Source organism: Gambusia affinis, linkage group LG03, assembly GCF_019740435.1.
Source record: "Gambusia affinis linkage group LG03, SWU_Gaff_1.0, whole genome shotgun sequence".
Taxonomy (NCBI): domain Eukaryota; kingdom Metazoa; phylum Chordata; class Actinopteri; order Cyprinodontiformes; family Poeciliidae; genus Gambusia; species Gambusia affinis.
The window spans coordinates 10,473,179-10,761,536 of NC_057870.1; the positions used below are offsets into that span (position 1 = coordinate 10,473,179).

At 36.6% G+C, this 288,358-nt stretch overlaps 1 protein-coding gene across 1 annotated transcript; it reads right to left on the bottom strand.

Moving 5' to 3' along the window:
• Window positions 1–51,526: 51,526 nt before the first annotated feature.
• On the bottom strand, window positions 51,527–170,882 carry LOC122827892 (EGF-like repeat and discoidin I-like domain-containing protein 3; the record flags this gene model as incomplete). The annotated part of the gene is given in 12 exon segments (XM_044110986.1): window positions 51,527–54,873; window positions 62,108–62,263; window positions 87,322–87,506; window positions 87,871–88,015; window positions 88,728–88,883; window positions 100,495–100,676; window positions 113,347–113,460; window positions 137,166–137,294; window positions 143,924–143,953; window positions 170,402–170,488; window positions 170,629–170,668; window positions 170,670–170,882. Coding segments are annotated over 12 exon segments (1,587 nt in total), but the record flags the coding sequence as incomplete, so codon positions are not given.
• Window positions 170,883–288,358: the final 117,476 nt, after the last annotated feature.

Genomic DNA, 288,358 nt, shown 5'->3' on the forward strand with positions numbered 1-288,358 from the left:
GTTTTCATCTATCTTTTATGGAACAAAATTACTTTGACAACTGTGCAACCACAGGAAGTGTATTATATCATAGCTCTACCCTAGCAATGACTACAATTCTACATGAAAGTAAAAGTGAATCACGTAAATTTATAGTCATCTTAAATGTTGAGTGAAGATCTTTAAATATTTTCATGAGATAACCAAAACTATGAATTGTGCCGTCAGACATGTGTTTCTGGGTCACACTTTGTTCCTTCTGTGTCCATTTGGCTCTGATCTGGCCGCTTGCTGCCAAGCTTTCACCAAGGGGTACGTGGCCATACCACTCCCATGTCTGCAACAGCTGCAAGGGGCTGAGAAAGACTTGCCACCATAACACAATTGTAACAATTGCACAATTCATAAAACTTTCATAATCAATTTTTGCTTTAAATGTGGCGGTTCACTGTAGGGGTGACTGAAGGATTCCTTGGAAAAAGTATTGTCATGAAAACATTACAATAAGGTCACATCTGCTTGTCATGTCATATGAAATGTTTATGAACTCTCACCAAAGAACTATTTGGGTTACATGTAGAAGGTTGGAAGTTGTTTTCTGCAGCTGCGTCAGAACCAGACTATCTCTCCCCTTGTTGTTAATTCTTTATCTTTGGTATAAAACTCATGTGTTGTCTCTGCATGCAGAGCTTATCGAGCTTTTCATCCAGACCTGCTTCATTACTGATTGTCCTACAAGCTCTCTGTATTGTGCAAAATATATGAATAAACCTGATTGAGTGATTTCATCTGAACAGTGCTTGGAAATAGATTTTTTTCCACAACAGTATTTATACACGTTTTTCTTTATCGGATTTTGACACATATAATCACAAACCTCACAACATCTTCTTGACATTTTATGGCTTATGCAAAAGCCACACTATTTTGAAGTGAAATAGCATGGGGTTGAGGAAAACAAACAGTGAAAAAACTTACAAAAAACTTACAAATAAAAATGTGAAAACTGCAATAATGTACAAGCTTTGAGGTCATTATCTTGATGGAAGTGAATCGTCCCTGTTTCAAGTCTTTTGCAACTTCCAACATGTTTTCTTCCAGAATTTCTCCCCCATTAGCTGCACTGATTTTCCATTTTTAAGACTATGTTTGCCTCTATTGGCACTTATTCAAAAGTAATCTGACCAGAAAGAGGCAGATTACTTTCTGCCTCATGCGGAAAGACATGAGACAAAGAAACTGAGGGCAGGACTCAAACTCGAGACAGACACTTTGAGGTCTGTAGCCTCTGTCCATGGGCTACTCATTGTGCCACAGGGTGCCCCAGTCGCCCCAAGCCAGTTATTTTCTCATCAAATTTTATTACTTCTCCTACCGTACTCAAGGAAACTTTCCTCACACCATAATAATGTGTAATCTATGTTTCAGTGGTAATAGTGAGTTCAAAGTGATGTGCATAAAGTAAACCTGTCTTCTTTGACTCTTGGATTTTGTTCACTCTAAGAACAAAAAAAACCTCAAAGAAATATAATACACAAAAGTGACTCCTTGTACTTATTAGATGACTTCTACAAGTAATATTTGGTGCTCGGTTTCAACTATTACTAGGAGTAGAACCAATGGAACTGAATACCTATGCATGTCATTTTTATTTGTACAATTACTAAATAAATGAAATAATAACATTTTCTGTTTTTCTGCCCACATTTGGGTTGGTTTATCACAAACAATCCATTCAAAAATATAAAATCATAAAGAAATATGGATACTTTTTGCAAGACTCTATACATGTAGGTAAACAAAAGGGATCCATGGAAACTGAATTAAATTACTGTATGTTTTCAAAGCCCACAAATTTCCCTTTGGGTTGCTTTTATAGCCCACATTGGCCCAGAAAGAGAAATTTACAATTGCACTGAGAAATGAGTGTGCTCAGTGGAGATCATTTATGGGAATCCAACCTGCAACGAGTTTTCTTCTGGTAAAAGTGCAAAAACTGTTAAGTTTAATAGAGTGACTTGAAATGAGTCAATACAGCCGCTCTTAATAAGTGCAAAATGTTTAAAAATAATGTAAGATATTGTACTTAACAATAGTTACATAGAGTTGAGGAAAAACACATGGTCTACAAACAAATGCTATTGGATGGGTTGTGGTTTAAGACTAGGCAACAAGAAAATACAATATCCAATTGCAATTGAGATATTAAAGGATTGAGCCCAAAGAAATGGAGAAGACTGCTATATTGAAGGTGAATTATTGTACCCTCAACAATTTAACGATTAACCCAGAAGCAAGTATAAAAGTCTTGAGTTTCCTTTGTATTTGACTGATTTAAGATTCTGTTAGAAAGTCTTGCAGTTTGGAGAGGTTTCAGGCTCCCAACTGGGGTTTCATCCAAGGACATGGGTGGAGTCCTTCAGCCACCTGGCATTGTGAGTAACAGAAATCAAATTAGGTTTCTGCTATGATGTCTGTATTTGGCACACAACGAAGAAACACCATTATGCTCCTTTGTGAGAGTGAATAAACTAAAACATCATGGTCTTAAGAAACCATATCTGTTTCTAGTTCAGAAAGAAAGCAGGCTTTTTCTTTTTTACAATTGTTTCCAGATTTGAAGCAGATGGTGTCCTTACTGAAAGTGCAGCAATTGTTTTTTTTTAATAAAAGGGAAAATTAGAAGTTTTTGTTCCGTAAGCAGGAAGTCTTGTGATTTAGAAAGATGAAGCATAACCTGCATTACAAAGGGGGCTGTGGAGGAAAGGCAAATGAATCTTCAAGTAAAATACTGCAGCTATTTTCCAAGTCACTCATAAAGAAAAATTATAAAAACTGTATTTTATTAATGTGAAGACCTGTGGGACATAAATGAGAGTTTAAATTTCCCCAAGTGAAAAGCTGCTGGATTAATCACATGCAGAATGATAAAAAGCTTCAAAATAAACTGTGAAACATTTTTCAAGACTTGTATTTGCTAAAGATCAGTAATTACTCAACACCAGTTCCTTCATCTTCATTTGATTAGGAATAAACCCCCTTTAGTCAGCCAAGAAGAGTGGAAAACTGATGCTAACCTTCCACGTACTACAGAGTTTTAGTGAGGACACTTTTAGTAAATATTTAGATTTGGCAGAACTTCTCACACAGCAGAACAAAATCAAATCTAAGATATGAGTATCACAGGGAGTTTTAGCATTGCATTTAACTGACTCCTTTTTTTAACAGCTTTATGAACTGAAGGTTCTTAAATTAACAAATGAAAATGGAAAATAGGGAATATTTCCAGTAAAACTCAGTTCATTTAAATAGTGCCAATTCACAACAAATGTCATCTTAAGGCACTTTGCAGAAAAGTCCTTTCACTTCAATTGCAACTCACATACAATAAATCTTGGTTATCAAACTGTGGACTACGCTCAGTGAAATGTTCAAATTGGTTTAAAAAGCATCTAGTGACAGTAGAGAGGAAAACAGGAAGAAACCTCCAGCAGAACCTGCACAGTACGGGCAGCCAACAGAGCAGATACACTGAAAGAAACAGATTAATTTATACAGAAGTACTTTCTATTTTCATGAACGTAAGAATGCTAAGAGCAGGAGAGGGAGAATGTTTAGTTGTTGGCAGCGTTATCTCAGCCAATGCTCTCCTCCAGGAAGGTATCACAGCCAAGCAGAATGCCAGACCAGGTGTAGTATGGAGAGAGAGAAAAAAAACATACAGTTAGCAGCTGAAATAACAGAAAATAATATAAATTGGACAGTAGTTGAAGAAGAAAGTCAGTAAGGGTTTTAACTGAAGCTACTAGCTGTATTTTTTTTTTTCAAACCCCCTAATTCTTAGATGTGGGTACAACAGATGTTTTATGATGAATTTTAATTCAATCAGACCACAGTATGTGTATCAAACATCAAATGATTTGTTCCTTAGTTCAGTTGCAAATGTAATGAACTTTTTTCGTTGCTTTTGAAATAATTGCTTTTTGTGGTTATCCCGTGACTGTGGGTCAGTAGGTACAGGAGTCATCCTACATTAGGAAAGTTGTCAATTTGATTAATCCGCCAATCTCCATATTGGTGTTATTGTATTTGTACAATGTGGCACTGGTGTGCAACATCTGACTAGAAAAGTGCTATTTAAACACAGGTGTCTTACCAGTCCTCTGTGAGTGACTTTTCAGTGCTGGCATAGCTGAAAACACATGTGAGCAAGAACTAATGACAACTTGTACATTGTAGTCAGTTAATTAAATTTTAAGTCTGTAAGGCTTATTGTCAACTAATGGAATATTGAAAAACTGTCTAAGAGGTTATTTGACATGGAGAAGCAGGTGTGTGTTACTGGTAAATAATTTGCTTAGCAGAGCAATCCCATCCAAAACAGACCCATCTATGACCAATTCCCTGCCCAACCCCCTACCTCTACCGCACACCATCTTCTCCCACAGAGGATCCTTTGTGTGGATGGTAAGCAGTGTGGAAAGGGAGAAGAAGTGGGAGAAGAATGAATTTGTTCCATCCTCCTCTCAACAGACCCCTGTTTGACAGGGAATAATCCTTGGATGGAGTAAGGGTTGTAAACCCTATTAATCCCCCTGCATTGCCTGAGTAATCATCCACACTTGTCTCTTTCTCCAGGCCACAAGTTGATTTAAATTCCCACGCAAGGCATGCTATTTTATATATTGAGCACTCTTTATTGGACAGAATTTAAGAACTTTGCAATACAAAGTAAAATAAATGGAATTAAGTGACAACAACATAAGCAGCAAGAAATGTAAAATAATTTAACATTACATTGAAAACCCCATACTGCACAAAACAAAGTCTCTATCTTTAAGTTTTAAAAATATACTTCACAAGCACATTTCCTACAGTGCATATGTTATGATGCTGTGGTCACTCCGAGGTTAAGCATAATGGTTGAAGGTCACTGTTTCAGAAACTATGGTGTCCTTTACAGAAGACAACACCCTAAGTGTTCATAAACTATTTTGACTTGTTAATGTTCAAAGACAGAATAATGAAACAAAGTTCAGCAGGACATCCTAAATACATCCTCCTAAATGAATGACTAAGCACTGTTTGGAAGGATTTGTTTTTGTGGGTATCACCACATAAATTGTCTTAATGTCTCTGTAGATTATGTATAAACCTCCTGTCTGTCAACATGCCGAGTGTAAACATCGTTTGAACAGCATTTAGCTTGTCCCAGTGCTGAGAACAGTGCAGAGCTATGGGGGTCGAGGTTTCAGGATCGGGACCACCCCACATTTCTAAGGAAAGAAACAAGCCAGACAGGAAGGCAACCCCCCGACCAGCCCTCTGTTCCCTAACTCTTAAATGGACTTGGTGATTGTGTCAGAGGACAGTGCCCAGCTGCTTCCGTTTTTCTACTGAGGTCCCCTTGGAGTCAAGCACAAGAAACATATGGGTTTAATGGAAGCCTTTAAATTGGTTACAGTTATTTCCTTTCCCATGTTCAGCAGCAGTGATAGACCTTTACTGCACAATGGGCTTTTGTCTCCTTTGAACACACAAATGAAAATGATGTCCTTTCTCTAACATTTATGGCCAACTTAAAGCAAACAAATGGTTGCTTCTGTCAGAGTTTTTGAATTTATATTTTCTGACAGCAAAGGACATCGTCCCAAAGTGTAACAATTGACAGCACAAAATTCTGATCCAAGATTTATTCAGCAATGGCATCCAAAATAGTTCAGCATGGAGCATTTCAGAGTCCAGCTGATCTGTGATTTAAGAAAAATGATCATGTGTTGCATCTAGATGCTATTCATGCCCATTCCCTCAAACTTTCCTCAGTCTGTGCCCCTTCCCCAATGACCATTTTCCTTGCCATCAAGTACAACAATCTCCCAGACCCTGGAGTGGTGACTGACATTTGCAGTTTGGCCCAAATCTTGTACTACATCATGGTTTACCAAAGAGAACTTTATGATCAATTAGTGGCAAATAAAAGTGATACTATTCAACTCAATTCAAACAGTAAGAACTCTAAAATTCAGCACAAACCTTACCATTCAATAGTTTCATCATTGTGAAACCATTATCCAACTTTCAGCTTTCCATGCAGCTTGAAAGCAGAAGTGGGGGGTTAATTGAGTAAAATAAAGTTTTTTGAGCTTTACTTCATGTTACATTGTTATACCCTCATCAAAATCCCTTAAAGACAAGTCCAACCATATGAGTTTTTAATTTAAATTAAGGTAACTCAGTGTTTCTGTATTTTTCTATAAATCTATTCCAGATTAGATTAGAATAGATTAAATTTTCAAAACTAATAAATTATTGCATAAACTGTCTTTAGGACTTGCTATAACATATAGTCATCTGACAGAATTCATTTATATTTCCTTCCAGAGCTATGATGGTTACTGTCAAAAAGAGTCAAATTCTCAATGTCAGTAGTTACTCTCTCCTTTGAGGTCTTTGCTTAAAAAGAACAACTCCCAAAGATTAAAACAAAAGTCCCAAAGGTTGGACATCATGCAAAGTTTCTACCCAGCCAGAAACAAAACTCATTGGCTACTGAACATCCATCTGTTTCCAGTCTGTTCCTCAGCTTTTCCCACCAACTTTCGGTACCGTGACCAAAACCCACTGTCATGACAAATTTGTCTTAGTTTAATGCCAAGCACATTATTGGAGCCCTTAAGGTGAAAAAAAAAAATGTTTGAGAAGAGCAGAGAAATTCAAAATACCCAAGTCTGTTTTTTGCATTACTGGGACTTGTAAAAACAACTTTAGGGAAGATTTTTCTTCACTAAAGATTAAAATCATTTCATTTAATTTCTTAGACTGTACTTTGTCCAAGCAGAAATTTTAATCCCCACTTCTTACCATTTCAAGCTATTTCCTGTGCAATGCAGTTTCCCAGCACTGTAGTGTTGCATACATTGTTTAAGGTAAAATGTTTAAAGATTAAACATTTTCCATATAAAAATTTTACATTTAGCCACACATTTGAATATGTGGAGGTTATTATTATAATACCTAATAATAATTAAATGGATATACCCATATTATTCTGTTCCTGACTGTGAGGAATCTGAGTATAATCCCAGCTGTAAGTAAGAGAGGATTATTCTGTGAGTATATTCATTAGCTATATGCACTTCTACAACATCAATCTCTGATGTGCAACACTCTTTCAACTACGTAATACTTTCAAGCTATTTTCTTCAACATCGGATTGACTTGTCACCTTTTTATGTTTTGGTCCCAATCCAGCCCTGAGTTCACAAGAATGTCATTTTGTAGTCTTTATAAAATACTTTTGAAATCAAATACAGTTGTGACCATTTCGTTTAAACTGGCAGATAATTGATTCTATGCAAACTTTATTGCTTCACTGTTGTTACCATGAAGCAGAAAATTATTCATACCCATTGCAGATTTCAATTTTTATGGATGTCTATTGCTGTCACTGAGGAAAAATACATCTATGAACAGTATCATATTAAACAATAACTATATATTGTACAAACGTGATAAATATATTGCATAAGCATGATGTCATTGTTTAAACATAATAATAATATTATACAAACTTAATAATATTGCAAAAATCTGATGTTATATTGCTTAAATTATATTGCGCAAACACAATTCTTACATTGCACAAATGCAAATACTATATTGACTAAATGTGATAATTTCACCCAGTAGGTGGCGGTAGTATGTTTTTAGTGCGTCTATGACGAAGGGTATTACGGTACATTGACAGGAGGTGGTCACGTTTTACTTTATGCTTGGTCAAAATACGAAGAGATACTGATGCCACTGCGCATTGTGGACAAAATAAAATCATATTCTGAAACATCTTGCTGAAGGACAGTCTTTAATAGTGTCCTTGAATCTAAATGCATTGTAAAATGTCAGCCTGACTAAACTAGTGGCAGCCCATTGTCTCAGTTAAATCCATTTTACAAGGTATTGCTGCCACTTTTGTTTTTTTTTTGGGGTACTTTATGGGTGCAATCTTACTGGCTAAATAAAATCTGGACCTGCAAAGCACTATTCTTCTGTAAAGCTCTTTCTCTCTTGTAATTCATCCAGAATCTCCTTGCTAACATTTTCCAAGTAGCTAAGATCATTAAAATACTGCTAACATGGATTTTGGAAGTGTAAATTAGTTTCTTGCAATCAAGTACATCTACCCTGACTGTTGGAAATATTTTAGTTGATAGCATTTATCCTTTCTCTCACTGCTGTGGCAGCAGAAAAAAAAAAGAGCTTGTGGGGTTTTGCCAGGTTGACGTTAATACTGTCATTAGTGTACTTTACAAAACATAAATTAGTAGCAGAAGATGAACTTCTTGGGAGAGTTGCGTTGGTTCTGTAGTAGGGAATCCTCATTGGTGTTGGCCTGTATGTACGTTGCTGAACTGGCAGGCAATGAGCACAAGCTTAAGAGTCTGTCAGAACGGGCAGGAGGGGGCTGAGTGGGAGATGGACAGAGAGCTATCAACTAAAATATTTTAGTTGATAGCATTTAATCTATTCAGAAAATCAATAACAGACACCATAAAAACCAAAGCATTAGGGTTTATGTAACAGTTTCTTTCCATCTCATAGTTTTGTCTATGGTTAATTGATTTTCACTAGTTTTTCCACTGCTTCATCAAAACAAACGTACTCAAACAGGTTTTAACATGTTGGGCATAAATTGTCCACATAATCAACAGATGTTTTTATATATTTCACAACCACAGCAGTGAGAGAAAGGATACTTGTTCTCCCAGCAGCTGGGGGGAGAGTCTGGGTCACATTGACTCCTGTACTGTCGAGCATTGACATGATTCAGCATACACAGAGCCAACACTTGTGTCAGTCTCTTCTAGATCTCTTAGAATTTGTTGAATAACAAATTTTATTTTGTTATTCTATTTTCCTTTGCACAAAATTTTACTTTGTGTAAAATAGATCTCAGCAAACCTCAGTTGAATTGTAATGTCTAGTAGTCTTTTTATAATCATCTGCCCTTTCAGTTGTGATATTTGTACCTTTTTTCAGGTAAGAGATGATGTGAAACAAGGATCTTTTATAATTTCTTATATGAACATGCTGGTAAATAAAAAAAAAAACAACCATCTGAATCATAAATATTATTTATGTTAGAAAATGTCATAAAAGTTAAGGACTTATCGCTTGAAGCTATTAGTTTGATATTTTATAAAGATTTGGGAGGGATTGCAGCAAAAAGAAAAGCATCCTGTTTTGCAACTAATCATACATTTTCTTCACGATACTTTAGAAATTAAAGTGTTGGCATTGAAAGAAACGGCTCAGCTGCAATTCTGCGAGTGACTCACCTCAACACTGTTCCATTGTTACAAAAGTTAGAGGACTAAAACATTTGTTACCACTTATCTTCGAGGAGTCCCACATGTTTCGTAAATCACCAAGCTGCTAACGGCAACATGAAATACTGATTCAAATGTTCCTCCTTGGGGATGTAGGTCTGATAAGCTCTTGACAATATCAGCATGAGGGTTACAAATAAATCCTTTATAGCAATTAACTCTCATGTCTGTATTAGCAGTCTCCAGTGGTTCTAGAATTTCTTTGCAAGTTGATTTTGACAATCCACTAGCAGCTCTCACAAGCTCATTGCTCTCCTTTGATTCCATTATGTAACTGCATACAATGCAAGTTAATAAAAATCTCTATGTATAAAATCTTTATCTCTCACCATGAATACAATGAATTTTCCTTAATAATGTGTTTCCTATTTGAAGCTATTGGAAAATATAACTAAAGTGCAAGTGTTTTTTGCAATTTAAACTTCATCTGTGTACAATAACTTAAAGAATAATCCTATATAAGATTGGTTTGTTGCACCAAAAAGAAAATTTCCAGTTTCAACATAATCATTATTTTAGATTCAAAATCATAAAAATCTTAAAGGCATGAAATATAAATGAATCTTGATCTACTCTTTAACATTTTCTAACGCAGTAATGTGAAAACTTTATTTAGATTTCTGAAATAAAAAGAACCTTTCAAGTCCCAAACATTTCAATACATAAATACTGACTTAATGTCTACTTCTGTCATCTGGAAATCTCATATGAACATATCGGTTTTATAACATAAATTACTTTTTTTTGAAGAACGTGTCAAATTCTTTGACACAGATTTGTGGCCACTTTTAGCTGCACAGATACTAGATATAGTGATTACTTGGTGGATTATAAAGAAGAATAAACTTAAAGCAGAGGAAAGAGTTCACAGCACAGTTCAAACAGTAACTTCTCACATAACTAGAGCAGAGTAAACAGTGCGACCCCCATTGTGGCAGAATCCAGACAGCTATCAACAGGATCATTTAAGTAAACAGGGAAATGCTAAACACCGGATATGCTACTAGACATTTCTCATTTAGGCCACTATTGTGATGCAGATTTAGAAATGTTAATGTTTTCCTCTATAACAACAAAAATATTTAAAAATGCATTGCATCAAAAACTCGAGAAGAATTGAAACTTCCCAAAATTCAATTCAATCTCATTTGTTGACAATTTAAGTTTGATGCTTCATTTCAACAAACAGACTGTCTAACATTAAGCTTATAAAGTTGGAACGTACTCCAAACTTTAATTTGTTGAAAATCTTAATAGCAGAAGACTTAAAAATGTTGTAGCCATGTAAATGTGATTTGCATTGATAAGTATTATTTCGGTCAAATGTTAGTAACATGTAAATGTCCCACAGTTTTTCCAGTAAATCATCTCTGAGAGTGCAAGTATGGCATCCACCAAAATGACACATATTAAAATGTGTCATAAATCTTTCCTTCGCCTCTCTTGGGGGATTTCTCATACATATTGCAAACCGATGGCTGTCATTTCCTTTGGAATATTTTATCATGCATCAGTAATGTATATACTGCAGCTATCTGACTGTTGAACAACACCCCAAGCAGCCAGGTCAACTTGAATATAATGGTCCAAAACATTATACCTCTGCAGCCAACACTAGATCAACATTGTTATCAAAATGTGGCAACTTTAACAATCTGTCCCATAAAAAGAATAAGACTTTTATCTTGACAGTAATCTTTGAGTTTTGCTTTGAAGGTGCTTTTTGCGACCCATAACCCATTATGTCTAAAATTCGTTCAGGGCTACTGGGACTTATTTTGTCTTTTCGCTGTCACTTCCCATCACTAATAAACAGAGTACAATCAGTAAACTCTTCCATCCTGTGAAGGTTCAGCTAAATAATGTACAATAAAGCAAAAATGCTTAATGTGTTGTTTCTGGTCAGTGGTCCTTCCACTCGTGCTGGAATGAAAGTTGCATTACACTTCCAAGCAGATTATTAGTCTCGTGAACTATTTATTATGTAGCTGAATACCCAAAGATTTGTTTGGAATTCTGGACATTTCTTCTTTAATATATTTTGTAAAATGCTAAAAATGCTAAATCTATTCACTGCAGCTGAGCCTTTCTATAAAGTATCCACAAGTAATGTATAACAAAAAACAAACAAACAAACAAATAAACAGATGCTTTTGTTCCCCTTTGTATGGTAATAAAATGCACTACTGACACATTTAAAGGTTTTGAGGTGCAAAATAGGTGATGCATTATCCTCCCTCCAGTTTTGACACGGACAGCCATGTTCCTTATAATATATGTTGTAATCTTTACGGACCTATAACTCTAACGTATGGTAGTGGAAAGAATATTACGCTTTATTAGTCAAACAACCAATCTTTTGTTTTGATTTGGTAATTCCCTGTATGCTCTTGTGCATTGGATTTATGTCTTTATGAAACAATGTCATGGAAATCTACGCTGTATTATTGGTAGGATAAATATGAGTGACTTTTCTTTTTTTTATTGAACAGGCTTGATTTTTTTCTCCATCCCTTCAAAACAATCTGTTTCCTTTTAGTCGTCCTTCTGTGTCTGTTTAAATGACAAAGTCACATGATGCATTTATGCAAATAGTAGTAATTACTTACAATTCACAAGATGTTAAAAATCATAAATAAACTTTTTTTTTAACTTCATAAAATATTCTGTTCTCAACAGAAAAAAAATTGGATGCATCTTTCACAGCTGACATGTGGCATTTTTTTATTTTTTTTTTTGTTAAGTATTCCGGCCTAAACGCCCCTGTAATTCCTTGAGCAAATTCCCAGTGTAACTTGTGGCCTATCAGCATCTGGGTGAGGAGAGAAGATGGATTGCAGAAGTGTCAGCCAACAAAACACCCACAGAAAGCTTGACTAGGCTTAAAGACTGCACATGCATGACTGACACATACCCCAATTCACAAACATGGGGCTAGTTTTTAGGGGGGCAGACAGATTTCTGCATGCCTTTAACATTTGTTTGTCAATGCAAATATATGTATTGCGCATACCAATGTTAGTGATTGTTAAGAAAAATGAGTGTAATGTGTGTTGAGTGCATTGAACATTTCTTTTTTTTCCCTGCAAAATCCACTGAAATGGTATTGTAATAACAAGAAAATAACAAAACAAATGGACAAGAATTCCCAACACAATTCCATCAAAAATAAAACATTTCAATAAGCAGAAAAAAAAGGTTTATGATATATAGTAACATCTGGATTGTTCTCCAGGATCCAGTGAGATGTTCTTTCCTGAATTCTTCGTTTGAAAATCCTCGTACAAATTTTGTCTATCATTTTGTTTGTCACATCAAACACAACCATCCCGTGTTTTAATAATCGCCTTTTGTAGGCTTGTTGAAAGTTGCTGGCTAGTGATAGTCAGAGTTTATTAACTCAAATATTGGAATGGTAACATTGGGATATTCCATCCATGGATTAACCGAACACTTTGATCCTTGCAGGCTCATGATGGGGGGGCTGGTGCTCACCTCTAGTTATCCAGCGAGAGGTGGACAGGTCCCATGAACAGGTCACCAATCCTGCACAGGTCAACACAGAAACAGACAGGACAAACAACCATACAAACACACACCCACACCCAAAAACAAGGACATGCGGAGCTCCAAGTAGAGGCCCCTGGCCAGGATTCAAACCCAGGACCTTTTTGCTTCAAGGCAACACTGTGCTACTGTATGGCCCACATTGGGGTATTATGTTAGCAAATTTGTGAGGCTATGGATTTTTGTATCTGTTGAGTCTCTGTGTTGTCACATCTTTCCCTTGATTGTCCCCAGGTGTCTCCTGTTTTCCTGCATTTAACCCCACCTGTGTCCTTGTTGTGTCATTTATTGTATGTCGTATTTCAGTCGTTGTTTCCAGTGCTGCTAGTGTCTGAGTTCCCAGCCTCATTGCTCAACTGTGATGCCTGGACTTCTGTAATCTTCTTGATCTACATTATACCAACATTTTGCTCTTGTGCCTGGGTCCTACCGTTTCCATCTTCTCCACAAACTAGACAATTTATGACAAAATTCTGGCGTAATTTACAGAAATGTTGTTTAAACTATTCTTTATATTTGTGCAGTTCTCTTTGATTGATTGAGAACACTGACAATCAATTCTTCATTTGTCACTCTAAAATCACCAAATTGGTACTTACACAACATCAACTTACGTAGACTGAAAGTGTTTGGCTCTTGATTCCTCAAAATCAAGCGATGTCCCAACTTGGCCATTTCAAACCCAAATTTCTGAGTTGACTAATAGTACGTATTAATCAAACTGTCAGCCGCAAAGTAAATTTTTATTTTCTCATCATTAAAACCTTAAATGACTGAATTTAGATTTTGTTATTTTTCCCTGAAAGAAAATGGCAAAAATATGCACACTCTATACTTCATGGTTGGGCCACAGAGAGAACAAACCCCAAGTAGCCTGTGTTATTTCATAGTTAATTCAAGCAATTGAGCAAAGACCGGGTCTTACAAACTCTTAAGTTCTGAGCAATGAAAGAGAATAATTGAAAAGCAACCCTGAAGGGTACAAGATTGTTCCTCAGCATGACACGAAAAAAGGAAAAAAAAAACATGGCATCAGCAACAAGAGTTTATGGTTCACCACAAAAAATGAAATGACATTTCTGAAGGCTTGTGCCTGGCTCCTGCAGCAGAGTCTTGACAAATGAGGGAACACTGAGAGGAATCCAGGTGACATTCTTTGGCTGACTGCCTTTTCTCTGCCCACCCAGGGGAGTAATTTCACACTGTTGAGAGGCTCCTGTGCACATTTTTCAAACTGAGGAAGGAAGCAGCAGAGACTGGAGGGTAGCATTTGATTTCCCATGTGTGTGCCTGATGATATGCTCAAGTTTTGAGAATTTACATGAACTGTGGAGCTCCAGAGTTTTCTGAAACCATGGAAACAACTTCATAAGATGAGCAAAAAAAAAAGAAAAAGAAAAGCAGATAGAAACTGCATCTACTCTGCTGATTTGAGCAGAAAAAGCCTTTTCTCATCCTTCTGTGCCCTTTTGGATTGCACACTTTCTTTACTCTGTAGAGAGTTTGGAAGAAAAGTGGAAAACGACGAGTTCTATACACAGCGGGAGTCTCAGACAGTGGGGATGATAGCGGTGCTACCTTTATTTTGAGTGAATTCTCACATGGATTATCTTTGGTTATGCTTCAGGTCTTTGACAGGTCAGCTTTGCAGAACTGCTTTGTTTTTCTTTCCAAAGATTGGAGCTATGAAAACTCTTATCATCAAAGACAACAATAGTCCCTGACACTTAAACTTGCAATGCAATTATAACTTTATATCAACAATCTAAAAGCACTTCAGAGTAACTCACTAACTCTCTCACAAAAATTGTAATCATGAGATTTTTAGACTGTACTTCACCACATATGGACAAAACAGACAAATTACTAGAATTACCACATGACCAGGAATGAAGAAATATACTCAAACGAATTGGTTGTTGATTAGATAAATGACTCCCTCACAGCTTACTTGCCCAATTCAAGAAGAAAATAAACAAGAGTGAGAAAACTTCAAACTCAAAATTCAATTACAACTGTAGGCTTGGCTTTCACTCTAATATTTGCTCTTGCAAGCATTTTCATCTGCCAGATCAGAGTTCAACTACCAGGGGGAACTCTGGTGGTTTAAAGAAAGGCCTCATTATATTGTTGACGCTTAGGGTCAAAAGTCACACACAGAAAGATGTTTAACTTTGGTGCTCCGTCTTGACAATGGAGATGTGCAGCAATTACAAATAGATAACTTGACCCAACTGTGCTTAGTAAACAACCATTTTTGTTGATGTGGAATCTGAATGAAATCAAAGACTTCTGCTGGAGAAATATTGCATCACAAGAATACAAATATGTTTCTCAGCTGTGTTTTCAGATTTTAATTAAAGAAAAGTCCTTTTCAAGATATGCTCTATGTAAAATATACATTAATCAGTAACTCTACAATCTTTATCATCTTTTAGTTATACATCTTGCCAATCAGAAACAGGGGCATAGTCTCCACCCAAAAGAGTTAAATTCCACATTTATTGGAGTTTGTGGCCATTCAGACAAAATGGACGTCGAGTCAAAGCTCACAGATAATTAGACATTGAGTGAAGATGACTGAGCAGCAGACTTCAGTCAATATCTAGATTCTCTCTGCGCATAAATTCTTCCTGCTGGGAAACCTCAGCTGATTTTTCTGAATCTTTTTTTTCTCTCTCTTTGTTTGAGTAAATCAGCTGTAACACACAAGACTTGATTTGTTTTCTGTGGAAACAAATTATTACCATGTGCTTTTGAAAACGTCACAAATAAAGACAATAACTGACATCTGGTGGGTTCAAAGCTACATAACAGCAGGAATCAACCACCATTTTTTATTTTTTTATATTTTTTTTTGACTTGCTTGTCCACTGCGGATTTAAGATTGTAGCAGATATGATTATTCAGGGTTATTTGTCAACAAGCAGAAATTACACACAGACACACACATGCCCACACACACATATTATTTCTTTCTGGCTACACAAAGACTTTACATTGACTTCCATTAATTTTTCATTCTTTTCTGTAGCCTAACCCTGACCTTTACTCTAAACCTAATGAGCACCAGTACATGCCTAATCCTAAGCCTGACATAAACCCAATTCATGTCTTATTCCTAGACCTTACCCCTATCTCAAAAACAACACTTCTTCCTATGATATCTGGGCTTTGGGCCCCATAAGGAGCAACACCATAACATAATGTTTGTTAGGATAATTGTCAAACTGTTATACCTGGACATCCTCCTTTTCTTACCCACACGGAAAGATGCTTTAGGCACTTATTGCAAGCCTTATAGTAAGATTTGAAGTCACATTAAAACTCTGACTGCCATCCTTCATTCTCTCCTGTTAACGAGTCTTTATTTCATTTTGTTTCCTTTTATTGTCCAGATTTCATTTGTATCTGAAAGGTTAGATCTGGTACAGGTGTTGCCACAGGGATAATTTCTCCTTGTGTCTTGGTGCAACGGTTGACTATTGTCACATATACTATAATGTAAGTTAAGTCGTAAACACATATACCAAACAAAAAAAACAAAAAAAAATAGAAGGCAAAAAACAGGAATGTGAAGTTTTCTGTGTATGTTGTGTAAAGAGAAAATATCCTCGGCAGAGGGGGATGCTTGTCAATCCTCTCAAAGAATTCACTTTTCTTTGTTAATGATAAAAGTATGCAGCTACTCTATAGCACTTTTCAAAGAGATAACACATTAAAAGTTTTAGATTGAGTTTTACTCTACAGATTTTGCATCTAACTTCTAACTTCTGAATAAAGTCTAAACAGCAGGTGGAGCTGTCTGTACAGTTCGTGTGCTCAGAAATAGTTACTTCAACATTAACAAATACTTAAAATATCAACTTGTCAAAACATACAGGTGGATCCTAATGAATCAGATTAGTTTTATGAAACGTATATCTTATATAAATTAAATAAAAACTGATTTAGATATTTAATAAGTTGTTATTGCCGATTTTGTTGACTAGGACTTAATAAAAAACTCAAAAATCTGTTTTTTGGAAAATCAGAAACTGCTAATAAAAAGATTTTAATTTTGAATTCTTTTGTCATAACCTATAATTTTAGACTGTTGACCTGATAGGTGATGGATTAAATCCAAAAATAGCATTGCTAAATAAGGTGGCTGTTTAAATAGTTCTGTTTCCAACTATATATTTTTGGAAAGTGATGCTGAAGGAAAAATATTCTAAAGTAACTCAACCAACAGGAAAACTAATGCCATAAAAGGATTTTGAAACAAAGTTAATTTGTAAAAGTTTAAAGCAAACTCAAACCCCACAGACTGCACTGGACAGCTGTGCTTCAAAAGCAACCACACCACACTCAAAAAAAAGAAAAAACACACAGACTAGTCCACAAGATGGTGTGGCATTTATTGAGGGAAGCCGCATCTGAACCAGAGGCAACATCAAAAGTGTCTCACCTGGGCCAATGTGAACATGCACTGGAAAACATTGCGTAACCCAAATTGCTTCAGTTCCAGCATAAAGTTTTCTCAAGCATTTTAAGATCCAGGCCATCTGGACTTGGTCCCCTGTTTTAAATCAAGTCTAAAGTCAGCAGTGCTGTCTACCAAGAAATTTCAGAGCACATCATGCTTCCCTCTACAAAGAAGCTTTGTGGAAAGGCTGATTTAATTTTCCAGCAGGACTTGGAACATACTCACTCTTCCAAAACTATCCACAACATTAAAAGCATCGTATAACTTTACTTAATCAGTCAGTAAACTGGTCTGACCTTCACATAGTTCTTGAGTGACAGACTAAAGACACCAGACTCAATAAAAGATGAGAGTAAGATAGCTACTGTAGCAATCTATGATTTTTTAACATCTCAGAGCTAGAAGTTGATCCTGTCCTTGTCACGGTACATTATGCAGTAATTTATGCAAAAGAGCTCTGACTGTATATGATTACATATACAGCACCTGAACACACTTATGATGAGGCTAGCTACTTTGTAATATCATTCCTTCTTTATTGGTCCTATGTTACTTATTGTTTGAGAAGCTAAATTTGAGGGGGGTTTTATCTCTATGCCATAATCATCAACATTAAAACATAAAGAAAATTGTTAAAAAATACCCTTTTACCTGAGATAAATCTATGTAATTTCTTGTTTGAACTTTACTACTAAAACAAATAGCTTGTCACTTATGTCTAATTTACTGACATGAAACTGTACAGTAGCTTTCTTTCTATTTTTGCAAAACCCAATGAAAGTTGAGTGTGATAAATTGATGTCATATTTTCAGAACTTTTACATGTACAAACAGTGTTCCAAGATAAGTTATGACAAAACTGTATGATTTTCTGTGCAGAGTGATATTGATATACCACCACTTGTATTTATGACCCTTGCTGTAGTGATGAAACATGTTTATTTAGATATATCACCTATGAATTAATTCCAAAGTAAACATAGTTGTGCTTTGTGATGGATATAGTCGTACCCTAACCATGACCCTACACAGGATTCAGCCTGTCTCCCACCCAATGACTACTGAAGAGAAGCACCAGAACCCTTCACCACCCTGCAAGGACAAAGGTGTTTAGACAATGAAAGATTGGATGGTAGACAATTGCAGTGGGATGTAGTGAACAGCAGATGGCGCCATTGCACATATCATGTCTCTTGTTTTCCTCTCTCTCCATGCAAAAATGGGCTTGAGTGCAGAGGTGGATTGGAAGGTGTAGGTGGATGCCATCAGTGCTCTCTGGATGTTCATTATGTGTATATACCGGTGCCTCTCTCCTGGCCTGCATGCATTTTCCTTTCTTAACCTAAAGAAGAGCAGGAACACTGTGTACCACACTCTTAACACTCCCTTTGACACCTGCAGCTCATGTCTGTTTTTATAGGAATCTAAGTTGGAGTACATCAAAGAGGCAGATAAACAAAAGAGAGGCTGGTAAGGACGGGCTTTGGGTGGGGGTGTATACGTATCAAGCGCACCAAAGACATCCAGTATGTGGTGCATTGCATAATGTTATACTTGGGTGTATCATTATACAGATGCATGCATGCTGTAACAATGCTGCAAGAAAGCCTGAGTATGATGGCATACACTGAAGAATCAACCCTCAGATGTTTTTTTTTTATTGGTTGGTTCAACCGAGGCTCAGTGTTTTAGAATACTGCAGCACAGAAATGTAGATTAGTGTTTTCATATTTTTTATCTCCAGAGGCAGTGATGAAAATTACCCTAGCGGTACTCTGCTCAAGTACTGTGCTTAAATGTTATTTTAGTGTACCTATTGAATATCAGGGGTGAACAGTGGAGTAGTTGTTGGTACTGTCACCTTGCAAAAAGAGGTTCCTGGGTTTATGCAGTTGAAACTAGAGGTCTAAATACAAATAAATTAAAAAAAACATGTAGACCTTTTTTTCCTCACCGTCTCAAGTTAAATCTGACCAAACTTCACTCGTTTTAGGTCAGTCAGTATTACCAAAATTATTTAAATTTGCTAAATGTTAGAAAACTTATTGAGAACAAATTTTAGTTTAGCTTCTTCAAGCTTCTCACAATCATTTATTGGAGTTCTGGTTCAGTCCTCCAAGCAAAATTGGGATTGTAGGCCTTTTCAGGTCTTCCCACAACTTCTCTACAGGACTGACATCAGAGCTTTGTGATGGCCACACCAAACCATTATCTTTGTTGTCATTAAGCCACTTTATGACCACTTTGGCTGCAGCCTTATGTTCATTGTACATTTGTAAGACCAATCTGCACCCAAGCTTGAACTTCTTGACTGATGTCTTTCTGCACAATGTTGTTTATGAAGTGGACCAGTTTCCCCTGCAGGAAAACATCCCCACAACATAATACTGCATCCCCATTTTCCCTCCAAACCTAATTATGGTTATTATGAACAAATAGTGTTACATTATTTTCAACAGACCACATATCTCCAAAAGTGGAGGTCATTGTCACTGTGTGCATTTGCAAACAGCAACTTGGATTTTTATGTTTCTTATGAAGCAAAGGTGTCTTCGTTGCTGAGTAGCCTATTAGCCCATGTTGGTACAAGACATGTTTCACTGTGGATAAGGACTCTTTCTTACCAGCTACAGACATTAGGCAAGATATAAGTTGAGTAGCAGATGAGGGCTTTAAAAACTGTTAATTTATCCTGTTTAACACATTACACTTTACAGTAGTTGTCTTCGTCTAAGTGATGGATAGTAATGTGAAAAAGTGTTGAAGTTATTTATCACTAGTGGAAAAAAAGGAAGCAATGTTTATAAAGGAAAGATAATGTAAAACATTGATATTGTACACTGTAAATGGTTCGTTGGTTAACAAATAACCAATAAATCTCAAAAGATATTGTGTAAGAATATTTTTTACCTGAATCCATTTTATCGCTTGGAAGACAACAGAGAAGGTGACCTTAGTACCAAACACATATCTGGATCTCTGCTTTTGGGAGCAAAATCCTATTTTAACTGTTCACTTATGATGGAAGATGACTTTTCATTCTTTCATTAGAAAAACTTTTAAATATAGTGTGGCACGTGCTGAGACTGCATTTCATTGTTGTTCTATTTAAAGAGACTACTCAACAACAGATCCGGTTAATGAGTTTATTTGAAATGAGCAATAATAAGTTGAATGAAAATTGACTTACAGTAAATTAATAGAGGAGGAATAAAGAGCATGAATAAATGATTTGGATATTAGTAATATGTGCTTGAAGAGTGAATGGAGGTATAAGATGAATACAGGAGAGACCGAATTTAGATATTTATAGCAATATAAATTATTTCAAGATGGATCCAGTGGCTGCAGCCATTCAGTGATTAAATGGAGCTGAGATCTCATAAATGAGCTATTTTACTCCTATGAAAATCAATCACAACTACTAAATCCACATAAAGTTGATTAAACCTTTTATTCAGAGCTTGCAAACCAGTCCGATTCAAATGTATCTAAAAGTGCACATGTCTCCTACCACAGCGTTAAAACATGGTGATTACAAATTCCATTAGTCAGTCTGCTGCTGTGAAATTCCTGCATAATGGTAGTTATTAAGGCCTTGCGGGTCTTTGGTCAGTCTGAAAAAGCATCAGGCGATGTTCAGCATTCTTTATCCAAAAGTCTCCCTGCTGCTCAACCCAGCTGTGAGGTCAGTGAGCTCCAGCTAAAGCCTCCTCTCTCACCTCAGTAAGAGGAAATTACTTGTTTTTGGCCATGATATTAAATGTACATGGTTGATTTGATTTTAAAAGCCCCCACACAAACTCCCTCCAACGGACTGGACGACACATAAGAAAAAGTAGTGTTGTTATTGTTGTTGTTTTTTTGTTACTTAAAATCATATTTTCAGCTTTCGCTTTGTTAATTTTTCTGGACATCTTGGTTTCAGATTTAATTTTTCCTCAGTCCTATTCAGCAACCTCATCCTCATCCTTTTGCCAAAGCAGGAGTCAAATGATGTTCAGGAACATTATGAATTCATCCTTGTCATTCCTTCACCAGCTCTCCAGCCCCAGCACTGCTGCTTCCTCCTAGTCCTGCATTATTGAACACGCTGCACCAAAGACCAGAGGTCCAGACAGTGGGTTAGAGTCACAGAATCAGGATCAGTTATAAGGGATAGGAAAAAGTTAAAGCGGGGTCAGGACAAGCAGGCAGAAAATTTGTTAATCAGCTGCAAAGAGATCCTTTTAACAACAGCCATGCTGAGTTCAAGGACCCCAATCCATTTCAGCTATGATAATGAAAAAACTGAGTTACATATTAGGGAGCAAATTAAACTTGTTTATTCCTCTCTTGATTTTTTTTAGGTCTTGTGACAATTTTTTGTTTTCATCAATGTAGGAAACACATTGGTCCATTAGTCCTGCAGCAACCCTAAACTATAAACATAAATAACGCAGATCATCAAACATTTCCTTCTAAAGACCTAAGAGCTTCTCCGTGCCTCCACACATCAATAAGCACACCATCCAATATCCTGCTTAGACCAAGGAGTCACTATCTGCAATGTGCAGGTCAGGTAATGTCACACTGTTGCTTTCTCAATGTCAGATTTCTCCCTCACCACTTTGTTCCATCAGGGTGGTTTTATTCAGAGGGTTTCACTCTTGCCAGACCATGTCTCTTAAGTCTGGTGTTTGATGTCAATGCTTAAAGAACTTTACATTGGAAGAACAATCACACTGAATGTCAGTTCAATTAAACCTTGTAACCTTTGCCAGGTCAGAGGGAGTGTTCATGGACAGAACTTTACTGAATTAAATGAAACTGGACAATGTCTAAAAGGAAAGAAAAAAAAAACTAAACTAAAAGGTACAGCTTTTAAAGATTTCCTGTCTTTCACACTGCCTTGCAAACATATTTATAGCAGAAAAATTGACATTTTATCATGCTATAACCATTGTAGTGGGATTTTATGTAACAGAACGATGCAAAAATCATGCATGGCTGTGAAGTGAACGGACACGGTTACATTGTTTTAACTTTAATTTTTGATTTTTCAAATGAAAATCTGAAAATTGTGACACATTTTGCTGTTAATACAGCTGCATGTATAGCTACAACTGTTTTGATGTATGTCTTTATCAGATTTGAACAGTCAGAGACATAGACATTTTCAGAGGGACAGACAGTTTTGATTCTATTTTGCAAAATGACTTACTAAGCTTGCCATAGATTCTTGTTTCCATTCAGATTTGGTCTTTGACTGGATCATTCTAATAAATTCATTTGTTTGGCTCTGAATCATACAGCAGTAGCTCATGCATGTTTGGGGTTGTTGTCCTAAAGTTGAACCTCTGCTCTAGTCTCAGATCTTTTGCAATTTTTAAGTTTTGTTTTCTTTTAGAATTGCCATGTTTTTTTTCTGTTTTCGTGAAAGTTTTTCCCTGTCAATTTTGGTCTCTACGTCTTCATGGCTTTATTTAAACAAAACCTTTCTTCAAGCAGCTCTTCCTTTAAGGCCATATTGGTGGAGTCCACAGCCAACGGATGGCCTATGGACAGGTTTTGCCAAATGAGACGAGGATCTTTGCAGCTCCTGATGGTGTTGGTGTTTGTTCCAAATACAACACATTGCAGTTGATGCCTAAAAATAAGGAAACATTCAGAAAGACTGAGGTGTGTGAGCAGTTTTGCAAAGCACTCTATGGAGCTATCTATGTACATATTATTAAATCTAATTTTAGATTTAAGCTGGTGCAGAATTACACTTTCTGTATAAGGAAACATCCTTTTGAATTGTGCAGGCTTTATGAAATGCATATAAATGTGCCATCTGTGGAGGCTGGATTGCTGTTTAGCACTGACAAAGACACACCAATTTGGCAACTCCAGCTTCAAGAAGGCGGTGTGCTAACTTGTACAGCACCCACCACCGTGTGAGAGAGAAACTTCAACCTAAATATGCAAGTATTTACAGATGAGTCATTATTCAGATGCTGCCACACACCAGTGCACTAGATGATGAGAGGTTTAGCTTGGCACATGAGGAGACACTGAGCTGGAAAGTAAGGGTGATAATTGAACGGCCGTGTTTGTATGTGCGGCGATACCACTGGTGGTGACTGAGCTGCTCAGTATGAGTGAAGGACCAGATGGAGTAACAGATAAGATCAGGTGTTTGATTTCCCCTGCCTTCTCATCCTGCATTTGTTTCAATTGCACACACTTTGCAACTTCATTTTTAACTGCCAACATTTTTGGCTGCAATTACATTTTTTTTTTTGACAGTTTCAGAACTAATAGGCCAAATTTAGAAGTATTTCAATGACAAATTGTGGGGGTGATTCAAATATCCACTGGCAAAGTGAAGGTATGATAATAATGATGTTAAATACTTTGCAGTATTTATTCTTCATGACTTTTTACTGACAGCAAAACAAAAATATTAGGATGTAAAAAACAAAAACCTGAAGAAAAAAAAAACAGGGTTAAAAATGTAACACCAAACTTGATGTCTTCCCATCACAAGAAATGGAGAGTGCTGATAATGCAGTGTCTTTGGCATCTCATTTCGTGACATACAGAATTCATGCCTGCAGGCTGTGAGAATTTACCAATTATGTGTGGGACATGAAGCAACTCTTTTTGACTTGGATGCAGCGCATATGTTTGGCTCCACAGTCCAAACTGAAAAGGAACTCAGACTGTGCAGTCAGCTCCAGCCATATAAAAGCACCACACGTCCAATGAACTGGCAGTACTTCCCAGCTTCACTATGAGCAGAATATTAATGATTGTCTTACAGTGTATATCATTTTTATTGGTGTGAACATTGTATGAAGCGTCTACATCCAAAGTAGACTGACACTCAGAATTTAATGTTGGTTGTTAAACAGAAGAATTTTACGAAGACAATATTACTTTTTCTGATGGGATACAGAAAAAGAAATACCAAGCTTTTGTAAGTGGGGGAAGAAGTGGCACAAATACATAACTTATGTAAGTTATTTTATGGAATTTCAACAGGGTTTCTGAAGCTGAATTAATCCACGAATCTACCCCATAAAATCATGTGTTCTGTTGTGGAATAGAGAGTATTCATGTGCATGTAGGACTGTTGAGAGGAAAATGAAGCAAATTTGCTGTAATAGGTACAGTAAGAAAAAAAAATCCAAATTTAGGGAACAAAAGCTCGTTGTGCTTTGAAAAGTGACCACCGTTAAAGTGCGTTCTTCACAAGCTGTTTTTAATTTTGAATTTTATAGTTTTATCCCATCTGCCAAGCAGAAATCATTGTGTAAATTTGGGCAAATTGAAATTTATGACATTTGAGCACAAATGGCATGTAGAATGAAAGAGAAAATTGTTCAAATTGGCAAGAATTTAATTCAGAATAGACATTTGAAGAGCATAGCTATGCACGAAACATTAAAGTCTCCTTTGAATTTAGAATTAATTCAGATATAAACTAAAATGAGTTCTCGTGAGAGCTTACGTGCTTATGGGCATGCAAAACAGAATATATTTGTTTTAAATTAATTGTTATGTGTAATGTCATGACTTTTGATTTAGTGAATCTCTAATGAGACCAAAAATGTGCATGCATGGAAAAACTATGAACTGAGAGTTGAGAGTGGTACATTTGGAGTACGCTTAGAGGGCTTACCCTCTGCAGTGAGGCAGGATGATAACCAAACCCTACGAAAGACATCAAAACAAGAAAAATATGTAAGATAATATATATAGAAGCTCCACAGCCAGCCTAGATATACAGGAAAAGTTATCTAAAGCAGGAGAAAAGTCCTTTGTAGGTCAGAAAATTCTTTGATATAAAGAGTTAGTCACTCAGTCAGAGCACAGGTGACAGAAATGTATTATGCATGAGAGAGGAAGAAACGGCTGGATATAAAAAGAACTGTAAGATATTCACAATTACAAATACAGTTTTACAAAGCAATTCTTTATGGTAGCTTGTGCCACTTTAATAAATAGACACAGACATACACAAAACTTAGTCTGTGGCATTTGAAACACATTTGCATAAGAAAATAAACTGTTATGTATGCAGCATGCACTGGCTCACTATACATGTTTGTGTGACTTTTCTGCATGCATAAACAGAGAAGCTTCTCTCAACACATTGACCTCCCTCAGGCCTCACAGGCAGACCGAGGGCTGCACTTTAGTGCCCAATGACTGTAAAGAGCAAAGTCTCTGATCTCTCCATCTGTTGTTCTGTTCTGTTCCAGCCAGCAAACGCTTTCGGAAAACCTTTTCAGTGATTAAAAATCACAACATGGATGTGAGCAGCTGCATGGAACATTTTCAGTCCTGGGAAATTTCTTAGTTTTTTTGTTTTTGTTTCTTTTATTCTTTTAATTACAGTACTGACAGTTAATTAGCTTACTGTTACTGATTGTATGAGTGGATGATGTCTCTAATTAGCAACAGAAGATTAATCTTTTTAAAATAAATGTAATTTACCATTTTTCTTGAACACCAATTTGTTCATGAGTTTTCTTAAGGTTTCCATTCAAAAGTCCCATATTCATTGACAAGTCTCACTCTGGCTGGTCCAAGTTTAGCCAAGTTGGATTTGTCTCGATTAGCATTTTGTCTCTTACTATGGGCAGTGATGTGGGCGTGGAATGTGGGAATTACCTTGTCTAGTTGACACTGTATGCGCTGTTCCTCCACAACTGATTAAAACATTTAGGCCTCAAGGTTTGACAATGGAATTATTGATTTTCAGCCCGCAGGATCTCTGAATAAAGATGAATTTAACAGAGGCTTAACTGGGGAAGACCCAGTTAAAAACCGTGCCCATGGAGAAGTGCTTTAACTTCCTCCTGGAATGGATTTTTCTGGTGTGAAAATAAATATTACCAGAATGATGTTTTATATCTACCTTCTTATTGTTTCATATTTTCTCTTTTAATGTTATGTATTACTTGTTCAGTGAACTTTCAAATAAAATTTGTTATTATTATTATTATTATTATTATTATTATTATTATTATTATTATTATTATTATTAGTAGTAGTAGTAGTAGTAGTAGTAGTAGTAGTAGTTGTGTATAATGCCCCTATGTTGATACAGTAATAAATAAGTGACCTGTGAACTATAAGGATGATTCTCATCCTATAACTCATCAGCAAGCCTAAACATAAACTTCATACGTGGGCAGCAGGGTGGATGTAGCCGACATGAGAAACCAATGAATCTCTGCAAAAATTCAGACATTAAACAGATGATCAAAGAGCAAACAGAAGGTTGCTTGGATATTTTTACTCTAAGCTGCCTTTGTGAGGTTGTACTCAAAGAACTGTGTGGAGCCCCTAATAATTAGCCTTTTAACCAGCTGGACACTGTGAATCTTTCATCTGTCTCTTATCTCTAGTGCCAGACAGAGAAAAAATTGCGGCCTTCACCCCAGTACTTGGTTTCTTTCTTTACTCTGACCATTTCTCCTTATTAAACTTCCATATTACCATGTGGCCCAATGTGATACCAAACAAGAGCAAGTCTTTTTTTTTTGTCAGCCTAATTCTAATTTCGCCTGATGACTTTGCCCTCACTGTGGTATTTATGGACCAGCAACTTGAAAGGTTCTTTAATCATATTAGAATTGTGATAAAGTGGTCATTGTGCTCCTCAAGTGGGGATGATTAAGAATGCATTGCAAGGTTCACACAGGGAAGAGTAAATGATGCAGTTACTCAAGACTGAAACACTCTCAGTGGCAGCATATCATAACATAAACTAAGTAAATATAGAAACCTGCATATATTTTGCTGTTTGCAATATCCTTGTTGATGCAATTTGTTAATAGAAAAATACTTGTGATATTGTAGCAATAACTTAACATTCAGAAATAAAGAATGCAAGCTTCCAGAGTTCAGTAAGTACTGCAACATTACCATTTTATTGCAAATTTTTTACATAATTATAATTTTAGAAAATCCCCGAAATTACTAAATCATTACATGATTTACTGTTTTTATTGGAGTAAGTTATTACTCCACTCTTTCCATTTTAACACCAAGTAGTATGAAGAAGTAATTTCACATTATTATGAGGTGTGTAAAACATATGTAAAAGGAAATAGTTAAACAAAACTAAAACAAGAAGAGACAGTTTCACATATATAGTCTAAATGTTTTATTTAGATTAATACTGTTTCTTAGTCAACCAGACAAAAGACAACATTGTAGACAGATATATTTATCCTACTGACAACCATTTTCTGTCTGACATGATTCCTATTTAGATTTGCTTTTGGCAAACTAGTCCCAATGTTTCTGTGCATTAGAACGTTTCATAGTTATTCCGTTCACAGCACAGAAATCCCAGAACACACTACGCCAAAAACTAGAGATAAATAAGTAATGAAATAGTGAGTATAGGGAAAAAAACCAACAAAAATTGAAGACAATATGAGAACACTGAGAGCACACAGAAAAAAAAAGAAAAATTAAAATGACTGCACATCTTATCTTTGAAAGGTTTTGGCGTCTCTCTCTCTCTCTCCTTTCAAAGATATAGTCTTGGTTTTCACTCAGGAGAATTACACTTTAACCGTGATCCAGCCTGCGTCACCTGATTGCAATTTCACAAATGTTATTTTTATGAAAATGATTGTTTTTAACCTCAACGTCTTTTTCACGTTCTAATAAAATCTATGGTAAACTGGTATACCAGGAAAATGCTAAGTTGGTGCAGGAGTGAAGTTGTTATCGCACTGAGAGTATAAGGTATTTCTATCAGCCACTTCATAGTTATTTACAATGTGAATTGCAATATTAGAGCAATGTCTATAAGCATCAAAAATATTTTTGACACAAAAAGTCTGCAGTCATTTAAAATTTCAGCCAGATTTGTTGATCATAACTTATATAGAACCATTACAACAGCAGGATGAAAAATGAGTATTTGAGTTTGGCTCTCAGCTTGTATTTGGTTAGAAGGTCTCTGTGCAAAAATTGTTTTTTTCTCTTGTTTGGTCTCTTATTCCGAAATGTTTCCTTATTGAATGTTTAATATATGACACCACAATTCCGAATTCTTTCAAGGTGTTGATGCTCATGAATTTCTGTTGGCAACAAATATACATATTTGAATTTTTTTTTTTTCATCTACTTTAACTAGTGGCATTAGCAAAGAAAATTGAGTGAATTTCCTCTTAGATTGTGACGTGTCCCTGTCACCTTTTGTGAATGAGTCCCTGTTTAATTGTTGTGTTTTCTCCTTGCAGTCGATTGGCTGGAAGGGGTTTAAAATGATCAAGCCCCACCCACCAGGTGAGCGAGGAAGTTTGGATGAGCACCTTTGTGTTCGTGTGATTCTGAGCTTCGCTTCCGCTCCTGTTTTAATCGATGCCACTTTCTTTTATTTTTTTTTTATTTTTTTTTTTTATTGATTTTCATAACTTTATGTAAACACCAACAAAATTAAACAAAAACAACCCACCCCAAAACAACAAGGAGCACTGCAAAGTCCACATAAAAACATACATACATACAGCCCACATACACAAAATACAGTAGTCATGATTCAAAATAGTCACAACTGTCAGACAGCCAAATGAGTGATACATTGAATGTAAGAGAAAGAAGAGAAAATATATATATATATATATAAAAATAAAAAAAATTACAGCCTCTGTAAAAAGGATTGCAGTGGGGCCCAGATCCTCCAAAATTTGTCCGACTTTTGATGAAGGTCATGAGTGAGTTTTTCAACTGAGACAATGGCAGAAATCTGTGATATCCACATATCAACTGTAGGGGCCTGTGGTGCTGACCATCTCAATAGTATACATTTCTTGGCCAGAAATAAAAGGATTGCAAGCAGATGTTTAGTGTCTGCATTAAGTAGAATGTCTGAAGGATGGTTAAAGAGACAGAAGGAGGGAGTTAGTGAGAACTGTTTACCAATGATCTCTTGTATCATGAGATGAACTCTTTTCCAGAAAGATTGAATACAGTTGCAAGACCAAAATAAGTGAATAAATGTGCCCCTATGTATTTTGCATTTATGACACAGATCTGAAGCATCAGGAAACATCCTCCGAAGGCGAACAGGTGTATAATAAGTTCGGTAGAAGAATTTAAAGTTCTGCTCATGTAAAGAAACTGAGGTGGAGTTGGGGAAAACCCCATCACAGATTTCCTCCCAATCTGCCAGATCAAACGTCAGTCCTAGGTCACGCTCCCACACCAGCTTCATAGCATCATAACCTGAGGAGTCAGAGCCAGACAGTAAATGATATATCTTAGAGATAAGCCCTTTGGGAGATTTGGTCATGATAATCATATTCTCTAACTCTGACAATTTTGTACGTAATTTTCCTGTCCTCCAAAGAGAGCTCACAAAATGACGGATCTGTAGGTATTTATAGAAATCTCTATTAGAAATATTGAAATTGGCTGTAATTTGTTCAAAGGGTTTAACAGAGTCAGAGTCCAGCATGTCCATAATATTTGACAGTCCCTTAGATGACCATTCAGACAAGCCAATGCTTCTAATCTCTGCTGGTAAATCTGGGTTCAAAGTTAACGATGACCAGGAAGAGAGGGTGGGAGAGATATTTAGATATTTCCTCACATCTCGCCAGGCCAGCAAAGTATTATAAACAATGAAGCTACTTCTTAGATGAGCCATTTGGTCTATGCCACTTATAAAAAAAAGAGAATTAAGTTTGCTGGGGAGACAAGATTGTGACTCCAGATCTAACCATAAAGCGTTCTTTCTATTCATAAACCAATTTGATATGATTTTAAGTTGTGCTGACCAATAATAAAGTTGCAGGGATGGTAACGACAAACCTCCAAGATGTTTTGGCTTAGTTAATATAGAAAACTTGACTCTTGGGTGTTTGTTGTTCCAGACAAAGCGAGATAAATGAGAATTTAGTAATTTGAAGTGTGCAGGGGATAAATAGCAGGGAAGATTTTGATATAAATAGTTCAGTCGCGGAAGAATGTTCATTTTTATAATATTGATTCTCCCTAAGAAGGAGGTTGGCAGGGGGGCCCATTTTATTAAATCATTTTTTATCTGCTGAATTAAAGGTGAGTAATTAGTTTCAAAAAGATTATTCAGATCAGGTGTAACAAAAATACCCAGATACTTGAAGCCTCTGATAGACATTTGAAAAGGAGATTGCATAAACCTTTCGGAGGGGATGCTGAAAGGAAATCAGATTTTCCTAAATTGATTTTATATCCTGATAAAGCACTGAATGTAGCCATAGATTCCAGGACAGCTGGAACTGATTTCTCAGGATCACACATATACAAAAGAACGTCATCTGCGAATAATGAAATTATATGGTTTCTACCGCCTATATTGATTCCAGATACATCCGGATTAGTCCTGATAATCTCAGCCAGGGGTTCAATAAACAAAGTGAACAATAAGGGTGAAAGGGGGCACCCCTGCCTACAACCCCTATGAATCTTGAAGGGCTCAGACATCAAACCATTTGTGTTAACTGAAGCTGTTGGGTCTGAATAAAAGCTTTTAACCAGATTGATAAAATTTGGCCCCAGACCGAATTTATGTAACACCTGAAAAAGAAACTGCCATTCAACTCGGTCAAAAGCCTTCTCGGCATCGAGGGAAACAATTACTGCTGGCTCTTTGTGGACATTAAGGTACTGAACAACATTAAGAACGCGTCGTATATTGTCTGTGCCATATCTCATTTTTATAAACCCTGCCTGATCTGGATTTATAATTTTAGGAAGGATGTTTTCCAATCTCCGGGCCAATACTTTTGCCACAATTTTATAATCAACGTTAAGCAAACTAATAGGCCTAAAGGAGGAACAATCCAGGGGACTTTTACCTTCTTTTAAAAGAAGACTGATGGAGGCATGTCTCCATGAGGGGGGGATGCCATTTCTCAAAATGTCATTAACAGCAGGCATGAACATTGGTTGAATCTCTGGCCAAAATAGCTTAAAAAATTCCAATGGAAATCCATCGGGTCCAGGACATTTTCTGTTTGGCATAGATTTAATTGCAGCCCAAACTTCCTCCGGAGTGATATCAGCATCTAAAAAGGCACGATCTTCTTCCGTGACGGAAGGTAGAGATATGCTGCTCAGATAGGAGGAGATATCTTCCGGGTCAGCCATGTCCGTATTATATAAAGATATATAAAAATCCCGGAAAGTGCTGTTAATAAGTAATGGGTCGTATGTGACGTCTTTGTTCTGCCTTCTGATCATGTTAATTGAGCGACAATTACCTTGATTTTTCAATAAATGGGAAAGCATGCGACTGGACTTATTTCCAAATTCATAGTATTTCTGTTTAGTATAAAGTAATAATTTCTGAACTTGACGGGTGTAGTCTATATTAAGCTCAGATTTAATAGCCGTTAGTGCCTTCAAATTTGACAATGTTGGTGATTGTTTGTGTATTTGCTCCAGTCGGATCACCTCTTTTTCCAGGTTGTTTCTCCTCTCTGCGAGAACTGCTTTTTGGTGAGAGCAATAAGATATAAGATGACCGCGTAAAGTGGCTTTTGCTGCATCCCAGATTATACCTGAAGATACGGGAGAATTTTTGTTTTCGAGCCAGAACTGCAATAGGTTACACCGAACAAAGTTGCAAAAGGAATTATTATTTAACAAGGATGTATTGAATTTCCAAGTGAATGTTCTAGGGATACGAAATAATAGATCAACACCTAAAAATACTGGTGCATGGTCTGACAAAAGTATGGGGTCTATGTTACAGCTTCGAACAGAATGTAAAAATGACTTCGGGATAAAAAAATAATCCAATCTGGAGTAAGTGTTATGGGGATGTGAATAAAATGTATAGTCCCTTGCTTTAGGATTTAAATGTCGCCAAATATCTATCAAACCAGTATCAGTGCATAGGTTTCTTAAGACAGCTGAAGCTTTCGGGTTTGGCAATTTTGCAGCAGAGGATCTATCCAAAGATGCATTCATTGTACAATTAAAGTCACCAGCTAAAAAACCGATTTCCTTACGATGATGGTTAAACAATAAGATCATTTGTGACATAAATTGAGGCGAATCATCATTAGGAGCATATACATTGAGAATAGTTATATGTTGTCCATGGATTGAGCCCTTAATTAAAATAAATCTGCCCTCTGAATCCTTCTCCTCATGCTCCAGAATAAAAGGAAGATTCTTATGTATAAGAATGGCTGTACCCCTCTTATTTTGTGAATGGGAGGAAAAATATACACTACCCAGTCCCTTTTAAGTTTCAAATGTTCTGTAACAGATAACCTAGTTTCCTGTAATAGTTCTATATCAAGTTTTTTTTTTAACAAAAGAGTCAAAACCTTCTTCCTCTTGATCACATGACCCAGTCCCTGTACATTCCAGGTAACGATCTTAAGAGACCCAGACATACAAACTGTAAGGGCAAAAAACAGCTCTTAAACACCCAATGACATATTTGAATAGATTAATATGTACATAGACATTTATGTATGTATAAAAAAGAGAAAAGACATATTTAGGCTCCTGACATTTAACACCAAAAAAAATAAAATAAATAAAATACTGAATCTGCAAACAGCAGCATTCACCCTCCCCCATCCTGTCCCCAAATGACAGAAAAAAAGAACCCCAAAAGATGTCACTGTTATTTCCAAACGGCATAGAACTCTCGATTTTTACAGTTCGATCACAGCAACAACCGGACGCTCAAAACACCATCCGTGGTCCAGGCAAAAGTAATGAACCACACTGAGAACCGCTCCAAAATAGTACATTTAAAAGGAAGGAAAAAATAATGTTATATGGGTCCCAGCGTGGATGTAAAGTCTATCCTCCTCCATCTTTTATAAACAAATCAGGAAAAAATAAATAATACCTCATTTAAGAGTGTCCAGAAATGCAGCGGCAGCCTCAGGCGTATCGAAAAAACGGATTCGCCCCTCGTGAAGGCATCGGAGGCGAGCCGGGTAGGCAAATCCACGGTACTTGTCGCAGCTGATCAGAGCCTTCACCACAGCACCAAATTCTCGCCTCCTCCTCAGGACCTCCGCGGACAGATCAGGGTAGAATCTCAGTTGAGAGCCGCCATGGTGGATGTCGCGCTTCTTCTTGGCTGCATTAAGCACAGCCTCTCTGTGCGAATAACGCAGAAAACGAACCAGGATACTGCGTGGTGGCTTATCTGGGGCCGGAGCGGGAGCTAAAGCCCTGTGGGCCCGTTCGATCTCCAATGCTGGATGATCAGCCGGTAAACCGACCAAGGTCGGTAACATTTTTTGGAGAAAGTCCACAAGCGGGGTGTCGCCCTCTACTTTCTCTGGTAAGTTGATAATTTTTAAATTTTTACGCCGACCACGGTTCTCCAAGTCATCTATTTTTAGCTGCAGGTGTTTCACCAACTTCTCCATGGCGGCTATGCTTGTCCCGTGGGCACCGAGGCCGTCCTCGGTCCCGGAGATTCTCCCCTCGGCCTCCTCCATGCGTTTTTCCAAGTCTGCCGCTCTACTAGAGAGCAGCGATAAGGAACTCTCCACCGAGCCGACAGAGGCTTTTAAATCGCCCAGTGCGACATCAATAGTATCGAGTCGAGTACCGATTGATGCATCCATATCTTTCATCCGGGAGGCCAACGACTTCACCTCAGATAAGATCAGCTCCATAGTTGTTTCGTTGGTTAGCTCTGAGACGCTAGCGTTAGCTTCAGCTTGACTTGGCTCCTTCTGAACGGATTTCTTCTTGGCGGAAGAGCCCGGCGGGGAAAAAATGGGAAAATCTTTTTCACGATGCGGTCTAGGCATCCCCAAAGTGTTTCACAGTCGACAAGGACGTATTTAACTGAAGGAAGTTAAAGGAATATTTTAAGCCTGGAGCGGAGAAGAGTCTCAAACCTCCATCTTGGACCGGACCACGTGACCTCCCGTCGATGCCACTTTCTGTTCTTTAACCACCGGCTTGTGTTGTTTGGTCTGGGAATCGTAGGCTAAGCTGGGTTTTCCGGTTTTTGGTTGTAGGGTGAGAGATCCTGTGAGGCAGGGTGAGGGGAGCGGCCCGAATCCGACGGCCACCTGCTGGCTGGTTCGTGAATTCTCCCACACTTTTGTTTATTTTGCCACGATTCCCAGTAGCTCTGTGTCCAGACTTGGGTTGAATAAAACCTCTTCGTTATGTGTAAATTGGTCTGGACTTCTTATGTTTGTCCTGGACCGTAACGAAGGCATTTTCACCGCATTTATGGCCAGTATTTATAAAGATTTGTAAAATCCCTTGTGATAAATTTTGTTAGTTATTGTAGTAGAATTTCACACCTAAAGTTTGATCAAAATTTTACTTTTAATTTGTGTATATTTATTCAGTGTTGTGAAATATACCATTTAAGAAGTGATTGGTTCTATAGAAAATTACTTAAGGCATTCATAGCCTTAATAATTTGTAATTTGTATGCAGGGCATTAATGCATGCCACTTAAAATGTAATAGACTACTAAATATTGCATCCAAGGTGTCCCTCGAGAGTGATATTACACACATGGATATTGTGTGGAGTGGATAACCTGAACATAATGTTTGCAGATATTATCTATCTACAATTTCACAAAGCTATTGATTTTACATTTGACGTTTGCTAAAGTTGAACAACATCCATGTTTCTATGTTGAGTTACTTTGGCTGAGATCACAAGGTCAGATGAGACAATTTCCAACTAAGATGAATATATTCTAATAAAGGTGGCCTATATTATTTATGCATTTTGTTTTTTTTCTTCAGCGTCAAACTATTCATAATCACAATCCTTTTTCGGTTGTGTACTTGGTATACATTCCACAGGAAAACAAATCTCTTTAAAGCTGTTCTATACTTAAATGTTTTTCAGCTACATTGAGGTATGCTTTTAGGAAGTGATATAGTCACGCTTTTCATCTCATAAGCCACACAAATGGTTCAATTGAGCAAACATTGCTTCAGGAAACAGCAACACCAAGGTAGGAATGTAAAACTGAACCAAAGACATCTGATAAAAGCAAATATGCTTTCAGCTTTAAAACACCAACTATCATATATTCCTTTCTGTCTGGAGAAGAGTAAAAATCCACTCTGACTGTGACATATCAAGAAACATCCTGCTGTTCGTCTTTGTGAAGAACTGCTGTGATATAACACTAATGAAGAGTGTAAGTCTGAACTGCTAGAATAAATTTAAATAGTCCTTGACAGATACATTGAAACGCTCAGTAAGGTGTGAACTCCAGAGCACAAAAATGAAGCATTAATTAGATAACAAGTGTCCTTAAGTAACTCTGTTCTCTTTCTCACTGCTGATGTTTTCTCTTTTGCTAACAGTACTGTACCACATTATCGCTAACGTTGCTACATTGTTGTCATTTTTAAAATAGAGGAACCATAAAGACTGAGTGCATCCTAAAGGTTGTAGAAGTGCCCTTGTTATAAAACAAAAGCAGAGACTCCAAATGACTCAGTAATTAAAATGTCATTAATTTGTGTTGCCTTATCAGACCTCCCAGACAGCTCCTAATACGGGTCTGCAGTGGAGATACGGTTTTGTTGTTTCTAGAAAGCGTCACATGCTCCTTCCGATTCACACATCAGCTATCTCAATAATAGGATATGTGGCTGAAGCAGACTGCACGGCAGTTTGACAATTAACCAATTACATTTCTTTTATGCAGCAGCAGGATAGGTTTGTAGGAATAGTTTCCTCATGCAGATATCTCATTAAAGAAGGAAATTAGGTTTCATGATTAGTTGGTTTGATGATTCATGGCCCTTTCACTTCACGCCTTAGACAAACGCTCACACATAGACAAAGGTGTGTATTGTTCACACATATATCACAGATATTGTGAAAACAAACATTTAAAATGTGCACACACACATTTCTCGTATCAGGCACATAGTAAGAGGGAATGGCTGGCACATTTTCAGTCTGATATTTCTATTCAGTGTTATAAGTGGAAATGCAAGCTGATATTTTTCCTACTTTTTTCGCCATGAAATTGCACTTCTGTAGCATGGGAATATGTGTGGATGTCTGTCTCTATATTCTTGGTTTTTGCTTTTACTTCTTTGTAATAAAATACATCAAAAGTCAGGCAATATGAAGAAATCCACCAGAATGTAATACATTAATAAAAAATTATATCAGTGCACTGTCAGAACATTTCAATTGTCTGTGTTTCATGCTGCTTTTATTGCCTTTGTGTAAATGTCCTTTTATTGCCCAGTGCCTCAAGCAGGTGTTTTGTATTCACATCTGTACAAAAGGACCAATGGAGGAAACAAACTCTGGTCCGTTCAAAATGGACCAAATGAAGGTAATGTCATAAAATCTAAAAAGCATTTTAAAAGAAACTTTTCTTCGAAAATGAACTTTGGTGGTACCACCAGATATTTTCATGAAAATATAACAAGCAGTGGGAAAGTTGGATTAGGCTCCTGAGTGATTGCAGGCTAGCTATTCCAGCTATTTAAGGTCTAATTTATTTCTCTGTGTCCACTCTAATGTCCACTTCTCAGTGAACCCTGTAAATCTTTCTTTTATAGTGCTTCCATTTATAGAGTAGTGCCTAACACATTAGGAGATAAAGGAAAAAATAGATCTGGTCATGAGCAGAAGAAGGAAAGCCACAGTGGCACTTGTTTTCATGAATTACAGTGAGGAGAGGTTTTCTCTTTGTCAGATAAGTTTTCTCTGAGGCACAAGAAGGACATATTCAGGAGAAAAATCACCTTAGTCATTTTTCCCCCCTGTGACCAGTCTGAATATAAACTATAAAGTTTTATTCAAGCCTGAAGGCTGAAGTGAACATTTCACATCTCTGAGTGGAATGCTGTGGTTCAACTGAGATAATAACATGATCTATTTTATGACTTGTAAGTCTAAAGATCTGTAAAAATAAAAAAAATAAAAAAATAAGTGGTGAAAAATAAACCCTCATTTGCAAGAGCAAAATTTAGATTCTGGTCATGTTTTAGTTAAAATTGAACAGGGAAGGAAACTTTGCCTGTAGTGCATATTTTCATTGTTAATTATATAAATGCACCTTTAAAATACAGTTATTTGGAGTTAATCGTAGGTTTTGTGTTTCTGAATGCATGTTCTTTTGGTTTTTGAGAGTACAAAGAGATTTTGTGTTATTGCTTTTTATTTTACTTAAAGCTTTAAGTTTTTTTTTTGTTTTTTTTTTTTAAACAAACTAATGTTTTGCATGAAATTTTTGTTCAAGAGTTGCTATGAACCAGTGCAAGCAATGATTACTCAGATCTGAAAAGCTAAAAATCCTGGTCCAAAACAAGATGAAAATGCAAAACACAAAAAACTGTACAAAAGTTTCAGAGAAAAAAAATGAAAAGTACCATAACACACTGTGTCACACATTGTGTGAGGCATTTTTTATAGTATGAGAATGCTGACAAGTGCCCATCTCTGAAAAGACTTGCAAGAGCATCCAAAGCAAACCATTATGTAAATGAAGAAAGTGATCTGATTTCACGATTCACATTTCTTTTCTATAATCTGGTTTGGGAGTTCCACACATTACATTAAGCTTAGAAAGCCATTGTAATATAAAAGTTGCAGAGTTCTGCTGGGAAATTTTGGGACTTACTATTACCGTGGAAGTTACCAGCTCCTTCTAGTTTGAGACCATTCTTCTCAATCAGAAAAAAAGGCAGGCTGCACTCTCTGGGTTGCGGGTCAGTCTCCACTTCAAGCAGAGGAGTTTATGTATCTTGATGTCTTGGTCCACAAGTGAGAATAGGATAGAGAAGGAAATAGAAAGACGGATTGGGGCTTTGTCAGCAGTAATGAGGGCACTGCTCTGATCTGCTGTGGAGAAGAAAGAGGTGACCAAAAAAGCAAAGCTCTCGATTTACCAGCTCATCTAAATTCTGACATCACCTATGGTCATGTCATGTGGATCATGGCCAAAAGAGCAAGATCCTGAAAACAAGTGGCAAAAATGAGACTCCTTCAGAGGGCAGCTGGATTGACCCTTGACAGGATGAGAAGTTCCATCATCAAGGTGAGCTCACAGTAGAGGCACTGCTTCTTCAAACAATATTTTATTGTTCTTGAAAACCTTTTTAGGCATCGCACAGCAGCAGTAATGTGACCTTCAAGGAAGAAGGGTGGCCTCATGACGAATGTGACAAATACTATTTGAACCCCACATTGTCACCACTGCTATGAAATATATTGAAACACACAGCAAAATTATAGCACCGGTTGCTTCCATGTCACTGTATGCAGATGTTCTGTCTGCACTAATGAAAATTAAAACATTTCATTACGGCAAATGTTTAAGTGGCTACCACTGACAGCAGTGTCCATTCTGATTAATTCAGGTAACAACCATTTGACCACCTAGGAGGAATTGTGCAAATTTAGTTCATATTTTAGTAGACTGTTTTGCTCACATCTGATCTTTCATATCCCAGTCAGTGATTTCAAGCACAGACAACACACACAAAGTTTTATTAAAACACTACCTCTGCACATTTTACCAGCACATTTTATGCAGTTATTGTTAGGGTTTTCTCTTTCTTCTGTGATCCATATAGTGGAGTCAAATTGTTTTCACCAGATATACATAGATGCAGATTCGAACAAATGGCCCGAATACACACTTGGACATATTATAGCCATGGCTCCAGCTACTGGTGTTTAGTTTGTTTATTGTTAGTAGAGATTTCACAATTTTTAAACACAAAGTCAAAGTGTATGACACTTTATTTAAAATGATAATCTACACAATATCAGACAAAACAAAACCATGAATTAAAATCTTGACAAGACATTGCAACTTCTATATTATTTTATAAAATTTGGAATATTATGAAAAAAGCACCCAAAAGGCATGTAAAATATGTGATAAATATTGTTTGCCTGCTACTCTCCTCTGATTCACATGGCATTGTACCTGCAGGGATACAATATTGTCTTTTCCTCAAATGACCCTCCAAATCAGAGTGACTCTGCAGCTCATTTCCCAAGAGCACCACGTAGGCCAATTCCTGTACGATTTAACTGTCATACTGCATCTGCATCCATAGCAGTGCTGCTGAATCCTGAGTAGAAAAACCTCTCATTAGTGTTCCAGCAAACTCTGATTGCTGATTGACCAGACAGAGATTGCAGGCATCAAAGCTATTTTCTCTTCCCGTTGTATCCGTACTACACATTTGCTTCTTCATCATCCTCCAGTGGCTCTCAAGATTGATTTTGGGCACAGATTCATGCCAAATTTCACTTTTTTGGATGATAATTTGGTCACTCCAGTCTGTGAATTCAAACAACCAGTGAAAGAAAAGATATGAATTCCCTTTTTTAATAAGAAAAGGACGGAATGAAACAGATTGAAAGCAGCAGCCTGAGTATGATGTTTTAATTTAAAGTACTCTGTTATGAAGTTACAATGATATTTTCACCTCTGGTAAAATTACAGCTCCATTTTTCCTTAGAAACATCAATGAAAAGAGAGACTTTTCTTACTAAATGTAAATGTTTATTAGTTTAGCTGGTATTATTTTTTTAGTAGTTACTGCAATTTATTTCAGCGTGTGTTTTTTTTTTTTTTTACAGGTTTCAAGTTTGATGTTGGATCCAAATTTTAATTGGTATAAATGAAGGTGCACCATTCTATACCCAGATGATTCAGTACACCTTTTCACCAATGAGATATATTTTCTGTAAACTTTTAAACATTAAGAGAGACATTCACAAGTTTTCATTCATTGAGTGAGTTTTCGGTGGTCTCTTAATGTTTTTTTAGAGCTGTATAGCTGCTTCTCCATGAAAGCGACTTTAACTTGTACTTCCTCCGTTCACCCGGGCCGGATTCATCGCTGCAAGACTCTTCTCCGTTTTTCAGACTCACTTCAGGTGTGGTACAAGCCGTGGATCACATACAAGGGATTTGACTGACAGCAGACTAGTTGGCCCGCGATTTACATCACTGCAAACTCCAAACAACAATTCAACCACCACATGACTTGCCATCTGCTACCAGGAATGAAATTATGGGATTAATCTTGAGCAATGCCAGGGACACATGCGTCAACTTTGGATTTCATCACCTTGCAAGCAGCACGTCTCTCAGAAGAATGGGGATGCCATGAGGAAGCGAGAAGTTGCACAGGTCTAGTCGGTGTTCTGTTGGCGTTACTATTTTGTGATACACTAGAAACACATCACATTTGTTTGGTGTAATGTTCAATTTTTTTTAATGCTTTTATACCATCAACATATAATGGATTACCTTAATGCTTTTTGAACTGCTGTTAAAATTACAAAGTAGTCAACACACATTAAAAACAATCTTCCAAAACCATCATATAATACTTTGAAAAGTACATGCCCATTTAAATATTAACTTCTAAAGTACAAGAAGTTTTACATGGAACAAAAACAATCTATGCAGAAAAAAAGCCTGTGATTACATGTGCCCAAATACCACATGGGATGTGTTTACAAGTCAAAGTTGATGTTTTTAATAAAGAAAACTCAAAATCCTCCAAATCAAGAGGCAAATGTATTGCTTCAAAACAAATCTTCTGATAATGGCTTTCAGTACACCCTATCAGTGCAGATAAAAATGTCCAATCCACACCAACACTACTGAGAGGGGATTTGTTTGCATTGTTTGATTCTAATTGGGTCCACAGGGGGCTCCAGAGTGGGCAGGCCTATTTGAACCACCAACTGAAAAGCTTTTTATAAGAACATTCATAAGCCTATGGGCCACAATAGACAAACACAGTTGTACAATGTTCAAAAGCTTCTGCATTTATTTATAGGTCCAGAACACCACTCAACATTCACTGATAACACGGGGTTGGATCAGAGCAAACGACCTTGTAAGTATTTGTTTTCCTGCAGCTACAGATAATAGGCTGGGGTTTTTTAAAACATATAGTATGAAAAGTAGGAAAACTTTTTTTAGTCCACAGAAACATGGACAAAGTGGGAAGCAAGTATCATGTTAACCTTTGTTATACATAGAGGCCTGGTTATAAGTGGTTCGTTTGATTATGGTGTGTAAGAGAAGGGAGCCATCTAAAAATAATGTAAAGTATCTCTTAAGGACTCTCAAGGATTCTCAAGGACTGCAGTTGGACACTCATGATTGAAACTACATTTCTGGTTCATCCTGCAAAAACATGAACTTCCATTTATGAATCAAATCTTCTTTGGCCTCCAACAAATGCTCTGACTGAGTTATCCTGTATTTACTGCCGACTACTTGGCCTCAAACAATGTCTTTCTTCTATTGAAGAACTAACTGGAATTTTCTCCTTTGGGGAGACCCGATTTTTGAACATTTCAATAAGGGCAGACACATTTTTTATTTTTTTATTTGTTAGTAATTGGTGTTACCTGAAGTATTATTTTTTTGTGGGAGAGGAAATGGGGGATAAATGTGACTTGTTAAAACTTCTATGTCACCCTAGAGCATAAGTAACTTTACTACTGAATTAATTGCTAATTCGATTAAGTAGTGATTACACACATATTCAGGCATACTAGCAAGATAAAAAGTAAATTCTGCTAAGTCTGTAATTGTAGTTATTTTGAAGAAGCTGTGAATCATTTGAAGAGGTACCGTTGCCTCTACAGCACAGTGTATTAAGTAAATGAGAAATAAAATGGCTAATTCTCATCATTGTGATTTGTCAAATTTAAGTTTATCTCCAAGTCTTATACCACTTCCAATTAATAACTTTGGAAAATGTAATTTGTAGTTTCGCCAGGAAGTCTCAAATGCATACATCTAGACATATTCAGGTCTCTGAGGACCATTTTCTCTCTTTCTGAAACTTTCCGCCAGGCTGCAGGTATTGCCTGCAGTTCTGAATATTTTTGGACAGATTTCTGTTCAGGCATTATAAGGGTTTGAAACAGGTGTCTCTCAGAGGCTCATGACTATTAGTTGACAAGAAGTGGAAGCTCACTGGAGGTTCACTCATGCATGTTTCATACAAGGCAGCAAAGTTCTTGTCACCTCCTTCTCCCAGAGTGGTCATCACCCATTTATCACTCATTCAGTCTGGAAATAAGGATGTCATCTCCAGATGGCATGACATTTTAGTTGTTTTTCTTTCCCTCACCTTCCTATTCTGTTGTGTTTTCTATCCGTGTAAATCTATTGTTTTTAACATTCACTTCCCTTCCAATGTTAAAAATTTAGCAGAAAACATGAGAGACTGACACGTTTACAATGTGAGGCTGCCAGTATCTTAAACCAGTTCCCAGGCTAAGAGTCAGCGCTGTCAGATCCACAAGTCTTCTCTTTTGGCAGAAAACTGGAGCTGTATTTCTGTTCCCTATCTGGTACCTATGAAGAGTTAAAGCAAGAAATAAACAATACCTCCATAAAGTTCAGTGAAGAGATTCTAAGCAGCTGCTCTCCACATTTGGATTTAATTTATTTTCCTGCGTTCATCAGCCGCTCTCTTAAATGTACCTCATCATTAACACCGTCTGTATTCAGACCTCGTAAGTGCCTTTGGTGATTTAGATGTAAATAGATCAGCCTAACAACAACAATTCACACCCGCCGTGAAGGTCTGTCCTCACTGATCAGATTAAGTTAGTGCATTAACACGCAACTAAACAGGTAAACACATCCCATCAGGGTCTGTCAGCTAAGCAATAGATTCAGATAATCTATGTCTATAATCACAGATAATTCAGTCACTTCCACTTTACCATTAAAACATAGCTATCACCTAATAAGAATAAAAATTTGAATACTTTTTATGTCCAGAAGTAGTCATTCAACAACAGCTGTACCATGTCAGCTCTATATGCCTCAGGGGTTTTCCTCAGTCTTAATCATTACGGTTGCAGCTTGTCCAAAATAACTAAAACAAAAGCTCTTACTGGCATTGAAAAACACAATTGCAACATTTCACTCCCAATGTTTTTGGATTTGTTTCCTTTCTGTCCCACAGTTTATTGCAAGGTTCTGCTGATTGTGGTTAATCCCCTAAATGGATCTTCAAAAGATACAGAGCCTTTAGAATTGCTACTTTGTGTCTGTATAAAATACAAAGAACCACAGCTGTCTAGTGTTCCTTCAATCCGTATCTTTATGTTTTTGCTGTAATTTTACCTTTTTATTTTGGTTTTTTAAACCAACACATTTTTCAAATCGTCTCAAGGTTTCATGTCTATTTATGTCACTCAACTTTTTATTTTACATAAATTATCCATCCATCCATCCATCATCTTCCGCTTATCTGGGGTCGGGTTGCGGAGGTAGCAGCTTCAGAAGGGAGGCCCAGACTTCCCTCTCCCCAGCCACTTCTTCCAGCTCCTCCGGAGGAACCCCAAGGCGTCCCAGGCCAGCCAAGAGACATAGTCCCTTCAGCGTGTCCTGGGTCCTGGGTCTCCAGCGTCCCTCCTCCCGGTGGGACGTGCCCAGAAAACCTCACCAGGGAGGCGTCCAGGAGGCATCCTGACCAGATGCCCGGGCCACCCTCTCGACGTGAAGGAGCAGCGGCTCTACTCTGAGTCCCTCCCGGATGACTGGGCTTCTCACCCTATCTCTAAGGGAGAGCCCAGCCACCCTACGGAGAAAACCCATTTCGGCCGCTTGTATCCACGATCTCGTTCTTTCCGTCATGACCCAACAATATAAATTATAGGCAACAAAATGGGAATGAAGTAAAAATTACTTTTATTCACAGATATCTTTCAGAGTGTTGTTTTATTAAGTTAGATTTTCTCTTTTTAGCTCACATTAGCTTTGGTTCTTGTTCTTAAATGATGTCCAATATGAAACAGTAAAAATGTTTTTCCCTTTTAGCTGTAGAACAAGAAGCTTTTTTTTAATTATTTTTTGCTAAGCCTCTTTGAAGGAATCAATTTACTGTATTTTTGAAAAATCAGTAAATCCATTGGTCATATATTCTTAAAAGACTGATGCGATTTCAGTGTTGAATAACAAAAAATACAGGAAGAAGTCAGAGTAAAGGTGGAGAAAACATATGTGGAAACATGTTTCTATCTGTTCTCCCTGGCATCCACTTATGGAGGCCTGCAGAGCCAAGATTCAAACCAGAGAACTACTTGCTGTGAGGTAACAGTGGCATCCAACATACCTAACAACCCCCTATAAGTCACAATCTGTTGAATTTTTTTTTATTTTTAACACAGACACTCCTCCAGACACAGTTATACCTGAAACATATGTTCTACATCTAAGGATCTACTTGAGAGAACAGTAGAGACTGGAGCGAATAAAAGTGATTGCTCTTGTTTCAAAGTGTTGAAGGAATAAAATTTACATTTTTAGAAAGGTTTTATAAAATAATTTTTATCTTGAGCTTGTTTTTTTTTTCCAAAACAAAAACACTTGTCTAAATTAAAGGGGTTATCTTTTAAAATTCAGGTCATTCAGAGGTTAAAACTACATCTATGTAGCTTCTTCTTACTAGGGAATGCTGAGGTTTTTGGAGGATGAGCATCAAACAGATGTCATCTGGAAACCTTCGTTCAGCTGTGGTAGTTTGCTATGTGATTGTGTTGTACTTGCTCTCAGTCACCCTTATTTTGCATTTTCCAATGTGGAGAAAAAATTTTGCTCAGTTGCTGATAAAGAATGCTTGTATGCCAGAATACAAGAATAACTGCTAAAATGCTAGTGTTAGTTCAGAAAGTCACTTTACCGTCACCTTCTTTCTGTCCTTCAAAACTAAAACAGTATTTGTACAAAAATAATAACTCCATTGATGGATTAAGATGGCTTTAGGTTCTCAAAAAGTTGAATAGATATATTTAGTTCAGTTATAATTATTTCAGAAGTTTTTCTATTTGTGTCCCCTGCACCTTACTTTAATACTGCGATTTCCAAAGCGTTGGTAACATCTGCACATTCTGACAGACAGAGGTTGAAAGCTCCAAATAATAAAACATACTGTGGCTATATATGTTCAGACTTCCTGTTATCAGCTGATAGTCTTGCTCTTTCTGTCTCTTGCACCCGAAATTTACAACCAAAATTTTCTTAACATGTCATAGAAAATACAGTTTATATTTTAAAACCCCTCACTGATAGTGTGCAACATTTCAATCATTCATTACCAAATTAAACACTCGTAAGTCTTGTCAAAAACCCCACTCAAAAAAATAATACATTTTTCAGAGGATGCTATTACTATTATAAAGTTTTTGCAGCATTTCCTCTTCACTTGAGATCACAAATTGCTTTCTACTAATTCATTTTAGCTGCTAATGATAGGAGTAGTTGCTCTGATCTCATGCTTTTTGAGGTGCCATACAGCTGGGTGTTTAAGTGGAAGCCTCTTATGATGAACCCTGAATAGTTTCACGCTTTCATGCTCTTTCTTAGCAATTATCATCTATTTTAAATGCTCTTAGGTACAACTGGAGCAAAAATAACATGTATCATTTTCGCTAGGGGAAAAATTGTCCACACAAGACTGGCCCGGCTCTGCTAAAAACACCCCCCAAAGACTACGCAAACAAGATAACAACATCATTATCGCAGGACATGTGAAACCGGTTGGCCCTCAATGCTCAATCGAAGAAATAGACAAATGCAAATAAATTTATCCCATAAATTGAGGCGCATGTTTTACAGATTGAAGAGTAGCAATGCTGTACTGTTCCAAATATAAACTGCCAGGGGCCACCAAAGATTTCCCAGATGGTTCAGAACAATGACTAAGGATGTCTCAGGTAGTTGTTCCATGGAGAAATGATTATTACAAGTATGAGCGTCAATATTTGGCTGATGGTTGATCACAGTGAAGCAGTGTCTGTAGTTATTTTCTTCTGTCAAACAGTCACTGACGGCTCTATAATAAGCCAGTTTGTTTTCAGTCACTTGAAAGTAAAATGTACAAATAATGCTTTTATCCCACTTAGGATTGTTAAATGCATGTCTTCAGTAGTATGTGAGAAAATGGATGGTCTTAAAAGAAATGGGAATGGAGAGAAAATTCAAATGCCTCAGAAAGGTATTCTAATATTTTATTCCCACACTATTCCACAAAGCAGTAGTGAGTGCACAGTCCCCTCCGGTGTTGCTGACCACCTGTTTAGACAGGTGGTCGCAGTCTTACAAACTGTGGTCTTTCGGTCAGGTAGTCATTGATCCAGCCAGTTGTTGAGGCAGACTATCTCTTCTGGAGTTTCTGACAAAGCAGCCAATTGGCTGATTGAGTTAAATGCACTAGAAAAAACAATTAACATGATCCTCATAGTGCTGCCTGCTTTATCCAGATGACAGTGGGTTTGCTGAAGAAGTTGAATGATTAGCATCCTCAAAGCAAACTCCATGGCGATAAGCAAACTACAAGGGGTCCTGATATGAGCGTTTCCTCACTCATGTGGGCCAAAGAGCTGCTCTGCACAGGTATTCAGGACTCTGGCCCTGACACTATCTGATACCATCTGCAGCATCTCCTGATTAGAAGAAAAAGAAATCCATGACTGAGGTTGAAGATGAAACGTCTGGGGTGACAGGAAAGTTGTGGCTCAAAGGAAGGTGGGATGTTGGTTTGGCTGAGAACAGGAGAGAAGGAATCTGAGCTTGTTCCTGAACAGAACCTGTTGGAGAATGTGTTCACCTCATTTGCTGTGTTCAGATTCCCATCTGTCTGATCCTATTTTTGCTTGAAGCCTGTAATTTTCTTCACCCTGACCAAGTACCTCTGATATCGTTCCCTTGTAGTTTGTTCTTTTGCTTCTTCCCATAATTGTCTTTGCTGTCTCCAGTCTTTGAGCTGTTTCTGTATTCTCCTCAATAATTCTCTCTAACCCTCCTTGAAGACTTTTTTTCTTGTTTAACAGTTCCTTCAGAACTCAGGTGATCCAGGATTTAGCTTTTCTTGTGGGGATTGTGTCCACAAGAAGTTTATATAGATGGTGTAATGACCGTCTCAATTTCACAATGAAAATGGGAGACCATCCCACGAAGGAATATTTACTAAAGGTCAATTATAAGGTAAATAAAAACTACAATGGAGTGGGAATGCTAGAATAGACGGTGTAATGCAAATACATGTTTTCGAGTGTTGGGATGCAAAAATAAAAATAAACTCAAATTTGCCTGAGGAGGAGATGAGGCCCAGCAACAGAGCAGGATGCATGGCATTCTGCTCTGGCAGAGCGGAGAGAGAGCCTAGAGAGAGACCGGAAGGAGGAAATGGAATGAGGTTCCGATCCATAGCTCAATAACCCAAACAAGGAGGAAATAAAAAGGGTAGGCACACAACCCAGCCCACAAGGCTTAGGACTGTAGGAGTTACACACTCAGTCATGGTATTGACGTCCTCTTCATATGGCTGGCAAAGAGAAATCCAGTCTGCAGCCTCAAAACTACTCTGCAGGGCTCCTTCAGCTTCTTCTGACCACTTTCTCACTGTCCTTTTCTTCACAGGTTATTTCTGAATATTTGTTCACATTGCAAGCATAGAAAAACAAGACTGTGATCTGATTTTCCCAGAGGAGCTCTTCCATTGGAGATATATGAATCCTTGACATTTGCTTAAAACTAATCCAATATCTTGTTTTCTCTGGTGGAGCAGCTGACAAATTGTTGAAACATTGGTAGCAAAATTAAATTAATTAATTAAAATCACCAGCTAATGCCATGTACGCATTGGGATTTTGGATATGTTACAACAACTGAACAGATGATGCATAATCGGCAACAGCAGAGGGTGAAATGAATGTGATCGCCCAAATAACACTGGTGAATGCTCTTGGTAAATAATATGGATGAAAACTTACTGCAAAGAATTCATTGTTTCGGACTCCACAGACGACACTTCACAGTAGCATGTCCTGGATGACACCAACTGTTATTGACGAGCACTGCTAGTCTACTTCAGTAAAACACTTACTACTGCATTCCTGATATTTTGTCAGAGCTTGGAGTTCATCCAACTTGACAGTCAACAATCTTATGTTGCCCATTATAATTGATGGGAGAGGCGATTTGCACTTCCTCCCTCTTGTTCTCCTCTTTGCTCCTGCTGTGCATCCACAGTGCCTCCTTTTCAACTCATCTGGGTCTTCTGGTTTCAACTTCATTTCAGCTTTTGCAATGTCAGTTAGCTGATCCTTGTAAACCATTTTGTTGTTATGATTACATATCATCCTAACAAATGAGCAGAGTAAAAAAAAAATATAAAAAAATTGCAAAAGTCCACCCAGCTGAACAGCATCTAAACACAGAGGGAATAATTGTCAAAAAAAATAAAATAAAATTCTTGCTAGAAACACAGAAATCAAAGCTTTAAAGAAGAAAGAAAATTGGAATCTAGGTAACAGATTAATGCTAACATGCAGCCACCCTGAGAGATGCGATTCTAGAATTGAATAAGAAAAAAATCATGGCCTTTAACCGGGTTGTGGAGCTGTGGACTCAATTTTTTATTTATGTGGAGTTTCAGTAGAGGTCACAAGAGCTTGATTGTTCAGTCCACATGTGTTTTGTGGGTTTGTTAAAAGCTTATGAACATGTCCTTGCTGCAGGATTCTTGGTGCTGGATCGGTTTTATGAGCTACCTAGTCTCTGGATCATCACGTTGTGTTGCATTCTGCGCTGAAATAAAGTTAGTTTGCAGATCAGAATCTTTGTGCTAATTAAACGGATCTCCTTTCTACAGAAATGCACTTCAGGTGTTCTATTCTTCGCTTGAACTTACTGCCTTTCTGTCACAGCTCTGTCTCCTAATTAGATTGAATTTCAGCACAACTCTTTCACAGATTTTCATGTTTTAATAATGCCACAGTGTAAATGGAGTGAGCTGATAAGTGGCAGTGAAGAATTAGCAAAGTTATCATTTTAATGTGATAATGGTTTTGCAACTGCAATAAACGCCTGATAGCCACTTACAAAATTGAGATAATCCGTAAAGTAAGATTGTTTGTTAAGTTCGAGACAAAAGAACAGTCTATTGATTATAAAAGTACCTAAAATCATCTACAGAAGGCAACGTTATTAAAATCACCCCCGTTCTTTGTCAAACAGAAATTTGACAAAGAGTTAGTTGTCAAACTTCTGTAAAAACCAGAAGTTTGACAACTAACTTCTGTTTTGAATGATTTTTTTTTTTAACACTCCCCATGATTATTATCTGTATCTTATTGGAATTCAGGTTTGCACACATTGATAATTTAGTCTCTCAGTTCATTCCATGTGTGTACAAAGATAAATTTAATTACAGGACTATATAAGACCATAGTGATTGACTGATGCTACTTGCATAGGAAGTTATAAAAACAAGACCTGATCAGAAACTGAAAAAGAAATATCTTTGGTGTTGAGTAAAGAATTAGAAAGCATATTTTCTGTTGATTTAAATCAGATGAATAAAGCTTTAATTTGAATTTTTTTTTTTTTTTGCAAAACCACCACTAAATTTTGCATTAACCTTTCAACTAATTTCACTTCAATTAAAAGAAAACAACTTATTTCTCAAACTGAGTTTTTCACATATCTTTCCTCAGCAGCCCTTCGCTGATGTATAAAATGTAAAAAAGATTTTTAGGAAATAATAACTGTGACCAATGTTTGTATTACCTGCTATGCAACAGTGAAATCTGCCCTTATGTGTATAAATAGGGATAGACATATTTTTTGTCAGTCTATTATGAGTGCATGGTAGGGAAAATAGCCAGAAGCAGGTTTTGGTTACAGTCAATCAATCAAAAGCAACTTCTGTATTTCGTTAACAGCAGCAAATAAACCAAAAAAAACATTACATTTGAAGTCAAGTTTTATGTTTTAGTTTTATTTTTCTATTGATGTTCTCTTGCACCTCAAGTAGCTGCATTGATACGTAGGTTTAGATGCAAATTGACAACGGGGAAGGAAAAAAAGAAGATAATTTTTTAAAAATTATTCAGCTTTTTATATACAAACTGGTTTTCAAACAGTTAGAAAACCAAGCATCCTCTCCAGCTTTATTGCGTTCCAGTAAGAATGGTCTGGGTTCAGTACAATGCAAGTACTAGACCTATATTCATAACTTTACCACATACAACAGCAGCATAGCCACAAACGTCAGTGTTTTTATTAGCATTTATTTTGAGAGATCAACACAAAGTATTTATTATTAATTCAATAGGAAGGGAACCTTACTTTCTCTAATTGAAAACACAACATTGTATATTTGGCTGAATGTTTCATTGCATTGTACTGTGCCAGTAACAAGTTTGTGTATTCAGGGTAGTGTACAGTTTTAGTGTACGTAGCACTAAACAAACACCCTGAAAAATTACATTTTTAAATCATAATCAGAGATTTCTTCCATGTTTGTGGTACCTCCACTCTTTCCCCGCACCCATGACGCCACACATTGCTCAAGGCAATCTGTAAATTTGACTTCTTAAGGCTCTCTTTGTGCCACTTCTTCATAAAGCCGAGGTTTGTTGAGTGAACAGATAATAGTTGTATAGTTGACAGTCTCTCCCCTAAGCTTTTCTGTCCTTGCCTGGCCTGTCAGTTTAGGTGGACAGCCTTGTCTTGGGACGTGTGCAGCTGTGCAGTTCTCTATTTTAAGATGATGGATTGAAAGGAGCACTATGAGACATCTTAAACCTGGGATATTGTTTTATAACCAAACCGTTCTTTAAACATGTCCCTACCCCTTTTGTCTACCCTGTCTGCTGGGCATCTTGGTCTTCATGATGCTGTTTATCAACTCATGTTTTCAGTAACTTCTGAGGCCTTCAAAGACCTGCAGTATTTACAGTTTACAAAGATTAAATTTCACACAGCTGGACTCTACTTACCCTTCTGGTAATGTCTGGAGACATTTGATTTCACAAAAGCTGAAGGGGGAATATTCTGATTTTTATTTAGTTTGAAAACCGAGCATCATCTCCAGCTTCATTGCGTTCCAGCAAGAATGCTATGGGTTCAAATCGGGGTCTTTCTGCGCTGTGCATGTGTGAGTTGCCTCTGGGTTCTCTGGTTTCCTTCCACAGTCCAAAACCATGACCACTGTGTTAAGTGGTCTCTGTAAATAAAATACATGAAAGCTTGTGTTTTGCACAAAATTAGAAGAAAAAAGCATGAATACATTTTCAATTAACTTTGCTAAAGGTATGACAAGGTATGTTATCAAGTTAAAACAAGAGCCAACACTATTTTCACACATATGTTTTTATTTGTCAAACTGAGTTTGTTTGAAGCAACATTTTTTAATTTTTTTTACTGTACAGTCTCTCCCCCCTATATGCAGGCTTAAACCTAACCAGTGTTCAAACTGCTTACTTTTCTAGATGTAGACATAGGAGGTAAGAAACAATTTGTGAACAGATGACACAGAAATGCAAAGACAGCATGGCTTCTCACTTTGCTTCCATTTTGAACAAGTTAAATGAAGTTTTACAATGTGCAAGACAAACTGACAGGAGGGGTAAAGTAAAAAGGACTTACACTGCAGATATATATGAAGAACGATTGTGTGGTGTGGACATCTTTGTTATACTGCACTGTTTTCATTTGTATATCATGCAAACGTCCTGAAAACTTTGTAGCAGCCCTGCTCCATCATACATGCTGAAAGTAAAAGCCGGTTACAAAGATTGATCAGTGCAGATTTTGGCCACGACAGTTATTTGGCAATAAAGCATTTACGGACCACAATTTAAATAGCCAAAAAAAATTGTGAGACACAGTTAATGCATTTATTCTCTGCCCACAGACCTACAGAGCGGCCGTCACTGATTCACACTAAGAACAGTTTTCACACAATGACAATCTACAGCAAAGGCGTTCAGTGTAACTTACACAAGTGAGTTGTTCAAAGTCATTCCTTTTATATCAGCGACATTACAGAGTAGAAGTGTATCACACAAGTGTGTTATATACTGCGTATGCTCGGATCAGCTCCACTTTTCCAACTTACTACAAACATTACTGGTAGATTTTTCTACTTAAAAAGAAATTTCCCGGTACAAAACCACACTACGTAAATCTTATTGAAATTTTGCACTTGTGCTCTTGACTATTATAGAACAGACTTAAGTAGGAAAATGTTTAGAGTCAATTTTAACTTGCAGGTTTTCCGATGAAGTAATGTAAACAACTGTGGTCATTAGAGAAAAACATGCAGACAAATTATTTGGCTGTTGAGAGAACTTTTGAGAGCCGACGGGCCATAAATCAAATCGTATGTGGCACATATCTGAATTTAGCACATATCTGAATGTAGCACTCAATAATTTTGGCAGACCCACTTTTTACCAGAGAGTAGCCTACAAAGCTTAGTTTATTTACCCAAACAGAAAAAGCGACTTCATGCAGAAAAAACTGTATAAATGTAAAAGAAACAGTCAGACTGTAAATAAAAAAATGGTATCTTTGCCTGTCAAAAAGTAGAGAAATGAAAACCATTTTCCGAAACATCAAGCTCTGTCCAATTTCTGAAGTACATTATACGTTTTCCATATACCGAGTCTCCATTTTGTACAGTGTATCTGTATTGGGATAAAGGATGTAAAATTTCAGTTCTGATGGTGCAGAGTAATTTAATTTTGCTGCGATGTACCATCACAATTCTTTAAGTTATTCTACCCATTTTTGAATGAAATTTCTATTACTTTATACAAAAGCTACGAGTACCTCCAATTGGTCAAACAATTGTTAGCTTAACTAATGAAAACAGGTCCGACCCAATACGGAGAGAGCCTTTGGATCTCCGTCAGTGCAGACTGAATTTCTTCACAACGTATGTATTATGTGTGCTGCCTGGTCCTTTGTGAAAACCATGACAGCCTTTCTTCGTTGGAGATCTCGTCGCCTATTCAACAGTATGTATATGTGGAAAACTGATGCTGTAATAATGCTGTTTAACCCAAAGAAGAAGTGCATCTCTTGTGAAATGCAACTCAAATACAAAATAGTGCAACAAAGTTATACGGTTTTGATGTGACTGGCGTTATCGCACATCTGTAATGCCTATGCAATTATTTTATGTACTTTTGTGTCCTGCAAGCATCACTTTACATAAAAGTACAGTTTTTAACACAAAACCTTAATCCTTAGGTACCCTGCAATAAACACTAGAGTTCTCTATTGTTGGTATAGCCCATCGTCAATGTTCGAGCAAATTACACACTTTTATTAACACAGTCTGCATTTGTTTTCTTTTGAAAATCAGCAAATTAATATTTGTTTTCATTATAAGACATAAAAAACTTTACTATTTGATGTATGTACATTAATGCTGATGACTTCGGTAATTTCCTTCCCTCATCTGCTATTTTCTGTGTACAATAAATTTATAGTATGCTTATCTGGCCAAACATTATTCAAGTGGTTATATATGTGGGAGTATTGTGAATGACATCTATCCTGAGCTTTTGAATCAATTCATCTTAGATCTCCAAGACAACGTGAGGACGTTACAACACATGTCATAAATCTGACAATAGAGTAGAAAAAAGGAATGAGCACAGAGGATAACGTTTTAGAAAAAGACCAGCTATAATCAGAAATAGGGAGCAACAAATCAGATAAATAAATAAAGCCCATAAGCTTCAGTGTCAGTGCTGCAGTACAACTCTTTACCCGAAGTGTTTGCTTGTTGTCTCACAAAGCACTAATCTTTATAAGTGTAAAGTAATGAGTCAGAACTATTTAAAAATGCACATAAAAATAGGTCCCTAAATCAAAGCTATTTGCTCTCAGGACTGGAGGTTTTTCATGATTTGTCGTAATATACATTTATAATTCACGTACCATGCAGTTTCTTAATCTTTTACATATAATACAAGTGTGTTAATAATATTGTGATGAATGTTTTCCTTTGAGGGTATTCATGACTTGAAGGGGGTCCAATTATGAAATTAAAATCAATGTTTTATTATATTTTCTTCCTTGGACAGTTTAGTCATGATACAAAGTCGGTTAATAATGTCCCATGAAGCACGACAGACAGTTTTAACATCTTTGTTAAAAAGTGACACTGTACAATAGCTTCCACAGTAAAACCACAGTGAGACCCCACTCTGACCCCTGACCCTGATCCAAATATCTTACAGAAGTTCATTCCAAACAGGATGGCAATTCTCGAGAGGAATAAAAAGACAAAGATCACGCTTTTAAGTAGGAAACTGAAACAGTGAAACAGGAGGCAGGTTTGAAATCATTGTACAAAAGAACTAACAAGACCCCACCACAACCTATATGCTTATTCCTTGAAAAAAAAAAAAAAATATTGGAAATTAATTTCTTTTTACATGTTGAACAGTTTATTTTTGAGCAACTGCTTGATAGATTCCAGTATTCCAAAGAAGAGGGGGATGACGGACAGAAAGATGGAGAGGGGAGAGACATCACTCTTGTTCTGTGCATCCCAGTATTTCTACACGCAAAGTGATCCTGCCGTACCACGACCAGGGAAGGATCCGCACAAACCGAGCGTAGACCGGGGGATCTATCACATTCTTTCTGTGTGTGTCGTTGTCAAAGTTCCCCTGGAATACCTGAAAGAAAAGGCAACATGGGGTCAGATGTACTAACTGTACTGTTCAGTACGTGCACTTAATATATATATATATATATATATATATATATATATATATATATATATATATATATATATATATATGTATGTATGTATACAGCTTTTAAAAATGACCACAAATCACTCTGGTGAATCTGTTAGTTTTTCAACTGAATTACAAAAGTTCAGCTGAATTTTATTCCTCATCCATGTCGTGCAAACTGTCTCTTTATAATCCCTTTCTAAATTTAGGAATGTTCTCTTTAATAAATCTTTTAAAAAATAGTTTAACGTTTAACCATCCTAATACATATTCACCACACAGGGACACAAGCTCTCTGGTTTATCATTAAAAGGTTCAATGTGTGCTTAATGACAGCAGGATGAAGTACATTAGAAATAAGTGCATCTGCAGGGGGTGCTTCATTCAAGAATCTGATAATGTCAATTTAACACTTATTATTATGCTTGTGTAATTGGGATGTAATAGGATTCAGTCTGGTGTGGAATAGAAAAGCAGTGGGATAAATCCAAACAGGTGCCGAAAACTGGGATTTACATATTTTGACTTCATTTTAGGCTAATTCCCTTTCAAATATTCATGACAGCAGGAGAAATTTGGCAAAACGGTGATTCAGATATTGTGTGGTTGAGCAAATAATCGTAACGTGTGGAGCATTTTTTGGCACTTTAACAGTTAAAATAATAATAAAAAAAAGACAAATAAGACAGAAATAAAATACAATTTAACCTGTCAAAAGATTTGTGGATGAGTTCTAGTGGATTATAGCCTGGGAGAAAATATCTAAATTCCCTCAGGCTCACCATAAACAACACTTGTAAAGATTAAAAGATGGGATAAAGTGTTTTGGGAACTGAGGAAAACTTAAAGTACACATTTCTTCAAAGATTTGTCAACACAGCTGGTTCAACAGTTACCAAAAGTTTGCATTTTGTATTACTTAAAATACTTATCTGAAATTATTGTGTAAAAAGCTTTCTGCCGATCTAAAATGCTGTAAAAATGCTAATGAAAGTTCAATGGAGAGGTTGTACTTCTCCGATTTTAAACTCTCTTCTCCAGCTTGCTATTAAATCCAAACTCTATTTTGTAATTACTCTTTATCTGAATATATTTGCTATTTTGCTCACAGATCAGATTCACTGGAGGCTGTGAACTCAGGGGCCAGTGCCTGCGTAGGACTGGCCCTGGCTCCTGTTATGACCCTGGACTGAAGAGATTATTCTACATCAGCTTTTTATGATGATATTTGCTGGCACAGAAACTGTAATTATTTGCTGCCATGGAACCATTAACCTTTCTACCATCAAAAAGTTTTCCTTCAACAATAAATACAAATCTAAGGTGCTGCACTTTTAGGTTTAGCCGTATCGAGATAGGTTCACAATTTTTATCTGCTAGATCAGAGCTCTTCAACATTCAGCTCTGGAGCTGCAAGTGGAAAGATGAAACATTTAAACATGGCAATGTGTTTTTGTTTCATTCTTTTGTGCGGCACCCCCATGAAAAAACACTGGTGCTACCCTGAGACTGCCTCCCGAATAAATTTGGTCTAGAACTGCCACTGCTGGCGGCTTGTCTAAAAGCCAGAACAAGCTCTCAATTTTTATCTTTGATGCAAAAAAACCCATCAGGTTTTTGGGTTTTTGTGGGTCCAGAACCCAAAAATTTTAGGGCCAATGTAGCAGCTTAAACCACTGCTACAGAGGTTTAGGCTTTCTTGAAATATTTTCATAAATCGGCTGTGATATGAAAGATAGTTTAGCTGTGAAACACTTTTATTGACTCTTTAGATGTGGATTCCTTGGAAGTGGGTGACATGAGACAGCTGTCAAGATTTTAAAGGTTTTTACTTTCAAATGAGTGGTGCACGTTTCTTTTGTTTTTGTCTGAGAAACATTGTAAACAACATAGAGCTTCATAAATGTTGTTGTTTTTATGTTTTCAACAACTTTAGGTCACACTTTTCTCATATGCTTTTCATCGTAATCTTTCTGTCGTGTCAAATTCAGCTTGTCAGATTATTTATATCTAAGCAAGAACACATCATCACAATCTGCTCTCTTGTTTCTTCCTCTTTATTCCTTATGCAGGTGCTCTTATGCTTTGCTGTTTTTATTTAGATGCTAAGCATGCAGATAATTATGCATTGTGACATTCTGCGCAAATATAGCTACAGACATTTTAATTTCCCTTGTATCTTACCAATGTTTTTTTCAAATGTAACTGAAAAGGTATTCTCCATATAAACGACATAATTTCCACTGAGTTTCAACTTTAAAAGTGTAACTTCTTCAATAGTTCACTACCCAAATTGACTTAATACTATCTGCATTAAGTATATTTCCCCCCAAAAAAAAATTGGGATTAGATTTTAGGTAAAAATACAGCAAACTTTTTCCCAAATACAAGGTAAACTTTTAGACTGCTGTTTTCTGAACAACTACATAAATTTACTGCATTGATTTCCACTCAAAACAACCAAGTAAGAGTCATTACAGGCCTAGGAAAGGTCTCCAATGCCTAGAAGCCTATATGACAGCACCCTGACCTAATTGGTGTCGACTGAACTGGACCTGGTCCATTTTGAAAAGAAGCAGGGCTTAAAAGAGCTCTCAATATCCCATAGAGCGTGACATTTACTACGATAGTCTTTGATTAATCATCAAATCTAATGAAAAGTCATACTCTCGCTATAAGAAATAGAACATATTTAACATAGTTATACAGGGCAGGGCATTGATGTAGCATACTTGCATTAAGTCTTATTTAATACTATGAAAACATATGCACAATATTTGCACTGATAATTCATATTATGAAGAGCAAAAGAACAAAGTCTTTGGTGGTGTAAGGTGTAAAATGAGTCACACGGAGCATCGGCATGACTGTAAGGTGACATCTCTGGGATATCAAAGCACAGAATGAATGGCCTGACAGCAATAAAACCTGCAGATCCTTGAAATATGACAAGGTCCTTTCCCAGACTGTCTGGAGACGTGCACAGTTTCAGAAGCAATGCCTTTAAAATAGATTCTCTCCAGACAGATACGTGAAAAATGACAACACAAAGATAATGAGAACGGGAGCGAGTGAGATAAAGACAGTAATAAACAATGTCAAATTAGAAAGTATTTTGTCAACATATTTATGGAAAATATTTCATAGAATAAGTCTTGTTTTCTGAAAAGCAGAACCAATGTTTAGATTACTGGAATAAGTCTAACATGAACCATGTCCCAGTGTATTCTGACATTTTTAGAGGACAGCACTACAGTGAGGGAGTTTATCAATATATGGACATGGTTTCCATGTTAATCATCATAATCATTGCAATCAGCAGTCAGGTCTAATGACGCTGTAATCAGTGTATGAATAAGTATTTTGGTATTTCAAAAGTGCCAAGCAAAGATTGCAATAATGACCATGTCTGCAGGAAGGCAACACAAGAAAATTAGGCGACACAAAGAAATTGATAATGTAAAAAAATTACATATAATCTATAACTATGTATAATAAACATAGTTACACATTTGGAGTTTGGAAACACATGACACTTAGCACACTTAAAAACTAAATAAAATACGTTATGTGGAATGGAGCCAGAAAGTAAAAAAAAAAAAAAAAAAAAGTCTAATCTTTTTTCATTGTTTGGAGCTGAAATTGATATTGAAATATACATATGAATAATTCAACCCATACACAACTGCTTTTGTGGAAAATGAATGTTTTAGTACATCCACAATACTTTGAGTATTTTTCATGAATAAATCCAAAATAGCAAGTTATCTTACGAACATTTAGGCATTTCTTATTACATTTTGACAACATATAATTAACCGCACATAAAATCAAATTAAGATAACAGTTTACAGTATGGGGAATACCTAACCAAATTACTCCTACTAGTTAAAACGTTATTGCTATACATGTCTATCTAATGCTTTATGTAAAAAAAAAAATGTTTAATGAAAACTGAAGATCAGAATTTGGCTAAAGAATTCAGATTGGTGCTGCGTTTCATATAAGGTTTACTATTTATCTTAACATCTTCGGAGCACTTCAATAACTCAAGATTTGAACTCCCAGAATACACCTCAGGTTTTCTTGAAGCATAAGACGCTATGCTTATCAGCATGAACACATTTACATAAATTGTAACTGAACCATCACAAAAGTGGCACTGACTTTAGACCACAATAACCATATTTTTGTGAATTAAAATGGGGGGTTTCATGCATTGTGTGTCCCCAAACTAAACCAGGAATAACACAGCTCCCAGCTATTGACATTCCTGGCTGTCAGAGTCAAAGTCACAGATTCAAGGACAGACCCTCTGCACTTCTGGGACAACAACTGTAGTACCCACTCTCCATTATTTAAACCCGGTGGTGAGGTTAAGGGATCAGATTCCTCCAATCTTCCCTGCCCCTCTGCTCTGTTTCTGTCTGACATGGCTACATTGAAACAGACAAACTCAACTTTATCAACAGTGGTCTGCCATCTTAGTGTCCTGCAGTGTTTCTGTCTGCAAACACTCTATGTTTGTTGCCTGGTATGTGTTCTAAATGGACATATACTTAGGCCTCGGGTCATCAAAACCCAAAAATGACCATCAGAGTGAAATTTTTCGATGATTGTATTCATAATTAGCCTCTAACCTGAAGGAAACTGAGGGTTCTAATGGATAATTAACCTCATGCCACTTTTAAACACAAATCAATTACTGTTGTGCCTGGTTGGCTACCTGTTATCAGGCTGTGTAAATACTGACAGTCATGAAAAAGCAATACTGCAGGTTTAGTCAACACAGTGATGTAGGCTTGAGAAGTTTGTGTGCTGAAGAAAAGGAGAAATTTTGCAATGTTTAAATTGTGGGCAGTGCTGTAACTTGTCTCGGCTACCAGTGTGGCTTTATTGGATTTGTGTGCAAAGAGAAGGCAAACAAGCTACTCTATAGATTTTGTAGAGGGATGTTGTGTGTGTGCTGCTGAGGCTTGCTTTGACAGCATCTGTATTCCAACAGAGCCTCCTCTCTCAATCTAGATCTAACTGCCTGCAGCCTCTGCCACACAGGAGCCGGAGGGGGAAGCTGAGAAGAATACTTACAAGCCTCCACCACTGTGTTCGAGCCAGACACTCAGCCGCACACACAGGCACGCGTGCCTTCCCAGTATATCCCTGCCAAGTCAAGCATTGTGAAGCGCCAGGAGGAGCCTCAAGAGGCCAACCGCAAAATGTGTCCTCTAGCATCAATGGCTGCTTTAGCTGACTGACAGAAGAAAACATCTTCAGGAATCATAGAGTTAAACAGCCACTTGGCTCTCAGATGTCTTGCTAAACATGCCGCCCCACTCAAAGAATGATACTCTAAGTATCATAGGTTCTGCTCGAAATGGTGTAATAACGAAAGGTCAGATTATTAATCTTCACAAAGAGGGATTTGCAAAATAAATTAAAATGTGCCTTGATCAAAATGGAAAAGAAATTATTGCTTTTTTTGGGACGTCACCGGTATTTTAGCCTCGTCTGCCAAGTGAAAATCATGCTGAGTATGCACTGGCAGCCATAGATTCTCACAAGAGTCATCAAATCATCAAGCAACCTATTTGAACTTGAGAGGCCAAGAAATGCTTCCTGGCATGAGACGTAGCACTGTGCACACAAATAGGATAAGTGCATAAACTGACTGGAACAATTTTCTCCATTAAGGACTGCATTATGTTTATTAAGTTGACCCAAATAACAACGAGGAAACCTTGAAAAAGGAAATTTTACATTCACAGATCAGTAAAAGCTACTTTACATTAAAAAGTAAATTGGCATGACAAAAGCAGACTCCATGGTAAAAAATAACCCCATAAATGAATAAATAAAAAACATTCATCCATCTTTTATAATAAATAAAAGGATTGTTGTACCTTAATTTCTACAAAAAAATTTAAAATATTTGAAAGATTTGATGGTTTAAGGCAGCAAAGGACTTTCACATTTTATTATAGCTTTATGCAATCATATTTTACTGAATTTTCATTCATGCAAAAAGACATTCTTGATGCATCAAATTGCCCTATCAATCTATTTACGTCTAGCTCTGCTTATTTGAGATTTGTTTATAGGGGTAACATGTCCAGGGCAAACATTGTAGACATTGTGTGGCATTTCATTCCATTATCATATCATATCCAATTTGAAGTATTTCATTTCCGAACTGTGGAGAAACAGGAAAATTTAAATTTTTTTTAAATAAAAAAATCTTTAAATAGGACTGATACCTAAAAAAATGTGATGAAGATTATAATTTAAAATATTGTGCAGCACTGCTCTTAAATTTTTTTCTTTGTTGTTTCCAAACTTTACGAAGTAAATATTACTATTGAATTTTAACGTTTCACAGTGTGAATGCCTGAGACAGAACCTACAAACACAGTGTGCATGACTGCAACCAAAAGAAGTCTGCATTACATGTAAGTGTATGTGCATTTTGCGCTTTCCTGTAGGAAACACATAAGAATTGAATCAAGATTAAGAAGGTTTATCTTTTAATAACACTGATAGCAAGAAAAGCTAGCACATATCCTGCCAACTGCATGTATGAAAGACAAGAGGCTTCAGGTTCAGCAGAAATTCTGTGCCTGCACCTCTCATGATATCAGTAGAAAGGCTGCAGCAGCTCCACGTTGTCTCTGTGGTTATGGATGATTGCGAGAGACATGTGAACTCCGCTGAAGGGCCGTAAACAGGTCTGTCAGCATAGTACCGTCTGAGCCAGGCTGACAGTGGGGTCTTATCTAATCCCAAACCCATCAGAGGCAAGAGCACAGACCAGGCAGGTTGTGTTCAAGCCCAAGATAAGGAGATGCAAATGAGTGGTGAAGAGCAGAAGACAGCTTCCATAATGGACATCCTCACAGCTAATGGCTGTCTTTTTTGATGTTTGTTGTTTTTTCTGCCTAGGGTTCCCCTTCATTCTATGCTTTTAGGCTTCTGACATCTACTGAAGATGCCCTTGTCTGTGCTTGAGTTATAAATATTTTAAACCTACTGTTCTCAGAGTACCTAGATCCATATTATGCCATGAGTCTTTTTCTATGTTCTGTTTTTAAAAATTATTATTATTTCACACTGACAATGAATATCTGTTCATGAAGAAACACTGCGGTTATTATGCAGATGCAAAACAACAACTTACCTTGTCTTTTCCTTGTTTCTGATCTTGATATACACTCCATCGCTCTCCATCGTTACTGTAAGCGAGTTTGTACGAGCCAACAAACTGGACGTGGCCAAAGTCTTTTGCTCCTTGTGTGATGATCCCTGTGACCTTGGTTGGCACAAGCAGGTCCACCTAAGAGAAGCAGAGACCACAGTGTGAGCGAAACAGAGAAAAAAGGGATTAAAACCAAACAGAATGATGGCTTTCATAGCTGGAGAAAATGAATCAAGTAAAGAAGTGAACTGACATGCCCAGTTCTCACAATACACTCAGTATTTTTTATTTCCCTTCAATGTCATCTCAGATTTACTGAGAAAAGACACTGGGTGTAATTCAAGTCAGTTTCAATTATTCACAGAATATTGAACAACAAGGCTAAGTCCACAGTCTGGCCTCAGCAAAACAGGAGCTGCACGCAGCAGCAACTTCTCAGATGCACACTCAACCATTTAGGTTAATTCTTAATAGGATCTCCTTTGTTGTCTTGAACACTTAGAGTGCTTTGCAGTCTAAAATTTCATTATTTATGTTTGTTTGTTTTTTTTTTTACCTGAAGAGTTCATCACTACTTGTCTGAGGCTAAAATGTATATTGAACCGTAAAGTGCAAACAAGGATAATATCTGCCATTGTTAGAAGTAAGGACAAAGTATTCTGCATTTATATTCCCACTGTTTTCCTTAACTTATACACTTTCACTGTGGTTGTCGTGACACAAATGAAACAAAACTGAAGTAAAATTGGCAACATCACATGAATGTGTAAGAAAGAACTTAAGTTCACGCCATTTAGCAAGTGACTCTCCATCAAACCTGATTTAGTTCGAGCTGTTTAGCAACAAGACAATAGGTATATAAATACATATATTAATGTCAATATAATTAACAAATATCAAATATTTATTTATGTGGCACAGCAAAAAATAAGCATCAGCTTCTGAAAAAATACAAGGACTACTGGGTTCTACACAACAAATTATAAAATACAAATAAAAGGAAAGACAAGTGAAATGCACCAAAGGGTTAAATCACATATTGAGTATACTGTTTATAATGCTCAATGAGCAATTTTAACTTTTCCTGGGCTACACTCTGCTTGGTGTGAAAAATTTCACATTAAAATGTGAAAGACATTTTAAAATCTTTCACATTAAAATGTGTTCATAATTTCCTTTTAAGCATAAATACCCAGCATGTTGTCCAGTTCTCACAACAATACTGCGCCAAAAAGCATGTTGCTTGTTTAGACCGAGAAATGGGCTGAACTCGCTCTAAAGGCTGAGTTGGGTTTTTGAAAGTTTGCGTTAACCGTGTGAGTCACAAACAACGTGGCGTTTTAGGGGGTCCTCGCATCTTTAAACATGCCTGAAGTTTCGCCCTCCCCCTCTCATGCGGTGACGCCCCTCCCCTCCCGCTCAGCAGTTCTCTCACCCCTATGATGCCACACATCCTTGTGCAGCTGATATAAAAACGGGGGGAAAAAAAGGCTCTCAGTTCGGAGGTAACCCCTGTCGTTTGCTTGAAAGAGCCAGCTTTTAAAGCCGATATGTTCACGACCGATCCATCACTAGTGTGAAAAAAGTACAGGCTCACTGTTCAGAAATTACGGTATATTTCTTACTAGGTTGGCTTGGCAAAAACTCTTATGTAAAACGCTTATTTGTCCGAACACATTTGTAGACAGTCAACGCTGGGAGGTGGTGATTTTGCAAAGTTATGTAAACAAAAAGATTTTGTGAACAACCCACGTAGCTCATTAACCCTGGTTATAGTTCTTCTGAAACTTTGAGGTCTGTTTTCTCACTAATGTTTTCAGAGAGACATTAGCATATCTTCATTTATTTTATTTATTTAATTTATTTCCCTGATATGTTCAGAAAGCCTAGAATCAAATACTTTCAAATTCAGTATATAACTCAAAATATCCCCACGGAGACTTTGTTCCTGACTTTGTTGTGGCCCAAAATGTATCATGCTAGCAAAGACAACGCCTAAGAGATCTGTAGCTCTACCTGCCATAAAATGTTTTTCCTACGTCTTATTGACCCAGGGTTGCAAAAATACATATTGAACGATTATTAGATTTTTATTTCTAAAACAACTGCGAGAACAATGTAGCCCTTCTTTTTGTGTTAATCTGTCACTTGAAATACTTGAGTAGCTGCAACAGAAATTGCAAAAAAATAAAAAATAAAAAAAATTCAGGAGGTATAGATATTTTGCAAGTTACTGCACTCCTTCAGCTTTTTGCAGCACGTTACACCAAATGTTTATTGTTTTAAAGTACATTATGTCATATGAGTATGGGGAAACATAAACTGTTTCAATGTGTGACACCTAGTATGGCTTCCCATGCAGTAATGATGTCGTTTTCACCCTGTCTCTGGTGACGGGCTTTGTTTTTCTATTAACGTCAGAGGACAGATTTTAAATTTTTAATAGCACGCTTTGTGATGTTGACAGTTTAAATGCCAGTGGATAACTGTCTAACCTATCAGACAAATCAGAGCAGCACCAATTTGCCACCAACAAAAGATGAAAAATATGTCTTCATTAAAACAGGGGGAAAATGTAGATCCACAGAAAAAGGTGCGAGACAAACACACGGTTTTATTTATTTTTTTTAGCAGAATATGCTACCTAAAATACTGGGACAACAAGACATCAAACTAATAGGCCTGGTCATGCGGCAACAAATCCTGTGTCATGCTCAAAAACAACAGCAAAAAAGAAATGCATTTGTTAGAAAAATACTACTGCAGAATGAATTCATGGATCCTTTTAGGTCTTGGCATATTGCAGAGCACAACGGCACCCCACACAAAATTGGTGGTAGGTACTCAAAATGGCAATGTGAATATAAGATCAAGAGTTCTCAAAGTTTCAGCAATGCTTCAGAGGACCTTTCCCACTTATTTGAAGATTTAGGTTCACTCCTGGGGCACAGTGGATTCTTTCTTAAACACGGACCTCCTGCTGAGTATATACGAAGGCGTAAGAAAAAATAAAAGTTTGATTCTTTGAAAGGCACCTGAGTGATTTAGCACCTAACTCTGCATTTCTGAGAGGCAAAGCTAAGAAAAGTAGGACGGCAGCTTGCGTGTGCACACCTAATAATGCTGCTGTTACAGCCATGCATTTATGCAGATGCTGCACTGCATATATACATGCTTCATTTGATGTGAATTCACTATTAATGGAGTTTTTCCCATCAAATAAATTCTGCATTCGCCTCCGTTTGCATATAAACGAAAAGCTCATTTCTGTTTCAGCTGTGGCAGCAGGGAGAGAGAAAATTTCCTGTGATATATATGAATAAATTAAAGCAACAGCTCTGTTGTAATGACAACGATGTCAATACAAACCCCTGGAATAAAGGGACCAGGAGGAAATGGCAGCAGATGCTCTGAGGTGGATTCTAAGGGGCGTGACACCTCGCATCAGGAGGCTTTGATTATGCTCCAGTTGCAGAGCAGAGAGGTAATCTTGTTCAACCCAAGCAGTCAAGTCTGCCACAAAAACAAAGGCACGCTTGAAGTGAAACCTGTAATTGCTGTCACAGGTAGCGGTCAAAAAATACGACCGCCCCTAGCGACGCCAGCTCTCAGCACTTTGATGGCCCAAACTGAATTACGGAGCGAGATAAGCTTGTTAAAGCAAGGTCTTTCCTCCGGTCCCCTCCCTTCGTCTGTTCTTTCTTCCATCACGCTCTCAATCCAAGTCGCTCCTCTGTGAGCTTTTAACCCAGACAAACTGGAATAGCAAAAAGGCTCTGTAAGGACTTTTAAATGCTTGTGGCACAAACGTTCTGAAGAAATAAACAAGCTTTCAGATCAAGATTTTCATTTCTGTCCTTAAAATCCAAAAATGGACTCGATTTAGGTTCAGTTTGTAGTTGTAGGGTAAGCCAACCTTCTCCTTTGACTTTTCATCTCCAAACAATCTTTTTTGTTTTTCTCCTGACCACTTTATGCGCTCTGCTAAATCTTATTATGTGGTGGTAAATGGACCTTCATTTAAGCCAAAATAGTGTTTTCAAAATACTAAGTTAATCTGCTAAAACATTGTTTCGCTGCCATTGTCAGCAAAACAACGGAATGCTGCATCGTTCTTTTTCTATCAAAAGCAGCTGCAGCTACTGTTTCATTTTAATTTAGTCAAGTCAGCACCATTTCACAGCAAATGCCACAGTGAGGTACTTAACAAAATTGAATGAAAAACAAACAAACAAAAACTATTATATTTACTTATAATAAAAATAACCCAGTGTCAACACAAAGTTCAATGTTGGTTTATAGAAATGTTGGGATCTGGAGTTGTTTGAGTTTAGTTTTGGATTTTTGGTATTCCTTAGGTTTCTTTATTTAAAAGGGCAAACTAAAAAAAAAACGTTACGTTTGCCCTTCCTTAATGGTTCTAGAGATGTTTTTCTTGTTTCCAGTTATTTTCTGTTCTAGTGTATCGGGTTTCTTTAGTCTAAGTTATTCTTTAGTGCTATAATTATATCCTGTTCTCCTGTGCCACCTTCTTCTTCTTCTTCTTCTTCTTCTTCTTCTTCTTCTCAATTTCATGGCGGTTAGCAAACATTAGGTGCATTACCTTAGGTGCACCTTTTCAGTCCACTGCTTCCACACCCTACTTCCCAATATTTAAGCTCCTCTTTCTCTTTTACTAGTTGCCAGATTGTCTTGTTTCCTCACTTTGCCTTTCTCTTTGTACTCCCCTGTGATTCCCTCAAGTATTCAGTTTTGGGTTGTTTGAGTTCTCTCGGATATACCACTTTGTCTTTTGTTCCATTAAAAACTCACTTCAATCCTACGTTTGCACCTGCCGCTACCACAACATGCCATGACAAGAAGTATGTTTCATTGTATGATTTTTATTATTATTAATTTAGAATAAGAAGAATCTAGGTTGTTTAATCTTAGACTCCCTTTTAGGCTAAGATTCTGCTAGAAAAGAGCACCAGTTCTTATAAAGTAATTGTCTTATTCATAATATCAATAACAAGTTAGTCTATAGACTGAAGAAAACTTCCCATACTTAATTGAATAGAAATAAAATCAGAAGAAAACTTTTCTTTTTAAAGGGATATTTAAAACCTTGAGTTGTTGTTTAGATTACATTATCTTATTGATAAGATTAAATTGATTTATATACACAAAAAAAGTGATTGGATTGTCATTTGAAATTGCTGTTAAGCTGCTAGGTAGCCTCTGTAAAGACATTTCTGTCAAACACCTTTACAGCATCTGCCAGAGTTGATGTACAAATCGCGTTTCTCTAATAACAGTGCTGCTGCTATTACCAAAAGGGGGGGAAAAAGATGAATACAATATATGTGACCCTGAAAGATTCAAATTAGTCCAAGTTTTCTTTAACAATGAGCGCTATATATGCATTTATGAAAGTAGTGCTGATTTTACTTTACGTGGTGTAGCTCATTAAACCTTCACACTCTCAGGAGGAATCTCTCTGTGTGATACATATTTTCAGTACATCCTCATTGCTCGCAGGGAAAAATTCGGAAATGTGTGCGCAAAACTGGCAGTGAAATAAGGAGGACGACGCTATGGTTCATCAACCGCATATCAGTGTAGTGATCGTTACAGCTTGAAGCCACGGCAAGAGGATGATAATACTATCATTCAATGCATCTTTCACCATAGGAAGTTTTAATAACCTTTAGTGGGTCGATTTGCTTAATCATACATTGGAATCCCTTACATCTAACGCTTTTGCCAGGCTTTGTCTTTATGTTCAATATGAATCCTCTATGCCACCACCACAACAGTCGTTATCAGGAGTCATTATCATGCCAAAACTAGCAGAAGAGCTCATAAAGGCTTCTCAGATGAGTATGGCATCATTCTGACTGAATAAAGAAGTTCTGTGTCATGCATATATGCAGAAAGTAAAATATGCACGATCCATCATAAACACCCAGCAGTCAGCTGGCTGTAGAGAGTGAATACTTTCAGTCCATTAATTAAGTTCTCCCGCATGATGCAGTAAGCAGCTTTACAGTCCATGAAGTTCAAACTGCTGCAGGTTTGCATGTTATTGGTTTCACTAGGAACTTCATTAACATAGAGCTTGATATGTAGGTAAAAGTAAAGTCTAGCCAGAGTATGTTTCATTTATTTCTGCCTGTGTTTCAGATATCTGGTTAAGGTATGTTTAAAAACCAATTTCACAAACAAAAAGTGGAACATTAGCATATAGACCCAGCCATTGCTAATGCTGACAGTGTCACTGCCCAGATGCCTTTCATTTGTTTATTAAGATAGAGGGCAGGTTTGAGTCAGTTTCCAAATTCAGTGGTAAATTTCAGAGAATAAGAAACATTGCAGTAGTGGACATTTTGATTAAGTACATTACTAGAAAAAGACATGAAATGAGGTACATCGGTAAATGGAGGTGGTTTGTGCAGCCATTGAATACACTGTGACATTTATATGGAAAAGTTCCCTGATTTCTGTCCTCTTAATGATCATAGCTCAGATATACTGAGCAATACTGCCCAGATTACCAGTAGCATTGCTCAAATTGCTGCGTTTGCATAAGTAATGTCATGCACCATGGAATAACTTGGAACAATTAGCCAGATACGAAACAAAGAAAAACAATAAAACCACCAATTTCTGAGAAAATTGATTCTTTTTTTTTTTTTTGCAAACTATACTAGTTGAAGTCATGAAGAGATCACTCTGTGTAGCAGTTTCAGCAAAAATATCAGTGAAAAGAAAACTCACCAGCACTACTTACATAATCTGAGGCAATCAAGTCTGCAGAAATACTTTTCAGTTTCTCATGGGGTAAGTTTTAGTTTCATTATTTCTAGAACACAGTTAAGATACAAAGCATGCCACCGGTACACAGATGTGGACATGCGTGGTCCTGTTCTGCACGTACGGTTGTAATTAGTGCGCAATAACAGCAACCAGGTGGGTAAGATGTGGTGCATGCCATCCTGACTAACTGTAACTAGTTAGTCAGCAGCTAGTTAGTCAGGATGGCATGTTGACTAACTAGATACTGTTTCCGTTTCTGATCTGACTAACTGCATCTTGTGGCTGCAGCGCCTGAATTGAAATAATTATTTATGCTGGTCTTCCTCTGGGCTGAAAGAAAACATTATCACGATGGTGTACATTTATTATTATCTTCTTCTAATGCGGGCGTGGGTTATGGGTCAACAATTTAAGTAGAGAGGTACAAAATTTCCCTTTCCCCATTCATTTCTCAGAAGGAGAAGAATCCCGCAGCAGTGATTCAGCTGCATCAGGTGCACTCCAAAACCTCCTGTCATAACTCTTCAAAGTGGCCCCATCAGATCCCAGATAGCGAGATGCTTTGGGGTTAATGTCCAGAGATGGTACTCTGATGGAAATGTTTCATATATTGTTTGATTTATCTACCTCTGACACTGGCAACCAAAGCATTCTTCATAAATGTAGTCTGGAGTACAAACTATTATTAAATGAGTCTGGCATGTAAATGAGCCAGATGAAGTTAAAAATACATTTCCTTTTATCTAAAGTTTATTTCAGGTTGATAGAATAAAATATGAGACAATGAAGTAAGACACAAGCTAAGGAGATTAAAACAATCAGATAATAAAAAAGATTTATTAAAGTAACCCAAGCACATCAGACTTTAAATAGCCACATAAATGTTATATTCTTACTTTGAAAGCCTGAGATGATCTGTTTTACAGCTTTAGAAAGCTAAGATGCAATGCTACTAAGCTATTAGAGAATACTTTTAAGTACATATAAGTGGTGCATTCTGATAGTTTGCTGTTATTTCACAATGCCTGGCAGTAATACTGTGGTGTAAAATGTCCTAATTTTGATCCTTTATGCCATTTCAGTGAAAATACCAAATCTTCTCAATTAACTTCTGCCCATTAATGGACATTTGCTCAGGTTAAACAACTTCAATAACTAAGAACCTACAATGATTTAAGCTTTTTTTTTTGTCTATTGAAAGAACATAAAGTAGTTTATCATGTTTCTATTCTACTAGAATAAGTGATAACTTCAGCTAAATGGAAGTAGTACATTCCTGAGCCAGGAAGTCTGATCAACACAAACTAAATTGCCTTTCAAATCATCCTTTCAAACTGTAATCTAAACATGTCCAGCATACCTTCTGATTATGTTAATGCTATTGATAAATCATAAAGAGTTGAGGTTGACCCTTACTTTCACATTGCCAATCCACCTCCAGAGATAGTCACAGAGTCAAGCCAACCATGAGACACAGGACAACTCTGGATCATGGAATGAGTCTGGCATACTTAAAGACATAAAGCAAAGACAGCCACAACTGTGGCTCCAGCCTTCTTATGACAAGCAGAGCAATACCACCAAAAGTGTCCATGTGATGTATGGAATATAATGATCTGCACAATTTGATGCAGTTAGCAGCACATTGACAATGACACAAGAAATCTGAGAAAAAGAAAAAACGTCGACAGAGATGGTATGAGCAATCAACGTATAAATTTTAAATCGTCTGCAAGGCGAAGCTTAGACTCAAACTGAATCAACTAGGACTGATCTCTTTGCACACAGAATTATCTGTAGAAACATAGAGCACTCCAAGGTGTCTACAGAAAACAGAACGATTACAACTGTTACAATTCCTTCTGGTCATAGCTATACAGAAAAAAATAAAACACTGAAAATAAAAATGAATGACTTAATATAGCTAACAGATTGCACATAACCAAAAAAAAAACAACAGTAAATGTTTGAAGTAAATAACCCTCAGGCTGTCTCTAACATCAGGTACTACAAAATGTTCAGATGAAAGAACCTGTTGGACGACAAACCCACATGTTCAGCTTGAGAGGGAAATCAAACAAAAGAAATAAAATAAGAAGGAAAAACAATTCTTTCACAGCAAAAAAGCACCTATCTTTGCTTCAAACTGCATGTCGACCAGTAAACAAAAATAGTGTTTAAATGCAGCAGCAGTCAGAACTTTGCATACCTTCAACAAACCACACATTGGTGGATATGTAATATTGCTTTTTAATTGTCCTTTCTTTGTTCATGTAGAATGATGTGGTATAATCCAACAAGTTAATGAATTTCATGGGCAATAACTGGAGGCACCCGTTTTAATTTGTTATGGATTTCATCTACACATGGTCAAGTTCAATATAGACGTCACGACTAATAATTGAATATTTGACCATGGCTTCTTAACCAAATTGTCTGGCATTTCTAATAAACACTAATTGGTTACAACATTCAGGAACAATAGAGAATACGCATCCAAAACCTGTAGTGGATTTCAAATTTAGGAACACTGTCGCAAGTCTAGATCATGGTGGTGGCAGCAGCATGCTGACGATTTGTTTAGCCGGCAGCGGTTTAAAGAGAAACAGGAGTTTTAGGAATTGATAAGGAAGACTAACATTGAACTTTTGGTTTTATTTTGTATTCTTCAGGCACATAGTGTCATTTTATAACACAGTCAAGTAACTAAGTTGCCCTCAGTTACTATTAAAAAGTTGTATAGATCAAACATAACTTAAAACAAAGTTGATACCTTTAAATTTGCCTCTGCCTCTTTAAGATGCTCCTGCGCTTTCTAGCACTTCTTCAGCACGTTGTCACAATAATGACTTCCTTCCAGCCGTTAACAATCATTCTTAGGAGAGTTGGATTAAGAGATGAGTCCACCAAATGTTTACTAATTGTTGCTCCTGCTAGTCAAAGTGGGGGGAGTTTGGTTGAGGGCTGCTCTGTGAGGTGGAAGCCTGGCTGGAGACTACAGCTCCAAGGAGGAGATTTTGTGGAAGTAGGTGGTGCTTTGTGAGAGCAAGTGCTTAGGCACTCCCAAATGCCTCCAACAGGAGATCCAAGGAGTTCTCAAACATGCATGAAAGAATCAAAGCAATGTTGGATGAGGACACAATACCTTCTGGCATTCTGATCAGAATGCCAGAACTGTGTTGATTGATGCAAAACTGCATGATTTCTGTGCAACCGGAAAATAGACATTTATCCAAATATTATAGAATGTGTATGCAAATATTTGAGTCTTAATATATAGCTTGGACTTTGTTTGATCGAGGGAACACACACAATAAACTCAAACGTCAACCCAATTCTAGCTTTTATAAATCACTGATGTTGCATGAAAACTTTAGACTTTAAATATATTCTCTATGCAATAAATTTTGGATAAAAATAAAATCCATCTCTCACTGTTGCATAATCTACATGGATTGTAACACCGTATAACAACATCTGTTAGAAAATACAGTTGAATGCAACATGAAAGTTCTTGTTAAAGTTAAATGCTACACTTGCTTCAATGTATGAGAGGAAGTCTCATGTTCCACTGCTAATTTATAACTCGTTCTCTGTGTGTCTCTTCCTTGGGGCCTATCCACCCACACAAAATCAGTGAACTCCATTTTTCATTTTCTTGCTGTTTGCTCATTTGTTTGTCTGAGACTCTCTCTCACTTAGTAATTTCCCACACCATATAGTATTTGGAACCAATTTACAAATAAACAGTCCTCCCATATTTACATACTGTCCATGATCTGACTTTTGAAAAAAAAAAATCTTTGGTCCTTGCTTGAATTTCTCAGTAGACACAAACACGCTGAGACAGAGGCAGCAAGAGACGGAGACAATCTCCCCTCTAACGGTTCTTGTGATCAGTGTTTTTCCACACGGGGTGATGGGATGTCAGAAGGTATAAATGCCTGCAGAGCGCTCACACTGTGAAGGGAAGGTGTGCTGGCAGTCTGAAGTTGCCCCGGAGCAGGGAGCATAGAAAAGGCAATGTCACAGTGGTAAAGCATCTTAGGCAGGTCAGCTCTGACAACATTCCAGCGTGAACTTAAACATTTTCCTCTTTTTCAAATTTGACTTGTATACACTGTTCCTGAAAGAGCTGGCTGTGAAATGTAAGTCAAATGTAGATTCCTTAAAGCCAGATCTGCGTGTAGCATTTCCCGTCAAGTTATGAAGATAAATACCTCGGTCACAGATCAAGATGGATTGTTTGATGTATATAGAGAGAGTCACATCTCACAGCCAAAACTGCTGGGGATACAACTGCAGGGAAAACACTCTGCAGTAACTCACAGTAAACAGCAAACTGGTGGCAGCCACAAAAATTGAAAGCCAAACAGTTATACATGAACTGAATCATGCATTAAACATCCTCCCACTTCCTTCCTGCTTCCCTTCACTCTAATCTTCTTGCCAGCACATTTGCATGAAAAATTGCCAGTTAGCGTAGTTGATGTAACATTTTCACAAATGTTCATTGAAATATATTGAGTTTGTCCATCTAGATATGTGATATTGAGTTCTAAGCTTTGACATGTGATTTAAATTAATATAAAAGAAATAATACTAATAATAAACAGTTTGTGCGTATTTAAGTCCGTCTTTGTGGAGCTTGCGATAGCACAGGTAATTTGGGGCAGTTAGGTATATTTCATGTACAGTCAGTGAAAATTTAAAATTTAAGGGCATTGTCAAATAACAGGCTGACAAAAATTACACCTCCCCTACCTCGAAAAGAAAAAAACAGGATTCAAAGTTGCAAAAAAAACAACAACAAAAAAACGAGAAAAAAAACATTATACATATATGCAACTTTGAATCCTGTTTTTCAAAGTTATATATACATATACCTTTTTTTCTCCCCTCCAGGGGGTATTTTGTGGACTCTAGTGTCCTTTATTTGAAAATAGGCTGACAGGAAAGGGGGAAGACATGTGGCGAATGTCCCTGGGTCTGGGAATCGAACCAGCGATGGCCGCATCGAGGACTCAAAGCCTCCAAATGTGGGTTGCGCTAAACCCTACGCCACCACAGCACGCCCTATTTTCCATTTTTTAAAGAGATTTTCTAATGGTGTTTTTTACAGTCAAGGAACATATATCTTCCCTTGACCACAAACACAAAAAAAGCCATGCTATTTCAGATCATCCAGCTTTTAAGACATTTCAGCCTATACCACTGCTAATTACAAGGTTCTCTGGTGCATACCATATACTAATTGGTGCGTACCTGTTGATATGTGGTGCGCACAAGTTAGTTTATTTTTTTCTTCAGTGTCCTTTTAAGGGCTCCACACAATTTAGACCATAAGTGTCATGTGACAGAAAAATGAGGTACAGTTGAAACATTTTTAAAATAAAAATTTTAAAAGTGTGGCATGTATTTCTGCTTAGGTTCCTTATACACACTTACACCCTTAAATAAAAATAAAATCCAGTGCAGCTAATTGCCCAGTGAATGTATTAAATACCTCAGAACATTAGAGAACAAAAGGCTTTGTGCAGACAGCTGCATTTTCTTTTGATTTAAGCTACCAAAATAGTTTCTAAAAGAACAGGAACTCTCATCGTTAAAGGCACTGAGTTAGAGGTCTAAAGAAACATGAATGCCATCTTTTCAGGTTCTAGTTTTTGAAAAATAGTTAAAAAGAAATAAACTTCCACTTCATAGTAATGCACTCCTTTGTGTTGGTTCATCACAAGACAATCTAACAAAATTTGAAACTTTGACTTCAGGTGTTTGGGGATTTATGTTGCAATTGTTTTAGAGTAAGGAGAGTATCTGATGAATGTAAAAAAAAAAAAAATATCATCTCACATAACCAGTAAATAAAACATTTCTATTTCAAGGTCAGAACACACAAAAAAAATAGAAGGAAGAAAAGTGATGCAAATCCAAGGTGCTGTTGAAGTGCCTTATGTCTAGGTTAGTTAAGGGTGTTGTTGAAAACACAAGAGAGAAACAGTGCATTATATGATTTGTCAATGACTTTGCTGTCACACCATGGATAAATTGGTATTTACACCATTAAACTGACAAGCCACTCATAGCACGCAGCATTAAAACTAAGCTACACAAGTTCAGACTTCAGTTCATTGCAGAAACCAATGAAGGATATTACTTATGACAAAGGAAACATGAAGATAAATCAGACACAGTGGTTTCAATCACTTAACACAAGGGCTTAAAGTAGGAAAGCATCCCTGGAACTACTCAGGTGCTTCTGACTTTTAGTGGTTCTGAAGTGAAGTATTAGGATTCATATGCATAAAAAATGTTCCATGGCAGCACACCAGCTCATCCGCATGGGGAATTTCACACACTGTTTAATGCTCACTGTGACAAGACATCTGATAGACTTCAATTTGCAGAAGAAATCTAGACTGTCTCCATGTGTGATCTTTGAAATCAAATCTATCATTTACAAAGAAGGCAAGAAAATAATTTTCAATTAAATAGAATAAAAGAGGAAACAAAAATGCAAATGCTTAAAATGTGGCTTCCCCATTCTTATATTGACCCCATGTGGTTAAGGGGAAATGTAAAATTGACTTTTTTCAGCTTTATATCATGTTACAATGTTATTCTGTCATCAGAACATACCTGAAGTGTTACTTCTTTCATGCACGTATGAGAAATGCTTTGATCTCTTATGGCGGCCATTCGAGGATGCCTATATGCTTGCTCTAACCAAGCACCGCCTTTTTCATGCAGCTCCTCTATGGAGCTGCAGTTTTCAAGCTGAGCTTCTGCCTCACAGAGCAAGCGACGTTCTTTGGACTATAGCAAAGAACATCTGCAGCTGATCTTTGCTATACTCCAAAGAACATTGTAAGCAGATTGATGAAGGAACTTTGTGATAATGTGCTGAAGGTCGAGTGTCAAAAAGAGCAGGAGTCCCTTAAAGACACAAATGCATTAAATTGCAAAGTGAAATAGTTAGTTTATTGTGCTATAAAATGGGATATACATAATACTACTTCTTCAAAAAACTCAAATACCACTGTGCCCAAGTAGGAAATTGTGACATACTAACAAAAGTTAAATTCACAGCGTAAAAGGAGTTGGAAGTAGAGGCTGGTTTAAAGTACTTATATCTATAAACCTCCAAAACAAATAGAAAATGTAAGTGCTCTGGTACAAAAGAAATTTTCCGTGTAACGTTGGACTTCCCAGAATCAGGTTAAATTAGAAAGATGTTTTAAATCTGACAACATGATCAGCAGGAAATGCTGCTTGTTCAAAGATCCCTTCTGCACACTATCAAACCAAATATATGCATATGCACCCTGGACCTAATCTCTTCTGCACCAATTTAACATCTGGCACATTCACTTCTGACAGTTTCTGCAGATCCTCCTGATTACAACAGGAACTACTGCAGACTCATGGATCAATCATCCCATGATAAAGCAGATAAATGCAACCAGTGTCTGCTGATAGAGTGTGGTGTGAAAGCATAGCATGAAGATGAGGTTGTAGTGTTGAGGGAAAACATTTTTTATTGGCTAATGAATACAAAATACTTGCATTACACAGATTCCAGACTGATGCATGTAAGAGTGCAGAGGGAAGGAAGGAAAACTAAAGCAGATGGACTTACTATTCTTTTTGGAACTTCATTTGGATGCTAATTGAATCAGCATGCTAGCTGCAGGGAAATTGAATGAAATGAAGAAAAGAAATAGCCATATTGGGCAGGATTAAAATCAGGCCCTGTTGATAATTCCCTAATGAAATTTACATAACCCGTTATTTCTAATGAGTGCAGATTCCAAGATCCTTCCAAAATTGTTGGTTAATGTTCACAAGCTAATTGAATTAGCAGCCATAAGAGGGGAGGCATTTCAAACTTACATACCAACATTAGTTATGTCCAAATGGGTTGTGTCTTAGTTTCATATTAGTCCCATCTGAAAATATTTTCCAAAGAAGTCTTGTGTGACTCATAATGTCACAAAATACCTACCACTGGACACACACATACACTAACAGAACATTGACAAATCCTAAAGTTTTGCACTGATTAATCATGGCAACAAGCTGAAAATTTAATTGTGCCTCTGATAGAGAGTTGGCACATCTGCCAAGACGAAACTTGGCAGCCAGAATCCAAGTCCTGGTCATCTGTTAAGCTAGTTTCCAAGAGTTGCATCAGCAGATCTTGTCAAAGTTGACCTAAAACAAATATCATCACTGAATAATGCATTCATTAAAGTTACCTTGTCCACATGCTTGCATCTTAGTTTCAATAAATAAATTGTATAGAAAATCAAATCAACTAAATAATTAATATTGATCATTAATAAAATCTATGTTCAAACACTACTGCAGTTATATTAGAATATAATTAGATATATATATAATTAGAATTTGCCGTTTGAGTTAAGCTTGTCTGTCAGATTAAAGGTACCTTTTAAAGATAAAAGAAAGTATTAGACATGATTAAGCTGAAATTTTTGTGTTAAAACTGTACTTTTTTATTTTTTAAAACACTGAGAAGTGAGCTACAAACATGTTAAAGTACTTTTTGACATGAATTCAGAACAAAAAACAAAGCCTAAGGGCTTCTCCTAAAAGCCTTTTGTTTATATATTTACCACTATATTACGTTGTATTGAGTTGCTGTTTCAGTTTCAGTGCTCTGTGAAGCATTGGTGATACCAATTCTTTGTAGCTGTGATTAAGTTTATTGGCTCTTGTTGCTGCTTTCATCACTGTGAAATATTATGTTTGTTCAGGCTGAGCAAACCTCGACCTTGCAGGACAAAATATTATTATTTTTGCCTTAAAAAGCAAAATCTTTCTGCCTGTTCACATTTTCAAAGCTAAAGTGACTAATCTAACTAGACACTAGAAGATTGCAGACATCTGAAGGAATTCAATATTGGACATATAAACTGTAAAGTACACCAAAAAATATTGATACCCCTTGAACTTTTCACATTTGTTGCAGTATAAATGGTATACAAAAGTGAAATGGAAAATTTAAAATACACAGATTTACAAAATATTGAGGTTCATCATTGCAAGGCAATGGATAAATGTGAAAAGTATAAAAAATTGGCTATGAAAACTTTTGCTTAGTACTGTAATCTTGAACTGTGTGGTAATAACAGTTCACCAGATGTTTACCTGAACATCCGAGTCTATCAAGAGTCACAGAATGGTGAGAAATCCAGCCTGACAGACAGTGAACTGTGAAATATCCTGATTATCTGTGGTATATCTAGCATGTTGAGCGCTATTGAACATGTTAGTCTATTGCATTAGAGGGTGAAACAACTGTTAGAACTAGTACCTGAACGACCTAAAACCTAATAGCTTTTCATTGAAGCTGATAAATTGGTAAAGATGTTTTTAAAGTGTTAAAAGCTTATTTTTCTCACTTCTGCACAAAGCTAAGTGGTTATGTTTTTTTAATGACAATGTGAAGATGTCAACCCTGTGGGATACATTTTTTGTTCAGTAGCAAACACTCTTCAAATTGATTAGTTATTTTTGTTATTAATATTATTTCTTATGTGTACTTCAAGAAAAATAACCAAAACATGTAACCAGAATATTAAGTAGTCCAGTCGCTGAAAAACGACTTTCATATAATTTTGGCTAAATCAGTACAATGTGACAGTAATACCAAATGGTGAACTTAAGAGGATGCCTTCTGTATGCTGCGGACTCAAGGACAAAAACAATTACTCACCCTACTGAAGCTTTTACAAAATATTGTATTTTTTCACCTAAGGACATTTATAACTGTATTATACCGTAGTTCTTCAAATAAATCTAATAATCATGTTATCCAAGTTAATAGGAGTTAGACTTCCTTAAACTTTTCCTTAAAATTGTCCTTCCTTTTCAGACTTTGGAGATGAAAAATAATATCACAGAGAAAAAAAAGAACAACAACAAAGAAGCACGTTATTGCAGTATCTGTAGCTTTGACTAAATAATGATTCAGTGTCATCTTTCTATGCATCTGATGTAAAAGGATATAATCTCTTGCAAAGGAAGAAAACCCCATGCTTTTCGAACATGATGAAAAAATATACAGTGTGAGTCACAACTTAGAGACTTGATCTATACTCAGCATAAATGTAATTTCTACAAATTATATGTAAATGACCAAATAATACTGTTACTTAATCTCACGCTATGCACATGCTCATAACCCGAGCAGAAATCCATTGAGCATCACATATATCTATTATTTCTTCCAGCCTGTGATACACATGAGACAACAATCTATGTAAAGAATCAAAATGCACTGATGTTCAAGAGCTGGTGTACATCAGCAGCATAGTAATGTACAGATGTTGATCTGACAGGGATATTTTGAATTTAGCTCTTTAACACCAAATGCATTTAGATGCTTGAAAAGAGGATTTATCTTTTGCCAACCGATTCATGCAAATATCAAACGATAAAATAAAACCATTTGTCCTGCTCTCCTTGTTTCCATTCACAATTAGAGGCCATGCATGCCACGGTAAGTTTTTACTAACCCTGTAAGAGACTTGTGATTCACTCGGGAATGAACATTTTCTTCTCATAACAATTTGAGCAGAATCCATCCACCAAAGACCTTGAAGAGAATCAAACTGATACAGGAATCAATAGATCCATAATGATATGTATTTCAGATGGAGGGAGGATAAATGTTGCAGGATCCCTGTTGATTCCAGGTGTATTTTTTTTCTCAACTTTTTAATTTTCTAGCCACACTTTGTTAATGTTCTTTGCTAACTCAAACAGATATTTTTATATAAAGCAGAATTCAGCTTGCCTAGCAGCATTCTCCTCTGCCCTTACGCTCTTTAAATACCTCACTGGTTCAGGACTCGTTGCTGGGCCTGGTCTGGTTTCCAGTGATTCGTTAGCTAACTGAACCTCTGCCTTCTTGCAAGTAGGCTACGGGTCGTAAACCTTTGTTTAAAACATGAATGTTTTATGTGCAGCGAGCTAAAAGAAGCAAATGTTCCCCGCCAAAATAACCGTGTGTTTGCTGTCATGAATATTTATTAATGAGAATAAGAAGACAGAGAGGACTCTTAAAAAAAATGGATAAGCAAGGAGGAACAGATAAGGCACGGAGTAGAAGAAGTTTGATCGTGTTGGTTAATTTTGGATTCTTCTTCATCCATCTGACATTTTGTATTTACTGTCCACAGCTTGGAGATGACACGATTATTCTGTCACTGTCAGCCTGCTGACTAGCTCTGCCATGGTGATATCTGCCACAGAGGACCAACAGAAAGCTTGATGTTATCGAGCTTTGTCCCATGAATTAAACATATGCAGTTGTCCTTATTGAGCAATGCTTTATGACTTTTATTCCTGCCTCTTATATGTTCTTAGTTGTTCAAATGGATTAAAACTTAACAAATGCTTTTTTTTTTTTTTTATCAGGAAAGTATTTCCAATAAATAATATTTAAGGATCTATTTTCAAAGAATTAACCAAACCTGAAATTAAAGTGCAATCCTGCTTTCTATGATCAACATTAACGTCCATCTACTTCACCTATGTCTTACAGGAAGCCCCTCAACATGGAGTGAAGACATTAATGAATGAACAAATAGATGAGTGGATTATGTTTTTTTTATTCATTGCATTTGCAAAGCATCATCACAAGAATAACTAAGGATAATCACATTCAGTGACTATCAAGATCTCTGTGTACCATTTCCTGCTGACTACAAAGGTTGTAGTGAATGTGTTCAAGTAATGGTTGTTCACTAATAGTCATGAAATTAGTGCTACTGAGCTCAGACAGAACCTTTTTATGCAACCTATGCAGGATTACTTCCTGTTATGCAGTGTTTAATATGCTGAGCAGTATTTTCCTAAAAACAGTGTATTATCAATATATCCTCAACAAATTCAACAACTGAGAGAAGGGAAAAAAGATTGTTGAATCAGACTTCTTTGAATTTCAAACTACGTATTTCACAGTGAGACACACACCATATACTTATCAAGAGTGATGACAAAGCTAAGGGGAATCAATACTGCTAGTAGGAAACAGACTGTGAACACACAGCAAAATAACCTGGAGCTGTCTGAAAAACAGGCGAGGATGGTGGAAACACTAAAAGAGAAAACTCCACCAAGTCTAGTCATCTTTTAATGTATAACTAAGATACAACTGAGCAAAATACCAATTGCTGGTCACTGATGTGAGAATTTTAGACTCTTTCCCTTAAGAGCTTATCTGAGAAATGATTCAAACTTGCCTGGAATCAACAAAAGTAAAACAAAAAAAAAAAAATCCTTTAGTGATGAAAGTCCTTTTTTTTGTCAAATCCCAAAAGTGCTCTCAGTAGCTTAGCAGTCACTTCATTGGGGTTCATTGTCTCCAGAGACCACTCACTGCATAGACACTTTTGGCCTAAGGCAGCAAATAAATGGCTCCAACCCAATTCTGTCATCCAGCTGTAGCATGTTCTAAGGATTGCTAACTTCTGCCTGTAAAACTTGTTGTGGTGCTGCTTGTTGTGTTAGATCCACCTCATAAGTTTTATAGAAACTCTTAAAACTATTAGAGCGTTCTAGCAGGGAAAGGAAAAAGTTCATCACCACACAAAAATTTAAGATCTTGGTCATAAATCAGTAACATTAATTGTCTCCAGTTCAGGATTGGCAAACAACAGTAGTAGCCCATGTCCAGCATACGTGGCACTGCAAGCCCTAACAATCTCCCTTCTGCTTAAGGCCTTTTTCCTTCCTCACTTTTTCCTTCTACTCATCTTTTTATTCTCATGTTTGGACACAGCACTCTGTAAACAGCCAGCTTCTTTAGCAATGAGCTTTTTGAGGCATTTTTACATGACTGCTGAAAAAAAAAACGTCAAGTGATCAGTCCTCTACATAATTATGCAAAGCAATATCTATGTGTTTTGCCATCAAAATAGTTTCATAAGATCCAGTTTCAAATTTTCTGAGTTTCAGACCTGAACTGAAGGTCATAATCATCAAAATTAACAAATAAATGCTTCAAAAAATGAGTGCAATAAATCTGTCACACCTGAGTTAAATTGTTTTAAACTAAATATATTGAAATAAATGAACTGCTTGGTTTACTGCTGTCATACTGAGAAATTTCTGTGTATAGGATATTAAATAAATAAATAGATATCAGACTGTATTCCTTTTGAGTCTTTCTTGGGAAGAAATTAATTAACTACTACTCTGCATATTGTAAAATCTATGTAAAAAAATTAGTGTTTGGTGGTTCGACCAAGAGCCTGTGGAACAATTCCCTGAAATCGCAGAGATGGGTCACTTTAGTCATGTCTCTTCCCTTTGCTTCCCTGTCGCTGTTTTTAATCCACCGCTTTGTTTTCTTCTCGGTCCTCTGTGTGCCTGCAGAGAATCGCTTTGATCCCAATGTGCATTTTACCTGGTAAACCGCCTTTTTTTAAATTTTCTTCCAGCATCTTCCTGAGAAATCTTCCATGCTTGTAATTCTCTAATCATGTCTATTCTGCAAATATTGCTTGATGTTTACACACATTTTTGAGATCATCTCAATTTCTCGCAGATCTCACAGATTAACGGCACAACAATATTTGCAAATATCTTTCGATAAACATCAATCTTTACTCAGGTAATTAAAAAATACAAATTTATCAAAACAAAGGAAATTCAAAATTTACAAGGCACGTTGAAAATATATGGCCTCTGTGTTGAGAGATGTCTGTGACAGAAGCAAAACTGTCTGTAAATGTGATATGTGGTTAAAACAAATACCCTTTCAGGAACATTCTGCAAGTCCTTTATCAACAAACAAACAATATAATGCAGGAGTTTAGCTAAATTATAACAAATGGCTGTGTGCGACCTGATTTGCTTTAATGTTTACTTGGAAATTACTATTTTGTTATAAATCCACCGTCTGTATGCAGGCCATCCACAGCTACAGTCAACAATTTCACACAAACTCAGTTGTTGACATTGGAAGCACGAGGGGATTATCCGGGTGCCACAGACATGCAAAACACATATTTATCACTTTAGGGAGATAAGTGGCTGTGAAAACTTCTGAGGCAAGGGATAACAAATGGACCACCAGTAGGAAATTATGATCAAGTCTTATTTTGTAACCTTTGCAAGCTGTAAATAATTCTGACAGGTTGGAAATGATGTGATGCAGTTTGTTCTGGTCTTTCACAAGGCCATGCCTACAAAACGATTTACATTCCAGATAATATGCGACGCTGCAGTGTTGTGGGCTAAGGAGTCTGTGAAAGATGATCGTATTTTCTGGGATTTCTCAAATGAACAACTCTCTTTTTACCCTGACCCAACATGAGATGAGCAGACATCACTCAGAGGATTTATTTGTTTGCTTGTTTGTTTGTTTTATAGATACCGTTGCTGTGTGTTTGGATCAGCTGTCTGCTGTGTGCAAGTGAGTCATATGAAGCAGGTAGGTTCACTTGTTTAGAACTGCCACAAGTTTTACACACTTTTCTGTGTACTCATATCATTCTCATGACCTATTATTGGAAAATGCATCCCCCTCCATCCTGCTTTACAGGTAACCATTAAAACTGAAAGCTCATGCTGAGCTTTGCCTGCAGACAGGGATCTGCATGTAATCTGTGCAGAGTGGAGGAAAGGAAGAGGAGCAGCTGCAGCTGGCAGAGGGAAACTGCAAGACCTTCTGTAACTTTGAACTTTATCAAATCATTAGACAGGGACCCAAATCAGAGTCAAAACCTTGGACTACATATTTGTTGGGCTAAATCCACCAATCCATTCCCCATTTCAGACATCGCTGGTTGTTTTTATAGTGATGATAACTGAAGAGAAAACTCTAAAGCTTTTCAGCAGTCACTAGTTACTGGACATTGAAAACAATTAGTTTGTTTTCTTTCTTTCTTCTTCAAAAATGTTTTGAAGACTGTTAAGTTGAGTGGTCCATAAATGCCCTCACCTCCCCTCTCAACAACCCTTTGTTCATTCTGTGTTCATATCTGCAGATAAAAGAAACATGTTATATTATGATCAATCTGATGTGATGTAAATGTTAATCTTGCTAATATAACTGGACACAAAGGCACAAATTCCAGCAGAAAAGTGTTATTCATATGAACTTATACAATACCACGACTATCAGCAGCACTAAATGTTGAAGTAAACACTTTTTAGGAACAGAAAAAAGGAAGCTGCCAAATGTTCCAGCTGCCAGAAGCTGATTATCTAATTATGAGCCTTAAGATGTCCACACAGCGAAGAGAAATTTGCTGGAGATGCATCAGATTGTAACATGTTTCACATTTTCTTTTAGGAACAGAACAAAGGAACAGAACGCTTCACCTCAGCGTCTGACATCACAGCTTTTCTTTCTTTTGCTTTTATTGATTCATGTTTAGTTTTTAACATGAATAAAGTCACATACTGGAGTAAAATAAGAACCAAAACAAACTGGATCAGAGCATTTCCGCTAATGTAAAAATAGTTAATAAATAGCATAACATCCATGAGAAAACGTAAGAGGAAATATAGTAAGTGTTAAGTGGATATTTCAGAATTGCTTCCAAAATATTATAGTACGTGCCTGCATCAATTTAAAGCCTCTGTCTTTCAAAACCTTGGCTCTTTTAGAAAGATGTGAAAAATGGAAACACATCACTCTACTCCACCTGATGTTCTTGTTTATGTGAGGTCTGAGATTCAATACAAAACTTCGTAAGCAAAAACGCTGTATAGTTGTGTCAGCAGAGGGAAAATGTGAAACATGTTACAATCTGATGCATCTCCAGCAAATTTCTCTTTGCTGTGTGGACATCTTAAGGCTCATAATTAGGTAATCAGCTTCTGGCAGCTGGAACATTTGGCAGCTAAGTTTCACAGATTCAGTCGACTCTTGAAAACATCTTCAAAGATTCTGTTTTGAGTTTCCCCTCTGGGTAATTTCATCTCCAGCCATGACACAAAAATGGTAGTTTGGATAATAACCAAAACATCTGGGACTCAGTTTTTGTTTTGAGCTACACAGGCAAAGCAGTTCAGATGTATTATGTTTTCAGATGTAAGCTTCTCAATCAGACTGATCGCTGAAGACAAATAGCCTTCTTGGCAGAGGTTAAGATATACGACTTACTTTCCCTATTTGCCGGGACTTTCAACCAGTTTCATCCATCAATGAACTTAAATTATATCTTTTAGTGTTCGCAAAAACATTCCTCCTGTTTCCACTCCATAATGGAACAACTTTCCTGATTTATAGGAATACTTATTTCACCATTAAGGCTGATTAATTCCATTAGTCTGTGACACTTTAAGTCATTTAGTACTGGTGCTGAGTATTAATTATCTGCCATGGCAACCAGTTAAAAGTAGATATCCAACATTCAATGTAACAAATGCACATATGATGATATTTAAATGCACAAACCACTCAGCTGAAACTGTTGCATCACTATAAAAGTGAAACAGCACTCTGTGATATATGACTAGCTATGTTTGCTTTTGAGAGCCAAGACATCATATATGCCTGTGTGCAAAGACACAGTCTTTGAAAATGGAAGCCATTGATTTTCTCACAGCATCTGTGTAGCATCTCCTCTTTCCTGCCAGCACAGCATGTAATATGAGACCACAAGTTTTCCTTTTACCTACAGCAATCAATTTTGCTCAGCCAAGATCCATGGCATAGATTGGGCCTCTCTAAGAGCCTTTCTCCCTCAGCATACATCCCTGCATGTCATCATCCCCTGATAAGAGCTTTAAGCATGATAATAATTACAACAAAATGTCTGAATGAACCAAATCCAATTATATCTGGCAAATCATTATGACAGCAGAATGTGAAGAGTGGCACCGGTGTGGTGTGCATCACTAATTTTGGTTTCACTTGAACCTTTTCCACATTCTGTCATGTTACAGCCACAATCTTTGCTGTTTTAAATTGCAAGTTTATATTACAGAAAAATGCTAAGTAGTACTTATGCATGTAGTGAAATAAAAAATATGGATGCTTTGACTTGCAGTTCACTTCAGGCCCCGTGGGTCAATGCTGTGTAAAATCACTTTTAGTAAATCACTTTTATTCCATAGTAAAAAGTGATTTTATATTTTTACCTGGGGTATATCTCTTCCGCATTAGCACATGTAAAGACAGCAATGTTTTGCTCATTCTTCTTTATAAAATATCTCAAGCTAACTCACACTGGATGGAGGGCATTTGAAATAATCAGTTTCCAACACTTGCAGAAGATTATGAACTGGATTTATGCCTGGACCTTCGGCTTGACTATTCTAATACACAAATATCCTCCAAACTAAACTGCTAGGGTTGCCATGAAGTCTTTTGTAGTCTGTAACATGTTTTCATCCTCAACTGAAATGTATTTAGATCCTTTTTACATCTCCACCAACTCACACCTCTCTTTTCCACTGGAGGAAAGTGTTTTTCTCCAGTGGAAGTTTTCTGTTTATCCCAAACCTGTCTTATGTGTTTCTAAACTTACATTGGTCTTGTTTTTTTTCATCAATGTTATTGAACTAACATGTGAAACCTGCACCGAACAACTGGATTTATAGGGAGATGAAATTACCTACAACTGAACTCTATTTACTAATTTTGTGAAGCGAGAAATAGGGAACATTTTTAAGGTCTTGTATGCATATTGGCATGGCCACAAATAAGCTCAGTAAAGGCATGATCTCACTCTGATCTTTAATTCCCAACAAGACAACCTCTTCTATGCCATTAACTTTACAGCTTGGAGCGAGATGCGGTTTCTCTCCCTTAGAGAAAAGTGGATTAGCAACCTTTTATCAGGCAAAACTCCAACTCATGAGGCTATAAGTGAGGGGATTTTAGGAATGATGTACTCAAAGTTAATATATATCCTGAATTCTCTCAACCTCAAGTTCACATATTGTTGAAAAAAATCCAGAAGTAAGTAAGTCATTTAGGGTTGTGTGTTATCATTTTCAAAAAGCGTGTACTGAAATAACAACAAATAGGATTAAATGGTTGCAATCCAGACTGAAGACCTGGATTATGGCCAAAGGTAACCCTAGCTTTTTTCAGCCTAGGGTGTTAGGCTGAAAAACGTTTACATATAAATAAACAGATATGATGACTTATTTCTAGGTCTTTCCCCCTCCCCTCATCTATGCCCTTGACTTTGTATGTAAAAAATTGCCTACAAAGAAAGCATGTCTTTGGTCTAAGCTAAGAATGCATCCTTTAGCTACATATTTTTCTGAAAAAGTAGAGCTAAATTCATTTGCACAAGATATTATATCAGCTTTCTGCAGGGCGTTCATTTCCAAATCTGTATAAGGATTTTTCTATAGAGTACATGTAGAAATAGGAGATTAAAGTCAGATTAAATTTTTACCTGTAGCCACTGTGACTGGTCACTGTGTCCAGCAGTCCAGGCATTGACCTTGCCCTGTTTGTCCAAACGGGCTTTTCCAGGTTCCCAAGTGAACATGTCCATGTTGAGTGTTCGGAAAATGCTGGAAGCCGTGACCTGATAATCTTGGACATGGCCAGACTTCATCCCCAGTGGTTCAGAACAGCCTTAAAAGAACAAAAAGAGACAGGTTTGTTCCTAACTTTACATGATGTAAATTGAAGGGGTGTGAAAATAAACTAGGTTTTGACCAGAATGTCAACATTTTCAGAGTGTCAGCACTAAATCACCAGAGACTTGAAAAAAATCCTGTACTTTGTGATCACATGCAAATGTAACAAAGTTATTGTTAACAACATTTTACAGCAACTACTCTTTTACAAACACATTTTGATATGAATAATTAAAGAAAATATAGTTCTTTGAGTGAGATGAAAATGAGCATTAACAGGCCAATTTTACAAAAACAAGAGACTCTGATCAGTGCATCCACAACATAAAAAATGTATCTGGATAGTAAAGACCAAATACCTGTCAGCTCGCAGCCAAGCAGCTCCATGCGTAAGGTACAATGCCTCCTGCAAACTTGGGGGTAAACACGCACAAATTGGGCTTCAATGGGAGGTGTAAAAGAGTTGGCTGATGGAGCGTTGTTGTCAACATTTCCCCTGAAAATCTGTCGAACAGGATGAAACACCCACAGATGAGGGCAGAGAGAAGGGTGAAACAGATCACTTCGCTATAATGTGACAATCAATCTACTGCACTCTGTAGTGTTTACCACACAGTGGACAAATTGCTGTCAGCCCAGGTCAACGAGAGAGAATTACTGAAAAAAAATTAACAATTTCCTGCATCATTTGAACCTGATCATTCATAAAAACAGCAATGCGTTTTGAATTAGAGCCCCAGTAATTTTTCTAGTCTTTATTCAGAAGTTTATGATACCAATACGTTTTGTGGTAAAGAAAAAATAAGTACAGAATTGTATTTTCTTCTCAATTCTGGATAAATGCAAAAATAGATTTAATTACAAGAAACTCAAGGACAGTTTAACAAAGGTATGTCTTATAAATTAAATAAGATGACAGCAACCACATATTTCTGTCAAGAATGACAGAATGCTGCATAGACTATTTGCAGGGGCTGTTCATCCCCAAATAGTATATAAATTGAATCTTAAACTCCCGGAAGTGGATAGAGATAAAGGGGAGCAGGATGGACTCATTGTGCAAGCTAAATATAAATCCATCTCATCATGTCCTCCACCTTGCCCTTCAATAATATAGTCTCTGTTCTCTGGCTGGACATGTGTATGAGTATGTATCTTCATCAATGTGTCACAGAAATAGTGTCAATTGGCAAAGGTAGGCATACACGAGACTCACCATATCCTCATCTTTGCCCTTGACTTTGTATGTTCTCCAGGTCTTCCCATCATCGCTGTAGGCTACTTTGTATGACTTGACATACTCTGGGCTGCCGATACGTTTGGCACCTTGGGTAATCAGGCCTGTAACCCTCATTCTCCTCTGGAGGTTTATCTGCAAGAGTTCAAAGAGAGCATACAAAAACATCAAATTCCCTCCTAATTTAATGGCTCATACACACATCAGATGGGTCTCTGCAGTCACAAACAGGCAGAGCATGCTTGTCATGGAGATCAGTTTGCCCTATTCTTTTGTTTCTGTCAGGGTCATCTATCTTATTCAGAAACCCTGTGATCAAATGAAACATTTAATCAATTCTCAAGATCCATATCCAACTACACCCACAATCTGCAATCACACAATATGATGTGCAGAAGTTTGGTGAGCCAGAAGAAAGAGAGTGAAGCTACAGGAGAAGGTGGTGATTAATGGTTGCCACCGATGCTATCTGGCAACACCAAAGTGAATCTTTACTCTAAGTACATACAATTTTAGGGAGTTTTACAAACATTTCATTTTGACAAAGATGAAATGTTTCTTTTAAATGTGCAATTATCTAAAATTCAACAGACAGTTTCCATCTAGATGTTGACAGCTGCTTCTTCTCCATCAAGAACTGGAGAAGTCAGTGAGGAAACCTTTCCCCCATTCTTTTCATAATGTTTGTGACTGAAGTGTTTGCAGCAGACGGCCGTGTTTCATCTATAAGCCATGGCAACAGCCAAGAGACAACTGTTCACAACTGCTCCGCAACATATGCATCTTTGTGGTGGAACGGTATTTGTAATGATTTTATAAATGACAGACAGGAAAGGCAGATAGCGGACATAAGCCCAAGAAGTATCTCCTTCTAAAAGAGAGAAGAATGGTGACATAATGTCATGACAATTAAAAAAATAAAAAACAAAAAATCACCAGAATAAATTAATGAGGCATTGTTGAAAACTATCGAAAAATATATAACAGTGCTAGTCAGAGTTACAGTGTCACAGAATACCTGTGACAAACTGACAGGCAAACACTTCACTACTAATACAGGCATTGTCATCGAGTCTCAGTGACAGCTCAGTCTGCATGGAGAGTATAATAATGTTATAATTATAATCAATAATGCTAAGCTCAGAGATCGGCATTATCAAATGCTTGTCCTTTGGCACTAAACTGCATGATGAAAAGATGCTTAAATGCTGCTAAGTACCGTGATTAAATTCTAGATGGTGTTAGATAATTTAGTTACATTCAGATGGGATCCAGCTTGTTCAACAAGAGCATGGAAAAGAAGAGTCAGGCGGAGGTTTAGGTAGCATGAAAGCCTATTTTAGGAGAACAAAATATTAAGTGAGATTAGAAAGGCGCTACTAAAACTGTTTTGTGATTTAGTTTCTGCCCCGAATCCTGAAAAATCTACAGTGGTATTCCGAAAAGGAAAGAAAACAAAGTACAACCCCAATTTACAATAAATTTGTTGTTTGGTACAATTTTGTGACATGAATGACATACATTTTTATATTTTTCTTTGTTGCTTAGACAATGAGAATAATTATCTCAAAATTACGTTAAGTATTCAAAAGTAAAACATCTTGATCACAGTTTCAATGATTTTTCTACCTTGTAGCACATAAAAACGAACCGTTTTAGCACAAACAATGAAATTCTGTTCACATGTCAGGAGCCCATTACCAAACTGCATATTGAATTTGCAGCTGTCAACAAAAATCAAATCTAGCTCAAAAACAAAGTTGCTGTTTTGGTGGGGAATTTGCATGCTGTATTTATTTATTTATTTTTTCTAAAATAAAGTTTCTGCTTTCCAGAAAAAGTTCAAAAATAACATGTTATGTCAAAATGTAGTACATGGTGGTTTTGTCTCCGTATGACATAATGTGATAGACTGCCCGTCCAAGCTGTTTACCACATGTCTTCAAGGCATTCTTGAATAACTTGTAGAAGACTCAACTCATCACTTTTACAGTACTTAGTACTCAAGTTGACAGCATTATGTGAAACATCCATGTTTTTTTTATTTTACACAGTTTCATCACAATCTGTCATAGCTTGTTGAAAATAATGCCATGTAGTGTGCAATTGTGGCAAGCTTATGAAAATGTGAGAAAGCTGATGTCAGTTGATGACAACTCTCATCTTCTGATAAAAATGTGAAGGCCTGTGGGGATGAAGGAGTGGTCCCTTGTTGAAGTGCTCAGAAAATCTCCAATGGTTGGAGAAGGAGATAAAGGAAGTCCTCACCTTAATACAGAAAAGTCTACCTTTGAGCTATGGTTGCAATCCAGTATATTATTTATGAAACGCATCCAGCACTTGCAGAATTGACTGGCACTCCTGGTGAACATGTGTTAAAAACCATAAAAACAGAGGTACCTCGTGGCAATAGCAATTCTCTCACCGAACATCTTCCCTCTGACTTCATGGTAGGTATTAAATGGAGAAGATAAATATAAATAGAATATAAAATCAGTCTACTGTGAACAAGTTCTGTGTTGGTCACTGGGTGAGAGAGGCGAGTTACACATAGATATAAATATTCAACAGATCACTAGTCCATCACAGGATTACATATACATATATCCATCCACTGTTTTGGAACGACATTAGCCTTTGAAAGCTCAGGAAGAAAAACAAACTGTTTATGTTGACTTACTAATCAAAGCCTAACGGAAAACTTCTGCCTCTTCCGAAACTGTTTTCAATTTGATGGGACGTTTTTTGTTATGTTATTCATGCTTAAACAGAGCACTTGACTTACACATACAGTAGGAACCCCTTTAATAGCTTCAGAAGTCTGTTGACCCTTACTTTCACATTCATAGCATTTCCTTGCTCCTTTCCATTTTCTCCAGAGAGACAAGAACCTCTTGCGCTAATTAGAAGCCTTGTCACTAAAAGGCCACTGCTGTGCTAATTGTTGGTGATCCTTCACATGTTTAATGGCCACTCAGAAATGCACCTCTGTCACTTCAATGCTAATAGAGATTAATTTCCTAGTTTAAATTCAACATCAATAGAAGTATCACAGACATGCAGGTGCATGTGCCATTTTGGATGGGAAGAACTGAAGCACCTTAAATGTCTGTACAAAATTTTTTAAAAAATCACATATCTCAGAAACACATATAATCACAACAACTTCAACTTCTTTGTTCACACTCAAAAGGTTGTTGCTTGTTTTTGTTCAGATTAAAGTGTTGCTAATTTCTTTTCCTTACTGTGTACAGTAAGTCTCTAAATCAGCAGAATATGTTGAGACTGTTGATACTAAATAACTTCCTCCACAATACCAAATAACTAAAAATTGGGTTACACAACTTAAGATACAAATCTGAAAGCCGCTGGTGCAAGGGTAATGATTTTAGTTACTTTATATTCTTCCACATTTTCTGTTAGATGAATATTCAAACCGCATATAGGGAGTAAATCGACAAAAAAATCAATTTAGCTTCACAGAGATCAGAATGTGTGTTGCAACAGTAAGGCGTATACTTTCAATGCGGTGGATAATATCTTATTTTGAGTGAAAATATGCATAATATGCAACTTAGTAATTCACAGAAAAACATATCAAACATGTACAGACAGAGAAAACACATTCCAAAATTGAAAATGGACACTTTTCTACATTTCCTCTTCTCCCAGTATGCATGAAGAGTTTCAGTGTGTGTGGACGTTCTCAGAATAAAAATAAGCCTCTACATAAGAAATTCTCCATCAAATGATTTCTGATCTCACGGTAAAGAAAAACTCTTGTATTGACATTATAATCCACATGCTTTTGCCTTCACGGCTGTAACCAGCTCATATTTAGTATATTTCCAACATCCTGAGATGGACTGTATTTGACTGAATGTTTTATGCCTCCAAGAATGTGTTAATAAATTAACAGTCCTTTGTCAAAGACTGATTAAAAAACATATCACCCAATTATGAAAAATGACTGCTAAAGAGTAGAGATGGGCATTAATAAATGTGAAAATATTTTTGCGGAATTTATTGTGAGGATAATGAAACAGGCAAAAATTAAAGACTTTTTTCTTTATACATCTGTGCAAAACTGAGCAAGAGTTCAATCTGTATAAACAATGCACCTATTATCCAACTGCCTTTCTATCTACACTCAATATATGAATTAGCATAATTACAATGGTAAACATTATTAAATATATACTTCCAATTAGAAATTAGAATGTAAATGTGACAATTACTGATGCCACATTTGTTATATTCCACAACAGGTGGAAAAGAGGTTTGAACAGCAAATAATTTTCATCACACTATTGGTCTTAGAGATTTGTAATTTTCCGAGTCTACTGGAGTCTACTGCAAATGCATAAAGCAATTTATTTCTTCATGGCAAGTAACACACCGGTATTGCATCATGGTTTTCATGTAACACACTGCGGCATTATTGTTGACTTTTTTTTTAATGACACAATATTGTAGCTGAATATTTTTGATAATGATTGCAGCTGCAATATGTCAACATTTTCCTGACTTCAATCTGTCTAACTTGTCACGATAATTTGAACACTCTGTTTAACCTTTTAACATTTCTCTGACTGATTTCAGGTGGAATAGATTAATGGCATGAAAACTAGGACTTATTGTGATAAAAAAAAATAATTGAGTTTTGCTGTTGCATATATTGTATGTATGGAAAGCAAGCAAACATGGAAGTTCTGCGCGATGCATTTCAGTTGTGAAAACGCAATTTTAACTTTGGAACGGTGTCAACAAATGTGTGCTGCAAGCTAAACGAATAAACAGTGTAGGCATCAAGGACATTAAAAGACCATCAAACAACCTAAATATATTATTAACATGCAAAGTTTGCATGTATGAGTCTTGAAACATTATAACTTCCCAAATGGTGAATCAAAGAAGGGATTAATGAATTTACATCAAAAATAATGATTAAAAAACTAATAGGAAAAACTGTTTATATTTTTATGTTTTCCATTGGCTATTCATACTTTTTTAACAGGCTGAGGAATTAGTTTTTACAATAGCAGCCTCCTGGACAAAGGAGAGCTGACCTCCCGTTACCTGGCTCTCATCTATTTGGATTGTTATGGCCACAAATGATTTCCATATTCAGTATAATCACGCTGTCCAGCAAGACATACCCCACACACAGACACAAGCATAGAAAGGTCAAGGGTATAAGAGCACAGAAATCCACTATTTGTTAATTGCACATTGATATTACAACTGCAGAATTACTCAAATAATCAGATTGTCCTTGAAACTCTGTAAAACTTGTGGCACTAATGGTGTACAATCTAGTAAGATCTACTTTAGTAGCTTTTTGAAAAAAAAAAAACATTTTACTTTTACTTGAGTAAACCTTATCAAGAAATATCACTAATCTTACCTCTACAAACTGTGAGTAATTTCACTAAACAAAGAATAAACTTGTTTTCACCAAACATACCAGAAAAAGATAAACTCATAGTTTATGGTAAAGTGAGACTTCTTTGAACACAAGTTTTGGTATTTGTCTGCTGTGCAAGTAGGTGGTGAAGTGAACAATAGATTTTGTCTTTGGAAGTATTATCATATCATAACATACATATATGCATTACCTACTGTAAGTTCTGGTTTTATAAGTTATATATAATAAAAAAAGGATTCGGAAAAGTGCTCTATCTGCTTGGAGTTGTTCTTTTGTGATTACAGAGGAACTGGAGACAGTTGTGTAATCAAATTGACACTTGACAATGACTAAAATGAATAATCAATATAGTTAAATGTAGTTCAAAAGTCATTAATTAGAAGAAGTCCAGATGTAAAGATGACAAGAATGTTTAACCAGCAATGTCCCAAGCAGTTCCTGTGGTTGCATAGAAGCACACAGAAGAAGTATTTTCTATGTACTTGTTTACTAACACACCTATGCTCTCAGTAGTGAAAGCAACCTGACATCCATCAGGAGCAACTACAGTTTTACTATCTTCCCCAAGGACATTTTAGCATATAGAGATACAAAAACGTCATGGGACAGTTCGCTCCAACTGCAGTGCAAAGCATGATTTACACTATCAACCGCAGAACTGAATCATACTGATGAATACCACACAAAGCAAATCAGGTTACAGGTCTAAGTGTTTTCAGTGTTCAGCAAGATGTAGGGACATTTAAATCCTTGGACCAGCATGTTCAAAAGCGTTTAATCACTTACTGTCATGGTACATTTGTAAAATAAAGCGTAATGGAAATACTTTCTTCTAGGGTCACAATTCTGCCAAAAAACACTACTGAAGATTTTTCATTCTACGTTGGCGCCTGAAAGACCAGAAAGAAACTATTTTTTGTGACTTAATTCAATAAATTAGAATATGGGTTCCAATTAGGATATGTTGCCACATTGAGAGTACCTTTTGAATATAACAACCTTTAAGCAGGTATCAAGCATAGTTTTCATTAAGCTCACATTTCTGGTTTGGAAATGTTTTTGTTTTTTTTCTTAGTATGATGTATTGTAATCAAAATTAACATAATTAAAGGTTTAAAACATCAACCTCTGTATGAATATTATGAGTTTTACTTAGTAAATTTAGAGACCTAATTAAATGAACCATAAAAAATATTCTAATTTATTAAATATCACTGTGTATTTAAATGTTTTCCTTTCTAGGATAGTAAATCCTAGAATGCTAATTTTAGCAATGTGATGTAGAGTTAACATGACAGTTAAAAAAAAAAAAGTTTTTAGATTTTATTTTTTTAACCTTTATTTAAGTAAACTGATTGAAAACAAATTCTCAGTTACGACAACGACCTGTTATATCATGATGCCCCTCCAGAAGACCCACACTGTTGCATTTTGTTTGTTTGTTGTGGTAACATATTGTGCAGATACCAGCACTTTGCATTATCTACTGATTTGATTTGACTTTTGATGTGCAAAACAGTAAGAGACATACCACAGAGGTATGTTTACGGGTTTTATATTACGTTGGTTTATCTCATAAAACACCAATAAAATATACATTAAAAATTATATGTTGCCACACAAGTTTATTGGTTTGATTGAATAGCCTGAGAAGAAAACACATAAAAGAGGGTGTAATATTAAAGTATGACCTGGTCTGTTTTGTTTAGGACTTGTTTTCCCTGTGATTTGACCAAGATTGCAAAACTAATGAATAATCAACCAAATCTCTTTTTTTTTTATCAGATTCAAATAATTGCAACATCTTTTCTAATGAATGCAAACTAGTAGTAAGAAACAACCATTGAAACTTACACAAACTGCACAATAACAGTGGAAGAAACACAAAACTATTATTTTCTGATTTTGATCTCACACCAATCAACCCAACTACGTAAATCCAGTCATATGAATCTGAATTAACAACAAAACCCAGTGGAGATCTGCATCCCAACATTATGTCTTTAGCCATGTAACTTTCATCAAAATATGTGTACACCCGCTCAGCCGTCAGAGGTGATTTGTATTGTTTCATTTTTCCAACACAGCTGGTTGAAGCAATATCTTGCTGATATTGGTGAGACCGGCAGCATATTTCCCTTGAGTGTTCAAATGCAATTTTGCAAGCTGGATATGGCGAGGCTGTAAAAAAAAAAAAAACAACAAAAAAAACCTCACATTCCTTCACTACATAGGTGTGTAAACCTTTTGCAACTACACAAAAATGAAAAATAAACGCATATTTAGAGCACATTTTCTCTAAAGCTCCATAACATGTCAAATTATGTTGTTTTGCTTTGGTTTAAAACTGATGAAGCTCTAAGTGGTGGATCTTGAATTGGGTAATGTAAAAAGGCTTAAGGTGACGCATCAGAAAAAAACCTAAAAACAACAAGCAAGAAGCAAATCTAATAAGACCTGACGAGGTTGTGACCTGAAAGTATTAGCCTGTTTGCATTTCCCACATCACTTCACTCCTCAAAGGCACAACACTGACTGTTTAGCTTAATGTCAGTGCATTTTCATGCCTGGAAACCTCTGCACTCATGTCTCAATTACACACGCCTTTCACAGAAACACATAATGTCCGTACCGTTGTGTTTTATATGGGGCATTATTAGTGTCAATGTTTTGTTCTCCTTTCTTCTCACCTTCGTACAGTGCCGGATTTTCTTTCTTCCCGTCTTTATTTTGCATATTGATTTTTATTTTATTTTCCTAATTTCCTGTTGCTACATGTAGCTTACCTTTCCCCACCATTCTGCTGTATTGCATTGCTTTCCTAGCAATCTTGTCCTTCTTTTGCTGTTCACTGATTATCACATATCTGAAGAAAAGTGTTTTCTTGATTCAAAACCTGCTTTAATCGCAAGTTATTCAAGATTTTTTCAACCTAGACCTAAAACAATCTAAAACATGAAAACAAATTCAAACAAGGACACAAAAATAAATTTCAAGTGTTTTCAGGTTTTATTGTTCTTTATGGAGGACTGACCTGTCTGTGGGCTGAAAATGGTACAAATCTAAGGACAGCAAGTACATTCTGGACACCTTGATGTTCTGGTAAATTTCTCCTGAATATTAGGTAATAAAGCTTGACACAATAATTAATTTCTTATTGGAAAAATAAATAAATAAATTAAATTGCTATTCTTCAATGCATTGGTTTTGATCTTGAAATTGTGGTGGAAATTTTTATATTGTTTAAAGGAAGCATTATGTTTTTCTTATTTTTCTGTATTAATATGGAAGTTTGTTGACTGCTTACTAAGTCTGTTTTGATTTGCTTTCCTGCTGTCTGCTCAATGTTAAGTGCTGCCACCAGTGTGTCCTGTACAGCTGAGTCTCTCTCCCTTTTTTGTTGCTCTGTCATATTTGGACAGAACATTAAGTGCTCCCCTGTTTAAACTCTTCAACTTTATTTGCTTATGACAAATATTTAATTGGATTTTGCTCACGGGATTGTAACCAGATATGTAGCGGCTATTACAAATGAAATAATACATTTTGGATTAGTATAATACTCAATATTTTATTTTATTTTTTGGCATGATCAGACTTGCTAATGGTAATATCTGTATATGCCATCCCACACTCAACCATTTTACACTATATATAGTTTTAGTCATTCTTCCTTATCTTTGCTTCATTGTTAGAACAATGCTTTTATAAAATAAAACAAGATGCACAATTTTTTAAAATAGGAATTTCATTTGATTGATTGATTCAAAGAAATTTGCTTCTTATATTGTAATGAAGAGAAACCCTAAATTTGTTTTTCAAGCACAAATCACTCAGGGTAGCGCTGGTTAATCTGTCACTCTGGTGATGCTGTCAGAAACACCTGAGTCTGGATAATTGTGCAGCTGCTGTCAGAGTTTATTTATGAGTTCATGACTGTGACCGTAAGAAGATGGAGATCACAAAAAATGATCGGCAAATATACCTTGGTTTTAAACTTGTGAGTTTTAGCCGTTTGATAGTAAGTTAGTGATTTTTCACTGATTGTCAATTTCATGCTTTTGAAATCAAAAGATTAACATCAGTGGTATTTGCTTCAAAAGTTGTTGTTGTTTTTTTTTCTTTACATTTATCAAGTACAGAATGTACCTGTGATGCAATGGCTTTCTAGACATGCTGAGATTTTCAAACCATTTTTTTCAAAGAACTATTTTCTGTACTGAAAAAGACAAGTTAGAAAAACTGTCTGACTTTGAACAATAGAGACAGAGAGGTGTGAGAGCTTTCTAAATTCATCTGGTACTTTTCTAAAATATGTACTTGTGCCTCTTTTTACGGTACACCAAGAGCTACTTAGGATTTGATCATTTGTTTTAAACAGCTTCATGTCAAATTAGCAGTGAAAACATTACATTTGAATGTTTGTATTTTATGTAACATCTAAATGTTAGTGAAATGGGTTTTCTATCTTTGATTTAATTTTATTAATTTTGCTTTATTTTTTCATGAAGCACTTTGAAATTATGTAACATATTAATTGAGCAAATCAAATAAACCTGTTTTGCCCTGCACTCAATTAATCAATGTTACTATTTAATCTACTAAGAGTAAAACAAATAGTACAAATACCAATGGTAAAAATTAAGAACAAAAAAAAGAATATATCACTGTACTTTTGATATGTTGATTTTCCTATCAATTTCTCTTAAAATGTTTTCTAATACAAATAATCTAAACTATTAATGTGTAATGTGCAAAAGCAATAGAAGTTACTCACGACTCTTATTTTGTGCATGAAATCAAATGTCACATTTACCATTCTTCATCCGTAACACCCCCTTACAATTAGGGTGTAAGAATACACCCCAATTGTAATGTTGTGTACATCTCACAACATTTCACAACATTATTTTGGGACTACAACATGCAGACAAGGCGATATTTAGAAATGGTTTTGAGAAAACTAAGAATCCCCATTTTTTGATTTACACAAACTAACTAAAGGCTTCACCAACCAAAAAAGTTATGTATTGATGACTCTCTAGTTAGTCTGCAAAAATTGAGCCTCTATCTAAAAGGAAAAAAATATATATTACTGTACACTGTTTATGTAGACATAGACTCCATGGTCCCATCGATTTCTCTTAAACCACTGTCTCATACTGTGAACACAAACTTTCTTAGGGTTGGACTTGGAAAAGGGCACAAACAAGGGAGGCTATTTGCAACTCCTATTGATCTATTTTGTGCTTTGAAAATAAGCACTGCCTAATAGTGCGGCAAGAATGTTAACTTCAACACAGCAAGAGAAAAAGAAGAATTTTAAACATCAGCGCTTGTTTTGCAATAAATATGGATGTCTTTTAACATTTGTATGCTTGTTGTAGATAAAAGCCCTGTAGGAGGTTACTGAAACACTGCAGTACAAAAGGCAAAAAAGTTGTGATTTTAACATGAAAATTATACTGTTAGAACTTGGATCAAACATTAAATGTATCACCAATTGCCCAATAGTTTACAGAGCAAACTTCACGCATTTAAAAAAGAACTCATCATATCAGTGTAATGAATTTTTTCTATAGTGAGTGTCTTAATTTTAACCTTAAAAACCTGGCCAAGCTCTAATTATTATCCAGAATATCAAGTTATTGAGGTATAAATTATAAGTTAGATTTGTGAAATGTCACATTTAGGTGAGTTGTATAGGAGTGGGACAATACAACCACCTCACAAGAAAAGATACCACATGATTTTCGGGTTAAAACATAAAGGATACTGCAAGATGATTTCATAATTTTCAACAATAAGTCAATATTTAACCTTTTATTTTTTTCGCAAATCCTTTGCCGTTCAGATATTAGACAGTTCCCGTGGTTGGGTACTCTCGGTGAGTTACAGTACGTACTTCCTGTACTAACTGCAGAGAGCTAGGGCCTTCAGCGTTAAAACTGAACTTTTTCAAGAAAAATAAAAGTATTCACATAAATTGCAGTGGCTTTTTTGAGATTGGAGTAAAGAATTTATTTAGATTACCCTAAACTTAATTTTCTAATTAAAATTATTTGTACACGTTAAAGTGTTTGAGCAAGTCAATCACTTTCATAACTGACATCTGCATCTGCTCTGCACTCTACTCAGCCCTTTTTATGGATCTTTATAAGTGTGGAGTCAACTTTGGAATCCAAGTTAAACTTTACTATTTAAATACACAAGCAACTAGGGGCCTGTATTTAATTAAGACTGCACCTGTGCTCTAATTTAGTTTTCTCGAGCCCTAAGCTGGCTTTGCATGCTGGCCATCCTGTCACTGTGCTTTACCTGGATCCATGGCCATCTGTCATTCTCGGCAGCCGTCCAGGCGTTGACCAGGCCCTTCTTGTTGAGGCGTGCAAAGTATGGGTACCACTTCTGCAAGCCAAAGAGAGCACGGTGGGTGGAGGAGGCTGTTATCTGTTGGTTAGAGATTATACCACCCTCCATGCCCAGTGGTCCAGAGCATTCTGGGAAAAGAAAGGAGGAAAAACAGATGACGCTTTCAAAACTTGCAAATAGCGCAAGCAAACTACATTTGATTTTCCAAATACACCACAAGATTGCAGGTGTAAGATTACTGAGTTTCTCTGCCATATGATGTTTTATTCCACTCTTTTATCCCCAAGAGAAACTACAAATTGTTATTTTTTCTAAGCCTCTGCAACCCACAATTAAAAATTATTGCTTTTCTAATTTTTGTCCCTATGTCTCAATAACTTAGATAATTGTGAAAAAGGTAATTTCTTTCAGCATCTCCCTTTGAAAAGTGATGCTCACATATTAAATAGATTCATTACATTCAGGCGGATACGTTTCAAGAATTATGGGTATTTATTTCAAATGGCAAACAGCTAATGAAAACTCCCATTTTTCTTTTTCAGAAAATTTGAATTAGTAGTGGAAAATCTAAAAAAATATCACATCATAATTTTCTGCAGTAAAATCACAATCACAGTTTTATCATGGCTTTCCTACATAAAATCATAGCTCTTAAGGACAAAAAGAAACATAACACATCATCTCTTAGTGCAAGGAGAATTTCTAATCATATTCCTTTCTGCTACATATGTCAAGCAGAACATTAAAGAAATGTCACTTTCAACACAAAACGTAGTTTGCGTTTCAAACTGTACTCTGACTTTTAGCAACATATTACCTACTAATATGCAACAGCATAAATATATTTTATTATCTTTATTGTATTAATCATCAATGTTACCATTATCATGGGAGGCTCTTGTAGGCAGTAGCAATAATTTTAATAATTTCATGAAAATGATTACTTTATGAATTTCATTCATAATTTCATTATCTTTCACCAACATAATAAACTTACAATGTCTTCCATATGAAAACCTTCAAGTCAGGGAAAAATTACAGCAGATCACACATATATCTGCATTCAGACTGTTTTTGTTTCTTCTTTTTTTAGCAAGGAGGCTACTGTAAAATGTTTCAATTAGCTTTATGCTATTTGACGTTCAGAACGTTTCTGTGTGGATAAACGTTGGATTGCAAAGGTTTTGTCATATTGACTCTATAAATAATAAATTCTCGTGGTTTTTATTCTGGCTGCCCTGCAGAGAGCATTCACAACTTCAGACACAATAAATTTGACAGGCTTATAACCAATTAAACAGGCAAACCAGACAATTTTGAAGAGTGCAAACATCCAGACAGAAGCTTATTTATGCTTCAGACAGCACTTGGTGGTATCTGAGGGTTTGAGCACCCTTGTGTTTCTTTACTCTTTAGCTTTCTGCTTGAATATGCTGCAGCAATGCAGTTGATAGAAAAAAAAAATAAAAGTACTGAATATAATTAAATAATCATTTAATATAGTTTTAGTTATAATAGTATCATGGTATTTATTGAAATCAGTAGCAATTATCCCCCTTCCATTTTTTGTTTGTAGCTGAAGATGAACAAAACTCGCATCTGAGCAAGAACATGGAACTGTAATGCACATATGAAATGTTTCTTATTCATTATCTCACAATGTCTTTGCTTTGTCTTAACATTTTCTAATTCTTCACAAACTAAGATCATAACATCTACCACCCCTATTTTAAATATTTCACAAAAGATCAAGAATTCAGACAGAAAAGTCGATCGACTAAAGAATATGTCCATGTCATTTTGCATGAATTAGGTGGCTATAATTGTAAGTTAGCTCATTCACACTGTTGGTTTTGCTATTTCTCATTTTCATCTTCTTGATAAAATCCCATAGACTGGATTTAGATCAAAGTTGCCAGTCAAGGATCCACTGTGACATCATGGACACCTTGAACAGTTACAGAATAACCCACGTCCTATACGTCAGTGTTGACTCCAGCTGTGCTCCTGGCTATTTGAAGCTTCCCAAAAACTTGAATGGCCTTTGCTACACAGTCCTTTTAAGGCGGTGGTTGCCACTCTGGCTTCTACATATTTTTCTGCCACACTTTTTTCTTCCATTCAACTTCCCATAACACTATTTGAGCAGCCAGCTTCTTCAGCAGTTACCATTTGTGGCTTTCCCTTTAAGTGAAAAGTATACTCAGCAACTGTTAAGTCAGCAGTCTTCCCTTTACTTGTATAGAATGCCAGCTCTTCAAAACTGAACCGATAACTTCACTTAAACAGCACATATCTGAAAGCTGCAAGACTGAATTAGCGTCTATATGATGGGCTTTTGCCTTTGACATCCACAAGAGGAACTTTGTTTATTTATCTGTGATAATAAATGTAGGTTTACCTCAAAACAGGAAACTTCCCACTGTTTTAAATATAGCAAAGTCCTGAAAAGCCAAAATAGATGTCAATGAAAGTTGTCTGTTCACATTTTACAAAACTATTTGACTTTCCATATAGTTTTTCTATCTCGAACAAAGTCCTTACTGTTTTTCTCCACAGGAAATGTGGCTAAGGCTGCCCAACTCTTTCCTTCTTATTTGTACAATGTTAAGCATCTTACCATTCACAGCATTCAAGTGAGAAAGAAAAGAGACAAGAATCTTTAAGTAAGAGAACAGCCGATAGTATTTTCACTCTTAATCCTGGCTGTCCCAGCAAGTTATGCATTTCATTAAACTGGCCTGCAGTAAAATAAAAAAGGCAACTTGGTAAGGTTAATCTGAAGACATTTAGGTATGAGACAGTCAGGGAGGCACATTCTTTACACAATTAATAACAAAGAACATGAAAAGATTTAACAAATTATTCACTTGGAAAACAGGTTTTCTTTTCTTTTGCTGTCCTCATGAACATAGAAGATTTTCTAAACTTATACTAGCGAAACAGTTTTTTCCTCCAAAGTAAACCATTTTCAAACTATACAGTTTAATCTTAAAAGTTACAAAATAACTTTAAAGACATCAATACGACATCATACTGGAAGAGCTCTTAACATTGAAATACTTCAGCTTTGGTGGAAGCCTTGGTTCAGTTTAGCTCATTGTCATAAAAGTATATAAAGCATCACATTAGTTGTTAAGAATCGTCCAACCTGAAATAACTGCTGTAATAAAAATTGTTCCCTTCAGTGCCTCGTCATAAAAAGCTTTATTTAAGAAATTTTACTTTTTCATCCATAATTGGTAATAAACTGCATTTACATTCAACACATTCTAATTCAAAGTCTAAGGAAAAGCCTTGTATCTTTTTGCTTCTTCAAGCTGACAAAATAGCTCCCACCATAAACAGCATCCCAGCTTTACTGGGGCCTTAAGCACATTCTTTGTGTCAGATGCTTAAGTTTTAAATAGACCATAAGTCATGTAAATAGTTGTCATGAATGCAAAGCACTATAGCTGGGAAGAGATTTTTTGTTTTCAAATAAAAACATTATATGCTGCATTCTCAGCAATAATGTCAGTTCTCTTCTGAAATGTAGACTATGTTTAAGGTAAATCAAGTGTAAAAGACATCCACAACACATAAACGCTACTGGTGCTATCCATTGAAATAGCTCATTTACTTTGACTATCGTTGGTGGAATAATTCAGTTCAGTCAGACTGAAGAAGGGTACTGGTATTTACTGTTTTTTCCTAGATCCTGTTCTTTGGCAATACTCACATTGTTTCAGTATTTCCAACATTTAGTTCTCACTGACAGCTAAAAGTCATGGAAAGGAAACTGAAAATAAACCTAAAAAGACAAACTTAATTCAGTTCAATTTATACAGCTGAACTTTGTTCAAGAATGAATGCATGCATATCAATACATTGCAATATAAATCAAAAGTTTATATTGCAATATTGGAAACATTATGAGTTACAGCTGATCAAAACCCAAAGTTCACCACCAACAGACTCATTGGAAAATGAATTATATCTTCAATAAGGTTGGGGAAGCATTGGAGGCTAAATGGGATTCCTAGATGACTGTTCTGACTTAGGACTTAAGTAAACGGCCTGGGCCATGAGCAGTAGATGGCATGGCTCCCCAAATCATTGCTGACTTTGGAAATCTGAATAATGGGTCTCAAGCAATCAATAAAAAGTCATAAGAACATTGAGTTTTGGTAATAGATGTTTTTGTGAAGTGTGTTGTCTCTAAATATAGCAAAGCTTATTTGACTGCTGTCTGCTAGAATATTTCTGGCTACCAATACTTAAACAAATCTGCTCTAAGCTACAAAGAAGAAGACTTAATTAACTTCAAAGTTTCCTAAAAGAGTGTAGGCATGTCATAGTCAGACTTTAGTCAGAGCCCAGGTGGAACAAACAGACTGAAGAGAAAACTGCAAATGAACTGTGTCCATGCAAAGGAGCCTTAAGGGGATGCCTGAAGCGATGGCCACTGGAAAGCTATGATGGACCCTTCACTATTAAAACAAAACTCCTACGGAATTTCAAACTCTGTGCTCACACACAGGAAACGCGCGCACACACACACACACACACACGCATACACATGCCAGCAGACAATGAAACTGGCAGCACAGAGAGCAGTAAGGGAGCTTTAACCATGCAGGAAAGTCTAGGGTGAGGGAAGAATGGAACAATGAAAACAACCGCAGCACAACTTTAGCAGTTCCAGCTGCTAAAACTGGGTCTTAGTCAACAGGAAGTCTTGGGAGACACTGAGTAATGTCTGAAGAGAGTAAAGGGAGTATCCACTATAGACTGTAGGAGAGGTAAGAGAATATCCAAATGTATCTAGTGTGTGGCCCTGTATTTGATACTTTGTAAGACCATTTTTCCAACAAATACTGCCGCTTATGGGGCCCAAAGCTAAGACCCTAAAAGATGTACTGATTTTGTGTGATGGATGAGGTTCATGACTAAAGCATGAACTGAGCTTAGGTTAGGTTTAGGGTTTGATACGTAGTGATAATGGTTAGGTTTAGGGTAACAACCAGGGTTAGACTGTAAAAATAAATGGAAGTCAATGAAAATTCCCTGCAAAGATAGGGAAACATAACAAGAGAAGGCGTGCGAACGTGTATGCGTGTGTGTACACTGAGTTAAGAGATGTGTTCATGCATTCCAGCATGGCAAATCAATCTTGCTTCAGTGGTTCATTCTATGTGACTCACTGCTTCCAGACTGGTGTAGGTGGATACACAGGCTTCCTGCTGGAGCTCTGAGAGCCAGCTGATTTTTTTTAATAACAGATAGATCAACTTAATTTGAACCTCTTCAAAAGTCTCAGTATAAGCAGCTTTTATTTTTGTACATATGATCTCTATTGCAATTAAAGGCTTGAAAATATTAATATCTTTGTAGGATCTTTCAAAGCTCTTTTGTCATAAATAAGCCTGCACAATAATCATACTAATGATATGTCAGTGTGAATTCCCACAAATTCTGATTCATGATACATTACATTTCCTCAATTAAATGTCAAACATCTTTACTCTGACGAGCCAAAATAAAGCAGAAATTAGTTTACATTTATTTTTTCCCCAATTAAATATATATCTACCATTTTTCAACTATAATGAGCAAGCTAGCTGTCAGTTAAGAAGCCTAATGGTGTGTTTGAAGACTGAAGTGTTAATTCTAACAGTGGTTATATTTATTTGAGCATGAAATTATTTTACAGAAAATTGCATTTGTAATAACAATATATATATCAACACGTTTCCAGATCTACATGAGTGGCTTTGAAATGCAAGTCAACATAGGTTCAAGTCTGCTAGTAATTAGGAAAAGTGTACTGGAAAAACTGAGAAACATAATTCTATCCCATGACAATAAGAATGTATCACTTAAATACCTTATGCATAACTTTGCAGCATAAGAAACACATCCTAATGTCACAAATGTGAATGTATACTCTATCAAAAGGGCCTAGAACACATAGAAGAGGACGTGAATTGAGCCACCACTTGTGTGTAATTTGGATGTTCATCTAGAGGTGCTCTGTGCCACAAAGAAGACTGGATTTACAAACACCCTTTGGCCACAATTTTGAAATCAGGGAACCTGTCTCTAATTCAAATGATATTCAAGTCTGCAAGATTCTGGGTTTCCTGATCTGGTAATCCCTTGCTTCAGTGGGAGAAACCCACAGAAGTGGTTCAGCTGCACTAGTGCCAAGTCCAGCTTAGAAATGGTACTCTGACGAGAATTATTATTATTATTATTATTATTATTATTATTATTATTATTATTATTATTATTATTATTATTATTATTATTATTATTATTATTATTGATTTAGTCAAAGGGTAATGCTGAGGTAATGTTTTCCTCAGTATCCTTGCTGATGAGCAATTATAGGAGCTGGGCAGAACAATGAGGGTGCTTGACACTATTCATATTCACATGCTGATGGTGGCAAGCTCCTGGATTGCAGCCACAGCTACCTTGGGGCGGTCTGACAGAAGCCCGGTTACCATGAATTGGTGCGACTGGGTAGTCCGACCACCACCAGCAGGCATGACTGTTGAAGTGTCTTGCTCAAGGACACGACAACTGAGATATATGAAGCAGGGAACCCACCAGTTACAGGATGAACTCCTACCACTGTTGCACATTTTTTAAAATATGATGATCTCTGCTCGCTTTCCTCAATGCAAACACAATCAGAGCCGGAGTAAAATAGGGATGGGACAACCGCAACCACGCGCTGTAGTGGATAGAGGCCTTAATGAGCTGCCTAAGTAACGTTTCTTCCAATTTAATATTCTTGAAAACATTCAAAGTTTTCCAAAGTTATCAATTCAATAGAAAGAAAACTCAGAATTATTTGAACTAGCTATAATTTGTCTTTCAAAAACTGCCTGAAAATTATTTGCAAGCATTTGGTAATAGACTATTCTCAAACAGTTTTTATGAAACGTAAGTTAGTCCAAGTTGCAAAACAAAAAAAACCTAAACTTCTTCATATTTCAATGCACTTTTTAAGCATTACATGGTCAATGTGAGTTTCGTGATTGAGTTCTAACTCATACACCAATGATGACATTCAGGATACTTTTATTTATTTAATTTTCTGACAGTGATTCAATAGATTCAATTTGGAGGAATCAGACTGCTTATGTGATACACATGTTACTTGATCCTTTTATATATGCATGTACTATTTTACTTTGGTCCATCATAAAAAATTCTAAACAAATATGTTTGTGACCCTACGTGATAAAATGTGAAGAATTGTTTAGAGACATGAAGGATTTTAAAAGGTACTGCACAGTGGAATGTTTGGTAGCATGTGAAACAAGTTTAAGTAGGTATTTACAATTCGATTGACTTTAAGTGTATGCCTCCAATAGGCTTGCTGTCATTGGCTGTGGTAGTTCTTAATGTGCTAACAACCTAAATCACAAATTCTGCAGGTGAAAAACAAGGGTCTTTTTTTTCTGCGCAGGCTGACATATTGGACTTATGTTATGCTGTGTCACCGTAATATAATATTTGCCTAGATGCTTTACCTCTTTGGTAGCACTCTCATGAGATATAATATGTGTATGTTGTGACAAGACACCACTGAAAAGCGACATTTCCTTTCACCTTGTGGCAATGATGGGCCAGTCTTAACGAGCTGCCTGCCAGTCGTTCGTCAGTGCAGCAGAGGCAGCTGGCCCCCGGGCCTTGCCCTGCTGCCCTCTGAGCATATATCAGCCTCACGGTAGCTCACATCGCTAACACCAACACTGGCGTGCAGTGACAGCTGAATCCATCTCCCACAAGCTCTGCCTAGACCCTAGCAAATTACTACCCAACTGAAATTACTGCCAACATAACAATACTAATGAGCATGCAGCAGTAACAGTTGATAAGGGAAAGGATGATAAACAGATTAAACAGATGCCAGCCATATAGTGGGGCCTCAACAGGTGACATATGAGGTTGGGGAAAAGGAAAAATATCTATTTATGTGCTGTTAAGTTTTCAAATCTGAGAGGGAAGTGAGAGTCACTTAATTTTGTTTTGACAAAATAGCAAAAAAGGAAAATAAAAAGTTGCATGCCCTAAGATTATTAGTCAAAGGTGCCCTACCAAAAGATAGGGTATCTTCCTTTTACAAAGTAAACTCACAGATATATATATTAATATTCTTCAATCAGATGTTATTTCTGCAGAATAATATAGAAAAACAGTTTTCATGACATGCTAGATTGAGTCATGAGATCCAAGATAATGTAGGACAGTTGTAAGCGATTAACTTAGTAGTATTATATGATGATTACTTTGTTTCTTGCATATCTAACAGTGGTTTGTCTTGGCAACTAAAAAACCTGATACTATGTTTTACTTTCCATATTAATTAGCTCTGAGATCTTTACTAAAACAGCGATCACTGTCACAATATGGCAAGCAACAGTGACAACTTCACCAACAAAGAAGTATAGAGTGTAAAAATGCATTATTTGCATAAACCATTGCCCACACAGAGTGTGGGCCTCTGGAACAAATCAGAGAAGAAGACATGTGTTTGTATCAGATGCATATATCAGATATTCAATCAGTTAAAACAGTCTGCATCTTTTCCAGAAAGGATAATCCAAACAAACAACCCTCACAAGAAGGTTCCGCTTTTTTATAGGCAGTCCATTTTAATGACATTGTGTTGATCTTGGATGCAAAAAGGGAACATCTTAAGGTTGGAACACAACCAATCCTTGGCTCTCACATATCCGGGAAACATACTTTATCAGTTATATTAACAACATTTTTCTGGATATGCAGAAAGAAAAAACTGCTTTGTTACACAGTCACACCTGATCCCCTCCGCCTACATACATTTTCCTCACAAGTCTAATTTTATCTGACACCTCAACATTTCTATGAATGCGAGATGTGAATCTCAAAAGGTCAGTGTCATAAATCAAAGCACGGTAGATGCCATCTACATCTAGTCATCCAGGATTTGATTTACAGACAGTGTATTTGATATTTTATTATATTATTACTAAATGCACATTTTGATTTGATAAAATTGACAAAATTAAGTTTTTTTTACACCTTAATGCAATTTTACTTTAGTACTTTTTTGTAAAATAAATACATTAAATAAAAATAAATAAGAAAAAGAAGTAAAAAAAATATTGCACTGATTTTTGGTGGCAAAAGAACAAATTATGAACACCAGAAAAAGCAAAAGCTGCCCATACTGGTCAATGTATAAATAGATAACAATGTGTTACACAGATATAAACAGCCGTTTGACTCCACTCACATAAACATAATAAGCAAAAAGCATTGTGAAACACGACAACCCCTCACAATCATGTCCTCCTCAAGCTCAATTATGATAAATAATCACATTTTACTTCCCATCTTTGGGCGGGAAGAAAAAGAGACAAAGAAATCACTTTGCATAAACCAACTTTTGGTCTGATATGCTGACCACCAAGAAGATTTCCCGTTACTTATATATGGCTGGTAATGTCCAATCATGGTGAATCTGTGTGAATTGTAGCCTATTTCAAACTGTAAGGAGTTTCACTTGGCGTAGTACTGCAGCTGTAGCCAATTTGCTTCAAGGTTTGGCATGTTATACATTCAGATATGCTTGGTTGCAACAAGTGGTTATTAAAGCTACTGTTGCCACCTTATCATCTCCAGGCAATCTGGTTGTTTTCATTTGACTGCTGGAATCAAGAAGGCATTTAATACACACAACTGCTGCACACTGGATTTTTTTTTTTTTCACTTTGCACCATTCATAACCAGATATGCAATTTTCAGATTACTCAGACCAGGCCATCTGGCACCAGCAACTAAGACAAAGTAATTTAAGTCCCTATTCAGCTGCTCAGCTAGAACCTCAGTAAGTCGTCTTCACAACATCTAAATGGCTAAATACATTTTACTTGTCACATGTAATTGATTGATTTTCTATTTGTGTTGTGCAATTAAAGAGGAGTACCTAATAAAGTGACCAGTGTGCCTAAAAATGCACACATCAAATGGTGTGCAGTAGCAGAACTCTATCCAAGGCTTGTTTTAATAACCTTCTTTCTAGTGAATAAACACATTTCTATGAAGTGGCCATCCAGTAAATGGTATCCTGCACATGGCTGTAATAAATCATGAAACAAAGCTAATGTTATTTCCTCTCTGTGGACAGGGTCCTGAAGTGGTTTTTCAAAAATATTTCAGCTTAAAGCATGCAGCTGCACAATGAATAAACTTACTAATAAAAAAGCACAAGTACAACATTTTGTCTGCTTTGCTGATTACTGATTTCAGAAACTTCCTGCCATACAGATCATACCATATAGCACCAATCGCAGATTTATAATTTTATTGTTTTAATAGCCTGGATTTGAACCAGTTAATTCAGTTAGTGAAATGTGATTAAACTATGTAAAATAATGGTGATCAGTTTTTAACAGCTAGAAAAGGCATCTTTGGCTGCTGATGGCTGGTTCACAGGAAGTGAATTTAAAATTGATGCTCAGTCTTCAAAATCTATGAGACCACATACATAATGATAAAATAACTTAAGTATAGCAGATTTGGTCTTATAGGGTGTGGTGGATAAGCACACAGCACGAGCAACAAGCCACACAAACCAGATCCTTCACCAACATTCAAAAGTCAGACGGGAAATTTCACAAAAACTCTCGAGACCAAATATGTGTTCAGAGCTTCCTGGTGTTGTTGTGTCTTCTGCATTTTGGATCCCCCTCTGTGTTTCTGTCATCTTGCTTTCTGATTGACTAAACATCACATTCAACAAGCTACTTTCTTGTTTCTTCTTGGAGGAACACCATACACATGTCAAGCCAAGACAATCCAACATGTTGAAAATCCCACATTTTAGATTGGAGCAGTCTTGATGTCCATCCAAATGGACCAAATCACTCTTAGCTCACCACACATGACATGAATATCTCTTCAGAGCCATCCCGAAAACTGGGCCAGAAGGAAAAAACTGGGACAAAAATCTGCATAAAAATCTTGCCATGTGAACTAGCCATAACTGATAATGGCTACCAAACATTGGTAGCAAAATCCTATCAAGAAAACATATTTTGGACTTTTACACTTTCACACTTGCAGTTAGACAATGTTTTTTTTTTTTTTTTTAAAGAATAATATGTTTTAAAATGACTATGGCAGTTGAATACATACTTGTCTAAAACTGGTATATTTTGTATTGACTCTTTATTGTTGTTGACACCAGCATAAAGCAAAGCTTAAAAGGAAAAAAATTGCTTTGAGCTCAAAGCAATTGTTCATTTCACTTTTTCATGCTTCTGTCAAAAAGCGACCTCAAAGCAGATGTTTAAACAATTTTGGAAAAGACCATTTAAAAGAGGGTTTATCGACACGTACAGCTACTCCTTTTTAATATTATCGTTTAACAACATCAAGTAGCATTTGAATATTACAGAGAAAAAAACACGGACGAGTAACACAAATCTGGCTATCCTGCAGCACCAAATTTTAAATCAAAGAAGCCCAAAGAGAATACGTTTACACTACTGACTTCTAGCTTCAGGGTTATTAAGAGTTGTTGATATTTATATTAGCAAGAGAATGAAGGACTTTTGTACCCAGTTACATTAGGCCTCCGGGATACTTATAAATGAGATATCCTTCCTGTGCACTTCATCTTCTGAAGGTGTAAACCCCAACCAATTACAGCTGAGAGTCAGCATTTTCACCTTCTGGTCATTGTTTTATGTCAAATCTAATGTGTTTAAACACAAACCCCAAGTAAAACCATAATAATCCCACTCCACCTCTAATAAAATGATGAATCCTTCTGTGTACTGTAAACTTAAGTGGAACTTCATATGTAATTTTAATCACTAACACAATCTAGCTTCTCAAAGTATTTTTGATTCATTTCAGGTGAAAACTGGTTTTCTGCTACCTTCCTTCATTTTTTTAAAGTCAGCTCGAAAAGCAGTCATTTCCCTCAAACATTAGAGGAATGGATGTATTTATCAGCATAAACATTGTTATCCACCAATATTACTCATTTTTTTAACGTACTGGCATCAGTCCGATAAATACTGAAATTTATTTATATCTAGTTGCCATTTGTTTGTGGAGGGAGAGTGGAGGAGGTTAGTCACCTGGTTACGTGACAGTGATGCAGCACACGATTGTGCGAACAGACAAAACTGTGTCAACAAATACATTTTTTATTATATATCACCTGAGTTCTCAAAGTTTTGATTTGGTTTACTTGCAGAAGCAGAAATTGGACATGTATATATTTCATTCACATGTTTAGCACAGCATATTTTTGCTAACTACATTTTAAGATTGATTTATGAGACCTTAACTTTAGAAAACATTTTCAGTATATGCCCAAAACTGCTAATGAGTTCATATAATGGAATGTCTTTGACATGTGTTAGGTGCAAGAGAAAATCAAAAATCACAAGCTCCACATCCATATTTTTGCAGCCATAAAGTAATCTGTGTGAGAGCCACTGTGGTTGCTGTGTTCAGCACTTGTGCTCTTGCACACAAATCCTCTACAAGCAAGAGATGGATAAAATGAGAAGAGAAACCTGTACAAAAATAAATGGGGGAAAAAAGTGAAGATTAAGACAGTTAATTATGTTTTTCTGTCTCACAGCCTATACCTTTAATAGGAAGTTAAGCAGAAATGTATGAACTTAGCTTCATCTTGTAAAAGCACCATCAATTGAAGTGCAAAACAGATGGCAGAAAACTGATTTAATTAACAAACTTACAATTCTAAAGAAGTGCAAAGAAAACATCACTTACTGTATTGACAATTCCTTCCCATGTACTCCCCTGGGCATTCACAAGAGTAGTTAGCAACCTGATCAGTGCAAATTCCCCCATTCTTACAAGGATCCTTTTCACATTCATTGATATCTAGAGGAGAGGAAAGACAAGAAACACAAAAGCATATTCCTTTGATTTACTAGCACAGACAATCAGACATAATAGGCTTTACGCAGATTAAAATAAAATGCATAGAACCATCTGACTTCCCTTAGTGTTACTTGATTTGTGGAGACCTTCATACAAATACAGTGCTATCTTGGAACTAAATCACCAAATGATGCCTTGATGGAATTTTAATGCAACATGTTTAATCCAAGTTTTAACACCTGCATCTGTTCACCCATCTATCCTACTTCGAAAGGAAATCTCAGGGATTTGTCACTTCAATTTCTGTCCTGCCCATTTTCCTCAGTTCAGCTGATACAAACTTAAATTGACAAGCTGGCCAGGCAGATGCCCTTTATTTTACACAATCATCTGGGAGGTTTTTTTTTCTGGTGATATTCAAACCAAGAACCGTGACACCAACAGGGTTGGCAGAGCCCAAGCTCAACCTACTGTTGACCATCTTGTGTAAAAAAAAACAACAAAAAACAAAACAAAAAACAACAACAATAATAATAATAATAATAATAATAATAATAATAATAATAATAATAATAATAATAATAATAATAATAATAATAATAATAATAATAATAATAATAATAATAAACTGTGACAGAACAACAAACATATCAATCAGGCCATTATATCAGTTCATTCACCTATCAAAGTAGAAAAAATGTCATCTCAGAAATATGCAGTTGAAACTAGAACTTTACATACGCTGAATAAAAATACACAATTTTTTTCTCACTGTTTCAAGCTAAATCGGATCAAACTTATCTTGGCTTTGGTCATTTAGATTTACCAAAATAATTCCTATTTGCAAAATGCCACAATTTAGAGAGAAATAATATTTAAGAGACTTATTTATTAATGTTTTCAAGATCACAAGTTTACATACATTTCTTCAGTATTTGGCCTTTAAACTGTATGTATGACGTGGGTTAAAGGTTTTAGGTGTCCTTCCGCAAGCTTTTCACAATAGTTTGCTGGAAATTTGGACCATTCCTTCTGTCAGAATTGATGCAGCTGAGTCAGGTTCAAAGGCTGCCACTCTCACTTGCATACACATTTCAGATCTGCCTACAAATTTTCAGTAGGATCAACTTTGTGATGCTCATGCTAAAAAAAATGACTTTGCTGTCCTTAAAGCCACTTTGTTACCATTTTGGCTGTATGGATATGTTTACTGTCCATTTTGAGAGACCCATTTTATACTGAGCTTTAACTTCCTAGTTGATGTCTTAAGACATCTATATTTCCAATTAATGTTCTTTCTTCATGATGTCATCTACTTTTATGAAATAAACCAGTTCATTCTGGCAAAACAGCTCTAATTCTTGATGTTGCCACCTCCGTACTTCACAGGTGGGATGGTGTTCCCAGGTTTAAAAACACACAACCTTGACTCTGGCAGCCTTATACACAATAAGTCAACAAAGCAATTTATTTAGGTACAATTTTTAAATACAATTATGATACACATCATTAAAGTTATTATTTTTTTTCAATAGACTTACACTGGCTACTTCTCTTTTGTAAATCAAATCAAATAATAAAAAAACTTTGGTAGATAATATGTTTTTCTTTTTTTTTTTTTTAAATGAGTTTGGTTAAAGACTAAAAATCTGTCGAGAACAACTTGGTGTGGTCTGTCAGACTGAGTTTATATCAACAATATCTAAAGCAGATCCTGGAAGTTGCCATGTATTATTCATAAATGTTTTGCATTTGAAGTTAATGTTGTTGATGCAAAGTATAAACAGTTTGTTATGTGAGAAAAAACTTGAAACTGGTCCAGAATTTATATTAAAAAAACCCCACTGTGTTTTATGCTCTTCTCCAATGCAGAAAGAAGTAATCCTAGCAGCTTTTGTTTATGTCTGATTCACACCAGCTCATCTCATATACATCTGCAGTGATGTATATGAGAATACCAAGACTGAAATGAATAAGGGAATTTAGCATCTTTGACAGTTGTTCTTCATCAAGCCAACCAATTTCATTTAATTCAAGTATCACAGAGGTATATGAGAGCAGAACAGAGTGGCAAAGGTCAACTGTCCTCAATAATAGCCATGTGAAATAACTCTCATTCAAATAACCAAGGTGACAGAACTTGAACCCAACTCCATCACACATATTTTCACTGTGTTGTTATAAGCGTAGATAAGAGCATAAATTGACAGCAGCGATTTAAATGGGGAGGGATGGGAATGAAGTGAACTTTCAGTCACTTCTGAATAAATTTGCCTATGGCTGCAAAGGACTTTTAATCCTCTAAAACATACCTTGAGCAGTGTGGGACTCAAAGGTGCCGTTTGGACTCATGAATATGTAACTAGGTCATAGATTTAGAAAGCTTAAGGAAGTGAAAAATGATCTCATCTCTCTGAGATCCTAAATCAGTTGGGCACTTTTGTAGTGTTCTTTATTTATTTTTTTCAGAAATATCTTACAGTCTTATCTTTGAACATAACCATCTGTGACCAGAGAAACTAATGTGTTCAATTTGTAACCCAAGACAACATTAAAAAAGTAAATTGCTGAAAATCGCATTAAAACAAGAGACTGAAATGGAGTTGAAGGGATTTAAGCATATTCTCAAGTTATACTTAATTTTTAAAGTTTTTACAAAATAAGACAAAAAAAGCTCAATGTATTTCATTCCCAGTTTGTTGTTATATTTATAGGAGTCACTTCAGTCTCAGTTGTTTCCATTTTGTCTTGACAAATTGTTTGTTATTGTCTGCATTTTAACGTTTTTCACCATTTCCGAAAACATTTTCAGACCTCCAACCTATCTAAAGAAAGTTCTAATTTCCACACCGCTATATATGGGAGCATTTTTATTATCAATTGGGTAATGAAAGGAAACTGCATTTTACTCAGAAAAAGGCATTTTTCTCAGGTTTTGTTATACTGGACGTGCCAGATGTCAGAAGCTAATTTTTTTTATCTTTAAACTGTGTTATTTGATGCACTCATCCAGAACCACTGAGCTGCAGCACCAGATGAAACATGAACAATCTTTCAAAATAGAAGCTCCAGAAAGAAAAGCAAGTTCAGTCCTCCAGAGCTACCATCCTGCAACTTTCAGATGGATCCCTGCTCCAACACACCTCAATCAAATGAATCGCTCGTGACCAGAGCTGAACGGCTGCTGGTGAGGAAATTCAGCCATTTGATCCCATTCTGCTGGAGTAACAATACATCTAAACGTTGCAGGACGGTAGCTCTCAAGGTCTGGACTTGAGCACACCTGCTGTAGACTAATCTGGTTTAAAAGAAAATGTAGTTTTCAATATCATTGTTGCTTCCATTGATTTTTCTGACGTTAGATTAAACAACAAACCTTTTTTTATATGGGAAAATTACAAGGAAGATGATCAAGAGGCATGCAGTCTGACAGACATGAAGGCTTGCAATGATGTTCAACTGTGGAAAATAACGTATTTCCTAACTTAACTGCAGCACATCCAGAAAAACATTGGATAAACCTTTCTGAAGCTTTTCATTTATTTTACTGCCAGACCTAAATAAGCCCTTATTTAAGCAGTTATGGTGAAAATAATGAACATTAAAACAGTTATTAAGTAGAACTCTCGTGAGCATGCCTTTCTGACATATCACAATAATTTGTACAGAGATATTTGCTTTCTTTTAATTACCAGGTGGAGCAATAAAAACAAAATGTGATTTTATGGCCACTTAATATAACACTGAGGAAAACATATTCTTGGTACTGAGTGCCTGCAGAGCCATCTGTTACTTCGCACTGAGGAGTTTAAGGTTTTACAATAGACAAATGTTGTAAAACGCTTCCTAGGCAGATCAAAAATTCTTCAGTGCAAGTTGGAGAAAGTCAAAAAAATACAGCCACTTTAAAGACGGCTGATATAACAGCACAAGCCACTTTTATTTCATTTTAGCCATAATACCACTTTCTTATGTGATGTGCTTGTCAAATTTCAGTCCATATTCTTCTTTGCTCAGACCACCAGGATCAAATGCGGATGAAAGCCAAATGGAGAGGCCACTCAAACAGCCTGGAGCATCACGAACCACTGAAGGAGAGACAACAGAGCCAGCTCATCTCGTTGCACTTTCATGAGAAACCATCAGCCCCAGGAGATCAGTATGGGGAAGGTGAGACTTGCCACTAAATCAAGTGAAAGAAACGAAATTACTTCACTTGATGCAGTTAAATCAACCTGCTGCAAATTAGAAATGGGACTAAAAGCATGGAAGAGGAGAGATGGAAGAAGGAAGATGAAACATAGAGACAAATACACAGTTGTGTAGATTAGTATTGTGGGTAAATAAACTAAGGTTACTGTTCCTTTACACCCTCAATGTGACACAACCAGAGAGATCCTTAAAACATTAATTCTCTGCAACTCAGTTACTACTCCAAATGTAAGTGTTTTTAATCAAAGCATTAAAGATCATAAAATTAAGCTCTTGCAACTAAGAGCTTCAGTTTATCGACAGTTGTAACAATTTAACAACGTGGCTCTCCTAAAGATTTTCTACAATGGATGGACACACTAAACAGTAAAAAACCATGGCAGTTAAATAAAGTGGATTCCTTTACACATCCACTAACAATAGTGACAGTAAAAAAAGGTTTTTGTTGTTTTTATGCCATTATCAAATTTAATTAACATCCACAAGGTTTATTAGCTTTGCAGTGCATTGTATTTCTGTTTGCTATCAGTTAAATTAAAAGATTTTTTTTTAGTAGTTCTGAATTATATCAAATATCACAAAAACCTTCAAGACAACTATGTTCAATTAATACCAATGTATGTAGAATGGGAAGCAGTCCAAATTAATTTGAAATGTCAAATTCATGATAAAAATCCAACCATTCATATCAATTCTGTTTTTAAAAAAACATGCATTCCAGTGATGATATAATTATATTGAGGTAGAGATAAAGTCAGATAATCACAAATTGGTCAAAAAATTAAATTTAAAATTAATGTTACACTCATATCTTTCTTTAAATGGTGCCACATTAAAAAGTGCATGGTACATAGGTTTAAATGAAGAAGGTATGTGAAGTATTAAATCTTGTCATGTCTTTCAAGTATGTTGCTGTTCAATAGTGCGTGAGTACTGAGATTAAGGAGAAGGAGCTTAAAGTTTTAAACTATACGATGTGGTAACCTTTCCCATTATGTCACTTTTGCAATGTTTCTTTATATACATATATATATAAAAAAAATCAAGTGACCATCTGGAAATAAAATATCAATGCTCTATACATACTCCCAAATGTTCTGATAATCATTAACCAAGTTCAAGAAAACTTACTGGAGGTCAGCTTCACTGTTACTTTCAAGTATTGCACAGTATTGTATGTAAAGTTGATATTAGCACATTGCTTCAATATTTAGTCACAGTTGTGTAAATGGCATAATAGGGCAAACGTGTGGTACTCATGCAGTGTGACAGCTGTGGGACTCCTGCAGCAGAATTTCCCAAAAACTCCGTGGCTGCCTGGCTTAGCTGGTGATCAAATTATTTATGCTGCAGTGGTAATATGAAGAAGGCTGATGCTGTAGAGTTATTTTCCAAAGGCAGAATATTTCCTTGAACCATTGAAATGTTAGACAGATACACAATTCTGAGACGGGACTAAAACGTCTGCGTACACGTGGTTCAATGATGAACAAACTTCAAACGATAAAAATATTGATAGAAACATAAAAGATCTTGTTTTATCACCCCATATGTCTAACAATGGCATGTTGAACAAAGGTTTCAAAGAAAAAAAAAAACACAAGCATTTCAGTGCTTCATGGTAAGGCTCTCATCAATTCTCTGTACTGGCCTGTTACCTGGATTTACTCCTCTGCTGTACCTCAAATGTCTCAATTGAGCAATAATGAAAGCAATGAATTGTGCTGTATGTCAAGAAGTATCTTTTGCAGTGAGAGCTAAATTGACTGTGTTGTGTCCAGGGAGCAGCAGGAAAAAGGGCTGCAAAGGGAGGGGATCACCGGTGTGCTAACCTCCTCATCTCCTGCACCTGCCACTGGCACACAAACACAAAGGCCAACAAATTAGATTTCCACTTCATTCACCTGTAAAGGTATTGTGTTTAATGGTGGGAAGTGGAGGTGGTTGAAGGTTACTCTAAAACGCAGCAAGGACAATCTCCATCCATCTCCATCCACTGTGTCGACTGACAGTCAGAGACAAAGCAATTGTAATTTTCAAAGCTGGGTTTTATTTAGATCCGTTTTAATTGGAATATATGCAGATTCATGCAATTGCTTTGGAAAGCCTAAACAGCCCCAAACAATACCATAAATCACACAAGTGTTTGAAATAAATACCAGCTAATAGCTTGTAATCCTCTCACACTCATAAAGCCCCCAAACTTAATTAGCTAAATGAAAGGTAGCGTCCCTGCAGTATTGCTTCTACATCGCAGCCACTTCATTCATTAAATTACACTCAGAGGCCGGGTAAAGCTCAACAAAGACCGTTTTATTCTTTGGCAAAACATTCAGCCTTACAGTTTAGAGATAGCAGAGAGTATAAGTCAGAGAATTAGAGAAACTTATATTGATATTTCATGTACTGATCCATAATTATCTCCAGGGGAGCTTAATCATTTTTCCTTTTTCCATTAAAAAGCAGACTGATTTGTCTTTTGATCATTCTGATTCAACCCTATGTCATTAGGTATCAATAGATAGCCAGCAAGGTTTTTATGCCAATTGTGTAATTAATCCCAAAAGCTATACATTATTGGAAGTAATCACCTGTTGTTTTCAAATAATATTTAAAATTTTGCCAGTATAGACAGACTGCTAATTTTGATGGACAAGTGATTCAACCAGACAGAAACCTAGAAGACTGCATTGATGGGTTCACCAAATAAATGAATCAAGAGAACCAAATGGATGATTTGAAACACTAAACAGGATTTGTTAGTATTTTCTGTCACATATCCTAATGAAATAATATTTACCATTATATCTTCAACATTACTACAAATAGCAATGTTTGAAATATCACATTATTTCCATGTGTCCCTTACATGGTTTGAAAAAACACCAAAGAGGAGTTATTATGGCTTTCTTTTAACAATGCCATTTTTTGCCACTCTTCCATAAATGCCATATTGGTGGTATGTCTAACAGTTGTCCTGTCAACCAATTTTCAATCTGAACTGCAGGGTTTTTTTTGTAACTTTTCCAGAGCTGCCACGAGCTCCTTGGCCACTTGTGTGATTAATACGCTGCTTGCCCAGTCTGTCACTCTAAAAATGGATGGCCGTGTTTTCGCCGTTATCCAGCTGTCCTTTACACTTTACATTTTTAGATGTCGAGTTCAACAGTGCTACATCAGATGCTCAAATCTTGAAATATTGTTTCAGAACCCTCTATATTTCTCCAGAATTTTATTCATGATCTGTCTGGTTTGTCCACTGCTCATCGTAATGCTGTTTGTTCACTTTAGGCCTCAGAGGTTAAAAGACAGACACACTAAATTACATACAGTGAAAGTCTATTAAATGAATAAATACGTTTCTCAGGCAGATCAAGTTTGAATTTAGTTTGGAATATCAGCACAAGGGGGATTAAAAACAAATGTATGACACTCTCTTTAGATCTTCATTTGAACAATAACAAGAAATAGTGATAGAATACCTTACAGTTTGTGGTTGTGATAAAGATTTAAGGGTTATGAACAATTTTGCAAGGTACCATGTACTGTAAACTATCAATGCAATAAGGAACTGACTATATTGCTTATTTGCTCAAAAAACAATGCAGTAAGGAGCATTGAAATAAAAATAGACAAAGAGATTACTGTGTCATTGTAGAAGTGTTTGGTCTGGCCTGGGTATGTCTGCTTATATTGTTGACATTCCTCATTCTTCACACTTAGTTCTAAACACTGATAAACAAAAACGCATCAGTGTGTGCAAAGAAAACAGTTCTGACTTTACAGATAATAAAAACGTGTTTCCTACTGTATTTAATCACAGTATATTGAATGTGTTGCTCCTCTTAGTTTAAATTCCATAACTGGAAGCTCATAGTGGGTTTAGTCTGCAATTTAAAAGCCTTGAACATCCATTATTGTCAGCACACGTTGTCTAAGATGAATATAACTTTATGCTGAAAAGATCTGTAAAGCTACTGAACTCAGAGATGTTGACTTGTTCTCAAAAGTGCATCTTCTGGTCAACCAGGCTCAGATGTTTTGTTTGACAGGTCCTGGAGCAGAGAAATGTGTCTAGTTCTCCCAATCTGAGGTCGACACATGCCCCCTCTCGACAGGTTGAGTAAAATATAGAAGAAACAACAAGGAAGTGTCTGTCTTCACAGACAACCCACGCTTCTCAGTTCTCCCTTGCTATTTCCCGTGTCGCTGAAGCGGCTATCATCTCATCAGACAGGATTTGTTTCTGGCCTCTGATTCGGGAACTATGTTATTACACTGATATATGTGAGGTCCAACATAGTCATCTAGGCCAGTGGTCCCCTATCTTTTTAGTACAGCGGACCGGTCAGCCCCCCTTACATTTTCTGCGAACCAGGGTGGGTGTGGGGCGTTGGGTGGGGGGGTGCGAGTTGTGAGGATCGAGACCAACGCTGTTGTTTCTTACTCATTCTGCGGCAATTGGCGCGCAAGACATAACCGACAGCATCCGGTTTAGGATTTTCAAAATAAAAGCTCATCCAGACTCAATACATAGAACGGACATATTTAATTACTTCGTGCGCGGCCCGGTGGTTGGGGACCACTGATCTAGGCTGAGCATGAGCATTGATTCTAGTAATGTATCCAAAAATTATTCCATTAACCACAACATAACCTTTAAAGAGTCACACGCTGCATGACTCAAGAGAGGTGAGCATGCATGAGGTTGTGAATGTAGGATTAGGACTTGTGTATTGCAAGGACATGTTCTCTGAAGTGGGATTAGCTTAGCAAGAAGTTATTCACAGTGGCACTCCAGAAGCCCTTGAAAAGACATCTTAGGATGCATTGCAGAGAGGCTTGAGTATCAGAGGAGCAAAACACTCATCATGCAGACTGGGGGATCCGGCAGAGCTGGGATGTGCAGAATGTGAAGAGCCCTCAGCTTGGGAGCACAATGACATTCAGAGGAAAGCCTTAAGTGTCATTTTAAGCTCAGAGATGGAGGCTCAGTAGCAGGTGTGTGAGGGGAATTAGGATCTCAGACAACAAAGCCAAAGCCAAAAGCTCCTTAACGTCACCAAAACGGCCTAAATTTAATGCCTAAATGACATGCAGGTAAATTGTGTAAGGAGGTGACAGGCAAACAGGAAGATGGCTGCTCCTAGGAGGCTTTATCTGCTTTAATATCCGCCAATGAGGGAATAGTGTTTGACAATGAAATGAAATCAAAAAAATACAAAATGACAAACAATGACAGTATTTACCCTGACAACTAAATAAATCAGTGTGGCTTTATTAATCTCAATGTTTTGCAGATACGTTAGCAGAGGTTTATCCTTAGAAAGAGAGCATAAACCATTTGAAAACAGATTTTATAACTTGTAAGGAAGGTTTCCTCATGTTAAGGGAAATGTTCATGGACCAACACATTTGAAAGTGGCAACTACAGAGATGAGCATTTTGACAAAACAAAAAGGTAATATCAAAACCTCCAGCCTATCAAACTAAGCTATTCTGTGCAGGATATTCATGAATAAATATCTATGAATATTTGTTCATAGATAAATATGAATAAGTATTCATATTTATCTATCTCCTTAGTTCAACACTAAGGAGAAATCAAAAACCCTTCTTTAGTGGACTTGGGTGGTAATTTTGAACTTGAACATTTTTTGCAGTCAGTTTGCTAAATTGAACAATATTTTATTTTCCATTTTTTGTTTTGCAGTTTCTGTTTTTGTGCAAAGTACCACTAATCAGTAGAAGTAAGATGTAAAAGTGCAACTAATAAAATAGGGAATGCAAGTACTTTATACACATGCAGATACAGCTTTAACTACTGCCACTGAAACTCAGCATAGGTTTCTAACATTAGCAGTATGGGTGGGGAGTAAAATGCATTTGTAGACTGATCAAATTCTGAATCCATTCACAAATATCAAAGCTCAGTTTCCTTAAAATTAATTGCTTGACCAATGTTTAAGGGAAACAAACTGAAAAAAGTCCATAAGTCAAGTCATCAAGATAATCCATGGTGAGTTCATGGCAGAGTTACAAAATAACAATTTTGCAAAAAATATGACCAGTACCTTCTGCACAAAAAAAGAAAAAAAAAGAAAAGAACTGAGTTCGGGTAATATGAATTTGAATCTGTGATATACATTTCCATGCAGGAAAGAGAAAAATATTCGGTGGCACCAGTCATCAGTAATCACAAGACCACCGGGCCACTGTTGTTTTGAAAGGAACAGGTCTTTAACTTTATGGTGCACACTTTGAAGCCAAGATAAAGCATTCGATATCTGACATATGTCATTGACACAATTTAAGCATCCCTGAAGAATGTGGGCAGAAAACTCTGAAATGTGTACTACTGCCACAGAATCTTACGCCACCTTAACTGCTCATGTCATCACCACTGAGCTGCAGTTTAGCATCTTGTTCTTTCCAAGCAAGAGCAGTGAAAGAGAGTCAACAGGGTGCAAAGATGAACCAACGTTGGAGGACTGGCAAACTGACAACACATCTACCATGGTTGTTGATGGTAATTACACACTTGTGAGATGCAAGTTTTAAAATCTGGCTTTGCATTTCAGTTCAACTGCTGCAACAATAATATTTTTTTTATTTTCTATGAAAGATTCTGGTACGTTTTGTATCATTACTGTTCTGGCTAAAATGTGCAATGTGTGCAGAAACTGGTGACTCGTTTGCCCTCTAAGCTCACTGCAAGGCTCAAACATCTTTAACATCAAATAACAAATTAGAATTTCATTAATGTTCAAGGGCGAAATGTGGAATTAAGCTGCCACGAAGAGTTTAATAAGCAATTAAACATCTTAAGAAAACTTTACATTACATTTTATATCTATTAAAACAGAAAGAATGGGTAAGATTCTGAATCAATTCCGAAAGGTTTTCTACAGAATTGTGTTGTCCAATTACAATGGATGATTGGTTTCAACAAAGTAAATTACATATAGATTTTATTCATACATTTCCTTCCTGACCTTTCTTTTGTGGCTACTGAACAAAAGAGAGCGCTGCATGAATACTTGAGGAAAGGGGTTTTTTTTAAATCAAAAATTAGATTTTGTTCGCACACAGAGTCATATTTCAGTTAAATCTAAGACAACACATCAAGCCAAAATAATAATGGCACTTTACAAAATACAAGTATGATGTTAGACATTTAAAATGACCATCAACCCAGTAAGCGGCAGTAAAAGAACGTCATCATTAGTAAAATCAGAAAGTCACTAATTGATCCACACTGGTTCTACTGAATTAAAGCAGCTCTGTGTAGTCAGGCAGAACGTTTTCCAGCATTCTGCTTTGACTTTCAGTGACAGCCAAAAGCCCCGGGCAAGGCTGAGCCAGAGTTTTCTTTTCTCCCATCTGGGATTCGGAGTCGCATCTCTATTTATGCGTTGGCCATCTGCCAATAGGTCCATCCTTACTGCAGGGGCCAAGAAGTAACAATACAGCTAAAATGAAGACCTTACACAATTAGGCCATGGTAACAGCTCGTTCCCTACAACTCATACTGGTGGGCTCAAAATATAAAAAAAGGAAATAAATTTAACTTTAGCTAATCAATATATGTGTGACTTTTCATTTCCCATGTTTTCCAAACTTTCTGTTCAACACAAGAAACTTTAGTATCAACCATTTTTAAGCAATGAGCTAAATAGCTGTTATATTGAGCTAATAACCAGAAATAGAGCTGTTTAAGCTTTGGGGCAATTTGACTTGTGAAGTCTTGGGGATTCAGACAAAATAGTTGTTGTTGTTTTTTGGTTTGAAATCTAAAGTACATCTTGCCAAAGTCTTAACAACTCATTATACTGTCTTGTTTTTCATTATGCAAACAAATGATGTGGATTAAAACATCTTCATGAAGCATTTTAACATCCACTAGTAAAAGTAAACACTTTTACTAGAGTGCTCTGAAACACCTTCACTTTAGCTTGTTTTCATGGTTGGCCTCTGAGCAACAGAAGGCGTTTTACAACTCTAGGAATGGGGGATAAAGTGCAGCAGGATGAGAAAATTGATATTTTTCTTGGAACACCTTTTCAACAACAATATTTAACTGGGTCTTCCTTCCTTCTGTATGTCTTTTATAATAGAACCTGCCTGTATCCTGAAAGCACACAAAAACTCCACGTTACCAACAAAAAGCATTAATATCCAGTATATATAATTTTCATGTTATATTTTCATGGCTTACAAGCCTCTGAAGTTAAAGGGGAAGAATTTTCCCTGGACATTTTTTCTGTACATCCAGCTTGGAAAACAACATTTGAATCACAACAATAAGTAGCAGAAACCATACCAAATGGAACTTGTAAATCTGAGAACAATGAATTTTCTCTTTGTGCCTTATCTCTAAGATCACCACAGGAGTCAACACACTGGTGGTTTCTTGGGTAAACAGTAATGAAATCTATTTGCCCAACATCTGAGTATTGCTGCTCAGTTGTTCCAAGACTATGTTACCACCCACCTGCTTATTTCATTTGCACGGACGGCCTTTGAGACACTACAGCTATACAGAGGAGTTGTGTTCACTTTAAGCAAATCACTGAAAACACGAGAACTTACAGCACAAGACATTCAAACTGCATCTTTTACTCTAAAGACAAAAAAATGCATCTTTAGTGGGTTGCAGTCAATCCAATTAAGAAGCTTTGAATTGTACAGTGTATTTATGTCTACATTCTGCCAAGTACTGCCAGAAACAAGTGCTGCAACTACAAGCCAAACTACCCCGTGATACCACAATTATGCCAGATTACCAATATGTTAAAAATGAATCATGCTAACCCCACAAATGTGCTGAATTGAATTAGCCTGCCGTTACATTTTGAAACCACTACGTTGCTGAGGTCTGTTAAGAATTATCAAACCCTTCTGCTGATCAAAACCCCACTTGTCAGAGCAGTTGCATGCAAACCTAACTAAAGACAGCACAGCAGTATCGTGTAGTTCTTTTTGTCGCTGCTGCTCGCGTTCTCACTAAAACCAGGAAGATAGAGCACATAACACCAGTTTTAAAGTGCCTACACTGGCTCCACGTAGCTCAAAGAATAGACTTTAAAATACTGTTGCTAGTTTATAAATCACTGAACGGTTTAGCACCACAATACATTAAAGACCTGAAAAAAAAATCTTCAGGGCGGCTTTACAGAAAGTTATCAAATTTAGAAGATGCTATCTAAAATTATGGAAACAACATAAGACCACCACTCACTCAATATTTTAAAACAATATTTAAAACAAGTTCAAAAGACAGCAGTGAAAGAGCCCTAAAAGACAGTATTCACCAGAGACTATGGGCTAATATAAAACCTTTGTCCTTCATTATGAACTCTTTAGCGATTCTATGTGGATGTAGGAGTGACTAAACAATTTTTAAAGAACAGCAAAATAGCAAAGTAACACAAAGAAGTTGAAAAAGGCGTCTTTGTTCCAATTAAGACACCAATGCATTTTGTGTTTCGGGACGTAAACTAAGTATTTAGTTTTCCCACACGGTAGGACTCTGACATTAGTGTTACAAATATTGACCAAATAAGGACAGAATGGGTGGAGAGAGATTAAACCGGTGTCTTGATCCAGTCAAAGGGCTGATGTTCTGTTCTGCTGTGGAAGAAATTCATAACACAGCAACAACATTTAGGAGATATTAAACTGTTTGTGTATGATTCCACAATGTCTTTATTACACATGATTAAACATGAATTTCCCAAGGGGATTTTATTTCATAGAGGAATAAGTATTCAATTAAAACTTAAATTTTGTGAACATTAATTTGTTATCTCATAAGCCTGATTATTCTAACTTTAGCAAAGTTAGAATAATAATCAGGCTTATGATTCTAAGCTTAATGATTTTTGAGGATGTAGCTCACAAACATTTATCTTCTGCCGCAATTGGAGTCTAGTTTTGGTCATCAATGACAACAAACAATTACTTAGGGAAATTACTATTAAAACTTGTAATTTAGATCAAAATTACCAAATGGAGAGAGCACTTGATTATCAGGGAAATAATAGCCAAATAATTCAATATCAGTTGTTGTCCATAAATACCTTCCTGGTAAAGGCTTATGTTTTAAAATAATAGCTGACGGCATAAATCCAGCACTGATTTTTTTTTTTTAACAGCAAGAGAATGCTGGTCATTATTTTGCTGAAGATACTTATCTTTAAAATGCAAGAGCTTATTATAAAAAGAACTCAACCTTAAAGTTAAGCACTTTAGGCAACAAACTTGTTATGCTAGTTGTGCACTTACCTAACGACAGGAAAAGGTTAAAGAATGATGAAACAAGCAAAACAGTAAAAATACAAAAAATAGGTAAGATAGAAATCAGTAGAATGATGCAACGATGTCATAGTTCACTATAAATTAAAAATGTTGAGAAGCCAGGGTCCTTTACGAGACGCTTGCACCAACTGACGGTATGTATTTCAAATACCATTTCATAACGCAAAGACAAAACTTTGAGAAAGTAATATTAATTTTGACAGAATTAGAAATGAATAACCCTTTGGAGAACCGATTCTTAATCTATTCATCAGTTACCACAGTTATAAATAATTGTATCTTTTAAAATACCAGAATGGCAGCTTAAAGCACTGTAAAGAACATTAGATATATAACTCCCATCAGCTTTAAGAAAATTAGACATTTTAGAACGTTATTGAGGTTATGTTATGTAGAAAGAAAAATCTGCTCATTTGGGACAGCTCTAAGCATCAAATAATACTAAAATACCAAAAAAATACATAATTTAAAAAACGTGAGCTGATCTTCTTAAGCTATTGTTTCTGCCCAGAAACAAGAGCTTAAGGCATCATTTACTTCTTTAGTATAGAATGCGGATGGCCTCAGCTCTAGTCTTGAACAAGCTGAAGCCCTTGGTCAGGGGTTTGTTTCCTACTAGAGGCTGGTGGTAGAAGCAGCTGCTCCTAGAATCTCCTTCAAGAAACCAACAGAGCATTTAGCAGCAGCTATAGAAGGTCAGCTTGGAAAGTTGGGGCATCCTATTAGCTCTGGTTTGTGCAGCATCAGTGGCGTCTAGCTGGCAGGTGGCCAGCCTCGGTAAAACTGCATTTCTCAGCTCTCAAACAACGTCAGGCTGCTTTCTCTTATACATCGGAGGTTTTGCAGCCAATGTTGAGTTGCTGATAGCACCTAAGTTGGGGAACCTCTAATTTCAAGGTTCCTTCTGCAGAATTTTGAATAAAATAAGAATCAAAGTTTTTTCTTTTCTTTCAGAAGGAAGTAGATACCAGATACCCAAACAGTAACCTGTATCAATGGATCCTGAGCTCCTGAACAAGAATGAGGCATTCTCTACGCCAGTGAGGAAAAAGCGGGACTTGCACACTCAGTTCTCCCTGATGTAACCTTCACCAATAACCAGTGCAAGAGGAGATTCTCTCCTGATGCAGTGATGCTGTGAAAAGGGCATATTTGTCCTGGTCACGGGTTTATAAGGTCCCCATGACATCATAGTTTCCTTCCTGAAACTCCTCCTCTTCCTGTTGAAAACTGAAAGTAGGTTCATCCAGTTCACTGTGATATTAATAGTTTTTACAGCAGTGTAGTCAGTTTTTCATGGCTTGAGGCCCAACTGTTTATTTCTTGTGTAAGCTCAAAATATATTGTAAAAAGGACTCTTTGCTTCCAACAAATGACTTTAGTAAAACAACACTATCAAATGCTCCTGTCAGCCTAGGGGGCTCAGAAAACTGTCTATTACTCAGTCAAAGTGGATGAGAGCTCCCCTGTTAGCTTTTGTAAATGTTTGAATAAAACACAAAGTGCGCCCTCACAGCCTCAACAATACTGAAACAAATGCATCTCTCACTGACTTCTCTTTTTTTTCTACCACAAATGCACAAAAACAACTTAGATATGTTTTCCTAGGTGACAAACCATTTTTTTTTTTATATCGGTATCTCAAGCTGATTATTACTTGAATTCTTCTTCAGGACTGAAATGTGTCTTATTGGGATTTTACAGAAAAACACCAAGCAATGCCAAATAATAAGAAACAAAGCCATTGGGTTTTGATATGTTAAAAAAAAAAGAAAAAATAGAAAACGTGTGTACATCGTAAAACGTTAATGATAATTGCAGATAATTTTACCAACTTGTTTATTCGGACCCCAGCTTTCGCCTGCTGGAGGTGCACCAGTCCCCCTCGCGACCCGACAAAGATAAGCATATCAGATAATGGATGGACGCCTGGGTGGATACCTATTCTTACTGAAAGTAATGTTAACATATCTGGACTATAATCGACATCTTTGGAGAGATGCCTGACCCATCAGACAAACTTCTTGATTGAATTGAAAAATTCACTTTTGTGTGTTACTTTGTGTTGCTCTGTCACATAAGATTAGAAAAACTGCTTAATACTGACATTTTGGTTATTGCTTCCTCTTTTTTTTTGTTTCTTTTCTTACTTTCTTTCACACTATGCTTTACAAGGTAAAGTTATATTCTGCTCTGCATCTGAGTTTGTTTTTTTTTATTTGCACTCTGCAGTTTTAGAATCAGAAGGAAAACATAAAAGGGGATAATTAAGTTCCACTTACTGACTTCTCTCTGTGAGAAACATTGCATAAAGAGGAGCTACGCTGTTTCCAGAGTCATGAGTGGGCGATGCTTTGAAAAATCAGAGAACAAATGTACAGCAGCTCAAACAACATGACTGATAGCTCCCAACTATATTCATCTTTCTAGATTGATCCACAAACACACTCACTGTCTCTCGCAAAGACTGCTGATGTTTAACGTCTGTCAGTTCGGTTGTCCGTTTGTGGTCACCACTTTGGTTTGCTGGGTCTCAGACCCTTCCCACAGACATTCATTTCCTCCTGTAAATACAGCTTTGTGGCCACAAACTGCGAGCAGTGGGTGGGCCTTGGGCTTATGAATGCAAAGTGGAGACGGCCCTGAAAATGTCCTGCATTCACTACACAGCCTGGCATCACACCAATATAAAAGCAGGGAAAGCCCTGAGGCAAAGTGTTCGACCTCGATCTGAGTCAAACCCCATAGTGCTGGGACACTTTTTCATCTGTGAGCAAAATCTCAGGCTCTTTAGTGCATCTTCCAAACTGACACAGTGATATATTGGTTTTTTGTTAATGCTGTTACAACTTTTTTAATTAAAGTATGATAAAAAAAATAAAATATGTTAAGTATCTGACTACATTTGAGCATAGACCAATTTATACTAAGTGAACAGACTTCAGCTCAAAAGTTATGCCTGCTAATTTATGCACCAAAAACACGACTGCCATGGAGATTAGCATAATTGCTGCAAAACTTATCAACTCTTGTAACCCAGAGGCTGGTGAAATAAAACAAATTCATACCTGCAAGTGCAAACCTCAGGCACCATGAATAAACCAGTGCTTCTGTTTATTTAGAGAACAGTTTAGCTTTTCTCCATTAAAAAAAAAAAAAAAGGACTTCACAGAGTTTGTCCTTAATAAACTTTTCTGCCAACTTAACTTATACGTAAATCTATCATAATCCATTAAGCTAAGCTTGCTCCAGGACTATAATGTTTTTGAAAACTTGAAGAGAAAATCTCCGCTTAATCAGAATTTAGCATAACTGCTTGCATTATCCAGGCCATTTTGTGGATTTGAGCAAATGAGCAACTTTCCCTTGGGGGTATATACTAAATAGCGGCACCACTTTAAGAGGCTTCTCAGTGGAAATAAATAAGAACACCACAGTGTGGGCACAGCAACAATTTGGAAGATTCAGTACTGAAAATAGTAACTGTATAGGCCAAATGGTGAAAGTAACAAGTTTTCCACTTGCACGTCTTTAGTCTGTTAAACTTTCACAAAAAAAGTATAATTTTATCATTTCTTAGGTGCACCAATACAAACTTTATTGTGTGCCCAAATTTTCAATCTGATCACATTCGTCATCACAGATGTACAGGCTCAGCTTTTTTGTTGTTTTTTTTAAATCACTGTCCATAAAATTAATACTGACTTGTAAATTATGAACAATCAAATTGTAAACAAAAAGCTCACAATTTGCAGCAGAACTGAGACAAAATGGATAGAAAGACAAGGAACTGACTGAAAAAGTGCTTCAATAAGCTGAAAGTTACATTTAAATATCTCAAAATAAGAAGAATGAAAGGATGAAATAAAAAAAGTGGACATGCTTTAAGGGCTAAATATGCTATGAACATCTCATTTTATTATGTCCAAGCCATTTTTCTTATGAAAAATAATTTTGAACTAAGTGAAGGAAAGTTCTTATGCAGAATATTGGGCTCTTATGCAGTATTATACAAAATATGTATATATTTATTTACCTTTTATTTATTTATCCACAAATAAATATATCTATGGTTTGATGTGCTGAAACACCGATAAGGTTTATCAGTACTGACTCCTGGTTCATTTGAAATCCCTTATAGCTTTGCACACAACATTACAGTGCAACATGTCAGGATTTAAAGCTGATTTTAGAGCTCGCAGTAGAATTACTGTATCCAGAGTTCATAGGGGTTTTCATCAAATCTAATTAAAAAGGTTAACTATTTTGTTCAGAAGAATTTCAATAATGATTAGTTACAGCTGTAACTGCAGTCATATTGATACTACAAATTTGGAGGGCTGGCTACGAATTTGTATCCACATTTTTCAGTTTTCTTTTGTACAGAAATCTGATGACCACTTATCTTCATTGTTTCCTTTTATCACATGAAAGTCAAAGAAAATTCAAAGTTATGTGTTGCGGTAATGTGAAAATGTTAGAAGAATCTCAAGATTTGAATATTTTGGCAAGGTTTTTCAGGGCTGCATCAGATTTTTAAAGGCATGTGATATATACCATTAACATTGAAAAGCAACAGCAGTAGAAGAACAAGCACTTCATGCTTCATCGCGATCTTGGCTAGACTGACTTTAATGGCGCTGCTTCACAGTGCGAGAAAAACCCCAACCACCTCAATCATGGAGAGAGGAAGTATAATCAGCAAACCCAAAAACACCCCCCATCCTCTGAGACTAAATCGTCCTGTTGCCTGCTAACAAAGTCTCTCTCCCTTCCTTTGCAATCACAAAATACTGTATATATGCAGTTAGTGTGCAGCATCACCCCCTGTGATGCAGTGGCAGGTTTGAGAAGTGACTGTTTTTGGTGCTGGAAATCCCTTCGCTTTCTGTTGCAGGTGAAAGAAATGATAAGTCTTTCTGAAAGAGTTCCTACAAGCGGTGTTTTACTAACGTCAAATGTTTAAAGCTGTTGTTGGTAACTTTTAGATATATATATTTTTATATATTTTTATTTTTTTTTACATATTTGACATAATTGTCAAAACTGTCACTATATACTAACTACAAAGACTATATAAACCCCATACTGCAGCTTTAAGGATTAAACTATGCATAGGTTCCAACACCTGGGTTTCAGTACAGCCTTGGGTTGTAAGGTTGCGTGTTCTTGTTTTATTAAAAAACTGTTTACACAGAGAGACTTGGAGGGCAAAAGAGGGAATAAAATTTGCCAGAAAAGAAAATGGAGTCACCATTGGATTCCTTCTTTGGAGGAAGGTGCAATGGACACTAAGCAATTCAGTGACGCAGTGCTAAACAGGGCACAAAAAAATAAGCACACAGCAAGTCTTTATAGAGTCACTCTCTTTCTTCCAGCCTGATGAAAGTCATCCCATAGTCTGCCCCCACGTGGACTGAATATCAGTTATGATTTCTCAATGAGGTCAAAGCTGTAAAACTGGAGCTGATTTTCCATGTGACAAAAAACCCCCTGTCCAAGCAACAGGACTAATCATGCAGCATGATATCGACTGTCAATCCAGGATCAAATACTGGGGCAAAGCTTAGAAAAGAAAGCACTTCACCCGTCCTACATTTAGCCTTAATCAATCTTGCTCTGCTGGGGCGTTTCAAGACACATTGATCGACAGCCAAGATGGAATCTGTTCAAAGAACTTCCTGGAGAAGAAAGGTTGGAGAAATATTGAGGAAGAAGGTGAGTAATTGTCTTCCATGAGCAAATTTAACCAGACTACTTCTTCTTTCTTTTTCTGCTTTTAAGCTAAATGTTTTCAAAACAATCAAAACAAGTGTAACATTTATCCTATGATTTATAGCAGGGATCACAAATAAACCAAGGGGAATCAGGCAAACCACATCACGTCAATCCTGTTTATGTCCATCAAAACATCAAACCGTTTCTGTAGTAAGATGGCAGGAAAAAAATTTTTGCTGGAAAAACTACATCTCCAGCAGCTTACAAAGCATTTGCCCTTGACAGATTGAAAACGCGTCCCCGAAAAATGATCTGCAACCTCATGACGTCTGAGGCAATCAGTCCCAATCTTCACACTGTGACAGCTCATTATAGAGTTTGGCTACTCGCCCAATAACGGCACACTTGTTCTCTTGTCACCACGGGGACATGACGCCACACTATTCGAAAGATAAATGACTTGGTGATAATCATGGCTCAAGCAGTGACACTAACCCGTTAACCCCGGTTTTCACAAGCATGATTGTAACTTTGATGATAATTTATATCAAAAAGGTTTGAAACTCCAAACAATTCCAGATATTCCAGACTGTAGAATGACTGAAAACCATCATTATTGTTCTGCCTCGCAAGTGCCTGTTTTTTCTTTATCTCTCTATACAGGTGCCTTCCAAATGCATCAAACTTCATCAAACTTTCTGTCACATTACAACCAAATGCATTAACACAATTTTATTGAGCTGTTATGTAATGGACCAACTCAAAGCGGTGTATATTTATGAAATGGAAAAATCAATTTAGTTTTTTTGTTTTTTTTTACAAATGATACTCTGAAAAGTGTGCAGTAAATATGTATTCAGTCCCTTTTTACTTAGATACTTCAAAATAAAAGTCCAGCGCCACCAATGACCTTAAAACCAAATAACAAGAACAGTCATTCATCCATTCATTCTGTATGTTCTACCAATACCAGACCATGCAGAGACTGTCCACCTGTCTATGAGGACCATGATTCTTAATGCTGCACCCAATGCATATTTGGGGTGTTCCCCTGCTGCCACACACCTGATTTAAATGAATAGGGGATTAACAGGCTTCTGTAACACTTGATGTCATCCTGAGTAGACAATGGAATAATTCGAACCAGGTGAGCTGGAGCAAGGACACATCGGAAACATGAAGGGCAATGGATCTGAGGACAGGGACTGCGAACCACTGTTCCAGGAGAAACAATAATTCTAATGCCCTGATAATTTATTGGTAGGAATTACCCTGACACAGATTTTGGTTATTAATGTATTCAGGCACACTGGCTCTCATTTAACTGTAAAGACCATGAGGGAAATTGGCAGACATTAATGTGTGTTCAGCCCATATCAAATCAGTTTTTCACCACCATTAGGGCTTAATAGGAAACAATAAATTAATTATGATGCACTAGCCAATTTCCCACAGTTCGAGGTATAAATAAAGACAATGACATGCATCTTATACAGTGTCTCCAATTAAATGCTTTGCCTCCTGAAATTGAATACAAAAGATAACTGTGATGCGAAAATACGTAGTGACTAAGAATACTACTGTAAGAGACTGCTTCTCATTTTGCATTAACTATTAAAGCTGATGTTTTGAGAAACTCTTTCTCCTCTTATCGCTGTGCTTATTTCTCATATTCTATTAAACAAATAAGCACACATCTGAGCACAAGGTTTGCATCATGAAACCCTCAACCCACTGCACACTGTAGACGTGCACCTGCAGGCAACGACAACTGTGTTATTCAAACTTCTGTTGTGCTTATCGAAGCACGCAAGCAGATGGGGAAGCCAGAAAACCTGGTCTACTTATGAGACGGTGGACTGCATCGCAGATAGACACAGTCAAATACATAGCTTCAAAATTATACAATACCTTATTAATGTAGGTTCCATGTTATTATATTTTAAAGTAAGTTTGTTGATTATCCTTTGAGCTAAGGATTTTATTTGCTTTCATAATTTATATCTGCATTCCTATGTATGGTATGCTTGTTCTTCTACTGCATGTGGGAGTAAAGAATGGTTTGTCCTGTTTGTCATATGCGCTGGCCCTGTTACTGACACATTGGTTTCCCCTCCAGGGTGCATGTTGTCTCTCACCCACTGACTGCAGGAGATTAGCATTTCCCTTTTCCCATGACCCTGAGTCGGATTAAGCAAGTATACATAATGGATCAGTGGGTGGAGTTAACACATATTTCATTTGTTTTTTTTTTTTGTTTTTTTTTGCAGCCTTAATACAGAATTGAAGCTGTCAGAGTAAAAAAAAAAAAAAAAAAAAAACTTCTGCTTGTTATTTCTTGATCTCATTTAGAGAATAGTGAGGTTAAATTACACACAGTTGGAATCAAATATTTGTAAAAAAATATATATTGGAGCCCATGTTATTTTTTTTCTACTTCACAATTATTATTCATCCAAATAACAAACAACAAATGAAATTTTGCAATTCAAAATATTACAAAGGCTCTACATCCTAAATAGCTGAAAATGATCAATCTATACAAGCAGAGACGCTTTTTTGTCTATAAGTAATGTCATTTTAAGAATAAATTTTTGTCAAGCTTTCCAGCTGCCACCACCTCCATTGATTAGTGAATGTAAGCTAGCAGGCCATCAAGCTGCAGCTACCAAACCTAAACACACTCAGTAAAACAATCAGACTTCAGAAAAGAAGGGCAGCAGCATAATCGTGGACATTATGTACTGAGGAAACCATCTGCTTCCATCTGGAAAATGATTCAACACAGTAAAATAAAGCAACAACAGACTGACAAACAGCATTTATCCCACAGCGATGGCCTCCGTCACACCAACCATACCCAGTCTTTTACACACAAAAGAAGTAAAAAAAAAAAGCACAGATGTATACATTAAACTGGGAAAAACACAAAGTGAAATAACTGTGTGATTACATAACCCTGACTGACTTTAAGCAGTGTAGCTGCTATTGATAAGAATATCTTCCAAACTCAATTAATTTCACATCTGTTTGTTTTTTACATCAGAACATTTTGTTCTAGTAGTCAAAATATATTTTCAACAAGTTGAAATACTCTTTTTCCTCATAACTTGTTACGGAGGCACACATATTTCTATTATAGTCTCAGCACTACTTCAACACAGCCAATTGAGTCTGATTGTGAACAACAAACAAAACAGCGAGCTCAGCTTTCGATTTTCTTCTGCCAACCTCATGTTCTGCTAAGACTGACCTCTCAAAATTATCCACAGCGCAAGGTAATTCGCTGTGTAGAAAAACATGATCAAAAGGAAAACTTGCAATATATTTTCTGGTACGCCGATGCTGCAGAGAAAGCAGAAGTTATCTGAATCTCTACAAACAAGCTGCTTTTATTTATTAAATTATTGATCATGCCAAATTGAGTTTGGATGTTAAAGATAGAACACACTTACTGTGCTGGCAGTGAACTCCACTAAAGCCTTGTGGACACTGGCACACGTAACCAATGAACGTATCGCCTCTGTAAGTCTCACTGATCTCACAAGTTCCTCTGTTGTGGCAGGGGTTTGGATGACAAGGACCTGTGCAGGAGCGAAAACACATACACAGTTTCATTCATCACATTCTCATTTACTAAGTCTACAGACACATACTGCAACTAGGTAATGTATTTACTCTGTCAAAGTGCATTGTGTTTCATTACGAGCTCCCCGCGAGAATAAAACGAGTAAAAATGCAGACAACCTCATCCATACAGTAATTTAAGAGCCACATAAAAGAAAAGCATATAATATTTCATGAGCTTTGAAAACTCATTTAAGGTAAGTTTGTACACATAAATTTATTCAAAAATGCCCTGTAAGATTACATGCAAGTAGAAAAAGTGTTTGACAGGTTGGCTACAAAAGTAACTAAAAATTCTTGTTTTGTGTGAGAGTGGATTCTATGATGAATTGCTTTTTATGGATCATAAAGCAATCCCAATTTTAGCAGAGCATCACGGTTATAATTGTGAAAAAGAAGACAAACATTACAGACCGAAGACAATTTTGATCACTTAATTTGATGTTTCCTGCCTATATCATGTGCAACTGAAATGTAATATTTAATACCTGAGCTTTAGTCATCCTCGGAAACCCAAAAACTCTATTTTAAATGTATGCTACATGGAATTTACTTTTTGAAGTAAAACTAGAAAAAATAAATAATGAAAAAGAGCTTAGTCGGCAGCCTAGTAGATTTATATCGGCAGCCATTTGCAATACGGCATTTATTGCACTTATCTGCAAGACAGAAGCTATTCCCCTTCAATAAATAAAATCCACAAAGCCATTTAGGTGCCAAAAGGCTCTTCTGGGAACATCATAACACAAAAAGCAAAATCCTCTTGGAAAATGAAGAAAATGTGCCACTATGTGTACACACTTCCCAACCACTTGCGTTCAGAAAATAAGGCCCTTCTTAGCAACCCCTTAATATCATTGCATAATATTAAGCGATATTAGGTAAATTAATTTACCTACAAAATTACCTAATGAACAAAAAAGTACATTAGGTAATTTAACTGGGATGAAAGGGGAGAGGCAGAAATATATAGGGGAAACAAAGTTGATGGAAAACCTTTTGAGAGTTCCTTAAAACGCCTGGCAAAAGAACACAGGAGTGGTTTCAGGAAGAGTCTGTAAAAGTCCTGGAATGACCCAGTTAGGATCATAGTGCTGTAAAGCATCCCCAGAAGGACCTGAAAATGAAAATGTGCTGATGCTTCAGATCAAAAAAATTCTTTCTTCAATAAAGAAGAGAAGAAAACTTCAAAGACTGGCTGTGCCAAGCTTGTAGCATCATTCTGGAAGAAGCGTGCCGCTGCTGCCAAAATAGTTTTAGTCATTTAAGTTAAAACTTAATGACACATTTAAACATGAACATTTACAACTGAGATTAACCTTCCAAACATTTGAATGACTATGGGAATATCTTATGTCAGGATGCTTAGTCCTTGTCTTCACATTGAGCAGAAATACAAAAAAATAAGAAACTATACCATACAGTGTTTTGTAAAAGTATTCACATTCCTTGAACTCCTTCACATTACAACCCCAGACCTCCAATTTTAAGGAAGTGATGTAATGGACTAACTGAGCATAAACTGTAACCATGTAGTGGAAGGAAAGAAACCCATGATTTTCTGTTTTTTAACAATATGTGGAATGCATTCAGTTCCCAGTCAACACATTGTAAAAATCACCTTTTACTCCATTTACAACTACAGAGTGGTTAATGCACCAGTACCAGTTTTCCACACCTATGCCATGAATATTGTAAGTTTGAAGTTTGCAAAATTAACCGGGTGGGTGAGAGTGTCTGGGAACATCAATGTCCAAGTCTTGGCACAGATTCTCAATTGAATTTAGTTCTGGATTTTGACTGGATTCACATTGTAGCTCTAACTGCATGTTCAGGGTTGTTGTCCTGCTGAAAGTGAACAACTGCCCCCAGGGGTATCAACGGGCCATCCTTTGCTCTATCGGCACTTGTAACTAAAGTTACGAACAAACAACAAACGAAAAACAATAATAATACATTAAAGCTACAGAATCCCAGCCTGCCTGCAGAAAAGAAGTGGCTGTTTATGTGTTACCTGGCCAAGTCCCTGGTCAGTACAGCCTGGCATACAAAAAAGCTGTTGTGATCCCTAATTTGCATGGGAATTCATGTTCATGGTAATTAGGTATATGCATACTGGTTGTGTGCACACTGGCCCATTCATCACAACTATTGTTTTTGCTTTATTGTTCGGCTGCAGGGAACAATAGCAGGGCCACGAGTGCATAGCCAATCAGAAAAAAAGGAATATCTGAACACTTTTCCACTTGCAAGTTTTTTTATTCTCCTCTCCTAAAAAAGAATATTAAATGGATATTTAAATCAACAAATAACCAAATATACAATTAAGCACATTATGGTAACAAGGTCTGAGTTACTTGCTTCACAACTAAGGCTAGAAAAGCTTCTAAAGTCCATCTCTGAATGATAGCAATAAATATATCTAAATATAAAAACATTGATATAAAAGGAAATGTATATGGGTTCATTTGGTGTCCAATATTTAATTCAAAACTGCTAAAATATGTGTTGACATGAAAATCAAAACAAGCCAGTATTTCTTTTCTCCCCACTGCATGTTTCTTTCTGAAGTTTCCTTCTTTTTGTGCCTTTTCAACTCTGCTTTTGAAAAGGCACATGTCAGTGGTAAAAAAAAAAATAAAAAAAATGCTTTGACAAGGCTGTTATTTCATGCTAAGTGATAAACAACAAAATGTCCCAAGGGTGAGACTGTCGTGCTCTCTTAAGTTAGTGTGACAAATTAAAAGCCACAAGTGCAAAATTTGACAGTGTCACAAAAAAGGGGAGAAACTGTCATCTGTGGAGCCATAGAAGCTGTGCGACAACTTGAAAAAGTGTGCAGCGTTGGTTGAAGATGGGCTCAGCAGAAAAATGCATGAAAAAATAAGCATCAATGTCAGACATATTGATTTTTCTTTACTGCAGCTTTAACATAATAATTTACTTATACGAAGTTTTATCTAACTGGAGGCAATGTTTGGGAGCAGCCCAACCAAGGTGCTGACTTAAATTTGATTTAAGGATAAATAAAAAATAAAAACTTGGAGGGAGGTGAAAATGAGGATGGAGGTAAGGAGGCTTTCCAACCTCAAAGACTTAAATCTCAACACAAGGATAAATTGTCATCAAACATTTAGTGATTAAGCATTCCCTTAAACCATGCTTAAAGCTTGTAAAAATGGACATGCTTTCAGTCACACCGAGCGCAAACTGTTACGAAAGGCCAATGTGAACGAACAGGTGAAGAGATTGGTCATGGTGCCTTAAAACAACAAGTCGTGCGAGTGCACTTCCAGCGTGAATTAGCCAGAGAGCCACAGGATAATTTAAAGATTAATAGAATAAAGATGTGCAAGCCCCACACATGCATAGGGAAACATGCAAACTTGGAATATAAATGCTGCACGCCTGAATTTTGAACATGTGAAGAAGATCTCAGACGTCAATGCAACACACAATTATTTGCCTCCAGAAAATGTAAACACCTAAGTATGTGGAATATTTTGATATCAATCTTCAATATCAATGATCCACAAACACTAAAAGTCATTGTTGGCAAAACTGGAATGCCAGAAAGGTATATTGCATGTTGTCAGTGGATGCTCCCTCCACTTATGTATGTTGTAAGATGAATGAATGTGAGGTGCATGTCCAGAGGAACTATTAGAGGCTTTCTAGTGTGAATGTCAGCTGCTGCTGTGATATATACACCAGTGCTCGCTCCAAGATTGATGGGATCCTGTGTCTTTTCCAGCGCTGGCTTTGTGATTTCTTTTCTGGCTGCAAAACAAAGGCCAATCAATCAGCTGCAAAAACCTGACCAATGGTTAAACAGGGCAGAGCATTATCTGCTTCCTTTGGGGATCAATGAGGCGGACTTAACTTTTTCAAGGTTAAGGGTGCATATGTAGCTTTACATCGTAGCTGAAAGCTGTCAGAAACATTTTGCTGTAAATCTGACTGTACAAAAAACTGCTGGTGTTCTTAGGGAGAAAACAGAATTACAGTGTCTTCTGTGGCTACAAAGAAATATGACAGACAAGCAGGTGGCGTAGAAAGGCTCCAAAATTTATTGAAAAACAAATGAATACAGTAATGTTGAAAAGCATTTGTTTCCAGTACATTACTAAAGAAAAGTCACAATATATAAATTGATTACAGACAGTCTTGTATGGTATTTCAAGCCTCTAATTCTGTTTAGTTTGATGTTATGACTTTAATTTTTTTTAGTAATATTCTAATGTATTAATTGGCTAGTTTTATTCCCCAAAAAGGACACAAGGTCATATTGGATTTTACAGAAGAAAAGCATTTGAAAATAAGTCTTAATTCTAGCATAGAGGAGTAAATATTTTTCAGTACAGAGCTGCCCTGAATAATACTTTACTCCTCTAGATTGAAAATGTGTTATTTCAACAAGATTTAGAAACCAGAACTGAAGAGTCTCACTGAAAGCATAACTGAATATGAAACTCTGCTCCGGATTTAACTAGATTTTTTTCCCCATCTTACAAAGTGCTGAGTTAATAGTGGTAAGCCAGCCTATCAAAAAGCTTGTAAGCCTTTCATAAAATCTTTATTCAAAGGACACACACACAAAGGCAGACACACATGCCCACACGCGCACACGCACAGATTTCACCTGTCTCAGGAGAGTGAAATTTGCATGTAAGATCCTCTGATCTGACTGTGCACTCATCAACATCACTTAGAAATCTAACATGGCCTAATTGTGTCAAATCTATTTTAACCCAGCTCCTTTTTTCTATGATGGCTTCATTGATTCACAGGTTTCCTGGTGAATGCACCCATCCTGCACCTCCTCTGATGAAAGTTGGCACCGTACCACCAATATTACATCAAGGCTCCCAGCATGTGCCACCCCACGTTTATGCTTTTAGAGAGTTCCTGGCCTCCCATTCACAGGCCCCTTTCCCAATCTGCCATTTTAACCCATCAGCATTTCACGGCGACAAACAAAAAAAAACACTCAGAGGCGACGGTGTAAGAATTTCACAGAAACTAAATTGTTTGAAATATGTCAAAAAAATATCCAAAAGGAGGGGTCATGCTGGGGATCATCCGGCAGCTGAGGAGGATCGAGAGGAAAGCAGGAGTTGGAAAATGCCACGGAAATGTCAAAGCCATACCCAGCTAGCCCCCAAGGGTCCCTTTAATAATAAAAAAGTCCAATTTTGAGTTGGAGTTTTGGCTAACAGGAAATACAGAGAACACCCCTCATCTCCTACCCCCTGAAATAAGATTGATGTGTGCAATCAAAGGATCTGATTATGCAGATTACAAATATATTGGTCTTGGAAGAGGTCCTGATTTGCTTAATTCCTCAAAACCGTCAACAGTAATTTGGCCTTTCATGTCAATCTGCCCTATTTTCTCCTACAGTTGAGTTGAGTTCCAGGTCAGTGGGCACAAAATGAAAACCACCAACTGCTCCACAAACTCCTGAAGTATTTACAATCCTGATATTGTTTGCAGAGTTTTACAGATAATCAGATAATTTATTGTTTTTAAGATACATGTGGAGCTTTTGTCTGCTCAATGGCAAAACATAACTGCAATAATAATTTAACATTATAAATATATTCGGTGTTGAAAGAGTAAAGTTCCTCAATGGACTAATTTAGCACTGACAAGTTATATTTAATATAATTCTTGGTTTGTGACTGAGCTCACAACAGAGGTCTCTTGTTAATATCTATGTATGATAATGTTAAATAATCTGACATGACAAAACATCTAATATTTCCCACAATGCTTCAGTTGTTTAATTTTTGTTCTCTCACATCCTTTAAGTGATTAGAATCACAGATAACACATGTTTTTGCACTAGAAAAACAAGCTAGTGTGATTCCATGGGTATTATGTCCAATCCCTCTTGGTTTAACCAACCTAATCTCAAGTACGCAGCAGGGATTAAGATTAATGAAACTCGCAGCCAAAGACAAACAGATACTGAAGATGCAGTTAGTATGTTTGCTTTTTTCTTTCGTTTACATTTTAACTGTATCAGTGCTGAATTTAAAAACTTTTTGTTTTTCTTTTAATTTGCAATGTTCACACATGTATGTTATATTATTAAAATTAGAGCAGCATCTCTTATTTACATACTGTACTTGAACATTACTGGGGTGCACAGAGCTGACTTAAAACACAAAGCACACACTTTGTACCCAGACTGAAGTTAATGACATGCATTAATGGTCATAATGCTTTTATGTGCAAAGTGAACATTCAGACATGTCTATTTCCCATTGTTGCTCTGATAATAATGAAAAGAATCTGAGCACTCATTCAAAATAATAATCAGAGCACAAAGTTGAAATGTATGCATGATAATGCTAAATGTATGTATTTCTTTCGCACAGAACATACATTTCTGTGCGACATACAGAAATGTATGTTCTCCATCTCCCCGGCAATAGATTATGAGATGAGTTTTTTTGTTTCTTTTTTCCCGGTCAACCTTAACGTGGCATAAAAGCAAACATGCAAAGAAGCCGAAATAAATAAACAGAGAGTGAGCAAGTGACAGAGGTTATGTTACAAAGAATTAAAACTTTCCTACCTGGAGAAGTTGGTTCCTCACCATCTGCTGCTGTATAGAGAAAAAAGGAAAGGAGAGGAAGATGAAAAAAATATGTGTTAGCTTTATTGCGATTGTGTCACAGTATTCAGGACAGCAGTTTGTATGCAACACTGCTGATCTGGCTACACTATTAACCATATACTGCAATGCCATATGCACATTTAGCATGCAATTCCCGTGAGCATAACATATGCAAAACCAGACCTAGCTGCCATCTGTAGGGCGCTGCATCAGCAAAGCAGCACATTTACTAAAGCAACACAAAGTTACTCTAAATCATAACCTGGCACTGAGTCAGGCCCTACAAACCCCCACCCCCTCGTTTAGACTCCCAGTCCTGGTCATTTGCATTTGACTAATAAGCGTTCATCTCTGAGAACCGCTGTAGGAATAGCCTCTGTGGCATTCACACTTGTTTGCTCCACCTGAGATTTGAGGCTCTGGTCCAGTTCCACAGCAGAGATTTGGCCTGTCTACCATCATTAACAAAATCTTCAATCTCCATCATAACCCATGAACTTGCTCCAAAAACTGTGTCTGCAAGCTGATAGAAAGGAACTAAGCTAAGGGCATTAGATGCAGGGATAACAGAAAGATGGCATTTCCTATAGGAGATGACAAGAAATGTAAATCAATAGATGGATGAATGGATGAACAAACAGGGCTGAATGTACAGGATTTGCTGCTCTGTAGAGCAAAATATGCATGACTTTAGTTTTTTTTATAATGCACTGGCAATAACACAGCTTACCAATGTCTGCTTAATTAAACTGAGTACCAAACAGATATTAGCATATAGAGGGCTTAAGACTGCATAGGACATAAAGCAGACATTAGGCAGTTGGAGCGATTTCCAGCCATGAGGAAAGGCAGCATGGGGTGATTATTTATTCTCTCTTCTCTCTGCCTCTTTCCTATTTGTATTTATTGCATTTCTTTTGTTTGAAATTGATATTGTTTCTGAATTTAGCTTCTAAAAATAAAAATAAAAAACTAAACAAAGCCACAACAGGGACCTTTCAAGGAATCAGATTCAGCAGAAAGGCTCTGTAATGACATATCTGTCAAGACCTCTGCTTAGTCTAAATCTGCTTCTTCAAATCAAATCCAGCTCCTTCATACCAAAAGAGGAAAAGGTGTATGTATGTATTTAAAAAGACCAGATGTAATTGTGGACCAGTCAGTTACTCTGCTTTGAATGTGAGCGAAAGCCTAGGCCAAAGTCACACAAAGCCTGAGCACTTTGTCAGCCTCTCATCTGTCTGGCAGCAGAGGCTCCCCTCGGTGTTTCCTCATGCATTCGGGCCACAGTAATCCCCAACCAAGCCGTTCCATGTTTCGCTTCGTGAGGGGTTTTTTTTCTCCGGTTTTTCTCCCTCCTCACTTACCATGAGGTCAAGGCGAAAACTTGAAAATTCTTAGACACGTTTTGTATACACACATAATCACACACTAGCAAATGAACAAGTAAATAAAATAAATAAATAAGAGGAAAATAAAACATATGCCTCCGAGCACAGACAACGCTTCACACCCACACATAAATACACATGCAGAGAAGATAAAGAACATGAAGGTGTTTTTTCTTTCTCTCTCTCGCTCTCTCTCTCTCCAAGTGTTGATGTAGTGAATCGCATGATAGCAAAGAACAGTAGGCACACCAAACACTTGGCTCGTGTTCAACATAGATGTGTGAAATCACCCAGCATACGCTGCATCACAAGGTTTATCTCTTGTGGATAAGAGCACCACTCTTTATCTAATATTATCAGAAAAAAACAAAAAACAGTTATTTCATTTCATAACGAAACAAATTATAAGCAGAGTCATGATGATTGACTCAATTACCAAAGTTAAATGTCTAGTCTTGGGAGCATTCAATACAGTCCAGAAACAAAGTAAGGCTGTGCATCACACTCAAGGTGCACACTAGAGTGAATCAATCAACTGTGGCCAGCTTAGGGCCGCTCAAGCCACTGTGGCAGTTAAACTTTGCTACAAAGCAGTCGAAGCAAAGATGGAAATTGCCACATTTTCCACACACCAAACCCCAAATGTCTTCATAAGCAAAAGGAATAGGCTTCCCTATAACCACGTGGCTAAAAAGCAAATTGTGCGCATCACTGTCATGACCACCAGTAACCACTGTTGTCAAACAACAGACAAACTTTTTATCTGCTCGATGCAAATCTTCAAAATTGTTCAGAACTCTTCCAGGGAAAAGGCAAAGAATTGTAAAAATAAAAAATAAATGAATTAAAAACTCAGATGCATATAAACACAATCTGGGTAATGGATCTGTGACTCCTAGTTAGCAGAATAGCATCAGAACTGACAAAAAATACTCAACTGACATTCTGTTTACATGTGTCAAGTGTAAACATCTATTTTTTGTTTGTTTGTTTGTTTGTTTGTTTGTGGCAGCAAATACTGAATGAGTTGATCAGAATGGCAATAAAAATAAATAATTACAGAGACTAAATTTATGGAAATTCAGTCTGAACATCAAAGCAGAGAAGAAAGAGGATTTATGTTTGGTTGTAACAAATTACTGTCTCTGATCATAGAAAGCATAAAACCTCCAAACAGATGGGCTCCAGGAGCAAAAGACCATTTGGGATGAATTTCTTGGACAGAAAACTGAGGCAACAATTTGTACAGATTCACCAACATTTGACAATAACATTCTGAAACTTTGAAAAGTCTTTACTTCAAATGTAAAACTCAGATTGTAGGATCAGAATGTAGTCTAAGCAAAACAAAAGCATGGAAACATCCTGCCTGAATCAAAGATGTAGGTGGTACAATGCTACGCGGTTTCGTTTGTACATTTTGAGCTCCTTCGTACCATGTGAACATTAATTAAACACCACTGCCTACCTGAGTTTTGTAGCTGACCATGTATATTCCTTGATGACCACAGTGTATCCACGTTCTGATTGCTACCACCGGCAATGCAACGCCCCTTATCACAAAGCTTGATATATCTCAAGCGGATTTCTTGAACACGGCAGTCAGTTCATTGCACTCCAATGGCCTCCACCGGATTTAATTTAAATAGAGCACCTTTGTGATGTGGTGTAGCAGATGACTTATACTGTGGATCTGCAGAAGAAAAATCTTCGCAACTATTTCCAGCTATCGTGTCAATATGTACCAAAGTGTCTGGGTAACATTTCGACAATGTTATTGAATCTATGCCACAAAGTATTAAGGCTGTGCTGAAAGCCAAAAAGTCGCTCCAAACTGGCATTTAGCAAAATGAACCTCATAAAATGGCCAGTGAGTATACATTTGTGCATATTTAAACAAGTTTTTATAATTATTACAACTAATTTGCTATACAGCAGTAGAACTGAAATTGCAAAAGCTGAACAGAATAATTTGAACATTGCTTTTTTTTCTAAAAAAGAACAGTAAAAATAGTCTTAAAAGTTCAGAATGAAATTGTTCTCAGGCACAAAGTATTGTCTCTGTATGTGCTGCACATTAGCACTGCAAATATCACCTTTTCTCATACCTCCTTCACACACACACACACGCACAAAGCTACTCCCCAGCCCTGAACAGATGCTCCGCGCGCATCTTTCTCCCACATACTATCACCCTTTAAAGTGTTTGTTCCATCACAGCCATGCTTATAAACATTAAATCATCTTGGTATGGAGTGGGTGGCTTGCTGTGAAATGACTCACAGTTACAGTACCAACAATAATTAAGGAGGCATTGTTGAGGCACTTCCTTATCATTAACTGTACCAACTAATGGCAAGGCGGTGCAGCAGAGTACCCTGGCATGTCAAATGAAGTGTTAAGCACCATCTCTTTGCAAGTAAATAACCCATCTATCCTCATTTTACCTTTTTGTCAGGGACAGGCGACCAGGTTAGACCTCTATTAACAAGTGTCTCTTTGACACATCGCTATAGACGAAACAAGAAACACCTCATGTTAGAATTATATTGCAATTATTTTTTGCCTTTCAACCCCATCTGGGTTACAAGAATGAGTTATATTCCATTTTGGAGCTTTGTTAAAGAAAAGTGACATTAAATGTGCAAATATTTAGAAAAAAAAAGACATTTAAACAAACAGTGGAATGACTAATTGTTTTTCTTCATCACTGTACTTGCCAACAGAAGCTGCTAAGTGCACAGAAGGAGTTACGAACAAAAAAACAATACTAAGTGTGTTGAAATAACAAATTACTGTTATAATGATTATGAATATTTTAATGAATATGTGACCTTATTGCCAAATGGTAATGTGGGTACACTGATAATGAACTTGTAAGGAAGGAAGCTGTTCACGCTTTATATTCTCTCCTGCAAGAACCTGCATCTATTCTATGAGATCCAGGAGATTCACCAGGTCAAAGGGGGCAAACAAAATTAGCCCTGATGCGTTAAATTGGGCACTGAGGGAGGGTCTGTCTGTGCAGGTAAGGAGCTTATCAAGGTACAGACAGTCTACAAACACAATGTCTGAATAGGTGTTGACTTTTTGATAGACTGTACCTTTGTGCTTTCTGACAGGAGGATGCATAATGCCACTAATGCAACACTGTCCAATCAAGGTACCACAAGTCATTACCAGAGGTGACCCAAAATCATACCCCAATGACACCAGAGGGATTTTCTGGCTATTTTTGAGGACTCGTGTTTTCTACTTTTTTCTATGCAATTTCACAGAAGTCAACTATCATTTCAATTACATCTATTTATTTATTTATTTATTTAATTGAGTCCCACCACATAATTTAAGTTACTACATGGTTTATAATAATCTTTGTTGTGCCAAAATACGGGGAACAGTCCAGAGAATATTCCAAAAGATAAAATGATCAAATATGAAACACACCAGAAAATTAAATAACTGAAAGTCCCAATTAAATAGTCAAATCTGAAATACTGACAAAACATTCAGCAAATTCTAACATAACATTTCAGATAGATGCATTATCCACAAACTTTGTATTCTCTGATGTAGGACCCGGGTGGCCACTAATAATTACACTTAGACTAATCTTCTTGACCCAATAAATAGATTTATAGCTGACAGATACAATTTTAAGTCAGTTGGTTACCGAACAAACAAACAAAAAAAAAAAAACCCTTTACATGATAATCTCCTAAAAAGGAGATTATCATGAAGTAGCTATTGACACTAAAAAGAATTGCTGCTTTCCGCCTCCTGTATGCAGGTTAAAATCAGAAGTGTTTAACACAACTAAACAAAACCAAATGAGCTTTTTGAATGCCATGGAGCCCATTATCCAGCACAAGCTGTTCCCAGAAATTTTATGGTAATTTCCATCTTTTTTGTATCTCTCGCTAATGTTTATTTCAATTATTAAGCACTGAGCTCTAAAAGGTTACCTCATATTATATAAATATATAATTAAAGAAAAATATAAAAAAATATTAAAAAGACCTCTATAAAGGTTAAACAGAGAGAGTGAGGATTGCAATTTTTTATTATTTGGATCAGTTTTTAATCTTAATAATTGAAGCATGAGAAGCTCATGCATGAACTCTGGATACACTTAATGCAAAACATCTGCAGGAACTACCATCAGCAATGTTATGGCTTTAACTGACACGTCTACATAATGAGGAGACTTAAAGAGGGCAAAGTGCGGTTTTCATAAACGCTTACATCGTAATCCTTTACTTCACCGTTTAAAAAACATGAAAACGGTAAAATGAGTGTAACTTAAGTTGTTTTGCTGTCACTGATCTTGAATTTATAAAGAAGGGTTGTTTGAAGCTCTTCATGAATATTCCTCATATGCACTGACCCGTTCAGTTCAACTGAACTCGCTGTAAAGAAAGAGTAATCTGCATGACAGAAAGAAATATTATAATGGGAAACCACAAATGGTGAACAGAAGTAACACTAATACTTTCACACACCCTAATGTATGAGGTTCTTGGCAATAAATGAAAAGCATGTGCTTTAGAAGCCAGACTTGTGATTGGCGAGTTAGTGAATATCAAAAATATTCCTTAAGTGTTTGAGTTACATTTCCGACAAGTTTTGAGTTAAGATTAAGTCAAGTCTAAAACACCAAACTGAGTTCCAATTTTTGCTGAATATGCACATTTATGTATTTTGCAGTTATCCACATCAAATACGAAACTAGCAGACATAAAAGCAATCATCATCAATCCACATCAAATTGTCTCTCTTCTCATTGTGTATCGTGTTGTTCACCAAATGACAAAGAATCCCAACTTGAAAGAGAAAACTGAACCTTTGTTTCCTTGCCAAGTGTGTGTATGAAGTGTAATTTGTTCACATCAAAGAGGAGAAAGCCCTGATTCACTGCACTGTATTCCACATTGTGAGTGTGGGAAGGGAGGAGGGGAGAAAGCCTCGCTGCTCCTAATTGGATGTAATCGCTAGAGGGAATAAACCAGCTTTGGCCTAAGGGTGGGGGAAATGAGAAGACAAAGGAGATGTTTAGAGAAGGCTGAAAATGCTAAATTTCTCTAGAAGGCTAAACAGACACAGTGTGGTTTTAGTGAGCCAACGGGAACAGCCTAATGTTCAGAAAACTTTAAATAAATAAACACAAACAAATTTCAATTAAATAAATCTGGTATGTTTTTTTTTTTTTCCTCGTGTTCGTAGAACATTGGCATGTAGCCCAGCCCTGGAAAAAAAAAGGGAATTTCAGACAACAGTAGCACTGTATTTAAGTTAATTAAATCTGAAATGAATTTGAAACGTGCTGCACTACTCATTTGAACAACACTGACTTTACCAGAATGAACAAAAGACACCAGCCACATTAAATTTAATATTTAAATTTTTGTCAGCGTAAGTAAAACACCAAGGAGAATTACGGAGCCCTGGCACTGTTGGCAGTGATACGCAAAATGGTTTTAAACAATATTTTACATTTTAAATTGCTTAATTTATTTCGAATTGAATCGATTAGGTCACAGTTTCTGCTGATCTCGTTGGAATCCTCTCTGTTACACTCTTCATCTCCATCTGCGCCTCCTCTCTGAGATTCTGTTCACTGATGATGCAACCACACTGCAAACTAAATCTAATTAAATTTTAATTTATTTAGCCACATGATTAGGCTAGAACCTAAAAATGCAGTTTATTCATTCATATCATTCTGAAAAAAAAATTACTTAATCAAATATCTGTGTAAGTGTTTACCTAAGTCAGGCTGTCAATCGTACATAATCATAAAAATCAAAGATGATATATATTGGAAATATTATTATGGATGGATGGATGGATGGATTATTATTATTATTATTTTATTTTTTTACAGGAAACATAGGAAACAAGTAAGTTGCATGTAAACTTGCATGTAAACAGATAAAGACATTGTACTATTTTGAGCACAATTATAGTCTTTCCATATTTTTTATTGATATTTACTTACTTTACTTGATTCAAACAGACAAGTTTTACAAGTTTTTCTTTCTTGAGTTTGAAGGCAAAAGGAAAAAGAAAGTCAACAAACCTATGGGATTCTGAGAAATCAGCAAATGAGCACATAAAAGGCATGAAAAGGAATCGTCTCTTCGCTCTCCAGCAAGGCAGATGAACATTTTCAGAGGCTATAGGTCTTAAAATAAGTAGAATAAATCCAGATCTTTATTTCAAAGGCAAGTGAAGATAACAAAACGTGAAATATGTTGGTAAAGTGTCTGTGTGTTTATACAGGTTATAAACACACAGACGTAGATATAGAAGCACTACCCTAATTATTAGAATAAGTTACTAAAACTAAAAAATACATTTTAAAATAGTAAAACACAACTGACTGAAACATGCAACTTGGCCATGTATTTGCTCCTAATATAAAGAATTCATGAAGACTCACGGAAAGAAGGCGTTAATAAAATAAGCTTTCTCATATCTTGTAATACTGTAGTTCTTCAGGGCAAATCACATTAAGATGTTTTATCATAACTTAAAATAGAAATTGCCCACAAAGCTCTAACTCTTGTATCTTCAGATAAAACACAAATCATACTTATGTTAGGTCATCACATCATAAATAGAACATTGGTGAATTCATGTTCAGTTATTTTGCTCCACAGCTTTGCTATTTATTTTTTTTGTCAATGTCTTTGAGGTCCAAAAACATGTTAATATCGAGGTAGGCTATTAGATATGAGATTCTTTTAGAAATATAAACGCTGGATCAGACTGCAAATAGTGAAAGAATTATTATTTTTATTTTTTCATGTATTCCAAAATACAAATAATCGATCTACTTTCAAATTCTTAATTTAAACCAGCTTTGTATCTTCACATGAACACATTGTATCTGCCCACAGAGTTTACAAACTACAGTGTGAGGCAGGTTAGTGATTGGATAGAAAAATTAATATTTTTAAGAGCTAATCTGCTCCTTCAACTCTCCAGTTTCTTTACCTCAGAGGATAACAAGGCTTGTGTAGAAGAGATAATGGCAGTATTAAGCTCTCGCTGTAGCCACAAGTGATCCGCAAGGGCAGGGATGTTTGGTATTCCCTTTGCTGAAACATCAAGGCCCTAATATTTGCAGCTCAGAGAAAAAGAGGGAGACAAAGTCCTGCCTTTGACGTGTTTTATTTTCAAGTATACATCAGAAATCATATGATGTTCATCATTGCAGGGATATGAGAAGATCCATTCCATCTCTTTTAAGGCTGGTGTGATGGAAGCTAGAATAAATCTCGTGTCATGGCAAAATATATGCACAGAACTGGAATATACTATAAATCTGTGGCATTTTGAGCAAAACATGTAAAATATACTTGAATAATAACTCTGAAAATTGTACCAAGTCACGGACAGATAATAGGACACTGACTGTGTTAAGTAAACTTGAAGATGTGATTAAATGATTTCACTCTCAAAACATATCGTATGCTTGCAATGAATTTGCTTCTTTTTTTTAAATCTATTCTGCTCTATGCAAGACACAGCACAAAATAGAGATTTTGTGAACTCTAATGAGCATCTCTTATCAGAAATTTGAGCTTGATCTCTAGTCACTGAAAGGTTTGATGCTTCAATAAATACTATCACCATCACAAAGGAACTGGAAATCTGGAGTCCTTGGCACTAATCAACCTTACTTGTCACAAGATGGTTCCTTTTGTGTCTCCTTGTCTGCTGGCTTTTCTTGCTAGTATTTTGACCTTATAGTGGGAGTAAATTACAGTTATTCCTAGGATGTATGTTCTCACAAGAGCCCTAAATTATCTTTATGAGCATAAAAACTAAAGTACAAAGTGTGTATTTAAGCTCCAAGAAAGAACAAACAAAATGACTTGGACTTAAGGGTTTAAAAATGCCCAAATGTATTGTTCTTTAGTGGTAAGGTCTCAATCCTGGTTGGGTCTAAGCTGGTCCCGTCTCTGCTTTCTGCTGCTTTCATTACTCTGCTTCCTGCCTCCAACAACCTTAAGCCCCGCAAAGGTGCAGAGAGGGGTTTTGTCTCAGCATAGGATCAATACCTCTCCTCATCATGGGCAAGGGGCAGGGATAATGCACTCAGCCCAGGGCATGCAGGGTTCACGAGATTTTCAAGCAACCTGGGACTCTGGCTCTTTTGAGGTGAATGTATAACCTGTGTATGTGTATGAACCATGAAGTCAGATGTGCAAGGGCTTTGTAACTACAGAGACATATCAGATGTTGAGCTTTTTAAGGCATTATGTTCCTCTGAAATGGGAGTAAAGGGATTTTTTTTAATTTTTTTTTTGCCGTGGCATGTTGTGAAGTAAATACTTGAAGTAATGTTCTGATTTGCTGGTGTATCTGGATTATCAATGTAATATTGATCCTCTGTCTAGAACTTTTTTCCTGATCTTCTAGTATTAAATGGGATCAAGTTAAATTGAACATACTAACATGTTCAACACAGTTCCATACATTTGAGCAATTCCCTTACAAATGTATCATATATGGCAAACGTATTTGAGCCAAAACAATAAGAAATCTTGAAAGTTAAACACAATCAAACCTTTTTCATTAACAAGCCTTTCCATTGGTTTTCAAAGTATACAGCTAATTTTAAGGCATTTCTCTAAAATCAAAAGTGTATTTTGAGTAACTACCACTAAAACAGGAAGGCAATAGCTAGATGACGATCAACCAGATTCCTCAAGAAAAGTCGATAGTTACGTGACCTCTAACCCTGTCTCCTGGCCCTCAGCAATAGAAATTTATTTTATGCCGCCTCCAAATTGCAACTGATGCAACCCATTTAGGACCATATTAATAGGATAGTATTTATTATCCTTTTCAGCCAAAATAAAATGCAGTCACCATGGAAATCATCTTAGATTTAACTGTGATGGAAACCTTTGAAATTATGAAGAGCAACTTGCAACATAGCTCTGTGAAGCAACATAGAAAATAGACGACAACATTTACAACAAACTAGAACAAAAATGACTGAAGTGAAAAAATAAGCCTACTTTTAGGTTATGACTCATATACTTTCGAACTTATCAGTTCAAAATGTGTGCTGATGATTATGTGTAAGAGGCCTAAAGTGAATAAACAATCTCCTCTCTGTTGTAAATCACATCCTGGCAAGGAAGCATAACAACAACGCCCTTTGATGGATTGTGATAATTAATATCATTCCTCAAAAAATCTATTTCAGGTCCCTACTAATTAGGAGCCTAAACTAATATGCCTTCATAATTATTTCACCTGATTCCTAATGTATGCTTCTATTCCTCACCAATTTGGCAATGTGGTATTTAATTTTAAATTATTTCCGTTTCAAAATACAATATTTTAAAAAGATTTTATTGATAAATAAGGAGCAAATAATGACTGATTCAAGCCATCACATGCAGGCTAATGCTAGCAGAGTTTGCTGACAGTCATAATTACCCATGCTTTCAGTATCTCTTTAGAGTGGGAGTGACAGCATGATTGACATCTGCTTCCTTCCAGGCATCTTTTGGACGCCTGACATTACAGCTTGTGGCTGAACGCAAGGTTGCAAAACACCTCTCTGTCTCTGCCCTGTCCCCCCATCTCCTCATATCCCTTCACACTCATTACAGATGCCCTAGTTTGCTTGCGAGCCAAGAGATCTTGCTAGCCTCATTACAAACTTGGACACCTCCCATCTTTTGTACCCTTTTTTCCAGACAAGATCTCACACATTCGCGCTTTCATCCCAGGAGCAGCCTGAAAAGATTCATGAAACATGTATGAAGAAGCAGCGCTCACGTCTCATTTGAATCCTTCACACTGAAGGAAAAGATGGTGCCAGTGATGAAAAGTGCCACGTCAGATTAACCGGCGAGGAAAGTCAAACAGGGAAAGGGAAAACACATTTAATGTTACAGTTTGCGTCAATGCACAGAAATAATACATATTCAACAGCAGACAGAGGCATTTCTTTGACCCTGTTCATTAAGTGTTTCCCCTCATTAGCACTCTTGTTTCAGTGATGTTCCCCGTGTAGCGTTTTGGAGAGAGGCAAATTATGGCATACAAATAAATTCTGTGACTGTGATTCAGAATTCCCAAAGGATGCAGCAGCATTTTAAATTGAAATATTCAGCCTGCCCAAATTTTTTCTTAAGATTTTTTTTTTTTTCTACAACCAATCACAGCGTTGATTAATCTATCATCCAAAATCATGATCACCATTTTCTAATGGTCACAATGCTTTGCCAAAATAACATCCTGGCTTTATTGTCAAGAACAACCAATATACACTGGAGTCAGTTTCAGATTATTTCCAAGCAAACAGAAGGGAATATTTGTCTAAATAGGATTCAAGTATAAACACCTCTTAAGGTCACTAATTATAGTTTCATTTTTAAATTATGTTCAAAGGCAAGACTACTAATTGGTTAAGAGTTAATTTGGAAGCTCAGACAGTATTAAGGTGCTGTCATAATAAAACACAACATATTCTTAATCTCTGAAATAAAAGAGAGATTGAAATAATAGTATGGCTCCAGGTCACTTTGCCATTCGTCTCCTTATTTCAGTGTTATTTAAATGCAAAAACAATGCATCTTATACTAATAAAAAACAAACTGCAGTCATTAGAGAGACATTAGTAAGATTGTTCCTTACAGGTATCGGTGTCCAACTTCCATTGAGGTCTGACGTGCCAATTATGTTTTTTCAACCTCTATACAATATAAAAGAGAAAAAAAGTGCCTGGTGTTTGTTGACTGACATTTTAATCCAACAAAGGATGGTCTAATTACACATTATGCCTATTTATGCATTAAGTAGATCTTTAATAGATTTCCATTAAACTGACAAAGACCAACATAGTAGATGCTCTTGCTTTATGCATCAATTAAAAGATTAAAGTAAGAGTTCTTAATCTTGATGCATTTTATAAGGGAATATAAGATTTTTTTTTTTTTGTATTCAACCACACAATGACTAGTCAAAAAAAAAACCTGAAAATGCTTATCTCAATTCTGTTTGGTGAACCTCAAGCAGATATTTATTTAACCACTAATTGCTCAGTCTCAGCTGCATTCAAGCAAATGTGGTTTATAGATTTGTGACGGCCCTGTGGGCGGTCCGGTTGGAATGTGTGCTATGCTGTCAATTAACCTATCAATTAAGGTCCTCTAAGTGGGAGGTGCTTCCATCATCCGGCCACCTGGGTGGTATTTAAGGAGCGCCGTTCCATTCACGACAGGCTCTCGTCCTCCGCAAGTTCGCCCACTGCGCTTGCCCCCTGGTAGCGCTCTCGTCCTCCGCAAGCTCGTCGCCATCCAGACCAGACCAGGTTGGGGTCCGGACTTCCTGGTGTGGAGGGACCAGTCATGATCGCTCCATCCAAGCTGCCATTTGATTCTGATGCCTAGACATTTTTTGACTTTTTAAAATAAATGCCTTTTATAGGCTTAAAACACTGCCTGTTTTCCGTGTCCCCCCAGTTTTTTGGGCCGGGTCGTAACAAGATTAATATGCAGAGGTATCAAAACGGAAATAAATAATCCTACAAACAAAAAAAAATTACTTAAAAGACTGGTTGAAATGTATGGAATCTTTATTTTAAGTATGATGGAAAAAAAAAAATTTGATAGTTTTGGAGAACATTACAATTATAACAGATTTCTATCAACTTATAATTTGCTGCCAGTTTTCATGCTTTTCCTTCATCACCTTCTGAGTTTTTGCATCGTGGTTGCTAGAAATATGTACCCTTTGTGAGCATTGAAGGCAACAGAAGTCCATCCAACTGGACAAATCTACCACTGGCAAGCAGAATGTTCATGCAAGGCACTTATATAATATCCAACCAAATGTTGCATCAAGGCAGTCCTTTGGTTTCAGATATAGCATAAATTGATGTTTCAATGACGACTGTGATTCACTGTATCCTACAGTCGATTAATAATGACAATTAACCAACAGATTGTTATCATTACATGTAGTTCTCCTACAATCAGTTTTCTGTCAATAAAATAGGAGTTGATTATGTCAAATTACTTAAAAGTTAAATAAAGCCTATTCCCACATACCAAATAAAAAGACTGAATTGTTCAAGTCTCTTTGTTAGTACAAAACACAAACACACTTGACTAAATTTAACTATTTTAGGGCTGTTGTAAACAAAAATTTCATATTAATCGAGAAATCGAATAAAAAAAGATCAAATAAAACATTGGGGGGGTGGCGAGAAACTGCGACATGTTGGAGCGGGGACAAACATTTAATTTTAATAAGCATTATTGCAGCTTGATCAGAAGAAGCACCCAAATTTATTTAGAGCATGGCGGCTTTTAACCCATTAAGACACCATGAATTAAACATCAATGTGTGCATCCCTTTAAAATGTTCACTTCTCCATTTTGAGTTGAATGTGATGTGACCACATCTTCCACTCTCCAAAGCACATCAAACTAATTAAAGCTTTTACAGTCAAATCCTTCAGTAAGAAAATAACAGCTTCTCTTGTATGATATGTTGCTCCTGTCACTCATGTCAGTAGGTGTCGTGTTAAGGATCTATTTAAGAGAAAGCTGATAATCAAATGATGAAAAAAAGAAAATGATCTTAGAAGCATGACATCATATAATGATGCAGACACACACTCCATTCACAACAAAGAAGAAAATTATTCAATTTTTTGTTGTCTTTCAATAAAGTTCACATTGGAAATACATATAGTCCTAAAATCATGGTTTGGGTCTAGGTTGCAAACCAAATATGCCTGACTTTTCAAGATCCTACTTGGCAGGTCATTCACAGAGCAAAATTGCTTATTTGTGAAACTTAAAACTCCCAGTCAGCCCAAAATGTTAAAGAGATACTGCATGGTGTTCCTCTGCAACATCAAAAGTATATTAAGAATGGATGGCGTTACAGGAAAAAAAAACATCTTTTCTTATTTGTTGCCCTCATATATCAAACCTACTGGCATAAGCTGTGCATTGTATGTACTGAAAAGGCCAAGCCTGACAAATTGAATTTTCTTGAGCCTGCTTACCCACTCGTTCACTGAGCTCTATGTTCTAGCCATGACCTTCCCAGAAAGCCAGCGAGCAAAAAAAGAGAAAACGCCATGTATGCATTGGTTACATGTGCGATGATGTGCCTTACAAGGTGATTATCAAACCTTCAAACATCATGCAACAGCCTCTTCTCTGTAATTTCTTGTCTGTTTTTAATCTGTGCAAAGAACATAATTTAGTCTTTGCAAATATCCTCGAAATGACTGAAGGATTTACTGCACAGTAAATACTGTACATATCTTAATCTCATGTCCCAATAATATACAAGCTTAATCCAAATTCCAGGCAAACCCTATTCACTTATTTGATTCATAACATCAAACAAGATCAGTTGGATATGTTCTGTCTAAATCATACATTGGTGTGTTATGCATGGACTATCTGCTTTGTTTGTGATATACTATGAGAGGAAACAAGAGAGGATGTGAGATGCTATAAATATTCCTTTTTTTTAATACAGTGAACTGAGTATTTAAACTTTCAACCTCCTTTGACATCTGTTTTTGTTAAACTCCTGTCAGTTTCAAGATTATAATACAATACGCTATTTTCAGAATGTACTAGCACTCCAGGCTAAGACTACTAAGGCAGGTTAGAAAGGTCACACAAGTAAATATTTAATAAGCTTCAAACACCCGTAAATAATACACAGACAAAACTGTGGAAAGACTTAGCTTTGAAGCAAACCAGAGGAAAGACAAACCTTAGCATTAGAGGGCTTACTAAATACTCCATTTGGAAATTTACAAATTTTATATAATAATTGATACAATAATTATGACATCAAGTGATCTACAGAACTCTAATTAGCATTTAAACACTTTGTGTTTCCTGTTTCCCCTTCCAATAAATGTAAGTCGTATCGCTATTAACTCTTATTAGTTACTAAACCATCTATAAAATGCCTTATAGAAATTTCTGAGAAATGAATAATTTAAGAAAAAATAAGACTCAGTTTATAGTCAATGTATTCACCAGTGCCCCTCATATTGGCACTAAATAGAGAGATCATGGAGGCTCATTTATTTTATAAACGATTCCAAATGGGGAAGACTTGATAGCATTTAAAGTATATTGCTGATCTTTACGAATCCCTGGCATAGTTTTTCCATATCCATCGAAAGAGTAATAAACTGTTAAAAATGGAACAGTGACTTGCAATGTCATGTTTGAAAATACAATTCAATTTATAAATGAAAATATTGCCAATAATGGCTCTCTCTGGAGTTTACTGTCACTTTTTCTCATGTATTGAGTTTTCCTTTTAGGTTGGATATGAATTGATACTTTTTAAGATCCATTAGTCTACATCATGCTGTTAGAAAGAGTCTATTTTGATGATTCCTTGCAGAAATCAATCCGAGGTGATGATTGTGAAATTTTGCTCAGCTTTCCACATACTATTTTTCACACATGATTCAGGGCTTAATGAGGAGGGAGACTCAAAATAGCACATTTTCCAGTGCTATGTTGGTTTTGATGACATTTTTTTCATAAAATAGTAATAATTGAATACTGCTTCTATAGTAAAAACATTAGTAATGTAACAGCATCTTGGGGTCACTGTGTCTAAATAACAACGATTAGATGGTATCTAAAACCTATCAGCTGCTTAGGAGGCATGTCAGAAAAAGGCCTTTTCTGAACTACTATCACAATTATCACTGTGACAAGCTCACTAAATACCTCCAGGATCTTGACAGGAACTGTGTGCTTTTCTTCAATGACAACATTAACCCTACTGACGTGAGGGTGTGTCAGTTGTGGAACAAAGGATGAAAATACAGAGAATCACTGCATGGCTACTCTTACGATAATCCATAATACTGTGGGCCTGTTCTTCAGAAAACTCAGGGAAGCTTAGTATGGTAATATGGACTCCTATTAAATAAAGGCATGTTCAATAATAAAAATAAAAAAAACTGCTACTAATTAATGCTGCACCTCTAAAAAAAAGTATTTCTTAACATGTTTTTTAAAAATGTTTCCTTCTGATGTTTCAAGAAGGTAAACTTAAATCTCTGTGAGGTAAAACACATCAACTATACCCAAACTAGCAGCAATCCATTAAATATTTTATCTATTTCCCTGGGGAATTTGTAGTTTACAAAATACCTTTGAAGTTACATAACCTATGCTGACCTCTCTGTAGGCGTGATCTTTTAATAAAACCATTACTTAAATTTATTTTGGACATTTCTTCTCTTTTGGGAGGAACTATTCCTCCCATTCCTTTGAGTTGTATCACTTAGTGGCATGACTTACACAGGTGGTTGCAAGAGAATTTAGCTTGCCCTTGGTGATATTACGGGGTCGAAGCAAAATGAAGCCTCGGGGCAGAACAGAATATAGTCTAATAAAAAGTAGCATCTCTAATGTCTGGCATGATCTTACTTTGTCCTTCTCTTGTTCCTTTTCTTCCAAAAAATTATACCACCCTAAATTCCTCTGTTTAAAAATGGGGAAAAAAACTACCTATTAATTTCCCACGGATTGTGTAGGCCTACAAAATTTATAATGTTACAGAAATAAAATATCTAAAGAAAAAGAAGAAAGAGGTTATTAGGTTCATTTCTGCACTCTAATACTAAAAGATGCTGCAACTTGTAGCAACTATTGCCTTAACTTCTAAATGCCAACGGGTTCTTTTTTCCACACTGGAGAATAATTTTCAGTTTTTGAATGGGTCCTACTTTGATGTTTGACGATGAGTGTTTTCTGTCCATTGAATTCCACATTAGAGTCAATTTTCATCCCGATTCACAGCCTTTTACCTTTCTCACTCTATTTTCCTGTATGCACCATGCATCCCAAGGGGTAATTTAAAACATCTGGGCTGACGATATTTGCCTAAACACTGTACTTCACCTCTCAGTAGGTATGCCATTACCCTAAATAAACCTCCTTAAAACACATCAGAGGCTTATCTATGTTTAAGATAAAGCACAAGGCTCCACTAGAGCTTTCAATTCAAAATGGAGTTTATTTAAAAGAAATATCAGAAAAACCCATCTGGCTGGCATGATAAATAAAAGTGCTTTTTTTTCTTTGTGCTTTTGAAAATGAGAGAAGTATAGATTCACATCAGCAATGTGCAAAAACAGTCTGAATTGTTGCCTTAACTTTGTGCAATGACATTTCTGGGTTACATCTTCTAACTTTGCAAACAGAGACCCACGCAGAAGTGCACACACACAAAATCACAAACGCATAGCCCGCATCCAGCACCAGTAGCTCAAAGATAAGTTAAAACAGCAACAGTATATTGCAAAAGTATTTACATTCTTTGAGCTCGTCTACATTTTTGTCACATAACTAGAAACTCCCTTGTATTTTATCAGGATTTTGTGTGATGGAGCAAAAATAATCCATAACTGTAGAACGAGATGAAATTAATATATTCTTTTTAAGTTTTAATTTTTGTTACAAATAAACTAACATTATTGTGTTAGTTTGCAGCCAGCGCTTCTGAATCAAGACTTTGTAGAACCGCCTTTTGCTACAATTACAAAAGGTGGTTTTGTAATTGTAGCGAAACCACCTCTGCTGTAATTCTTTCAGGGGAACGACTCTGCTAGCTTTGAACATTTACAGACTGAAGTTTTTCCATTCGTCCTAGGAAATTAGCTCTGTCCCAGTTAGACTAAATGGTTTACTCTGATAATCAGTTTTGAAGGCTTTTCACACTCTTAAGTCGTTTGTACTCTCTAACAGGTCTTCTTCCAGTATTGTCCTGTATTTAGCCCCATCTATCGTTCCATCTTCATCTGGCCAGATGAAAATTGCCACAGCATGATGCTGCTACCACTGTCTTCATGGGGGTGGTGTGCGTTTTAATGCTACTCATAGCAGTTTACATTGTTTTGGTCACATTGTATAAGAGAACCCTATTCTGGATGTTTATGTAGCCCATATTATGCTCAGAACCTTTTCATCAGAGCTTTCTTGTTGCCACTTTTCCATAAAGGCCAGATTTGTGGAGCGCACAAATGAAAGTTGTCCTCCCACCTAATCTATGAATCTTTTCAGCTCATTTGCAGTTATTATGTGATTTTTGTGATTAATCCTCTTATTGTTTAGGAGCCGTTTGTTTTGCCGTGCCTGGAGGTGACATTCGTTCTGAATTAGTGAAACTAAATTAAATTCAAACTGAACTGCCAGATCTATCAGTTTTGGGAGACAGTGATGTCCCGGTAGGTTTGCGTTTGTGACATTCGCTTTCCATTTTCAGATGATGGATTAAACATTTCTCTATGAGGGGAGTGAATACTTGCAACACACTGTATATGTTTGTCACAGAATGGTGGAAGGATTATGGTAGCCTTGTCCAAACTTTATTTTAAGGGGAGACCTTCTTTGTGAAAGGAAATAAAAAACTGTTAAGACCATTAACTGTTACCCATCCAGGATCAATGCTTACATAATGAATCTGGAGGCCTGTAACTCTTTATCTCCTATTGTTTGTAATAATCTTATCCACATGCTAAACCATTTAATCTAAAATCAGATGACTAGGTTTGCTAAAAATGTGTTGATGTTGCAAAATCCAACTGGGGAAACTTTATCATAACAAAGAAAATTTATCTACTGTGACATTAATTTCCACTTGGTCTGGCAAAGCTTCAGTGTATGAAATCTGCAAAATATTTGCAATAAATACAAGCAGAATGCTGCAAGCCTTGGTTTCAAACGGTTGAAAAAAAGAAATCTTTCCAAATCTTAAATCATTAGAAGTTTGAAAAAAAGAATCCCTAAATACTTGGGAGCTCTTTAAAGCCTTCAAGTACTCCTAGAAAGGAAAATTTCAGAGATGAGAAGGAGAATACTAACCCCCACTCAAGCACTAAAAGACTTCATGTCCTCACAGCCGAAGAACAACCCTAAAATGTGCCAGTTTAGCCAGCTTTCTGTTTAAGCATGCAACATTTAATGGTTTTTGCCTCATCTAACCATTTATGCGTGGGGTACAAACTCAGAAAAGGCTACTGTGCAGTTTTAACCCCACTTTCCCAAAGCAGTAGTCAGCCAGTAAAACTTAAACCAGCTGTAGCTACTCTCCTCCAGAGATTTAAAGGCTGCTGTGATTCTGCACTATAATCCAAAATCAGTTATTCTGCTTATTGATCTGTTATGAAAAGGTACACTTCTGGTAAACACTGATAAAGAAAGGCTGATGCTGGTGTGACACCCCTCCAACAAATCAGTCAGGCCCAGAGCTCTGAGCAACCACTCACACAGCAAAACAAATAAATAAACAAAAGCAGTCAGCATAGAGAAAAAGATCGAATACATCCTAGTGCTTACCATAATTCTTTATGTTGCTCAACAAACTTAATGCCTCGACACAAACTTGATCATGGAAGATGATCAATCCTCTTCATCAAAACAGATGTGTTTACATTTATGCAATTCCTAAACTACAAAAAATATAATCTTTTGATGTTTATGAAAGGAGTTATGAATATTTGCACTACAAATGGTTAGTGCTACTAATTATGTTGAGTTTCTTCACAATATCTTTCAATCTCTGCATTTCTTACAGAGTAGAGCTTATTCAGCTGAAAAATAATTACAAAAATATTCAGTGACACTGACAGGAACAAGCCAAATTATTTTTTTTTTTAAGTCTAAGCACTAAAAGAGTATGGAAAAATACTTCATCATTGTTAGAGACTCCACATCACTTCTGTACCACTGACAGTCCAGGGCCCTATTTTTATTAGTTTTTATTTTTATTTTTTGTCAACTAACTCCTGCAACAGTTTAGAATAAAAGCTCACTCTCTGTCTCTTCTCTGCTTTCATGCCTCCTGTCAGATCCACTCATTCTCCCCATGTTTCCAATCTGTCTTCATCCCTGTTGGCAGCTAAAACAATGTCTTTCAGTGTAATTGATGTATGTTAGACATAATGGGTAAAACTCTTGAAAAAGTGTCTGTTTTAGCATTGGTCGCTGACTCTACCAAACTAGCTTACCAGCATATGTCAGATTCTCATGGTCTGATAACAGAGTAGTTTTTACCACGGTTTAGCGGCAGCATGAATTAACACACTCATTTAATACATCCACCCATTTTCTAACACCCTTGTCCTATAGTGGGGTCGGGAGAAATGCTGGTGTCACCTGGACACGTCGCCATTCTGTCGCAGGGCACACTCATTTTTTTCTCAGACATTTAGATTTTATCTTTATTTTAAAACAAACAAAAAAAAAATCGAACACGAGATGCATGGAGTTAATAATTATACCGGTCTGCCATTCTGCTCCTTATTTCAGGTGAGTTTTATAATTCAATTCAATGTATTTGAATGTATTTCTATTCATTTTATATATCGTATTATACAAAATAGGTCCAATTCATATCAAAATATATAGGAATACATAAATCCAATGTACAACGATGCAAATCAAATTAATGAGACCAAGTCAAACGGATTCAGGTTCATTCATAAAGGATATGATTTGATTATAATTATATCAGAATACAGTCAAATTCAGCTGATGTCCACACAGGCATCAGCTGATATTTCTTCCTATGTGGACACTAATGCTTCTGTCCGGTCGCTCTGGTTACTTTACTTTGTATTTAGGCTTTTACAAACAAGTATGACTGTTGACCACTAAACTCAAACTAATCTGGATTGTTGGTATTTACAATCTGGATGTTTTATTTGAGCAAGCAAAGGCGTACACGGAGATTTCCAGAGTGCATATATTTCAGACAGGGCTATATAAAACTTATCATCTGTTTTCTTTTTCTTTTTTTGCTAAACACACACTGTGAGCCTTCTCACAGTTGAGTCATTTATCACGACCCAGTGGGATTACTTAAAACCAGTGTGTGGTCTTATGAAAGCTTGAGCTACGAGATGATAGGCTGCTCCATGTTCTTAGCAGAACAACTAATGTACACTCAACATGAACTGACACTACAAAAAGAGCACTCATATAATCTTTTTTACTATTTTCAGGGGTCCTCTTTTTCCTGGCAGAGCCACGGTTTGAATTTTGACACCGGCTTTAATATAATGCTGGGGAGAAAAATAAAATAAAATCACAGCTTAAACCCACCATTATAATGCTGCCTGCTGCTTTCAGTAAATGATACTTTTAACATGTCTGAGCGGTTTTACAATCAATGTTTCCAGACTTGTGTGAATAAGAGCAGATAATGATTTAAAGGGGGAAAAAAACAAGAAGAGTCGTGCATGAAAAGAAGCTATTTTTACTGCCGATAAGCCTTTTTTTTCCATGAGAGGAGTTTAAACATTTCTCCTTTTTCCATTCTCTGATGTACAAACGTGGAACTGATAAGCTGCAAGTTACCTTAAAAGCGAGAAATGAGCCTGAAGCCCAGCATAGCATTTCGAAAGAGACTGTGGACTAGTCACGTGCTTACTCAATTACTGGAAGTTAAATAAGATAAAAAGATAAAGCAAAAATATTCACATACCTAACATGAAGCCGTGTTGATTTAAAGAATATGTTCCAACCAACACTGCCACCTTCGTGTCATACCTTTATTAAAGCTCTTCGCCTGAGTGTCCTTGAATCCCCTATAACCGTCCCCCTAGTGCCCTATTATTAAGTTGAGCATGAAATGTAGGCAGGACAGTAGAGGTCTGACTACATCACGACATAAGTAGCACTTTATTCATTAACTTGTCACCATAAGAGACAAATGACTTCTCCGTCAAATATTAAGGGGATTAAGGAACATGTGCATGGACGAGGAATAGCCCAATTAAGTTCCACAAATATATCCCAAAATAATTTAAGCCAACGTCAGTGCCTCACAGTTTCCTATGCAGAAATTTCCTTATGCACAGGATGGCATCTACTGAGTCACATTGATTCCTGCAGTTATCAGGGATGGTGATCTGACAAAGTCCTGACCTTTATTCCATAATTGAAGACTGTTGCTTCTAAAACCAGGATGAAGGTCATACTGGACAGGGTTTGCAAGTCGTTACCCAAAGTTCAACCAGAACTTGCACAGGCCAAGAAATGTAACGAGGTTTCAGATGAATTCCTATTAGATGTATATGAATTCAAGAATTAGCAATTAAATAGAAACAAAGTCATAACTCGTTCAGGGAAGTGCAGAATATGAATTGTTAAGTACAACAACTAGTAATTATTTGGGAAATCTAATTAGCATTAATCCTATTTGTTCAGCTTAATCCTGAGGCCATAGTTCTCAGTTGGATAGAAGTGCACCACAACCTCTGGGTCAAGAGTCAGTCTCTGCCTCATACGACAAGTTTAAATATGTTGATGTCACGTTCGCAGCTGGTGGTAGGAAAGAACAGGAGATGTTTATATGGTTTAAGTTCTTAACTGCAGAAATGCTTGCAATGTTTTGCTCTGTCATGATGAAAAAACAAAATCCAACAAACAAAACATCTAGATCAGATTCCTATTAGCTGAACTCAGCTTAATGGGTGGATGGACGGATGGATGGATGGACGGACAGATGGATGGATGGACATTGGCAGCATAAGGCACGCATCAAAAATAAAGCCTTGTTTTTTCCCATGTAACAACTCACAGTGGCAGTATTTGGTAGGTGTCAAAACCAACTCTCCTACTCAGAAGCGTCAACAATCTGGTAAAACTGAAGTCCAGTAACAGGGTCTGTATTGGTACATTCAACAAGATATAAAATTGCGCTTGTTTGTTTTACTTTTTTTTAGTACACCAGTCATTGGAAGCATGGCCGTGCATCACTTCAACAGAACATTAAATGTTTGACAATAGTGCCAACATTATGCAGATCTATACATATGAAACACCATTTTGCTTCTGATGTGTGGTATCCTAAAAAGACCCTAAAAAATGGAACCAGAAAAGTAGAGAAGAGGGAGAAAAGGAGGAAGTTCAAATCCTTGTTTCCATTGATCATAATAGGCAACATGAGATTCTGGAGATTAGTGTACAAAGAAAGATTCTTCATAAAATGAGCAATATATGATCCTCTTCATCAGACTGATACAGCAACAATGTCTTCATTGTTGTTGAGGCTTAAGATCTGTAGTAATAGAGAATACTACATGAGGTCATCTCTACCCAACGGTCATCAGTGTTTAAAACTACTTTTTGAAGAAACTTAAATTATAACGTGAATTATAACATTTAATTTCACTCTTGGATTAATAAAGAAGTTTTGAAGTAAACTGAATTTGAAAATCCATCCAGACTTAAGCTGAAAGAGGTTATTTCATATTCTAGCAATGACATTTCTATGACTGATTGTGAAAAGGTTTGTCTGTTTCAGAGTGAATCCATTGAGCACAACAAAGCAGCAACATTATCATTCATCATAATTTGTTGAATGTGGACAATTACACTGCTAATCAAGATGGCTTACCATTTGCCTAAAAGCCTTCAATTGTACATTATTATAATACGACCCATATCGAAAATAAGAAAAATTCCATTAGGTCTTTGCACAGAGAGGAGAGCATCTTACATTTCCACACACTGAGTGCAACCCTGTGCTTTGTCCAAGCTTGACAGGCAGAATACCAAACAATGTGTGAGAGTCAGCACCAGTACCAGACGATGTGATGTATTGCCCACAGACTTGGAACAATGCAGTCTGTTTTTACCTGGGGGGGCAATGTTTCTGGCACATCAATTTATTTCAGTGGCACTGTGTGACATCACCAATAGTGTTTGTTTTTTGGGCTATCTCTGAAGGCACCAGCTATCATTGAGTAATGACTGCGGATAGGTGCAACGTTTCCTCTGTCTAAGTACGGTTTCTGTATCTCTGGGACTCAATCTGATGCTACAGGCAATGTTGCCTTCAAGAAAATTTAATCTTGTATCATGTACATTCCTTGGACATACATACATCAGCAGATCATAGACTTTTGTTTTACCACTTTTTACTGAGATGCCAGATTGATTTTCGTTTATTCTTTAAACCTGATCAGTATAACGGCTTAAAACACGGTGCCCCTCTTCCCCTGGTCAGCGAGCAAAGGCACAACTTCTACATTTTTGCTTTCAAACGAGACAAATTTGGTCAATTGGAAATGTGCGTGATTGCATAAAACACAAACATGGAAATGAAAGAAGTGCATCCTATCTGGTGATTTTGAGTGCTGAGTATTGGACTATAAGGCAAAAACATCAGTAGTGAATACAATCCAGATTTCTCGCCAGGTATCTAGACACCTCTGGTGTTCAGAGAACTTTCTACTTGGTTTTATCAGGTCCGTCTCAAAACAGCAGGAGGTCACATTAAGTTCCTACACTTCTAAGCTCTAAAACAAAAAACTGAGTTGTGAGAAAAACCCTTAACCCTTTATCTAATAAACTTACCTAGTGAAGAAATATTACAATTAAACTTGCTTTGCCTACATATGAAACTGCAGATGCCAAACTAAGAGCTGAATGTCTGTAAAGTGGCAGATTGTAAACTTATGACCCAAGAAGATAGCCTTGTATCATAACATCTCCATTTTTAGACATTTTTGGTTTCCTAGTGTAACTTTAGTAATAACCCTACGTTTCTGAGATGTCATTGCTACATTTCCGATTAAAATTATCAAACAGAGCATGTAACTGAGATCAGATGTTCATTTCCTGAAAACATCCATTTTTCAAAGGTCTGCGTCCAACAGAATGCTACATATACTGCAATATTTTAGCAGCTGTATGAAAAATAGTTGACTTTCTGTTTCAAAACGAAACAATAATGCAAAACATTTTCGGTCTAAATACCAGGAAACCTAAGTATTTTTACTCAAGGTTATCATACTTTGAGAATCCCGTTCTAGCTCATAGCCAGTTAGATGAATTTCACTTCATAACGTCAAAATTTTTTACTGGGATTAATTAAGGTACCGCCGAGGTATATTTTTAACTCTCCGAGCCTTGGAACAAGCCGACCCAAAGCACCAGAGCTCTGTTCTTCTCCTCCAGACTCATTATGCCAGTATACAAGGGAGTATTATGTTTTGCAACGGTTGACACTGAGTTGACACCGTGGCTCAGGGAGCCTTAGAAAGTCAGACTCCTTGTTTAGAGACCGAGGTTTGCCTGACATGTGTGACTCCTGAGGCAAGTGTGTCGTTAAATGGATAGAGACAAGGAGGATGGCATGACCCACTTCCATTAGCGCAACTGCAGACAGTTTTCCTCACATACTATCCCACAAGTATACTGCTTTTGTGCTGACCATGAACAGCATTAAGGCAGGCAAAAGCCTAAACATTCCCAAGATCCAAAGAACGGAAAGCTTAAAAGGAGAAGAGGACGTTTGTAATGGATATTAAAGTGTATAGGTCAATCTACAAGCAGGTAGCAATTTCCTCTGTAGAGAAGATAGTCTGGCTGTTAATGCTAAAACTCCAGGTTAGATGTAAAGTGCCTAATTGACCTTTTTGTGATGTCATCCCGGTCAATAACATTGCAGCTACCAAGGAAGGAGCAATTTATTCTCATTTTGGTAGTTTCGCTCTTCCACTTACAACATTTATTTTATTATTTATCTGTCTTCATTTTCTCAGAAACCAGCTTGTTAAAGAGAAGGGGTGATCGTAGAGGCAGTTAAACCTGACCGCTCAGCATATTTTATCCAGACAAGCAGCAGATGCACATTTCGAGAAGGGAGCGCAGAAATACCCATTTTTATATGAACTCTGTGCGCCTAATGCGGTAAACATCCCTCTAGTAAAAATATGCATGGATAAAGAAATGTTTTCATCCTTCTGACTGCATCAAAAGTATCCTAGAAACACATGTAACCCCATTAACTAATGGATCGTGAACGAGTATACATATTAACACAGCGTCCATGCAGGGTGCTGCAAACAATACAGACCCACATAACGTTTTGTGCATCTTCTTCTCCTTAATTAAAATCCTCAGCACTTTTAATATATTTTGCACACAGTCCCTTACTTCGACTCAAATAACGCTAAATGAGGTAATGACAGCTTCACTCGTCCACTCACCTTTCACACGGTGTGGGACAGCGGCGCTCAAACACAACACGATGAAAGGGAGTAGCGGTCCCATCCTCGCACAGCAATCAGGTGAGTCTTCCAAGGTTACAGGGATTGTGGTTTAAAAAAAAAAAAACACAAACACAAATCAAAACTTCTCCTTCCTCCGCTCTCGCCAGGCTGCAGGGACAAACCTGGGAGATGCTGCTGTAGTATGTCCTTTCAAGGGAAAGTACCTCCTAAGTGATAAAGTCGCCTCTGGGGTTGCGCGGAGCAGGAACAAGTGAACTGTGTTGGCTACCTGCTGTCTGCTCCTCTGCTGATGCCACCCCGATCCTACCGCAGTGGTGCGATGTAGTGAAGAGAGCGACGTGTGGGCTCCGCGCTCCCGGACATCTGCCGTCAAGCCCTCGGGTGTCGTGAGAGTCGCTACTTCCGATCTGCATCTACAAAATAAAATCCGATGAAGGTTCGAAGATCGAACATAATGTTAACTCCTGTATCTAAACTCTGCAATAGAAATAAATCAATATTCTAACGAAGGTTTTTTGTTGTTTTTTTCCCCCACAAATGGTGCTCTGGGTGACCTCTGGAAAAAAAATGGAAGAAAATAACATACCAGAGGTCGCAGACAATTTAAGGCATAAACATCTCAAAGAGCCTCCTGTTACCGGCATGGTGTTTGGAATCAAAAGCCACATTTGATTGCACAATAAGGAATTTTGGAATAAATGGGTTACAGTTTGCAGAAGAGCACCAAGTTACACTTCAATCAGGTAAGAATAGCAAACTGACGCTACAATTCATAAAGGTTTATAAAAGTTGGACATCAAAAGATTGGAGTAAAACATTTCCTGGTCACTTGAGTCTACAGTTCACTCATGACTTTCAGATAGTAATATTTTTGCTGTGTTTTAAACCAATATTAATGGAACGCAGTATCTTAAACAATTCATAATCATTACATGAACAAATGTCTTCTGCATCTACCATCTACCAATAAGAGATGTTTATCTATAATAAACAAATAAATAACATAAGTTAAAGGTCAAGCTTTTATTATTTTTGCAGTATGAGATTATGTTTATGTAGTGAAAGGGTTATTTTATGGCACATTTTAAGCAGGGTAGTCAATAAAGTCAGAGGGTGCTGCATAGCTCTCCTTGGCACATATGGACACTTTCTTTGCCACAGTCACACATCAGTGAGCACATCAGGGTCAATGTGGGTGCTGAAGCACAGTTCGACATGGAGATGAAACTGTCAATCTTAGTTAAATCTAGGAAAAAATGCCACTCTACCAACACTGGGGCTCGACTGTGACACAACCCTGACTTATGCATTTATAAATTCTGCACACAGATTTCTAAGAGTTGTTACTTAAACTCACCAAAGTTGCATCCACTCATTAAATAAAAATATTTAGGCTCTCCCGTCCCATCATACTCTCTCCAGGTGTGAATGGACATATCTTCAGCTGCAGGAAACTGCAAAAGCATCAAATTTCCTCTGTTCAGTTTACTCACAGCCCGTCATGGAACGTTGCCGTATTCTTTAATCAATGGACGTAAATATTAGTTGATGTAATCAGAACATTTATTAAGCCCTGTAGGTACAGAACACTGAATTTTCTTTACAGTAAACATAAAGTAATTGATTGATTAATTGCTTTTTAATCTAGAGTCAGATATTCTGAGTTGGATATTACAGTTGTAAGTTAGAAATATAGCAACATTGGCCAATGAAGTCATAATTCTGACTGGTGAAGACAGAGCTTCCTGAGTAAACTTCTAGTTTGGTATCCAATACAGCAGCAATGCCCCTGGAACCACTAAAATGCAGTTTAATGTCAAAGCGCCCTTGGGCAAAATATCACACCTCGCAATTTTCAGTTTCCAATCTAAATTGATCTGTGAGCCAAATAACTTAGCAACTATATTTAGGGGATAAAAAGGTAGCACATCACAGCTCACTTGGAGAGTGGATGCTTGGATCCTTTACAAGGTCTCTGACTGAGCTAACCAGCAGTAACACATTGATGCTAACTATAGAAAGTGATAATTTGATTTCTTTGAAGAAGTGTTGTCAAAAAAAGTGTTTATTCACAGTTAGCAACCTGATGTTTTCGGCGGCTTGGTTCTTGTGTCTCTGCAAAAAAAGGCAGGAATACTCCTACACACTATTAGCAATAATAGTGTGGACAGTTGTAGCAAGAAATAGATAAAAAGAAAAATCAATATTTACTATCAATAGTTTTTTTTACCGTTTTACCTTGCTGTTAGACAGATGGCTTTACTGGAAATGCTGCCCTTGAGTCATTAAAGGCACCTGACTCTTTACAAAAAAAAAAAAAAAAAAAAAAACATTAACTCTGCTGTCATTGTGCCTAACAGCATGTAGGAGATAATTGTCTACCACTGCATCGATCAATGTTTTCACATGTTTATTTGGATCCCAGTCAAAGTGTCAAAACACTGAGGAGTCACAATGAATACCAGCTTGACAAAGCTACATGTTAACTGTGGCTCTGTGGTGGAAAGGAAGCTTTTCCAGCTATATAACTGATCATAGAACAATAGAGATGTAATTGACTGTGCTTGTACTTTGTGCCATCAGATGATACACACCAAAAAAGTCAGTGGTGGTTAAAGCTAATGCCAGCATATTCTCACAGGGAATTTGCTTGGATTCTCATTTTACAATTCTCACTGTTTTTCAGGGCAATAACTTAAGGTATGTGAGGCCATTCAAATTCACACAAAGCTAAAAAAAAGAATATGAGACTGTACAATGAGGACACATTTAATGACAATGATACCTAGAAATTATTAAAACATAACAAACCAATTAAATGTAATGTGCAGCCGAGGTACTTTAGAGAAGAGGCGTGTGAACATAAGTGCAAAAAGAAAAAAAAAACACAATAACAGACTATTTACCGGAAGTGAACATTCTTCAAACAACAAAGATGTGTAAATAAGAGCAGCAATGTTACTTGATGAGAAAAGTGCAAATAGCTGAGTTACACAGACATATAGATCTTGTTGAGAGCAGTGATGGTCGTTACATCAGCAGGGATCCACAGTAATGCTCCTTTGTGTACCTAGGATGCAGAAGTCTGTCGCTGAAGCAAGTCTCCAGTTGAACAACAGATTCATGCATGGAGTGTGAGACATTGGTCAACAAAGATGAGATTTTAGTCAAGTACATCACAGACATATGGATCACAATGTTCCTCATACACACATAAACAAACAAACAACAAAACATTAAGTAAAAACCTGTGTGAATAAATAATCAAAATACAAACACAGGAGAGACCACAAAACCCAAACACCCCAGGATCATGATAAACCCAACTGTGTCTCCACAGTTCTGCCTTCCTGGGAGGCAGAAGGATTATTGCATAAAATCCAAGCAACCAGAAAATACAGCATATCACAGCTGTATATGTGCCATTTAGTGGTTTGGTGAGGGTACTTGCAATTTTAAAAACAAAAGGACAATGTAAAAAAAAAAAAAAAAAACATTAAGTAGCCACTCTAAGATAAGAAAAAACTCCATGATTGCAACGACAGAAAAAAAAAGATTACTATGCCAAACAGCTTCTAAAAGTACCTTCTACAATTCTAGTCGCAGCCATAAATGTCATGCTTGGAGAAAAGTCAACTAGACCTAGGATGAAAAGTAGACTATTCTGACTTAGAAACACTACAGTGGATTATTGAGGTTTTGGAGGTAGGAAAGCAACAACAGCATAGAGAACTTGATGAACTTTGAGGAGATTGGGCTTGGGAATGGTTGTGGAAGTTTACTGGGTAGTTTCCTGTTGACATTATTAACCCTCCTGTTATGTTGCGGGTCAATTTGACCCGTTTCAAAGTTTAAAAAAAAAAAATAAATAGTTAGAAGTATTTTTTCTGCATGAAACTTTTTCTATTTGTCTTAATAGGTGCACTCTATGTATATAAAAAAAATTTTTCATTTTACACACTTGCAGCCCCCTCTGTGTCTATTTGTTACATAGATACTGTTCGGGTCAATTTGACCCGGCATACAAGTTGAAGGGTAAAAAGTTTTAAAAAATGTCCAATTCTGTTTGTTTCCTTGCACCTATGAGACATATTTCACCACACACACACACACACACACACACACACACACACACACACACACATGCATGCACACATGAGCCTACATTCTCACTATTCTCTTTACTTCACAAGGAAACTGAGAAAGCAGGTGTTTATAAAACTTTGACGGAACCTTTTCTCTTTTCTGTTCCCGTGGAAAACTCCACCCACACTGAGTGACACTCGGGAGCAGCAATGTTACTCTGCAAGGGAGAAACACATTACACACTAAAGGTACATGTGATATTGTCACTGTCAGAGGTCAGGAAATGAGCAGCAGGAAAAAAAAGATGACAGCCCTGGATCTCTGGAACTTCTTGTTGATCATGACAGTGAAATAGAAGAGGAGGTTTCTGAAGCTGAAAACAGTATTGAGGTCAATTCTGAGTCTGATGATTCTGATTATGAAGCAATTGATGAAAATGATGTTCATGTTTCTCGAAGCAAGACATTCATGTCAAAAAATGGTGAAATTCAGTGGTCTTCATCTCCAACTAAGAACAGTAAATGTGTCTCAAGTTCAATTATAAAGATCACCCTTAGAAATCCATCCATCCATCCATCCATTTTCTTACACCCTTCTTCCCTAATGGGGTCGGAGGGTTGCTGGTGCCTATCTCCAGCTGGTTTGGTGAGAGGCGTCACTTAGAAAAAAATTAAAAATGTAATGCAAAAAAATTTACAAAAAATCACTTTCAAAGATAATTAGTGTTATTTTGTGTTTAGGTTTTTCAGTGGGCATAAAAAAAATTGTAAATCACATTTTTTATGTCCAAATGAGTAAATTGTCATCATTGATCCTTTATTTGTGAGGAATAAAAAAACATAATTGCACAAATATTGATTGGAATGGTTAGTATAGGAGTTAATAATCAGACACAAAAAAGATTTGGAGGATTTTTTTGGTTTCTGACACTATAGCATGACTAAACACTCCCCGGGTCAAATTGACCCGCGAACATTATTGCTGTACCTCAGAAACGAACATAACAGGAGGGTTAATTAAAATAAGCAAATGCAGTCACTGGCCACAATTTAAAGATGATCATTTTCTATCATCAATAAATTAGAAATTCTTCTTGTGTACCCAATTGTATGCTGTTGGTTGTTAGATGGATTTGGACTGTATACAAAGGATTTGCACACAAAGACTTGACTGAACAGAATTAAGATGTGTTTTTTGTTCACGACCAAGTTTGATAAAGAAAATGTCACTCAGACAGATTTCAGTTCATTTTAACTTCAGCTCCACATTTTAGAAAATTATTGCCAGGCCTGTTCATTTTTAGGCCTGACAATAATGATCTACCTCCAACCTCTGCTTTAAATGACTCCCCAATGCAAATTTACACAACAAAAGCGAATATTCAAAACCAAATTTCTTGCTTTTCTATTATGCAGCTTATGAAACTGCATAATAGAACAGAGTTGGGTAGAGTTTATCACTCTGTGTCCTGAAACAGACTTTAAAGAAACATTGATAGGTGGCACTGTAAATCTTCTGTCTTTAACAGGATCTGAAGAAACTATGTCAACTCTTAAACTAAGGATATATAATATCTCCTTTAAACTGATCCAACATCCTGACGTTATCAGTGTGACCTTGAGGTGTGTCCAAGCTCATCATCATGAATCATTTAATACATCAAGTGTCCTAGGATTTAATGTAGATAAAGAGCCATGCATTTGGCTGAGACTAATAAATCATATGAGGAAGGTATACTCAAGTTTAATATCATGTTAATGAAATTCCTACAACCAAAACACCACCCACCACTGTTTCCATTTCCTGTGTCTCCCTGCAACATGATTCTGATTGGAGCTGACAATTTCTACAAAAGGAACAAGAAAATTACTATGGATTATTAATACTGAGAATGAAAATGTAAATAAATATAGATATATGAAAATGTTCTTCAAATGAAAACTTCTTAAAAAATTACATGACAGCATATGACTTTCTTTAGGGGACAGAACAAACATGTTGAAATTGCACAGTCTCCTCAATACATCATACAGTTACAGGAGCATCATGGGACTGGGACCCAGGAGGGACTGGGAAGCTGGTCAGAGCTTTTGGGAATATAGATAAATATAGAGTTAAATTCAAGAAAGTAGAGGAAAACTGTTAAGGGCTGCAAAACACTAGAGGTTGTGTTGGAAACTCGTCTTCTATCAGTACAGCAACACTAAAGATTCTGCAAGAGCTACATTAAAATACTTTAGAATTTACTATTATGGACTACTGGGCCACAAATCTCCAACAAATGCATTGAACTGTGCTGCTGTAGTAAAAAGAAGTTCAGGGAGTGTGATTCCTGTCACAAGGCACTATATGAAGACATATGTTAAAATGTCATGTTTTGCCAGTGAAGTTGTCCGGATCTGATTTAGAAACCAGCTGTTGAAAGAAATCGTAATATAAGTGTGCATAATAATCATGAAACTGAAACAAAGCACCTCATTAGTTTACAACGAGCCTAGAACAAAGAGAAAAACAGTTGAGAAATGGAGAAAAAGGATCAAAGAAAAGTAGCCAATGGCATCAAAGCTGGTGAGGCTGAAAAAAACCCACCTTAATTTCCTCCCTCATTGCCACCTTTTGTAGCAAATGCAGAAGCTGTAACCGTGATTTGTACACGCAGATAGAAGAGGTAGAAGAGGTAAAAGAGGCAAAAACGAGCTCAAAATAGAACAATCAGTATTAAATCAGTTCTATTTTGAGCTAATTTTTGCCTCTTCTACCCTTGTGCCTCCTCTGGCTTTTGTGAAAGGCAGAGATTTGGACCCTCTTTTCTCACATCCATCCTCATTTGGACCACAGGGAAGCATTTAGGATGAGCAACAGTCTGAAAATCACAGTGACCTTCTCATTGACTCATTTACTGCTGTTTTTATTGCAAGTTATGTTTTAATTTCTGGTAAAAGTTTGAGTTGGAACAGGAGCGGCAAATCCATCTTGCCTGGCAATAATTCTCACTTTGTGAAAGAAAAAACATTTAGTTCTTTTATCCACACAAAAAAAGATTTTTAGCACCATTTAGAAAAAAAAAAAAAAAAAAAGAGTTGACTTTGGATTGAAACCAATTTAGAGAATAAAAGCTTTCCATGCAATGTTGCCTTGAAATCTACACACTCCTCAGGATTTAATTAGGACTGTCTCTTATTAGGCTTATTAGCAGGCAACGCTTTCCAACAGTATGTTCCCTCTTCCATCTGATCCCCTTTTCTCCTAACAAGTCCATATCTACTCACACCTTCTGTTATCTCACACATCTCCTGCTTCTTCTTATCGTGGCTCTTTCTTTGTCTCCATGGCTCCAACAGATGTCCTAATGAAAACCACAGGAACAGCATGAAAGATAGTAGCAGGGGGAATGCAGTGAAACAGGAAAAGGATGTCATAGAGCAGTAGAACCCAAGATACTAAAGGAGACAGATGAAGACGATGAAGGAGACAGGCGGTATGTTGATCCAGAAAGGAAGGCAAGCAACTCTAAATTAGATGCTCTTTGGAGAAGAGACGGTGAATTAATTCCAAAGAGAATATTGCTTTGTATTTTCTTCTTCCCTCCGTTCACAGCATTGGGACACCAAGCAGAGTTATGTTGCCCTACCAGCCTTGTTCGTTTCTCTCTTCTGTTTTCTGTTAGTCCCAGGTGACGGATAGAGCTGGCGTCAGCTCATGTTTTTCTCTCTTTGGCATTCCACTTAGGATTGTGCTTTTCCTGAAGCGAGCACGTAGAATACTAACATTAGAGCTTCATTAGTAACACAGTTTCATTGTGTTAGAACCCATCACTGTGATATTCAGAATAAAAGCATGATATTACATTTCCCGTACTGAAAATCAGAGAAGCAGCTTCCTTTTAAAATGTTATTCAGTAAGTAAAAATTTAAATTTTAATCATAAATTATAGTAAATAATTGCGTACATAGCAAAAGAAACACAAAAGATCTTTCTGCTACCTCTTAAGAGTTTGAGATGCCGTCCGAAGAACAATTTTCATGGTGTAACCATTCCATAGCAGCTTTATTGTTTGTCCCATCCCCTTCCACTAAAAAGTCTCCAGAGTATCAATGTTTGTCAGAGGCTCTGTCCCATTTCTCTGGACCCAGAAAACATTGTTTCAGATGGAAGAAATTGCTAGAAATCATAATATGTGACTGGGTTTGTAGGAAAGTCAGATATGTTATTCTAATGTTCCACTCTACAGTGATTTTCTCATTTTCTGCCGCATGCATAATATAGTGACACATATCAGATTCTATTGAATGAATTACTTTATCTTACGCTGCACACAGAATCTAACATTTATTCTTCTGAACAATTACTAGATAAAGGCTATCTATGTTGTGAAGTTATGTGTAAGTTATCATATTCAAATGTGTCAATATAAACACCTTTTTGGGGTGTATTTCTTTTAGGCAAAGACCAAGCACTATGTGCTTGTAAATGCAATGCTGAACTTTACCAAAAACCTCCAAAATTATGAAGCAGGAAGTTGATGTTTTCTCTTTGTCTACTTCAGGAGTGAGGTGGAGAATGGAGCTTATCCAAGATGTCATCAAGGAATATACAGGGTACAGCCTGGACAGGTTACCACATTACAGGCTCAATACAGAGACATGAGTATCTAGTTTATAGACTTTGAATCAACATTATTAGATTCTTTTTCTTCTTTTGCTCTTTCCTTTGGTTTGTTATTTTGCTGTATTTCCTTTAAATTCATGTAAAGCACTTTAAATTGCCTTGTTGCTGAAAATGTGCGACGTAAATAAAATCACATTACCTTGAATGAGACAGCCAGCAATGGATGCACACCTATGTTTAATTAGTAGTTATTATTTGCCAGATTTATCTTACTGTAAATCCTTAATGCTGTTGTAGTAAAACCTCTGCTTCTGCCAGTGTTGACCTCTTGGCATGTAAGTAGACATGCCAGTAGGTTAGACAGTTGATGCTTTCTCAACAGGGCACCCAGGTTAGATGGTTTTGTCACTTCTGCCTTGAAGGGGTTTTCTATTTCCTACCTGCATGTTCCGTAACTAAGAATGTGTGCCTTGGTGTGGCGTGCCCGCTATAAAACTGTTAATAAATATAGTTGTTGTGATAATTATGTGTGAAAAATATTGCTTTTATGGCTGCTGACTCTGAAGTTGGCGTCTAATTTACAACTTAGGAGTTGCCATCAAACAGGCTATTTTTGTGGAGTTTGTTTTATGGAGTTTGTTATATGGAGGGCAGGGCAAGTTTATTTGTGTAGCACATCACAGCAAGGCAATTCAAAATGCTTTATATGATGAAATATTAGGCAAACAAAAAACATTATATTGCATTGGCATAGTAAGGAAAGTAATTAAAAGCTGGGATACAGACTAATTTAATGGCCGTTCAGTTAATATTAATCAAAGGCAACTTTAAGCAAATTGGTTTCAAGCCATGATTCAAAGGAACTCATTGCTTCAGCTTTTTTGAGTCTTCTGGAAGTTTAATCAAGCTGAGACAACCATAAAAGTGAATGCTGGTTCTCCATGTTTGGTTCAAAATCTGAGAATGCAGAGCAAACGTGAACCAGAAGAGCTTTAACATGGATTGACTTATTCTACCATGATTTTTAATATGTTAAAACAGCGTGCAAAGGAGGAAAACCCAGACATTGCTCTCCCCAGGGACATTCCCTATCTCATTGTGGTATGTTGAATCATTCCCACGCCAGTATGGTGTAAAATTCTCTTCAGTGGCATCTGGGTCTGCTCAGACGTTTCTTTCCAGTGGAAAAAAGCCTTCATTTTGAGGTAAACCAGAAAGAATGTTAACCTCTATTGGTCTACCAAGATAAGACTAGCATAGAGAGGAAGCTCAATTCAATTATTTAAATCTGGTATCCCTTTTTTCAGTCATGATCTAAATCTTATGTCCATTTCTATCAATCAGCAGAAAATATTTGGCAGTTCTTAAAACATAATATGAAGGAAAATGCATAATGAACCTGTGTTGGGTGGCTAGGCAGCAGAGGGAGAAACAACTTCAATGTCTGATCAGACTGAATGTACAAGAACAAGAGATTTGTTTCTCACATTAAAAGCACCTTTTGAGAATAATGACTTTTAAGCGGGTTTTAAAGAAACTTTTCTCTAATCTAATTTGTTTCTATTGTGAATGCTTGTTTTTTATTTGTATGTGTAATATTCCAATTTTAAATGTCAGGTTTCTATTAGCTGTAAGCAGCAAACCATCCCAATTTACAATAAAGGCTTGAAAACATAGTTTTAGTTTTGTATAATTACTCTTTTTATTGTCTACAAATATTAAGGAAAATATTTTTTTTCATAATATCTAAATATATTGAATGCAACTGTATATAAATATTCAAATGTAGGACCTTGAAAAGAAGCATTTTTGGTACTAAAGAATAGATTGACGAACAAGGCATTGAACAGGCCTCTAAATACCACATATGTCAGTCCACTGAAAACTTACAGGAATCAAAGAATCTGTTGTTGAAAGCTTGGTGTCAGATACCATATCTTACCTTCAAAGGTTTTGTTGAGCCCATGTCTGGAGAGTGATGAAAGCAAACATGAACCTACAAATTCGATATGAGGCTGTAGTGTGTTATGTTATGTTATGCTATGTTATGTTATGTTATGCTATTCTATGTTATGTTATGTTATGCTATGCTATATTATGATATGCTATGTTATGTTATGCTATGCTATGTTATGTTATGCTATGCTATGTTATGCTATGCTATGTTATGTTATGTTTTGTTATGTTATGTTATATTATGTTATGGTATGCTATGCTATGTTATGTTATGTTTTGTTATGTTATGTTATATTATGTTATATTATGCTATGCTATGTTATGTTATGCTATGTTATGTTTTGTTATGTTATGTTATCCTATGTTATGCTATGTTATGTTATGCTATGTTATGTTATGTTATGTTTTGTTATATTATGCTATGCTATGCTATGTTATGTTATATTATGCTATGCTATGTTATGCTATGCTATGTTATGTTATGTTATGTTTTGTTATGTTATGTTATCCTATGCTATGCTATGTTATGTTTTGTTATGTTATGTTATATTTTGGCATTATGTAGCTGTGAAACATCTACACTGTTTGGCTTATCCTTTTGTAATTTTGCTATGTTTGAGTACAGAATACATGTAACAAAGTTCATTCACAGCATAGCTTCAGGCCTTTGTAAACAGATTTCAAAATGATAAAAGAGCTGTAACAGTTTTAATGGTAAGGACAGAAAATGCATGTTCATTTTTGTAGAATTAGGCTACCACCATGTCTCACTTTGGGAATGGCATGTTTAGGTTTATGTACAGCGTTATTTAGCGTCTAAAAAGTTTAATTTTGACCTAATGAGGTTTTCGTCCATACCCTGTGGCAAATGTGATGTTTAATACTTTTACTCCAGCAACGACTTCCTTCTTGTCCCTCTTCCAGAGAAGAGATTTGTGTAGTGTGCAGCTAGTTCTCCTTTCTAAAGATGCCACTTCTCACCTGAGCTGTGAATATCTGCTACTCTTCTAGAGTTATAAAAAGTTCTTTTGGAGGAATCTGTCGATGTTTTATTGGTCTTTGGCAGTGGTACTGTACAACATAGCTGAAAACAACATGTTTCTGGGGACTAGTAACCCATTTACCCTAAGACATATTATAGATATTATTTCTCTTCTTCCAGGCTTAGTCTTAATGATTGTGGTTGTTTGTTTCCATCACAAGATCTGGCAGCATCTGCTCCAGCAGAGACAGCTATAAACAGAATGGCTGTTGATACAAAGAAGATCTTCTCTTGTGGTGAATTACAGATGTTTGCAAAACTATGTGTTTTCAGGGATGTGGTTGTAATTAAGTAATTTGATGGATGCAAACCCCACAGTGTAACTAGGGGTGCAATTTGACTCATTCACCCAACTTGTAATATGTAAACTAGAGTCTGAATGGAAAATTATGTTTGTAACTCATGGACTCAACTTGTTTTCATAAAAAAAGTTGGAGATTCAGAAAGATTTGTGTAATAATCTGTTACTTTTTGTCTGCCTTCTTCTGGAACCTTCATTTATATCAGGGATCTGTATCCTCTGACCCTAAAGCTCAGAGATCATCAGTGCCTACACATTGAGTTCTAACAACAGTAACCAACAATGACTTATAAATAAATTATTCTTTATAAAGTGGGAAAATAATATGAACCCATTATCAATGAAACAATTTTTCTAGTTCAGTCTTTATTCACTAGGTTGGACATTGATCTATTCAGAAAGGACTCGATGGGTCTCATTCTGTTCAAGAAAAGCTTGATGTTTTTCTGTCTTCCTAAACCTAAACACAGAAAACCTACATAAACTTCTAACGTCATCCGCTCTTCCAACGATCAAGTAGGTTTTGAGGTTCAGGAAAAATTTGTTTTAGTTGGCGTGAAGGTGAAAACATCTTTTTGGCTTGTAAAGGTTACTAACCCCTGGTCTAGATACATATTTTAGTTTATTCAACTATAAGCGAGCAGGAGTCTGAAGACCAAGAGTCATTAAGCAATTTTATTTGAAATTATTTTTTCCTGATGTTGGATTCCCTTGTGGTTTGATTTAAAGTCCATATTTCTAAGAGACAGACAAATGGATTAGTCACTCTCTGTGTGAGTGATGATGACCTTTAGCTCATGCAGATTTATTTGTGACTGACTTGTGCTACAATAACAAGAAAATAAATTGTGATTTTCCAAGAACTCAGATGTCATCTACTGGGTCTATAAAGTCAAAAAATTTAATTATTTAGTAAACATTTTATGGTCAGTTCAGTGTTTCCATAAATCTGCACAGTATGTAATATTAATATTACAGTATACAGTGCATTGAAAACTGTCATTTTATTAATATAATGTTTTTAAAAAGAATTAAGCTAAGCTATCAACAGAAAAAAATTACATTGCAGCACAAAGCCAACTCTATCAGAGCTTCCTCATTGACAAGGATTATTTGTTTATCTGTCACTGATTTTCAAAATTTGTTTTTTTCAGTATTTTATAATTAGGAAACTAGCAGCACAAAGCCAACTCTATCAGAGCTTCCTCATTGACAAGGATTATTTGTTTATCTGTCACTGATTTTCAAAATTTGTTTTTTTTTTCAGTATTTTATAATTAGGAAACTAGATGGAACAATCTTGAACATCCGATAGCGTAAGTTTTGTGAGCATAGATTAAGGGGTTCCCGTTTCAAAATCAATGTTTTTCAACCCTGCTCCTCAAGACACACTGCCCTGCATATTTTAGCCATTTCCCTGCTTCAGTTCACATGATTTCAATTGATGGCTGACTAATAGGCTTTTGCTGAATTTCCGGTAAGCATCTAAAACATGCAGGTCAGTGTGCCTTGAGGAGCAGGGTTACATTATACTAAAATACACTTCATTCTGTGCCACTTACTTATCTGTAGGACAGTGGACTTGCCTATTGGCAGTGAAGAAGAACTGATTACTCCAGATGCAAACCACTTGTTACTTAATATCCTGGACGTCATTCAGACCCGGATAAAGTCCGAGAACAAGCCTACCCTTGCTGCACTTTGGGACAACCGTACATTCTCCCAAACCCCTTGTACATTTGGGTGAGGTGGTCAAACAGACCTGGTACTTTCTAATCAACAGAAATACAAACAACTGCTATCAATATCTAAATACATCACCTTAGAATACCCTGCTGTCTTGGAAACTGCACAGGTAAAAGCAATATCCTTCAGTCACCAAACTCAGAGCTGCAGAGAGGAAAACACAACAAAAGATCTTGCAGATCTAATAAAATTCCAGGCACTGGTATCATCATTTTTCCCTGACTGATGCAGAAAAGGCTTTCTACATCGTCAAGATTCACAGTGCTACTAACACCTGGAAACTATTTTTACTATAAAATAGGACTTAACCTTCCACCTTCACCACCTACCAATCTGACAGCTTTCCTAATTCCAGAGGTGCCACCAACTCAACTTGCTGAAGTCCTACTGAATGTGTGATCAGTGAAATATGACAACTAGGAAGGAATACTTGCCCCACTCCTATGTAAGTAATGATTAGGCAGTATTTGAATTATTCAGATGTTATGTAAAGGAGCTACATTGGCTGTGGCTATGTCAGAGACAGTCAGAAACTCTTCTATGTAACAGAAAAAGTCAAATTCTCTTGTGCCCGTCTACTCAAAGAAGGTGCCTGACATTTTACTTTTCCAACAGCCATTCTGGAGTTATGTTAGGTTTCCACAAGTTTATTTTTTTATTCCCAGTGCACTGAAAAACAGCTGTGACTGACGGCGAAGGAGAACCTGCCAATGCAAAGTCTGCACTACTGGTCCAGCGCAGCATTTATACTTTCATTAAAATACCAAAACAAATTGTAGATATATACGGAATACTTTACATCTCTGTTTTGTAAAGTTTAGTTTGGTAACTGCAAAGTATTGGTGAAAATAAAAGTGATCCATTCATTGAAAATCTCCATTACAACAGACAAACTATTACCCCTTCCTGAATCTGTGTGGATGTAAGAGGTACACTTCAGGCTCGTGTGTGAGCCCACACTCTGTCACCTGCTGGCTTACCAGTGTAAATTCATGAAAAAAATATGTAAAAACACAAGGTTAGCTGTCAGACAGAAATGCAGAGCACCTCCCAAATTGATATCCAGCCCTTTGATGTTTCACAAAATATTTATTTTATGTTTGAATGAATTTGCAATATTTCATCTTTTCATTAAATTGGACATTGTGCAGCTTTACCATAGAAGTAATTGTTGCAAAAAAAACCAAATTTTTTTAATAGAGCGTGACTGGTGCTATTGTTCTTTGCAGCCAAAACAATTTTTAGAGTAGATTATTTCAATTGTGAAAATAACAGCTAGCTTTTTTCCACAGCTTTTCTGTACTTGACAGATAGATCTACAGGAAAGGTAGTGTGGCTAATATTATTTTCCGATAAGCATGATGCAAGTGACAGTGCATTTAAAAGGGAGCCAGGAAAACTAAGGGATAAGGATGCTGAAATAGTTTAAGATGCTGAGGAAACTGAGGATTTGCTGCCTGGTAAAGCTCAAGGACAAAAGAAAACAAAGTTTCAGGTATCTTGATGATCAAACAGGTCATGTTTCAGAGAGGGATTATTTTTGTATTCTGTAGGTGTACTGACAAATATCCTGTTAGGGATTTAGTCAAATTGGTGGCAAGATTGCATTGTTACAACATTACTTACTTTACTTTTTTTTTTTTTTTTTAAGTGTTCAATAAATATATAGTATTATGCATGGTACATCAATAATTGCAATGTCTCAATGCATTTTAGCTCCTTCTATGACTCTTTTGAAAAGTGCATATTGAAAAAAAAAAGAAAAGAAAGAATTTACATTTCTTTTCATAACCAAAAGTGGTCAAAAATCCATAGGCCAAAAATTTGGTTATTATGAATGATGCATAAAAAGGATAATTTAAGGCTAACCCCAAGTTAAGCAAATGCATCACTTGAACAAATGCATAACAAGATGCATATATATATATATATATATATATATATATATATATATATATATATATATCCTGTGGATTTCATTTGAGGTATGTGAAAAATGATCTGCTTTACGACGGTGAGCATGATTATGCAAGCTCAAACACATTAATTAACTAATCTGAATGCAAGCTGGACCACTAGTGTAACAGAACCTGAGCAGGGAAAAGGTCTCTCTTGAGTCCTCAGTATCTCCACCCACACTCATCTCCATAGAAACCACAAATCTCAGGGGGCCTGCATGAAATAAAAAGATGAACAGTTTCCGAGTCACAGTTTGGTTCTGCCTCCTTACCACAGTTAATTGCACACATGTGGGTTAGGCTAGGAGTCCATATGGTTGATGCTAACATATTTACACTCATTTACATATTTTAACAGACAAATAGTTATCAAACAATGTGAATGCAAACCCATATGTTAATGCAAACACATACAATAGACATTACTTTAAACCCCTCAATATCAGACCTTTTCTACGTCAGCATCATGCAGACGGTTTTAGAGGGAGCTGCATTATGACAACAGCTGACAGCAAAGTCAGAAACGTGAACATACAAAAAATATTCTTCATGATTATCTCTTCATAATTCATGAGTACATTAGAATGAAAAGATAAATCAAATAAAAATATTTAAACTAAGCCCTTAAGACAAAAAAGCTATACTTTTTATTCATTTTGTCACAAAATTGTCCTTCAAGTCTAATAAGTTCACACACAAATTACCTGTTATTTAAATTTTCTGCCTTGATCAAGGGGTCGGGCATAAGGCTGTATTTTGGATGTTTTTGTCAGCCAGAAGAAATTATACTCCTCTGGCTCCAGCTCTCAATTCTCTCATGTTCAACAAACCTGAGCAGCAAAAAAGAAAAACACTGGATTTTTATAACAGAGCACAAGGTTATGCAATGAATCTTTATTCTAAGAAACTTATTTTTAAGTTTGAGGGAATTAATGTCTTAGTGCTATCATCTCTTCATTCAGTCACTGTTCTTGTCTGAGTGATATTTTTGCAAGGCCACGAAAATGAAAACACAACTGGTAAAATGTTCTTGATGAAATAAAGGTTATTTCAACTCAGAGCATTAAAAATGTCAAAATAATATATGTGGCATAAAATGAAGTCAATTGTAATTACGGAACCTGTGTATTAATATTAAGACTGTGGTACATTCCCTGCAATTAATTTCTATAAGCTATAACAGCAGGATTTTTGTAGAGCATAAATTTTAACTTTTGGATGGACAGGAAATCCATTACAAGTCAAGGTCAGGAATGCAGTTCATTTCATTTCAATTTAGTTTAGTGTGTTCTGATTCTGTTTAGATGGATTCCTTCTAATTTAGTTGAATTAAACCCAAACTTTCTTTATATATATATATATATATATACATATATATATATGATTTTTTAGAACTTTCCAACACATCTCAGAAAATAATAACAGAACAGCTCAGACCCAGCGTGCCACACAAAACCAAAGAGGATGAAGGCGAAGAACAGGATAAGACACAACAAAAGTACATTAAGTTACACAAATCCCTGAAGCATAATGAATTTGTCCAACTTATTCCAAGTATGGTTCCCAAACCTTGATGAAAACGTCTGTCCTACAATGTAAAACACACGTCAAATATTCTAATGGCACTAAGTCCTGCAGTACTCTTTGCCAACCTTTAACAGTAGATTCTCTCGCACTATATCTTGATGCAATACATCAAGATATTTTTTCCTTGCAGCAAAAATGAGTAATGTCACATTTTTACATTTTCACAGAGGATCCATTCGTACACAAATTCATAATATTTTCTGTGTTTCACAAATGATATCAGACCAACATTTCAAAACCAATATGTCTAAGTCCCATTTTATGCTCTACAGAGATCAGAGCCAAAATAGAGTCTGTGCTTTGGTAAGATATATATTGTATGAAGAATTTTAAGTTGCATTGATTGATTTTATTGATTTATTGGGATTTGTGTTAAGCCATTCAGGTGTCAGACTTCTGGTGTTCATTGGATCGTTGCTGAGAATTATAACGTTGTTAAAACAAAATAAACGAAATGTTTGCAACACCAGCTGAACTCCCTGTTTGGTTTTGCTTTATTTGGAGGCTTCCTTATATCTAAACAGTAGTATCACATCACTTGAGTAATGTTTGGCCACTCATTTGAAATAAATCAAAGAAATCAAACTATTATCACACTGTCACCATAACCCAAAAAGCGAGAAATATCACTTAGGTTGTGGTGATGAGTTCGAGAGGCGTTTTATGTTCATTTAAAGTCTTCTGCTACCTTATTTTTTTATTTGTTTACAGATTTCTAATCAAAACCAGTCCCTGGAGCCATTTTAAGGATTAGAAAATAATGTTGATGAATGTAGAGAAGGGTTATTTACGGGGAAATAATTGAGAGTCTTTACTTCTCTCATGCAAATTAAAGTGTATGTGAACAGCTTTATTGCAAATAAATGAAGATCCAAGCTTTAGCACCACATTCATTGTTTAATATCCCTATGTATCTGTTTGATACATAAAACCACTATTGGATATGGCAGCAACGTCGGCATATGGCTTCAAGAAGGCTCGTCAGGCAAATGAAATGGTAATTATGACTGAGTGCCACTTCAAACATAGGAAATTGATGTTTTCCTACCCATTTCATATTCGGGACGGGTGGCTTATTTCCGAGATATCTGCATGCATAACATCAAGTCAGCACTGAGAATATTTGGATATTCAGTCCCGGTTTTGTTTCTCTGTAACTGATTGAGTTGTCAGCTGCTCCACTTCCATTGCTCAGGTACAATTTGATTCAACTTTCAGATTGTTTTCAATTTCATAATGGAAGTGGAAAAGACCTCCACTATGTCTTAGACCATTATTTTTAAAATAATGGTCTAAGTCACTTTTTGCAAAAAGAAAAAAATACTTCATGTACTCTTTCCACTAGATTATCATCTATGAACATTATAATAAAATCACTTATAATCAGAAATTATGAATTTAGTTTTATTCCAGTTCATTGATAACTTATTGTAATTAAGTCTCTCATTAAGTATGAATCATGTTGGATGTTTTCATGGAAAAACTTACCAAAACCACAAGGAGCCAGAGGAGAACAAAAAAAAAAATTATAATCAAGAACAAACAAAAGCCAAAGCGCAAGAGTGGAAAACAGGATCTAATAAGGTATCACGAGAAGAACCAGCAAAGAGTGAGAGGAGCAAAAGTGTGTACCTACTGGGAGAGTGAAGGTGGAACAAAGGACCTGGGCTGGTTGGTTAACTGATTGCAGGAGAGAGAGCAGAAGGCAAGCCAGGGAGAGAAGGAGAGAAAGCAGCACACAGGGCAAGGGAGAGTATACAGGGAATTAGAAAAAAAAACCTAACACTAAAGAATGAGTAGGTATACAGAACAACTAACTAAGTTAAAAAGAATAACTAGAGACAAGAAATAAACAGTAAACTAGAATCACTAAGGCTGCACAGTGACGCAGTTCGTAGCACTGTTGCCTTGCAGCAAGAAGGTCCTGGGTTCGATTCCCGGCCCGGGGTCTTTCTCCCTGTGCATGTTGGTTTCTCTCCGGGTTCTCTGGCTTCCTCCCACAGTCCAAAAACATGACTGTCAGGTTAATTGGTCTCTCTAAATTCTCCCTAGGTGTGAGTGTGTGTGTGAATGGTTGTGTGTCCTGTATGTCTCTGTGTTTCCCTGCGACAGACTGGCGACCTGTCCAGGGTGAACCCCGCCTCTCGCCCGGAATGTAGCTGGAGATAGGAACCGGCAACCCTCCAGATCCCACTAGGGACAAGGATATAAAGAAAATGGATGGATGGATAGAATCACTAAGACAGAGCTGAACTAAAGTAAAAGCAGAAACAATGGTGATCTAATAAAAATAAAAAAACACAATCAAATTAAATATACGCCCTGATGAATCTCATTTGTCAGATTAAAAGTAATTTTAAGCAGGTATTAAACATACTGTTAACCAAGCTCACATTCCTTTTTTTTAGTATATAAATATTTTTGTCTTAAATCTTTTTTCATATTTAGGAGGAAAATCATCTTAACAGTAATAAAGACTTTCAAATATTCATCTGTGTGTAGTTAATCATTACAGTGTATTTTCTTAGTGATAAAGTTCTTAAATTAAATGGACTTTTCAATAACAGTCTAATTTATTGTATGGATGTACATATACTAACAATGACACACTGCCTCTCTTCCTTGCTTTTGTTCTCGTTTCTCTCTCCTGGCTCACATTGACTCACTCTGGGGAGAGCATGTGAACAATACAGCAGGCTGGCGGTGGGTGTCAGGAGAGATGTTGCTGGTTCTGTGAACAGAGACCTTATGCAAGTGTTTTCTTGTTGTTTCTATCTGTAAAATTCCAGACCTGATGAAGCACTAAAACATGTCGCATTATATATTTCACAATTATTTATAAAGGAATCTTACTTTCTGAGTTTTAGCCAGAGAGTAACCTTATCCGTTTATCCCACAGAGATTGGTGTAGCTATCTTTTCCCCATCTGCAGAAGTTACTCTCTCTTAGCATTTTGAAAGATTTTCCCCCAGAGCCTTGACATCCTAAGAACAATGGATGTTTACAGTTTCTGGGCTATGCTCCTCGGCATTCTTTTCTAACGTTTATCACAGATTATTTAATGTAGCAGTTCAGAATCTGTAGTAGATCACTTTAATAAGTCTTAGAAAGCCAGTTTGTTGCATCAGTATACCAGTGTGTATGAAAACGTACACTATATACACACCTACCATATGTTTGCAATGTAACTAATACAACAATCTCAGCAGGTGGTTTTATTATGCTCTTTTAGTTTTGATGTTGTAGATATCCCAGGTGAAGTTAAAACATATGATGTTTCATAAAAACGTATTGTATAATCTATTTCTTAAATATGATCCATGTTGTGCACAGTCTAGCACAGCAGGAAAAGCCAAAGTGCCGAAGCCAAAGCAACCCTGGTCCTGCAACACCTTCTGTCTTCTTCCCGTAGCTGTTGCTCACTTCTGCACATTATCTGCATGGAATCTTTACCCGACTTGAGCATCCAACATACAGATAAGTAACTGCTGCCCTCTGGCTTGTGATTTCTCTGTTTCCTGTTAGATCTGTGTTTGATTAATATCGCTCACTGCCTGAAAAACCTATCCATAAAGTTGTCTTTGATGATAAATGAGTGCCATGTAAACAGGAGATGTGGGTTATGTAAATGAGTCTGTCTTGGTCCCCAGTTAGATAACGCATGACATAATTCTCTAAGCGTTGATAAGGGAAGACATGTAGGTTTTAGGGCTAATGCAGGCATGTGGAGAATTATTTAATTTCCAAGCCAATGCAGAGTTTGTGTTTGCTTTCAAAGAGATAGTGGAATTACAGCTGTATAAAGTTTGCAGGTGTAAATGAATTAGAGTTAATTATGTTTGCCTTGCAGTCAAGGGATGGATTTATTTTCTTGGCTTGGGTGAAACTTAGCATTGTTCTTTGATGAGTCAACATTTACGCTTGCTCAATTTATACACTTTTTCAATTGTTTGTTATAAGAGATAGTAAAACAACCCATTGCATGAAAATAATCCAATGCATGTCAGCATCTAAACTGGGAGAAGATGACTTAATAAAGTTCAAGCTGAGTCTCTGAATAGGGAAGAGATGGGATTTTAGCTACTTTGAACATGGCCGCCATACTGGCTGATCTAAGTATTTCAGAAATTGGTGCGCATGGCAACAGTTCTGGTTTTAAAAAAATGGTCTGGAGAGTCTTGTGAGCAGTGACATGCAGTAAAGTTTATGACTGGTGAGGTACTGACTAGTGTGCAATTTGATCTATAAAACCAAAAATAGAATCTTATCAGTTTTGTCTCTTGTTTAAAAAATAAAATAAAAGTAGCTCATTACTGAACAAGAAATCCAGCGATGACACAACCATTAAATCACTATCTCATCTTTATTTTTAACAAATATTTTAAGCTTATATCTGCAGCTTCAAAAAATATTTAAATTTATGGGGTATTTAACATCTTATGGGTGTAAAACATGAGTCCAATCACTGATGACAGCTTTCTTGTCAAATTCACTGTGTGGATACATGTAATTGTTCAGTTACCTTAAATGTCCCTGACAGCCACACTGATTTTATTAATTACACAGTCTGTCTGGTTTTCTCCTGATCAAACCAAAAGTGAGGCAGTAACTCAAAAAGATCCGATGATCCAATGTGAAATTCCAGAAGGCATTGTCCCTCTTGTATCCCACAGCTTTCCCGTGTGAGATAATTTACAGCCTCCACAGGGATTTTGTATGGAGAAAAAAAATGGACCTATTGATTACTGAAGCAATACTTCTTGCCCTAGATCAATAGTTCCCAAAGATTTTCTGGGCCCCTTATGGATTTTAATAAAATCCCTCCTAAAAATGGAAAACAATAAAAGAAAATAACGGGGCACGCACATCGTTCAACCAGACATAAACCTATACACATATTTTATTTCAAACTCCACTGAAGTTTATTTCACACTTCAGGTTGCAACAAAACAAACTACAAACCATCTTTACAGTGAAACACTTTTTTGCGTAACTTTTTTTTTTTCATTTATCCATACTGCTTCTCGTGTCCCCCTTGCAACGGCGCTGCACCCCACCTAGGGGACGCGCCCCACACTTTGGGAAGCACTGCCATAGATAAACAAGCTTTCCAATTTCTTTCTCTTTTTTTTAACAATGTGGTTAAATTAGATTTAACACTTCAATTCTAAGTTCAGCATGTTTTAAATTTCAAAGTCCTGGTCCCTGAAAGCATTTGCAAACTATAATCTGAGTTTTTTATGTTGCTTTTGGAGGAAGAGGTTCTGCTTTTCTGACTGGCCAATCAGATCATGTTGGCACAGAACTCCTTTTTGCTTTGGATGATGACACTCAGCAGCTTCAGCCAGAATCTTAAAAATGTCTTTCTCTTTTGCTCAAGGGTAGGCAACAACAAAACACATTTTACTTTATGAAACAGAACCTGTCTCCTTCCTGAACAGCATTATGTCTGGAAACCCTGGTATCCAAGGATAAACCAGACAAGGGGAGGTTTGCCTTCCTCCCTGGGTTTTGGCATTTTTAGAATAAAAAGGGGAAGAAAGAGTAAGTCATAGAAAAAAAAAGCTTTTTGTTACAGCTGTTATGCTGTGTAAAATTTGAAAAAAAAAGGCACAGGTAAAAAGAGTTACACTTAAGTTACAAATCCAAAGACATCAGATTTGTCCTCCCAACTCGACTCTAGACTCAAATTGGACTTGAGGTCTGGGACACAACTGTCAATAACAATTTTTACTTTACGTAATCAGCAGTGGAAGAATAAGAACTCGACACGAATAGATTAGTTAAGTAAAGTATTTATTTCGTCTTCTCTGAAGTATCAGCACCATTAATCACAGTTCTGATAGGGGTGCAGATATTCTGGTGGAGAAGGGTGCATTAATCACTGGCATTTGTAAACTGTGGGTAAAAGAAGGAGAATAGCAACCTGAGAATGTCCATTTCAGTCACTATAGACTGGAGACCTAAGTTGGACATGGATATAATCATTCAACAAATTAGGAAATATTCATCCTAATGTGATTCAGTATTCCCAAAGTCTTTTGCATTAGCAATCTTTAGAGACAGACATATGTTTTCTGCGATTTCAAAACAAACACATATTTTTCTACAACAAAGAAAATGTTGGTACACATGCATATGAAATTAGCCATTAAGGTATACAGTATCACTCTAAATGGACTAATCTTATCCTGCAGCTGCAACAAAGAATAGTCAATATTTAATGGGATGATGTACATATCGAGGAAATAAACTGTTTTCAATTTGTCCATAATTAGTTTGCTAATTTAATTTTTTCATGTTTTAATCACCCTAAAATGAAATGCTTTTATCTGCATCTGCAGCAGACTACACCATAGAAATAAACCATCAAAATACAGAGACTAAGATGGCTGCTGTGTTCAAAATGTCCGCTAGAATTTTTCTTTTTCTTAAAATGTTTTTATTCTTTCGACAAGTACAAAAGCTTAAACAGCCTTGTGAAACTACGCTACTGAAAGTACATTTTTTCATCCGTAGGTTGGTTTCTTCTCTACTTTACAACAGACTGATCCAACATCACCTAATGCCCCCGAGTGTTTTAAAACTAGTCAATGCATTTCTTACTCTTGTGCTGGACTATAGTAAATTTTTAATGTTAAGTCAAAAAAGAGAAAAACTGCGAGAAGCCTTTTGCTGATCTTACATGCTGCATTGAGAGTTCTATTGTGAGTTAAAATAGGAAATTATATTTCTCCTGTTTTAAATGGAGTAATACAGCTAGGCCAGTGTTGAAAAAAATCTTTTACTTCTATAAAGGCATGAATTCAGACAGCGAAAAATACAGAACCATCTGAGCAAAACCATTCTTCTCTATATTCCTAAGAAAACAACTCATTCTCAGATTGTAGGTTTACTTGAAGTGCCAGAAAAAATCTGAAAATAGAAAGGTTTTAGTTATCAGGTCCTGACTTCTGGAACCAGCTTACAGTTTTGATTAGGGAGTATTATAAACTAGGAGGCAGTTCATCTGCACAAAGGGTCACATAAGCAAATGTGCCAAAGCACCAGCTGAAAGTAAGAACATATTAAAATATACTGTTAATAGAATATTTGTTTAGGACTTTTATAGGATAATAAAATGCAAAGCACCATACAGACAACTGAAACTTTGTAATTACCGTACAAAAAATATCTATCATTTACATAAATAACAGTCAGAAATAAGCAAGGCTTCATACTTCATGGTGTGTTTTAGTCTGGTATTTTAAATTCAAGCTGCAAGTTGAGAATAAGTCTGAATATTTTCCACAACCTTAGTACACTACTTTACCTTTGACTTCTCTAAATAAATATGTAGATGCATGTCTTCTTAAAATCTCCACATTAAGCTTTCTTTTTTTGCACAAGCTGGCATTTTTTTTATTTTATTTTTTGTAGATAATCACCTCTCTCTCTTTCTGTGTACAGAGTACCTAGTTAAAATGCAGCACTGCTGGAGGACTGTACAAGAGAGCTCACTTTGCTGCTGAATTCAGGAACACGGTGGCCTTACAAAAAAAAAGCATGTCTCTTCTTTTGTTTCAAGTAAAAGTAGCACATTTGGATTCCAGTGCAGAATTAAGACTTTCACAAATTTCATTTCCAATTTCCATGTTAGCTCGTCTGAAAGGCTGGATTTGGCTTGAGGCTAATAAACTGAGCAGGTCATTGGTGGGCTTTCCTTTTTGATAAAGGTTATTATTAGTAAGAGTCTATTAGAATATCTTGTGTAATGTCTATATTTATGGTGCCACAGGCCACAGGAGATATAGACTACCTTGTCTGCTTTGCTGTGTTCACTCTCTACTTAGTAACATTGGAAAATATTCAGATAGCGCTGCTGTTATTTTGTGAACTATCTTCTTATAATATGTTTTTCCTTTTTTTAGTAAACCAACAGAAAACATGACTTTGCTTTTTATTGTTTTCTGTCCAAATGGCAGTCAGGGATGGTTCTAAAGCTTGTTTTTAAATGTTCCTGCAGAAAAAAAAAAAACATCAGATAAATCACATGATGAGATGTGACTATAAACTTTTGACTCTTGCTAATTTCTGAAGAACTAAAAGACAACATATGCATATTGGAGAATATACATAAAGTGTATAGCAGGGTCAAAATGCTCACTTGTGCACTATTTTTTTCACACAACATATATATCATAAGAAAATTTTTAATTTTATTCCATTGCAAAACTTGAATGCAAACACAAAAATAAGACATTTTATGTAAGCAAAACGTGTTTTGAAGCCTGAATAACTCTTCTGCACACTGCACAAGTTACGCAAGACTTAATTATATACTGTATATATTCTGACTGTCAACAGAAAAGGCAATACAATTATAGAAATCAATCATTTGAATTTCTCTCTTAGACAGCAACCCACTTCCTCCATTATTATTATTATTATTATTATTATTATTATTATTATTATTATTATTATTATTATTATTATTATTATTATTATTATTATTATTATTATTATAGTCACAGTTCTGACTACAGACGCTCTCAGTGAGTGCCAGCTTGAGACGTCCTCGAAGGAAGGATGTCTGGAAGTAAATCAATGAGCCAGTAAGAAGTAAAAGATACTATGTACTAATAGTTTTCATTAGAGGGAAAACGACTAATTTTACACTGCTTTCGCGTAAATTCATATTGCTGCATTTGTGACACCATATGCGTCTCTTTAAGTCTCTTTGGTAAAAGTACAATGCATGACAAGAAATTAAGTCACCAGTAGTTGGTTCTCTGCCAGGACTGAGGACGTTGGCAGGGAGGTGGACAAGCACCACACGAATGACTGATGAGTGGCTCAAGCAGCAGCAATGTGAGAAACCTCTTATCTTGTCTGAGCAGATTTTCAGTGCTTCTCCATCTCATGGAGCAACAGTGGAGCAGACCAAAACTTTATTGTTTTCGCCTGTTTGACTAACAATAAACTATAGTCAGTGATCTCAAAAGACTGAAGCTCCTTATCCAAATTCTAAATTATGCCACACCATCCAACCCCACCAGGCCTAACGACATACAAACCATCTTTGCAGCTATGACCACTAACATGAGGTTTATCTTGATACAGGAAATTTGAAATACGACATGAAAGCATTTTTGAATATTAATCTTTTTGATTGAAAATCAGAGTAAAATGTGTGATTGTCAGATTTTGGAATGGCAGTGAACTTTGATCTGGAGAGAACCTCTCGTGATTTCTCATCAGTGAGAAATTATGTCAAACTGCGACCACAAGATCTTTGTGATGTGTAATGAAAGAGCGATGTGACATTCTCTGCTGAAGTCTTTTGAAGCATGCTTAGTCATTTCTTTTCCAAATATAATGTCACTCGTTCATGTTCTTTGAATAGCTGTGCTATAAACTAACAGTATTAGATTCAGAAGGACATTTAGGTTTCTACATTCCCTTGACGTTTTTTTCAAACTGTGTAACATTACAACCAAAAGCTGTTGTATATGCATTTACAGAGACTTTACTTGAAAGACCATTAAAAAAAAAATGGAGCTTAATTGTAAGACTGAAGATTTTTACAAAAGACATTTCAGAAAATGTGGCATCTCCTTTCATTTAATTCCCTGGAATCAATACTTTGTAGAACAATAATCTATGACTGCTCTCATACCCACCCAATAAGCTGTGATGTGTATGCAGATGACACCACCATAGTCAGTCTAATCTGTGAAGAGGGCAAGAAATAAAATCTAGGATAAGGAGTAAAATCCGACTGGTCACCAGAAAACAACCAGACTCTGAAAGTCCTAAAAGACCAAAGAACTTATGGTGGACTTCATGAAAAACAAAAAGGACCCCCTCCTCATCGATGAGGGAAACCGTCACCGACTAGACCAGCACTGACTAAAACAAATCATTGGCTGCCCTCTGCCCACCCTGAAGCATATTGCAACATGCTGTAGCCTCAGGAAAACTAAAGCCATAGGAGACCTCTCACATTCTGCCCTGTTTGAACTGCTACCGTCTGCGAGGCGTTTCACATTCAACAAGACTAACCAACGAGTTCTTCTCCTGGTCCATCAGAACTGCTAACATTCACTGACAGACACAACCAAGTAAAAACAGAATCCCATAACACCTCCAACACCCCCAAAAATAAAAAAACATCTTCTCAGCAATTTTGTTTATTTTTAGGGAAGTAACTATTTTTTTAACCTGTTATTTCTTAGTTATTTTCATGTTTTTTTTGTTTTGTTTTTTTTTGTCAATTTTTGTCCTTTTAATGACTATTTTTCTTCAATGGCTAAGGGTGGTTTAGTGGGAGCAACCACAGTTCTGTAGTTCTTCAGGGTGTAATGACAACAAAAACTATTCTATTCTATTCTATTCTATTCTATTCTATTCTATTCTATTCTATTCTATTCTATTCTATTCTATTCTATTCTATTCTTCTGATCAGACACTTGTTAAGGTAAATATTCTTGCTTACACTCAAGACACATGATTACGTATTTATGTACAATTTTGACAGATGCACAAATCCCACTGATTGCACTGACACGGCTAATATTCTAATGAGCTTTCCTTCCAGTGCTTTTAATCGCATCAAAAAAAGGCAAGAATTATTATGAGTGATTCGGTTTTGAGTTGATTTCTACCCCAATCTGCTAAATCCTTGAGTTCCCCCAGCGTTGTGCATGAATATTATTTAAACAAGTATGCCCAAGAGTGGTATTAAATTTTGAGGAAATTTTAAACTAGTTTTTTCATTTAAACTTTGCCTCTGGATTCTCGCTCAGGTTGCAATAAACTACTCTCTATATAGATGTGAGCGGTTGCTCCAAAATTAGAGCGTCTGGAAACGCTGCAGTCATTTCTTGTTGAAAAAAGTTGCAATGTTTACTCAAGGAAAATGTTTTCTTATCAATCCAAGCTTTTTAACTCTCTTACATTACTAATAAAATGTGTGCCTTTCTCTTCAAGTTCAGTTTAATAAAAAAATAAAAAGAAATAGCAAGTTTTAAGAATCTATGCTTAAAGCATGTGGACAACCTAAGATGAAGATAAGTAAAATATTAGTTATATAGATATAGAATTGAAGACTTTATCACGTGGTATTGAATCTGTACCTGTTTGTTCCCCCAGGGTGTCTGTCTGATGAAACACAATAAACTCTGTACTGCCAAAGAAAGCAGCTGCTCTGCTGTGAAATAAAATCTGAACATTTGCACCATCTAACTAGTCTTTTTTTCAGTTATTGTATGCACACGCATACATACACATATATGTGAACACAAGTTCTTTTGCAGTTTTGTATCTTCTCTGAAGTTAACACATTGTTAAGCTTACAGAGATTCACACGTTTAATCCCACCGGCAGCAATTGTTGCCAGACATCTTTTCTAACGTCTGGGAACTCTAAACCAATCGTTTTGACTTGTGTCTGTAAGCTGAGTGTAGGAAAATTAAGTCAAATTCTTATCTGCACCAATTCTAACCGATTCTAAGTAAATTCTGATTCACGTTTCTTTAACTTATATTCCTTTTTTTTTTCTTCTTTTACTGGCATTACTTTCTGTCTTCTCATATTATGGGGCCACATTGTTATTTGAAAGAAACTTCACATTAGTTTCCCTCCTCTGCAGAAGGAGTGCAGATTCATATTTTTCTAATCATGAGCCAAACATTCAGCATGAATATGACACATGTGACAATATACTTAACATTACAGTGGCTACTATTTCAGTCTTTGCAAAACACCTGAAATACTTTAAAGGGAAATTGAGCGCACTCCTGTGGAGAGTTTTGATGAGAAGACCAGAGCTGGGAATTGCACTGCTCATCAGATGTAGTTCTTGTCTGCTCATACAGAACTCCAATGTGTCAAGGTAAGACACTGAAATCACATTGAGCCCTATGTGTTGTGTCTTTATACTTTTGTTTTGCTCGAGTGTTGGGGTGAGCAGTCCAGAATCTGCTTGTTCTCCTGTTGTCTGTTTTTGTTGAAGAATAAATGAAGGAATTTATGAAACTTGTTCACTCTAAATCAGCACAGAGCAAATGCTCTCCAGTTACACATGAAAGTGGAATATAAAGCTACATTTGCAGATACCGTACTAACAATCTGCAATTCACAAGGAACCACTGATTGTTGCCGTTTTCTAAGACAAATCTCTCCGTAACCACTTTGCAGTTAGACAGGTGGGGATGACCAACTTAATCAATTAGCCTGATCACCTCATTGTGATACTGTCTAGTCCATTTTCAAAGTCCTTTAAGAAAAGCCTCTCCAATAGAATCTCTATTAGTGAATAATATGCAACTCAGATCTTTCACTCAGAAAGTGTATGGGGCCCTCAATAATCTCACTGTAAAAGTAAAAGGCAGATGAGAAATGGTTGTGGGTACAATAGAGGCTGTGGACTGGGAGGTCACCAGAACCCTCAAAGGTTCTGGTGTCTAACTCCTTTTGGGAGAGACAATTTAAGATCTTTTATAGGCTACATATCTCACTCCTGAGGCCAGATACAGGATTAAACCAGTGCTGTCAGAAGTCTGTATTAAATGTCAATCTGCGGTTAGATCGTTTATTTTCTGTTTGTGGACTTGCCCTTATATTTAACAGTTCTGGGGTGTGATAGCTCAACAGTTTGATATAATTTGTAAGCAGAGTCTGCATCTGAGCACAAGGACTTTCTTGTTGGGACTGATTATGGAGCATCCTGCTGATCTTCGCAACAAAAATCCCCCGTTTGGGTCAGTGATAAAGTCCCCACCCTCAGTCAGTGGAAGCAGACTGTGGCTGGTGTCATTCCACTTGAAGCACAAAGCCTTGTAGGATAAGCCTTTTTTTATTTTATAATCCTTTGGATCCAATCTTTACCTTCCAAAGTAATTTATTTAGGGGTTTTTTTTATTATATTTTTTACATATACTGCTGTCAGCTGCTTATTCAGTTATAGGTTTTTATTTTATTATATGTTTTCCAAAAACATGACTGTCAGGTTAATTGATTTCTCTAAATTCTCCCTAGGTGTGAGTGTGTGTGTGAATGGTTGTGTGTCCTGTATGTCTCTGTGTTGCCCTGCGACAGACTGGCGACCTGTCCAGAGTGACCCCGCCTCTCACCCAGAATATAGCTGGAGATTGACACCAGCAACCCTCCTGACCTCATTAGGGGACAAAGGTGTCAGAAAATGGATGGATGTATTTTATTATATGCTGTTTAATTAGTCTGCATTTTTTTCTCTTTTTTTTTTTTTTTGCCTTGTTGCTGAGATTACTACTTTTTATGTTGTTTCTGTTGTACCTGCTTTACAAAAAAATTCAATAAGTATATGTTTGAGAAAAAAACAGCTGGACAAGCACAGGAATTTCTGTGTTACTGTTTCACAAATGACAGTCCGTCAAAAAATCCTATTGGGTCTTTTCTCTGCAATCCCCCCCCCCCCCAGTGTCACTGTACAGTCTGGCTGATCTATAGGTTTGTTGTTCAAAATTCTTTAGATGACAAAGACTTTTGTGCTTATTAACAATTTATGTTGCAATACAGACAAATATTTGCCCTAAAGCAAAACCTCCTTGTTGATTTTTTCTTGTGGCACATTTCCAATTCTATTAGGAGGTACTGTGGTGGTCTACTGGGACTTCACCCTCCAGATACTAGCTGTCAGAAGAGAAATCTATAACATAATTTCCAGTGTCTTCTGGTGTGCACTGATCCCGTTTATTTCTTCAAGGACAACGCCAATGTAGTGACAACAAACAAACTGATGGCCAGCAATCATGCTGCCATTTCATCCTCCCGCAATTGCTTTTTCAGAATCACCCAAAATTTATCTGACATAATTTGTGCTTCTTCCTGGAATCCTGTAACGTCTCTGTCGTGCTTTTCAAATCACCAGGTTAAGAGCAACATTCTCCTCTAGATGTATGTCTGTGCTGGGAAGGCAAAAGAATGATCATACCTCCCTCCAGAGAAGGACCACTTGTGGCTTTGCTATTCAGTGAGAGAGATGATTTTCAATGCTTACAGCATACAGTTTCCCATTAATGCCAAGTGACTTTTAAAGATTTAAACATACAGAAAGACTTGTGTATAGAAATACCCAGTTTCATATTTATAGATGATATACTGAAGTGAAGTCCTTAAAGAAACGCAAAGTCTCAATTGGCTTGCATGTGGTAATATCCAGTTTAATATTTCTCCACATTTCCTCTCCTTTTCACAAAGTGAAATTGTCTGTATTCTAATAAGGCACACATTACAAACACACACACACACACATTACACACACACACCCATACACCCCCCCACCATCTTTCATACTCTATGTAGTGACTGGCCAAAGAAATAAAAGGCTCCAGATATTTTCCACAAACAATATTATCCTGTCCTCTGGCAGAGGCATTATTCTATTGAAAGTTTACACTTTATATGTAAATGCCAGAAGTGATGATTATGTTATTCTAATCAAATATTCCTTTAATATTTTATAAGTTGTGGGTGGAAGGCAGAAAACTAAACACTCAACCTTCTGCCTCGGTGCTTGTTGCAGCATCGAGCTCCTGCCTCTCTGTTGGTTGCAGATGTGCAGAAAATGCTACGAGCCATTTTGATGTGACATTTCTTTGGCTCCAGATAAGTGGTTGTTACACTTTCCTAAATTAGCATGTTTATTGCTTGCTGTAGTCCTGCCATGCCTGTCTGCATATCAAGCTCTCAGTCTATACAGTCTTTCTACCGCTTGGTTCAGGAAGTTGCAGTATTGTTAAGCATGTTAAGTAGACTTTCTTTGCTCTCAGGGACTTATTCTGCTGAAGCATCAAGCTCCACTGCATGAACTATTGACATTTCTCACTTGCTGCATATTCTCTTTTAACCAAATTACAGCTTGAAGATCCTTAACCCTTTAACTGTACTGTCACATGCAGGTCAATGGGTCAATGGGGACGCCGGCGTCCTCGTGGCAGTTAAAGGGTTAAAACAAGGTTGTACAAGAAATGGTGGGCCTCTGAGCACAATATTGTATATGTTTAGCTTTATTTGGTTTCGTTCTGTGTCCCCTGAGTATTTGTGGAAGATGCGAGTCTGAATCACCTATAGATTTGAAAAGCAGAAAGGCAAAAAGAAATCTGCAGGAGTGAGGTTAAAGCTGTGGGAGGCAGCCATTTTTCACATCAGTGGACAAAAAAAAAATCTGTAATGACCTATTGCAGTGATGCAGTTTAACTAGTCTGAGAGGAAAGTGGACTTTTAGAGAAATTATTTTCTGTGTTTTCAGGTTTTACAGTGATAAAGATTTGTTTAAGCCACACCTTGTTAAAATAGATGCACCAACCCATATTTTACCTTGATCCCTTCCAAATTTGTTGAATATTTTGAATATTTGAAGATCACCATTAGATGTGTCCAAATTCTCAAGTAGAAAAAAACAAACAAAAAAAAACAACAACTTCATTTACGATTGTCATATAAGTTGTTATCAATGTAGTTCACCTGTTGTGGCGGTTTCTGATAAGGGACAACATGAGCGAGTGCCCAGGGCATCATTTTGTGGGGGCCGGCATGAGAAGCCCCCCTTATACCTCCACTCCTCTCCAACGTTTTCACACTGAGAACTCAACATGTCGAAAGTAAGTTTGGTTTTGAAGGTCATGTAAAGCAGCACTCAGTTTGGAAAATATCCATGTGATCATTAACACCGTATTACAACAAACACTATAAGGTCTTCATGAGCAATGGCCTGTGGCTTGCTTATTCTAACTAACTCCTAGTTGAATAGTGGCAGAAAATAAAAGCAGACAACTCTAACCTGTCCTGAATTTCACTGTCCTTTTAACAGGGACTGTCAACATGCATGCGTTACATGAATTATGCAGATACTTTTCAAAATGTTACAAGGACAACCCCATTTGTACACCGTAGTACAGAGAGGATAACATTTGATAAATTGAATCCTATCACCTTCCTTTCACCCTCTGGCATCTTCATTTTTGTGGCCTAAAAGTGACTTGAGCTCAAGACTCAGTATTCGTACCTACAAAGCCTCGATGAAGAATATATACTTGTTTAGAGGGACTCCTTTGTTGTAGTTTAACATAAAACATAAAGATTGCATACATAAGTGAAAACAATATAACATTGTTCATTCAGTACATGATGGGGTCACGAAGAATGTTTGCTGCTGGATCAAAAACAAACACACATTGCACACATTTTGAACCAAAATCAGTTTCCAGTTACTCCACACAAGTACGACGTCTTTTCTGTTTTCACTGCGACCTGCATTTAACTTCACATCATCAAAGTCTGTGCTCTGCTGCAAAGCCTTGCCTTCACATGAGTTTGAATATGAGACGGAGGGGGAGTTAAAGATGCTGCTGGGTCCCCCAGGTACAACGAATTAGGTCACGCTACACTGAGGATTGAGGGATTTCTGTGCAAAAATACTGCAGTAATTTATGCAGGTTTTCAGGGTCTTTCTCACCACAGATCTGGGTGGTATCTAAAGATTGCCTCTTCTCCATCTTCACATACCTCCAACAAATTAGTCTTTGGGTGTATTTTTGGCACAGCTGTGATGCAGTTAATTAGAACACAAGAACAATGCCTTCTCACGTTTACCCAAATACACATTTTGTCTTTGTCTTAAGGTCTAAGTTCCTGAGACAACACTACATTATACATGAGGTTTAGAAGCTGCGATGGTGGAAAAAATAATGACAGCCTGACACCCTCACTATCCAATTTTACTGTAGTGTTAGATGATGAAGTGAAAAAAAAAAAAAAAAAAAACTTTCTCAGGCTTGTAGTAGCATATCTGGCTTAAAGAAACGAAGTTGGCACTAATCACCCCTTGGAAGTTTCTATTGGTTGGTTAGACTGGGCAAATAGCCACCTCAAATTGGAAAGACGAAATAATATGCAACTCAAATTAAATTGGAAGTCCAATATGTTCTTTAAAAAACAAATAGGAATAACTCTATGGTGTCAGACAGCATCATGTGTTTGTGTCTGTGTTGTGGAAGAATGTATTTTAAACAAATTGTTTTAATTGAAAGGGGTCTCAAGTCTTTCACAACAAAGCATAACACAGCTACCCCTTTTTTGTTTTATGTGGACAGTGCTGCCCGTTTAACAAGGCAGATTTTATAGCCAGATCTTTATGGCACTGCCTGCAAAGGACACGCTGTGCAGAACTCAAGCAAAGAAGTGGCTTTTAACAAACCCTGGGAATGAGGACAAGTTAATTTTAATGTTCTTCACGTTTCTCACAGTAGAAACAGGGAACATAGTGCAGTGAGGTGATGCGCTGAATATAGATTAAATTAGATTTTTATGTTTTTGGTTATTTAAAATCTCAGTGTTTTAGATCGTCACAAAATGTTAATATCAAACAAAGATAAGCTGAGGTGATGTAAAAAAAAAAGAAATGGAAATCATAATTATGACATTTGCAGTATTCACCATGGATCCTCAATTAGTTCTTTGTTGTTTAATATTGCAGCTGAGTTATTAGCCATCTCCCTCAAGTATTAAAGATGTTGAAGGCATAAGCATTCTAAATTAAAATGAGCTAATTTGCAGAGGTCAAATCTTTGTTTCTTAAAAATAAAAACATAGTTTTGATTGCAATTTATGAAGTCACTTCTTTCTCAAGAGCATTTGGTTTAACACTAAATCTACAAAAACTGTTTCACTGAACTGGAAACAACAGTTCATCTATTCAGTTGCCAACATGTCAATGTTTTCTGGTCTGATAGTGATATTTGGGTCTCATTAAGATCTGTCATATCCATTTTACCACATCGAAGGATGTACTTTACTTCATGAACAATTTGGACTCTGCCATTTCTGATGTCATCAGTCGTATGATCATTTTGAGAGAATACTTTCCTCTCACACGTGAACAGAAAAACACCCCTCCATCGTTTACTCTCTTTCTGAACTGCTTTGTTGAATATTTCAAATCTCTTAAATATGTTTCAAATACGAAAAGGAAAGCTGGACATTTTCTTTTGGAAATTTTGCCAAATTTCCAAAATGACCTACGTGACAGTTTTGGTCGCTTTGCTAGACCAGAAAGACAAAAAAAAAAAAAAAAAAGAAAAGAAAGAAATGTCTTTTTTTATCTGCTGTGGTGAAAAAGTAAGAATAAAAAAAAATTATCCTCCTTATAGTCGGGATGATTTTGATCTATAACAATGGCTTCAGGGGATTACAAGTCATACCAGAGCACTTTACTGATGAATACCATTGTTCTAAAGTAAACCCCGGTGTAGGTTTCCTCAGTGGTGTTTCTCATCGTACAGAATAAATGCATATCAAACACAACCAAGTCAGATATAGAATAAACTCATTGTGTAGTTCAGACAGCAGGATAAGAAAGGAAGAAGTATGGATGGTGTGTTAGGCAGTGCTGAGTGTGCTGTAGAGAATGTCATTAAATATGAAGCTTTCTCCAGTAGCTAATAGTAGAAGCAGACACGCCTTCTCATTAGAGAACACTGTTCTCCTGCTCCCAGACTTCAGTGGTTACGTTTACCTGGAACAGTTACGCAAGAAGGTAGTCAGAGCACTTCGCCAAAATGTCAGACATTTACTGGCGTATGTAAAAGCTTAAGCCGAGTTGGGATTTTGCAAACTCTTCAGATGCTTGTTGTTAGGCTATTAAAATTATTTTCAGCCCAGCTTTTTTTTTTTCACTAAAATATGCTATAGCCCCTTCTCCTTTTGAGACCAAATGTGGCCTATAATCTCTTTTTGGTTGGGAAATCTTAACAGCTGTTATTATCCAGGAGTGCGACCCCATCTTTCTCTCCTTTTTCTGTCTCTCTCTCTTCCTGGTGAGGTGAGCAAAGTGGCTTAGATGCGGTGACAGGGGAAGGATTCTTCAGCTTAGCAGTACAGATGAAGGCATTGCTTTAAGGAGCTTATGCACATTTAATGGTTGAAAATACTTCGAAGGAACAGTGGCCAGAATGCCTGGGGAGTGAATATTTGTTGATATCAACACAAGCACTACAGATGTAATCCAAAAGTGAGCAACACTGAGTGGTACCTGTGCAGCTCTTGTGAAACTTCAAACAGCAAAATAAAACAAAAGGCAGCATGAGAACAACAGTGAGGTACATAGCGCAGTAAATACTATAAAAACTGAATCGTCTGGGTGTGGCAGTGACGCCTTAGTCCTCAGCATGGCTGTCACATGTTTGAGTCCCGACCCGATGACCTTTGCTGTCTTCCCCCTCTCTCTCACAACCCGGAAGTGTTTTAAAGGAAAGTGCCAAAATGACTGGGGTTTTATACAGCTTTAGGCTATTTACCCTATACTGATTTGCACTGAAGGTCATCTGACAGAAAAAAAGTTTAGTAAGCCTTTATTTTATTACAAAAAAAAGACAAATGTAACCATTTCAAAACATTTCCCATCACCAAAAAAAAAACAAACCCCTGCCCACCCTCCCAAAAACACGTTTGGGAGTGTTTCTGAGACGCTTTCATGGATAATAATTAATGTCACTGGTCGGAGACAAGACTCTTTCCAGATAATAGTAATGAAAGTTGCTTATAAAAAGCTGTTCACCAAGGTAAATTCAACACCATTTCTGAAAGGACAATATCTCAAACCTTAAAGCAGCTGGACTAAAGCGACAAAAAAACAACACCGGGTTTCTCTCCAGCTCCAAAATATATTAGTGTCAGCTGTGTTCTCTTATTTTGCATTTGTGCATTAAAATCAAAAATAATAAATAACTGTTACATAAGTCTTTGTTATTACCATTATAATTAAAGTTTTGTAGCAGTTGCTAATGAGATCACATAATAGATTGTTTTTTTTATATATATATATATTTTTTTTTACTTATCCCTTAAAATACTAAGAGTCTCATTCTGACCCATGCCTACAACATACAGTATAAACTAGTGTGCCATTTTTCAAGCCACTCAAGCAAAAAACTGTGTTCCAGGTCACCCAACATCTAAATTGCTCATGATCTTTCATCACTGGAAAGAAGCAAAAAAAAAAAAAAAATATAAAAAAAAAAAATAGACAGCTTATTTTTAGAGCTTTGGTGTGTGATAAATTGTCTTCTCTGCACTCCTTCGCTCTGGCAGCAGTTGCATTTGAGTGCTAAAATTTCACTGCAAGTGTATACATTTACTTTTAATTAAGAGGGTAAAACTGGCCATTCAAAGCTTATTTGACAATAGTGCCGTATTTCTTTCTGTCTAAAAATACTTAAAACTTAAACAGTTCAAGGTAAAATGATCATCCTCACAGTCCCTCAAGGATGGAATAAGGATCGATTTCCAGTATTTATCTCATGGATATCTTGTATATCAACTTTTTCCATTCTAGTGACGGATGAGTTCTGGAGTTCTCTCTCAAACCATGTTGATTTTGGAATTGTGCATAAATGTAGTTTTCACCACTTTTGTGTAAAAAATGATCAAATGATCATAATTAATCTTGTTTTGTAGTAATTAGTATAAATCCCCCTTTGTCCCCTATAAACACATAATATGACACAGAATAGTTACAGATTTGAGAAATGTGCCACAGTGTGCCTGTGCATGCTAATGCATAATAATTTGGTTTGGATCATTTCTGATCTTTCAGTTCTTGTTTTTCTTCCCCTCAGTTCAAGTCAGATTCAATTTTAATCAAAAATACTTTATTAATCTCAAGCAGACAATGAAGAGATTCATCAAGGAAATTCAAAAATATCTGCAATATTCTTTCTCGACTTAGGATCACTTCAATGTGTAGTAAAATGAATTTACATTTCCTGAAGTAAGAAATTTCTGAAAGAAACACATCCGCATCACTCCAACTAAATAAGACGCTTCACACATTGACTTAATATCTTAAAGTTGTGTGTTTGCTTTTCAAGTCAACAGCTTTTGGTCCCTATATTGATTAATGCATATATTTATTTAGGTTTTTTTTTTTTTTTTTTTTTTTTTTTCCCAAAGTGCAACCTTGCACTCTTTGCCACATTACACATTCAACAAACAGGTGTTCCTGTATTGACAAGCCAATGACCAAAGATGCACAAAGGCACTTAGGAGCAGGCACTTTGACAGGAGGAGCTCTATTGGCAGATTCTCACAAGCTGAGTTTGTGCAACCCATTCTGCTTGAAGGTCCACCGACTCACTATAAGATGAGCAGCATGGATGAAACTTCTTCCTCAGATAGTTTAGGAAAGAATAATGTCCTGATGTCGCACTGTTTTTATGGGGCCAGAAAAAGATTTAAAAGGACAAATATCTTGCTGTTGAAATTACAATGAATGGCGAAAAATAAAAACACATCTGTTTTCAGTAAGCTTTTTAGCGACGCATTACATACGTCACAATCAAATGAAAGCGGTTAGGTAAAGTTTAAAACCTACACACAGCCCACAATTCAGCAATCGTTTCTCAACAGCAGAGAGCCTAAGGCCGCTATGAGGTCAATTGTAGAACACAGATCTGGTTCATACCAGGTTATGTTAATAATTTTTTGACTTAAAAGGCTGATAACATGGAAAAAATATTAACTGCTACTGCCTCTAAGGAGGAAACATTAGCAATATCTTGAAAGGTAAATGAATAATGGTCATATTTGCTCTGAAGAGATGAGTTTGTTTTATAACTTAAAAATTCCTTTTAGAAGTGCTAAAAAGCTGTGGGTTGTGCAGACCACTGGCTGGGCTGTCACTCAAGCTCTCAAGATAAAAAAAGTGTAAAAGTGATAATATGATTTCTCCAGCCAGCTATTTCCATCGATGAGTGTTGTCACACAGAGATGCTGAGCAAAGTGTAATGCATGAAAGCTTTGTGAGGTTTGAACTTCTGGTGGTGAAAATTATTGAAGGAGACGTGACTCAGACACTGTGGAAAATCAATGTTCCTGCTGTCTTGTAAGTTTGTTTATACAACACAGTTTTTGTTGTTGTTAGTTAAGTTAAATAATTAATGGCATGAGGGCATCATGCCATCGCACCAGGATTGTTGCACACACAATTCTGGATGTTACAGGCAGTGATTTGCCCAAACAAGCAAAGTCAACCTGAATAAAAATCCCATTCAGTGTAACACTTGGTCCTCAGCTGCAGGTGGCCACTAAGAAACATGTTATCTGGCGTGCTGCCTGAAGGCATTTCTGTGGAAACTGGTAATATGGGGTTTGCCGTATTTACTTTCGGAGAAAAACAGGAACAACAAAATTTAAACATGTTTTGCCACCAATCATTTTTGCTAATGAGTAGGGAGTCTTTCCAGTGACTGGTTGCTGACAGGAGCCATGCCGTGTTATTTGTAATTTTGCCTTGATGCTATACATGCATGTTTTAAAATGACAGCTCTAAAAAAAAATACTCCAACAATACTTCAGCTATTAAAACAAGTATGCACATTGTGTGTTTCTCCACTCTTGCATCAAGTCCTAGTGTGAATATTTGAATATTAGTCATATTTTTCTATCACCTACAACAAGTTTAAAACACTGTAGCTCAACTCATTTCCAGGATAACAAGGCATAAACACATCACCCATCCGTTGGCCTCACTTTGTGTAACTCTGTGTTAGAAATTAAGAGGCTTTTTTTCAGTATACCTCCCTATTAATTGGAAGATTCTGCATAAACTAGCCACAGGTTCACTGACATTATCTTCAAGTATTCCCTCAATAACATTTAGATATTTAGGGATGTCAAGATGAGGATTTTATTCTTTCCCAATACAGATCCAGGTTACATAAGGACGGAAAATGACATCCCGAGTCACAGTCTAAACTAAATAAAATAAATGTCATGTATACAATTGCAGTAAAACAGAGTATGCGATAACCATTTAACTCAAAATATCAATAACATTCTGCAGTCTCCTCTGTTTTTCTTGATGGCAACAGATATCTTGTTTCCTCTGGAGTTTTACCCTTCAAATATTGTCATATTAACATGACTATATTAATATGTCATGTTAATATATGTCATATTATATTATAATAAAAAATATTATAGTATCCTTTATAACATAAAAGATACTATAATATTCTGCCAACTTGTCACTTACAAATAGTACAAATAGTTTCATTATTTGTTCCCATGCCCAGTCTGTTTTTCTTCTAAGCTAATGTTAACAAAGGCCCCCTATCCTTTGAAATGACTCTTTGATGAGTGCTTTTAACATTATATTTGCATTTCTTTTGGCCTTAAAATAGTGGTAAAGTTTTCATAAAGTAGCACTGAAACAAGTGTTTCAGCAGCTCTGTCTCCTACAGGGGAAAGAAAACCCTAATCCTCACCCTAAGCCTAAGTTGTCCATTCAAGCTGGTGGAATACACCTTTTTGGCCAGATCCAAGCGCCAAAGAAATCTAACTTCAATCAATAAAATTCTCCAATTGCTGTTTTCTCTCTGTGTGAGCCTCTGCAGATTGAAATGCTAACAAACTGTTTCCTTGATAATTTAGAAGGGTATAGGTTTCGGTGTGCCATTATTTTTATTTTAGCAAAGTTGTTCCAAACAGAGAAAGATGTTTTATCTCAGCTCTTCCTAGTGGAATTAAAATAATTTTATATCTAAATCTATCATGAGTGTGAATAATTTTTGGCTGATCTCAGGATATCTGAATGAAGGAGGCAGAGAGCGTATACACATTACACAGAAAGAGAGCGTTTAAGCCTTTTCTGTCTCTTACCATCATTGTAAAGGGTAAAAAAAAGAACTTAGATCACAGCTTGAAACCTGGATTTGATCAGTCAATACTGTGCAAAGACTATAATACGGTCTTGCATGCCATGCAGACCAAAGAAAATTGTCAGAATGTAATCAGACAGAACACTGCTGCAGCTCTTGCTGCAGGTGTGTCTGACGTTATCGCAGAAAGTAAATCAACAACAGGTATCATGAGATGAACTCTGATGTCAGTATTTTCAAAATGGAGTGAACTGATATCCGAGCTGAAACCTGGAATCAGATTGGGACGTACCTACTCTCAGTTCAGATTTGTAGCCTCTTTAAACTAGTGTGTAGTGTGAGGCTGTGGTGAATACATTCCGCTGCATGTTTTTGATGTGAATAAAAAACATTTACTCGTGAAAAATATTCTACATGCATGTATGTTTGTATTGACATAAAGACTGTTTCTTGACTGTTTCTGATACAATCAGTGAAGCTTATTATGCCACATGCTCAAAATTAAATAAATCTGTTCATGATAGTCTTCTATACATAGCTGTAATATTATTGTCGATGTGATAAAATACAAACGTTGGATAAATGATCCAAAATAAATCTAAAAGCACCTTTTATCCTTTAGCAGACAAACCAGTTTTGGGTTGTCCAATATTTTCCCCCACTGCTGACAGATAGTGAATAATACCTCCATAAAATAGAATAGAAAATGAAATTTCTATTAGCTCTAATTACCTTTCCCATTTATCCTTGGGACTGACATCAAGATTAATGAAGTGCTCTTCTATTTTAAGCAAGGTTATTTGAATGAGTAATTCTGCTCCTTCTCATATGGATATAAAACTTCATGAGAACTGTAACGAGCTTTATTTGTCCTCTTATCAATATTTTTTTTTATTTAGGATTCTAAATGTTCTATGTTCACTTATTTAAACTTTTCTAAACTAATTTTCAAGTGAACTAATGTAGTAAACCAATTAGTGAAGTTCTATCAAAAAAAAAAAAAAGGTCTTGTTGATTCTCCCTGTGTGGCCCAGTTTCTATTACATTTCTCAGGCTGTTCTCTTTTGTCATCATCCCCGACTTTCATGTGCTCCTTTCCATCTGTGCATACTTGATGGAAGCATTCACAAAGAGAACAATTGTCCTGGTGTGTGCGGTAATGGAGCAGACTGGAGTGGAGCAGAGATGGCGAGGGAAAGTGCCAACTGTGCCCTCCTACACAATAATATTGTCATGTTAGATTACCCATCATCATGTTGGCAGAACTGTGAATCTCCTTGAACCTACAACCCTGCTGAAGAGCAGCCAACTGTTAATGGTCTTTTTCATAGGAACTTGTCTGCTTCCTGTCCAGAGTGCCATCACCCCAGACGTGTCTGTTAAGCTCTCTGGTTTTTCAACTATTTTTGCCAGTCTGCATCATTGTGATATAATGATGTTTCATGCTTCTTATACTTTTTAGTGTGATCATTCTGGAATTTAACTCTATAAGATTAAAAGCTAGGAATTTTTGAACATTTGCTCCAGTTTTTCTTTGCAGCATGACCTATTGATAATGAATATATGCTTTGTTTTAGATTAGACTGTGAAATTGGGGATTGACATCATTTTTTTTTTTTTTTTCCTGAACTGGACATGATTGTGTTGTGTCTTTTCCACTGATGAAAATATTCATCAGTATTTAACACATATTTAATAAAATATATTGAGCTTGTTTGCCCTGAAAAACTTTAGCATATTTCACAAATACCTACCAACATATTCCACAAATAGAAATACTTTAATATTTTTTTATTTGTAGGTTTTTTATATGACGTTCTCTGTGGCTGTGCTTTTTTTTTTTCACTTTAAAAATACATACAAAAATAAACCAAACTATTCCCAGTTGCATACATTTTCTGGAATCAAGTGCTCATATATATTATATATATAGTTCAAAGAGAACTATACTGTCTTTTTTTTTAGTTGCTTAGTCTGTCTCCTTGCTTTCCTGTGTATTTTGTGCCTGCTTTTCCTGGAGAAGATTAATTAATAACCTCCTACAACTAAGAAATGGTCAATACTCATCTGCAGTAGAATCTTTAGGCGCTTCACCATTTGGTCAAAACTTCACAGGCAACTCAAAGCCTTATCATGTCATCAGGATCCCAATTATGACCAGCTAAAGTAGTTGTGTCAGTTCTCTCTGGACCCTCAGTGCCCCTTCCAGCCAGTCATTGCTGAATCAACCAAACGCCAACAAATTGTATTCTGAAGATCTCAGGACTTGCAAGCTGTTCAGAAAATTAGATATTTTATTGCAGGTAGAGTAAAAAAAAAAAACAGAAATAAGATATTTGCCAAACACTGGCAGCAGGAGATGGCATCAGTGAAACAGCTCCAGAGGGACAAGCGGATGTAGCTTCCAATAGCCAAAGCCCATTTAGAACAAACAGATTATCCGGTTTACTGTAATCTGCATATAATGTATTTTACTACCTCCTTTATTTCCTGGATAATCCACTGCAATCGCATTTAATTTTGTGGGCCTATATTACTCCGTCCTTAGGCATGTATTTGTTTTGCTCTAATGAGGTGAATATAATGTCTGTTATCATAGAAAACATGATAATTTAGTTGTTAGACCTTAATTGTGTTGGGGGTTTTTTAAATATAATGTTTCAAAAAAAGAAAAAGTAAATAGATTTCTGTTTATCTGTCATGCCTACATTAGCTTTCACCTTAAGAAAAACTAATTTTAGAAATAATGACCAGATGAAAAGGCTAATAAAAAAATTGCATTACAGTCACTGATTAGCATAAATGAATTTTGTCAAAATATTTTATGACATTTAACCTCAACTAATTGCTGATTATTTGCAGTGTTGTAAATAAATAACCCATATTTTTCATCATATTTTCAAGGCCAATTTATAAAACTATAATATTGGTCATTTAGATTTCTGTTGAGGCAAACCAGACCAAGACCCAGGGAGCATTTTAAACTCTAATATATCAATGACGGGTGAGATTGAGTCAGCTGAATAAGCCAGGTAAGCCTATTTAAGTTCATAAATCTGGCCCATCTGTGTAGGAAAATCAAGGTCAGACTTGGATGACACAAAACATACCAGCGATAGCCCATCAGTCCAGTCAAAATGTTGCATTAACTTGAGATGAAAAGCACATAAGTGAGAATCACCTATTAAATTCATATGCAAAGTCTGACCTAGCTAAAGATCAAATTATGCATACTACTATCAAACATACGTTTGTGGTTTCAAACGCACAAGCACATATGCAGCAGTGAGATCAAGGAGCCAAATTTTGAGCAGAAAAATGAGTCTGAATTTAGTCGCATCATTAACTCTGTCATTTGCCTTTATTATCTGAATTAGGTGACACCCTGCTAGGATAATTAGAAAGTCACTTTGGAATTTGGGTTTTAGTGACAAGATACGAAAATGCCTAGTTAAAAAGAAAACAAAAACATTATCAATTCCTATAAAGGGCATAATCTTGTATAAATCCCAATAAGTTAGGAAGACTTGTATTCTTATCTCAAGGTAACTGACTATGCAAATAATGGTAGCATTTATCATTTTGAAAATACTGTAAGACAGCAAAGCATTGGAAGAAGTTAATAATAATTCTTTGTCCATTAAAAGCCTGGGTCATTTATTATTACCAAATTATTATGTAACCACAGTAGCACATCTCAGAAATGTCAGCACTTGGATCTATTCATTTCTCAGGTGTAAAGTGCTTGAAACAAACAAGTAAAGAGCATCTAAAATAAATGATGCTGACCTTCATAAAAATAATTTTAAATGCAAATCACCTCAGCAGAGGAGGGTGAACTTCATCAATAAATAGCAACAAAAAATGTGTCAGCCTTACATCAATAAGTCTTTCTAGATGGTTGTTACCCATAGCATTTTGTGTTTGGTTATCTATCTTATTGGTGTATGTATTACAATGATCATTATTTTAGTGGACTGCTGTAAAATGATAATTACGTTTTAACAAATTGCACACATAAACCATAATTAATATTTTATGGATTGTGTAACGTCAGAACTGTCAAGCACTACTCTCTAAATGGAATTTCCTTTCAGTCAATAATCCCTGTTTTGACTTATGACATTCATGCCTCTTCTCTGAGATTGGCCACCCAATATCATCAGGCCTCCTACAAGCTTTCAAAATCCATCACTGCTTACAGTGACATTTTAAAGTTCAGTGACAACAATTGTTCCAGCTTATCGCAAACAGAGGGATAACTAGAGGAGGGGATTGGCTACTCCGTCACTTCAGGCTTTCAAGATGTGAACTGAGTTTGTTGGGATCCTTTTGGGTAACTCAGTCAGAACATTTTGAACCATACATTATTTTAATAGTTTCTACAGCCATTGCATATCATTTGCAATAATGTTTTTGTATTCGAGGAGCTGTTGGTGTAATTTCTTGTAATTTCCTCGTTTCCTAGTTATTTTTTATAGTAGGTTTTTAGTATAACAGGACACAATGTACTAATCATGCTTATGAGTGGAGCACGTAGTAAGCACCTAAGTGTGGACGTTTAAAAATGACATTTTATATAAATGGGCAAAACAAACAAAAACATCTGGTCTTTGCTAAGTTGTAAATTTATGCAAGTTAACAGAAGTATATAAAACAACAGATTCCATATGATCAGTTGTTTTGCAAAAATTAGGCCTAAATATAAAAGCTTGTAGAAGAACTTCATGCAGCATTAACTTGAAGTAATAATTTCAGGTCTGGGCTTTCTCCTTTGACTTGGATTCCTTCTGGAAGAATTTCCACTGGGCCAATCTGCAACCAGAAGGTGAAGTAGTGAATGATTACATAAATTTTCTGCCTGTAGTTTTAGCAATGGCAGCGGGGGGAAGTGAACAACGCCGTTCAGATTGTGTTGGTCACGCGACCAAATAACATTAACAGCCATTTTGTTAAGCTCCGCACTTCTCTTTTCCCATTAGAGGGGGGATGTTTACATTGCAGGCAATTTCCAGTAAGCTTCATAGAGTCAATCTGTATCATGCCACGAACAAACATGAGCTATTGGGTAACATTTAAAATATCAACAGAGTCCACCTCAGAAAGCAATCTGAGGTGGCTCAACATCTGATTAGGATGCATCCTGAACGCTTCTCTGGTGAGGTGTTCTTGGTGCATACCACTGGGAGGAGAAGGAAAGGAAGACCCAGAACACGCTTGAGGAACTATACTCTTGGACTGGCCCGGGAACACCTTGGGATAAAGAGATTGAGTCACAGGAGCCAATTCCTTGGACCCAATCCCAGGGGTCACAGGAGCAGCAGTTCCTGTGACCCAATCCTGGATAAGTGAAAAAGGAAGGATGAATGCAAGTGGGGTTTTTTTTGACATAGTTTAAAAAACGGGCTTTTTATGAACAATCTTGCTAAATAAACCATAATTGTTCACTCTTTTTTCTATTTGTACTGTCAAAAACTTTAATATGCTAAGAACGAGCAGTTGAGTCAATTATGCAGCTTTTTTTCTACAATTTCTTTGTAAAAATAACCTCCCTCATTATAAAGTGATGGACTGGATATTTTGTAAACAGCCTTTTAAATATTGCCACACGGATGGGTAAGAATTGTTGCTTACCTCAGCTCATTGCTGTTTTACTCCTTGGCATTGTGTTGCATTGCACCTATGTGCTCCACACCAACAACCTGCCAAAAGTCCTGCTTTATATAGATGCTTTATCTAGCTGATGATTAACTTTTTCACTGCTTAAACTAGTACCTCATGGCTGCTACTTTGTACCTTAAGTCTGTTTTTAGACTTAGGTAACTCATGTCATTCTCAAATAACTTCCATTGTGTTCTAAGCAGGATGTTGAAGTTGACACTAAAAAACGTCTGTCACTCAGACCATCTAAACGTCTCAATTTCTTCAAACTGTCCAATCCTTCTGTAAAAGGTTCAGAATTTGTTGAATTGAATTGCATTGTACCAAGACTAATTATACACAAATGGATGTAAACTGGACCATTTTGTGTAGTAAGTTGCAAAGTAAGAATTCAATTGTAGATAAGTGAATTGAAAAGAATCAAGCTCATTTGAACTGATTGTGAGCCATACAGTCTCCATGCAGACTGGAGAAAAAGCACATTGTAGTTCTCTGTCAATAAAGACTCAAAAATAAACACAAGACTATGTAGCCTCGGTATAAAATACACACAATCAATTCCTCCTTAATTATTTAATTTAGTCACCCCTAAGAAAAATATTCAGCTTAAGTTACTTACATGAATGCTCTGTCTGCTTTGAAGTGTGCTTCTCCGTTACAGAGGCATAAAGAAAACATCTGCTGTGAGTCTTCTGCCTCTTAGCGCTCCTTCTTCCTGCCACTCCTAGCGTGTCTTCAAAAACCCACATCTTCTTTGCAAGTCCACTGTAATTATTACACCTCGGAGACACAATAGACACGTACCTCCAACTGTGCCATATACTCTGTTGTTTTGAAAAATGTTTCAAAGACAAGTGACATGGAAACACTAACTATCAGCCAGCTGTTTTGTAACCACATGGTTCCTTTGGCAGTGCCGGCAAACTAAAACAAGGACATGTATTTCTCATAACTCCCCCGTAGAGTATCCAACTGTTTTTCTTGCCCTCAGAGGGCCTTTAGACCAGTTTGACCTAAAAACGGCTAAAATTTCACTCGCACACATCCATGCGAGGAAACATTTGTTTCTGTAGATCATTGTACAAACGGTGCCTCCCCGTTTGTACAAAATATTAAAATAAATATTATTTAACATAACAAAATCTCAATCCCCAAATGTACAAACATGTCTTAATCATAAAAAAAAAAAAATTCCTTCCTGTTTACTGGGATTAATATCTGCCGCCCACATTTAAAGGAAGAAGCCATACGTTTGTGCTCTGTCAGGCTTTAATATAAGAGCAGACACACATTTGCTCTCAGACAGAGATTTCCTTGGGGTCAACATGTCTGCAATGAAAAGGTAGCAGAGGGAAAGCTCAGCTATCATTCATGGGACAACTGCTGAGTAGCCTTCTACAAACCAATATAAAGCAGAGGAGCTACCTCAGCAAATCATGTCACACCGGACAGGACAGCTTGACGTTGAACAGTGGTTTCAAGCATTGTATTTATTTATCTTTTTATTATTTTTCAGTGCTCACAGCATCATCATTGGTGACAGCTGCCTTTTTTTTTCTGGATCTGTTGAGCTATGTATACACTCCAGCAACAGCGTTTCACCTGGCTGGGTTTTGTTGTGTTGACAGATTAATGATACAGTTCCACTGATATGGTTATAATGGTAAATGTCTCAGTTAATGCAGTGCTCTGATAATTCAATTCCACTCCATCTAAGTTCACCTTAAACTTGTAATTGAAAAAGTTTTCACTCTCCTGACAGGAACATAAACACTCACTCATTGATCTGTTGTATAGGAGGGCCATTTAAGTTGATTATTTTGGGATTTCAGTCTCAGACATGGAAATGTTCTGTTAATCTTTGTGAAAAAGTACAACAGTAAACTTCAATGTATGTCATTGGGATTTATACAGTAGATTGGCATCAAATGGGGCATAATTGATGTGTCACATGCAGTAGTTTTCTGCCCCTCTGAGTAAGTCCTTTGTGACTTAATCATCTTATTCTGCAGAATAAGATGATTAATATTCTCCAGAATTTGTCCACAATAATGTAAAAGACTCGATTCCATTCAGCCTGAAAATACAGTATTGAAGGAAGTTGTGGTCACAAGTTTGGCAAAACCTGGTGAAATACTTTTTCACATTAGGATTGCTCATTTGCGTGGCTTTCTTTAACTAAATACAAGCAGCAATTGAAAACTGCATCTTGTATTTACTCAGGTTATTCATTTTTATATTTAAACTTGTATGAAGGTCTGAAACATTACAGTATGTGTGCAAGAAAAGCTCTAAGGGGGATTATGCATTTCACAGCAGCGCTAAAAGTACAGTTGCAATATGTTTACATACACCTTTATGGAAATATGAATTTTAAACATTCACTGTCTAAGTTGAAGCATTCTTTTTCCATGGTGCAATGAGGACACTGTGTACAACCTCAGCTTCTGATCAAACGTCACGTTAAGCATCAAGAACATACAATTTTATAACATTCTCAGGGCCCTTCTAATTTAATCCACAATCCACCTCCATTAAATATTTCATTTTAAAGCATCTATGACCAAGACCTAAAACTAACACGATTTAACAAGAGCAGCTTTGTGGGGATCATACAAGACAGAAGGGAATGCTCTGCCTCAAAGGCACAATTCATGCTCCACTTTTAAGAGTCCTTTGCATAAAGTCTCTGTATTCAGGCATGTTTAAAATCTGTACTGGGGATGCTTCTAGGTATTTATGTTCTGAGATAAGTGTAAGTACTCACCATGCTTCTCTTGAAAATACAAAATTATCAGTACTATAATAAGGTATTTTCGTTATAACCCCGTGGAGTTCTCAAGGTTGAATATAATTGTGATCTAAACTGTGAGGGGTTTAACTGGATTAGATATATATATTAAAAAAAAGCTTAAAATATTTAGTTCTCAGAGAGTGAGCACCGTGATTCCAACTTTACAATAAAACATCTGCTCCACAGGAGCACTCTGGGTACGTGTTTCACTGCTGGATCCCCACCAATCAATTACAGCATTCACTTGAATGAATGAGGTGAATGGTGACAACCCACAATTACCAATGTAAGTATTTTCTGCAGTGATGAATTCTTTCTAAACCAGCATGCCTAATCAAAATGAACTGTATCTGTGGTTGCAAATCAACAGGGGAGATTAGACAGAGGAGAGACACTTGAACACAGACAAGCAAAGCTCTCCAATCGCCAACAGGGTCTTACATCGAAGAGTCAGTTCTCTGAAGTTTTCACACAACCCACTCTTGTGTTTGCATCCCATTACAGTTTCTGGGTCATATGTCATTTCTTTTCATCAAACAACTGAAAGGCAGCCTACAGTTTGGAATACAGCCAAGGAGTTTTATGTAAATTCAGTAAAGACTCAATCTTCAGCCCTAAAATTAGTAAAGTGGCTTAGCAGCTAATACGGTGGCATTACAATAAATTATCAAATGCTTCTCCTAGTCTCTAAAACTATTTATATAGTGTATATAATTATACACTAATAAAAAAAACTTACTACACAAACTCATAAAACAAACAGGTTGATGTTATTTAATGTTAATGTTAAATCTTTATTAGCTTTTTCTGTATCTTTGTTGGTCAAACACCTGATTTAAAACTCGCTGATTTAATTTAAACGCTTACTCTTTCGATTACAGGGGAAAAAAATAATTTCATCCATTCTCTCAGTTAAGACTTAATTTAATTGTTTTCAAATAGAGTTCAACTATTGAGCTACTGTTCGTGTTTAATTCAATTTCCATTACCGGAGGACAGCACCAGCGTTTGGTGGCTAGTATTACAGTCTCATTTGTAGCTAAAGCATATTTTTCCAAGGCAAACATTTGTTATGCTTTATGTCACATTTCTAAAACCTGTATGTTTTTTATGTTTCTGCGTCATACCTTTGATTAACTGATTATCTGTCTTGGAAGTGAAATGAACTCACTGTGGACTACAAAAAGGGATAAAAACTGAAACTGAATTTCAGACCTAGTAAACTGTGAAACGTATCCCAGAAGCCACAGCAGCGGTTCAGCTGTGCCAAACGCGAGTCCAGGTCAGACAGAATTTTTTTAATTATTATTTTTATTATTTAGTATAAGGGTAAAAATGCACATTATATGATTTTGTTTAATGGTAAAGCTGAGGTAATTCTTCTCCGTTCTGCCCAGTTTCTTTGTTAATAAGCGGATACAGAAGGAGCTGGCTTCAGGGGCTGGGCCAATGGCAGCCGGGGTGGGACCTGCAGTGCAAAAAGGCCTTTTCATCCCAATATCTGTGAGCCAGCACCTAAATCTTTTAAGACTTTTGGTGAATTATGTGGATAAAAGGAGAAAATATAAGTGCCTGAGCTGCTAGTTGAATTCTTACTCTCAGAAACAAAACTTTCTTGACCAGGATATTCTTTTTCCTTCTTACAAAACCTTTCAAATTTTTTGTTAAAAATAAGAGCAGGCTTAACAGAGGACTGCAAGTTATACCAGAACAGAAAATATTTCGCCTACCCTCCTTATCACGTTTATCTAATGTACTTTGCTTTCACCCTCTGTTCAGTTTGTTGTTTAATTATTCATGAATGGTGCATAATTTATTATACACTTGGTTATGCATGACTTGTTGCCCAAGGGTGCCGTTGTTTTGTTTTTCCATCCCTTGGTGAATGTTTGAAAGCAGTGTGGAGGCTTTAGTTGTAAAAAATGCTCAGTACAGCTGCCAGAAATGTGAAATGTGCCCTTGTTAACCAGAGGAGAAGGGATCAACCACTCAAATTCCTATTCTCTCTGTTATAGCTCACTCTGTTCTGAATACTATCAGTGAAAAAACATATAGTTCAACAATGCTAAATAATTCATAAAAAATTGAAAATCAAAGAGGATGAATACAGCACATGTTGTAAATTAAGTTTTGGTTCATATGTTTGCATTTAGGTCTAGTCCAACTAGTAGCTCTTGACACTCTTGGCTAAACGAGTAAATTGTGAAATGACAAGTTTAAATATGTTGATTGTGAGATAACTTACAATTTGGCATAGTTACATTATAAATCAGGAGATAAATGGAGTTTACTGGAAGAAAGTAACTTAACTATGAAATCTTGTGTGTAGTACAATCACGTCATGATACCTACAGCACTCCTAGATGCTGCAGCCAATTTATTAACTGTTTTATTTATTTTTATTTTTATGTCAAAAGCATAATAAAACTTTGCTTATCTCAAACATCTTCTTCCAGATTGTATATAATGTTAGTCTAGCAGACTATTGGTATTGTGTCAACAGCTGGTTTGTATTTTAACGCCATGTTATCTGAATTTCATCTACCCAGTTTTTGTTCTCTAGATTTGCAGTGGCAGTCAGTCAGGCATAATGAACTTCAGTTTACAAAGGAATTAATTACAATGCGTAATGTCCTGGAGGGAATGTTGGATAAATGCCAACTTTCGTGTTCAATGTATAACAAAAAAAAATAAATCACAAACTTTTTTTTCTTTCTAAATAAAGTAATTAACTCACTGAACATAATAGCAATGTACTGTTCTGCTACAGAGTAAGTGAAATATAACCTAGACAAGAACTGAAAAGATTACAGCAAACTTTATAAATACAGACCATTTAAAAAAAATACTCTCATACATGTTAAGCCAAGTGAAAAAGGCACTAATGAGCAATGCGCACAAATAGGCCTGTCGCAATAAACAATAAAACAATTAATCGTACGATAAATTAAAACTATCAACGTCATTTTAATTATCGCCTTTATCGTCTCTTCCAGCCTTTTTCTCTTTCTGTTGATGACGCTAAATAAAAAAGGCTCAACTCCGCTGCTCTCCACTGACCCTCCCGTCCTCATTTCCTTAGTGTAATGTCCAGCGCACACTACACGATCTTAGAGCTGTCAGCCGATTATCGGCCCATTTTCAAAATCTGTTGAAAGCAGTCTGAGGTGGCCAGTTGATCACACATGAGCCGACAGAAATCCTAGGTATAACGGTACGACCGGCTTCGATCGTGTAGTGTGGTGTCCAACAATGGGCACAAAATAATGGCTACAAGTCCAGTTAACTCATTGTAAAATCAGGCATTAATCAATGCTTTACTACAATCTACCTGCAATGCATGTGGCTCTAGTGTCAGCGTAACTCCTGACTGAATGAAAATCATTACAACCTATTTATGTCACGTTAACGAAGAACAGCTGAAAAGAACGATCAACGTTCTAAGATTGTCATAATAGGAAAATGTAGGTGTGAACTAATGTGTAGTGTGAACTATTGCATCAGGTAGTCGATATGCCCATCTTCTCTATTTAAATCTAATGATCACTGAAGGGCAATATATTATACAGACTTCATAATCTGCACTCTTTTGGTTGAATGCAGTATTTATTTCCACTTTGGTGTTTTTATTCAAGTAGGCTTTTGTTAATGGAGACTGAGAATCCATTTTATTTTTGTTTTTGGTCGTTTTGTTTATTTGATCTGTTCCAGTGTTGAGTGTTCTTTTGAAAATAAAGTGTATCTATCTTTGGCAGGAAATCACATGCATTATTATGTCATTTCCATTAAATCCGGGTACAAAGGTCTTCAAACAATATTATCATTTATCATAATAGTTTTTGCTCAGCAAAATTTGCTATCGTGACAGGCCTACGCACAAACAAATTATCTATAAATTATTACCTTTATTCACTTTAAGTGATTTTGGAAACACTTTATGTTGTCTTTTCAACTATCTATTTTTCCAGGGTAAGTAAATAAGGGTAGTTAAAAAAATGCACCTTTTCTTTACTGAATGTAATCCCTCATCTGGTGTCTACCGTCCTCTCAGGATCTTGATGAAGCACCTGATCAGTATGTTAACTCAAACAGCAAATCAATGGATTTTGGGTTTTCAGAATTTGGATGAAAGTGGATTTAAGTAACTTTAGAAATGTTTTTTTGTTTTGTTTTGTTTTTTTCCCACCAGGGGGTCCTTTTTGTGGGCTCTAGTGCCCCTTTTATCATAGTAGGCTGACAGGAAAGGGGGAAGGAAAAGGGGGAAGACATGCGGCAAATGTCGTCGGGTCCGGGAATCGAACCCGCGACGGCCGCGTCGAGGACTGAGGGCCTCCAAACGTGGGGCGCGCTAACCTCTACACCACCGGAGCACGCCCCAGAAATGGTATTATTGTTGGGGCTGAAAAAGCTGGCCTGAGTATTTCAGAATATTCATATACTGGGATTTCTATGCACAGCTACATCTTAGGTTTGAAGAAACTGGTCCAAAAAAGAGATAATATCTACTGAATGGCAGTTGTGTGGAATAAAATGAACAGCTGATTTCAGAGCATTTCCTATTTGGTTTTGTAAGAGCCACAGCTGAGGAGCCAAAGAACCAAGTGTGGCTCTGAGGCCACGGGTTGCAGACCCCTGCTCTAGTATTTTTTTCTAGCCTTTCTTAAGCTGCTGCCATCTTACTTCCCACACATCCAATGAATCCAATTTGTCATGCTCAAAAATAGGATCTGACTAGGTTTCTACTGTAGAAATTTAAAGTATTTGACATGCAGAGTTTCTACATGATACAACGTGAGATTAAGTAATGTAATTAAACCCTAACACTGAAGTAGTACTCAAATACACATATGCAATGCTCTTACAAAATACTTTTTTGACCCATCAAACAAATCCATGACTACTTAGCTTAGCTGAAGATAAAATTACATTTGTATTTTGATGATAGCTATGAAGAAATGCTCAAGCATTATACATAAATTAGATATTTTTTTGCAGTTGTGAGAATTTTTTGGTAATTGAAAACGACCCTGTATAACTCCATTTGCAATTGTATCTCTGTTCCGCTTGAAACAAAAATATTAAGCAATTTTCATCCTAGAAGCAAAAAATAAATAAATAAATAAAAAAACACATGCTGTGAAAAATGCACTGGCCATTGCCTTTACTGGGCGTCCACTTTGGCTGAATATTAATATGATGTACCAAAATAAAGAACCCAAAAGGAAGTGCTGCGAGAAAGCAACTCATCATTGAAAGAGTGAGCACGAGGAAACTATAGGTCTCTCTTTCCTTTTGTATTTGTTAAGGCTTATGCCAGCCTTGTAGCTAAAGCCATGATCGATCTGCTCGGGGCTGCACTGCCATACTGCAGCAGCAGCTCTGGGACGTCAATCACTGCTCAAGTCTAAGCTTAGAGTCTTGCACTCTGCTGCCACAACAATCCTCTGACCACTGCAGGTTGCAGCATTTAAAATATTAAGCAGGAGCTGAGAAGAAGTGAAGTCTGGGTGTCCATCTTAAATATAGTGGAAGCTGTGGAACAGTGCTAAATTATCTTATGTTTACTGTCAGGCTTCTCACATGGACTGTCCACCACTAGAGCATCTAATTTGGGAAGGTATTCTGGAACTACCTTAAAAAGCTTCAATTCTAACATATATTCTTTACTTCTCTAAAAAGATTAAAAAGGTTTCTAGGTGCAGCTGCACCTAGAAATCGGAACATTCTCTTCGCACAGCAGATTGTGTGCAAGCAATAAGACAAAGGGAAGAACTTTAAACTTTAAGCCCGTCTCCAAGATCAAAATACAACTGCATCAGTTTAGTTACACATGTGGTCAAGTACATGTAGGAATACTCAAACATTTTTTTGTCTTGTGCCAATATTACAGGTAATAAGCACACAACTGTCTCAATCTCCTTTCAGCATCATCCAGCGAATCCCCTCCCTTCAGGTTGTTTACACCTTTTGATTGGCTGAATTGTTCCCCAGACTCAATTGGGAGTTGAAATATGACACCTCAGATTCACATCCAAAGGTAGTTACAAACCTGCAACAACTATGAGCTGTAAGGGTAAGATGGGATCATGAAGAGACCGTGACACAGAGCTCAGCCAAATATAGTCCAAATCCCTTAAGATTATTGCTTTGAATGAAGCTGCATCCCCCTTTGAGTATGTGATTCTGGCAAAATGAGGTTAGGTACCATGTGAAATCTGAACAGAAAAACACCTGCAAGACAACAAAGAACTAACCAGAATGTGCCCCACTCACCAAGCACTAGCATGACAATACCACTTTTAAAAATTGACACCATTGCAACAAAATTGACAGTCATAAGCTCATTATAATATCACAGCTATGCTGACTGGAAAGGGTCTCTTGCTAACCAGTCAGCTGTGACATAAATCTAGTCAGAAATTTTCACTTGTTAATTGAAGGGCAAGGTCTGCTGGTGGACGACGTGTCCCTTCAAATTCAGGGCAACATGTTATATTGATCTAAGTTTATTATGTTACCACTGACAACATAAATGTGCAACATGACAATCTCAGTCAGTGCAGAAATCATTTCTTCATTTTTGCACTGACTGGAAGCCATGCCAATTAGCAGGTCTTAATATAAGAGAACATTTTGATCTTTGCAGTGAAACAACCATATGGTCGAAGTCAGCCTACTTCATGCTGGCTCCTTGATCTGAGCAGGGGGCATGAAGCATATGCACCAGCAGATACTGTTCTAGAAACAAGTGTGCAAGCTCCACCTACTTGTCGTGGCGCTACATTTGCTTATGTATAAATGGTGAGAAGCCCAAACAGCCATTTTCAAAACCAGAGAAAAATGCAGAAAAAGTACTTTGACAGACTACCGATCCTTGAAAAGAGTTTGCACATACAAATTTACATGCAAGGAAACCATGTCCGTTTAATTAGAAAGACGGGTTATGTGGGACATACGGCCAAGCAGGAAGTAGTAATCCTGAGAGCATTTGCACCATGTGGTATGCATCCTAATTAACCAGCTATCACTTCTCCCATGTGCTATAATTGTGATGCTCCGAGTGCTCCAGTCAACTGATAAGCCAAAGCCCATAATCCGTGAAGTGACTTAGAGAGGAAAGAGAGGATGAAATTTGTATTACTTACCATTTAGAGATCAGTCTTTAGTTGATTAGACTTCATATTTTTACTTAGTATCTCATATCCATTATTTGTGTGCAACAATACACGGATAATAACAGTGTGAACTGAAATATAATAAGCATCTGTCATTTTGACTGCTGTTATTATATCAGCCATTTTAACATCTTTTTATCATAAAGCCCACAGTGCACCGCACTGCATGCAATGGAACAATCAACCTTTTTTCTGTAACAACTAAGGAATGATAGTCAAACTCAGTGTCAGGACTTAATGAATGTCACAGCAGTATATCTTTATTGCAAAGAATACAAAGGGAAAATTTTTGTTGTGGTGAAGAAGTTGCTGGAGAAGCAAAGTGCTGCATTACAGAAACACTTAAGGGGACTAGGTCTTCAGCAGCAGTTCAAAGATGCAGCCTGTTGTTTTGTTCCAAAGACACAAAGTGTAGCAAAAACTGGAGAGCCAAAATCTACAAAGACAGCTTACTTCAGTTTGAAATAGGCAAACTCTTGAACTGCGAACTATCAAAGGACATTTTCACGCCATGCTTGAACACTCATTTTAGTTTTGGTCTGGTTTACAAGATTTCTCAGAATCAAAATGTTCAACTTTAATGACATTATTTTCTTTAGGAAGGTTAAATCAATTGAATCTTTTCCCAATTGGAGAGAATTGTTATTCACTCTGCTTCCTTGTTTTAAAAGTTCTTAATGCACAATTTCAAATCAGTTGAACTAAAAATAATGCGGCACATTTGGATTTAGAAAAAAATAGAATAACAAATGACATTACAAGCGATTCACAAGTTTTCTGGAATAACTTTTTGCTGGTATAGTGTTTACCATTATGGCTCTCTTTAAAATAGCTTTGTGGCATTAATATATCTATAAGCGCACTTCTTTGCATTTGTTTCAGGAAATATTTCTAAGATTCGTTTTAATTTGGGAAACTTTACATTAGTGGACAGAAAGAAAATCATGTAGTTAGAGCTCTTTAACATGTCAGTTTTTTTCAGATAAATGCATTATTGAAAGGTTCATTGATTTCATTAAACAATTTCAAAAAGTGAAAAAAGTAACTATTACTTCTTACACACAGTAATAAGTTTCAAGTATATGCAATAAATCTATTAATACATATTTTATATCACAATTGTACAATATCTAATAAGTGTAGCATATCGGGGCATCAGTACATAAGCATTCTTTTACAACCTGGTATTATAGCTATTTAAATAACATTTTAACCATATAATACTGACACTAAGGTTCATTCTCTAGGTTCAATGATTTTATAGTTATCCACGTGCAGATGTGCTCATCCATATTCAGAAATATTCCTGAACACATCAGCAGTGAGTGGTTGTCACAGCTGTTCATGGACTGTGAATGAGCCCCGCTGGTCTGTTTCTGCAGGTTTGATTTGAATTTACCAGACCATTTCTCCTCGAGGTCCAATATTCAGGACGCAGCGTGAACAAGCATTTCAGTTCTGACCTGGCTTTACAGCAAATCTCAACACATGGACATGCAAGAGTATCGCCACAGTCGAGGCAAATTATAGCTCTTGGAGGCTGTGACATGGAAAAATTGCTTGACAAATTGTTCCAGGGTCACCCCAAAGAAATGAGATGAATGAGACCCTGTGTAGATTTCTAGCTGAACTGAGGCAGAGGCATATATATCCTTCTATTTCTGGTCCTCTTATCTTTTTTTTGTTTCAGTGTTTGACAGTAATTGTCACTTTCATTGTTACTTCGAGTAGATTTTCACGTAAAAGAACAGGGAAGTCACAGCTAATTAGCTGTTAGCTAGAATTGCTGAGAGAATAATGGTACTTTGCAATATTACAGAATATAAAGACACCTATCCTGAGGTGTAATATATATTTGCGTCAAGGCAACATCAAATGAAACCTTGATCAGAAATAATGACTTCTAATGGAGTTATGCATGATACTGTCAGGCTGTTTAAGCTATAGTATATTTTTCTAAAGTGATTATAATATATGCATTAATTCATTTCTGACACACCATTTTGAAAGACTCTTATTTTCACCAATTCTTGGGATGGGAAGGTGAGATAAAGACTGTTTTACTCTACACATTCCCAGTAAGTTGTCACTTAATACACTCAGCAGCTCTGTTGCTCATTAACAAGAAATTCCCAAGAGGGAGAATGTGTCTTAACATAGGATGTGTTTGCAATAAATAGGATAGTTGTGATGAGCTGCTTTTGCATTAACATGAATCTATCTACAAATTGGAATAGAAAAGGAATTAATTGTATGTAAGATAAAGAATAAAAGGATTTGGTACAGTCTTGTGAAAAAAGCATTTACCCCATTATGGATTTATTTGGTTTGTTTTACTTTTGTCCAAAGAAGATGTGGCTGGAGGTTACCAAAATCTCCACTATAGTCACATCAATACACACAAATTCATTTTTCAAAACATCTTTGCGATCACTAGCAAGGGAAAAACCAGCCTCTTGTTCTACACTGTTAGACTTTTTATTGTAATTACCATTCTACAGTACCTTACTGGCAACAGTGTTGCCAGTAAGTTACTGTAGTTGCCATTCTACAGTAACTTACTGGCAACAGTGTTGCCTGTAAGTTACTGTAATTGACATTCTACAGTAACTTACTGGGAACAGTGTTGCCAGTAAGGTACTGTAATTACCATTCCACAGTACCTTTACTGTCATGATATTTCACAGTTAATTTTTACTGAGTGTGCTTTGCAGTTATAACTGCTTTACTGTAAATGTAGTTTATAGCATAAAACTGTAAATGTATTTTATAGTAAAGCTGGTCTACTGTAAACTTGTTTCACAACATAATGTCAGTTTTACTGTAAATTAAAGTTTACATTTTTTAATACAAGAATATTTTACCATAAACCGAAAAATTTCATGAAAGAAATTTTAGTCCAAGTACTGTGAATAAAAACAGGTATTTATTTTCAGCAGATTTGTTGAAATAAAATCCATTTATATATTCACAATGTCATAAAGAACAATGTCACAATACAATATAATGTGCTATAAAACAACAAAACCATAGAACACACTACAGGTCATGTCAATATTTTTATGGCACATGTATGTAGCAACATGAACGTGTGCATCAAGTACCAGCCATAAACTATTAAAAGACTGACTTTTAAAAAATATATAGAATATACTTAACTTCATTTGAATATGAACTGTATTTCATTCAATATGGAGACTTGAATGCATCTGGATCCAATAACAGTAACAATCTTTACATAACCTTTTCTATTTGTTGCACACTGTACAACAAAAGAACAACTAAAAAAATTGGGCACTACAAATTTTATGTACCACATCAGGTATGCACCAATATGAACACGTATATCATTCAAATGGTGAACAGTCAAAAACCAGCAGAGGCTGCATTGTCAGAAAACAGTAGCTTAAATGTGCTCTGTTACACAATACATCACAATAACAGTGCAAGTGTGATAATGTACTGTATGGTAGGCATTCATATCAATAAATATTGTTATATCAGATGCATTTCCTACATCAGAAGAACTTTTATTCCATTCGTCAAACAAAATCAGTGAGATCCATCTTGTGGAAGCTGAACTGTAAAGAATAAGACAGACGATGTGGGAAGTCATGAGATGGTCAGGAAGTTATCTACATTTTCAAATCGACAGGAAGGCTGACAAATTAAGCTGAAGTGACAATGTCCAAATGCATAAAACCATTGGTATAAAGCAGCATTAAGTTGATAATTTGTTTTAAAAAAAATCAATTGCACTGAAATGATAATAGAAGCTGCATAAAGAATGAGCAGGACTGGCTTCACTTCAGGTTTTTGGATTGTTTATGGCAAAAGCAGTCAGTCAGTCTTCACTAATTCAAACGATTGCGTACTGTATTGAGACCCTGCAAATGTCCCCAAGGAGACGATGAAATACATGTCATAACAATCTTTTTAGTCATTTTGTTGGTGGACAATAAAGACAATAAAATAATAAACATTTGGTAAAATGCTTACCTAGTTGGAAGTCCTCTATTCAAATTCAGCGAGTCGTTGGAGGAAGGTGTTGATCCGGGAGTTGACACTGACTACTTTCCTCTTGACAAGACTTCCCGTCTTGCGGCTTGTACTGACTTTGGCTGTGCATTTGGTACCAACATCTGGATTGATCCTCACAAAGAATCTTTTAACAGAAATAAAATATATTAATTGTATTTTTTAAAATGAAGACATACAATACAGCAATCAGCTATGGTTCTTCATCATCAGTCAAACTGTCATTAAATTTAATTCATAAATGGTTTGGTGTAGAGTACTTACTGTTGTATCATCTCCAGCGTGGTGGATGCTGACTCCTGATACTCCAGATTGAAGTCATAATATGACCCAAAAAGACAGCAAGGACGCTGGCAAAGTCATGTAGTTGCTCAGGCTTGAAAAATACCTTCTCCTCCATACTGACCATCCACCGGGTTGCAGACATCAAGCTATTTCCTAAAATAGACAAACCCTTGTCAGGCTAACGCTAGTGAGTAAAAGTACAGACTACCATAACTATTACATACATTGCTACAAAAAATTATAGTGATAGAAAATATTCCTCTTACCAAGCATGATTACCCTTGGTGTTGTAGGTAAGGTCATTTCCATCTCAACAGACATCTTGGTGGAAGATACCTTTGAAACATAAAAGGAAAACTCTTAAATATGAATTACTGGTAGTAATTTATATTTAAAGGGCCAGTTCACCCAGATTACAACAGGTTTTTGAGAACCTCACCCCAGAGACTAGACTAGACTTTACCCCTACATCCTGCTACCACTCTGAAACAGCGGATGTGAATGACAGTTTGTGAGGCTAAATGCATTTTTGAAAGCATTACATTCCACAAATACAGTATCTGAATGGCTAAGTACAATATGGGTTAATGAAATGAAATGTTTGTGATTTGGGTGAATTGATACCTTTAACAAATTAATTGAACAATTCTGATTTAAGATGTGTGTTTTAAGTTAAGAGTCGATATAAAATTACATCAACCAAGATGAAGATTGAGTCTTTTTCTTCTAAATGTTTTATTTTTCTCTGACGGAAGTAGGACATTGCTCTATTCCACAACAAAACCGATAATTAGCTGTGTGTTGATGTTTCTTCACATGAGTACAAAATTCTCTAAATTATGAAGTACAAATACTGCAGAATTTACACCTGTACATAGTTGCACCTGTTAGTACTGACTTAACTTTAAATTTGCAAGAGCATGGTTTAAACAGGTGAACAGTCCTTATATGTAACCAGGGTTGGAAATTAACTTTTTTGTCCACCTGCCACTGTGGCTGAACCAACTCAAAAAATAACAGAAACCACTTGAATGTTTTCCACCTTTGTCCTCATTTACAGACTCTTATACACTATGTTGGAGATGTAATGGTACTTTAGCAGGCTAACTAGCTGTAGCAAGCTCAAAGTTATAGATTAGGTTAGCTGCTCCTCTACATTTCCAGACTATTTTGTGGCTTCAAATATGTTTGAAGAGCTGTCTTTTTACCTGTTGTCTTGTCTTTTCAAGAGTTGAAACTATGTTAGCACTCAGCAGGACAGAACTGCACAGCCACTTGGAGGGAAAAAGCTTGGGAGTTAAAAAAAAAGTCATCTGACAAAAAGAAAAAAAAAGAACAAGTTAGAATTCATCCTTGTTGACCTAGCTAATCTGCACTCTTAACATTTGCAAGGTCATGGTTTAAACAAATGAACAGTTATTAGATTATTTTATTATCTAATAAAATAATTAGATAATTAGTTATTAGTTATTTTTTTTTAAAAAGGGGGATCAATTATCAGTTAACGTTATATTGTTCGACAAAGGATGTAACAACAATGCTAACAGACACTCAGCACTGAGCTTATCTCAACCCAAAGCTAGTCGCTCGAGGAAGATTTAGCGGCAAAAGTCAAGCTAAAACCTTCGGTAAAATTAGCACCTTAGCTAACGTTAATTCCGAACCAGCTCAAAAATAACACTATCATATTTTTCTATCTTTCACCTCATGCTAAGTTATAGCATTATAGCATGATGCTATAAGTTATGTTAGCTCCATCTAAAATGTACATATCCAGATTAGGTTTTGGCTTCAAACAGTTTTCTAAGAAGTGTTTTTTTACCTGTCTTGCGAAGAGCTGAAGCAGTGTGAGCCCACAGCACGGCGACAGAGCTGCACTTGCACTTGGACGGAAAAAGCTTGAGTTTAAAACAAACGTCATCAGAAAAAGCGTTGGGCGAAGCCACCCTTGATGACGTAGCCAGATAAACTGCATATTAATGTTAGCTAGGATGTGAAAAAAACAAAAGTACATGCTCTCTTTCTGCCTTAAAATATGTTAACCACTAAAGGAGTAAAAATACAGAAACAGGGAACCACGATGAAACATCTATGATGACCGTTGGAAATCAAATAGAATTCTTACATGGCCAGCGCAAAGACATTATAAATACAGTACCACTACTGCAATGTGTAAACAGTAAATTACGGCAACTTCAAAACATACAGTAAGTTAATGTAATACTATGTACTACACCCATAATGCAATGCAAATTACAGTAACTAATTGTAAAGATGTTTTATGTTAGTTTTACTGGGCATTTTGTGGTATTTAGCTGTAAAAAAATACAGTAAAGGCTAACAGTGCAAGACATTATAAATACAGTACCACTACTGCAATGTGTAAACTGTAAAATACTGCAACTTCAAAACATACAGTAAGTTACTGTAATACTATGTCCTTTACCCATAATGCAATGCAAATTACAGTAACTAATTGTAAAGATGTTTTATGTTAGTTTTACTGGGCATTTTGCGGTATTTAGCTGTAGAAAATACAGCAAAGGCTAACAGTGTATGGTTTTCTTCACACAGAAGGTCTGAACGCTTGGCTATTGAGAAACAATTATTGCTTCTCACTTCTTGGAACCTGGGAAGTTTTAAATGTTACCCAATCACTAATGCTATGAAGTTCACCAGAAATCGCCTGAATTGCAAACAACCATTCTCCACTGTAAAGGGAAGTGCCGAGCCAAACAAGATGGCTGTTAATATTACTTCAGTATTTGGAAGTGTAGCCAACACCAAAAACGTTTTCTATTGATTATTGTAATCTCCAGTTCAGGAACACACTGTGAGCTCTGAAAAAATATTTCTACATATATCGCAGCAGGTAGATGAAGTTGGTCCCTGATTCAATATTTAATTACTGTGCTTAGTTAAATCTTGTTTAACTGGAGTTCTGCAAACCCAGTTCTGTCTATTTTACCCTAGACACAATAGGAAGAGCTGGTCCACGCATATCTGTGATAGAACCACACTGGCCTACATGTGGACATTTGCAGAATTACATTCTAGGTCTTTAAATTATTACATGGTGAATGATATCAATGTATAAAAAAAAATCAAATCAGTATGACAACAAGATTCTTGGAAATTTGCCAGATTTTGCATGCTTTTTTTTCTATCCCATGCACAGTGATTCCTCAATATCCTCACAGAGTGCCTATACTGCGTATTTACAGCTAGTTAAACTCCTCTTCATCTCATATATCTCCAACAAGCAAACCTTTGTTGTATTTGGGAGATTTAATCAGAAGATATGTGAAACTAAAAACAGATATACCAAAATACTATTACAAAACACACAAGAAAAATCTCAAATCAGCTTCCACCATATGTGCACAGTAAGAAGGTACCAAACGAAAAACAGGTAGTTACTCTTCATGGCATGTTAAATTCGCATCCTTTTAAGAATGTGATTTGTATTTGTCAAAAAACCCACTAAAGTAGCAAATATTTTATGCTAATGAATAATATGAAACTTACTGATCAGGTCACTCAAACCATAATAAACAAGAGGATGGCTTGGATGGTAATGCTGCTCTACTACACAATACCTTGGCTCAGCAGAACATATTAGATACTTCCTGTTTCTACTCTCTTCTATGAAACTAAAGGGTAAGACCGCTAATAGACTTGTAATACTGAAATCAACCACTAGATGCTACTAAAAACACAAACACTTTTACTTTAACTTGTTCCAACAACCCCCAAAACTGTGGAGTCCCACATGAGAATTTAATGAGTTACTAAATAACAACTATGGTGTTTAGTAAATATTGATCTAACAGACACATTTACATTTTACTATTAAGATTGTAATTGCTGTGCGTTATGGACTGACATTATTCTTTGTCGCTATATGGCTTGAAACTAGAGTAGTTCCGCATAGTTTATCAAATTAACATACATTAAAAGTGTTATATTTTTACATAAATATAAGAGTATACTTTTATGCTTTAAGCTTCCTTTTGAAATAATAAACATATTGTAATTGTTCTAGTTTGAGTGAAAAGGGGAAATGACGAATAAACTTTATATTATTGAATAATTAAGGTTTCTGTCATAATACCATATTAAATTTCACAGTAAATTTGGTTCATGAAAAGCTCCACTCTGAGATCTGGTTTCAAAAACTGTCAGTGTTCGATCGCTGGATACGCTTGGCTGAATCGCAACAAAAATGTAACCGTTTCTCTGAAAAGTGAAACGGTTACTGGGGCCAAAGTCTAATTTTGATGACTCCCACCACTCTTTTTATTTATGCGAACCTTAAACTATCGCCAGTGGGATTAGTTTTCATAAAGACTAAAGTAGGGGAAGTGGTGTTTAATTGCACACAGAATCCATGGCCACTTTTCATAAAGTGTCTCTGTCTGTCTCAAAAGCAGCTGGCAGTGGCAGAACCCACAGACGGAAAACAATGACAATGTGGAGAAAGCAGAAACTTAAGACTTGATAAGATCTAAATTACATTGGGTTGTTAAAATATGTGGATTCCCATGACCCAAGTGCTATTCATCCAACTAAGGATCTTTGCTCTGCTAAAATAATCACTTTTGTTAATAATTGTTTCTTACAAATAAAAAATAAACTTGTTATTAGATATAATAGCATGTGTATTATTAGGTTGCTTGCAAAGACCCTGTTGTCAATTAATTTAATCATAATTTATGGTGGTAATTGTTATTCCAAATTATTTGACTGCCCATGTAAAAATGGTTTTATTTGCATCTATTGATAAGATGAGAAGCACCCTAAATGTTTTGTAAATATATGATAAACATTCAGCATTATTTAAGAAAAAATAATCAATTGAAAATCCTTCTTGTAACTATGGGAATTGTTCAGATTAGATCAGGATTAAACATGCGTCAGCATTCAGTAGGGCAACAAAAAGTGACTTCAAATGTAGGAAAAGAGAGTTCATTTTCTTCTTACATGATGAAAACTCAACAATGAAGTAGGTCTTGCAGTTTTATGCTAATTTGTTTATTGTTATTTTTCTCTGTATGACGTTTTTCTTCATGGGAAAATGTTCAAAGCTATCTGAAAGACTGGATTAAAAATAGTTATCAAACAATCATAAAACCTCACTGATCCATGTTGTTATTGAATGTTCAATCATTGTCTAATTGGGACAGGATTAGCTACTCAGTTTTTTGAAGATTGACTGGGGATGTATTTTGCAGAAAATTGGTACATCTGAGGGAAACGCTATTACAACCTGAAAAATGCTTGTTCTCAAGAAATAATTGTGTCTGATGTCAAACATAGAGAGGAGAGCAATGGCAACGCTTAAGGAGGAATTAATGTAGTAGATCCCAGGGAGAGAAGGAGCAGGTGATTCATTGTTTTGTCTTTTCAATTTACTGCAAGATGCTTGACCAAAATTATTATGTGCCATTGCAGCTTTGGAGAGGAGGATTAATTGGGTCAGCCATTGCTTCAATAGAAAACATGCACATAAATACTTCTAAATTTTAAAAGGCGAAAAGAAACTGCAAAGGAGCAAACAATTTACTCTTGCTATTGTTCTATTCATCTTTGTGTGTCAGAAAAATGATAAATTATTGGTGCATTGCGTCCCTTTAGCAGGTGTAAACTTTGCTATCTTATCTGGTTATAGGCTATTTTTAAATTGTGGCTTAAGCATGCATCTAAATAAATCATCCCTTATCATGGCGATTTGCACAAAAAGCCCTATTCAATCCTCAGAGAACTGTTTCTGCACCTTGCTCAGAGCTAAAGAAAGAAAATGGATTAGAAATACTGACTTATGACTTTGCTTAAAGAGGACAAATTTAAGATAGAAGCAGTAAAGTTTTATCTAATTCACAAAGGGTCAAAATATTTCTGCAATCCCACTAACGTTAGGATAAATGTTCGTAGCAAGTTGCAGATAAGCTGCATACTTTTTGTCATCATCAATTGATCTTTAAACACCCTTCTTAGCAGACTGAGTTCATTTAGTTGCTTTCCTAAGAAGAATCCAGCAAAGTCAAATAATATTCATTGGGGTAGAGGCAATTGTTAGATTGCTTTGACACTTCAAATGCATGTTTTGAGTGTGATTAGTTTTCAAGTTAAGGAATTCCAAAGTATTTCTTCTTGTTCATTTATCCACTCAATGTTCGCAATGTACGACTGAAAGCAAAAAAGCTTCACAACATGATGCTGCCAGGACATGATGCTACAGTTGGCAGTGATTTTTTAAATTTGAAAGACTCCATTTAACACTGTGGCATTTGTGTTCCAGCGTCTTTCAGGCTGTGACAAATTTGATATTTTTTGTTTCTTGGATTGTTCCTAATGATTTTTAACAATTTTATTTCACAGTCAAATAAATTAACAAAACCGATTTTTGAATATGTGAAGACGACAAAAAGCTTACAGAATGGCCCAGAGATCAAACACATTGGAAATGTGTAAACTTTGTCCCAAAAATCCAAGTCTGTGGCAGAAAAACATCCACCAGTTCTCCATCAGTTATAAAAATAAATGCGGATAAGTCTCTTTCCAAAGTTATACCAGAAGTTTCTATGAACCTACTGAAACTGGTGATTTTCCTGTAATTTAAGAAGGAACATTCATCCAAAAATGTATGGCTGTGTGTGTGCGAGGGGAGAGGGTGTGTGTGTCTAACCCTGAGTAGATTACAGATTATCTGCATTGAAATTAAATTTAAACACCCAGTTATTGTTTTTAAAATTCATTGCTGTTGTATATAATGCATCATCACACAACCAACGATGAGCTCATGTAAACTTCTTACTGAAAAAAATTACCTTTAAATTAAAATTCAACATAGATATTCTTACATTTAAGGCTCTTTAAATAATATATTTTTATTTATGTTTAGCTTTGAGGCTGATCTTTTTCTCCCTATAGGATTGTTGAAATTTCCTCTGTATCTATCAAGTAGTGTTACATGTAAGTCCCGTGCCCTTCTGCTCTTGCTCTCTGTGGACTCCATTGTGCTGACCTTCCTCTTGGCAATGTGGGTAAAATGCTGCTAGAGCTTAAATCAAGCCTGTCCTAAGTCGACACTCTGGTGGCCCCTGACGCAGAGCCAGTTAAAGAAGTAATTAATCAGACTGCAGATCTTCAATGAGGGTCCTCCATGTCAGAGTATGTAAAGCAGGATCTAAAGTGCCCTAAGATGGTCAGAATAAAGCTAAAGGAAGAGAATGTAAGAGGAAAGCTCACAAAGATCTAATTGCATTCAAAAAGTACTTCTAAATGACATCAATAAAAGAGGCGCTTGCCTGCAAAAACAGAATCATATAGTATGGAGATTCAGCCAATAAGAATTGTCAAACAAAACAAAGAAACAAACTGCAAGCTCAAAATCAATGGCCATTTTTTTTTATCACCGTCACCAAGAAAGTTAGGACAGAATCAATATGAGAAAGAAAACAGAAAATGCCTAGAGATGTAGATATGCATGACACTGAAGTTGTACAAAGCTTTTCTAAAGGAGAAGGAGACGCTGAGACTAAACTCTTGAATTTCCTCTAAAGCATCTGATTTTCATACTTTTGATCCGGCTGCATTGATGCAGTCAGTGGGTGTCTCACCTGGTCTCACTTTGTCAAGTTCTTGTAATTTAATTCCTCCATAGTCTCAAAAGACCCAGGGACATTTCAACTTCTTTTTTTTTTTAAATATGACAGATGTCCAATAATTTCACATTTAATCTCTGCCCTGCGGGTACAAAGTATGTGAGGCAGTAAATTGATGCCTCTGTAGGCAGTGAGAGGGTCGATTTCTAGTGATTCTGAAATTGGATACTTGCTCATTCAAATTCAGTGCCCTCATTTGAATACTGCAATGAAGCTGGGGTATGGTTCTCGTTTTAGCTTTTGCCTCATGTCTGTTCTCAAAGTTAAACTGAGCTCAAGAAACTTTGCTTCCAGGATAACAAAACTTGGAACGTGAAAAATATTTGCACAAATACTTTATATCTGTCAGTCAGATACTTATTGTAAAAAGAACAAAAAAAACAACTATGTTTTCTATTTTAAAAAGATTGCTTAAATTTAACTTTATAGATTAATGACTTTTTTAAAATTGTATTGGAATTCAGCTAAGGATATTTTACTTAAAAATGTTGAAATGTTGCTCAATGTCACCCACACATTTCCAACTGCAGATCGCACAAATAAACAAGCTGGCAACCTGATGACAAGAAACAAAAAACATGTTTTTTTTTACATTGCAATTGACCGTGAGAAACTTTAGATTTTTAATGCAGCTGCGCTTATGTGCCTGCTGATGGTTGAAATAAAGAAAAACACACTTCAAAGCAGATCATGAAATACAAACCAATAGTAATAGTGTTATTACTAGGAAGATCCTTTTCTGTTCATCAACTAGTGGAACGAGTCTAACTTTTTTTTCCCCTTGTATTCCTGAAATCGTTACATTTTGGTAACTGTGATTTAATGTCATGGTGTAGTGATGAATAGGTTTATAATCACTGCTTAATCATTTTGATGTTTGTTTATATTTCAAACACATCTGCATGAAGCGGACACTTAAAAGTTATAATTTGGTCTTGCTTTGTTCAATAATCAAGTCTGACAATGTTTTAGCTACGGTTTTACTTTTGTTAATCATTTAACGGCAGCAAAATGCTAAGCTAATTTATTTACTAGTTATTTATTTGTCAGCGTAAGAATACGCAAACAAAAAATAAGTTACATTGCTTTTTTATTCCAACCTTGCTGTGCAAAACGTTTAAACCGATGTACTAATTTTTACACTGTTTTGTTTGATTGATGTTTACCGTCGTCATCCTGTGGAACAAGATAACTCTGTGCCACGGATGTTGTCTGAGCAGTGCAGTACAAATAGGAGAGCACAGTAGGCAGACACCCAAGACAGAGGCGTGATTTATTGGGTACAAGAAGAATGCACAGTAAACCAATGAAGAGGGAACTTTTTAATGGATTCTCAGTGAAAGACAAACAACTGGGATTGTTCCTCTTCATCTTATTGAATGGATTTGGGGCTTCTAGTACACGCTAGGTGAGCTGTCACGACCTTAACAAGCCTGGTGGTTTACAACATTTTACTCAGATATTCTGCTTTAATCTTTTCCTGGTCTCCAACTTTGTTTTGGAGTGGGGCGTGGGAGGCAATACAATAAAATATCCCATTGTTAGATTTATTTTGTCTCCAAGTTGGCTGCCGGGCCACATAAAGATTGTCAATGTCATCCTGTTGGCACAGAGGGTGCAAGAGCAGTCTCTATAAAGCAGCATCAGCGTTGTTGCAGTAAATCAATGATACTTTAGTAGTTGCATAGATGTGAAAAATGAGACTAGTAAAACGATGTCTGATTTCTGAAAAAAACTACATTGTCTTCAAATGTGGAACTTGTCAGAAACTGGCTGCATTATCATCTGCTTCAGTTTGGGTGAGTCAGGAAGTGTAAAGAATCTGAGTACTGCACAACTTAACAAGTGTTGCTTGTTTTTATACCTTGATGTAAAAAGATAATGTTGAGTGAATTCTGACAAATCTGTCTTTAAAATGTCTGCTGATTTTACTAGCTGACTTTGACTGGCTTTAGCTTGCCAAGACATATAAACATTGTGATACATTACCATGCAATACAATACAAAATCCTATTTTTAGGGTTAGCACAATTTTCTAAGACAGCACTTGTTTTTCTGACTCTTTTCTGATTAAACAAAGCCAGAAGGCAGAGTTAAGCATGTGTTTTGATGCAAAAGTGTCTGAGCGCCTGCATTTACCAGCCAATGAGCCTGCTGTTTCCTCCTCTCTGCACTGTTGGTGTTTCATCAGAAAGGATGTAGGAGGTAAACAACCAGGTTAAGTGTCAATTTCAATTTCTGGTGTGAACAATCTAGTAGCTGCTCTCAGCTGCAAAAAAATGTAAAAAGTGGAGTGCAACATTTTCTCATACAAATGACATATTTTTCAATTATTATCCAAGCATACAATATATTTAGCGCTGTAGGTTACTTTATACCTTGTAAACAATGCACTGAGAGTTTTTCTAAAGCAGTTATAAAATTGTTAAAAAGAACAAACCTTTGAACATTATTTCCACCAGTGGTTAAGATGTGTTGAAAGCCTTAAAATAAATTAATCTATTATTGCAGAAGCGTAACCTTAGACTACCAACTTTTACTACATTTAATAGGTGAAAATAAATCCTATTTATTTTACATGTAAATCCGGCAAAGGATATTAACATGTCCTTTGGTGCCACCTTTAAGTCATTCTAAGGATCAAGCTTAATCCAGGTTTATCTGTGGTGAACATATTACATTACACAGATGTAGTTCCTCAACAACGTGAGTGCATGGCCTTCAAGTAGTTCCAATGTTTATTATATTCATAAATCAGGAAATAGGTATAGGACAACTGGCTCACATCTAAACTTTACAATATCTTAAAAAGCTGGTAATTAGAGAATTAATTACATTTCTGCTGTACACATCTTTATCTATATTGCCAATAATTCCATATGTAGTGATAAAGAAAAGTGTCTAGAGAGTAAATCTGTCTCTTAGGATATATGTATGCTTTAAAATCCATTTCTCTCAAATGAACTCAAGTTTGCATTGGGACGCAGAGCAGGGCTTTGATATGGTCACTACAAAACATCAACTTTATTATCCATAAGCCACTTTGTAACTAATCTGGAGTTTGCTAGTGGTAAATTTCCACTTAGAAGACCTATTTTTTCTGCATAACTTGAGATGCTTCAATGTTTCCATATCATGTTCTTTTCCTCGTAGCTTCATTTATTCTGTGAAGTGCAACAGCTAAACGATGATGACAGATGATGCTGTCACCCCCAGATTCAGTGTTTTCCCTAAATGTTACAATGGCCAAGTACTCCAGTTTTAGTTTCATCAGATCACAGGACAAGTCTTCAAAAATGAAGGAGTTTGTCTCTGAATTCATTTGCATTTGTAATCTGGCTTACATGTTACTAAACAAATGGCTTCTTTCAGCCGAAGTTGGTACAGAACTCAATTCAATATGGAAAACGATGCAGCCTGATCATCTTTATCTTCACAAGGACTTTTGCTTTTATTCTAGTATCAATACTTAGATCTTACACCCAAACAAAAACGTATCTCTGTTGAACAGAACAGGATGTTCTGGACATTCCCGTGTTGTTTATTATTGCATGCAGCTGTTTGAACAGATTATCGCAGCGCCTTTAAAAATCTGGAAATTGCATATAAGAATGAACCAGAGTTGTGAAGATCTACAATACTTCTGGATGTCTTGGCTGACTTCTTTAGACTTTTACATGATGTCAAACAAGGCGGCAACATGTTTATGTTTGAGGTGTTGCCTTAAAAACAAACAAAAAATAACTAAGGGAAAGAAAATATGTAATAACAAAGCCAGACAGAAAACAGTTATGTGTTTTTTCATGTGGGGTTTATAAATATCTGTTTACAACTACATATAAACAGACAATAAGAAAAACGTATAATAAGGATATCCGCCCTTAGCGAAGCAGCTTCATAAAATATGAAAAACTTTTTTTGTATATTAGAAATTAATTTGCATTGTTTACCGGATTTAGTGTTGAGAAACTGCTGTAAAGATTGTGCTTGTGGTTGACTGTATAGACCACAATCTGAAAAGGTAAAGAAATCTAAATATGAATATAAATTGTCCTCAAGCCCAGCACTACAATCACTTACTATTATTCTTGCTGAGATCAGTTCAGTCTCTCCACAGCTTCTTGAAAAACCCTCAAGCACTGCAGGTTATGTGTATAAAGTATAAAAGAAGTCCTGAGAACTGTTTTATTCACATGCAGACAGATCCTTGAAAAACAAACTGCTGAAGGGAAAGTTATATGATAAATGACTGTATCAAATGCCATGCTATTCTAATACCTTGAATTCCTTATTTCCTACCTTTTTCAATGTTTTTGTACAATAGGGTAGAAATTCAGATTGTTTTGTATACATAATACATTCTAATTACTGGATCTTGGTTGCGTAATAGCATTATGAGAATATTTGGATACAATATAGATTTGCTCCTCAAGATAAGTAAATACCAAACATAATGGATGAAGTATTTTTTTTTGTTTTTTACCCTGTTGTGTTTATGCTATCATAATGCCATTTAAAGCTCAGATAAACTGAGTAAGGAAGTGTACTTTGTGTGTTATGTCATGAATTATTACAAATATTTAGAACTTCCTCAGACTCAACACAACAAATAGAGAATAATTTATGATACTCAGGCGCAAACTATCTAAAAGTTGCTCAATTAAAAAGAAACATAAACAAGTTAGCCTTGGATTGCCATGCTGACATCTTCATAGGAACTGTCATTATCCTGATCATAGATCTACTGTGTGTCTCCAATTGGAGCAATGAGTGAATAGTTATTCTGAGCTGACACTGTATACATTATATGCTGGATTTGTGAAGCTGAGCCATTTCAGCACCAAAGGACTCTCGTCCTCCTCTCAACATGAAGCCAACTGAAAATTACACAAGAGTCGCACCATATGAGGGTCTGAGATAATCTTAAATTGGCCAAGCATACTGAACTGGGGCTCCGGTTCTATTGTATGCTAATGAGGATGGGATCTGCAGTGACTCCACAGTACCCAGGATCAAGCTTCAAAAATAAGTGGACTCCCAACTGCCTTGTTATTTTTGAAAAATGAGGAGGAATACTGGTTAGTACATGGAAATTTACCAAGTCGTATCCATTATGAAAACTGACAGGTAATGATGAAAACGTGACCTTTTATGCTTTTTCCTATTTTTTTCCTGCAAGCTACGACAGCACATTATTCATTTAACTCAACTGGCTTATTTAGGTTCTTCAAAAAAAAAAAAAATTAATAAAATTACCCAGATGAATCAGTCAGAGAAAACCAAATTAGAAAAAAAAGTACTAAAATTTAATGACTGAAAATCATAAGGCTAAACATTAAAGATACTGTGCTGATGGTTGTTAGGTTATAGTTGTAAAGTAAAATGTAAGCCTGAAATTTCATGCTACATACATCTACCAGGCCTATGCTTCTGATTTGCACTTTGGAAGGCCTCACAGAGTTTAACAGGCAGCATAAAACATGCTATAAGGAAACACAAAGTACAACCAGATACTAAATATATGGGTTTTGGTTCTTAATGACTCCCACCTTGTTTTAAACAGCAGGATAGAAGGACAAGTAAGTGAAAAAAGTACCAGTTGAAACAAACTGAAATAGTTGCTAAATTGAATGTGTTAGTAATGTACTTCACTGAAGCAGAAACGGTGAAATACCACAATCACTAAATACAATCACATAGCTTCTCTTCAACTAGGTTAGATCTAAGTTTAAACTCAGAAAATTTGTGTCGGTGACAGCCTAGTGTTAAATATCACTTTATATAATGCTAAAAACTCAGTAAACTCAGTACGTTGCACATGCGCATTCTTGGCCCACTTTGATTACAAGTTCAAGAAGTCATCCATAGCAAATATTATTCACAATTATATCAAAACAGAATAAAATATGACGAAAAATTTGTCTTTGGCTTTTCTGTGACTTGACAAATTGCCTCAAAATATATGATTTGAAAATTTTAAATGGATCTCAGGTGTGGAATAAGAACGAGACAATATTATCAATTATCTGTGCCTCATATTCATAGTTCATATTTTATTCATTATCCCATCAAAGCTAATATTAAACATGCAAATATCCAACCATACTCTATTTATCTGATCCTGTAGGCCATAGCTTTTGTATATCTATATCTTCAGATGTTTACCTTTAAGTAAAAGAGATATCTAGATCTGTGTGGATTTGTGCTTTTATGCCTGTTTTATCATATTTAACAGTTCACAAGAAAATTGAATTAACTTGTCAAAACAGTTTTTCCTATTTGTTTGGATAAATTTATACTCTTTGAGCTTCCCTCCTTTCATCTTTGACGCTAAAATACACCGTGGGTATGCTGACAAGTCACACCTTTTCCCACTGCGAACACTAAAAGCCTGGAGGCCAGAGCAGACTTAACTAGTGTTTAACATTCTACTGCTGGGAGTTAGTTGTGTGAATAATGCATAAGCGGCATGGTGGCAAAACTTGTGTTTACAAGAGCAATTATCTGCTCAGAACCTCTGAATGTCCCAGGAGTTAGAGGCACTTTAAAAAAAAACCCAATAAAGTATGAGAATAGAAAGCAAAAATTAACATGTGCAGACAGAATTAACAGAACATTTCCGATTATTTTACATTTTTATGCAGACCTTGAAATACATAAAGTATTGTCATTTAAAGCTATTTTTAAGTTTCTAAATATGTTAGTTTGTCTTCTATTCTATACTGGACCAACAGTGTAATTGTACCCAGGCTTTAAAAATTACATAACATTTCAACAAGGAGTTTACATTCCAACCCAAAGCGTAGGAACAAGATCCTTAGCGAGGCATTTTTAAATGATCACTGTCGAAAACTCAAATTTAATTGTTGAAAATTTGCATGGTCAGTTTTTCACAAATTCTGGCTATATTCATGTGCACAGTTAATTAAATATTGTACAGGATATTGTTTTTTTTTTTTGTTGTTAATCTCAACCAGGGGTTTTCCCTATCAACATGAGTGTTTCTTACATTAACAATGATGTTCGCGTGAAAGAAAGACAGTATTGGCTACTGCAATGCAACTTCCCCTCTGTCTGTATCATCTCCTGCCTTGCGCCGGGCCCTGATCATAGCTGAAATACCAGCCATTATATTTTACATTATGGTTTAAAACAACATATATTTTATGCAGTTGCATCCTGCAGCTTTAAAGAAGACTGTATTTTAAAGACAATCTGTCTTATCTATCATGACTTTATAGGTATATGACAGAAATACAGTTTGCTTTGTCTTTGTTCAAGAAGACATATCAGATATTCATCAAAGATCGCTGATGACGTATTCTATCTGTTTATATCTGATGATGAACACAAGAGCTCCTGCTTCATGTTTACCATCCACCGATCGGCATCCCACTGATTAGATGGCACTACATCGTGTGTGTCCCCTGGCGTCAGTGGCAGGCAATAACGGAGATTGATAGTCGAGTTAGGACGTCCATTTGGGGCCTTGATCTACAGCTCCAAATCTCAAGGGATGAAGCCATCCCAGCCACACTCAGCTGCCCAGGGCCAATGGTCACAGTAATCGAGAGGAGATGTATTTATAAAGTGCCCTGCTCAGCAACCATGCTCATCCCAGTAAATCTGAGGAGGAGCTGAGAGAGAAAATGTCACAACCCAAGGACACGACAAGGGTCCTCACCTGCCGTAGCCTGCAGGTAATTGGGGTGTCAGAGTGTCCCAGAATGCATTTCCCTGCTATCACACCTTTTAGGGGTTACCTACTTTAGTGTATTGAAAAATAGATACGGCAGAGACAAAGAAGACAGACCAAACAATGCATTTCAATAACTGAAAAAATACCCCATGAATGCAATCCTGATTATGTCTACACACGTCTCTAGGGTCATGTGCCAGAACTGCATGTTAAATGGACTGACACATATGATCATTTTTAAGTTAGGTATAAAAGAGACACATTCAAGTGCACTGTGAAAATACTTATATGATTTCAACATTTTTATTGTCTTCTTTTTTTTGCCTTCTTAATCTCAGTTATTCATCAAAAGTGGGCTGCAGCCTTTACCCTTACTTATTAGCACCCTGCTGTGGTGCAAGTAGCCAACACAAATCTAAAATGGAGATATTGACTGGAGCTTAGGGCATAATCCATATAAAATGTTTTGAGGTGTTCAGAGAAGAGCCAGGGGACAGAAACTAAAGGGCTAGGTGTAGCTTGGGAAAATAAATTATTATTTTGGACCTTCAGCTTGTATGCTCTATGCCCTATAGCATAAAACCCAAGCCCTATTCAATATCAAGGTGGGGAAATTATAGGCCAGACATTTTGATTAGCAGCAACTGTTAGTTCTTACCAATTAAATGAAACTTTTTCTTGACGCTTAAGGCCGAGATAATAGAGAATTTTCTGTAACTGTTCAAAAGATTTAACAAAAACTGACATGGCACCAGAAGCAATAAATCTGTGGGGAAACGCTAATGTGCTGTAGATGTTACGCAGATGTCCTTTCAATTAACTAATTAGAAGCAAGGGGAAAGGATAATGATACATGTCTTTGTGCACTTAAAACATCCATGTCTATTCATCCCTGGGCTCAATGCAATGCTGAAACTTTCAACTTGCATGTGTGATGAAGATCAAATAAACACTGATGTGTAAATGAGGACAAGAATCTACCATGTAGATGTAAGAGAGAAGGCGAACTGTGCTGATAATTCACACTGAGATAGTGGTGGTACCATTCCATCAACTGCAGTGCAAGGATGGAATTTTAAACACCAGCTTTTCTTCCTCAGGGAGCAGGACAGTTTAAAGTCTGCAGCTTTTCATTCTCAGAAAACAACCTCCACCCTTCTCATCCTCCTCATTAAGACTCCCTTCTTTGTCTTTGTTTAGATTCAATTTTAAGCTTAGCAATTACAAAACACTAAAAAGAAATCTAGTAGAGCACAATGTTAAGCAAAGCAGCTAAAGCTCTACCATAATGGACATGTCTATTGATAAGACATGTCATGTCATGATAAGACAACTTGACTATGAAGAAAACAAAACGAGAAAAAAAGTAGAAGTAGTGAATGCTAGAAATCAATTCAGATATTAAAGCAAATCTTGACAGTGCACTCCACACTCTTGTACTGCTATTGCATTATTTAAAGTTATGTACATTTACTTATCCAAAAATAATGTTTCAAAGGTCTAATTGTTAGGAAGTTTTTTGAAACATTAAGTCTCATAATTTCTTTGCTTTTGACATGCCTCCAATTTGTTTAGTACATGTTAGCATGAAGGGTTCAGGAGTCAGTGATTTACTGTGTCAGAACATAGTATGACAGCATTATCAAACATCTCATTGTTCCAACAGTGCTGGAAGTGGTTGAATATTTCTCCATTTTATTAGTCACAAAGTAGGCCAGGTTACTTTCAGTTGCAGCCACTCCAAGTATTCATTACTCGGGGGACTATTCGACAGATCTTCGTTACGACCATGTGAGGCCCTTTACGGTAAAAGTCTCCACATACTTCATCCAAAGTCGAACAGTCGATACAGTCATGTGGTTGTGGACTGTCCATATTTGAGAAATATATAAGTGTACTTTGTGAAATATAACCATTACTGTCTGAGCGCATTTCTGCAAAAAAACAGGCAATAAACTTCTAACCAATCACAAAATCCTTCGCATAGAGCTCTGCCGAAATAGTTTTGAGCCGGGCCTGGTGTCGAGTTTGCCTCTCTACGAACAAAATGATCCAATTTTTGTTACATGTTTATGTCAATGCGAGCCAATTTCTTCATTTTGGGTGGAGAATATGGGGTCTTCAAACAGAATATTAAACATGATAAACCTAACTGAAAGAAAGCATTGAATGCGAGACGTGCAGATGTATAGGAGCTACAGGCAAAATTCAAGTTTTTGTGACGTGAAGTTTAAAGAGCACACTAAACTGCATTGAAAGGAATAAATTGCATCTGTAACACACTGTTAGGCATAAAGAGCAGGAAATACCCACACTTTTCCATTTTCCTTTGGATCATTAATTTCTGTTTTGTTCATGATAACAGTGGTTTACTGCTCCCGAGAGTCACACTGCCTCCTTTGGCTTCTTTAGATTTAAAAACAGTCAGATCAATCCATCCATCCATCCATCCATCATCTTCCGCTTATCCGGGGTTGTCAAATCAACATGATTCCATTACGTGACTTACTGCTTTAATTTCTTTTTTGTCTTATTGTACTTATTCAATGACCAGTAAAGAATGTTTTAAATTGATTCATAATTCATGCATGCTGTAATGTATGGAAAGAATTTTATCCAGCAGTTCTCCGTGGCTTTTTTATTTTTAAAGAGAAGCTACATTTTTAGGGCATACTGTGCCACCCTGCTATCAAGCCTGTCTACTACCTGCCTCTAAAAGCTTTTATCTTACAAAACCAATAGTGAGAACTAGAACCAAGCATACAATTTGTGGGTTTAAATGGTTTACTTTGCTGAATATTTAACTCAAAATGTATTCCATAGTTTACAATCCCTATAAAAGCTATTCTCCTCATTATTGCTTTTAAAAATCATGCCATTTTATAGCACAATCATGATACTTTGTTACCTTCAGTTGTAATAAAAACTTGGTAAGCATCAAATATAACTTAGAAAAAAAATTGACTTCACAGCTTGGTGGCTTGAAATTGGCCTTTGTCTTTTTAAGAAGCTCCTGCTCTTTCTGACACTCCGCTTTCAGTAGTCATCACAAGTGAGGGGGTGTGCAGCGCCAGACAAGATTGTGACTGACAGCACTAAGACCTGTCTCCTGGCTTTGATTGATTGTTTCTACTTAGCAGTGGTTGGCTTAAGTAACTGTTAATAATTATTTCAAAATTCTCACTACTTATTTGAATCGTGGCATCAATTCCAGTGTCTCTGGTATGATAAGCCAAGCTTATTGTCTTGTGAAGGAATTAACTCTCTGAGTTTTTTGCTCTTAAATAAATGTAAAAATGTTTAAATGTCCTATGTTATTTTATCAGAAAATTGGTATTATTACTGTAACATGATAGCTAAAACAAATCATACAATTATTTGATGCTCAAACTTCATATTTGTGCTGTTTGGTAATTTGTTTTGCCTTACTGAAAGTATTTTTGGATCTTAATAGTTTTTAATTCTAACTCTTATCTTAGACCAAGCACTTAGTTCAAACCCGCAAGAAATAAACAGATCAGTCAGAGTTGTGCATATGAGGTCTCAACATTTAAATCAGCTCTAATGCTCAGTTGATAGATTTGTTTATTAATGCTCCCTTGCAGACTGATCGCAAGAAATCTAATTTGTTTTAGTGGGAATAGTCTCAAAATATTTTGATTTTGCTTCTAGTTGCCTATACTCTGGATCTGTCACATGACAAAGGACCTAACATCCATGAAATACCATTATGGGCCCATTCCTTGAATGTTTAATTCTCCAGCAGCAGCTCCATCTCGGACTGACCTTTCAGAAATCAGACAGAATGTCATCTGTTAGTTCCAGCTTGGTGTAATGACCTGTGAGTGCATCGGCTTACTCTCCATTCTCCTTCTCGCAGGTTTTTGAAGTGATTGCCACAGTGGACATGTGCAGCAAACAGATGAATGCAGAGAAGCTGAGGAGTGGAATTAAAACCAAGGTTTCAGTCAGCCCTTCCTTCTTGCATTTCTATCTAAGAATACAATGTCCTGCATTATTTGTATTTATATAGTTAGCTTTTACAAAGTCTCCTCAGAGAGCTCTTTGAGGTATTTAGTATGTGATGAATGGACACAGGGTAAAGGGTATGTTTGCGGATTGTCGAGCGAATGTGTTAAATTAATGAACGACAAAGTCAGAAACTTGCTTATAGGCTACTGAATGGGATGAGTTTGAAGCCTCCGCATCGGTTTAGTCTTGAATATTGGTGGTTCAAGTAAAAGAACATTTTATAAAATTTAAAACCTTACTCTTAAGTGAAAACCTCAGCAGTGTTATCCCTGGTTAAAGTTAACATTATTACATATGCCCCTACGTTGGCACAGGGAGTTTTAATTTTTGTATGACAATTGGTAAAAGTACTCTGACATTAAAATAAGCCCAGATCTTCTAAACATTAGCTCCCTTTTAGAAAACACTGCACTCATTCAAATTGACATGTGATGTTGTCTCACCGGAAAACTCACAAACAGATAACCACAGGGCTAAAAGGCTTGGATATGGGGGTGTAAAGAAAAATCCAACTCCACAGCTTCCTGGAGGATGTCAAAAAATTCAGCTCCTCCGTATGACAAATTCTGCAATGCTTTGTGAGGCTAAAATAAAACTGGGATAGCAAGCAAGAGTACTGCCTCTCTCACCCTCTTCCTCATTCTCCTTCAGGGTTTTCACCATGTCTGAAATGAATATGTGGAAAAAAAAGAGTGTTATACTGGGCTGCAGGTGGTGAATTGAGGTATTAACTTCTTGGGGCTCAGCCTAGTGAAAATTCTTGAAATCCATACAACTCTTTGTCACCCTCTTCACATTTTTCTACCACTCCACAGCTGTTTTTTTCTTCCCTTTTCAGTCCTTGCCTGATGTCTCATTTGAGTTCTCCACACATCCATTCACAATTACACTGAGGATACCTCTCTGTTTAAACTCGCTTTGTCATTTCATTTCTGAGTTTTTTTGGGGGTTTTTTACTATTTGCAGTGTAGCTATTATTCATTAATGAACTTTGTTGTATTGAAACATGTTTCCTGACATTCATTCTAACCTTACTGTACAAGCGGTTTTGAAGAATATACCCTCATCTAATAACATACTGATTAAATGTCTTGTACTCTGCGGAGTTTGATTTTCGCTCATCTATTCTAGAGCTAAAGGCTACAATGAAATAAATTTCAATTGTGATGATTTAGAGCAACCAAGTAGTCTTTTAGAGTAGCATGGTGAAATCACGCTTAGCAATTTAAATGGGATCAGAGGAGCTTAAAAGGACCAGCTCCTCAAAGCGTTTCAGCAGTTTAACTGATAACTTTAGAGGCTTGAATCCTCTACATATCTGATAACACCTTTTGATTTCACAGTGCAACGTGGTGAGAAACGTACATGCCAGAGGAAAGGTATATGAAAAAAAGACATCATCAATTATCTGGAACACCTGAAAGATATGCCTTTGACTTTTAGGTTAAGTAAATATAACAAAAACAGAAAAAACATTGTTTATGTGTCATGCCATAATTTTGTTATAGGAAAATATAATGCTATTAGTGTCAATATGCAGTGGTTTTCTGGATTGGCTCGGTTTAAATTTGACAGTCTAAATGATTGAATAGTGCATTGGCTACAGCACATACACCAAGATGTTTCTTCAGTGCTTTAATATTTATTCGCTTTTCACAAGTGTGGTTCTAAACAGAGTAATAAAAATAAACAATGACTACATTCACAATGGTTCTGAGAAGTGAAGACACAACTGTTACGATACCAGATAAAAAATTGATTAATCTTTTCAATACATTTTTTTTAAGAAATATATATGGTGGATAGTTCAAAGAGTAAACAATTTTATAAAAAATTAGATATGCATAAATATGCCTATCCTTAAATTAGTAATTTCCTGAATTCCCTTTTGATTCAGTCTCAGCATTTAGTGTGCATGAGGGCAGGTGTGCCTTCAGTTACAGTTAATTTGATTAACCTGAAATTAAAGTTAATCTTTACTTTAAGGATTTTCCTGGCATTTTCTTAATTACATATTTTTGATAAAGCTATTTTTTGCAGACAGGTCACACAGAAATAGAAAGAGCTCATTGGAGAGCTGTACCAGTCCTGAAAAGGATTAACAGTAAAATCCCCTTCAGAAATTGAATTCAACATTAGATAGATTTGAAAAAGTTTTGCAAAGTTCCCCACATGTGGGAGGGCAGAAAGGATGAAAGAGGTATCTCACTTTAATCGGCAGGAGAATAAAACCGCTCCTTCGAGAGATACTGAACACATTCAGAAGGCAAAAAACTCCCACACTGATACAGCCTGGAGCCAGACCTTGGAATAGGCACTTATCTCTTAAAGGGGCAGTATTATATATTTTTTCAGGTACATTTCATTGCACATACACCTTCAGTTGGTGTAGAAATGCTGCATGACATGACTTAAAAGAATTTTGACTTTGCAGGTTAACACCTTGAAATTGGGCCTCTGTTACTTTAAGAAGCTCCTGCTCTCTCTGACACTCTGGTTTCAACACTTCATCATAACAATGCTCCTCCATTGAGCCATTTACAACCACTGGGTTTGTAGTTTGTATGGTAAGCTTGTAACTGCTGCTGGCTAGTCAAAGCAGCACTCCAGGTATGTTTTTTAATTATATATACATATAAAGCAACACAAAAATAGATACCCTCATTTAACACTGTAAACATCAAATGGTAATATTCATTGCTATTACTACTGTGTGTTTTGGTAGAGGATGGATATCAGATTAATCTTTGCGGCTTGCTAAAGACAATAGAGGTTGTATAAATGTTTTGGTTAAGGTGCTTAAATACAGCCCTCAAACACAATGGTCTTTTGAAGTGGGGCACTCTTGATGGTATTCTACCATCAAGTAATTATGAGTGGCAACAGAAGTTGCCAGATAATAAAACTAGAATGAATAATATAATCGGCTAGAGCATTTCTTACATTGATATTGTCACTTAATTCAATGTGCCAGTTTGCTGCATTTGGATCACATGCGTAACCAAAGTGGTTCGAATGGTTGATAAGGAAGTCTTTTTGCACTCTAGGGTGCAAAGGATATGTGGAAAAAATAAATAAATCTAAAGATGAGCTGGGGCACCTCATTCCAAACTCCACCCAAAGTATTGTGGGTGGAAAATAGATTTTGCCCATTTGCTTGAGCATTCTGCATTCTGTCCTCTGCCAGGACACACAAACCCCATCCAACATAATGCTTTCCCATTAGCAACAGTGGGTTATGTCATATTTGTAGTACCATCCAGAAGAAAGGTGGAAACTGTTCTGAGTAAACTAAAAACAACACTGGGATCAACTTCTGTAGTTTATATAAACCTAATGTTGAGCAAATTGTTCAATGAGATCAGATGCTCCAATTAATGGCAAAAAAGACAAAATTACTGTAGGAACAATTACTGGCAGAACCAAGGTGGAACCAGGTCTTTATCGGATCGGAAAAGAGTATAAAGATAAAAAGCAGACAAATAGTGCTGACATACTGCAGGAATGCTACGCATAGAGATGTGCATTTTCTAAGAGATAAAGCAAGTTTATCTCTGGCTGATCCAGCAAAAAGATAAAGACACACAAAAAATGTAAAAAAGAAAAAAAATATCTTGAGCACAAGTGATAGTTAGTATCCCCCAAATTCTGCAAATAACTTGCACAACGAAATGAAACAAGAACATTTTGCATACATAAAGCTTAAATGGATAACAGAAGTAAACATGCAGCTGCAGTCAAGAAAATTTTCCACCCACCATTTCTTCCTTTAAGACATCTTGAATAACTTACTAACTATCTAAACCTATAGGTTAGAAAACTATTTCAGAGCTTAGTGGTTTGTTTGTGTTTCTGTTCAGGATGAAGCCACTAAAGGAGCTACTGCTGCTAGTGACTTTATTTTTCTTTAACATCGACAGTACTCCGAGCAGTGCTTTCGTTTCCATTTTTTGAGTTTGTGCTGTCTTCTCAAATGTCGTCGGTCATGGCAGAGGGCAGGTCACACTGAGCCAGGTTCTTCTGACCATACCATCCTGTTAAAGGTTTTTTTTTCACTCCTGACATGTGCATGCTCCATATTTACTGACTGGTGTATAGTCAACAACTTGGTGCAATCTGCTGGGTCTCCTTAGATCTAAAACGTTTTAAATCAATTTTTAAAATGAAGTGTTCATTCTACAATTTATTTAAAATAAAATACTTTACAATTTCATGAAGTAATTTCCCCGCGATAAAATAATAACATCTTAATTCTAATTTTGTTTTCCATATTAGTAACTCCTCTTCAATAATTTCTTTTCCTACTTTGGAATAAATAATCAGCAAAACAGCAGCTTCTCAGGAGCGCAAAACTTTGAATATCTTCTTGCAGATAATGGTGTTTAATTGAACGTTAGCATCCAAAGAGACAGAAAAATGACTGATAAGGAAACAGAAATAGCATTTGAAATTAGTCATATACGTGCATTGCTTATTTGTTTATCTCTTGCCAGACTGAGTGTGTTTATGATTGACAGTGTGCTTACTCATGTGGAAGGATATTTCATGCATTGGAAATAAATAATTTGGCACAAACAGCAACAGAGAGGTGGAGATAGAAAGAGTGTAAAGGAATGAATACTAGATGATATTAACTTTGCTAAAATGCCAGAGCTAAACCACTAAGTCTATAATATTTCAATGCAACCAGACACCATTGACCGCTTCTTTATAGGTGTGTGCTGACATCTTTGTTTAGAATTCCAGAAACTGTATGAAAAATTAATAATAATTTCAATCAGAAATGTCCTACAAAAAGCAGCAAAAAGGAAAATAAAAACTCGATTGAAACTGTTCCTGAAATCACCTATTAGAAATGCAATATCAGACCTTGGATTAAATGTTATATAAAGACATAAAAATAATCCTACAGAAAACCTTTGATTATAAACATATTAAAGAAATAAGCATATAAATCAACTCATATTTTTATGAGTTGATTTATATGATTTGTAATAATACCAGTGAATTTACTTTCACTAAATTGCCCATATCAGAGTTTGGTTCATGTAGGCCTACAATAAAAATATACAACAGACAGTGGCATCATGTGCAAATAGTCAGTAGATAAATATTGGCTTGTTGGCTGTTATGATAACTGAGTGTTTGAATTTTGTGTGTCATTTGAGTTTCTGCTTTGAACATTTCTTTGTTTTTTATTTACTCTCTTAGATCTTGCCATATTTGGTCATTCCTTTGTGTTTTCGGTTTCTTAGTTTGTGCTTAGCGTCTGTTGTTGGTGCATTTGGATTTTCCTTCTCTAAATTCTTCTTTTTCCTCCCTGTTTATTGGCGTTTCAGGCCTCTTTCTTTGCTTAGCTCCACTAGTGTTCATTTGTCTCTGTTCCTTTGTTCCTTTCTTCACTGGCTAATTCCATGACATGTTCCAGTTTCCCTGCCGTGCTGCTGCCTGTTCTTCATCCTGCAAGTTATTTTCATAAAAGATAACACCCTGTGATTATCCCAAGCTCCTGTCTATATTTTGGTCCTACTTCAAACTCAGAAAATATAACTGTGTAGTCCTGGAGTAAGAGTTAAGCTCTAATTAACATAAATTATTGATTAGTTACTCATTAATTATTCTGAATCATGTTTACCTTGTTGCACTTAGTGTTGTACCTTTTATATTTGAATATTTATTATCATGTTTTTCTCCAATTAAGAAGTATTACCACTATGAAATACATCATCTAAAAATGACTTTTATTTGTACCTTAGAACACGGTTATGTGGGAAACACTGAAGTAGTCCACTGTGAAACAGAAATTGCTAACCCAGCATAATTTGTGACCCTGGATGATTTGCACGGATTAGACCCAGAAAGCCTGACACAGCAAAAGGTCATAAGTTCACGGCCTGTACATCAACTGAGCAGAAGAGGCTACATTGCTGATGTTTGCAGCCTTGAGATCAATAAACCTCAAGCTGCTTCTGTATTTCACTTGAACTGGACTTTAAGTGCTTCGCTTTGAGCTCCCTAACATCCAATTGCAGAAACAAATAGAAAATCTCTGATTATCCTTATGTGGGGACTGCACCAAAATAGTAAATTAATTGTGCTCTTTTGACTTTTTGTTTTTGCATGAAAACATCTAAGTGATGATAGATTCCTATTGATAAATGTATTTACTTTGTTTAAAGTTACAACAATTAGCTTTAAACGTTAATTTAATGATGGTAGAAGAAAAAGTTAAGAGTCTTGATTACTTACTTTTGTAAGTTTTGTAAGATCGTACTTACAAAACTCAAATGACAAAGCCCAACAATGGCTAATAAGGAGTAAATGTTGCAAACAAAACCTATAAATCATAAATGTTTAAGGATCTCACACGCAAAATGAATACTTCCAGCCAGAAAAAAAACCTAGAAAATTTAGTACTCACGTCAAGAATCCTGTTCTTTTTAATATGTCTAAACTTGAACAATGGGATCAATTTATAGCTAAGACTATCTGATTGTCAAAGAACTTATGCACATAACTCACGTAAAAGGTTTTAAGGTGGAGATAATTGTTTCTGGTGGATTTCAATTATGCATAAACATTTCAGCTAAATGTCAGAAGATCTGTACAGAGAATAGAGTCCTCATTGGTTTCATGCACAACAAAACACTGATTGGATAATTATATCTTTGAATGCCATGCATAGACACTCAACATACAGTTAATACATCTGATCAGTTAGATGGACTTTTAAATCTTTATATGCCTTTAAAATGATTTGAAAAACACATCACAACATATGTGATGTGTGTTTGATGTGTGCAAACAATTTTTGCTTGCACTTTTTCTCATACTGCAGTCTTACATTCCTGTCTGTAATCTTAAGTGTGGACTCCTCAGTATTTCCCTTGTTGTTGATCTATTTTAACATTAACTGTCCATCCATCCTACCATCCATGAGTCACCTGTCAACTTTGCATCCATGTTTCTGAACTTGTGGAGGAAGCTGGAGTATCCAGAGCTTGCACAAAGAAATGCAAAATGCCACACAGAATCATGCCAGCCAGTATTTTCCTTTCTTAATTCTGTTCCCTGCTGGCCGTCTCCTGCCTCCACTGCTAAGAACCAAGCACTGAACCTGCAGTAACAGAGCCTTCTCCATAGCTGCTCCCACCCTTTAACATGTGTCTCTTCCTAAATACATCTGTGACTCTACAGACCTTTGGACATTCAAATGTAAAAACATGCCTTTTCCAAACAACTTTTAACGTGTTAGTATTGTCCTGTGTTATGCTTACCCTGTGTTTTTTTAATGCGGTGTGTATTTAAGTGCCCTCCTTTCAAGATTTTATTTCATCCACTTATGGTTCTGTTTGTAATTTTACTTGAGTTGCATGAAGTGTCTTTCAGTGTTTAGAAAAATGCTATTCAATAAAATGTTTTATCATTATTATGAATTTAGGAAAACAGCTGTAACTGTGTGTGTGTGTGGGTGCGTGTGCGTGTGTGTGTGTGTGTTTTTTACTGTGCCACCTCATACATGCTTATCTAACAAGGGCTGGCTTCTTTTTGTCCTTGTGGTCAGAATTCTTTTGTGCTGCTTTTTCAGCTCTCGCAAAGTTTTCTGACATTTAGTGAGTAGAAAAACATTTTTGTGAAACTAAGAGACCTAAAACTTAGATTTGGTTTGATTTAACTTAGGACAATTAAAAAATGTGTATGCATGCTTTTGTTTAATATACGGTTTCAACTATATTTGTGAAAACATGCAAAGAAAAAGCATGCAAAAATTGAATTACTTGAATGAGAGCATTTGCATCTTATTGCACAAAATAACCACAAATGCGCCCTCTAAAACGTGTGGTGATTATTAAAACAAGCAACAGTTCTGTGCCTTTTGAAGATGCTAAGTGTTTTATTGCCTGTACATACTAGTGCAAGAACAATGTGTGCTTCACAGGAATAAAATGTGTCCGTGGGAATTACTTTGGAATGAATAGTTACGTTTTCACGCTAAATGTGCTCCAGAACACTCAAATTTCAACATAAAATCAATATTTTATTTTCTGGACAAGTTAAAACAATTAGATTTGAATTGTTGTCCAGGTTGCCTCTCTTTTCTTTCACATTTTCAAGTATGGCACATTTTTTATATTACTTTTCCTAGTGCAACACTCGAATGAATTAAAATAGAACCATGACCGACAGTGTGAGAGCGCGAATGTGTCAGAATGTTAGTGGGAATATGCACTTTATAAACTGTTTCCTCAGCAAGTAGTGTTGCATACAGCACCCAGTGAGTAATTTGGCAAAGCTTAAACAGAACGGTTTAGACAGGTAGAGAGCAGGAAGCTGCCTTCGAGCGCTGCCCCTTTTAATGCAGTGTGGAGTGAAGAGCACAGAAGAGCAGCACATGTCACTAAGGGCAGGAAGTGAAGGCAGAAGTAATGCAGGTTACATGCTTCATTAACCATTATTCAGCTGAAGACCTCTGACACTTGGCTGCCAGGTGAATTATCTGAGAATGACAAGAGAGGAAGGAACTGGGTGCAGACCACACTGAAGGCTCGTGGAAAGAAAGGATCTTTAATTAATTTCAAAGTAAGTCTAATAATAGACTATCTTCAGTGTGGAAAAAACATATCAGGACCTTTAAAATACATGTGATGACAAGCTCATGTAACAAATCGATATCTATGCATGTTTAAGCAAATCCTTGAAGAGAAGTGCACAAACTCATAAGACCCTAAAGAGTTTCTAGGTTTTGCAGAGATGCAGTCATTTCAAACATGGAGTTAATTGTTGGTCAGTTTCATCAACATTTATTAATGGAAACAGTTATTGAATACATACCATCAATTATACTTTATATATAGCAGTTATTAATCCCACTTAGGTCTGCTAGTTAAACTTATTTTTAACAATTTAGGGTCAGGCAATATCCATGTGTTTTGAAGAATCCAGGATGCCATTGGAATCTGAAAAGGTTTAGTTTTGGCCAATTATAAGAAAAGTGACCTTTTCCAGGGTAGTGAGAGGTTAAAATCTAGCATGTCTAACTATATTTTATAATTATTTTTAAAGCTAATTTTACTTGATTTAAATGTGTTGCATTATAACCAACCTTAAATAAATTGCAGTTCGTATTACATAGCAGAGAATGTTTTCAGATTTGAACTTTTCATTAAGTGTTTTATACACAACCTTGAGGTGCCTGAATTAAATGTTTTGTACACAATATTCACTCAGACATTTCAATGTGGTATTGACTTCTTTACTGTGTAGTAAATGATTTTTCCCCAAAATGTTATGTTTTGAATCACACAGTACAGCTCCTTTGCATGGATGATGCAGAATGTTTCTTATTTCCTTTGTAAGTCCCCAAGTTCTCCACCCCTTACCCTGATCTAACAAAAAAAGCATGCCCGTCCATGTGGTATGTATAAAAACGTCCAAGCAGTTTAATTAGATATCATTAAGAATCTTTTTTTATATATTCCACTTCATTCAGCTATCATATTTCACCCACCAATTTATTATGTGTTAAAAGTCATTCAGGCTCAGACAGAGCTCTAATATCAGCAATTAACTGCTAACAATTGTTAATTAAGCACTTGATTAAGTTTCAAGAGAGCCATTGTATGTGTAAATTTTCCACCCTCAATTTTTTAATAAATCAGTTAAATCTGCTCTTATCAGGTGGGTGTGTGACACTTTTTTTTGCCTTCAAATAGTGTCCTTAGGCTATGAAAATATCATTTGCTCCCAACAAGGTGGCTTGAAGGGTTTCCTCCCACCAATTAATTCTTGCAGTGCATATGACAATGAAAAAGTGCCTGCACACCAGACTAATAAGTTCAAGCATATTCAGAATAAAAATGTCCTCCACCCAAAGTGGCAGAAAAAAAATAAAATAAAATAAAAAATCAGTCAGATGATGTTCTTCTTTCTCTCGTTTTACCTTTGCTCCAAAGTCTCAAAAATAGATTATGAGACAAAATCAATAATTCTCTGGGAAACCTTGGTTTCTTAGACAGCTCAGGAGATCATGCCCAGCCTCTGTTGGGAGGTTGCAGAGAATAGTTTCAGCGAAGACACTGCAGTTAATATGACATCACCTCTGGTAAGTACAGATAATTCCCCTCTTGGGTTCCTTCTCAGCACAGGGTTTGATTGATGTTACTCATCTTCCACTTGAACATCATTCATTTTCTTTTGGAAAGAGAAATCTCCACTGTTACTGAAACAGTGACACCAGATCTGATGCTCAAAGCAGCATCATATCTGACTGTATATCAAACAGTATGAAATTAAACTGAAATATTAACCCCAGTTTGAGGATATTTGGCATCTCCTAATTCCTGCCTTTTCTTCTATTTTCTCTTGTTATCTACATCATATTGTACTTCTAAGCCATTTTTTGTTATTACTTTCATGTCTGCACCACACAAAATGTGATGAAATGGTTATGGCATTAATATAAATGTATTTGTTAGTGAGTGAGTTTTACGTGAATAAGTTCAAAGGATTTATTTTGCATTTGTTGCCTGGTTCTGCCTTTGTTCTTTAACTATGACACAGTCTGTCTCAGATAATTATATGTTCTGTAGAAGAAACTAAAGTAATATTAACAGTTGACGAAGTGCAGACAAACATAAACTATACCCTTCAAGTCATAAATAATAAATAAGACATAATTTCAATTATGAAGACTTTTAGTACTCTGATCCTATGGGTTCTGGAAAAACCTGAATATGATCTAAGGATTTTCCAGGTCTTGTTGTTCAGCCATCCATCCATTTATCAATCTATGTATTACAGGTAGGTGTGTGGATCCACAATATCAAGTTAGTATCAGAATTGCATCAATAATTTTGCTACAAGATACAGACTTCAGTTTCAGGTTCCCTTTTGACATTGGATTTTACTGTTGTGTAATAGTTTCTCAAATCTACCTTGAAAAAAATTTCCCTTTCACTCACTCTCAACTTCTAATATTTTCCACTTTGTTTTAAGGAAAAAAAAAAAACACTAATTTGTTTTGTTTTTCTCCTTTCAGTATTTTGTAGACACCTTTAAACTTTGTCTATTTTTTTTTACTTTAATAAATAAATAAATAGAAAACATCCAAAGGTCAGAAGTTTGATTATATAGAAATGCTAAATCATAAAAATGATCTGTATCTATTTTGACATTGGTCATAGTTGCCCTGTATTTTCTTGGTAATGTCACCTTCCTAAAATAATGTCAATAAGTCATTGTTTGCCAAGAGTGTTTATTATCAAAATAATTAGCGCTTCTTTACTTAAAAACAAAGAAAATCACTTTGGGAAAAAATGACTTGGGTCATTATTTTAGGAAGGTGACAAGATGAAGTATCACACAGCTCCACCATCCATCCTTCCTTCTTGGTTCTGCATCAAAGTTTTCCAAACGAATTTCCTCTGCAGTACCTGAAACTTTTTTAAAGGCAGGCAGAAGGATTAATTATATTTTTCACTATTATTTTACTAGTTTGTGTCTATCTATCCATAGCAACAGGCCCTTTTTAGACATGGATCGAATCCCATCAGTTAAATGGGCTCAATTTCATGCCTGCAGCAAAAGTCAGAAACTGATCCTGAAAATGGCAAACTCAGTTTATCTGTTTTTCAGTAACAAGTTAAAAAACCAGATGGATTGCCTGTTAATTTAAGCTGCTTACTTTGCAGCGTTTTAATAATTTAAACATTGCTGGTTGTAATAGAAAAGATAGACCAGCAATGACCTGCAATTGTGAAGGTGTTGTGCAACATGTGCAGCGCATCACTCTGGGCAACATTGCTTATTCCCAGAACAAAGCCATTCCTAATTGATGTTGGTAAAAGCTAGTTACTTTGACCTTGATCTATATCTAAATGCAACAGATGGAAGAGGGGAAATCTAGTTGTGTTGGGAATTCTAAATTGTCGCTAAGCATAAGTGTGGGTTTGAATGATTCTTTGACTTTTGCAATTAAGCCCCTTTTTCCATCACACCAATTGTGCTACACTTGGGCTAGTGCTTGGTTTATACCAGTACCACATGATTTCACAAGTAAGTTCTTGTTCTTAGACCAATATATTGCATCTTTCTCAGCATTAACTCTGAGCTGGAGCAAAAGAAGCTGGACAAAGCAGAAGCAGAAGAAAAAAATTAACACTTGTGCTTAAATTTCTGAAATAAGATTTGTTGTTGATCCACTTAACTTAAGACAAAGCACTGTCTCAACAATAATAAAATGTCGTTTAAGCAATTGAAAAAGTATCTTTCCATCTCCCATTATTAAGTTGAAAATAGCATCCACATGGCGCATAGAGCTGCACTCACAGCTGATATTCTTCAGTGAATCAAGAAAAGTGTTGGTTTCTAATATTGCCAGGTGGTCTTAATAAATCATGCTGTACCAGGGGTGGGCACTCCTGGTCCTCGAACCCGGTGTCCTGCAACTCTTAGTTGTCTCCCTGGTCCGTCACACCTGAAACCAACAGCTGAATCACCTCCCAAGTGCAGTCAGGTTCTTCAGAGTCCTGCTAAAGACCTCATTATTTGACTCAGGTGTGTTGAAGTAGAGATAGATCTAAAAGTTGCAGGACACCGGCCCTCGAGGACCAGGAGTGTCCACCCCTGCTAGACGTTGTGCTTAATTACTATTTTCCAGGGCTGCTGATGCCAATGAGCTTATAAGAATCTTCAAGTGTTTAAAATGACCACTTGTTGGTTAAATAGTGTTAATAACTTAAGATGGAGATGTTCAGGCATCTCTTTGAATGATTCCTAAAACAAATGTTTTGATTTTTCTCACACTACGTTGTGACCATCCATAAAAGTTCTAATTAATAAAAGTTTTTTTTTTATTATTATTTATTTATAGCGACGCAAAAGCTTATAGTTCTCAGGTTACAGAAAACTCAAAAGGATATTTCAAACAGTAAGCTAAGAACTGGCTCTAGCATTGGAACTTGTCTGATGGAAAAACCTTTTCCATCAAGCACTTTGTCCTGGGTATTACCCTAATGCCAACTAATTGATTTCTAGAGAAGTGTACCATCTTGTTGTCTCATTCCACAACAAGATGAGACTGGTAAATGAAACTTGTATATTTTCATGTTCTTTATCAGTTCACAAAAATGTATGTCTTGCATTTTAAAACTTGACCATGTTACATGAGACAGACAGTAAATCATTAACTGTATGTAATATTAACTAAAAACTAGACTTTGTTGTTTTATCTAACAGTGTAATTTACCTTGCACTGAACACTTAATCACACTTTGTGATTTATGGCCCTTCCAGAGTGAGAACCCATTTTGTAATGCATCTCTCTGGTCTCACAATCCCTTTAGCCACAAAAGTCACCCCATTCACCTATCTGGTATTGAACTAAATACAAATGCAAATCCTGCAGTTGGGATGTACCCAACATCCCTCGTGGTAACAAAACAACTCTATATATTTTATTCAACTGCTTATTTTTTTTTCTCCTGTTTTATGCTTTCAACACCTGACCCCCACCACCACCCACTCCACATATCTCTCTCATTGCCAGGAATCCAGAGGAGAGTAGATTTTTATTTTCTCACAGGCACTCCTCTGTCCCTAGACATGTTATTCTCTCCCCTGCCAGCGGCTCCACTAACAGATTGCCAATAAGCTCTGTGGCAGGGCCCGCCAACATGTTCCTCCTCTATTCTCCCTGTAATGGCCCCTCTCTGGGGAAAGAGCCCCTGTCTGTCACTGATCCGACAACCCTTATAACCCTCTGCCATCGTCTTCCCCTTTGTGTCAGACCACCCACCTACTGCCTTCAGATTTTTCAGATGCCCCTGTACATATAGGGAAATATGTACTGCTGGGCTGACAATCTTTTAGCTGGCAACATGTTATTAATGCAGTAAGTTTCCTAAACAACCATAGTAAAATGACACATCCAGTGTTTGTGAAAAAGATGACAGCCTGTTTAATAAGGGTCGAATCATTGACATTCATCAAGCAAGGAAAAAAATCAAAGGAAATTGAAGACTCTACTAAATTGGATTAAGACCTGTTCAATACATTATTAAACTGGAAGGTGAGACAGGATCCATCACCTTTGAAGAAGAAATGTGGTTGGGTAAAAAATGAATCTTGAATAATTGTGATCAGCAGTCATTTAACTGCTAGGTAGAATGGTACGACTCAGTAATATATTTAAAGCTGTAGTATAACTTTTATAAAAATTAGATTTTTACATTTAAATGTTAAAGATGTCACTGTGGCCTGACAGTATAAGACATAATCTGAAAAAAAAATTCAAGCTCCTCTATTACCTCCCTGTGGTCCTACAGCCATCTGCAGAAATACACTGCTCCTTGTCAGAGCCAGGAGGAATATCTTAGCACTGTCAATCATGCCTGTGTATGTGCTACTCAAAAGTCTAAGACTGTTGCTAAAGTCTTTCTACATAAATACAGCAAGATGAATTTTGTCTATAAAAGAAATAATAAGCAACAGAGTATTTTCCTTTAAGTTCTATACATGGCACAGTTGTGGCTGCATTGTACAGATTTGGAGATGTCTTATATGGTTTTCTTGTTTTAATAACACTAGCATTCACTCTCAATACATGAAACACGCCTTATAATTAATTATTAGTAGGTTAATTGATCAGTAAAAAGCTCACAATCCCTCCTTGCCTCATTCTGTCTCTGTGTGCCTCATAAACATCTTGCTGAGGTATAAGTGAGACTAAAAAACATCAGAAGGAAACCTCATAAGTCTTCTAACAATCTCTGTTTATTTGCTTACAGCCACCACATTGTTTTTTTAAATCCCTGAACCCATATCGACTCTACCGTGTGATTATACAAACTACAAAGTTGTTAATGTTTTTTTCTTGTCATAACAAATGGTACCAGATGACTATTCTAATTGGTTCAAAACTTTTCCTCTCAACAGTACTTCAATGCTGCAGGGCACTGGAGGAGAGGTAACACTGACATGATAAACATCTGACTTTTGAATTGCAACGCTTCTTTAAACAAATGCAGATTTATGCCGGAGAAGTACACTCTTGGTTTTTCTTAAATGCTGGATAAAAGATTTCACTCTTTGCTTTCTACATTGTAGTGTGTGACTAAAATAAACGTTCTGTGTCCTGTAACCTTTGAAGTGTATTTGACTTTGACTTGCTCTTTCGGTGATAATTTAATGGTCCAGATTATCTTTATTCCTGAAAAGACTCAGACTGTCAGGCATGAGATCAGGCTTGAGAACCGGCAGGCTACCCTTTTATGTGGAAATCTTGTGTGGGAGAGAGCGGAATAGTTCAAATCGATTTTCTTAGTTTGACAAACTCATAGTGTTGGACTTCAGAGGTTGAAATGACATTTAGGAGGAGAGTCTTATTTTCTTTACTGTTCCGTTTACAAGTGTTTCAATTAAGTGAACTGTGTTCCTTGAGGTGATGACCTGTCCTCGCTAGATTCATAATAGAAAGCAGTAACTAGTGGCAACAGTGCACATTGGAGCCAACCGTATCCTCCGATAAAACAAAATCTGTTTTTTAGTGGTGTTTTGTCAACCATCTACCTGCAAGTAAGTCTCATACTGCTGGTATTTCTCTCAGTTGCCTCAATGTTTCCCATAAGACGTTGACAGCCACAGCGTTATCAAAGAGCGATGGTTCATTCATGTCCTTTGTGTATACAGGTGCATTCATTTGTTTATGGATCACTATACAATTTTATGATGTAAGAAATACAGGCGGTCACCAGATCTTGAGAACACTTATTTAATCCGATCAAATAAGTGTTCATAGTACCATATCCAAACCACCTATCCATCAGTTCTCGACACAAGTGATTGTGTTTGTGAGGATAATGGGGCAGCTGGGGTCTGTCTCCAGTAGGGTGAGAGGGGTACACATTGGTTGCCAGTCCATCACAGGTAAAAGAATCCTAACATTGAAAAACCACTTCAGGCTATTGAATGTTTTGGGGAATGTTTTGTTACAAGTTTCTTTAAGGTAAACTTTTGTTTGATAAATCTTCCCATTATTTCCTATCTCGCTCAGACTCCCACTCCTGTCCCATTTCTTTACACTTTGTTTTTCCACAACCTTTTCAGTGTGATTTCTTCTGTTTGCAGTTAACCACAAGCATCTTGGGGATTTTGTCACCAGCAAATATGAGGAACAAATTCAAATACTTGCAGAGGAAATGTCATGTCCTCTCTTGCATCTGTGGTGGCTTAAAAATTTTGCATTTGTGTGTATGTACATGAAGACGTGTGCTGGTATAAGAAGGCTAAGAGGAATTTCTAAGCAAAAGACACAACTCAGTAGAAACACTGCCACTGTGTTGCATGATCAAAGATTCGAGTCTGAGATCAAAGATACAACTTCCCCTGCAGCTCTGAATTTAGTTTGGTGCTGTGTGTTTTCGAATGGAAATCAGTCTTCAAGAATCAGGAATATTAACAAAAGTGTCTGCAGTGGTGTTCAGGAAATTTGACAAAAGAGTCATAGTTAATAAATTAGAATGTGGTGCTCATTTCTGAAATTAAAAATAACTTTAGGCAGGTAAGCCAACATTTCTACATAAAAAAACGTTTTAGTTTTTGCTCTGATTTAATATTCTTATCTTGAGCATTGTGTTTTTTTTAACTACATGGAAAAAAATACGTGGAACGAACAGAATTTGTGTGTGGACATTGGAAACTAGAGATTTAAAGGTAAACGCTTGACAATGTGCAACAAATCATGCTACGCTGACATCACGTAAGTAACCAATGCTATTGTTTGGCCATTCAGTGGAGGAAAGAGAGGTGCTTATTTTTACAATTGTTCATGCATTTGTTTTTTATAAGCCCAACTGCTCTGATATGTTGAGTCGCAATAGAGAAAAATCACTTGGAAGTGTGATTTCAATCAATGAAGAATGACATTCAAACTCCACATGTGTCCAAATACTTGATTTAATGATTCCCAGTCGACATTGTCTTGGGTTTTATTAACTTTGTATTCTAACACTGTGTTCTGCACAATGGTGCAACTGGTAGCACTGTTGCCTTGCAGCAAGAATGTTGTAGAGTCACAATCTTTCTGCATGAAGTTTGTATGTTCTCTCTGTGCATGCATGGGTTCTCTCCGGGTACTCTGGATGAACACTTTTCTTAAACCAATCAGCTGTGGACAAGATTATGTCATGAAAACTAATATCTCTGTACATTACAGTACATTGGCTATCTATATATACACATGAACTTAACTGTACTATAAAATGGGACTATGTGCCTGGAAAATACATAATACTGTCCCTGTTGTGTTCTGTGTTTTTCTGTGTATTTATTTCTAGTTTTCCTGTGTGTTGAGTCTCTGTGTTGTCCTGTCTCCCCGTGATTAGTTCCCAGGTGTGTCTCGTTCCCTGATTACCTCATGTGTATTTAATGTCACCTGTGTCTCCGTGTGTTTGTCGGATCCTCGTCATACTTCGTCGTCCTGTTCCCTTGTGGTATCCTGTTCCCTGCGTTCTGGTTTTTTGTCATTAAACTTCATTATTTCACTTTAACGGTCCATCTGCGTTTCTGCCTCACCTCCACCACCTCAAAACATGACAGAAGGATCCGACCACAACCGAGGTGAGGGCGCTCCCCTTTGGGGGCAGATGAACCGAGAGAACTGGATCCAGCAGCAGTTGGAGTTGGCACAGAGGGATCTCTACAAGGATGTAGAGATCCTGCCTTCTCCGCTGTTGCTGGAGGAGATGGGTCTGAAGTCGGACTACGATGTGCAGAGGGAGGCTTTCCGGGGGACGAGACTGGCCTTGGCACCCCCCGGATTCGCTCCCGGCCGTTTTTCCCGCCTGGGAGCACAACCTCCGAAGTCTGCCCGGAAGAAGCGGCGTGAGCCGCCGGTGGATCCGCCTCGTCGCCTTCTGGGAACACCACCTCCGCTGTTTGCCCGGCAACAGCGACGTGAGCCGCCGGTGGACCCGGCCCCGCGTCGCCTTCCGGGAACACTACATCCTCTGCCTGCCCGGAAAGAGCGACGTGAGCCGCCGGTGGACCCGGCCCCTCGTCGCCTTCCAGGAACACGTTCTCCGCTGCCGGCCCCGAGGCGCTTCGCCGGCACCCCTCCGCTGCCGGCCCCGAGGCGCTTCGCCGGCACCCCTCCGCTGCCGGCCCCCCTCCGCTGCCGGCCCCGAGGCGCTTCGCCGGCACCCCTCCGCTGCCGGCCCCGAGGCGCTTCGCCGGCACCCCTCCGCTGCCGGCCCCGAGGCGCTTCGCCGGCACCCCTCCGCTGCCGGCCCCGAGGCGCTTCGCCGGCACCCCTCCGCTGCCGGCCCCGAGGCGCTTCGCCGGACTTCCCCCGCAGCCGGCCCCGAGGCGTCTCGCCGGACTTCCCCCGCAGCCGGCCCCAGTAAGTCCCGAGCCCCTTCCCTGTGCCGGTCCCGAGCCCCTTCCCTGTGCCGGTCCCGAGCCCCTTCCCTGTGCCGGTCCCGAGCCCCTTCCCTGTGCCGGTCCCGAGCCCCTTCCCTGTGCCGGTCCCGAGCCCCTTCCCTGTGCCGGTCCCGAGCCCCTTCCCTGTGCCGGTCCCGAGCCCCTTCCCTGTGCCGGTCCCGAGCCCCTTCCCTGTGCCGGTCCCGAGCCCCTTCCCTGTGCTGGTCCCGAGCCCCTTCCCTGTGCTCCTCGTTGCCGCCCCTGCGCGGCCCTAGAGACTCCTCGGCGCCGCGGACGGCCGCCGGACAGCCTCCGTGGTTCCCGCCTCCTGCGCCGCGGACGGCCGCCTGACCTTCTCCGTGGCTCCCGCTTCCTGCGCCGAGGTCGGCCCCCTGACCTCCTCCGTGGTTCCCGCCTCCTGCGCCGCGGACGGCCGCCGGACAGCCTCCGTGGCTCCCGCCTCCTGCGCCGAGGTCGGCCCCCTGACCTTCTCCGTGGCTCCCGCTTCCTGCGCCGAGGTCGGCCCCCTGACCTCCTCCGTGGTTCCCGCCTTCCTGTGTTTCCGCCCACCCAGTTGGGTTTGTTTTGTTTTTGTTTTTTGGACTTTGGACCCTAGTGTCTCCGCCTATTTGATAGGTTGTTTTTCGTTTTTTTCCATAGACTCTGGCCCCCCGTCCAACTCCCCTCCACCCACCCTTGTTGTGTTTCAGTTTTTGGGCGTCTGGGAGCCGCCCGTTAAGGGGGGGGTACTGTTGTGTTCTGTGTTTTTCTGTGTATTTATTTCTAGTTTTCCTGTGTGTTGAGTCTCTGTGTTGTCCTGTCTCCCCGTGATTAGTTCCCAGGTGTGTCTCGTTCCCTGATTACCTCATGTGTATTTAATGTCACCTGTGTCTCCGTGTGTTTGTCGGATCCTCGTCATACTTCGTCGTCCTGTTCCCTTGTGGTATCCTGTTCCCTGCGTTCTGGTTTTTTTTGTCATTAAACTTCATTATTTCACTTTAACGGTCCATCTGCGTTTCTGCCTCACCTCCACCACCTCAAAACATGACAGTCCCTATAAGTAAAACACTGAAAGGAAATGATCAGTCATGGTCTCCCCTTGAAAAGCACAGTAAAGTCAGCATTCTTTGAATAAATCTTGATTGTATATTAACACCATTAGGTTGAGATTTAATTATTTCATGTTAATCTTTATGCTGGCGGATTGATAGTAATAATCAGCTTATAGTTGCTTTCTGTGAGTCTGTTCTCAGTCAAAGTTTATCTAACATGGGACCGCTAGATACATTTCATTGTTTGCATATGTGTTATGCATATTTTTTTCTGACCTCATGAACTTAATTTCCATTATTTGGACAGAAAATAGCATATTTTGTGTTACATTTTTCCAAGAGTCAAAGGTTGATGGAAAAGAGATGATAGGAAGGGAAATCACTATTTCTTTTTTTATTAACTGAATAATGAAAAGTCAACAGGCCCTCTGCTATGCAGAAATGTCTAAGCTAAGCCAAAATAAATCCAGAATAAAAGCTAATTGAGAATTAGCTTTTACTATACATCACAACCGTTTTCTGTTATAAGCTGGAAACTCACTGTTGCCAGCTTCAATGGAATTAAAACAAAGAAAATCACTGAAAGCTGTCAGAGCAGTATATTTTTTGAATAAATGTTTCGTGTCGCTGATCCTAAAAAGAAATAAGTCAACTTAACTTCCACCTGCTTTCCCACATGCCACCTTGACACCCTAAGGCAATCGAATGCCCTCCCATCTTCTTATACTCCAGATTAAAGCTCGAACCACCAAGGTCTTTGTGACCTCGGGAGAGCTAGGCAGGATCAGACAGCTCCTGCTTTGCTTGCATTTTAGCTGCAGCACCATGAGTGTGTTATCTCTTTCATATTTATTGAATGGATCCACATTTCTTCATTCCCTCTGGCTCTTAAGGGCACACCCACTTGGCTGCATTTCTACGGTTTTTATGCTGACTGTATGAACATGTAAGATCTCTTTCAGTGGCAAGGGTGACACCTATAGTGTTGTCCTCAGATTCACTGGTGTGCTTTAAAAATTACATAACCACACACACAATTTGCCACAGGCCCTGCGGTCTTCTGAAAACCACAAGATCAAGAATGGGGAGATATAGAATTGCTCCAGGCGGTGGCTTTGAGATCATAACATTACTGCAACTTTGCAGATCGCTGGAATGGTCCCCCCCAGGTTAAACACAATTTCTGTTGTACACATAATTTGCAAAACTGTTAAGTGCAAATACTTTCTAATTTCTAATTTAGTACTGGGTGCAAAGGCCAATAAAAAAAAATACAGGTAGCCACTGTGATGCAGAGGTGTGGACTCGAGTCATGTGACTTAGGAATGAGTCATACTCCAGTTACAAACGCCTCAAGAATTGACTTGGTGAAATTATGCACGTCTTTGGACTTGAGTCGAACTTTGACACCAATAACATTAATTCCTTTTATTGTTGCTACAACAAGCACACTGCATCTGTGGCTATTTACCTGCTTTTTTCTGGTTCCTACAATGACAGCAAAGACTGACAGTGACAGTGGTAGAGACATCTTGTCATCCAGCGTTATCAGTGTGCAACGTTGTTAAAACAAAATAAAAGGGGGATCACTCAATGAATGGGTAGCCTACTATGCAGCATAATATTGAATTGAAGCACTTTAAGGAAGATTTTCAATCAAAGAAAAGCAAATGTCTTGGACTGACTCCTCAGTGCAAGCCTAGAGACAGTGACGCTAGTGCTGCTAGCATCCTAAATACACATGCCTCTCACTTCGCCGCCATTCACACCGAACCACCCACTAGAAAGAAAAGATATTGTGTTACATGCATCGCACCAATCTACAGATCGCTTTTTGCTCCCCCCAGAAATCAGGGAAACCTGTACGTTTTAATCAAGAAAATAAATCACCCGGATGCCCCAGATAGAACATGAAAATTGGACATGTCCAGGGAAAAGAGGACGTTTGTTGGACTTAGTGGTTGTCAATAACTCTTTGTCAGAAGTGATAACAGTGCACAACATAAACAATTATTCACCTGGAACACGGCATGCTAAACAGTAAAAAATTATTTAACAAAGCTTGAAGTCTTGAGAAAATTTTAGTAATCGCGGCTCTCGAGTCATTCAACAAAACGTTACGACCCTACTGAGGTGAACATGTACCGTATGTTACTTTTCCATGACATTTATGTCGCGTTATCATGACATTTTTCATATTTAAGCTTCAGCTGACCATCTGGGAAAGATATTTCAAAGCTCTAATGCCCCCAAAAGAGTTGGATAATTAACCGAAATATATTGTCAAAACAATTCTGAAAGATGGGAGTAAAAACAGAGCACTGTTGAAAAAGGACCTTTGAAAGCTCTAAACTAAGAATTGTAGCATTCGCCTCCAAGCTGAGCACCTTGAACTGATCCTCTTTGTATTTTTCTATTTTCTCTGGCCAGCTTATGGAATGAATTACTATATAATGAGACCTTATATGAGCCAGTGCACAGGGGGAGACACTTTGCTCTTTACTCATTTCGACCTGGCAGATATTGATGTGGACATTTTGCTTCACATTAACCTCCACCTTCATCCTCACTTCACAATATTAATGACTCCGTAATGCATAGACATAAATGAGTTATTTCATCCTATAAGCAGGGACTTTTCTTGCATATGCTCTTCATAACATAAATTACATCTTAAGGTCACTCTATACATTTACAATTTGTTGGGTTTATGAGAGGTTTAATCATACTGAAAAGTAACAGTTTTCTATTTTGGCATCAAGGACTTTGTATTATAATGTGGGGGTGTACGCAAGAGGAAAATGTTACTCGGAACAAAGTTAAGAACATTGTCTACTGCAGATGATTTAAAATAATACCATTATCTAGTAATATAGCTCTCATAAGCAAAATACAGAAAGATATTCACCATTCTGTATAATCACAGATATAAATGGCTGTTATTTTGCCCTTCTTAAATACTCTTGTGGTAATGTAATGATTGGAAGAGCGCAAGGTCTTTTGTTAGTGCCCCCCTAAAACAATGCAAAACTGTGTCCTCACAGCCAAAGCTACTTTAGAATACACATGAATGTCTACACTAGCATTGCTATATACTGCTATATAGCTATTAAGTACCATATTTAAAGTAGTACTCTAAGGGTTTTGTGTCAGATCCACCAACTTAATGTGTATGGAAAATCTGATTCATTGTTGATTGAAGTGATAGGCTAAAATACTAATACGACCTTTTCTGAACTTCTGCATGTGTTTCAATACTCAGACTTATATTTACAGGTAATTTACATGTAACTGCTGATTTTTAAGTTGATAAAAATGGCTGAAAAGCAGCAGGTGTAACCTAGAGTGTTTTCACAGCTAATGGAAGAGTTGTGCTAAGTTTGTACTCTTAGTGAACTGACAGTTTGCAGGAAGTCTGAATTATTAAAACATGTGCACACATGATGTGCATGTTCTAGAGAGGACTTTTTGTTTGGCTCATCTCTACTACAGGAGTGAAAAGGCAATATTTGCTCACTCTTTGAAAAATCAGCAAAAAGGGTGTTTACCATGCTACTAAAGTTTTTTTCACAGCTGATAAGCATGTGAAAAATGCTTGAAAACTCAGTTCATCCCAAGGGGAAGACAATGGGTGTGTTTTGCCTGCCACTTGCATCGAGGCATTATTAAACCTCTCAGAGCATCTGCTATATGAGCTTTTTCAAAATGGTTTCCTGTCTTGGCTTCTGATAATCTTTTTTTTCTTCTATTTTTTTTTTATCAGCAAGCTTTCTTAAAACTTTGTAAAAATGTGGTCAAACTTTTTAAGACATCTGACAGTAACCTAGATGTTTATTACCAAAAACAAAACAAACAAACAAAAAAAACAATGTAAAGATAGTGATGCTTTTACAGTCATGTCAACTGCAAAACCAGATAAGACTGCACACTCTCACAATTACATTCACCTAGACTTCCTTTTACAGCTATTTACAAATTCTATAATTACTAGAATACTTGATGTAGAGTAAGAACATGTGTGCAATGTTTACTATGGTTTAAAGTTTGAGCATAGATATTTTCATTAAAGGAGAAGCTCTTGATCAGGACAGAATCCTATTTAGGTAATTTCCTAGTATGAAAACCACCACTATCCTGACCACTCAGCTAATAATGCACCACTTAATGTGTGGACATTTGGTGCAACGCATTATGACAAGGGATAAAAGCCCAGTTGATTATCTCTTAATGATTACTAATTATCCCAAAGGAACCAATTAAACCATAAAAAAAATAGGAGCAAAGGGCTACTGCAACAAGAGAGGGTTATTACCACACTTAATACTTTCCTAAATATCAGATGCAGTTGGCAGCACTTCCTCAAACCCTACCAGCAGTGTAATAAAACATCACTATGCTACGATATTAAGCTACATGCTGAGCTATCTTTTCTGAAACAAAGCCTGGCCAGAAACATTAAGGCTACAGTGGTAAGAGGTTAAACTTTATCCCTGACAGAGATATGTTATTTTTTTCAGTTACAAACATTCTTTCAAGCACATATTTGAAATGTTCAGAGCAGAAAAATATCCATTCATAGCACAACATCCCTTTTGTTTGTTAAGAACTAAAAGTTTGTTTTCCTACTATTATGATTTTAAAAGTATCTTATTCATGCAGGTTATTCCAGGATCACAGAAAGGCCAAATCAAAGTCTCAGTGTTTTGATATGTGAAGCAACACCATGTTGTTTTAGATGAAAGCTTGATAAGACCCATGCATTATCCTATCTGACAGGCATGTAGGTGTGGTGAAATCATGTTGCTGTACCTGACAAATCGCTCAAGCTGAAATACGAAGACAAGATGAGCTGAAACGTAAAAGGTCACTGGTAATCAATGTTAGATTTAAAGAGGATAGAGTCTTCCGAACTTATTTTTGTTTTTCCACATTTTGCATGTTTACAACACTACGTTTTTGTAGGATTACTTTGAAATGGAAATCTATAGAAATATGATTGGCATATTATCAGAACTTTTCCAAGCATTTTGCATAAAACTGATGAACTTAAATAATCAGATGTTGTGGAGGTTGAAAGTATTCAACAGAACACTATGTAAATTTTTATTAACATGACACAAGCAATTGGAAAAGGAGGGGGAAGCAGATAATTTTACATGAGTACTTGCATGGATTTTCAGTGTGTTCACATGAATGAGAAAGAGCTTTTTTGTTGTGTTCAAGTGCCACAATAAGTGGAAGACTGAACAAGAAGTTTTGAGAATTAAAATACTGTTCTGAGAAACGTAACATAACGACTGAGAAAAACTAACTTAATCACATAATTACATAAAGCATAATCTTACTAAAATTACTAGTTCAATTTAGCAATAAAGCACTAGTTGTTCTGTACCTGAGCCAGAACATCGAGGTTTCATGGTTAACTACTTAAAAGCTATTAACAGAGGACAACATTTTAAAGTCATTTAATAAGTGGGGCAGCAAACAATCATAATTAGTTATATTGATTATGAGTTTTTAACATTTGCATTTTTTAGAGGCCAGATCACACAAATGCACTAACACACACACACACTGACTTTTTTTAAGTTTTAAATGGAGAGGCAATTTGCTTCAGGGCCACAAAAGTCTGTCACACAGGCACAAAATCTCCTGAAATCAATTTCAGTTTGTTTATCTCCAAAAATGAACAAGACAATATGAAACAGATGAACTGGGACAAATGTCAACAACATATCAGGAAACCATTTTCATGGGGTTAAAGAAATAGCAAGGGGCGACACTACTTTCTCTCATGTGACAAATCTGTAGTAATGATGCTACAGCTGTAGTTTATATAGAAACACTATTTATATACATCGCTGTGATAGCTACTAAAATACTACTAATTTCTTGTAATTGAGCAAAACCTGTTTCTGTTCTTTCTTCTTCAGCAGCCAATAACTCATGAGTCATCACAAATGCTTTTTATGTGTGCCTGTTCTTGGAAATTAGTCAGCCCCTAAAAGCTGTGTGAAATTAGTTCAGTGATAGACATTCTTGTTTTTCATAGTGGCTTAAACAAATTAACAATTGTGCAAACATAATTTGTGCCAAACCTGATACAAAAGCTGCTGTCACAGTAAAATATGCTTACTGGTAATAATTTTGGAACGTGTACTAAGACAGATGAAGAATATTGCCAGGTGTAACACATCAGAAGAAATCAAACTATGCACAATGTGTGTTGATGTGGCAATTAAATATTTGATTACAAATAAATCACTTAAGTTTGATCTTCAATCTCCAGTGCCAAGAAAGAAGATAACAATCGGGAAAGGTGCTAATCTCTTAGACGAGGGATGGATAGAAGTTTTGGCCACTGTCAGAAAAATCTTATATTCAGCTCTACCAGGAACAAATGTGCAGTAAGAATATCCAAGTTGGGTTTTTAAAGTGTTGCTTTAGTTTAAAAAATGTCTTTTATTTATCTTTATTTTAACTGAAGAAGGAAAATAATTTTATGTTGTTAAAGGATCAGGAGTGTATATCTGTACTGCCTGGACGATACCATCTTGATAAACTAAATTAACAGACCATTGCTACACACCTTTTCTGTTATACATACTGGGAAGAGGTGGGTTCAACTATTTAAAACCCAATAATTTGTGTTTAATGAACCAACAAGTTTTTATTCACATTTTTTTTTATGTTGCTTTGTTATATATTGTAATATCGCGTGCTATGCTCAGAACTGAAACCATTTCTTGCTTTCAGTGTGAACCGGTGAAGGCAGCAGCATTGATTTTTTTATTATTATTATTATTTCAAAAAGACAGAACTGCACTTGCTTGAAATGGATTCTGTCTCAGAGAGGTTAACATATATTTTTCCTGATGCTGTGGTAAATAGAAAGGGCACTTTACTGATCAGCTGTGGTGCCTTTTATTTCAGTGTTGCCTGCTGACAAGAACAGACCTCAGAGAGAACAGCAGGGTTTGGTATTGATATTTTTGTCAACCGCTGGCAACAGATCTTTTGAAGCTGACTTTATCAAATTGTAGGCTTCCTGATGGAGTTGAAGGGTTAGCATTGCTCAGGTGAACTTTGTGACTTCCAATGCACTTCTTGGAAGATAAGTGGATATGGTGTGCTGCGTAGTGGATTACTCTCTAATCAATAGCTGTCTGTTCATCTTTGAAGCATAACATGCGTACTTTGGCTTTTCAGACCATTCTGTAAAATACAATCAAACTCACTTTTTAGTTTGTCACCAATAAATTATGATGTCATGGTCAGTTTTTCAGTCAGATACAAGGTCAAGTGATCACTGTTCTCCTGAGTCCCTCAATAATGAAACTGTTCAATTTTCTTGTATTGATTTGATGTGACCAAATTAGATCACTAAAACCATTGTAATCATGTTTTATCATCACCAGAAATTATACACTATATCCAAAGACGACAACTAAGTATGATTGGACAATAATAAGTGCAGTCTTTAGAGTCTTAACCAATAATGCAGACCAACATAATTTAAGGAGATCACAGTCCACGCACTGGTAGCTTCTTCTCTATTAAGCCAGAAGCGACTTCTGGCAAAGCTTCAAGAGGCACACTGATGAGGTAAGTGATCAGAATAATGTTTTTGTCCATATAATCTTGTTTCCACAAGACTACATGGAACCTCTGGAGATGATGAAGCAGAGAAGGATTTTACATCAACTTAAGAAAACTATGAGGAATCCTGACCATCCTCTTCATGAGGCTGTCATTGAAAAACAGTGTCTTTAGTTGGAGGCTTCTTCAAATTCTCTGCATTACAGATTGCTACAGGAGTGCTTTCCTGCCCACAGCCAACACCATCTACAGTCACTCTTCATTTAAATGAATTACAACAATATCTAAATTTCCCTTTGGGATCAATAAATTATTTTTGAACTCAATTGATCCAGCAGAATTGTTATGATCGAGGGAAAAACAGGCCTGTGTGAAATCCAAGTTAATTATGGTAGATTTTGACTGCCAAGGCCTTTTGGTTCAAGAAATGAACCAATAACAGCTTTGCAACTAATATCACACTGAGATTTATCAGTATTAAAATAAACTTTTACCAATTTCAGTCAAACTGTTTATAAGGTAAAATTTTGCAATAAAATATTTTACTGACCACACTGACAAAAGTATGTACTATCTCTTTAATTCCAGTACTTTTTAGCATTTTAAATTAGCTCTAAAACCAAGCAAGATTTGTCTAATGCAATGTCAGTGGCAGTACATAAGAATAAGTGAAACAGATTGACCTGATCCCTTATATGTCAGCCTAGTGTCATATAAGGGACACTAGAGCCCACAAAAAGACCCTCTGGTGGGAAAATGAATAAATAAATATACAGTTCATTTGGGGGGGAAAAAAAGTTTGAACATTTGATTTTTTGCTGTTGCCTTTCCCAGAAACTTTAGGGGAACACTTTTATAGTTCAAGTTTAATTTGAGGATATGTTTCATGTCAATCTGTAACTGGCGCGGTCAATGACTAATTTCAGAGAAATATCAAATGCAACGCTCTGATGAATAACCCAAAGTTGTTCTCAGACTCTATAATATATTCAGAAACCAAATTGAGTTTCTTCTGTAATGGCTGCAAGACAAAACCGAGGATTTAAATCACAGTGTTTGAAATTTTCTTCACAAATAAGATTAAATAATAATTATATTGCCAGGTGAAACAGAAAATGTTTGTCATTGCCTTATTTCCAACAATTGGCAAACTAGATCAATAAATGAATCACTCAGGAATAGGAGTACCATCTTTAGCAGGCAAGCCAAGCTTTTGATATACTTTTATCCTGCGCCTCTCTTTTAAGAATGTGCAAATATGATACTCACTCTGTAAGACCTAAGAACTGAAGATAGGCCCACAAGACAAGTCAACATAAGGCAGCCTGAATATGCCAGTCAAGGTAATGTATGAGAATAAATAGCAGCATCAGAGTGGGGAAAATAGGACATACACACGTTCTGCCTAACGGCCCACCTCTGTGGAAATCAAATGCAAACAGATGAAGTACAGCCCAGATAAAAACCACATTGTGAAATCGACTGCTGGTACGGCATGCAACATGAAGATTAGGTTAAACTTGAGATCTCTTGTTTTTGGTCATAACAAAAGGCAGGTGATGGCTCAATATCTAGTTTTAAAAACATTGAGAAGCTTCCAAGATTAATTTCTCCTATGGCAGACTAATAAAATTGTCTTATCTTATCTTATCTTAGACTAAATTGTTGTAATTAGGGCCTGCCATAGCAATGCAAGGAAGGCACCTATTACTCTACACCTCAAAATAACTGCCGTTAATGCGGCTCGTACAAAACGTGTGGTTCCATCCAGTGAGGGGGGCTATTATTTTTGTCGGTATTTCGAGTAACTATGGAGACATACTTAGCAAAAACCCAGCCAAATTTAAATCAAACCAAATTCTAACTGGCACTGTTTTGTGTCACTTAGACTCAAAACAGAGATCGAATTTTGTCTGCCCCTCTATAGCTGTGTCCAGATTCAGGGTCTGCATCCTTCGAAGGACAGATTTGTAGGGCGATTACATCATAGCGTGGTGACAAGGCCTGTCCTTCACATGCGGCCTCCAAAAGCGTCTTCCTTTTCCCCAGATCTCAAGGATGGGTTTGGGGTATCCTTCACGGCCCACCATATCCCATAATTCATTGCGGGTCCCAACCGGGTGTTCAGGCAGAGCGACAATAGCAGTGAAGAGCTGCAAATTATTTTGTTATATTACACTTTAAATGAGACAACGTGATTTTGTACAATGTTTCTAGGCGAGAATGTAAGTGTGCAAGTCTCAATTATCTCCTCGGTTCACCCAAACATAACCTGCTCTGACATTTTCGGATACGTCTGCTCCCGCTGCGTTAACAGCCAGCTCCCCTTGCCAGCTGCCAGCTGCCCGGGCGCCTCAGGTTCGGTATACCGGAGGAGAACGCCCTAGTCCTGGAACATTGTTTTAAAAACTCCCGCTAGCTTTCCCCAATGTGTAGAAGTTAAACACCGACATTATTCAGACAGTTAATATCTAGTTGTAAAATGTTTGGTTTACTAAAGTATTTAATTTATTCCTGAGCAAATCGGTTTGATGGATTAAAATTAAGCCTTCAAACATACCAGCTTTATTTAACTGTAATGGCTTATCCGAGATTTGGAAAGCATTATATTTGAAAATGAATAATTTGCATAGATTTATTCCTGGTAGAAATGTGCAAAACATGTTTGAAGAGTTTAGAATCAAGCTAACAGATTTTCTTTTTACTATGGAACAGCCTTTACCATAAAAGGTGAAGAATAAAACAGAAATCAGGATTAATACATGACTAAAAAACAAACTTCAGCTCCGTTGTTTGTTTTTTTCACCACTCTGCTTCATGCTGTCACGGTTGCTAGGCAACTTATGGGGGCGGGGACAGTTTGCGAAGGCTAGACCTGTCCGAATTCACAGCTTTTCTCTTCCGGTCTTAGTTTATTCACAGCCTTGGAAGGAACTGGTCTACGTAGACCGATCCTTTGAAGGATGCAGACCTTGAATTCGGACACAGCTATTATTCCACTCACACATGACAGTGGAGGATTAATTATCAGAGCAATAGAACACTGAGGAGGGCAGAGATGTAGGGAACTACAGAGACGGCTGAAGGTTAGAACTACAGAGATGCCACCTTGATGGAACAATTAACACAGACAAGGTGGTAGAACAGCAAAGGAAGTAAGTTCCTATGACTCATGAAATGTGATGCTCCTGACAATCACTTGGGCTGTCAAAATATGAGCAACACATACCTTACAAAATAAAAGCCGTCACATTTTTAAAGCAGGTAATTGCTGTTTTGGGCATTATATGACTGGTTTAACCCAACAACTGTTACACAAGGGATTAGAGAAACCTTTCAAAATGAAGTTTACTGAAAATTTCAAAATAAAAGCCTCATTATTCCTCTCAGGTTAGGAGAGGAACTTTGTGGCAGTACGATAGGAACAAAGTGCCATGAAGTAAAGATCTGATTTTTACTTTTGCAAAATGTACTAACTGTAAGTTTCTTGTGTCTAAGCATTAATGCAGTATTTCAAAAGGGCTTTTTTTTTTTAACAATTATGTTACTTGCTATTAATTTGGTGTTAAAAGATGAGCGTTATTTTTCTGGTATCGAACTGCCCCGAAGTGTAACTCAGATTTTTACTTTTGTGTTGAATGTCTGTTTTATAATATATCTACCACCAATTTAAAAAGAAATTTCACTTTTCTGCAAAATTCACCAATTGCACAATTCTTGTTAAGCAGTATTTCAAAAGAGCAGATGAAATCTTATGTTTTTTGAACAATAACAATATTTGTTGTTAATTTGTTGCTAAGAGATGAACGCGTTTTCTGGTAACAAAGTGACATGAAGTAAACATCTGATTTTTACTTTTGCAAAAGTAAAAATCAGAAGGCAGTACATTAACATTAGGACAAATATTTTCCTAGCCTTTTCCCTAATTTATTTTTTATTATCCATGTTTAGCACACTGAATGGAGGAAGTCAATGTAAGACAACATGCTGGTGATAGGGGGAAGACATGCAGCAAAGGTCAACAGGCCAGTACTCGTACCTATATGATGGCTGCCATGAGTACTGAGGCGTGTGTGTATGGGTCGTGCGCTTCACCACCGCTATACCCGGAGAATATGTTTTTAATACATTTGTTAAAACTCTCACTATATTGTGACAGTAAAAGATGAGACAAATAATATGATGTCAACCATAATAAATTGGGGCCATTTTAGGATTTTTGAGCCTTGTTTAAACTGGTACATTTTGTGCTGTTCTTTATTGGCTTGTAATGTTAAGTTACTGCACGGAACCAATCATGGGTCACACCTGTGAGAGGCAACAAAATAAATAAAACAGACTATAGCTGATATTGCAGTTGAATCCAATCAAGATGAAGAAACACAATCAGCTATCACTGAAAAAAAGAAAACAATTGTTACATTATCTTGACATGTTGTGGAAGAAGCTCATGGAGAACTCCAGCTGTGTAGATGATTACAGTTCTTGATATGATGGAGCTGATTGCACAATTTACCAAGAAGCCAGCTGCAGTTATTTTTTTTTTTTAGAAAAAGCATTGTGCTAATTTTAAATGTCAACTTGTGAACTTATACTGACTTGTATGTGGAAATCTCTTCGTAACACACAATGCTGAAACCTCAATCCAATCATTTCACCTCACAAATCAAGTTAATGCTTTGCAGCTTCCCCGTATTTTATATATGTCCTTCATAACATGAACAAACCTATTTGTACTTATAAGTCTAACTGTGGTAGTGCCTGAATCTTGATTTATAATCTAATGAAGTGTTCCAGGTTTTGTGTCTGCCTCTTTTTCACCAATGTTATCAGCTTTGGTCACACTTTGTGAAACCGCTTCGGAATTGTGGAATCAATCAATCAAATTTATTTGTATAGAACCTTTCAGCAACAAGGCATTTCAAAGGGCTTTACATCGTAAAAACACAAAAAATACAGTCATAGAACACACAGTCAACAACATTACATTTTGTACCTCAGATTATTGATTAATGTTTTATTATTAAAAGCAACTCTAAACAGCTGGGTTTTAGTCTAGATTTGAATGAACTCAGTGTTTCAGCTGTTTCACAGTTTTCTGGGAGTTTGTTCCAGATTTGTGGTGCAAAGAAGCGGAATGCTGCTTCTCCATGTTTGGTTCTGGTTCTGGAGATGCAGAGCAGACCAGAACCAGAAGACCTGAGAGGTCCCGAAGGTTGCTACAACAACAGCAGGTCAGTGATTTATAAACTAGCAACAGTGTTTTTTTATAGTTGATCCTCTAAGCTACAGGGAGCCAGTGTAAGGACTTTTGAACTGGTGTGGTGTGCTCTATCTTCTTAGTTTTAGTGAGAACACGAGTAGCAGCATTCTAGATCAGCTGCAGCTGTCTGAATTGGTTCTTTTTTTATGTAGACCTGCAAAGACACTGATGTAGTAATCAATGTGAGTAAAGATAAACGCATGGATGAGTTTCTCTAGGTCTTGCTGAGACACTAGTCCTCTAATCCTGGAAATGTTCTTCAGGTGTTAGGAAGGCCGACATTATAACTGTCTTTATGTGGAAACATCTCCATGGGATTCCACATACATTTAAACCTTAAAACACACCTCGTATATGGTTGGCCACTAAACGAGCTGCCTATAAGCCTCTTGGGTTTCAACAGGCCCTCAGAGGTGATTACCTTTCCAGTGTCACCAGCTGCTGAAGGCAACACCAAAGCTGACCTTGTGCAACACTTTGAGCAAAAACAATAACCATCCCCACAAAGCAAACAGCAGAATAAGACCTTTAATGCTCTGGGGACCGCTGGTGTCCAGGTTCACTTTTCATTTCTTTCCCCACTCAGTTCTGTTTTTAGATTAAATAAAACAACAAGCTCTACAGAGGGCATTGTTGTTGCCTTTCTCTTTCTCCTTCATCTGATTCAGATTTGAAAGTCAGCGTTCTGAGACAAATTCTTTCTCTACTTCAAATACATTTACCACAGAAGTATCCAAAATAGTCATTATGAGTTAGTTTAATCATATCTAAAAGTCAAATAGATAACTGTTTGACTGTATGACAGTTATTTGCCAATTCTAAGTGAATAAAAGGTGCTACAGATTTCAAAAAAATTTCTATAAAATGAAATCATATTAAAATGTTAACTGGACCGGCTAGCTCCTGTTGAAACTAGAAGTTTACATAGCGCAAATAGACATCTTCTTTATTCTGTCTAATTGAGGAATCAGTGTTACCCGACATATCATGTATTTGAGGTACCATGCTGTGGTTTACATATTTTGCTGTTAAATGTGAATGTTTTCAGCGTTCTGATAAAATTATGAATAAACATTGTAGTCTTTGTTTGCCACATTTGTTTTTCACCATTTTTTTTAATTTTTTTTGTATCCTTACACGATTAGTTCATTGTAGTGCAATAAAATGTGCAGCAGACTGTTGATGCTATTTCATTCACCTATCCATGTACTCTGTTTTCATTCATACATGTGGATAATAGAGCTTCTCCACTCCTGTTAGATAACAGTTTGATTTCACTAGGAAAGTGTTATAAGAAGATCAAGTAGACTCATCACTGTTCATACCAAGGATCATACAAGGCTTACTATTTCATTTGAAACATTGTAAATGTATCACATACGCACATAATCTTGTTTGATTAAATTACTCTTGTCCTTTTGATATAAAACGCTTACTTGACTATTTGTCAGCCTGCCAGAGCCTAATAACAACTATAAACATTACTCAACCAATCAGTTGTGACATTTTGCATTGTGTTCATTCACATTACAGTCATTCTTGTACATGTGCCAGTTATTTTTGTGCACCAAAATGCACAGGCAAAGAGAGGAAAGCTACAAGTATATAAAAATAGAGCATTAGTGTTAGGGCAAGAATACTAATTTATTTGCCATTGATTTTTTTCCACCAAAAATCAATGGTGGAGTCAATAATCTCCAAACACACTGCTGAAATACAGGCTTGTTTTGCACCACCTCCTAACTACCAGCTTTAGGTCAAACTGACACATAAATTGACACACCTCCTGTCTCCTCCTACAGCTTTACAGAGCTATAATTCAAATGAGAAAGTCACACGTTCAACCTCAGACAGACCTTTAAATGTATATATGTTAAAGAGAAGACAATATAAGTTATTTTATTTTAAATAATTTAATTACTCTAACTGCAGTTTATCTTATGTAATCCTGAGAATTGCTCAATATTGAACACAGACTGAAACAGTTTTTGCAAAATTATAGTATATGCCACAGTGAACATGTATATTGTCACAAGGTTTCAGATCTTGCCAGAAGCATTAAGTTGAAGTGTAAAATGCTCACACATGAAGTGTGTGCGGCATTTTTGATGCATCTATGATATGTTATAGATTACATGTCTTGGGATTACAAAGTGTTGACAGTGTGCCTCTGTGTAATAGGCATGGTATGGCACATTTAGACATGATTTAGAATATGTAAAACAAAGAAACAAAAACAAAAGTAATGTTTATGTGACATTAACTCACTTGAGCATTGTTTTCAGATTTAATTGTTGACATATTATTAATGGAAAAAAAATCACAAGGGATTTACCTGTTTTAACAGTTTCACTGGTCATTGTCTGTCTATGCAACTGGTTGATTCTCATCTCTTTTCTATCTGGCATTTCATTGACGCATTTCATCCTGGCCAATCAGCAAACAAAGGGAAGTGTGAATAATAATGTTGATCATCTGCAATGTTGGCAATATCATGTTTTTGGAACAATGGTCTCAAAGGGGCTTATATACCTGAGCACTGAATTTCAATGCATTTATTATTTAATAGTTATAAAAAATTTTTTAATGCATTTAAATTCCTATGCTTATCCTGGAATGTATAAATTCATTGTGTTAAAATTAGAAGGAAACTGATGTGTCTTAATCAATCAAGCTGCAATGACAGTGCAAGGAATGAATAGGGAAACGTCAGTCTTGATATAATTGTTGTGGCTAAGGTGGTATGTTGTTATTTTTTAAATCAATTTCTTGACAATAGTAGAGTCTCTTTGATGCCCAAAGTCAATATTTCAGTGATGGACATATGGGGAAAACTCAGACCAGGCATGTGAGCCATTCCTCATGGCTACCCGAAGTCCACATCTCGTTGTACAACCAGTTCTTGGCCGACTAATCCCCTTGAGCTTAAGAATGAAGGAATGTAAAATGTTTAGAAAGAGAATAAATCAACAATTCTGGGAGTATTTCTTTGAAGCTTTTTTCCCCCTAATTGTTATGACATTTACACAGCACTCGTTCTGGAACACAGAAATGTGTAACACTTTTGCTTCGTGGCAGCAGCTCAAGCGCAGCTTCTCTTTTTAACTGAGATAACCTGTCCACTGTGATTAAGACCTGTTCATCTGACGAGATGGGCTGCAGCAATTTTCTTCATCTTCCAGCTTATTCCGACTAACGTGGAAATCATGACAAATGTGATCTGAAGAAGTCTTTTTTTATTTTTTTTATTTTCATTTTTGAAATAGCCTGAGGCTAAGGGTATGAAGCAGAACATGGCTACTCAGGCTTCGGAAGAGCAAGCAAAGCCAGAAATTTACTTCTAAGTCAGGACTGATTAATTTGGATCTTTTCCATTTGGCCACTTTGAGGAATACAAAATTCAATTAAATACCACCTAATGGCTTAGAAAGAGTTGTACACTTATATTGTTAGTGGGGCAGAAGGAACTATCAAATGTTTATTCAGTCTACCTCAATTTGTAGTTGCAGTGTAGCTTGACGTCAATGCACAACACATTTATACATTTAAACTAGGCAATCAATCAACAGTTTTATTACAAAAGACAAATTATTTGAACTTTTAATAAGTTGGTAAACATCATGGCAATATTTTTGCTTTTCCAAAATAAAAATACATTTACAATGTATTAATTTACAATTTTAAAATGTCTTATTTTGACAATGCCTTTTGTCTATAGCTTTTCAGTTGTTCTTTTCAGTGAGTTGGATTGTTTTATAGTCAGACATCCAAAATATAAGCTTACATGCTTCTTACACTAGTTTTTATGACTACATTTATAAAATGAGTTTTTTTTTTATTTTTTAGATTGGTTTGTTTCTTGTTCTCCAAAGTCAGATTAGATGAAAATTATGCAATCTTGAGGCTGCTGACAATATTTTCTAAGCAGTGCAAATGAATCAATCAGTCAATAAATAGTGGAGAACAGTTTTGCAAGTCTCAAGATTACCTTTATGCATTTTAATAAAAGCTGCCATTGTCCTCAAAGAAAAAGTTAGTCACAAAAAATGAAAGAGATAGGTTTACAATCGCCATAAGTTGATAAATATTATTTATCCTCACCACAGTGAGGAATGTCTTTGCGCCTTTTGTCAGTTTAAATTCAGCAGTTCAATTCCTTGCAAACATAAATCATGCTTTTCCATTGAAATGTGTTCACAAATATTTTACTTATTCTGTGACAGAAAATTCTGAACCCAAATGCCTCAGCTTGAAACAGAGAAAGCTGAATGAGGAAGAGCTGTCAAATGAGCTGGTAGTGCTTGAATGCTCACGTACAAAGAAGGTTTCCTGATTACTTTGCTGTGGGATTAGAAAGACTGAGACAATACACAGCAAGGGAAACTGAGCAGACTGAAAACACAGTTATAGGAGGCAGCAAGAAAAATGACCAAGCAGGAAATGCCAGTGACCCTTCAGGGAACTGGCATGGCAGCATACAGAACAGTGAGTTGCTAACCCTGAGGTGTTAGCTACTGACTGGAAACCTGCAGGCTTCAGGACCGGTGTTGTAGATAAGACTCTAAACAAGGCAGGAGACCAAAATGCCAACTGATTCTACAAGTGGAACAGTATGTTTGTTTGTAGACTCAAGGACACAAACAGCACCAGTCAGATCAACACTGACTGGGTATGAGCTCAGTCACTTTAAACACTTTTGAACCGTAAATCTGCAGAATCTGGACCAGGTGACGACTACAAACTCTGAGACAGGGACATGTGGACACTTTATAGACTCCTGAAGTTGAACAGGCCACACATCTTTAGACAACTGAGCTGTTAACTCAGAGGCCTTTGACAGGCCAAGGCTTTCTGAGCAGATTCAAGCAAAGCAGGCCAGGGTGTTGCACATGCTGCAGTGACACATAGGTGTATTCTCATTCTTCCAGGACATGACAATCCTAAGTGCTTCAGAATAGAGGACAACTGGATTTAACCTCTCATCCAGAAGACTGGTCAGTTTTAGTCAGGTGTAGCAGGCTTATAAATTCTAGTCAGAACAATCAAACTACCAGGTCCATTAGAGTCACATGGGTCGCTTATCCTCGTCCCCTTATTCTTGCCCATTGGTTGTTTGAGTCATATCTGACTGTGAAGGAAAAAAAATTTCTCAGGAAGATGTGTTTTTTTCTACTTTTCACCCAGAGCACAACAATAGTGTGAGTGTTACTTAAGTCCGTGAAAACTCTATAAATCTCTCATTCAAAAGTCCTCCTGTATTCTGAAAAATAATTCATTTCTATACATAAA